We start from the raw sequence: 251,774 nt of genomic DNA, 5'->3' as shown, positions 1-251,774 counted from the left end.
TTGGGACCAAGAGAGTCACTTAACTAACCAAGGGTATGCATACCTCTTCTTCCCTGGTTGCTTTGGTTGTGTATTAAGGATTGTTGACTTGTTGATGCTTTTGACCTAATGGAGCAAAATGCTGCTATTTCATTCAGTCACTTCATTAAGCAATGAAATACTTAAAAACTGCCTGTGTGCCATAATGAAACTATGCCCACTGTAGATGATACATGTTGGCTTTTGAGTGGGTCATTATTACTCCACCCACTCATCTCCATCTTTTCCTTTCTTTTGTGAGTGTTTGTCAACAATAGCCTTGCCTTTCACTGCAGGTCATGAAGTCTCCTTTTGATTGTTGATAAGGAAACACAGGTGTCTACATCATGAAAAAAAATGTTGTTGAACTCAATTGCTAATTTTTGGCATATCAGATGTTGTTGATTTATAATTTTTTCCATGTTTTTACAATCATTATCATTCTTTTTTTCTTGCATCATCCATTTTTCTAATATTGACAAGCCATTTGACCTCAATCCAAAAGACAACCCTTAAAACTCAATCAAGTGTCACTGTATTTATTTAGATGCTACTGTTGGTACACTTCCCTCTCGCTGTTTACAATATGCACACTATGTACCTAGGTAGTGTATAAATATCAACTGGGTAATCTTGTTTCATGGAAAGTTGTGCACTTGTTCAAGTTGTGCAAGTGGGGGTTGTTGGAACTTAGGTGGTAAAAGAGGTCTTATATCAATCTGAAGGTTGGAAAATTGATTCCCAATTCCTACAATCTGTATGTCAAAACATCCTTGGGCAATATTCTGAACTCAGAGTTTTCTCTGATGTGTTCATCATCAAAGATAAGGTCTTGAATAATCAGGCTACATCTTCTAAGACAGCCTCTCTAGTTTTAAGATAAACTTAAACCTTTTCTTTTTGATAAAGCATAGATTTGGGCTGGATCAGGTAACCCTGAACCCTAGCGTAGTTACATTGCCATTTTAAACTTGAATTTTTGACCATTAGGGATATAGGTACTTGTACCTTGCACTTATGGAAACAAAATACTTTGTAGTACATGATTTGGGACATTGCATATGTTTTAAGGGCTTCATATCCCACTCTGGTCATTCTGACAGTACTGTGCAAAAGTCTTGAATCACTCCTCTTTCGTAATATTTTGCTTTCAGTGAGCCAGATTTTCTTGTACTATTTAAAGTGGTTCTTTAAACAGTAATTGTTCTTTGGGTGAAGATCTCTCAAAGTGTTTTTTTGAAGATTGACTGCTTTTTTACTCATTTTCTGTCTAGTCATTGTACCTGGCCATTTTTAGTTTGTTTAACTCAAATAACATTATGTTATGAATCATTCAAGCACAAAAAGGCACCAAACTCAAAGGATGAGCCAGTGTTGTGTCTGCACATAGCAGATCACTTACAGAAAAAGGGTTACTAACAGGCTGTCGCTAGCAGTGTGCCACTGTCAAGCTTTGGCAGTGTGGCAGGCAGGATTTGGTCCCAAATGCTGGAATCAGAAGACAAAATATGAACTCAAAAGGCAGCTTTAATGCTTAACTCAAAAATACACAAAACTACAGACTGTAGCTGACAAAGTGTAGCTGGCAAACAATCCAAAAACTAGGAATTTCCGGAAAATATGGAACAAGGAAACACACTACCAAGAGAGAGGACATAACAAAGAACAGAGGGGAAACTTTGAAAATAAATACTTACAAAATGATGAGGGGGGGAGGAAACAGGTGGGAACATTAGCTGTCTGAAACTAACATGATGACTCAAAAGGAGGTCAAACTGAACACAAAGCAAAGTACAAGAGACAAAATATTGCCAACATAACATGGAATTAGCCTAACACAGAGACAGATGGTGCACTCCAATAGTCCATTTTGCTCAGGATGTTCCTAATTTAGAGAGGTGACCTTAAAGTATCTGTGTGATGGTCATAATAAGAGCTGTGTCAGTTCTCCAAATACTGAGCAAAGGAGCTTCAATACTTCCTCTATTGCTTCCTTTAATATCTGGGTAAACTGGACCGGATAAAAGGGGAGGAGAAAATGCCATCCCATAATTCATAGCAACAGAACATCTGACCATCATTGAAAACAATCGACATAATAAACAAAGCAGTGCAAATGTTAGTAAATCAGGCCCTAAATATTCCCTTTTCTTTAAAATTTCAGCCTGTGTAATGATGGATATTTTCACAGGCTGCCCTGTGTAAAAGCACATTTTGCAGATTGTCTTCGGCACAATGTGGTTTCAACATAAAACAAATGACCCAAACATTAAGCATGAATTAGAAGAGGACTATCTGTGAAATGAATGCCCCAGAATCTAAACAGAAAGAACCCAAACAGAAAATGCTGATATAACAAAAATGCAAAACAACACAAAATAATACTCAAAACCTAAAGGAGTTGTGAAACCACAAAAGTCAAGACCCGGAGTCTCTTAGACCCGGAATAGTTGAATTTATCGAACAATTCAAACCATAACAAAGTCAGAAAGGCATATAGTATACAGTGTGTTTTTAAAAAAAACATTGGAGCACAAAGGATGAAGCGACAGGTCTAGAAAAATATCGACAATAGATTAACAATATGTGAAAGTCATGTCGACATAAAATCATTATCTGTCGTGGACTGGCCTCTGTAGAGCCCAGACCTCAATACTCCTGAAGACACATCACAGAAGTTACCCAAAGGTTTGCCTGATAGCATTCAAGCTATGTTAAAGAATAAGGTGGCCACACCAGATATTGACTTTCAAGCTTGCTAGAATTGCACAAACTGTTTTTTCATTGCATCCTTTATTGTATTTCCATTTGTGTGTGCACCTGTTTCAATAAATAACTTAATTTTCCATTTTCCTAGCAAAGAATATTTAAATAAATAAGAGTGACTCCAGACTTTTGCACAGTACTGATAAAAAGAGAGAAAAAAAATCCAGTGCATTCTTGATTACACAAACATTGATCTGACATCTTTATGCATCATCAGTCATCAGTATACGTTACTGAGAGTTGGTTGAGCTAATGTAAATACTGAGACATCTTGCTGTGGTGGTGTCTGAGCACCACAGGGTCACTGCAGCAAAGGATAATAAACCAGTGTGCTGGTACAGCTGTCCTGTGGTTGCCGTGCACTCCAGCAGGTATAAACCAGCAGTCACTCTCTTGCTCCTAACCTGAAGCATGTGCGGGGTGGTGGAAGGGTCAGAAATCTCATGCAGAACTTAGTGTGACTAACACAAGGTTTGTGTGAACACTGCCAACCAAAACAAACACTGTCTGATGTGTTCTTCACTTAAATGCCTGGAATGTGTGCATTGGGTGGGGGGAGGGGGTGGGTGGGTGGGTGGGTGGGGGGGAGGGGTTTCACTGCTGTAAGATTTTTTTTTTTTTTAATTTACAAAAAAAATACAATATGCAGAGCTACCTTGTCAAAAAGTGAGTAATTTTAAAGTGACACAGAAAGATCAGTTGCTGTGGATTGTGAAATATGCATACATGGCTGAATGGATTGTTTATTAAACGACTTATTAATTCCTTTTAAATTTTCTATATGAAAAAGCAGGTCTACACAGATTTTAAGCAAAACTGTTTTGTGTTTTTCTGAACGTGAGCAAAAGCTGAGCACTAACACATATATGACATCACTGTTTAACAATGCAAAACTGCCTGATACACAGGCCAGCACTGATAAAAGAAAATAGTAAACTTGGAGGCACATGATTCCATTAGATTAGACAATTTGGAACAGTTCTCAACATCCCTATACACACATATGGTAACACGAATTGCCCACTGATTACAGATACTTGACACATATTTGCTTTTTTGTTTTGTTATTTAGAAATGAGTAATTATATTAACTAATCCATAATCACAAAGTAGAGAGAGAGCATGTACAGTAACTAGCAAACAACCAATAGAATTTATTAGTCGATTAATCAATTTTCTTCAGATGCAAAAATCCCTTTGCTTATTGAATTGTGTTGTTCAAGGCAGGAGATGTTAGTGTGGAGCACTGTAACAGGGATGTGTGCTGTCGCTCTGTTAGCTCTATGTGCAAACTGAAGTGGGTCAAACTTGGGTGGGAAGCAGAACACAATGTTGCATATAACCAAAACATTCGAAAGCATTCATTATAATAGGGGTCAGAGCAAAGGGTCAGTAGATGTTGAGGCTCTCGGTTGTTGGTCTTTGTGGGTAGAGGGATGATTGTGGCCGGCTTCAGCCATAGTGGCATGAATGCCTGAGACAGTGATGATGGTGATGAAGATCTTAGTGAAGACCAAGGGCAACTGGTCTGCACACTCTCTGAGGACCCTCCCTGTCACGCCATCTGATCGAGTTGCTTTCCTGGGGTTCACTGTTCTGAGTGTACACCTAACCTAGTGCTTCAACCCCATGACACTTGAGCTGCAGCTTCCTTGGGTCTTTCCAACTCAATGCCTCATATATCTCTGGATTGTGGGAAGCCAGAGCCCCAAGACAAAACCCATGCAGGCCGAGGGAGGTCAGACTCCACACTGACAGGACCCAGCTGGCTGGTGGTTTTAAACTGCTGTGAAGCAAAAGTGCTAACCATCACACCACATTGCACTGGAATTTAGCCACAAGTAATCACATTAATTGCAGTTGTGCTTTGCCTGCTACAATCTGTTAAAACATGTATCAAATGTATTTTTTTCTCAGTATGGTTACAAAATCCTTGTTATTGATTTACCAGTGTGGATTCACTTCACCAAATGACTATTCCTTGTTTAATTCTGACCCTAATGAAATGTGCTGCGGTTATCTGCTACTGTAATTGTTTCCAAGGAATCTGTCTGACTGTGCGAGGCAAAGGAAGGATATGAACATTCGCAGTATGACTTCAATAATTAAACTGATATAATTGTTGTTCTCTAGCAGAGCTAGCAACAGAGTTTAACAAAAGGTAGCTGTGTGAAGGAAAATAATAATCACTTTGTTTTAGAGCCAACTGTTTCGAAAACTACTCCAGCATGTGGACACAATTTAAAGCAGCAGGGATAAAAGCCAACAGCCCGGAGAATCCATATAATAAGAGTAGACTGAATACAGCCCCTGGCATTATTCTTTTAGGATCACGCAGAACTCGCAGCTTGTGCAGCTGAGCTCAATCAATGGAAAGTCAGTGACATGCATTCAAGTGGAGGGTTTGCATGCAAGCTGCAACCTTTTGATGCTGTTCCTTTTGATTAAGTGTACCTTTTTCTACAAGCTCTTACTTCTTTGATATAATTTATAAGTACAATGATTTCTTAAACAGGTAAAGGAAGGGGGGATTTCAAATGTCTGGATGGTTTACAGAATATTGTAATTAACAGTTTCCTGTCCTGGCCTACTTTAGTGGAGGATGCAGCCCAGATCACGTCTGTTTGTTTATTCCAGGACAGTTGGATATTGTGCTCTCTTCTTTGTTTTTGGCCCACTTTACACCAGAAAGAGGAAACCAGCAGCTGAACAACAGCAGCACGTTTAACCTTGATAAGCTGTTGTTAGAATTTATTTAATATTTCTTTCTACACCAATATCCTTTTCTACGTAGCTGACGGCTGGTAACTGTGCAGGGGCGGATCTAGCAAAGTTTAGCCAGGGGGGCCGATAGGGCATGGACAGGGAAAAGGGGGCACAAAGACATACTTTTCTTTCTTATTCTCATTTAAAATGTATAGCTTTTAATAAATAATTATCTGAATCTTACAACCAAAGTTTTAATCTTATGTAAAATATATAGAAGTCCATTACTGTATATAGTAACTGTTAAGTCTAATATACCCTAGTAAGCTATACTACTATACCCTATTAGTTAGGTTGCTTAATATTTCTGCTAAGTACTCTTTAAAATACCAGAATAGGAAGGACTGAGTAGGTTTAAGTTTATTAGATTGATCAGTATTGCTGAACTATGAAATATTTTGGGTGCAGTGTATTTTTTTTTTTTTTTTTTTTTTTTTTTTTTACATACAGGTATAACAGAATAGCTTTAGTGTTGTTGTTTATTTAAACTTGAGCATGAACTTATACAAAATGCAGCAATATATTAAAAAAACAGTTTTATTGATTAAAAAACACTATATCGGATTCATATCGGTATCGGCAGATATCCAAATTTATGATATCAGATCGGTATCGGACATAAAAAAGTGGTATCGTGCCATCTCTAGTTATTATACATATGATGGCAAAAGCTATTCACAGATATGTGCCACTGATCTTGTCACGGCTGGCGGGGTGAGCCGTGTGGTGTGGAGGAAACGGAGGACCCAAAATGCAGACAGCCGATAAGGTGATGAGAGTGAGGGTTTATTTACAGTATACAAATAACAGAACTGAAAGCAGGACAGAACATAACCTAAACTGGGTGAGCTAAATAACAAACCGGATCATACAAATGGGGTGGGAGGCAGGGAGACACAGACGAGGAACAGACACCATGAAACACAGACGAGCCGACGACGAACACAGACCGACACCCACTATAAATACACACACCAGGTAATCAGGAAATGGCACACAGGAGGGGACACAGCTGGAACTAATGGACATAACGAGACACAACCCTACAAAGTAAAACAGGAAACACACAGACTGTTTTACATAACAACACGAGGACATGAACAGAGCACCGAGGGAGACGCAGGTAGGGAAGATAAACACAACCAAACCCCAACCACCAATACAAAACAGAATAAACTAGAAAATACTAATAACAAACAAAGCGCTGGGTCACCGACCCAGGACCATGACAGATCTTTAGCCATCTTCTTCTTGACTTGTTTTATTGTGTACTGAATTCATACTTTGCTTTTCTTGCTACAGTATTAGATAAGATCAAATCACAAGACTACTCTTTCAGTCCTGTTTCACTCATTTTTTGTGTGTTATAGTTGCTTTTGGCTATAGATTCAGGCACCACAAGTCCTTGGTTATGTTCAGGAAAAATTCTTGGTTTGATTACAGTTTTTCTCATTCAGTTTGGTGCAGTTCTCACAGCAGAAAAAGTCATTCTCAACCTTCTTAATGTAGTTCTCAAAACAGTTAATTGGCAATAAAGTATCCGAATTTCAGGAGCGGGACCATGCATCCAAACACACACCTTCTGGTTCTTATCTATATATGATCCCCCAGTTCTACAAGATGTTAATTCTTGTTTTTGTGCCCCAGCCTCCCTCCCCTTTTAAATTCTTTCACTTCTTTCACTTTTTCACTTCCACGTGGGGATCTGCCAGGCCCTGGAGCCGCCACCAGTCCCCTTGGAGGCCTTCCCCAAACCACAGCTCAATTTATGTTTAAGCCATTCATCTACTAAAATGCTGTCAAACCTAAATGAGGACATGGGCCCAGCGACTGAAAGGATTTCTCATAACACAGAGTCACCTGTGCAAAGGTCACTACAACAATTAAACCTTTTTCACTTTCACTTTCACAAGCATGAAAAGTCAGTCAATCACTTCAACTCTGTGATGCATGTATTAATGTAGAGTAATTTTCTTTCCAGAAACCAACAAGAAATGAGAAGGATTTTATTGAAATGGTATGGTGCTGAAATGCAGAAAAGCAAAATAATACTCATTAAACTATATGGATCAGAAAAGAAAGAAAATATATACAATATGAGAACACCAGCTACTGTATAGTCCATGCTACATACATTCAGCAAACATTTTATTAGGTATGCCTGTTCCACTGGTCATTGCAGTAATCCCAATATCTAATCAGCCTTTCACATCATCAGGAACTCAAAGCATTTCTGCATGTAAACATTGTCAAGACAGCCTGCTGAAGTTAAAACTGAGCATCAGAATAAGGGAAAAATGGTTGTTGATGTCGGAGGGCTGGTGTGAGTATTTGATCTACTGGGATTTTCCTGCAAAACCATTTAAAGGTTTACAGGGAACGTTTATTTAAATGAGAAAATATGCAGTAAGCAGCCATTCTCTGGATGAAAATGCCTTGTTGATATCACAGGGGAATGGCCAGATTTCTTCAAGCTGATAGGAAGGCAACAATAACTCAAAAAAACACTTGTTACAAACAAGCTGTGCAGAAGAGCGTCTCTGAAAACACAATACATCTGACCTTTAAGCAGATGGGCTACAGCAACAGAATAGACTCACCAAAATTAGACAACAGAAGATTGAGAAACACTGTATGGCAATGGTGACCATAGTCACTTAATCTCAGTGCAGTGGAGCACCTTGGGATGTTCTTGAAAGGGAAATTTGGATGAGCAGCTGTGACGCAAGACTGAAATTATGAATCTCTTTTTTTAAATAGAAAAAGAAAACCTCTAACAGTGTGTTACTCTATTTGCTGTTTCACTCTTTTAAAAGTAATTAGATTACCATGCATATCAGGACTGATGCCTAAAGAAACCTACATATCTCAGAGGCTTTGAGTAAATGGCAGTATTTAACAACTTGTGGAAATAATTTGGGCTCCATTAATTCAATATTTATTACAAAGTATCTCTAATGAACAGTGCCATTTATAATACTATATATACTGTAATTTATAAAACAATTATTTTCCACTACGCAAATTAATAGCATGAATACAAGTCATCCCATCACTTGTGATATTTTATTTTATTGTATTTTACTACCAATGTTTTTTATTAACAGTAAAACTGATCAGTTTATACTGTATTATTGACAATGTTTACCAAATTGTTTGCTTAGTGCATGAGAAGGGTGAGTCTGCAGACACTCAGAGTACATGACACACTTTAGTGCACCTGAACTTAACCTTACATCAAATTATTCCCAACAATTATGCTGCATTTACTGATTAAAACATGTATGAACTTTAAATTATTTACATAAAGCACGTGTGTCATGTAGCAGCAGTGTTGTGTTGTGTAATAGCCAGCTTTCTCACAGAGACCTTACATTGTGATGACATCTTGAAAATATAACTAATTTTACCACAGACTACAAACATCAGATTTTGTTCCCATTGGGTTTTTTTTTCCCAGTCAACAAATGTATTATTTTGGTGTACTGGAAAAAGTGGTAGCAATGATGACTGGCGATGTTTTTAATAACTACCATCTACTGAGGAAAAACTCTGATTGGTGTACTTCACTCAACTATGTTCATCAGATTTTTGCTTATTGCAGGTTTTAGTTTTGAGTAGATGGTAAACATGGGGTTTTAAACTTAAGATATGCTGAAGTTACCTACCTAGCTCAATGAACCCGAGGCAAGCTGTAGATTCAGATAACAATACACTGAATTAAATTAAAGGGATAGTCATTATAGCTGCTGTAAGAATTGAGTGACAAGATAATATGAATGGAGACCAATCTATATATACAAAAAAGCAGCAACAGAATGAGAACTGGTATCTTTTGCAAAGTTTAAAAAAAATGTCTTCTTTGCACTTTTTAAGTTATACCAGATGGTCCTGAGCCAGGTCAAGATGTGCTTAAGGTGCAAAGACACACAGTTTTGTATAGTTTTCCATAAAATGTAGAAAGGTTTTTACACAACCAGTGTGAGGAATGGGCTTAGAGCACATGCCATGGCCTTGGGCACAGCAGGAACCGCAAGAGTAGACATGTAATGTGAAAGATTCTGAAATGAAACTGAATTAGGTTGAAAATGATGTGAAGGTTCTGGATGAGTGATACAATTTATTATCTTTCCCTGACCTCATCATGGGATTTCTTGCTAGAGGCTTGGATGGTTTTTTATTTGGAAAAATCTTAAGAATAACAACTATAAAAGAAACATGTTTATACTGTTGGTTTCCAGTTAATTTCTTTTTGTGGCAGTGGATGTGGTTTAGGGCAGCGGTCTCCAACGTTTTTTGCGCCACGGACCGGTTTATGCCCGACATTATTTTCATGGACCGGCCTTTAAGGTGTCGCGGATAAATACAACAAAATAAAACTAGTACCGGTACCAAAAAAAAGAAAGTTTATTCATAACACACGTGAAAAACCGAGTAAAGGATAAAAACGATAACAAAATAACGCTGAAAACCAATAAAAACCCTGAAAACTATATATTTCACACCTGAGCCTCAACTCTCGCGGCCCGGTACCAAACGACTCACGGACCGGTACCGGTCCGAGGCCCGGGGGTTGGGGACCGCTGGGTTAGGGTGAACCAGTACCAAGGGGGATCATTTTGAGGTTGCGTAATCAATAGGGACACTGACCTTCTGATATACTGTTTCTTCCTGAGTTGTTCAACAATGCAAGAAAACTTTAACAAACAACTGGATTTCTTCAAGCAAAAGTGTACATTTTCCCATTGAGCCCACACATATTATAACTACTCCAGATTGCAGTTCAGGGACAGTAATGGCACTTACTAGCAGCAACAGTAAATTTACCAAGCTACATTTTTTTAACCTTGAAAAGGAAGGAAGGGATATGTTGAATGGAAGAAATCAAGGAAAGATTTCTACCTGTTATAAGCAAGGACAAGGAATTCATTTTGAGGAAAGAAATGCAAGCACACATCACAAAAGGAGACCAGTTCATCATTCTACTCATATTCAATATGCTGTTGTTTTCTAGGGCGTAATACAGTGTTACTTATGGTGGCCCTGAGAGGCCAAACGGACTGCAACTTCAGAAAACACTTGCAAAAAGAAAAATGCTGCAAAAAGAAAAACACTTGCAAAAAGAAAAACACTTGCAAAAAGAAAAAACACTTGCAAAAAGAAAAATGCTGCAAAAAGAAAAACACTTGCAAAAAGAAAAATGCTGCAAAAAGAAAAACACTTGCAAAAAGAATAATGCTGCAAAAAGAAAAACACTTGCAAAAAGAAAAACACTTGCAAAAAGAAAAATGCTGCAAAAAGAAAAGCGCTGAAAAAAGAAAAACACTTGCAAAAAGAAAAGCGCTGCAAAAAGAAAAACACTTGCAAAAAGAAAAGCGCTGCAAAAAGAAAAACACTTGCAAAAAGAAAAGCGCTGCAAAAGCACACACAACACAACGGAAATAGGAAAAAACACAACGGAAATGTTTCTGGGGAGACAATAACCGGACGGACCAGTTGACCAAAACATGCTAACAAGTGCACTGGGACTGGGAGACACTTCAACGAAGTGGAAGCAGAGCGGCCAAAGAGTAAACTTTCAAAAGTAAGTTCTGAATATTATGTCACTTATTTATGTGCAAATGTTTAATAACGAGGAACATTAAAACATTACTGTTGGCCACATGCTGGGAACTCTTCTTGTTCTTGTTCTTCAAGAAGAGTTCCCAGCTGGTACAGTGGACACATGTGTGACTGCTGTGATTAAAGCATCTTTCTTTCAGTGTAGGAACCATAATTAAATGTATTGAATTTTTTGATGATCACTGGGTTTTCATTTGTTTGGTTGCTATGGTGATGTGTAATGGGAGTCACGTGGGTGCTAGCGGTGACATTAAGAGGGCGTTGTCAGTCTGTCATTCACTGGTTTTGATTTTGACAGAGAGGAGGGATGGGTAGCCGTAGTTTTTGTTGACCGCTGCACAACATGTTTCGTCTTGTTACATTAGAGCCTGTGACGTTGTAAGAGTCCAAATCTCGAGATGACATTACTCTGTAAACACTTTAATAAACAAGCAAACAATTCCACCTCTCGCATTATTGCTAAAGCTGACAGCGCGTCAGGCAAATAGGCGGGCTCCATCCCCGGCCTCTAGCGACTGTGGAAGTCGCTACAATGAGTGAACCGTCAGCTCGTTCAAACGCACGCAAGTCCGTTTGGCTCAACACCACCGAACAGAGGCAGCAATATAACATAGCTAACATTAACAGTGCAGTGAATCCTGCTTGTGCCGTGATATTCAGGACTGCAAACCGAGCAGCATCACTGACTTTCAGCCTGTTGTGTTTGTGGATATATGACTGACTTTAATTATCCACAAAATCATCACATTTTCTGTAAGATTAAGGTCGACTATCTAATGCCGTATAAAGTAAAGACTTTAAAACAAAGTAAACGCTGAAAGTACAAACATCACTAATGTCACATAACTTTGCCGGCATGTGGCCAACAGTAATGTTTTAATGTTCCTCGTTATTAAACATTTGCACATAAATAAGTGACATAATATTCAGAACTTACTTTTGAAAGTTTACTCTTTGGCCGCTCTGCTTCCACTTCGTTGAAGTGTCTCCCAGTCCCAGTGCACTTGTTAGCATGTTTTGGTCAACTGGTCCGTCCGGTTATTGTCTCCCCAGAAACATTTCCGTTGTGTTTTTTCCTATTTCCGTTGTGTTGTGTGTGCTTTTGCAGCGCTTTTCTTTTTGCAGCGCTTTTCTTTTTGCAAGTGTTTTTCTTTTTGCAGCGCTTTTCTTTTTGCAAGTGTTTTTCTTTTTGCAGTGCTTTTCTTTTTGCAAGTGTTTTTCTTTTTGCAGCATTTTTCTTTTTGCAAGTGTTTTTTCTTTTTGCAGCATTTTTCTTTTTGCAAGTGTTTTTCTTTTTGCAAGTGTTTTTCTTTTTGCAAGTGTTTTTCTTTTTGCAGCATTTTTCTTTTTGCAAGTGTTTTTCTTTTTGCAGCATTTTTCTTTTTGCAAGTGTTTTTCTTTTTGCAGGTGTTTTTCTTTTTGAAGCATTTTTCTTTTTGCAGCATTTTTCTTTTTGCAAGTGTTTTCTGAAGTTGCAGTCCGTTTGGCCTCTCAGGGCCACCGTAGTTACTGTATCACCAGATAAATTTATCATTGCCAGGCAATAAGATAAGAATAAATCAAATAAATCACATTTTTGGGGGGTCAACATGTCTTTATTTCCTGTATAGTGAGTGTACTGGTGTTCCTCAGAGTGCTTTTAATAATAAGACCAAAACAAATAGCAGAGGTCAGGCATAAAAGCATGAAGAGAAGCACAAGGGACCCATCAATGGTCTGACTCATAACACAAATACGTCCTATCTGGTGAACTAACGGGGCTGGTTTAAAATTTTCTTCTCATTTTCTGCATGATCAAAGTTTTTCTATGAGTTTTGATTGTTTTCTCAAATAGTTTAAATACCTGATAAAACATTGCTCCAATGGTGGTATTTACTGGTAATTTGCAGTTTTAAAAACACAAGAAGTTACACTAGATTTAATTTAGCTAAACAATATTTTAACACAGAACATGTTTTGGCTGTTTTGTTATACATCCTTCCAGCTTCTGGAGGTATAGAAAAACTAAAGGAACCTCAGGCTGGAGCTGGCAGACATTTCAAAGCAACAACTTTAGAGTGTTCACCAGCTGTGAACTCATAATGAGCAAGCTTTCTTCCCTCCAGATTCTTATTTTGTCATTACGAGGTGAAAATTGGGGAAAAATGTGAGATACAGCCTCAAAAGCCCTCATTTTCCTACACCCTCATTAGTGAGTATGGATGTCATTATGATCAGAGAAATCAAAAAGCAATACAGGAACGGTGGAAAACACAAAATATGTATGTTGTCAACTGTGCTGTGGTGTAACACCATTGTATAGATGCACATATGGACATCCGCAAAACCTTCAGTTAGTTTGATGAAAGATATTTATAAACTGAGCAACTTGTGAACTCGAAAAGACACAGTGCTGCACATGTGCACCTTACTAAACACCTATTCTAGTAACGGGAGAAGCCGCCAACAACTGAAGAAGAACTAATATACTTTACTTTTCATGTATCTGCCTATCTTTGTAAGTAAATCCACCTGAGAATTAGCTGATAAAACCAGCTGTACTGACAACAGAACCTCTATTCTTTTTCTTTCAGTCCTTCCCAGTGCTGAACCTAGTCTATTTTTGCCTTGCAATCGGATATTATGAGAGGGTTTACTCCGAATAACACCATAACTGAAATGGAAACAGTGAGGCAACACACTGTAAAATTAATCACCGCAATCTGTCACATAATGTGATGACAGCGCATGTAGCATAGCAGAGGAAAAGTGCCTATTGTTAGAACATGTTTTCAAGATCTTAAGAACTGATTTCCCCCTAAAAATTTTCCCTCTCTCATATTCAGCACTTAAACATTTCCCATGTATGACAAAATGACATGATATTTGTGTGCCTGTTCTAAAAGCATGCAGTTTATTTGTTTATTTATTGCTGATCCATCACTTTAAACGGATTTTTTGTAAAATTATTATAAAACTCTCAATATGTAGTTATAAAGCAGTTGATTTAGCACCAGTACATCAGTAAGAATGTATATGATATGAAGCACTATTTAACATGCAAAAACCTATAGCAATGACTAGTCATTATAGTTCTTTTTCCTTTGTTTTTTTTTAACATCATTTTTTTTTCTGTTAGAGGTAGAAATAAAATTTGCCCAGGAAACTGTCAAGATATGTGAATACACATGATTTTTTTTAAAATCACATATTTAACCATCCTTAATGGTAAACTTGGTTTTCATAGAAAAGCAGGAATTCATTAATAAGAAAGACTTTACAATGTGCAGAAATGCTGTATTCAAATGATTATTCTAATGATCTTTGTTGCTCTGTGATCTCATGTACTGGTTAGTGATTTTCTGCTTTGTTGCATGTGTAAGTATGATACGAGTAATTGTTCATTCATGTAAAACTATGTTACAACTTTGACTTTATTGTTCTCTGTCAAATATTACTGTTTATTTAAATTAATTCCTTTTGTCTTTTTCCAAAAAAGCCTGACAGTGGGCCCTGCGACAGCTTGGCAACCTGTCCAGGGTGGACCATGCCTCTCGTCCTGTTGCAACTGGGGTGAGCTCCATGACTCTGAATTTAGAAAATTGATGGATGGATTATCTCACAGTGGCCGACTGCAACAAACCAGATATGTGAATAAAAATAAACCCATGTGTGTATTTTAAAAGATAAAAATATTCATGAACAACCATCTGTTTCCTCCTCTGTTTGTGTCTGTGCTTGTTTGCTTTCACGTAGGTGAAAACTCAATTAACAGTTCCTATTTTGAGATTAATTGGTCGAGCTTATTACATTTGCTGCACACTATGCTCCTCATTAAAGGCCTGCATCATATCATTGTTATCTGTTTCAGGGAACACTAGTCAATAATTTTGTTTCACCACTGCTTGTTCAAATTTTTTTGTCTGTGCCCAAATACACTTGAGTGTAACTGTCATATTCTGAATTGATTTGAATTTATGTTGGCTATTGAAAAAGGGAGACAGAGAACAGACATAATATTGCCAGGTGGACGAACAGTTCACTTCAGTTTATATTGCTCACAATGGACATGCTGTTCTATCGCTGTCTGCTGGCTTAAAGTATGAATCATGGTTTCCATCTTGTTAGCTTGGCTAGTATGAGCAATGCTAACAATGTTCTGACTGAAAATCTTCATAATTTAATTTCAAGTTATTCTCATCAAATCTTGCTTTAATTTTATGCCTGTAATTTATCGTTGCATCACACAAGACTGCAGGAAATGAGAGTTAGTCACAGACTGTGGTTTTGTTTGAATAAATAAACAAGACAGCAACAAAATCAACCACCACAGAGGAAATTACAATTTATGTTTTCACTGGGACAGGCTGATTTATCAAACTCTTCTAACTGTTTTCTCACTTGTCCAGAGTCCCACAATCATGCTGTGTTCAGTAGTTTAACATTTGCAAAACATATAGATTTTTGACACAAACCGTTTAAACACAGTTCTTATTAAGGTGAATCCATTTGCATGAAGCTGAAGGTAAAAGTTTAGTTGGCTATTATATTGTATTGCATTTATTATATGAAACTTGGTTCTTGCACATACATGTCAACGTACAGAATAAATTAAGATGAACAACACACCCGCTTATCAGCTCTGTTTTTGATGAAAGGCTGTTGACAGTTGATCTTTATTTGTGTTTTTCTTTTTAGCTGCATTATGTCAAAGTCAGATATGATTTGATGCAGGAGATAATCAAGGCCACTGAGACATTCCCACCAAGGCAACTCAGACAGTTAACTCCAAAACTATTTGCTGAAGTAATGAAAGTCTTCTGTGTTATTTGTTCATGCCTGTCAAACCTCTGAGAACCACATAACAATCACCATGTCTCAAGAGATTTTATCAGTAATATCTGCTTGGCATTAGGATACAGGCTGTTTTTCTCTTGTAATTCAGTCACGACTCTTAGTTTGACATCGTAGTAGTGTCTAAATGAAGAAATACTTAATGATAGAATTGACCTTTTAAAGTCTGAACCATGAAATAATTGCCAAATAATTTTTAATGTGTCTTCTGACAAATTTACATAAAAAAGATTTTTTTTTTTTAACAAATATTAAATAAATATTACATTAAAAAAGAATAAATTTGTATATATGGGATATGGAATTTGATACATGTAATAGTCTTGGTGTTGGTGGTATTCATGGATGAATCAATATTTATAATGAACTTGTAGCATTCTCTTAGGCTGCGGGCCAAATTTGGCCCGCAAAGCCATACCAAATTACTATTAGAGCTGGCCTACTGGTATTATACAGCTAATATATATATTGTTTAGTATTAAGCTTTGCTTGTTCCATATTCAGTTTTTCAGCAAAACATGTTTGAGTGCATAAGAAAAGATTCATTCTTATATCTGGAGGAATAAATATATTTCAATAAATATTAACGTTAGCCCGCGACTTTGTTCCAGTTTTGAATTTTGGCCCACTGTGTATTTGAGTTTGACACCCCTGCTCTACCTAATCACACGAGCCAAGGTGTGAAAATGAGTGTGGGTCACATTCAGCCAAGGTTTCAGGTGAGCTCATCACCCTATCATGTGATTTCCTGAGGTCAGATGGCCCAGGGTGTGAGTGGGCATTAAGGCGTCTGAGAATGGATCTCAAAACTGGATTATAGATGGCAGACAGTTGGTGTCGTAAACCACCGCCTCTGTTCAAAGATGGTCGTTCACAGTGGACATAGATGGCTTCTTTCACTCCTCTTTCAAACCATCTGTCTTCTCTGTCCAAGATGTTAACATTGGTGTCCTCAAAAGAGTGGCCTTTGTCCTTTAGATGCAGATGGACAGCCAAGTTTTGTCCCGTCGACTCTTTAGACTACATCATTCATGTCATGGTCCTGAGTCTGAGGACTCGGTGTTTTGTGTTTCTTTATATTCTTCTATATTCTTGTTTATTCTGCCTTGTCTTTTGTTTAGGTTTGCTATGTGTCAGTGTGTTTGTTGCATGCCTGTCTGTGTTCCCTCTGTCTGTCCATGCTTCTCTGTGTCTGTTAGTTTCCTGTTTTATTCTGAAAGTTTATGTCTCCTGTCAATGTGTTCAGTTTGACCTTTCTCCTGTCTCGTTAGCCTAATTTCTCCCAGCTGTGTCTCCCTCCTGTTGTCCATTTCCTAATTACTCCCCTGTGTATTTAAGCCCTGTGTTTTCCTGTGCTCCCTGTCGTGTCGTACCTTCAACTTGCTGTGTGTTCATGATTTCCAGTCCTCCTGCACCTCTGTTTAGAATTTTGTTTGCTTTTGTTAGTTTTATTTTATGCTTAAGTTTTGTTCCAGCAATAAAGCTGCATTTTCAGTTGAAACCTCATTTCCTAAGAGTCCTACATTTTGGGGTCCACCACTCCTGCCTGCCCACCACACAGCCAACCATGACAATTCAGTCCCACCACACCACAGAGCTTCTCTCTTTGACTGAGATCTGGTAACGGTGGAGACCATTTGAGTGCAATAAACTCATTGTCATGTTCAAGAAACCATTTTAAGATGGCTGGAGCTTTGTGACATGGTATGTTATCCTGCTGAAAGCAGCCATCAGATGATTGCCATACTACAGTCCTAAAGGAATGAACATTGCCCACAACAAATTGATTTACTCTGCCTTACAGAAACCTGGTTGCAGCAGGATGATTATGTTAGTTTAAATGAATCAACACCCCCGAGTCATTCTAACTACCAGAAATCTCGAAGCACAGGTTGAGGGGGCGGTGTGGCAGCAATTTTTCACACCAGTCTATTAATTAATGAAAGACCAAGACAGACTTTTAATTCATTTGAAAGCCTGATGCTTAACATTGTCCACCCCAGCTGTGAAACTCAGAAACCAGTCTTACTTGTTATCATCTATCGTCCACCTGGGCCTTACACAGAGTTTCTGTCTGATTTCTCAGACTTTATATCTAATTTAGTTCTGAGCTCAGATAAAATAATTATTGTGGGTGATTTTAACATCCATGTAGATGCTAAAAATGACAGCCTCAACATGGCATTTAATCTGTTGTTAGACTCAATTGGTTTCTCTCAAAATGTAAAAGAACCCACCCACCACTTTAATCACACTCTAGATCTTGTTTTAACATATGGCATAGAAACTGAACATTTAACAGTGTTTCCTGAAAACCCTCTCCTGTCTGATCATTTCTTGATAACATTTACATTTACAATAGTTGATTACGCAGCAGTGGAGAGTGGACTTTATCAAAGTAGATGTCTTTCTGAAAGCGCTGTAACTAAGTTTAAGAATATAATCCAGCCACTGTTATCATCGTCAATGCCCTGTACCAACACAGAGCAGAGCAGCTATCTGAACGCTACCCCAACAGAGGTCGATTATCTTGTTAATAATTTCACCTCCTCACTACGTACGACTCTGGATACTGTAGCTCCAGTGAAAACTAAGGTCTCTAATCAGAAGTACCTGACCCCGTGGTATAATTCTCAAACACGTACCCTAAAGCAGATGACTCGTAATCTGGAGAGGAAATGGCGTGTCACAAATTTAGAGGATCATCATTTAGCCTGGAGAAATAGTTTGTTGCTTTATAAGAAAGCCCTCCGCAAAGCCAGAACAGCTTACTACTCATCACTGATTGAAGAAAATAAGAACAACCCCAGGTTTCTCTTCAGCACTGTAGCCAGGCTGACAAAAAGTCAGAGCTCTGTTGAGCCAACCATCCCTTTAACGTTAACTAGTGATGACTTCATGAACTTCTTCACAAATAAAATTTTTATCATTAGAGAAAAAATTACCAATAATCATCCCACAGATCTAACATTATCTACAGCTACTCTTAGTTCCATTGATGTTAAGTTAGACTCTTTTTTTCCAATCGATCTTTCTGAGTTAACTTCAATAATTACTTCCTCCAAACCATCAACGTGTCTTTTAGACCCCATTCCTACAAAACTGCTCAAAGAAGTCCTGCCATTGATTAATTCTTCGATCTTATATATGATCAACCTATCTCTAATAATCGGCTATGTACCACAGGCCTTCAAGGTGGCTGCAGTTAAACCTTTACTCAAAAAGCCATCTCTAGACCCAGCAGTCTTAGCTAATTATAGGCCAATCTCCAACCTTCCTTTCATATCAAAAATCCTTGAAAGAGTAGTTGTCAAACAGCTAACAGATCATCTGCAGAGGAATGGTTTATTTGAAGAGTTTCAGTCAGGTTTCAGAGTTCATCACAGCACAGAAACAGCTTTATTGAAGGTTACAAATGATCTTCTTATGGCCTCTGACAGTGGACTCATCTCTGTGCTTGTCCTTCTTGACCTTAGTGCAGCATTCGATACTGTTGACCATAATATTCTATTAGAGCGATTAGAACATGCTGTAGGTATTACAGGTATTGCACTGCAGTGGTTTGTATCATATCTATCTAATAGACTCCAATTTGTGCATGTAAATGGAGAGTCCTCTTCACACACTGAGGTTAATTATGGAGTTCCACAGGGTTCGGTGCTAGGACCAATTCTGTTTACATTATACATGCTTCCCCTAGGCAGCATCATTAGAAGACATAGCATACATTTTCACTGCTATGCAGATGACACCCAGCTCTATCTGTCCATGAAGCCAGATAACACACACCAATTAGTTAAACTGCAGGAATGTCTTAAAGACATAAAGACTTGGATGGCCACTAACTTTCTGCTTCTTAACTCAGATAAAACTGAGGTCATTGTACTCGGCGCTGAAAAGCTTAGAAATATGGTATCTAACCAGATTCTTACTCTGGATGGCATTACCTTGGCCTCCAGTAACACTGTGAGGAACCTTGGAGTCATTTTTGACCAGGATATGTCCTTCAACGCACATATTAAACAAATATGTAAGACTGCGTTCTTCCATTTGCGCAACATCTCTAAAATTAGAAATATCCTGTCTCAGAGTGACGCTGAAAAACTAGTTCATGCATTTATTACTTCCAGGCTAGACTACTGCAATTCATTATTATCAGGATGTCCAAAAAACTCACTGAAAAGCCTTCAGTTAATCCAAAATGCTGCAGCAAGAGTACTGACAGGGACTAGAAAGAGAGAGCATATTTCTCCTGTTTTGGCTTCCCTTCATTGGCTTCCTGTTAAATCCAGAATTGAATTCAAAATCCTGCTCCTCACATACAAGGTCTTAAATAATCAGGCCCCATCTTATCTTAATGACCTTGTAGTACCATATCACCCTATTAGAGCACTTCGCTCTCGCTCTGCAGGCCTACTTGTTGTTCCTAGAGTATTTAAAAGTAGAATGGGAGGGAGAGCCTTCAGTTTTCAGGCCCCTCTTCTGTGGAACCAGCTTCCAGTTTGGATTCAGGAGACAGACACTATCTCTACTTTTAAGATTAGGCTTAAAACCTTCCTTTTTGCTAAAGCATATAGTTAGGGCTGGACCAGGTGACCCTGAATCCTCCCTTAGTTATGCTGCAATAGATGTAGGCTGCCGGGGGATTCCCATGATGCATTGAGTTTTTCCTTTCCAGTCACCTTTCTCACTCACTATGTATTAACAGACCTCTCTGTATTGAATCGTATCTGTTATTAATCTCTGTCTCTCTTCCACAGCATGTCTTTATCCTGTCTTCCTTCTCTCACCCCAACCGGTCGCAGCAGATGGCCGCCCCTCCCTGAGCCTGGTTCTGCCGGAGGTTTCTTCCTGTTAAAAGGGAGTTTTTCCTTCCCACTGTCGCCAAAGTGCTTGCTCATAGGGGGTCATATGATTGTTGGGCTTTTCTCTGTATCTATGAAGCGCCTTGAGGCGACATTTGTTGTGATTTGGCGCTATATAAATAAAATTGAATTGAATTGAATTGAACAAAACTCACGTAGGCTGTGGTGTTTGAATATTTTGATTTTGGCACCAATGGGGCTAAAGTGTGTCAAGAAAAACTTTTACACCACCACCAGGCTGTAATATTGATGCAAGGAACAATGAATCCATGATTTCATGTTTCATGCAAATTCTGACCCTACCATCAAAGTCTTAGATATTAGATTGAAAAATGGGTGAGATGTGAGATGGAGCTGCTGGTAGGCAGGGCATGTAAATGCTGCCATGTCAGTCTGAATATGTGTGCGAACACTTATATTCACTCACCAACTGCTTTGTTGAGACTACACAATGACATTAATAAATACACGTGTAAAAAGTGTCATTATGAATTATGAAATAGCATAAGAATAATACATGTTTTTTCTCAAGTCATCTTGTGTTTTTATAATGCATTTTTTGGTGTTTTGATGTTTTTACAGTATATATTTGTGACTGTCACAAATGCATGCACATGAATGTGGCATGTCAAATTAGTTAAATTGCACACATTTGTAAAAACTAGTTTTTACAAATGTGTGCAATTTAATCTAATGTGTTTTAGATTACATCTGCGTTTTACATTTTAGATTTCATCATGCGTTTGCAATATGTTAGACATTTAACTGAACTTTTGGCCAGTTGTTTACATTACATCATTCGTGTACACAGAACATGCAAATAGAAATGATTCCTCAACGTTTTCATATAGTGTTTTGATCAGACACCTTGCCTGAACTTTGTGAATTAGATTAAAGCAAAAACCTTCTTTGATTTATGTAACTTCCCTCAGTTAATATGCAACCTTTCACCAAAAAGCAACTTGCAAGATATTTTTAGTGCTGATATGATGTATTTCACTGAGACTCTCCCCAGCACACTGTTGGTTATTTCATAAACCAAACAAATATAATCAGTTTTTCCAGTTCTTTGTCTTTTGTTCTAAGCACATAAATATGGATACTAAACAGCTTTCCAAAGCCCTTTAGCTAATCACTGCCACACGGCAAGGAAACATCTAAATATGGCAAGTCTTGTCTCAATACATATTTACTTTTTTTTTTCACCCGAAATAAGAGAACATTTCATTTTTAAGTTTATTAATTAACAGTTCTCTTCTGCAGCATTTGGCTCAGCATCAAGCGGTTCATTTTTAAAAGTTAAACAATGCTATATATATTCTACACAAACCTATAATGTTTTAAAATTGCTCTTACAGATCAGCACTGAACAACATAAATGGAACTTTAGTTAGGTTTATTCAAAATACATCATCCTGTATTCTGCTGAAGCCACTGTTTACATAATTGGATGTGTTTGGAGAAACAGAAATATAGAAAATTCTGTAACATTTAAGCATTCACAGATTTTAAATATTTACAAATTGATTATGGGCAAATGATTTACAAGGATTACCATTGTAAGTTATTCAGCTTTGATGCCTCAGATCTCATTATTCCTGTGAAATGCATGGGTATCCTCTTGAACCACATTTCCATTTGACCAGCTTAACAGAGTTCAACGTATTCAGTATTTCTCACCATGATCACAGAAGCTTGAAAAATAAATGTAAATGGCTTTTTACTCCTCTGAAGACATTACTTTATGCTCATTTTAAAAAAGCTATATAAGAGCAAAAGGCTCTCATCTGCTACACTTGATTTAATGCAGCAGACAACAAAGAATTTGGATGAGCATTACAGCAAATTCTTTTCTTTTTATATGGTTAATAAAAAAATAGAATTATAACAGTGTACTGTCAACTTTTCAGAAGCTTGGCTACTGTTCTTTATCCAAACTTACATAAGGACTAAAGTTTTGAATAATTATTGCTTAACATGTCAGTTTATTCTTAAAGAAATAATGTTAAGATTCTTGGAGTGTATATTCTAAAACTGTGGTACTTAGCAGATATGTTGTTAATGAAAACAAGTTTAGTTAGCATAATTTTATTAGATTATTTATATTATATTAAGTCCGGCTGAGGCTCATGAAAATGCTATTACGTGTGCAGATACTTAGTCACAGATGACAAATTTTATTGTTTACTTCATGGTGGTACAATTTGCAGTTCAAAGTATCACAACTCCATAAGATTTACCCTAATATAACAGCTATTTAAATATGAGGATTCATCCCTTGAGGATGTTGTTGACCCCAACATAACATTGTCAACCAATAAAAAAGAAGACAAGAAAAAATGGGTGGTTTTCCTGTGACGGAATTGAGGTTTTTGTTGGTTTTGTTTTTGCTGGTTTGCTTTTTTGCATTCAGCAAGTGATTACAGGTAGTTTTGGCAACCATCTGGTTTCCCAAATGTTTATCGTGCAATACCCTTAACCTCCAGGTAACCTATTATACTCACAAGGTAATCAAAAGTGGTTGATTGTTTGGAGATCCCACTGTATCCAGGAACCTGTTTCCATACAGACTTTCTGGCTTGGACTGACTACAAAAACTGTCAGACAGATTGGCGAAGGTTTGAAAGTAATTGCAATCTAATTTGTCATTTCAGACAGATTGCCAACCCTTTGCAATTAAATTGCAGTGAGTGCAAGTAATCTGCCATGTGTCTTTTTAATGGTTCAAATATAGAGAAGGAGAGTAAAAACAACCATGGTCCAGAAGAGCTTGGTCAAACAATTGATTTTAATGACCACACGCAGCATGGGGAGATGTACACTGCAAAACATCAGCTGTAGATCTCCACCCAAAAAGACACTTCAGATTGCTTTTGATTCATCAGGGTTAACGCCTCCTCATGCGTCATCAGATACAATACATGCATACGTCAAATCAAAACCACAATGACTTTTAACACAGTTTGAAAAGACCATTGTCTCCGTCTCCACGGCAGGTGCTTCCTGTCCATCTTCTATTCAATTCAATTCAATTCAATTCAATTCAATTTTATTTATATAGCGCCAAATCACAACAAATGTCGCCTCAAGGCGCTTCATAGATACAGAGAAAAGCCCAACAATCATATGACCCCCTATGAGCAAGCACTTTGGCGACAGTGGAAAGGAAAAACTCCCTTTTAACAGGAAGAAACCTCCGGCAGAACCAGGCTCAGGGAGGGGCGGCCATCTGCTGCGACCGGTTGGGGTGAGAGAAGGAAGACAGGATAAAGACATGCTGTGGAAGAGAGACAGAGATTAATAACAGATACGATTCAATACAGAGAGGTCAGTTAATACATAGTGAGTGAGAAAGGTGACTGGAAAGGAAAAACTCAATGCATCATGGGAATCCCCCGGCAGCCTACATCTATTGCAGCATAACTAAGGGAGGATTCAGGGTCACCTGGTCCAGCCCTAACTATATGCTTTAGCAAAAAGGAAAGTTTTAAGCCTAATCTTAAAAGTAGAGATAGTGTCTGTCTCCTGAATCCAAACTGGAAGCTGGTTCCACAGAAGAGGGGCCTGAAAACTGAAGGCTCTCCCTCCCATTCTACTTTTAAATACTCTAGGAACAACAAGTAGGCCTGCAGAGCGAGAGCGAAGTGCTCTAATAGGGTGATATGGTACTACAAGGTCATTAAGATAAGATGGGGCCTGATTATTTAAGACCTTGTATGTGAGGAGCAGGATTTTGAATTCAATTCTGGATTTAACAGGAAGCCAATGAAGGGAAGCCAAAACAGGAGAAATATGCTCTCTCCTTCTAGTCCCTGTCAGTACTCTTGCTGCAGCATTTTGGATTAACTGAAGGCTTTTCAGTGAGTTTTTTGGACATCCTGATAATAATGAATTGCAGTAGTCTAGCCTGGAAGTAATAAATGCATGAACTAGTTTTTCAGCGTCACTCTGAGACAGGATATTTCTAATTTTAGAGATGTTGCGCAAATGGAAGAACGCAGTCTTACATATTTGTTTAATATGTGCGTTGAAGGACATATCCTGGTCAAAAATGACTCCAAGGTTCCTCACAGTGTTACTGGAGGCCAAGGTAATGCCATCCAGAGTAAGAATCTGGTTAGATACCATATTTCTAAGCTTTTCATCTTCTGACTCTCGCTTCTCCAAAACCTCGGGCCATGCTCTGCAACAAACTAGCAATTCTGCACGCACAAAAATGCAGTTGCAAGCAAATATATCTGAACTCTCACCTAGAACATAAGCCTACCTGCAGTGTGTGCAGGTGTGTGTGTGTGTGTGTGTATGTGTGTGTGTGTGTCTCGACCTCACACGAACTTTGTCTTATTCGAAGAGAGGCCAATTCTCATGTGCATAATAACCTAACTGAAACTATATCTGTAATATGTTGAATAAATGTTTTAATCAAGAACCTCTACTAAAAGCTTAATCAAAAAATATAAAAGTATAAAAGACAATAATGAATAACCTGGTTATTCATATAGCATCATTCAAACAGCTCCTGAAAGTAACTTTCGCTTCCTGTCTACTTTGGCACAGAGTGTACTCAGAGTTAGGCCCTTCTTTTATAATGCAATATAATCTCCATATAAACATTTAAGATTATGAAAAGCATTCAAAAGCATTTAAGATTATAGATTTAACTCAATAGTTTAACGTGGTTATAACTGCACCTGTAATAAGGGCTAATTGGGTGCCAATATGTTTAAACATCTGAATACAATATCAATACTGTAAACTGTATTATTAATGCAATGGTAATGATGATGATTATGAAGCATAGCAGTAAAATATTTCTCTAATCTCCACAGTCTCTTTGCAATGTGGGACTCAATACAACTAGTTGACAATTGGATGTCTTCTAGTTACATTCCTAAATCACAGCAAGGTTGCTGAATGCCTGAGTGCATTTGCAGTTACATTTACAGAAACTATGTCATTGTTTTGCCAACTTGACACCATTCAGTTTTAAACTAATGGCAGACTGACTCATATTATTTTTAATATTATAATCTTATTGCCATTTTATCACAAAAACCAACAAAGACAGAAACTGACTGTGAGTGGTTGCAGACCTGGTCCCTATCTTCAAAGCAACCCTTTCAAAGGCAGCAAAACTGTAAGTACATTAAACATGGTCGCAGCAATGTTGTTCATGCTGTTGTTTATTGTTTTCCCTCGTGTTAATGTACTTGTTAGAACTGTAAATTTCAATTTCCCACATTATACATTATTTTGTAAAATAAGATTAATTTAAAGAAAAAAACAACTGCCTGTGACTCTGAGAAGTTCAATGTCACAAACACTTATTTTTATTATATTATGCTCTTTCAATACCCTTAGGCGAGGTCAGGAATCCAGAGCACACTGGGGTGGTACATGCGGATGTCTAAACACTCTGAGTATTTCATCCCTATGCACTTCTTTACCCATGAGACTCTTGCAGTCTGATGCCCCGGTCCACTGTGGCTGCCTACTTGTTTTCCAGGAAACAAACAATGTCCTGCAACTTTTTTCACATGTAACACATTGCACTTCAAATATGGGAAAGATATTCTACATCTGCATCTCATAGTAAACAGAGACAGATGATATCCATGAAATTGACCCTGGTGAGGCTCTCATCAATGTATGTAGTAACAAGGCTTCAAGCTACTCGTGAGAATTGGAGAACTATCCATATCAAATCGCAGACTGCTACTTCTGGTCATTGACATTTTAAACTCACTAAACTGTATACTTGAAGGACAGGAATTCAAGTTAAATGTTCAACAGATGGAGGTAAGTGAGTTCCCAAACTGTGAGGTAATTATAGTTTGAAACTATTTCAAAACATGCTAACAGTGAAACTATTTGCATGCATGTATAACTGAAGACTGACTTCTATTCTTGGCTACAATAGTTCAGGAAGGAAGTAACACCTTAAAAGACACTTGGCTTCAAAGGAAGTAAAAATGAATGGGGAGTGTAACTGTTTTGCAATAACAATGAGTGTTAAAATGTCTTATCTTACTCCTGAAAGAAAATCAAAAAACTGTTATTCACATTTTCAGTTGCGTTCAAAAGTTTACATACACACATCATAGGCATGAGTGTCATGGTAATTTGGGGCTTATTTATTACTTTTCCATCCATCCATCCATGCAGTGGTCCACTTGTCTGGACCACAGCTCAGTACCTCTTTCAGCTCATCTGGGACAACAATAGGGTGTTCCCAAGTCGGCCAAGAGATGTAAGACCCATTTTTTGGGTCTTATCCCGTGACCTCTTCCTGGTAGGATATACCTGGTAGCATCGTGACCATTGGTGAGCGTAGAGACCTAAAGCAATCAGCAAATCAATAGCTTTGCTTTAACACTCAGCTTTCTCTTCACCACAATGTCTGGTGTCATCCGTGACATCCGTGTCACTGCAGATGCAGCCCCAATCCATCTGTCAAGCTGCCATTTTCCTCTCCCCTCTCCAGCACTCTCAAGCACACCACCTACAGACTCCAAGAAGGCTAGGTACTCTGAACTGGCGTTTGGTGCATAAATGCAAATGAGAATCAGGACCCATTCTCTGACCCAAAGGCCTAGGGAAGTACTCGTTTGTCCACTGGTAAAAAAACAAAAACAAAAACAAAACCCTGTGCTGTGGTATCCCACGAATACGCACCCCTTCCTGCTGCCTCTCACTGAGGTCAACTCCAGACTAGAACAGAGTCCAGCCTCTCTCTACAACACTGGTTCCAGAGTCTAAGTTGTGTGTTGAGGTGAACCTAACTATATCTAGCTTGTATTTCTCAACCACACACAAAGCTCAGGCACCCTCCTTCCATCGGAGAGCTACCTCCTCTGGCTGCCTCCAGGGTGGGGCTGATCATTTTTTCTCTTTTTCATAGGAGTCGTCTGATTCAGTCTTCATCAGGGTCCTCACCCAGGAACAACTTGCTTTGGGAGGTTCTGCCAACAACAGAGCCCCTGGGATAAGCACCAGAGAAAGTTGGCGATTTACAGAGGGACTCTGTAAATAAAGTCCTTAATTAAGTTAAAAATCCTCTGATGGACCCATAAATACTACTTAAAGTTTAAAGAAACAACAGAGGTGATCCTCATCTCTAGGTTTGTCACAGAGAGTGATTTGTGCAGATTTAAAAATTAAGAACTAGTAAATGTTTGGACTCATGGAAAATATGAACTATTGGCTAGAATATCGTGCTGTGTCCTCTACATCATGAAATCATAATTTCTTAAGCCCAAGGCATGTTAAGCTGGAAAAAAAGATTGAAAAAAAGGTTTAATTTGAGATTGAGGGGAGAATTTTCTCTTTATATCCAGGTCCATTCCTCCCAGCTCCAGGAAACAGAAAACCTGCATTTTTCCGTAAGCATATTAGTTCCAGTGATAGATCTTGATTCTCACTGAATGAGAAATTAATCGCTGTGACCTGGCACAAGTGTTTTGGCACATTGACGTCTGCCTCCAGTAAGCAGGTATTATCTGAGTGTTTCTTCATCTTCCTCATGGGCCAGAGTTCCCATTGGATTTTTTTTTTTTTTTTTATCAGGCTCATATATATCTCCTGACAGTTACCTCAGCATCTTTAACTTATTGAAGTAAAATATAGCAGAGCCAGGGAGCAGATGCCAGAGGGTTACTCACTCCACCATGTCCCACTGATTGAAAACAGATATCTCTCACACCAGAGGGGAAAGAGGAGACAAAGGCAGTGTAGTAAGACTCATGCTGTTTACATTTGATTTCCAGTTGTATTGGCACAGTTTTACCCGACTAGTCAGCAGTCACAGATTGTTGCATTCCTGTGCTCTGTAGATATTGTAGATATTTATCAATGGTTTAGTAACAGTGTTAAAAAATAGGCATTTTTTCCCGTTAAATTAAAATGAACATAATTCGAGAGCCATGACATCCTGTTAGCCCTTTTCTATTCACAGTGAAGTGCTTTTCGCCCAGAGCTGTGTACACAAGTCTTAATGCTCAATGCTCAAAAGACAGTTCTTCTCCAATTAGTCTGAACAGTAGATTTTGCTTTCACAAAATTTTCTATTTTGCGCTAGCTAATTTGAAGTCAAAGCACCGCTTACGCACACATCTAACCTCAAAATGTTTTACCTTTTCTAGTAATCCCAAAGATCTATACCTATTCCCTACTTCTACAGTAAATTATAGTTTTAGGGAATAACTTGTAAAGCAGATAAACGAACTGGAATGCTGAGGTAGTAGCTTCTGGTCTGCTGCTTTATCCCCATATCCCTCTGGAAAATGTATATGCTGAAAATTATGGCTAATTTATAAATGCAAATGTCTTTTAAAGTGAGAGAAAATACTGGTACATATAAAATTAAATGGGCAGTGCATAAAATGTTGATTCCTTGATTTTTTTCTGTCAGTAATGAAAGTATTATATTGGTGTGCAACAACAGTGCAATACTACCATTTATCATTTTGTAAAGCTTGTGCTGACCTTTAAAAAACTTGAATTGTGGTGATCCTCTGCCGTAACCTCACTCTAATAATTGTCTTAACAAAACATAACTGAAGCCATAATTAAGGACGCAAAGCTTCTAATTCTAAAGTCCTCTACTGAAGACTGACTATAGCCCAGCATGTAATGTAGGTTAAGGCTTCAATGCACTAATTAAAAGATTACATACATCTTATATCTTTTATTCATATACAATTATTGTACATGCTTGGACATTTTTTTTGTTTTAACCATATAACAGTGATCTCATCACAATGAGGTTTCTAGGCAACCCGCACTATAGAGACATACTGCACAGCAAAGTCTAGTATATAACTCTGTAAAACATGAAAATGTCATTTCCTTAACAGTGTAATTATTGAGCTTTAGAAGGTTGTTTTTTCTTTATAGTATTGCCTTTGTGCCAAACGTTATTCTACTCAGGGTAACAACATCAACAATATGACTTACTCTGAAAAAAAAAATCTGTGTATAAAGTTATTTTGTTTGTTTGTTTTTTTAGTTTTGTCTAAGTTTAAGTTCAGAAAAAAAAAAATCACCCATAGTCATTGTAATTAACTGTCTTCTCACTGCTATAACAGCTTTAGATCACTTCCCACTCTCCAGAGTCTTCTTGACTTATTCCAATCCATAAAAACAAAAGTGGATGGCATATAAAGGGTTTTAGTTGTTTGAAAAGATCAAAAATCAAAGAGGAAATACAGTATACATCCATATACTGCAGAAAGTGGACACGCAGAGTACAAAGATACAGAAATATATGTATATATAGTGGGCATCCAGCATTTATCAACTCTCCCTCCAAGTTGGAAAATGCTGTCGTGCTCTTTTGGGTGACAGGGGTCTCAAGAGGAAAACGTATTTGCATCGTTGTACTTTTTTCTGTATTCGTTTTACTGTATTTCATGCTTCCCATTAAAATTACACACAATAACACAAACATTTTTGCCACTTTGTATGAAGAAGAATTTTTTTTTTCTTTCAATGAATGTTGATAATTCCACAACCCTTCAGATGCATCATCCTCAAATTATACTAGTTTCCTGATTACTATTATAGGAGTATTATTAGTACTTTAGTCTCTGACCGTAGTGCAGCTTCTGTTAGTAAAGTTTATTTTGAATACAAGACATTCCTTTGCAAGCATTTCTACTTCTATTGCTAATTTTAAGGTAGATGAAACGGAGTGAATACAGCAGCTGACTGATGATGGTAAATTATATGGTTGCCTGGTTTGTCTGTAGTCAGCCATTAATTTAATTTAGTTTAAACTATAGACTAAGGAAATTTTATTGGTGTGGAAGTTGAAGTGTGGACCTGTCATGAGAGACTGGTGCAGTGAATGTAACAATTCATGCAATTAAAAGAAAAAAAGTTAAAGAGCTGTCTGTTTTATTTAGTATGTGCTGCTGTTCTCTGTTCTCTAATCAGATGTGTCACATTGCAGGACACACGGAAAAAAAGTATTTTCTGGCAATTTAGTTTCGAAGCTACCTTCATTATTTCCTTCAGTTTCCACCCATGTGTATGAATAAAAAACATTTCCCTGTCACTTAGAGCTTGTTAAAAATGCACTGATCAAATAGAGATGTGGATTTTATCATATGACACTGGTATTTGCACTGCTCTGCACTGCTCTCCCATGGAAGAGAACAGAAAAGTAGCATCACTACACATTTTCAGGGGTGTGTGTGTTTCCATTTTCAAAGTTTCCTTCTTACATTTAGAGGTGCGTAGAGAAGAATAAAGCTTTACTGTGCCCCAGGGGCAGTTTGCTTTGCAGAGTGGTCCAACAAAATATATATATTATACAATGTGATGTACAAAAGCAAATGTGCTACACTATCACCATGAACCATGAGGGAAAGGATTAAAAACGTGTTTAAAGAAAGGAACTGGAACTTAATATGTAAAGGATGCTGAAGGTCCAAAATGATTTTATGTCCTATATAGGACCATCACGTCATATACAGTGGGGCAAAAAAGTATTTAGTCAGCCACCGATTGTGCAAGTTCCCCCACTTAAAATGATGACAGAGGTCAGTAATTTGCACCAGAGGTACACTTCAACTGTGAGAGACAGAATGTGAAAAAAAAAATCCATGAATTCACATGGTAGGATTTGTAAAGAATTTATTCGTAAATCAGGGTGGAAAATAAGTATTTGGTCACCTCAAACAAGGAAAATCCCTGGCTCTCACAGACCTGTAACGTCTTCTGTAAAAAGCTTTTCTGTCCCCCACTCGTTACCTGTATGAATGGCACCTGTTTGACCTCATCATCTGTATAAAAGACACCTGTCCACAGCCTCAACCAGTCAGACTCCAAACTCCGCCATGGCCAAGACCAAAGAGCTTTCGAAGGACACCAGGAAAAGAATTGTAGACCTGCACCAGACTGGGAAGAGTGAATCTACAATAGGCAAGCAGCTTGGTGTGAAAAAATCAACTGTGGGAGCAATCATCAGAAAATGGAAGACATACAAGACCACTGATAATCTCCCTCGATCTGGGGCTCCACGCAAGATCTCATCCCGTGGGGTCAAAATGATCATGAGAACGGTGAGCAAAGATCCCAGAACCACACGGGGGGACCTGGTGAATGACCTGCAGAGAGCTGGGACCAAAGTAACAAAGGTCACCATCAGTAACACACTACAACGGCAGGGAATCAAATCCCGCAGTGCCAGACGTGTTCCGCTGCTGAAGCCAGTGCATGTCCAGGCCCGTCTGAAGTTTGCCAGAGAGCACATGGATGATACAGCAGAGGATTGGGAGAATGTCATGTGGTCAGATGAAACCAAAGTAGAACTTTTTGGTATAAACTCAACTCGTCGTGTTTGGAGGAAGAAGAATACTGAGTTGCATCCCAAGAACACCATACCTACTGTGAAGCATGGGGGTGGAAACATCATGCTATGGGGCTGTTTTTCTGCCAAGGGGACAGGACGACTGATCCGTGTTAAGGACAGAATGAATGGGGCCAAGTATCGTGAGATTTTGAGCCAAAACCTCCTTCCATCAGTGAGAACTTTGAAGATGAAACGAGGCTGGGTCTTCCAACATGACAATGATCCAAAACACACCGCCCGGGCAGCAAAGGAGTGGCTCCGTAAGAAGCATTTGAAAGTCCTGGAGTGGCCTAGCCAGTCTCCAGACCTCAACCCCATAGAAAATCTGTGGCGGGAGTTGAAAGTCCGTGTTGCTCGGCGACAGCCCCAAAACATCACTGCTCTTGAGAAGATCTGCATGGAGGAATGGGCCAAAATACCAGCTACTGTGTGTGCAAACCTGGTAAAGACCTATAGTAAACGTTTGACCTCTGTTATTGCCAACAAAGGTTATGTTACAAAGTATTGAGTTGTATTTTTGTTATTGACCAAATACTTATTTTCCACCCTGATTTACGAATAAATTCTTTACAAATCCTACCATGTGAATTCATGGATTTTTTTTTCACATTCTGTCTCTCACAGTTGAAGTGTACCTCTGGTGCAAATTACTGACCTCTGTCATCATTTTAAGTGGGGGAACTTGCACAATCGGTGGCTGACTAAATACTTTTTTGCCCCACTGTAGATGCTAAAGCTGATAAAGTGTGGCCCAAGACATCTTAAAGCATACCTTTACAGTTTTATCCAGTGTGTTCCAGTTTTTTAAGGTTAAGAAAGCCATAGAAGATGAAAGTACTGACTCAATAAGGGAAAGATAAAAGATTTTCTTTAGTGTCCTGATACATTAATAACTTTGCAACATTTACTTCCTTTCTGCACAGAAAAGATTTTTCTTTACTTGTTTCCAGGGATGGAAAGTGTAGGAAATATTTAACTAGGTTACAATCTGCTTTATGCTGAAGCACCTTAAAGTTTGCTATATGCATTAGATTGTAAATTTAATATAGCCGTCTTCAGTGTTGTTACCTTGGCATACTCACTGAATAAGAAAATACCTCCACATTGTAAAGTTTTTATTAACTTTATTTTACAACCAATAAAAAGGGATCCATGATTAAATTAAGATTTGCACAATATGATCAGCAAACACTTTATTTTCACTATATATTTAACCAATTACTTACACACAGTCCATATTTTTCTCTTGGTACCCCACACAACTTCTACCATGGAACTACTATAAAAACAATAGACTTCTAACACTCTTGCTTTATATGGTCAATCAGTTATTGTTTTATTTCTTGAAAACAAAGACTTTAAGCAAGATATATGCACCTTACAAGTCTGGTGCCTTACAGCTGCTTATTGACTTTGGATAAAAATATGTTTTTAACTCCAAGTTGGATCGCCATAATGAATGAAGTGTCAGATTACAGTTTTTCTCCATTGGTTTGGCTCATTTCTTGAAACAGAAATTACATTCTCAAAATAACATGGACAAACCTCCAAACCTCTTGGCAAATGTTCACAACAGAATGGCATTTCTCATTCATTTTATCAAATGGCAAATGCCTTAGTACATGTCTCAATTGTCTCAGTGCATCTTTGCAAATGATTAAGTACAAGTAGCCTACAGTTATACAGTTAGCCCACATTTAGCACATTTTCCAAATGAATAGATCTTGTAGATCTAAACTGATTAGTTGATTCTCAGTCTAATGATCATTCTCTCCAAAACATGTCAGCATGATTTCATTGTATAAGTACTCGCATGCACAACCGTCTGTTCAATCGTCAAAATTGGTCAAGAACATAATACCATGAATACCATATATGAATTTCTTTGAATATTTGATAAACTGATGACAGTCATTGACAGTCAGGTGAAACTAGGTGTCACACACAGGTGTGTTCCATGATTGTGTGCTGCCAAACACAGATATATAGAGCTTGACCAGAGCCAGTCCGATCTCTGAACATGGATAGACAAGGCCAAGCAAACGGACAAGGGGAAGTTCTTCCTCAAGGAAGAGAAGGACGAAGAAGAAGAAGAAGAGGAGGATTGAGAATGCGTGGTGGAGGAATAGGGGGAAGAGGAGGCCGAGGAGCACGAAGACACAGTGCTGTCCCGAATGAAATTCGGGCCACAATTATAGACCATGTAATAAACCATGGCCTCACAATGTCAGAGGCAGGTCGTCGAGTGCAGCCTAATGTGTCTCGCTCTACAGTCTCCTCCATTATCCAAACCTTTCGCAGGGAAAACAGGTATGTACTCTATGTAATCTATAATGGAATTATATGTTATATAGGACAGGGCACTGTGTGTGAGGCAAAAAATGTATAACTTACTGTAGAGATTGTGTGTTCACCTGCCTACAGTAGTAGGTCTATACTAGCAGGTGGAGAGGACTAGTGGAATGTTTTGATACTAAATATGACAAGAAATATATTGAACAAATTACTGTAAACTATGGAATTACATAATTCATACAGTTTAGAGAAGTATTCCAGTCACTGTGCAGCAGGAGAATGAGTACAGCGACCACTGAATAAGTCCTTGTTTTTTGATTTTGTGTTCATGCAATTTACTACTGTAATGTACATTTTCTTTTTACATATGTATGAAACTTTCTTTGCGTGTGAATAAAAAATGGTTATCATTTCCTTGGTAGTGTGAGTGCAATCTGTGATGTCAAACCTTGGAGGCTACTCTTTTCTGTTGTATATTGTTGGTCCTCTGCCATAGTGACAAAACATCTAAACATTTTGAATGGCAGTACTCACACAATGCCAAAGGGACGATGCATTTTGGGGGCACTGACTATTCAGATTAGAAAGAAATGTAGTTTTGACACATGAGTGAACTGTTTTAGGGGAGATATGAGCTTTTGCAGGTGGACCATGTTGTTGTGATCAACCATCCAGGTTTATTTTGACAAAAGCACCAAGAATGATGAGAGTGTCCGATCTGTGTCGAGAAATGAGCCAAAGCTATTGAGAAGGATCTTTGCCATTTTGGAGACACTGACTGTTTAAATGAGAAAGGGATTTAGATTGAAGCTTGAGTGAACAGTTTTGGAAGAGATATGAACTTTTGCAGGTGAGCTATAGTGTTGTGTTAAACTGTAAGAGTGTTTTGCCAAATGATCTTAGAGTTTTGAGAATGTAATTTCTGTTTCAAGAAATGAGCCAAACCAATGGAGAAAAACTGTAACATAAGTAAACAGCAACTGAGATTCCTTCTTGGGTCAAAGAAACTTTACCTCACAAAAATGGAAGGAAATAATTCTCAGTTATCAAAAACTACTCAAAATACCAGTGTTCACAAGTTACATGGATAAATATTTCCAGAAATCATGCTTGTTTTGTACAAAAGACTTACTTTATCTCATTAAGGACAGCGGAGGTGTCATGCAAGGGGTCTCAAGACAGCTTTAAGTGGCTGTGAGGTAATTAGTGGTGTAGTAAGCTGAAAATCTGCTACAGACAACTCCTTATTTTTTACTTTTGCTTCCAATTGTTCATTATTAAACTCCTGCATAGTTTTAATTGACCATACTTTAAAAACTTAGTAAAATTGAGCAGGTCTAATGAAGCGAAATCAAATTTTAAAATAAATCACTTACCTCAGAAATGCACTGTGTAACATTATGCTTCATTTCCTTGTAAGTGCAAGGAATGAAAGGCTGAGAATCTTTTAAAGAATAATCGTATGCAGGCAGAATATACCTATACAAAACATTACTTAACTGTCACGATTAGGCTGTGTGCAGGCAGGATGAGGACCCAAACGCAAGCTCACGGAGGCAGGAATGAACTCAAAACAGTTTTATTGCTGACGGAAGTTAAGGCGATACAAAATAATATGAAACTAAACTGGGAAGTCATAAAGGAACTGACTCACGAGGAAACACACGGAGGGGCACATAGTCATGAGGGAGAACGCAACACTGAACTGAGGGAGACGCGGACATAAATACACAGAGGGTTAACGAGGGAAGTGGGACACACGGGGAACACAGCTGACACAGATAATCGTAATGAGACAGGGCAGGAGCGAACACAACATGACGCATACTGACGAGAGACTGTCAAAGTAAAACAGGAAGTACACAGAGGTTCAGACAGGAGGAGAGAGAGCACGGGGAGAGCACAGACATAACGGGCTGGGGAAAACATGGAATAAAACACAAGGAGGGGAAACGAGGGTCTCACAGATACACAGAGGGGCACACAGGGGGTAATCAAATAAGGAACATCTTAACAGAACAACCTAGGAACCACGGCATAAATAAAGAACAAAATACAAAACACACGAAAACTAAGAATACTGGGCCAACATGGCAACAAAAGGTTACTGTAACTGAGAGCAAAAACAGAAACGTTTATTTAACATTGAAAATTAAAAACACCTTCGAACTAAAAATATGTTCTAACATTGGAAATTGAATTTTCATGTTTTAGGCAGAGCATCATCAAGTCTAAATGATAAAAATATGGACTGTAAAATATCATGTGATGCTCCAATAAACGTACGTCTCCCTTCTTCACTCAAGTTTCATACTGTTTCATTCATACTGTTACACTTGTAAATGGGGGACCTGAATACTGTATTGCCAGGAAATACTTTACTTTGTGCTTGGTTCAACTCTGGTGGCCTTACTAATCATATAACAACATCAATGAAAAGGCCTTTTGAAATAAGAACCCATAGCCGGAAAGCTGGGTGTTAGTCTACAGGTTGTTCATTTGCTCTTGGCAGGCATTCAGGCCTCAGTTAAGGCCACAATCTGATTATATTCCCACTTTTAATCTCAATAAACACACCTAAGTGGATTAAACTTGACACTGAGTGCTGGTTATGGAAGAAGCAAAACAGACTCATCTTGATCAGGATATGGGGAAAAAAGAGAGTTTTTGCTTTTGAAAAGGTGGAAAGCTAGTATGCTTACTTCTTTTTTGTTTTTTCACTTTTTTATGGTTGTCACCCCTTTGCATTATTTACAAATTTGTCTCGCAACTCTTTGGATGAAAATAAGTTGTGTGTTTTCCGCAGTGAAGATGACTTCCATGTACTGGGCTGGCCTCCGAGTACACGTGCATATCAATAAAATGAGACTCTTTGAACCTTTTCAATTCGGCAGAGCATTTCAGTCTCCTTTCAAGGACCCAAGAAGCACAATGTCTCCATCCACAGGACAAATGTGGTCATTGAATGGCTACTTAAACATTAACCGTGAACCATTACTAATATATTATAGTTATGAGACAATAATCCAGTGAGAAGATTGTCGCTAGTGCAAAAAGGAACATTCATTATAAAAAAAAAAAAACACAAAAAAACCAAAACATACTGAGATATCATGGCAGGGATCTGACCCTCTGGATCTGACCATCAAATGACTGAAGATAAAATAAAAAGAAGGAAAATACATTTGACACTAATTGACTGTCAGCGCATGTTGCATTATGTCTTTCATGTATGTTTGCAGTTTCAAATGTTTTCTTTCAGTGATTATATAGCCTTTCAGGATGGCACTATAATCCATGCCAGCCAGTAGATGGCCCTGCAACACAACTATAGTTACAGCATTTCCACTGTACATGCATGTAAGTCAAAGTGATTATACATTATGTTGATTTTCATTTCTTACAAAGAAGTAAAGTCACTGAATTACTTACATTTTGTGAGGTCCATTTGCAGCACAGCTACTGTTCAATATCGATTATCTACATTGTTTTGTTTTTAACTCAAAATCACCACAGAGACATTAAAGACATTTCTGGGAGGTTTCATTGATTTATTGTTTTACCAATTTCTGTGCAAGGGTAAGAATTACAAAAATCTACACACTAGAGATGATAATATATCCTGTTTCTATCATACAATGTTACTTTTACAAGCGTCCTTTAACAATATGTATATATTCATTCCGATGTACCTATTACACATTAAAGATATACTGATCATCCTCATAAGACGGACCACAAATATCACCAACAGTAAACAAGTTTGGCTAAACGTACGCACAGCCTGCAGTGACCATGTGTAATCTAGACGAGGCTTGACAAGCATCAATGATGATGTGCTATATCATGTTTCTAGTACAAGTTCATCAAAATGAAGACACAAAACTTACAAATGCAGCACAGTTCCCTGTAGTGTTTTTTGTATAAGTGCATTAGTCATTTGAAGTGTACGAGAGTCTGTTGAGGTAACACAGCTAATCCTTTAATATAGAGAGTTGACAATAATATAAGCTCTTTTTTTATGTTTGTCTTTATTTCATTGTTTTAATTATAGGCACAGCATATCTAAAATGGTCACAACAACTTTCGGTATTATTTGTATCACTGTACTTCAGGTTATTTTGCTACTCTCTGGCCCATTCTGACATTAACAGATGAAGAAAAAAGAGAAAGTAGTTTTGGCTAAGGAAATCACTTACTTTTCTTTTGATATATAAGAATTAAGAAGTAACTTTAGAAACAGATTCCCAGTCCTGACACAGAGTGGACACTGTCAAATATTAGAATCACAGTGGGTATATAACAGTCCTGGTCCACTGCTGAGGAAATGTAACAAATGGAGGGAGAAGAGGAACTGCACTGCTGCCGCCTGACACAACTTTGCCTGACACAGGCTATTGGACAATGAGACTACCATTGCAGTGGCCGTAAACTTGCCAGACTGAAGCAGCAGCACAAGCTGGCAAACTGGTGCCAACTAGGCCCATTTGTGCTTTAGTTGCCAATCAGTCTGCTGCCAGGAGTTTCACCAACACTTTTTTCTTAGCTTTACCCAGCTCCTTACATTTCAAGGTAACATTTGGAGGATTTCATTTAAAGCCACCGTGCATAGAGGTTTTGTATAGAATCTTTTAACGGCTTGGGGCCGAAGCCCATGATAACATTACACAGCTGCAATTTCCTTGGAGCCAGCATCTAGTGGTCATTAGAAGAACTGCAGTTTGAGACAGGTCCACTGTGTTTTCCCCATCCAGCCATGTTGTCTGTCTGTCTGCTTATGCTGTGACGCTGTGGGACAGGCTTGCTGAGACAACTTCTTTCAATATAAATGGTATATAAAAGGAATATTATGAACCACAGCCACAGACTAGATGTCTACATGATTAGTGGTGAAATATTCCCTTAAGTATCCCCTTTATAATGGAGCAGGAAACCACTCACAAAGAACACGCTCATGGCATCTTTGTAACCTAATAACATTTCATTGAGATACTCCACTGTTTTGTTTCAGTAAACAGAAGCATTTTCCAGTGCATCTCTTTACCCAGCATGGCTATTCTGCATGACAGCATTACTATAAAATAATTCTCATAGATTTAAATCCTATTTTTGCGTAACATATCACTGCAGTACAGTACATTGAATTGTTCCCAACACACGTGGAAACAGAGTGGATGTTGTGGGCAGAAACAAGCACCTATCCTACACTACACGAGATTAGTGGTAAATATTCATCGGGTGTCAATGTTTGTTTTGCCGTCCAAAAAAAGGGGAAGGGACATGATGATAATCTGAATCACTCTGTATCCACAGCATTCTTCAACCACTTGTCTGACTGGAGCTACATGTTACCTTGTTTGTCCGAGGAAGAAGAGGAGGTGGATGGTGACGGAGACGGTGCTTTGGGGAAGACCCTGTCAGTGGGAGTAATGCTCGGGCTGCCCAAACCAGACGAACTGGAGCTGCTGGAGCGGTGAGGTCCTTGGCCCTGTCCAATCACAGGAGCCGGTCGAACAGGTCTGACAGGCGGGGGCCTTAAAGGAGCACTTGGTCTACGGACTGAGAGAGCGGGCTTAAAAGTGGTCATAGTCTCAGATGAGGAGCTACTACTGCTGCGTCGCTGGGCTGCATCTGGATCCCTGATCACCATGGTATGGAGAGGGCTGGCAGACACCTCCTGCGCTCCACCAGGGTGCTTAAGCGGCTCCAATGTGTCGAGCACAACGTCAGGCGCGTGCTTGGCTACATTCTGCCTCTCCAACTCACGCAACTCATGCAGGGCTGTATTCATTGTTTTCTCTATATCCTGAGAAGCATAAGTAGAGGAAAAAACAAAAGACACTGATGTCCAGCAACCAAGCAGAGAGTAGCTAAATCTATTGTTGAGGCAAAAGAAATTTGTTTTATTCCTCAGAGCTCGAGTCTTTTTATGTGATGGTGGAAAAACTAAACCCAAAATTTTATTTGCCAACTGTGTAATGTTTTGGTACCCATCAAAGAGCTAATGATGCACATAATATTTAGGAATGGTAGCGAGAATTGAGATTTTTTTCCTCCTTAATTTTGCCTCGATACAGTTATGATTTTTCAGATGAAGCTATAAAAGGAAGCTCCCTTTTTAGAGAAGCCATACATATGGGATAGTTGTATATGTACATGTTTGTTATACAATAAAATAAGAAAAGTCTATATTAATAAAAACTGCATGTGCTTTTAAGGATTTTAATCACCTCAGCGAGTGCCTCGGTCTCAAGAGCCTTGTGGTCTCCTAAACTTGCATGCCGGGTGGTGCTTGGTGATGATCTTTGAGAGTGGCTGTCGACAAACGCCTTTCTATCAGGGTGGCTGATGCAGCCAGCACTGCCAAATGTGGTGAGACGGCGTTTCTCGGGACTGTCAGTTAGACCCCTGCTGACAGCTATTTTGTGTGGACTCTGGGGGCGAGGCATAACCCTGGGGGGTAGATCAGCAGCTCTGGTGGGGCTCAGGCTGTCAGCGCCGTTCCTATGGCGTGGAGCTGCAGCGCCATCTGATCGCACTCGTACCCTAAAAAGAGGCGATGAAATTGATATTTAATTCGTGAATAGTTTCAGTTTCTTTGCACTGGATAAATGTTCACTGTCCTCCCTCTCTCAAGTCCATCCCAAATATCAAACTGTTACTACCTTCCCAATGCTGGTCCAAAGCGGTTCTCAGGTGTGTGTTCACAAGGAGATTGACGCTCATTCCTTGATGAGGTTCTGTCATCGTGGTGCGGCCCACTGCTGGTCTCACTGTCAGTCCGATGAATGCTCTCTGAGAACGCGTCGTCCCTGATACAGATGCATATCGATGACGCTTTTTTATTCATGTTTAACATAGAAAATAATTAACAGTAGTCTGCTAGATAAACTAAAAAAGGAGTTCTGCAGTGTTTGAACTGTTAATTCATTTCTGTGTTAAATTTTTTTAAAGATTTTTTTCTTGATGAATGAATCATTGATAAGTACATTCCCATTTCATTTAAAGCAACTGTTCATTGAGTTTTTGTACAAAGTATACAATCTGTTAAAGCCAGAACTGTAAGTGCTTGATTCTGAAGCCAAAGCCGACGTAACAGAGTTGTAATTTCCTTGGAGTCAGTGTCTAGAAGTCAATAGGGAACTGCAGTTTCAGGCAGTTTCACTGTCTTCAACTTCTTTCATTATAGTGGTTGAAAATCAAATGAGAATCCTTAACCTCTTAAGCCCCAAGCCTACCTGATCTCCTGCTTTTTGCCCCCGTATCAGGGGGCGTTGGGGCTTAAGAGGTTAATAATCACATCCCTGCACAAAAACACCACAGCATTGTACCTACCAAGCCCATTCTTTTAAAGGGAAACATTAACCACTAATTACTCTGTCCTTTTGGTCCTTTTCTGCATAAATCACTACTCTTCCTAATTTAGCTTTAATTTTGTTACCTGCCTACTAGTTATCAGAAAAGAAGCTATTAAGAAATTAAAGGACTCCATTCAATACGTGACCTGAGTGAATGTCCATTCGAAGAAAATCTCTCTCTTTAGCAAATTGTGGATCAGAGGGTAATTGCTTCGACCACAAAGGTTATGTTTTTGTTACCCTTTGTCTGTTAGCAGAATTATAGAATAACTACCACTTGAATCTGAATCATGAAAAGATGGATTGTAGCCAAATAAAGATCTCAACACATTTTGGAATAAATCCACATCACTTAAGGCTGTAAGAGTGATTAATGTCCTTAGTTGAGGTTTGCCCTCTCTGGGTGTCTGTTGCTCCAATAAGAATGCAATAAAATGAAAGTGTAGCATTTTATTCATAGTGATCCTTTCATTAGGAAGATTTCATTAAGGCCAAGCTTTCTAAAAATGCAACACACCTGACAAGCATTTATTTATTTTTTTACTTTTTATGGGCTTCACAGCCTAAATAAATCTAACTTACATGTCTTGTACCACAATGTATTGATGTGGGATCAGCCCATCCACACCATTATGTCGCCCTTCCCACCAGTCCTGAGAAGCTCGCAGGTAGAGCAGCAGAGAGGCTCCCTTCTTAAAGGACAGCTCTCTTGGACTTCGGCCCACGTAGTCAAATTTGGCTATGGCTTCGATTTGCTCCAATTCTGCCATATGAAAAAAGATCAGAGGAAATCTCATTATTTTCTCTGTCAGCTTCTCAACATTTTTGTCTTCCCAATGGATTGATGTGTTTGCTGACTCACCTTCATCACTTGTGTTAGGCCCGGTACCATTGTCAATCTCATCCAGAGCTCCTGGTTCACTGTGGGGGCTTTCACTGGAGAGAGGAGATGCAGAAAAGGAAATGAAAAAAGTAAGAGCCATTTACGCACTCTTATTCTTTAATCATTACCTTTTATAACAAAGGAATCCTTAATTACCAGACCAATATTATATTTATCATGTGGCAGCAACCTCAATAGACCGAGGCATGCAGACAGTCAAGACAACCTGCTGACATTCAAACCAACCATCAGAACATGAAAGAAAGATGATTTAGATGATTTATCAGCTGTTCTTTTCGGAAACTGCTGAGGAAGGCAACAGCATCCTAAATAAGTACTTGTTACAATCAAGGTATGCAAAAAAATATCAGTGATTGCACACCTAGTGCCATTCCTGTCAGTAAGTCTACAAGTCATGTGGACTTACCAAAGTTGGACAACAAAAGACTGGATAAATATTTCCTGGTCTTTCTTCCTTTATATTCAGGTAGTAGTGTCATAATTTGGCACCAGGAACATGAAAGCATTGGTCCATTGTGCCTTGTATCAACAGGTGGTGTAATAGCATAAGGGATGGGTCTTGCGATACTCTGGGCCTGTCAGTACCAAATCAGCATCTTTTAATCAGCACAGATTCAATGTTTTTTGTGACATTCAGATGGGTCAGAATCAGAGCATTGTGTCAGCGGTTAAGGCTGCTGGTGGTGTAATGGTGTAGGGGACATTTTCTTGGGACACTCAGGACTAACTAAGCATTATTTAGATGCCACAGCCTACCTAAGTACTGTTGTTGACCATATTCAGCCTTCACAGCGTACTTCTGCTGGTTGCTTTCGGGACAATAACATGCCATGTCACAAAGCTCAAATCATCTCAAACTGTTATGTTGCAAATGACAATGAATTCACTGTAGTCAAACGGCCTCCACGGTCACCTGATCCTAATATGATAGTCTTTGAGATGGAGCGGAATGGGAGATTCGCATCGTGGATGTGCAACAAACAGATCTGCAGCAACTGCGTGATGCTATCATGTCAGCTTGGACCAAAATCGTCCAGGACCTTAATGAAGCTATGCCATGAATAATAAAACAGCTCGGAAGGCAAAAGGGACTCCAACCCTGTATGAGCAAACTGTGCCTAATAAAGTGTCAGTTTTTATTGCAAATGTTGTTCATGCAAATGAAAAGCTAAAAAAGATCCTGGCATTTTTAGTTTTTCTATATGCACATTTTTTTCATGTATTTTTTTGAAACCTCTAAAACATACACTTTATACACCAAATTAAAGCAAAATCCAAACTACTTATTAAATTAAATGTGAGATTCATATTATCCAATAAAATGACTGATCAGGATAAATCCTTTTAACAAGGAACTGAACAGCTACTCTTCATTCTTTAATTCTAGCAGTTGGATCATTTAAGAAAGGCATTATTAATGTTATTCAATAATCATATTGCTGGTGCATACAGTCTTTAAATAAACAACACTTGTTGCTAGTGTTGCTATAGAAAAGAAGTCTTGTGTTTATGAGAAAAAAGCCAATACCCTTTATTAGGTTTCTGTCTAAGAAGATAATTCAGTATTGAGTGTAAAATCTACAGCCTTGTACAAAATGGCTTAGAGCCAAGGTAGGAAGTGGAAAATGTTACATGGCGCTATTTTTCCAAGGCCAAGTTGTTAATGGCTCAGAAAACACAGCACATTTTGGACACCTAGCTTTGAACCTACCAGTATTCGTCCCCTCCAGCCATGCACTTCTCATACACAGGTCCCTCCAGTTCTCGCTGGGTAGGAAAGATGACCTCATGGTGGATGATGATTGTCTTAATGATCTCATTAACGTGTGCTTGGCAGGCCACAGGATCTTGGTCATCTGGTATGGGCATCAGCGTGGGGCCAAAGCAAATAGCGAGATTGTAGGGGTCCATCATGTTCTCATCGCTGTACTGGGAAAGACTGTGGAAAACAGAACCAGTAAGTATCATTATTTTAATTTTGCACACCGGAAAATTTGTAGTGACGAGACTTACTGGTTTAGAAATGCAAACAGGTATCTCATGACGATGATCACAGGCCGCGGAAGAGTCACGATTATCTGCTGAAGGTGATGAGCTCTTTCTGCACCAGAGTCAAGCTCTAAAAGTAATAAACAACAACAATCACAGAGTGCTACACTAAATAAAACATATTCCACATGTTTTCCTGGAATGTTACTCACTGGTAGTGGATATGAGGTCGACGAAACGCTCTTTAGGGAACAGCGGGTTTTCCAACCCCCGGAAGTAAAGCTTAAGAACTCCCGCCACAGAGTTAATATCATGATCTGTCTGATCATCCATCAGTGGATCTTCTCCTGTAGATGTAGCATACTTTCAGTCTACTCAGTATTCATCCATTGCACTCACTTTCATGTAAGATAGCAGTGATTCTTAATATGCATTTCAAATTCGGAAGTTAATGTATGCATTAAGAGTGCAGTTATGTTTGCTCATTTAGGATGCTGATCTCATGTATTATGCATTAAATGGTTTACATGTCCATTACAGGGTTACATATGACACACAGGCTCATTATTTGCACTTTAGAGTCCTGTGAGAGTAACTGCGGTTTCTGAGGTGGGCAAAACGAAATTTAAAATCAATCAAGAGTAGATGGCTAAGTGACCTGGGACTAACCTCTTTCAAATGCATTTTTAATATCATTGACTTCGACCTGGGATCCTGGAACTCGAAATATACCTTGCTGCTGAAGACCTGTGGACATATAAAGCTGTTAGTCTAAAATGGAAATAAGGTATTAATATAAATGGCACACCCCCTTCAAAATAAACCAGATTTATTTCTGTTGAATGTCTCTGTGAAGGAGTTTCTTCTGTTTTTTTGTATCTAAGTATAAAAACAAGCTTAAAGATAGGAGACTTCAATCATATTTAAAAAAAACAAAGGAAATCCACAGAAGTTACCCATCATGAGAGTATGGGTAAGTCTATGGCAATCGGTGTGAAAGCAAAACAGACAAAAGACTCAAGAATTATTTTGCAGTAGCAACTCACAAAGGATGAAAGTGTGATGGATTAAGATGCCACATCTTACCTTTTTCACATACACTATATGGTCAAAAGTACTGGGCCTCCTACTACATATAGGAACTGCTTGGCCATAGAAACCTAGCACATGCCAAGCTTACTCAGTAACTCTATGTGGTCGGCCATGTTGTGGCTGTGTTGCTGTGGTTCCTCAATGACTCCACTTTGCAATAACACCACTTAAAGTTGATGATGGAATAGGGGGAAAGAAATTGCATGAACTTACTTGTTGCAGTGATTGCAATTATTACAATACCGCAATAACAGTGGTGAGAAGAACTCATTTTTTCACACATTTGTGACAGGCAGACAGCATGGCTGCTATAGCTTGATTTTATACCACTGTGGCAATTAGAAGACCCCTATGAAAAGACCATCGAGGGAACAGTTCACCCTGCCCGGGATAGGGTTACCGGGGCCCCGTCCTGGAGCCAGGCCCGGGAAGGGTGTCTGAGCTAGATATAGTCAGGCTCACCTCAACGCATGGCCTCGGCTCTGGAACCAGTCTCCTGGAGAGGGGCTGGACTCAGTCTGGAGTTGCCCCTGGTGAGAGGCGTCAGGCTGGGGTGGGTATCTTGGTATCCCCTCGGCTTGCTGCTAGTATGTTGGGGTTTCTCCCAGTGGATGAGAGGGTTTGTTCCCTTCGCCTTTCAGGTTAGGGAACAGGTCCTGACTGTCGTCTGTGCTTATGCGCCGAGCAGCAGTTCAGAGTACCCAGCCTACTTGGAGTCCCTGAGTGGGGCACTGGAGGGTGCTCCTCCTGGGGACTCTGTTGTCCTACTGGGAGACTTCAATGCTCACATGGGCAATGACAGTGAGACCTGGAAGGGCGTGATTGGGAGGAACGGCCTCCCGGATCTGAATCCGAGCTGTGTTTTGTTATTTGACTTCTGTGCAAACCACAGTTTGGCCATAACGAACACCATGTTCGAACATAAGAGTATCCATAAGTGCACGTGGCACCAGGACACTCTAGGCCACAGGTCGATGTGGTATGTAATCGTATCACCAGACCTGAGGCCATATGTTTTGGACACCCGGGTAAAGGGAGGGGCTGAGCTGTCAACTGATCACCACCTGGTGGTGAGTTGGATCAGGTTGTGAGGGATCAGGTGGCGAGGGAGGACCCTGGACAGACCTGGCGCACCCAAACGTACAGTGAGGGTGTGCTGGGAATGTCTAGCAGAGGCCCCAGTCCGCAAGATCTTCAACGCACACCTCCAGCAAAGCTTCAACAGCATTCCGAGGGAGACTGGGGACATTGAGTCCGAATGGACCATGTTCAGCACCTCCATTGCCGAAGCCGCTGCACGGAGCTGCGGCTGCAGGGTAGTTGGTGCCTGTCATGGTGATAACTCCCGAACCAAATGGTGGACACCTGAGGTGAGCCACCAAGCTTAAGAAGGAGTCCTACCGGGCTTGGTTAGCTTGTGGGACTCCAGAGGCAGCTGATAGGTACTGACAGGCTAAGCTGAATGCGGCGTGGGCGGTGGTGGAAGCAAAAACTTGGGTGTGGGAGGAGTTTTGTAGAGGCCATGGAAAAAGACTTTCGGACTGCCTCGAAGAGATTCTGGAAACCGTCAGGCGACTCAGTTCTACCTGCACTGTGTATAGTGCGGGTGGAGTGTTGCTGACTTCGACAGAGAAAATCATCAGGCGGTGGAAGGAATACTTTGAGGACCTCCTCAATCCCACTGGCACATCTTCCGTGGCGGAAGCTGGGGACGAAGGGGATGACCCGTCAATCTCTGGGGGCGAGGTCACTGAGGCAGTTAAACATTTCCTTGGTGGCAGAGCCCCTGGGGTGGACGAGGTCCGCCCCAGGGGCTACATGTGTTTTGTGGACTTGGAGAAGGCACTCGACCATGTCCCTCGGGGGGTCCTGTGGGGGATGCTCCGGGAGTATGGGGTGTCTGGCCCATTGCTACGGGCCATTCAGTCCTTAATAACCGTTGCAAGAGCTTGGTCCGCATTGCATTAAGTTGGACTCATTCCTGGTGGGTGATGGGCTCCGACAGGGCTGCCCTTTATCACTGATTCTGTTCATAATTTTTATGGACAGAATTTCTAGGCGTGGCCAAGTGGCGGAAGGCTTTCACTTTAGTGGTCTCAGGATCTCATCTCTCCTTTTCACAGATGATTTGGTCCTGTTGGCTTCATCAGGTGATGGCCTCCAGCTCGCCTTGGAACGGTTCGCAGCCGAGTGTGAAGCGGTGGGAATGAGAATCAGCACCTCCAAATCTGAGGCCATGGTCCTCAGTTGGAAAAGGATGGAGTGCCCACTCCGGGTTGGGTACGAGACCCTGCCCCAAGTGGAAGAGTTTAAGTATCTTGGGGTCTTGTTCACGAGTGATGGGAGCGGGAGATTGACAGATGGATTGGTGCAGCGGCTGCAGTGATGCGGACGCTGTACCGGTCTGTTATGGTGAAGAGAGAGCTGAGTGTAAAAGCGAAGCTCTCAATTTACCGGTCGATCAACGCCCCTAGCCTCACCTATGGTCATGAGCTGTGGGTAGTGACCAAACGAACGAGATCGCGAATACAAGCGGTGGAAATGGGTTTCCTCCGAAGGGTGGCTGGTCTCTCCCTTAGAGATAGAGTCAGAAGTTCGGCCATTTGGGAGGGGCTCAGAGTAGAGCCGCTGCTCCTCCGCATTGAAAGGAGCCAGTTGAGGTGGTTCGGGCATCTGACAAGGATGCCCCCTGGGCGCCTCCTGGGCGAGGTTTTCCGGGTATGTCTCACCAGGAGGAGACCCTGGGACACGCTGGAGAGATTATATCTCTCGGCTGGCCTGGGAACGCCTTGGTGTTCCCCCGGATAAGCTGGAGGAGGTGGCTGGGGAGAGGGAGGTTTGGGCTTCTCTGCTTGGGCTGCTGCCCCTGCGACCTGGCCCCGGATAAGCGGAAGAAAATGGATGGATGGATGTGGCAATTAGACTATAAACACCTTAATTCAAAAATTGAGGGGTGCGGCCCAAAGCTTCTGCTTTTTCAGTCATAACTGGTGGAAATCAAAATTACATTGTTTTTCTTATTATAACAATCTTCACAAGACAGACGTTACTATTAGTTAGTAAGAGATTCATTAGCATCTCTTAGAGAGTAGATGTCCTGTTTATCACTGACACCCCATCTTCTTTCTTATATATAAGGATTAATGTAAGCTGAGCATCATGAATATTAGAATGCAACCCATTTTGAGAAATGAATGAATCATAGAAATTAATATTTCACCTCACTCTCTCATCCAGGCTTGTACATATGAAATGCCCCAGTTTAAGATTTTCCAAGCGATCCAGTTGGAGCAGTTATATTATCTCACATTGTATGCTATTTCACTGCTAATAACTTCTAAAATACCAAAAATATTTGAATGGCTACTATTAACAATATTAAAGTTTTATTTTATTTATATAGGACCGAATCCCAACAACAGTCACCTCAGGGCACTTTATATTAGGTAAAGACCCTACAATAACAGAGAGAAAACCCTAACAATCAGTTGTGTTTTGATTATACAGACTGAAAACTACATGTAAGCAAGAAAATGAAAAGGGAAACTCTGTCTGCTCTGTCTACTTGCTGTAGCGAATAACTGTCTGTTGGTCTGTTTGTTAGCGCTCTATTGCAGTTTTTAACCCTTTCATGCATGAATTATGACAACCTCAATCAGAATTTTTTTACATTTTTATTCATCTTTAGGCATGAAAAAAAGATTTTTGAACTTAATTTTTTTACACATGTACTTTTAAAAGTTTTTTTTTTTCATGTCCACTTAGGTGGACAACATATGTTTTTGGCTTATGAAGTTGACTAATGAATAAATAATATACACTGTGTGTTGTGATCATGTGCAAGTATACTATCAACCCTGACACAAATACAAGAAAACAGCCTTTGAATATATCTCCACTGTAGTGACCACTATACGTGAAAGGGTTAAGATATAATTTTCAAATTTTGTGTGATGATAGACACCAATAAAAGCTCGAGTTGATTAATTTAGGTGAAAACTTTATATTGAGAGTCTGGAGAGACATAAGCACCTAGGTTAGGTAACCATTTGACTTTGATCTGAAATGTTAGCACCCAAGGTCAAAGTTGATGGATGAAAAGAGATGACAACATGCTTTTTTTTTGTTGCTTTTTTTGCTTTTTTTTTGCAATATTAGGCCCTACATAGTCACATTGACACCATAACATGCTGATGTCATCATACTGTATTGAAATTTATTTTTTTTACCCCTTTGACCTTTGGGGAGAGTTCGCTCTCTTAGTGCTCTTATTGTTGCCGTTTCTATCTAAAATTGCAGGGTCCCTACTTTGCAATATAAGAATCCTTAATGTGACCTGATGCATTTTTGTTTTGTTAAATTTGAATTTGTTGAATTTTGTTGTAAATTTGCACTACACAAATAAAACATCAGCCTTTGTGGAAAGATAACTTATGAATAGAACTGGAACATACCATACAGGTTGATGTATCGAATACAGCTCTCAACCACCGCTGGTATAGGCTGGCCTGAATCCTATAGACACAATCAAATTATTACTAGAGAAACCACTAAATCAGAAATTAATAACCATAAGAAACAGTCACACTAGCAAGCCGTTATGATGAGAAGGCTGAGATGATATCATTTATCACTTAACGTTAACTTTCTGAGTCACAATATGCAAAACAAAAATATATTAATGCATCACGATAACAGTATTTTCACAGGAATCCCAATGGGACAGAGGCACAGAAATGTTGGTTAGCATACTAAACACAGTGTAATGATCCCACCCAGCTATAAGACAGAGTACCTGACTCCTCGCACGGACATTCCGTCTTCCCCTGGGCAGAGAGCAGTAAGGCACGTAGACAGAGGAAGAGAAGCAACAACAACCACAACAGGTTAGTGAGAGAGACAGATCTTACAAAGAGAGACAGACAGACAGACAGACAGACACAGAGAGAGAGAGAGAGAGAGAGAGAGAAGGACGAGGCATGGCCTGAGAAAAGCATCAGTCAAAGCATCAGTGCCATGTGGCGTGTGAGACATGAGGGCATGGTTTGGGGGGGAGTGGGAGGGAAGGGCCTACTACAGAGCATGGTAGGTGGGGGGAAGACACATATTTTTCCAGCCAAAAACAGCTTCTTGATTTGGAGGGAAATTAGAATCAATTTATCAGTCGATCTGCTAATTACGCCATCTCCTCAACTAACTGATTCTTTATTTGATCTGTGAGAAAAAAGCCCATTGAAGAACTACTAAGATATAAATAATGATAATATTCAAAACATACAACACTATACAAAAAATCAATAAAGCAAAAAAAAATTTTTTTTTTCCTTTTGTTTTTTTGTCAGTTGATTCATTGGTTAATCGTTTTATCTCTGTACTTTTGTCGGTGCATGCCCTGCTTGTCTGCTGAGTTTGATTAGCATTAGAGTGGAAGTGGCCATCTGTTTATTTGCATAGCTGCTGTGTGGCCAACTGACATACAGCCAAATTAATTCAGTGTACGGAGGCTGGGGGCTCACAAGAACAAACCTTATAATGGTGCTTTTGAAAATACACCATCTTCACATCAAGATGCTGGACCAGCTTTCACCTTATCCAGTGTTTTCGTCAAATGTGAAGACAAGCATTGAGCAAGAGGAAAGTCAGTGCATGAGTGAGGCAATGTTTGGATAAAAGAGTGGTCACAGGCAAGAGAACCCCCAAGGACTGCTAGCGAGAAAGCTGAGCTCATGAGAGACAGAGGGCACAGATGGGCTTATACCTGAATGAAGGCCTCCATATTGCCGTTAAACAGCCTACGGTTAAAAATGGAGCGAGGTCTACACTTCCGCATTCTCTGGGGTTTAGGGGGAAGAGTTGGGGGCCTGGGGAGATGGTGGGGTTTGTAGGGTTGGTACAATGCAAACATGAAAAATAATGCAATATGCAACAGTAAAACTGATTTTGCTTAAGATGTTTTTCTTTTCAGATCTTTACCAAAACAATAGGCTGCTCCAAATCATAAAGAATATGGTAGTCATATATTGACCGTTTCTGAGATAGACTACAGTCATTTGCTTTCTTGCTGAGAGCTAGATGAGACAGCCGATACTCTTTTCATTTCTTTATGATAAATATGAAGAGACAAAGTGCAATTAGTCAAACTCTCGCTCAGACAGGAAGGGAAAATAATTCATGGTACTCCATTAATTTTGAATAGCATAAAGTTGTATCCTTTACAGTTCTGTCACCTGTCAAAAAACTACAAACCTGATATGACAGAGATAAAGAAGAAAAGATAAAGATGGGCAACTTAACAAAAAAAGACAAATTAATAGAGAATGTGAAATATGTCAATGTATGTAAATTAAGCGAAAAACCTGCTACATACATTTTTAATACTTTCTATAGACAGTACAAAGTACTGCACTACAAAGTACAGTGGAATATGTTTCATTTAGTGGGCAATCAATGATTGAGTGTATAATGTATTACGCTGTCTCTATAAAGCCATAATCATATTATCTAGCTTAGCACAACATTTTAAAACCAAAAATAAATAAGTACCTTGAAATTGCTTAGCTAGTGGCTTTAAATGTATAATATTTTGTGTTGCTTATTTCATCTATCTAAAATCCAAATTATACAAATGATACATTGTGCTTGCACTAGCTATTTGCTACTAAATGCTAACTTAAATTAGCAAACCCTTTGCTTTAGCCTCAATCTGAGCATACAATCATCTGAGTGGGACCAACACACCATCAGGATGAACAGAATCAGCTTTCTGGGATCAACTTTCTCATTTAACACTTGGCAAGAAAGCAAATTTGTGTATTAACCTAAAAGTAAAAGTAATACAAGGATGGAGCTCCTGTAACTTTCTCAAAGTAATAATGACTGAAAGGTAATACATCACAAAATACTCAATACAGGTATAATTAAATATAAAATTTAATTGATCAAAATAAAAGTCAAGCATTTGTATTTGTCACATGCCCTTCTAGTCAATATTTTTTAATTTTCTCCTCATTGAAATGTTTTTATTAATCAAATCATTATCCATCTCACTGGCATTTCAGTCCCTGGTCTTAAGATATATCTATAGATTAAAGCATCTCTAATTTGGATCCAAACCATTCAACATGGTGAGGTAACGATATTCCTACACTGTGACTTTATTTGTGCCACATCCAGGGACACAGGAAGGATTTTACACATCATTGCCGACTTTATTCACCCTCTTGTCACTGAAAACCTTACCTCGTTGTTCCATATTCAGCCCTCTCCCCTAAAAGGAATAAGCACACACAGAGAGAGGCTAAATTAGAACACACTAGTTTTACAATCACAGAAGTTAGCAGCACGGTTGAGTGCTGGCTGACTATACATGGCTGGCAGATGGAGAAGGAAAGGGGTGTTATGAGAAAACGGGCATCTATTCAGTCAGGCTGAATGGGGTGAACGCCATGGTTGAATCTGACTCACCGCCAGGCAGCGGTCATTCAACGGTCGCCCTAGAAACAGCACAAGAACCCCAGAAGGGGACTAGCCTGCAGACTAGCTCTGTGAAAGTGAAAATGTATCCAGAGGCAACAAGAGTGGGTGCTGATTTGTACAGTATTATGATTTCATGATATGTGCACCACATTAGCACACTCACACGCACGTTTCAGAATAGCAAACAAATTAAGGCCTCACTTTGATCAGTCAGTCAGAAATGTTTGTTCAAGGATCATGTCATGTGTAAAGCAGCTTCCAGCACAATCCTTCTTTATGTCAAACACATAATTCCAACCTTAAAGCATACGCTAGCAAGAGTCTGGTGATCGCCATGACATCATGGCATCAAATATACTTTTCTTCTCTCTTCTGGATGAGTTTAACACATATTTAATATCAGGAATATGTAAGGAAAGCATGGGAAGAAATATCCTTTCAATGCTATACTAGTAATCCATGGCTTGAGATGACCTGCTTTTAGGTGGTGCAGTTTTCAGGATGCCATGAGAACTACAACTTTACTACATAATATCATTTATAATAATATAATTAATATAATAAGTAATATAATTTGGTGTTTTGTTTTGATCAATATTTAATTATCTGATTTCTAAAAGAATCTGTGTACAGCAGACACAACTGTGATATATGGGAGTCTGAAAACTTTTAATATTCCCAACAAAACAAAATTATTTAACACATCTTTGTGATTCCAAAGTAGCAGCATTGTGACATTAAAAGACAGACTCTTACTGACCCTTTGGCTTCATTATTTTAACAGCTCTCGGGTCTTAAATTTGTATAACAGTGCTTGTTATCATGGACTGCAGGGTTTTTGTTCTCTCTAGCTCTGAATGATATAATTTTGTATCGTATTTTCATTTTCAAGCATGGGGTAGGCTACATACAAACTGAAGATATTATGTATTTTTAAAAATTACTTCCTTTGGCTAAATTGGCTGTATAGTGTTGTTACATATTTGCCTAACAAGTGAAAGAGCTCTGGTTCAATCACAGGAGGAGACACAAATTCCTTTGGGGTTGCATCAGGATGGGCATCTGGTGTAAAAAATGTGCCAAATCAAACAGGCAGCGTTACCTGCTATCGTGACACCTTATAAATAAGGGAGCTGCTGAAAGTAGCTCTACTTCCTTTGGATAAAAACAACTATAATAGATATAATAGATTTGCTAGATGTGCTTCTATATATCAAGGTACTAATATACTCTAGAGATACTTTCTTTCTTGGCAGCTTAGCAGTTACTTTAATATAGAACTTTCTACACCGCTAAACACAGTGCGACAACGTTTTAATAAGTCTCACCTTCTCCTAACGTCTGCTTCAGAAGGTCATGCTTAGCCTGCAGTTTGACAATGAGATTGCTGCCATTCAAGTACTCCTTGTATTTCTATTGATAAGAAAGACAAAAAGACAATTAGTGCTATTTCTAGACATTCTTTGTGTTGTACTGTGCACATTTACACCACGCTGCAATTTCTTTGTTCATTTGTCCGACTACTCACAGTAAAGTAGAAGCCCTCAGTCTCTTGTTGATTGGCTCGTCTTTTGGCGATGTTTGCCTTGCTCATGTAAGAGTCAGATGAGGCTGATTTCACAGACTCTGTGGATTGGCTGTGCTGGAAAGCCTCTGAAACATCAAAGTCCTCCACAGTAAGCATATCATGGAGGGTCTGCAAGGTGGCGTCAAGAGTCTTCCTCACCTGAAACACATATAGATGTAAACTTTAGTTGTCATTTCAGCATTAATCACAACATGAATATATTTGTTTAAATACAATTATATTAAAAAAAGATAGCAAACTGGTCATTTGTACACATAAAATAATAAAAGAATATTTGTACCACTGGACATATTTTCATTAGTCTTCTCAGTGTCTCGAACACACTGTGGTGTAAACACGGCAGCTCAGATTATACTGCTGCAGGCTATTTGCACCGTAGTTAGACTGACAGCGTGAACAATAGAGTAATTAGCTTGCTAGCTTGATGCATCACGACATGAAAGATTAACTATGTGCCTTCCATGTGAGGCAGACAGGAAGGGAGCGTGGATTTCCTTATTCATGACAGCCACTGACACATACACACACCCTGGTGACCTTTAAACATGTCTGTGTGAGTCACAGTGGCTTTGGTGACCATGCTGGGGGTGGCCCCCATTGGAAGCAGGAGACTGGATGAGATATGACCCCACATATCAGTGTCAGATTTAATGAATAAATATGAATGCATAGTGACAGCTCAGGAGAGTGGCTGGCTGTTGTTACATGTTTGTAGTGGAGGGTGTTGGTGGCCCGCATTATTAAACACAACACAGTAAATGAAGGTATGAAAGTGCCTCCTGTGCCATGATGATGAGTGATAGACTAATTGGAGGGATGGGTTCTGGTTTTCCTAAAGGAATAGTTTTGGGAAAAATTATTTTGTTTGCTAAAAAAAAATGAATGAAAACACAGATATATTTCTTTCATGCCTGCCATGCAGATTTTATGGATTGGGCATCATTGACCACTTGCAAAAAACAGTTTTGGTATTTCTTTCTCTATAACTTTTAGTTTCACCTTACCCTTCTCTGTTCCAGCACCAACATTTACCAGCTACACTTCTGTAAATGGTTGCTTTTTAATGTGCCTAGAGTTCTAACAGGCTGGGGAAAAAAGCTTTTTCTTACTATTCACTTGGACATGGAATAATTTACAGAAAGATCAGACGAGGTCTCCCTTGGAAAAGAGATTTGATCTAAATGGGGTTTTCCTGGTTGAATAAAGGTAAAAGAAACAATAACAAGAGATCGATTTCAGTGATTTCAGTATTCAGCGGATGACATTGATCAAAGCTAGCTAAACTAAGCTAACTACCTAATGACTGATTAGTAGCTCGTTAGCTTATAGCTTCAGATGTAAGGGAAAGTGTGAGAGTGTTTGCAAAAATTATGAAGTATAAAACTAAGTGTAACACATCAATCTAACATCAATAAAGACTCTTTCTCAAGGACTCTGGTGTCTTAGCATGTTGTTTTAAAGACTCTTGCATTTAGAGCAGCAGATATGTGTTTTTTTTCCCTGTTCTTCTACATTTAGTCGATGGTTTGAATGATAACAACTTCACTTCCTTGCACAGTATTTTGCATTAATACACTGATGGTGCAACCTCTATATTCAAACTCAGCAACTCAGACTACTATGTTAACAGCTTCCCCTATGAGACCCTATACAACATTCGGGATCTGACTTCACTATCACTAATAATCACTTGCATACATTTCTCATTTGTATTTATGTACACCTTTGTACATAAAGACTCTTTCTCAAAAGACTCTGGTATCTGTGTAACATTATCTCGATGAAACATCAGGATATACTACAGGAAAATATTGACCTTAGAGAATAGAGAAAAGAATACAGATGCTGCTTCATATATCAAAGGCCAAATATGAACTGAGCGTGAGTATGGATAAGGCCACCTAAAACGTATACCTAAGCACATCAGTGAACTTGTTTTGCTTTAAAATGAGCTGCTCACCTCTTCATTTTCTATTTTTAGTGTGGCCAGACGTGATTGCAGCTGGTGGTAGCGCATCAAGAGTTCTGTCTGGACAGGCTGCTGTGCACTCACTTGACACACCTGGGATTAAGAAATAAAGGGATATTTCCGAAAGTGACTTAACACAGTGCAAAATAAACATAGAAAGAATAAAGACCTTCAAAGAAAGACTTTTTAAATCATTACCCTCCCTGTTGACTCACCTCATCTCCCATGTGTGGCTGATAGTCAAAGCATGCAGGAGGACAGAAGATCTGGCAATGTGTGTCCATAAACTTCATCTTGTCTCCTCTGGTGTCCATGGCATCCACTGCTCCCTCCAGTAAGTCCAACCCTTCGTGGCGAGAAGTTTCTAGACTATATTCTGCAGAAAGGTAGGTTCTCAAGGTGCGTGCTAAGCTTGCATGGTACCCTAAGTCGCAACACTGGGGACAAAAAAAACAAAGCATAGTAATTACAGATCCAAAAACAAACTTAAACTGAAAAAAGAGAGTATTTCCATTTCCATCCATATTTCCATTCTTGGCTCTGACTTACATCTATCATGTCTGAGACATCGTGGATGTAGTATTTGGCCACCAGGGCATTAGTAGCTGCCAGATTGAGAAGATAGTCATTCCGGGCCTTTGTGCATTTCATCTTGTTTTCAGAGTACTTGGCTTGTCTCTGGGGGTGTAAAAGGAAGAGCGAGAGTCCCATCAAGGGTGGAAGCAAAATGTTTTCCTAATGTACTCTAAGAATGCATTATACATTAAACAGTTTTATCTTCTCTATAATCTGTCAGTATGCACGTATAAAATAGTTGGATTTACTTGGACACTTCAATTACAAATGCATTTGCAGCTTGTTTGCAGTCGAATAGATAGAGTGTATTGGGAGTAATGTGCATGACATAAATCCTCATCATACATGGGCTAAAAACAGACCTTCTCCTTCAGTTTCTCCATCTTCTTTACAGAACTTCGACGCTGTGGACGATCATCGTAGCCATAACGCAGGCCAATGTCATTAACCTTGCCAATGTGCTTCTCCTCCTGCTTTTCTGCCTCCTTCAGTTTGCTCTCAGCACTGAGACTCTCAGTGTGGTACATGTGGTACGTCTTCATCACCTGCAAGAATACACAGCAAGTATAAAGGACATCACAGTTAAACGAGCAAGGAAACTGATAAGTATGATGAAGAAAAGCAATATCCTCAAATTTTGGCACAGGATCCTTGTTGATCATCAGATTATTTTACTTTGTAACCTAAAGATTCTGCAACCTTAAAGAAAAAAACTCAAAGATCCGACAGTATGTAGAAAAAACTTCAGTCTGAACCAGGCTAAGTTACGGAGAAAGAAATAAGAGAAAGAAAAAACGTAGGGAGACACCCTGTGGTTTGTTCTTTAGGACAAAGAATCAACTACAGGACTGAAAACACACTAAGTGGCCAGCAAAAACGGGCCGAAACACCACGTAATCTGAATTTTAAAATCCAATGAGAATGACAAATGTGACTTTGAACTTGACCTTCAACACAAATTTGATGAAGACCTGTGAGATGATCACTGTGTGCAGGCTCCACTAAAATATGATAAATATTCTGTAGTTAGGAGGAAGAAGGATTCTTGTGAATTATTAACGGACAGACAGAAGAGAGACGCCTCGCCACGGCATGAGGTCATCAGCCTTTTGGCTAAATGAGCTAAGAATTGTCAGTATTCTCTTTTTAATGAACCTTTCTTATTAATTTTATAACCAGATCATCATGACTTAATAAACACAGCAACTGCTTAGAAAGATACCAATAAGACCCTTAGTACTTTTGTTCATCACACAAGAAAACATTAGTGAGTGTGGCATACTCATCATTCTCATGGGACTGTCATATTTTCATTGACATTTTCTAACTCAGCTGGAGTGTCCAGTACGTTTGTCTGATGTCTCCACACTGTCTGAATAGCCTAACCACAGAATAGCAAGACAAATTAAATATCCCAGCAAAGTAAAGTAAGACAGTCGTGGTACTTTTACAAAAACAATCTCTGTTTTCGGATAAATGTTTCATGGCTTTATCAAAAAAGCCACATGTAAATGTTTAACTAGTAAACCTGAATCAACAGCACAGTCGCACAACATCTGCTTCACCATCACTGATTCTCAAGTTCTGGTTTCCTAGCAACCCCGTCTGCAACGGACGTGCAAAGGACAGTGAGATCGATCAGCAGGGGAGGAAGGAGGTTACAAAGTGACAGTGAGCAACCTCCTCTGCTACAGATGAAACAAAAAACTCCTCAATTTTTGCAAAAACTCAGCAGCTGACCAATACCAGGGACCTGCTGCCTGACAACATTTGCTTATTTAAGGTCCAAATGATAAAATAACCACACAATGATTATATTTTCTCTTAAACTCTACACTTTTCTCAATTATAAAGTTGAGCAGACTCCTGCTATTCCTTATGCTGTGTGTGGGAGCTGCTGACAGGCATTTAATAATGCATGAATCAGAGGGAGGAAAAATCAATATCAGTATAGCAGTAATATAACATGCACAGTACAATGTTACATGTGAGAACTATTCTCGTGTGGTTTATACGATTTCAGTAATCCAGATTCAAATCCATTTGCGATGTGCTGCATACACATCATTTTGCAATGTGCACATGCGCTTAGCTTTCTTACTAGGTCATTTTTTTTCCTTTTGCCACCAACTCTTTTTTTTTAATTTAGTAATTTTGTAAATTTTGTAAAAAACAATTTGCAAAACTAACTGTAGAAAAAAAAATCCACAATTGACCTACTTTCTGCTCATCTTCTCTTTTTGCTCCTTTATCATAAATGAATCAAATCACAGGGTTGTCAAACTTTGCTGCAATTATGTTTAGCCAGTTTTACAGGACCACGATAAAGGATTAATCACCTGCACAATTAAGCTGACAACAACTAGGATGCCAAGAGAAAGGATTGAACGTGCAAGCAGCCAAGAGTGGAGTTATATACATCCTGCAAAAGAAATGACGCTCGGTCATGAAATAAATCAAATTTACAGTGAAAAGTAGTGCAAATCTATAAGAGCATGTTGTTGTTTCTCATCTTATTTGCAATGGAATGTTTTAAGACCTTTAAAACACAATTTGGTGACTGCTCTGTTTAATCACTGAAATGAAAAACAATGAATTGTGGATTTGACGAGGGAAAAAATAATCCACGAGGGTATTCTGTTTCACAGCATGCTATTGTCCTGCTTGCCAAAATACACTTTCATCGTAGTCTTAATTACATCTAGTCTGTTTACGCTTGTAAATTGTTTTTACATTTATGCTATGAATCATATTAGCCATTGAACAGTAAGTAAAGATAAGGATATCACCGAGCAATTAGAGCCAGAAGAATGCATTCTGGCGAGTCTGCTGTACTGTCCCACATGTAGCCAGTGATATGCCTCAGTTCCTTTTCTTTTGCCAAATGAAGATGCAGTGCAGATAAACGCAGATGTTTTGTGTCTGCACCACTGCACAAACCTTTGCTGTGTGTTTACTAGTATGCACACATTTCTATATGCAGTATGTGGTTATAACAGTCCACCAAGAGTGACAACTGTTAACATATGAGGCAAGCAGAGGTGTCAGATTACATGTAACATTAGCTGAAAACATTACAGAAGCTCATTTTGCTGTAAGCACAGTGCACCTCTGTAACACAGACTGCTGAGTCTGCTTGAAGCACAGCTAGGAGCAGGAACACTGTCTCCTTCAACTCATGTAGCAATTCACAGCAGGAGGAAGAATGCAAATTTTATCCTTTCATGACCTCAGGAGAGGGAAGAAATGACCTGTTACAGGCTGCTCTGCTGAAAAGGCACATCTGCTCTGTGTGGTGTCAAACCCACAGGTTGCAGGTTCAGGTATTTTAAAAAAGCCTGGCTTTAAGATTGACATCCCATATTCTTTCAACACAAGCAACAGCAACTCACCGTGTACAGTTCATTGGTGACTTTCACTAACTCTTCATGCATCTGTACGCCGATGTCTTTACTCTGTAAAAAAAGAAAAACAGGAGACAGCTTTGTAGAGGAAAATAATACCACATTTAAAGGACAAATGAAGACAAGTATTCAAACATCTAAGAACAAGAACTGGGTTAGTTAACAGAACTGCTTTCCCACATGTGAGACGCTTGAAAGCTGTGTGCCAGTTTTATTTTGTATGTGATGGATGTCAGCAGTATTGAAATGCTATCATTACGCTGCACCAGAAAAGATACAATGCCCAAAGTGCAAATGCAGACTAAAATAGAACAGCGCAGTAACTGCAGAGCATTTCCCATTGAACGGAGTCGCAGTTTCCGTTCGGTTTTAAAGGATAAGAGCCCATGATGAATTGGACATGTCTCACAAAAGGGTTATAACCTAAGACGGGGAATAATGCCAGTGGAGAGTGAGCCTAGAAATCCGTTTGAGGTGATACGGAGTAATGCTCAGCTCAACCAATCCTTTTTTGTTTTGTTTTTTGTCACCTCTCAGGACTACTTTGTCAAAATAGCAACCTTGCAATTTCACATGTGATAGGCATTAGACTTTAGCACATTCAGTACATTTAGTCTTTGTTTAAAAAGATGCCAGAGTTGATTCATTTCCCTCCCCCCATGTGTCATTTATTAACATCAAGACTGCAGCTGAACCAGGATACTGGAGTATAACAGGATTATTGTTCAGGAGAACTTTACCAGAATTTGAGCTAACATTTTGAAAAAAAAAAAAAAGATTTTCTGCAGGCAGTTAGTGTTTTTCCTAGCATGGGTTATAGGCCATCCCATTCTCATCAGGGCTCCCATCAAGATACTGCAGAGCCCCCTAGAAGGCATAAATTACTCTAAACTCCTGCTGCTGTCAAATGATATGATACTGATATAAAATCCCTAAGGTGGTTGGGGGTGCTTTTCCACTTGCACTCTGCTACTCTCATGCAAAACATATGTTATGTATACTCTTATATGTAACAGTATAAAGCATATATAGTATACTAAAGCATATATAGTATATATAGTTTCAGACACATGTTTGAAAGACAAAATTTTGGATAAATGAAAGAAAGTTACAGTTGTGGTCAGAAGTTTACATAAAGTTAATATAGCATGAGTGTCAAGCTAAGTTTTCGCTTTAATGATTTCTTTGAACTGTTGTTTTTTCCAGGATGGAATGATTGAACAGCATAAATCTTTACTGACTTTGGGTGGATGAGATTGAAATATTTTTTTGAATATTCTCTAATCCTCCCAGGATACATACACCCCCACTAATATTTGGTTAAATGTTCCTTAGCAACTTGCACCTCAACCAGACACTTTTGCTAGCCATCCAGAAGCTTCTGGCACAAATGTTTGATCGCTCTTCTTGGCAGAAGGTGGTGGAGTCCATTCAAATTAGTTGGTTTCCTGGCACCAACCCACAAATTCACAAATTCTCAACGGGGTTGAGGTTGGGGCTTTGGGAAGACCATTCCAGAAGGTTAATGTTAGCCTCCTGTATCCTTTCTAAAAACCTGTCCTGATGTGTTCGGGATCATTGTCCTGATGGAACAACTGTGCCCAAGTTTCAACCATCTGATAGCTGCTGATTTTAGGTGAAGGTGAAGAATTTGTAGAGCTAGTCCTCCTTCATTATTCTAAACATCGTGTGCAATGCATTAGTATCACTGTAGTGCACTAAAGTACATTTACTTGGTTAGACTAAAAGTAAGAGAAGAGACAAAGGAAAAAAAATTTGTTTGTTCCTTTGGGTTTTTTTATGGGCTATAATGCAGTGGTTTTACTGATCAAACCATTCAAGATCAAAATGGGAAATACATGACCCGTACACTAAAATGAGTTTGACATCCCTAACTGATATTTTCATGCCCTTCCCCTAATTAGATTTTTTTATATATTTTTTATATATTACCTGTCATGACATTTGAGCAGATGAAATGTGTGTGTTAGTTACTGTGAGGGGAGCATGACCTCATTCATTTAATTCTGATTCTGACCTTTTTGAAAAGTCTGATGACATCTTCACCCACGTGCGCCAAACGGACAATGACGTTGTTGTTGTAGATGTCGCTGAGTGTGGCATGGTCTTTGCTCTCGCGTCGGGTTTGATCCAAGACCAAATACCAGCAGTTCACAGTGGAGAGGAGATTTTGATCTTTCCTGAAACAGCGAGAGAAATACTTTGTTAATGAATGAAAGGCCTTCAGGAAATGTATACCAAATGGGATAAAGGCTAACAAGAAAACTTTTAAATGTTCATCTACATGCAAACTAAAGAGGACACCTAAGAGAACGTATATGTATGGTCACGACTTTCTTACACCACCCAACATCCATTGTAATCCTAGCTTATTTGCTATTTGGTGCCGCCTGTGGGCTTCACATATCAGAGATCAAGTGGTCACAGCTCATGTGGGGGGAATCAGCAAGTAAAGGCAGCATACGCACTTGTTGACACACAAACTCAGAAGGCATGCTGGCTGCCTCCTTGCTTAAGAGGACATGCGAGTTTAATTATCATCACACCAAAGATTTATTGGAGGTATTTTTCTTCTCATTTTGTCTTTAGAGAACACTTTAGCATGACAGCATATACAAATGCTCTGTGACACTGCTGGATGCACACAGTAAAAATAAAAAACTTTTTGCTATCAGCCAATAGCTGACCTGTGCTGAGAATCAGACCATTTGGGATGAATTAATTTCACAGTTTGCATTTCTTTGGGGATGTGAAAAAAAAGCAGACCACAGAATCCTTTTTGCCACACAACCTGAGCAAAAGGAAGAGTTTGGACATTTAAGCTAAGATCACCATTTTCATAACTTCTAAAAAAACACATTATCAACTAAGATGGAAAGCATTAGAAAACTCCCAGTAAATTTAATGTGAAAAGTTCATCTTCATTTAATGGGGAACCTAATGGATCATGATTATACCAGCATGCCGCAAAGTGTGTCATTAGTAGAAACCAGCACTAAAACCCCAGGTAGCAAAATAAGTGCTTTAAACAACCATGTCTAATAAGATGTTGACCTCAGTTTGTATCAGCAATATGCTGCACTAAAATCTACTCTTTGTAGAGTTATAAAGTCATGCTAGTTACAAGTTTTTATACCCCAAGTCAAGTTTTTTAAATAAGAAACCACTGACACATCGCCCAAGACTGAGCACTGATAAGTTTACACTTGTGGGTTCCTGCCCAGTACTATTATTTATCAGTCAAACAGCAAGTTAAAAACCATCTCTCTTAAGACTCTAGCTTTTAAGTAGACTGCACAGAAACCACTCATGCTGAATAAGAGTCACAAATAGTGACTCAAAAAGTGCTAAACATACACATGTGAAAATGTACAGTCATATCGGATGTGTCACATAATCTCTTCGATCTCTTAGTGTTGCATTCTAGATCATTGCTCATTGCTTACTGCGATCACCGAGTAGAGTTAGAAGCCTTACATATCCTTCCATGGCTGAAATCCCATGGCAGTAACATATGCTCTTAATACTGTGTAGCTTCAAAAATATGACTTTTCTTAAAACACAATGTCTGGTTCAGTTGTCTGTGCAATTAGTTCCAGTAAATAACCTTCAAATTAAAGATGCTTTTCTTGTGGTGAACCCGCTGCACTTTTTCTAATCCACAACAGCTTCTTCGTTTTCAGTGTGAATCAAAAATACGGAAGTTATTTTTGACTCTAATATTGGTTTTGAAGATCACACTGAAAGAGTAGTCCTGACTTGTTTTCTCTCAACTGCTGCAAAACTTTGATCAGTTTCATCCGTGGAGAATTGTATTTATGCTTTCATTTTCTTTTTGAAGTGAATTATAGCTGTTTTTCTGCCTTGGCGAAGCTCACTCTAATCTTCAGCTAGCGCTCATTTCTGCACTATAACAAAGGAGAACAAAGGCACTATAGGCCCTCTCCAGCTCCCTCAGTGCATCCAAAACAATGCTGAAATGTAATCTAAGACTGTTCAAAACCTTTTTTGTTGTGCTATTTTTTAAACTCCTAAGTTGTTTCAGTGGGAAAAAATTAACTCTGTCATGCACACGAACTGAACATGAACATGTTTCCATTTTATTGTCTTTTTTTGTCCAAGGCATAAACACTGCATTGTTTCAGTCCCATTCATAATCAGTATTATACACTGACCGGGCTTTTTTAAGGTACACCTTGCTAGTACTGTGTTGAGTGTGTCTTTGTGTCTTCGTAACTTCCTTGATTCTTCAAGGCACAGATTCAACATAATGCTGGAAAAATTCCTCTGAAATCTTTGGTCCATATTGACAGGATATGGAAAAGTGTGATATCCTGGTGGACGCAGCCATCAGAAAATGGTAAATGGACTGGTTGTTACATAGCGCTCTTCTACTCTGAACACTCAAGATGCTTTCCCCACCTGCCTCATTCACCCATTCACACAAGCACTTTTTTCTATGCAAGTTCTTCCTATGCACTGAAAAGCAACTTGGGGTTAGTATCTTGCCCAAGGATATTTGGCATGTAGACTGGAGCGGCCAGGGACCGATTAGTAGATGACCCACACTTCCTCCTGAGTGACAGCTACCCCACATGGGCATAAAGGGTGCTAAAGGGATATGCCAAAAACCTGACCCTACTATCCCAGTGCCAAAGCCACAATCAAGACTCACTGGTTCATTAGACCAGGCAAGGTTTCTGATCTTACAGTACTGTGCCAATCTGCAACGACGCCTCACTCCTTCATATTTTTTTTACAAAATTATTATTATTATTATTGAAATATGCGCAATCATATATAAAAATACTAAGCCTGAGGTCCAAGCTCTGTATAAATCCACAGTGTTTCACTGCATTTATAGATATGCAGATATCTATAAATGCATTTACTGCATTGGCAGTGTGTTTGAGATCATTTTCATCCTGAAAAATGAAGGTGTTGGCACTTTCCAAAATCCGCCTGTACATTTCTGCATTAATAATTCCATCAATATTAACAAGTTGAAATGCATGACAGAGTCCACCATGCTTTACTTGTGTTTTTGATGAATGTAGTCACTCACTGTTTACCTCTCTGCTGATCTCTTCTGTGCATACTTACTATGATTTGAACTACTATTCCATATGATCTGTTGCTACTGATGTTCAGTCCAGTACTTATGTAATTAGGCATATATCAGCTGCTCCTACCTGTTTCCCTTTCTTAAGAATGGCATCTTGACAGCCACAAATCCACTGAGAATATTTCTGATGAGGATTCAGTGAACACTAGATGTGTGGTTCTAAAGGTAATTTTGAGTACTGGTCATCAGCTTTTTCTTTTTTCTTTTCTTTTCATCCTGTAACTCTTTGAAAAGAACATGAACAAGCTATCCTTTCCCTATAGGCACTCCTTTCAAGCAGAGCAGTTGTTTGATCCAGGACATGGGATGGTGCTGACCTGACTGCCAATGTTTGGCTGTTGGCTGCTCGTCAAGTTTTCAGGACAGTTTATGTGCCATTGTTGTACAACTATAACAATTACAACAACACTTGTTTCAAGAAACCTTTAGGAGAATGCCACCCTCATATGAATTACAATTTAGTGACAGTGAAACACACAGCGCACCTACTAATTGCTACAAATGACACCAAACATGTTCTTGAAACATAGAACAATTTGAATTTTCTCACAGGTAGCACTTTGGTATAGGAGGTTTTGAAAATGTTCCCAGATGTTCTCCTGATAGCCCTTTTAGTAGCTGTAAATTAAAATATGAAAGGACGACTGATAAGAAAAAAGTGGGCAATAAGTTTTTGCTGTTTGAAATAAACTATCAAAGTGAGAGTGCAGAGCTTGTTCTAAGACTCCAACAGAGAGGACCACACAGTATTAATAATGGCTGAGACTTCATCCAGTCATTTCAATGGAGTCTTCAAGTAAGGAGTCCAGCTTTTGACAGACGGATATAGTGATAACAATATATTATGACAGGGGGAAATCTGGGACAGTGGGATGAGAGAAACCATGAGATGGTTTTTCCTAATAGGGGTCTCCCTTTGAGGGTATGCTCCATTTATCAATGTGTCAGTGGAGGAGCTCTCCACCATGATTACGCTTCCTGTCCAATTGGCTGGAGAGGCTGAAAGAGAGCTGGAAAGACCTCTCCTGAATAAACCAACGAGTTAGTTATGCCTGACTTACACAGCTAGGTCACATGAATGGATGCCTATGCTGTAATTTTCTATATTGCTAATCATTGCTATGACAGATAGTCTTTCATTTGTCAAAATAAGTAAAGGCACCTTTTTCTGTATTTTTAACTGTTATTCTTAAAATCTAATTTGATTGTTTATTTTTGTTTTTAATTAATTGCTGAATTGCTAAACAAACAAACAATTATAACTGTGATTTTAAGAAAACATAAGTATTCTTTTTTTGGCTAGGACTTCTATAGGAATAAATGGCAATGGGCAGCATACACAACAGAACTACAGATCTTGATCTGAAAGTCAAGAGTCTGTTGCAGGCTGGTTTTAACAGAGAGGAAGTGGCTTCTCAGCACACTGCAGGGTATGCTTGTTTCATCACCAGTAATCTCCCACATACAAACAGCTTAAGCCATTTAAGTAAACCCAAGTAAAATAACCCCTATTGTCTGGTTCTTTAGATTTCTAAATGAAGCTGTGATTTATTTTCTGCATCCATTGAGAAAATATGAGTATCTGAGTAGCACCCTGGCATGAAGAAGCTGTTTGAGAATGGAAATAAAATGACAGCCACAGAGAAAAGAAAGGGGGGTGGTGGTAAAGAGTCTGACCTAGTTGGAAAAAACACAGCAGCCTGAGGCCACAAGCTTCCTTGGCCCTGGCTTCATTTCAGGTCATTTCTTCTGCTTTCATCCCCCCTCTGTTTCTTTTTTAAATTTTTCTGTTTATCACTCCTCTCTTTTTCCTTTGTCTCTGTTTTAACTGTCTGTGTAGCAATCAGCATCAAATACATGGGGGTTGTTTACCAGTCAGACACATAGGATACAAATGTTCCACTGTGTAAAAGTCTTTGGCTGGACTCACTTGAAGTGCTGGTGCTCTCTGGAGGAGCGGATCTTGGAGGAGTAGCGCTCAGCCAGTTTGTCCAGGCCTCTGGAGTACTCAAGCTGGAGCTCGGCCTTTCTGCGGAAGAACTCCTGCAGGTCCTGCAGCAGCTGCAGCCGGGACTCGGACTGCTGCTCCAGACAGCGGAACTGCTCCACCAGCTGGTTACGGATCTCTGCATATCAAAAAGGGAGACTATGTTCAGAATAAATACCGCCTCTCTGGGGGATCAGGCTTGCATGCTGGGCCTTACTTCTGTCTGCCAAACAGGGCTGCAGGTCAAAATTAAACCCACAATCTTTCCACAGTGGATTGAGCAAAGCATGTAAACACAATCAAGCTAGCGCAGGCACTAATAAAAGAGCAAAGTCGTCACAATTGGATAAAACCGGACGTCAAACTGTATTTGTCTGCTGTCTGAGTTTGTGCGTGTGGTGAATGAGATGGTGGTGTGCATGTGGGGGGTGGGGGGTGGGGGGGGGACCAAATGCTGGGGTAGCACACGTGTATATGAGATGCAAGTCTGATGATTACAGCAGACAGCAGAGAAAATATAAAATAGGTCAGCTTCTCAAAATGCATTGTGCTGAGCGAGCCTTAAGAGAAGTTTGACTTGAGAAAACAAATCAGAGGCATTCTTACAATTATAAGATTACTGTGGCTTCTTTTCATGACATCTGGAAAGTCTGGTTCTGTTCATTGAAAATGACAATTAGAGATAAATGTGTTTCAGTCCTTTTTTATAAATACGGCTAGGACAATATTGGATGTTTGATAAAGAAGCAATATTAGTACAAGCTTTAGATTTTTATATTGAGTATGCCGGTCAATTTTCAGGAGATATTCAGACATGTTTTTCTACTCTAAAGCTAATATAATTATTTACCTTCCTGAACTTCTTCTCTGTGGCCATGTTTTAATGACTTACCCCCACCACGACCAGACAGTCCCTACTGGTATTCCAACTGGTTATTCCTGAATACCTCTGGGATTTCAGGTAATAAAAACATCAAATAAAACAGTAAAATCCCATTTACAGTCTTACATTAACACTAAAAAGGAAAACAAATCACATTCACTGTCTTCCACGTACAGTTTATGGCAAGGCTGTCATAAATCCAAAGGTTAAGAGGCTGCTGGCTGTGAACCATATATCATGTCAGGACTGAGGGCTGTGTTTAAATACCCTGCTACTGCCAATGTGCATACAAAAAACCAGCAAGCATCCATAGGAGTTGGCTAGAACGGATGCTGAAAACAGTAAACAGCTCTTATGTAGCACTTTTATGTTTCGTTAAATCTTAATCATAGCGTCCTTGTAACTATCACTCTGTATTGCAGAATTTTGCTGAGGAAATTTTTCGTGCTGCGTAATTTTGCTGAAAGCAGATAAACAACCATGTTAACTTCCTGCCCAGCCTTCTCCTGCATTATCACAGATCTCTGAGAGAGCAGTAGTTATTTTACCATACACCACGCTGAACTGAATCACTGGTAAATTTACATCTCTGGATTAATCAGTCATAGAACTACAAAGGGGGCGGGGTAAACAACGCTTCTCTTTGTACAAGACAACAAGATACAGCCGAGACGGCTGAAGATTCCACTATGACAGACTGTTACAACCATGCATAAGATCCTGAGCACTGAAAGACACTTTGTATAAATGTATCAATGGAAAAGATTGCTCAGCAAAAGAAAAGGCCATTTGTTAGCATCTAAATGGTGCTCCTGTATCTAGAATAAAAGGTTTTTCTTTTTCTTTTTAATCCTCCCCCAAACGACTGTGTGCGAAAAATGTGAATGAGTGAGAGAGAGTGAGAAAATCTGTGTAAATATGTAGTCCCTTGCTATCTGGAGATGTACCCCTCATGGTCCCCACAGTTGTCCAGTTGCCTGGTTACATGCCTCTGGAGGCATTTCAATGAGAGCAGGCCAGTTCCCTGTTCTGACAGTCGCAGCAGTCAGTCTGTTTAGCATAATGGCCAAGGACAAGGGCAACTTACTCTGCTTCGAAATACTCAACAAACAGCCTGTGATGATGAATGAGACAGCAATCGGGTTCAGAACAGAAGGAATGGTTATGTGCTAAAATAGACCACTGAACAGCAAAATTTGTGGGCCTCTGTGACTGAAATAATTTTAATCGTATGGGGAGAGTTTAAAAGAGCGAGCAAACAATATAATGAGTTGATGTAAATTGATTTCACTGCACAAATTTATAAAGGAAACATCAAACAGACTTGTGATATTTGCACTTGCTCTCCTGTGAGCATGTTATTTTTAGAACTTAAACTGTTACTAGGGACTGTGCAATACTGCAGTACTTTCGATGAATCATTCAAGCCTTTGCAGTGTAATGCATAATTACACAGAGCTAGCAAGGAGTTCAAGTGAATTATATACATTGAAAAAAGCGTCAAAAGCTCTCTAAATCTGACACTTTTCTATCTTTTCACTGGTGACACAAGAGCCATAAAATACTGAGCCAGACATGCTTCCTCTGCATGTGAACAGTGTGCAGCCAAAGTGAATAAAATGTTCCACACCTAAAGGCTTGTGAAAATTCACTAATAGGACATTTGTGGCTATTCCCCTTTTAAACCATATGGTTAACATCCAGAGACGCAGTGGTAACTTTACCAAGCATTTTTAGCAAAAAATAATTGCTTACAGAGACTTAGATGGTAACCCTGCAGCTTAATTAAATAAAGAGAACTTGTATAATTGCTTGCATCATAGAGGAAGTACAAAGTACGCAGACAGCAAACCCAACCTGAATTTGGGGGCATCTTTGCTTGTTGCCTTGTAGCTCTACAAATGATTTCTAATTTATGGTATCGCAATGGTGTCTATTTGTGTATGCATTTGCTTTCTGAGATGGGGTTTTTAACCAATGCAGACTTGCTCCCCAGCGGTCCTCCAAATCCCAACTGCACAGTGCTTAATGTGCATGATACTGTGCATCAGTTGAACGGAGAAATTATGGGTTAGTGGTGGTAGGTAGTGGTGGTGGTGGCAGCTTCAGACACCCTGTCTACCTGGCTGTGTTAAAAATATGTAACCTAATCAGTCTGTGGGCTCTTGCTTGAGCTGCTGAGGGCTGAATTGAAACTGAGTGTTACAAACAATTAAAGCTGTCCACTGCAACTGCAGTCTATATTTTTCATACTGTATTTTTTTTGCACAACTGGTGCAACCAGAGCACAATTGTGGTGTGGTGTGGTAGGAGACAATGTACATAACCGTAATAGCATAAGTACAGCAGAATGCTTTTTGGCTAACACGTGGGCCAGAACGTGGACCAACATTTGGGGGCAACATCATTTACCATGAATGGATGAAGAGAGAAAAAAAAGAAAATATATAGTATGGAAATTATAGATGGTGCCTACAGTGGACACTTTGTTTCTAACACTTGTTTTCACTTCAGCTCTTTGTATGTTAAAACTCTGACCTTCTCTGTTGATGACCAACAACAGCACGTGCAGGAGTAGCTCACAGACTGGTTGTAACACATTTTTTGTCACTGCCCCCATCTGACAACAAACACTCTGTGCAGGTAGGTGCGCATTCTGCAGCTGTGCCAATGCACAACCACAGCTGAACCATAATTTCCCCCTATTTGAGCTCCTGCATCACAGCAGGATAAAGGAGCAAATATCACATATCACTGGCACCCACATATCCCATTCAAGCTAGCTTAGTACAGTTACTGCGATGGCCAGCAGCAATCTCTGGGGTTAGTTAGCCATGCATGGCTAGTCATACAAAGTCTAACCCAGAGTGACACGTTGACATAATTTGGTACAAATCAAGGTTGTGTTCTGTGGACACGTGTCTTCTTAATGTAATAATAGCTATGGCATGACTCTATAATCTATTTGCTTGAGATTTCATTACTTCTCCTCACAGTTTGTGCAGCCAAAGGCCAAAAAACATCAGAATTCCAAGCAATTTTCACTTTAAACTGGGTAAGAACTCAACTGTCAGCACAGCATTTAATACATGATACCAAAAAACAGGCAACAAAGATGTCGTTTCACTGTCGACATTTTGAGACAGCATCATTCTGTGCATTCTTTCAAGCTGATGAATACCCAGAAGGGGGTATGTCTGGATGCATATCTGCAGTGAATATGGGGTCAGAAAGAGAGCTTATTCTAACACCTGTATTGTTACAAATGCATTGTCAGTAAACAAAAATGTCACAAGCGTTTCCACTTCATACTACTCTACTCTGCTTTTCATTCTGTAGTAGCATAGCAACAGCACATCTTGCAAAGGTTTTGTGTTATGGACTATTACAGCGATTAGTTCATACGACTCCAAACTGATCCAATTGCATTAAAGATAATGGGTTTTAAAACTAGAAGTCCAGAATGACACATGACAGGGGCATCCCCTCATTTAATTGTGCTTTAGTGTCAGATTAGACAGAAGCCTAGAGACACTTCAGGGTGCTCAGCTACACACTCTAGAACAACAATATTCAGTTGAATAAGGAAATACTATAAACAGTATAAAGAAATATTTAATAATAATTAGAAATTTTTAACACATTTTATGTGACTGGAAACATTAACTCCCACGTAAATTGTAACTGAGACCTGACTGTCTGCTGAAATGTATCATGTTGAAAAATGCCACAAAGTGCATTAGGCTTGTGTGTTGAACTGCTGTGCAATCAGCAATTCAGCATTATTGGAGGCCAGTGTCAGTGTCAGAATAAAGCTCCCACAGCTCTGAACCGATCCAAGCTCAGTTTGCAAATGAGCTTAAGATGTCAGCTTAAAAGCTTTTCCTGAAATCGAGACGATGGCGCTCTAACAACTGCAGAGCTGATGTGTAGACCGGAGGAAGAGCATGTGAATGCGAGTGCAGGAGACAAACAAACAAACAGAGATAGTGACAAGGAGAAACTCCACCACACCTCTGACTGAAAATGCTTATCATACTCTTCATTCCAGACACATGTTAATAAGCTCTTGACATTTCCTTGTAGAACAGCAATGAGGTCTAATGTGTGTATATAACAAGAAGCATTCTGGGTCAAATTTTGGGCTGATACCAGCGTTTAAGATAAGCTCTTAACTGATAACCAGTGGAGGTGATTGTGTTTGTTCATTTTGTTTTCCAAAATGTTAATAAACATCCAATAAGTCAGCTGATGTCATAAAGCTGATATATTAGCATATTCCTAGTATATAATGATAACGTCATGAAAATTAATGAGTTTAATGTCTGCTGGGGTCCACTGTGGAATAAAAACATTCATTTAGTCTTATATCATGATATAAAAAATTTAATTGCCTATAACAATCATAGTTTAACATTTCAAACAAAGATGAAATGATGAAAAAAATCAATGTTGGACTTAGTTTAGGTTTAATTCTGGCAAAAAAGGGAGACTGGAGTTTAGGTATAGAAGAAAGTGGTTTTGTGAATATGTGTGACCAGGTAAATGGGGCTAGTATAAGCTGAGCCATTTGCTCCTTTAAGCACGCCATCCGCTATCGCTAACTTACTGTACAGATTTCAAAGAAGTGCTGATTGTCTAATCTAAATCTCATCAAAGTAAGTGTAGAGAGGCCTATAATTACAATATCTGTCCATGCAACCATTTTTTCAACTTATCTAATTCTGGGTTGTGGGTGCCTATCCAACCTTCATGGGGTGAGAGGCAGGCTACAAGCTGGACAGGTCGTGAGTCAATCTGTCGCACGACTAACACAGAGAAACAGACATCTATTCATGCTCACATTCACACCTATGGTCAATTTAGTATCACAAATTAACCTAACCGCATGCCTGACTTTGGACTGTGGGAGGAAGCCAGAGAATCTGGAGAGAACCCACACAGACACAGGAGAAACTCCACACGCCAAGGCCCCACGCTGGATTTAAATCCAAGACCTTCTTGCTGTGAGGCAAAAGTGCTTAGCTCCGCACTGCCTTGTTGCATAACCAAAATAGTCAAGCTTATTTTGGTGCTGCAGTGACAGAACAATGCCTGCAACTGGACAATGTACGTGCAGTATGACAAGTTAATTAGCTAAAGTATAGCCTATAGTTAATATTTATGAAACCAGACCCAAACTGGAATGTCTTACTAGGTTTGCACATATTTATCTGCCAAGCATTAGTATCTCAGTTCATTTTTTATTTATTTATTTTTTTCTCAGTGGACTGATGAACTAGTTGAATGACCTTTCCAGTTCTACCTAGTTTGAAAAATATCAACCTATGGTACAAGGAAGCTGCCCTGTCTTTGCGGTAGCCTTACATAAAACTACTTCCCTGATAGCTGATGCACGAAGCGTTGAGACCTAGTACCGTCTAAAGTTATCTCTAAATGGCTGGGAGGATATCCCACCCATTTACAACCTGCACTGTCTGCTCCAATCCAGCATCAGTGTTCCTGCCTCTCCTCTCTCTCTTTCTCTCTCTGGGTGGTTTAGCCAGTCACATATTTAGTGGCAGACAGTGAAATCCTTTCATGGTTCATAATTCATACAGACAGCATACATTATTTATGGACTTTCTGAACTGTTGGCTGTGTGACCTTCTTGAGCAATCACTCCTTATCCTTACAGTGTGACGGGAAAACTCACTCATAAATATACTCCCTGTAAAGACTAACACCGTATCATTTAATTTTGGCTTTTTACTAGATATATTTGCATGTTTAACTGAATACATATGGGGGGAAATCTCAGGTTACCTGATTGGTAGAACTATAAAAAAAGAAAAGGAAAAAAAACTAAAACAAAAAAACAAAACAAAACAAATAAAACAGCTTCACTTTTAAACAAATTATGACGGTCTAATAGCTGGCACATATATATACAGACTAGGCATGCCACAACCCTGACACTCCTCTCCTGCAACACAGATACCGGTTAATCCAAGGTAATTTCAAGTAATAACCTCACCCCAGATTGACAACTGGAGTTAACGCTTGAATGCCATGAACTAAAAGACGTTGTTTTTTTTTCTGGTGAAAGCAAATGACTCGCATACAACTATAAAATCTGCCCCAGCCCACAAGACTGCATACTGAAGCCAAATAAAGCTTGTGGTAAAGTTACGCAATTGTGCCTACACACAGACAATAACAATACGCTCGGGCCTGCGCGTTACCAACCTTTCACTTGGGTCTCATATTCGGCAATAATCTCTTTGTCCTTCTTGACTTTCGCCTGAGATGACATTTTTGGGGAGAACAGATTGTGCAATCCTCAGGCAGGAATCTCAGTAGCCACGATGCAGCGTTAGCCCTTGTGCAGTCCTCTCCATATAGTACAGCAACAATCAGACGTGAATCATCGCCCGCTTGACACACACAACTTCGGAGATTAAACGCACTTGACGTTCTGCGATGTTGCTGCGCTGCGTTCAGGGCGACGTCGATCTAAAAGTGCAGAATTATTCTCTCGGTCCCCAGCCCCTCCTCTTCAGCAACACTCCTCAGTGAATCGCAAAGCGGTCCCCTTTTTTTATTTACATTTCATAAAGCCTCCGCTAGGAAACCTACTAGTCTCAGTGATAATAGCACAGCGCGCCTTCTGCACGTCCAGACTGCCCTTTTTCACCCTTTCTCGCTCTCTCTGCAAGTTCAATGCTGCAGCAAAAAAAGGCTGAATGGATGTGAAAGTCAACGCGAGGCTCCTCCTCCTCCAGCTCCCTCCCTTCTTCCCTCACCACTTTTCTTTTCATGGATGATTTAAGATTCCTCCTGTGTGTGAACCGAAAAGCCTTTGCCAATAACAGAGAAGATGTCTGGAGCTGAGGGGAATATTGTTTGTGGATGATCGGGATTTAGCTGATCTGTTTCGAGAACATCAGCGGCGTAAACCTGACTGCAGAGCACAGGAACAGAGGGAGTAGCGTGGATTAATCAGATGTGATTATATTTAAATCAATTTACTTATAGCTCCGGTGGTGAACAAAGATTTGTCATTACAAATATTCTTAGTCTAAACATTAAGGAAAATACACGTTATATACACAATGTATGCAGAGGACCAGTAGGATTGACTGGTTTACTTAAGTACAGGTTTAAAGTACTTTTATTTTATTGAAGTATTTCTTATACTACTTCCTGCTTGTAATTCCCTATATTTTAGATGCACTTATTGCATTATTATTAGCATCTATTTTAACCCTTTCGCTTCTTATTATTTAGCAGATTAATGACTTTGTTGCACTTCACACACAGACTGCAGGCTGAAACATGTTTTTTTGATAAAGTTTATGGTTAGAGCTGGAATCAGGTGACCCTGAATCCTTCCTTCATTGTGGTGCAATAGCCTTAGGCTGCTGGGATGTTTCCCATGATGCACTGTGTATTTCTTCTCTACCCAACTCTCATGTTTATATACCACTATTACAAATGTTTAAAACAGTTTTCGTATTTATTAAGCTCTGTTTTCTCTTCCATAGTGTCCCTTTTGTCCTGTCCTCCTCTGCACTCTTCTTTTACCCTTCACACCTAACCGGTGACAGGAGATGGCTCCCAGAGCCATGGGGGTTCTGGGAGGTTTCTTCCTGTGGAAGAGGAGTTTTTCCTTGCCGCTTTCACCATGTTTTTTGTTTATAGGGAGTTGCCTGATAGTTTGAGTTTTCTTTCATATATTGTAAGGTCTTTACCCTACAGTGTAAGATGCCTTATGAATTGACACTATTTAAATATAAATTGAACTGAAGTGAAAAATTTAATTAGTATACATTAGGCTACCCGTTTACATACAAGCAATTAAAATAATCAACAACTAAAAAAACTAAAGACAATATAATATAATACAATGTACATGATTCTAAAAGGTGGTATTCTATAAGGTATCTTTACTTTTGGCAATTAAGAATTATTATATATTATTATGATTATACAACTTGTGCACTACTTAAGCTGCTCGAGTACAATTATAAATTTTAGCTAAGTAAAAGTATTTATTCTACTTTGCAAAACAATTATCCAACACAAAATTATATTTAGTCTTGTGCACCACTTTTATAACTGATGTAATATAACATGTTGTGCAGCCTGAAAATCACACCCAGTGTTTGCTACATGTGTGAAAATTTTCTTATGAAATATTCTGACTTCCTGCAACCACAGCCTTTAAAGAAAATCCAGGTTCATAGCACTATAATCTCTGAATCTCAGTAAAAAGAAAAAAGAAAGAAAGAAAAAAAAGAAAAGAAAAGCAAAGTCCTGCGTCATTTTGGAGCAGCTGCAATAAATGTGAGTCTTTGTTATGAGAAAAACTATATAGAAACAACTTTGATAGGATTTCATCAGTTTGAGGGAACTTGGAAATGACAGAGTTAAAAACGTAATGTTGCAAAAGCTCCAACATTTTGCCAAAATACTGACTTTCTACTCGTGCAACACAACAATATTCTTCTGCTTGGACACGTCTCAGTATTAGGAATACTGTTCACTCAGCTCACTGGTTTCTGTTGTGTGGGAGCCACATTGAGCTCATTGTAATATTTTTGTCATTAGTGTGCACCCACGACATCCATTCATAGTTATGTCGGTACAAGTGTGGGTGTTTTTGACATAAAATATTTGGAGGAGCAAATTTTTGATCTTCTTTCAAACGGTGCCTACAGACTCTGTCACTCAAAATGAAAAAATGTCAACAGATTTTCCATTTTTATTTAATTCTATCATTTGAGCCAATAAAAACATGACTGCCATGTGAAAAAGTATATTCATACCTCAATATTTATCACACCTTTAAATCCATAGACTTAGAACTGTGGGTCCTTCATTTGGTGCCAATGACTACAGGCTTCTTAAAGATTGACAGGTGAAACAAGTCTCATAAAATCTTTGACATAAAAGGGTTGGTGTTCGTTTTGAAACTGAAGTGTGTAGAATCACCGTGGCACTATCGAAAGAGCTTCAGAGAAAAAATGGTAACATATAGTTCTGACAAAGTAATAAAAAAAGTCCAAATGATTTTAAATAGACCGTGCTCTACAATTAAAATAAAACAGCTACAAGTGGTGTTCACAGTGGTGTTTCCACCCCAGCAAATTCAACCACAAGAGTGGAGTGTTTGATGCAGAAACAAATTTCCAATAACAAGAAAATTCATCACAAGATCAGCAGGTGACTCTTACAACTGTTGGTGTCAACGTGATTTTGGCTACAATCAGAAAGCGACTGCAGAAATGTGACCTGCATGGGAGGTGTGCTTGGAAAAATCCTTTGCTGGCTAAAAATATTATCAGAGACCAGCTACAGTTTGCCAATAAACATATCTGTAAAGACCAGGTCTGTTGGAATAATATGCTCGGGACAGACAAATCAAAGATAGTGTTGTTTGGCTACAGTAACAGCAAACATGTTTGGGCAACAACCAAAGGCAGATTTTTAGGAGAAGAAGCTCAGTTCACTTGTGAAGCATGGCAGTGACTATGTAACCGTCTGGGTTTGTTCCCCTGCCTGAAAGATTGAGGCAGGGGCACTTGATTTGTCTGTCTGAATCACAGCAAAGAGTGCTTAAAGATAATGTGAGGCCATCTGTCCAAAAGATGACGTGGAGCCTTCAATGAGACACTAGTGAATCCACCAAAGAATCGCTCAAAAAGAAGAAGAAATGCTGGATTATGTGGCGAGACCAGTGGCCTAGTCAAAGCCCACATTTGACTCCAGCTGAGATGTTGTGGGAGGAATTGGAAATAAGCTTTAAATGCAAGTAAACCCCCAAACATTTTGCACGTGACAGAATTTAGCATAGAAGAGCTTTCAAAAATTTTAGAACTGATGTCAGAGTATGTGAAATTATGCATACCAGTACAAGCAGTTGTTGTTGCCCAAGGAAATAATACTGTGGTTTCTGAGATCTTGTCTTTTCCACTTGAATTCTACACGTATTGTTCCAAATGGTTGCGTTCAAGTGCAACATCTCTATCTGAACAGATCAGATTCAGAATTTTTATTTATCTGAGTTTAATCAACTCCATCATCTCCATGTGTTGAGCTTTTTTCTTTCTTTCTTTCTTTCTTTCTTTCTTTCTTTCTTTCTTTCTTTCTTTCTTTCTTTTTTCCATTATCAGTCTTGAAGTGTCAACAAAACAGGCTGATTCATACTTTGTTTGTAATTGGTGAAAGTTGGGCTATAAGAAAAGCCTTCTGGTGTAACTAAACATGGTGTGCATTGCTGCATTAACAGTGATAAAACACTTCCCCAGAGAAAGTGTGTCGCTCTGCTCTGCATTTCCCCTATGAGAAGTGCATTTCACACAGTTTGCTGACACCTTCTGTCAAATGACTTCCTGTATGATCTCAAGTGCAAATGTGTGCAACGTCTTTCATCTTTAATTCTCCCAAAATGTGTTTTTGTCTCAGAGCAATGTAAAGTGGTGTGTAAGACAGGGATAATCGAGCCTGTGAAAAAATTGCATTTTGGTAAGAGATCCCCATCTGCCTTTGCACTAAATTTTGGGGGAAATCTCTCAGCGAGCTCATGGTGGAAAGCCCCTGAGAAATCTGCAGTCCCTATCATGCAATCTTAACAATCACAATTTCTAATTTTTTCTGTGGAAAAGTTACTCACCAACTGACTGCGTACCTGTTAAAAGTTGGGTGGGTTTGAAAATAATGTGAAAAACTTGTGTGTAACTCTGCTAAGGAAACTTTAATGACATCCAGGTCTTTATGGGCAGTTCATAGTATTGGTCATTACAGCTCTGGTACTTTGGTATTACCAAAATCATGTTTTATGTTTCTGTAATGGCTAATCCACCAGTATGTGGAAGCTCTTTAACTGAAATGACTATTTTAATGCTCAGCTATAATGTTTGTTGTTATAAATGAATTTCCACATTGGTTTTTTTTTTATTAGATTGTCAAACTACACTTGTTTACCTGCACTCCCGAACAGAAAAAAATATTTTTAGTGGCTGAACAATACACGAGATTTGCTCAAATTTGGGGAAAAACAAAAAGTTGAATTCAGTTCAGTGAATTCACTATTTTTGTTTTTGTTTGTTTTAAATGTGGTTTTGACAGATTTGAAAAATATTAGTGTTTTCTGGTTACCACTCGAGTCACAGCATTAAGTCTCTAATGGCAAGTGTATGCCCACTGTGGGTTTTAATCAAGTTGTAAGAGTTAGACCTTTTTACACGGACAAGAGTATTTTGTTTTTTTGTTTTTTGTTTGTTTTTGTTTTGTTTCCCTTAATACATTTTGTTGAACATAACTTTATTTTGGTGTATGATAAGGTATTCTGCTGAGGTCATTATGGAAACGAAAGCATATTTGTTTTCATAGCTTCATTCACAGTGATGTGATGTGATCATTCGTGGATATTATACTTAAATGTTTGCCAACAGGAACTGAAGCTTTGTTTTGGTTCTCCTCCCCTGTATGAGAAGGACGCGCACAATGCTACTGAGGAACGGTAAAGCTATGACACCCTCTGCTGGTATACAGTTTAATAAGCAAGCAACAAATTACCAGCTACCAGTGCCATAATTTCTTCATAATTAATTAGGTTCACCAGTTCAAAAATGTCGCGTTTCTTGCTGATTTTCTTTTTATTTAATTTGTCATTTAGTAGTAAAATGATAATAACATGATGTCACCTAGAAAAGAAAAAAGAAGAAAAAAAATACCTGAGCCATCTAACTCCAAAACAGGTCAGCAATAATTAGTTTCGGTACACATACACGTCATCAACAAAAACCACTTGTTTCTATGACTCTCCATAAGTCATCTAAAGGACGCTAAAAATAAACGTTTCTCAATACCAAAGGGAAACTGAACTATGTCGTTGCTGACCTTAACTTTATGACATCCTCTTTAAAGTATGCTTCCTTTCATCACCTTGGAACCACGACCTGCTTTTTCTCGGTGATGTCACGGCTCCGAAATGTACGGACAAGCTGCTTTTCTTTGAAAGCGACACTGTCACGCTGCAGTTTCTGTAAGGTGTAATTTGAGCCGAGGTGCTCAGAGTAAACATGGTTAATTGTCAGGTTAAATCATTTCTGTCTGTGTGAAGTCGGTGATGTGTGGTTTTTGCAGTGTCTGACACCGCTTATTGTGAGATAGGCCATTGCGCAAAACTGTTTGTCACCGGCCACACCTTTTCCACGCCTTCCTAAAAAGTGGTAGTTACAGTTAAGCCGAGCTTAAAGATATAAGCGAGACGCCAGGGGCTATGGACTGCATTTTTCACGGAGCAGCTCGAGTGCCAGACTTTACAGAACCATGTGGTGGACACTATTGTCAGTCATTACTGGAGTGCTTATACTAGTTTTCCGTTTCTCCACTCGCAGAAGGTAAGATAAGTGTTAAAACATGTTGATTTTGCAGATAATAAATTAGTACTAAGGTTTGTTTACTGTGTAAATGCATATTTTGCAAATGTTATAGCTTCACCGATTACTTATTTCTTTTGTTTGGCGCATTTAATCCAAATCAAAAATCATTAAAATGATATTAGATCACTACTTTAACGCTTCAATCACTAATTGAATATTTAGCATTTGGGGTTGCTTTTAACGGCAAAATATAGTGTGATTTATACTGAAGACGGCTTTCCAGTTGTCTTTTTAACTAAAGAAATCCTCCTTTTGGCATTGCTTAATGCAAATGCAAACCTGTTGTGTCAGATTCATGTAAAGTGAAAGGAAGCAAACGCTAGAGCATTTGCGATATGAATTTCCGTGTATGACAGGCGGAGAAATGAGCCTCCTCTGGACGAAGGTTGGATTCCATGGCTGGGACATGCCATTGAGCTTGGGAAAGATGCTGCAAAGTTTTTGGCCCGGATGAAAGAAAAACATGGAGATATATTCACAGTAAGTTCTGATTAATTATGTCATGAAACGCTGTGTGGCAGGCAGGAGATGAGGACTCAAAGTGCAGGACTCACAGACTCAGGGGATGAACTCAAAATCACAGCTTTATTTGCTGGTCACAGAAAAACGGGCATACAAAGTGAACTAAGCTAAACTGGGAAACAAAGAACTAAAACTCACAGGGAGATCCACACAGCAAGCGGGATGACGCAACACTGACTCAGAGAAACACAGGGTTTAAATACACTGGGAAGTAACTACGGGAATGAGACACAGAAGGAGAGCACAGCTGGGAGAAATCAGAACTGACGGGACAAGGGAGCAAAGTAGGATACACTCACATGAGACACAGACCTTCAAAGTAAAACAGGAAGACGCAAACTAGACTAGGGGAGACAGAGCAACTAAGAAACACAGACAACACCAACAACAAAGAGACACAGAGGGCAGCTACTAAATACTCAGAGAACTAAACAGAATACAAGAAAACCAAACTAAGACACTACACTAAAGAATAAGCTGAGACAACAAAGAGAACTAAGAACATAATACAAAAAACTCAGAGGCACAAGAAACTCAAAACACTGGGTCACTGACCCAGGACCGTGACAAATTAATTTAATACTTACTCTTTGAATCCAAAAGCTTGAATGCAGTTTATTTTTTTAATCGTAAAAAATATTATACTGAACATTCCGGGGATAGGTGAGGTGAGCAAACTAACAAGCTGTCCTCACAGGTGCGTGTTGCCGGTTTCCGTGTGACAGTGCTGTTGGACCCACACTCATTTGATAGTGTGCTGAATGACAGAGATTCCTTTGATTTCACCCGGATCAGAAGCCAGGTCATACAAAAGGTGTTCAGTCTGCAGCTGACAAACATCGAGCGAGAGGAAAGGAAGTGGATGGAACAGTAATAAATATGTCTTTATCGATTTTATAAGTAACAAAATTATATGACTGAAATCAGTGTTGCAAATCTTAATGCTATCCTTAATTTGCATTTCTTAGGCATTTTCAAGGTTGCAGCCTTCCCAAGCTCAGCAGCTCCATGAACACTCACCTTCAGACCCTGCTCCTGAAATGCCACAATGGGTCCGCCCCTTCAGAGTGGAAACAAGAAGGACTTTTTGACCTCTGCTATAGTCTTCTTTTTAGGTAAGGCATAATATTTTAACCTAGAAAAAATACTGCATCTAATATTTTAAAAAGAACATGATAAACATGGTGGTATTCTTATGCTTTTACCTGTGACAAACAAAAAGAGTTTTTACCATTTTTGTTGTTGTTATCAGGGCTGGATATCTTACATTCTTTGAGAGGACAGACAATGCGGCTGCTGCTTACCAAGAGTTCCGCAAATTTGACAGTCTTCTCGCCAAACTGGCTCGTGGCTCACTCAGGCGCGGTAAGTTGCACTGCAGCTTAACAAAAATAAAACAGATGTTCGATGGACATATAAACTAAACTTGCATCTGCGCAGCACCATAATGCAAATGTTTGATGGTTTCATTACAGAAGAACGCAGAACAGTCAGCCACTCGCAGGAGCGACTGTGGGAACTGCTTTCCCCCCACGGGCTGAGGGGAGGGTCAGAGTCAAGCACCTGGCAACAAAGTTACTGTGACTTCCTACAACAGGAGGGGATAGATGCAGATATGCAGAAAAAAGCCCTGCTGTTACAGTTGTGGACCACACAGGTAAGAACTGTTTAATTTTCTGTATTGTTTCCCGTTCACCAAGGGCGTAGATTTGGTTTTGGCGTTGGTGGGGACAGATGATTCAACCACCGAACCCTGCCCTGTTTCTTTTTTTTCCTTTTTGTCTTTGCTTCTTGATAAAAAAAGGAGATATATACTTGCCTACATATGTTATTCTACATGCTTTTAAACCATTTAAAATTACAATTCATAGTTTTATATGTGAATTATATAATGTTAAGTTACTATTAAACAAATGACTGACTAAGTATTTTAGAGTTTAGTTTACTTCAGCCATATTTCATATAAATCAGATATCATACAAAAATAAAAATACCTTAAAATACAGTCATGACAATAAAAGAATATGACTTTAAGGACTTAACAACATTACTTCAGTTATACTACACCAACATCTCTTATACATTAGCACTAAGGGAACACTGAATGACCTGGTGGTTTTTCTCCATAAAACTACTCATCTAAGATTACCACAAAGTAACAGATCTCTTAGCAAAATTATGCAACATTTTAGGCACTATTGCCCCGATCAGATCAGTGAGCTGGGATGTTTTACTCTAAACATGAACTACTGTTAAAGCAACAGACATGGACTACTGGTGTCCCACACAACAACTCAATGTCCACTATGTGAAGCAGCCAAACACATGCCTTCTCCTCTTATTAACTGAGACTGCTGGCATATTTGTTTTACATCTATACTGTAAAAGTCTCTCATGGTGGACATGGTAACACATTATTCATTGTTACATACAATTTTAGACTGATGTGGGCCAAAGCCTAAAACGATGTGCCAGGAGTTTGCTGTTCTCCCGGGTTCAGATATTTGAAGTTTGCACAGCAACATTCTCGCCTGAAAATTTTTTAAAAGTTTATTTTGCAACCCAGAAAGAGTAATGAGAGGGGCATGTATTGTCTTGCATAGCCTGTAACGTTATTATGATGGACAGATTTTATGAGTGAACTTGACTTTAAGTGACTTACAGGTTTCTTTGAAAAATACTTTCTTATATCCAAGTTCTTTTTGCTGCCATCCTCCTCCTTGCAGGTCCTCGCAACGCAGGATTGCCGCTGCTAAAACTAAACAGAGCTCCCTGAAAGGCACAGCCAATCACATTGGTCATATTTGTCACATGATATAGGACTCCAGTGGAGAACGTAATCTAACTCTTTCTGCACCGCTGGGTGAATGAGACGTTGACAGATCGCTTTTTTTTATTTCTATCGGTTTTGTTTTGTTTTTGTTTTGTCCCCACCAAAAATTATTGGTGGGGACAATTCAATAATCGCTGGATATTGGTAGGGACATGTCCCTTCCGTCCATGCCAAATCTACGCCCTTGCTGTTCACACACAAGCCATAAACATCCACAAATTCCTTACAGTGGCATCAGTGCATAAAAACTCCTCCGCACCCATCGCTTGAATACCATTTCACACAACAGTGTTCAGCTTGCCAACATGAAATCATAGATGCTAGATTCCCCGTGGCCAAGTCACTCAGAGCTACCTGCTTCAACATGTAACTTGAACTGGAGTTCCCATGAATCAGTTTTCCACGTCACTCTGTATTCCTTGAGTGTGAAGAATTACATGTGCAAACACTGAGAATGAGAACAGTGTTAGTCAGCTGAAGTTGCTTCCTCTTTTTCTGACAGTTTCAGGCATCATACCAGGCAGTTGTGCTGTCAGTCTTTTGTTTTTGTTTTTGTTTTTTTGTTTTGTTTTTTTGGCTAGAGTCCAATTCCTCTGATAATGTTGTTTAACCGGTGCGCATGGATGCAAATCATTTTAAAAAGACTCACATTGATACTCCCATGGATACTTCCTCTAGTGCAGAACTCTCTTTTACACTATCCAGTAACACCAGTATCTTCCATGAAACCTTGCTGAAATATTAATAATTTTGTTTTTATTGGGCTTTAATATAAAGTGTTTCCATTGTTAGCAATATTTACACAGGTGTGACTGTGGGATTTAAGGTTTTTCACTAGTTCAGACAGGTCCCAGTGGTGGCGCAATGAGGTCACTATTCATGCTGCCAGGTGGGGGGGATAGTGAGCTGTATTTGGGCTTTGTTTCTGCTGTTGCTCTATGCTACATTTTAGCTGTAATAGTTTTACATCATCGTTAACCTGTTATTCTCCCTGGAGAAAGCTTTGTTCACCCTTAAACACAGATGTATGGAATTCTAACAATGATGAACCTATCCACACTTCAGGCTCTCACACCTGCTGTGCATGTTTGGGAAAGCCCGCCATTCCCCACGTATATTTCTGCATTATCATGTCTGCTGGGATATTGGAGCACACAGTCTCTGTCTTGAATGGAAACTGGAGCACCACTGCAGAGAATAGAAGGATTAAATGTGAGACTGGCGAGAGATGCCAGAGTGAAGCTTATACATGTGTTACAGGCAGATTGATGTTTTTTTTTCAGTGTAAAGTGTAAATGCTAGGATTTCACCGAAGTCGCCTACATCGTCATGAGTCTTGCACAAGCTGGAGGTTGCTGTTCTTTTTCCATTTGCAAGGAATCAATATTATTGACTGAAACATACACCGATCAACCGCAACATTAAGACCATTGACAAGCGAAGGGAATAACATCCAGCTTCTCATCACATCAAAATGTTCTGCTGGGAAACTTTGGATCATGTCTTTATCACATACAGTGCACACAAACACTGATGCTGAACAAGCACACCCTATCAACACTCCCAGTCAGTCACTACCTTCTTCTGCCAGGACATTGAATGCAGCAGTAGTGAAAAATTGGGCATGAATAGGTGATGGAACATGACAAAGAACCCAAGAAGCTGAATTAAATTTGCCAGATCCTAACGTGATCACGCATTTATGGGCTGTAGTGAACAAACCTGATCAATGGCAACCCCACCTCCCCACCAACATCCATAAAACACACCTCAAGGTCCGGTGTTTATAACCTGGCATGGGTCAGACCTAAACATTATAGCAAATGTGGTTTTAATGCTGTAGGTTATTCAACACCGCTTTCACATTTAGTCATATAGTCAAAGCCAATAGCTGGCCAGCAAAGCATTTTGGACCGTGAATAGTTGGGAAATGAGTGGTATGTGGGCCGTGCTGGTGAGCACTATTACCTCACAGTTAGAAGGCTCCTAGTTGGAATTTCCTGGGTGGTTGGGCCTTCCTGTGCGAAGTTTGTCTACATTAGTTTTCTCTGGATTTCAGTTTCCTCCTATAGTCCAAATCATGTTGATTTTGTATATTCGTTTTCTGCCTTTTCCACTATGTTAGCTGGGGTCCACTTGAACTCCCTTGCAACCCTATAAGTGGGATAAGTGGTCGAAAAGATTGATGGATAGATTAATGGGAATAGCTATATAACTAAAATGACCTTCTATAACCTTTAATGCAAATTTCCATTTAGAAACTGCAATGTAAAACCTGCTTTGTGTGCAAATGAAAATGTTTTTTTCTTCTCTCTCATCAATTATAATTCCCAAAATGACAGGTATTTTTCCTCTAAGAATCTGCAGCTGTTGGAATAGACTCATATTATAACCTGAGGCATTATATAAGGTGATCTGAAGATCTAAGAGGGCAGAAAGACAGTGTGATGTACTTCTAGTCACTTTTGCTCATTTGCCCTGCCTGTCAATGGAGAGTTGACCTGAGATGAGCAGAAGTAAGAACAGCTCCCCTAACCCACAGCAATTACTGTCTGACAGGCTCAGGTGTCTCCCACAGTGGTTGACAGAGGTGCCTACAAAGCGGGGTGACTTATTGGCTTCTCCTCACATCAGTCATATTCACACAGCAGCAGTACAGAGAAATTAGAGGAAAGCAAATAATAGCCATCATCAAAAGTATCTCTATTTTAGGTATATATTAGCTTTATACGTACAAAATGAATTCTGTTGTGTTTTTTTTTCATCTGAAACTCATGTAAAGGTTTGTGCGCTGCAATGTTTGTTTCAGTGTAATGCTGGACCTGCTGCCTTTTGGCTCCTTGGCTTCCTGCTCACTCACACAGAGGCCATGGAGGCTGTTAAGTCAGAGATCAGAGGCCTTTCCACTCGACGGGATACTTCCTTTGAGCAGCCCCAGAACAACCCGCTGGAAGCGCACAGCACACCTGTATTTGGTACGTAACAGCTGCTAGCAGCCTTTTCTGTTATTCACTTGAGCCCTTCTGCCTTGGGGTTTAATTGCTCCAGTGGGATGGAAACAAAAGCTCATTTTGAGCTGTTAGAAATAACTGCAGTGTATTGAAACAGTGACAGCAGCCATGGCAGTTTGAACTTTGAACCAATTAAATGTTGATTGCCTTTTTCATATAATCGTATCTGTGCAATGTTTGTTCGTTGCCAAATTAATCGCCTGAGGGCACCGCTGACTTAACTCACACTGACACCCCTCTGACATCATCCACTCTGCTGTCCTTTCAATTCTACAGATAGCATTTTGAATGAGACCCTACGGCTCACTGCTGCAGTAATGATCAGAAGAGAGGTGGTGCAGGACAAGATCCTGGACATGGCCAATGGAAAGAGGTACCACCTCAGACGAGGGGACAGAGTCTGTCTGTTCCCTTTCCTCAGCCCTCAAATGGACCCACAGATACACCAAGAGCCACAGGTATTTAGTGTGTACATATGAAGTGCATTAATCTAGAATAGGATATATGCATTAACAGCACCAACATGGGCCCCTCTATACTAATTATATTATGGCAAATAAGCTGGCCTCGAGGTGGCATGATTAAACACTGTGATTTAAAACACAGGCATAATACTTCCTCTGGCATAAGCTGGTAAATGCCTACAAATTATTTGTCAAGGACTAGGGCTTGGTTATTTATTAATGTTCATTCTTATTATTTGTCTTAATTCGTTAGAGGTGAAATGTTATTTTATAGCCAAAAAGTCAAGCTTGTTTTCATGATATCATAACACACACAGCTAACAAAGCCCACATGTTTTGCTCTTGACAGACTTTCAAGTACGACCGCTTCCTAAATGATGATATGACAGTGAAGGATGAATTCTACAAGGATGGAAATAAGCTGAAGTATTGCAGCATGCCTTGGGGTGCAGGGAAAAACAGCTGCGTTGGGAAAGAGTTTGCTGTTTCATCTATTAAACAGTGAGTGTTAAAATCATTTGTAACATATTTCCATTATTTATCTGAAGTTTAAAAATAAATAATACTTTCATCATCAAAGAGTTCCATGCAATTTCAACCTGATTACTCGTTCTGGACATCTTCACATAATATCCCCCCTTTTTATCATTTCAGTCCTGCTTTTATGTTCTCAATCATAAAGTAAGAAGCTGTTATACAGCCATTGCTTATTTTCTGTACTGACCTGTATGACAGAGGTGAAGAATATTAGAGAACAGTCACTCGTAACAGCCAATGTCAGACGTCCTGTGCAAATGTTAAAGCAGCCTCAGGTGTACTAATATGTGTGAAAAGATGTAAACAGTTTTTACTTCTTTTTTCTTTAGATTTGTCTTTTTGGCTTTGACCCATCTTGATCTGGAGCCGTGTGACCCTGAGGCTAAACTGCCTCCTGTTAATCCCAGTCGTTATGGGTTTGGGATGCTCCAGCCAGACGGAGACCTGCAGGTCCGATACAGACTGAAGAGAACATAGCACCTTACTGTACAAACTACTTACTGACATACTGTAATGTTATTTATTCTTATATTTGATCAGTCCAACTTAAATCCTATTTAACTTTTTAATTTTTGTAATTTTGTATGTTAATAAAAAACTGAATGAAACACTCACCAGCTGATTTTGTCTCATTTTTAATGACTCCAATTTCTTATCTGTGTTCAGAAGTTATTTTCTAAAGGAAATGCAAAGAAGATGCAACATTAAAGATCAGTGCAACAGCTCGATTATATTGATTTTGTAATGGGTCAGGATTGATATCACCTTTGAAATTATTTAAATGATTGCACTGTAGTGCCGTGTAATATAAAATATTTCACCACACTCTTCATTGGGGGCCTGACCCCCGCCCGCTCCCCACAGGTTATGGTGGACTGCAAAGCAGACTAGTGAAAACTGATCAATCTAGAAGTGATCACATCAGTCACACATCATACAACGATGCATCACTAGTGCCTAATAACGTAATAAATAGAGCTACAGTGTGTCTCTCCAGTCAGGTGGGAGCTGCGGGTGTGTTTTCGGATGCTAGGCTTTTTTTCACATGCACATTTACGCGTCTTTTTCTGGAGACATCATAGACTGACGTACACGTAGCTGTGTGTTTTTGATGATAGATTTGCAGGAGGCGGTGGTGAAAGAGTTAAACAGATGTGAAAGAGAGCGCCGAGCTGCCATGGATCCACCTTCACAGAGATGCGGCGCCTCCTCACACAGCTGACTGGGAACACAGGTAGTCTGTCCGAACGAGCTTGTCGGCGTACTTGTTGATCTTCAGGGTGAATCAGGGAAGCAAGATGCGGAGCAGGAAACCGGCGGGTAGACAGTAGATCGTGCAGAAGATATCTCTGCCATGTCGGAGGCAGAGGAGGGGGAAATGGATTGGTTTAGACCCTGGCAATAGTAAACCAATAACGGCGCCTCAATTTTTTTTATTATTTTTTTAAATGCTACTGCTTCCTTTTTGTTTGTGGCAGCGGATTGATTGTTCACAAGGCGGTACGTGCTGGTTTGATTCAGTGTAGGATGACAACTCACGAAGGTATTTTTGAGCTAATTTTCCATTTCTGGACTTTGTGTAATGTGCAACCTATCAATTGTAATAGCTTTCCAGTTGCATGGGGGGAACACTGTGCGTTTAAGCTTGCACCATTATGGAGCAGGGAGCCTTTGAAAAACACGGGAAAAGATGGAAGATTTGCATTCACTACATTGCACTTTTAGATGGCTAGTACCATTCCCAATGTAGCTACGCAGATTGCCAGTGTGTACAAAGGTGGGGCTGATGTTTGTTTTGTGGTTTGTTTAATCTGTTTTGTCGAAGCTTTGACTTGGATAAAGCAGGAGGAGGGTGGAGGCGGCTTCAAATGAATATTTATTATTATTATTGTTGTTATTGTTTTATTTATTCCAGCAACATGCACAACACACATATAGCAATATCTACATCTTGAATTCAGCAGTAGACTTTTATGTTCAGTTTTTTCATTCTTTCTTTTTCTAAAAAAAAAATTTGCATGCGCATTTTGAAACTAGTCCTCAGGCCTATTTGTGCTTGTGAAAGATTACAAACTTTGTGAGACAGTGATCACATCTGCAGGCCCGATGTGTTGTGGACTTTTCCGTGCCCTCATCACACAACACACAAGATCAATATATACGTTTCAATGTGAAGCTTGTGCCACGTGTACTGTCATAAATGGTCCATAAAAATATTGGCCTCTTCGTCACAAGAGGATGTAACGTAGGCTATATTTTCTTGTCAGATAGCCTGCCCTCCCAAGGGAGCTCGCCGTGATTCAGGGAGTGAACATTTGCTTCCTGGTGTTTCAGCACCATTGGACTGGACAGCGCTCACTTTGTACGACATTCATCACTGCGTGGTGTTCTGCGTCTCACCCACCCACAGCACTGCATGGGCGTCATACGGGCACAGATCGACCTCTGTGGAGGCAAAATAATAATAATAATAATAATAATAGTAAGAAAAAATGGGCACGATGACCTCTTTTTCCACCTTGTGCAGCCATCTAAGCCATCACAGCAGAAATAGTTGTTGTCATAAAGATAAATATTTTATCTGTTACTACAGAGGAGAGCTCTCTTCAGAATTGGTCAGCACAAATAGGTTGTGTAAAGTTTTGGGAACTTGTTATCATCAGCATTTTCCCCCCACACTTGCTTTAATTGATGATAGAACAGCATGGATGCATTTTGGTAAAGTTTCCCAAAATATTTTTAACCCCCCCAAAAGAAATCGATGCCAGTGTGTGCTGGCTTTAGCCTTTTATCTTTCTGAGCATTTTTTCTACTATTGGATGAGGAAACAATTAAAAAAAAGAAGATTGGACTGTTTTATTAATTTAAGTCACAACAGCTGATTAGGGAGATTAGGATGATTTCATTTCTTTATTCTAAATGTATCTGATCTATAGCATCTGGAGGAAGTTTTTCTTCTGTTCCTGTTGTTAAAAGTGTCAAAAGTATTTTGTAAGATTTTATAACATTTATTGAGGCTTTTTGCAGTATCAGTTTTAGATGATTGCAGCACAATAATAAGATGGGATTCTGTTTTTTGCCTTGTTTATATGTGAATGAGTCATCTTAATAACCCCCATCTGTTCACCAAGAGATTCTTGTGGTTTTAGGAAGAAATAAAAAAAATAGAATAATGCTGAAGACAACAAGAACAGCAGTAACTGATTGGGAAATATCATTAGAAATAACTCAATTTTATTGATTTCCAGTATTTTTGCATGAGCAGTTCAACCAGTGAACAGTTAAGAAAGCATTTTATGATTGTTGAACGACATTTTCAGAAGAAAGATGAAGAATTAATGTGAGTGAAATAATTTTGTTTTAGTTTTATCATCATTTTAACAATAGTCAGATTTGCCTTTCTGGGGTAATGTATCCCAGGTTGTGAACCGCTGCCAGAGCAGCAAGGTGTTACGACTGTTACAACTGAAATCAATGGGCCTCGGACATTTGTATTAAGCTCTGTAAAACTAATGGTTTGTTTTTGTTTTGTGATTCCTTTAGATACGATAATGAATGAAGAGACAATCAAGTGTAGTCCATAGCCTCGGCGGTCCTCATGCTCTCTCTACCTAAAGTTATCATGGAGAAATCCTTGGCCGAGTTAAATAAAGCCGGCTCTCGGTCAACATCATCGCTGCCACCTGAACCAGTGGACATCGTTCACAGCAAGTCATGTTTCCGCAGAGTCAGGCTAAACGTTGGAGGTCTCCCGCATGAGGTCTTGTGGCGAACGTTAGACAGGCTACCACGAACGCGTTTGGGAAAGTTAAGAGATTGCAACTCGCACGAATCACTGATGGAAGTGTGCGATGATTACAATCTGGAGGAGAATGAGTACTTTTTCGACCGGCATCCAGGGGCGTTTACATCTATTCTGAACTTTTACCGCACGGGTAAGCTGCACATGATGGAGGAAATGTGCGCCCTTTCATTTAGCCAAGAACTAGACTACTGGGGCATCGATGAGATCTACCTGGAGTCGTGTTGCCAAGCAAGATATCACCAGAAAAAGGAGCAAATGAATGAAGAACTCAAAAGGGAGGCAGACAACTTAAAAGACAGAGAGGGAGAAGAATTTGACAACACCTGCTGTGCCGAAAAAAGAAAGAAACTTTGGGACCTCCTGGAAAAGCCCAGCTCATCTGTTGCAGCAAAGGTAATGCCACGGGATTTTGGGTGTGAGTTGATCATGGTTATGTTCACTTTGACCCCTGTCACAGAAATACCTGCGGTGTTGTGCTTAAAATTTCAGTTTATTCAAGAAAAATCAAATAATAGGAAGTGCTCCTGTACCAAATATCAGCACAGCCAGGTGACCTTAGATTACTGCCATTGCATGGAGAGGAAACAGTTTATGATTACACAAAATGTATCAGTCATTACATTTTGATTGTTCAAAAGTTGGAACATGGAGTAAATGCTGGAAATCATAGAAAAAGCCTGCCATTTGTTCACATGGGATTTGTGTGCTGTTGTCTGCAGTTACTGTGATTTGAAACCTGGGAACAAAACAGGAAGACGAATTTGGTAACAACATAAATGGCTGCCTTTATTTATCGCTATAAAACATCTTTAAAACGTGACATTGGGCTCATTAGCCTTGTGTCCTGTAATGCCGCAGTTACAAAGGACCATTGCTGTATTATTGCCATCATTATTATCATCAAAATCAAAACCAAAAACAGACCTTCAAACACACAGACCAGTGGACCAAATGGACCAGTTGGTAATAACTTGTTATTTCCACAATATTACTTAATTTTTTTCCACCTTATTATCTCACTGTTACCAAGCTGTAATATAAAGTGCAACTACATTAAAATAAGTAAAGCACTTGCTTTTTTGTGACCCCCCCAAAAAAATCATTTTGAGAGGTTTGAGATATTGAATTTTAGCTCTGTGCACATGAACAAGAAGCTGGAAATGACATGGAATTCTTTCAACCATAACCCTAACCCGCACCGTTAGTCAATGCATGTTATGCCATCAGCAGGCCTTTCACAGAGCCACACCTGCAACTGCAACCTGGGAGACCACAGCAGTGTTAAACATGAGCAACCTTTGATCACACTCTTCTCAGTTGGATTGGAAGGATCAAAGAGGGGGGCTGTTTCTTTCCAGCTCAGTTTTAAGGGGAGCAGCGTGCCTTGTTTGTCTTGCAGCTATTATTGCATGGGAAATGGAAATGAAACTATTAGCAATTTGTGCCGGCTGATGCTTTGCAGCGAGGATTTGTTAGAACTGTCAGCTCTAATCCACAAACAGAGTGAGATGAGTGCTGTGAGTCTGTCAGTGAAATGTCTTCTTCACAGGAATCAAAGAGATGTAAAATCGATGCTTATTGGGTTAGCGCTAAGAAAGTGCTGTAGCCTACAAAAAGGAGATGACCACTCGGAGTCGACCATAAGTTCTTGTCTCCGTTATCACGCCCCAATACCTGCAATTTATCAAAATATCAGCGACAAACTGTTGTGAAGTGCTCGACGAAGATGGGTACAGCGATTCACTTTGAATAATAACACAGAAAATTGCTTATGCAAAGTGGTTTCGGTGAATCTCTAGCTCTCAATGTCTATATACAGTGGGGCAAAAAAGTATTTAGCCAGCCACCGATTGTGCAAGTTCCCCCACTTAAAATGATGACAGAGGTCAGTAATTTGCACCAGAGGTACACTTCAACTGTGAGAGACAGAATGTGAAAAAAAAATCCATGAATTCACATGGTAGGATTTGTAAAGAATTTATTCGTAAATCAGGGTGGAAAATAAGTATTTGGTCACCTCAAACAAGAAAAATCCCTGGCTCTCACAGACCTGTAACGTCTTCTGTAAGAAGCTTTTCTGTCCCCCACTCGTTACCTGTATGAATGGCACCTGTTTGACCTCATCATCTGTATAAAAGACACCTGTCCACAGCCTCAACCAGTCAGACTCCAAACTCCGCCATGGCCAAGACCAAAGAGCTTTCGAAGGACACCAGGAAAAGAATTGTAGACCTGCACCAGACTGGGAAGAGTGAATCTACAATAGGCAAGCAGCTTGGTGTGAAAAAAATCAACTGTGGGAGCAATCATCAGAAAATGGAAGACATACAAGACCACTGATAATCTCCCTCGATCTGGGGCTCCACGCAAGATCTCATCCCGTGGGGTCAAAATGATCATGAGAACGGTGAGCAAAGATCCCAGAACCACATGGGGGGACCTGGTGAATGACCTGCAGAGAGCTGGGACCAAAGTAACAAAGGTCACCATCAGTAACACACTACAACGGCAGGGAATCAAATCCCGCAGTGCCAGACGTGTTCCGCTGCTGAAGCCAGTGCATGTCCAGGCCCGTCTGAAGTTTGCCAGAGAGCACATGGATGATACAGCAGAGGATTGGGAGAATGTCATGTGGTCAGATGAAACCAAAGTAGAACTTTTTGGTATAAACTCAACTCGTCGTGTTTGGAGGAAGAAGAATACTGAGTTGCATCCCAAGAACACCATACCTACTGTGAAGCATGGGGGTGGAAACATCATGCTATGGGGCTGTTTTTCTGCCAAGGGGACAGGATGACTGATCCGTGTTAAGGACAGAATGAATGGGGCCAAGTATCGTGAGATTTTGAGCCAAAACCTCCAGTGAGAACTTTGAAGATGAAACGAGGCTGGGTCTTCCAACATGACAATGATCCAAAACACACTGCCCGGGCAACAAAGGAGTGGCTCCGTAAGAAGCATTTGAAAGTCCTGGAGTGGCCTAGCCAGTCTCCAGACCTCAACCCCATAGAAAATCTGTGGCGGGAGTTGAAAGTCCGTGTTGCTCGGCGACAGCCCCAAAACATCACTGCTCTTGAGAAGATCTGCATGGAGGAATGGGCCAAAATACCAGCTACTGTGTGTGCAAACCTGGTAAAGACCTATAGTAAACGTTTGACCTCTGTTATTGCCAACAAAGGTTATGTTACAAAGTATTGAGTTGTATTTTTGTTATTGACCAAATACTTATTTTCCACCCTGATTTACGAATAAATTCTTTACAAATCCTACCATGTGAATTCATGGATTTTTTTTTCACATTCTGTCTCTCACAGTTGAAGTGTACCTCTGGTGCAAATTACTGGCCTCTGTCATCATTTTAAGTGGGGGAATTTGCACAATCGGTGGCTGACTAAATACTTTTTTGCCCCACTGTATATCTATTATTCATGTTAAAAGAATTTAACTGAGCTGCTAATTCACAACACCTCCTGGCTTGGCATCATTATATCTTGATAGTGGAGGATAGGGATAGACAGAAAAAGGAGCAAACTTGACATAGCAAGCAGCAGAGTTTATTAATTCCTAATTAGTTAAAAAAAAGACCACATTAAACCACAGACCAAGCTACCAAAACCATTCAAGGGGTTCATGTATTGTCTTAGTTCTTTTATTTATTTATTTAACTGTGGGCTTGTTGAGTAATCCAACTTGAACCACAGACTAATCAGCTGTGCTCTCCTATCCTGGACAAAAATGGGACTGTATGTGCAGCAGCCCATAAAAAGATGGTAAATGGTAGCGATTAGCACAAAACAAATGGTTACCAGGCAACAAAAGTACGATTTTATCATCGCCGAAAGAGTGGGTATTGAACAGGAGTGGGCCTGTTTGTGTTTCTGCGTGAGTGTAATTGCACTTCTGTTTAGTTCCTGTTTTAATGTTTGCACAAAACAAAACAAGAAGCTACAATTTTTAGATGTTCAGGGGAAAAATGTTTTTTAAAAAAAATCTCAGTGTTGCTGCCTGTGTTTTCTCTGCCCTGCCATCCTTCCTGGCTTTCTTTTCTCTGCATTGGCTCATAGCTCTCCTCCCTTCCTTCCTTCTTGAGGCTCCTCTGGTATATACTTCTGACTAAATGTCAGGGAAATGTCACATTAATTATTCTCCAAGAGACGCTAGGCCCAATTTGAAGCTTCCCTCTCTCTGTTTACATTCTTTGTAAGCCACAGCATTGTCTGTCTCGCACTCAGATCCCAGATCAGATTCCAGTCACCATAAAATAAGATTGTGTCTGACCGCTGGCAAAGCAGTAGCTAACAATCAGATTGACACCAAGAAAAGCCTTTTTCACCTGCAGTAGCATTTATGTAACATCATGTTAGATCCTGCTGGTTTCTGCTATTCATAATATCACAAATATCTGTTTACAGATTAGGACTTTGACAATATGCTTAAAAATTACAATACTTATATAAATGTTCCAGGTTATAGTTTGAATCCCATAGTATATAAGTTTATATTCAGAGTAAAATTTGTAAGCATTTTTATTTTGTAATACCAAAAAAAAATTGCTCAAAATCAATTGTGTCCCACTTCCTCTGAAACCATTACTAAATGGTTTTAAATAGATTTTATTTTGAAGGTTTTATTTGAAATCTGCTATTAATATGGGCTCGCCTTCAGACAATTTACAGAAGAAACCAAAGCCAAACGTGAGTATTGCTGTCATCTTTGTCCTCCATGCATTAATCAGTGTTGGGACTAACGCGTTATTAAGTAACGCGTTACAGTAACTACGTTATTATTGTGGTAACGAGCACGGTAACTAGTTATTATGCCAAAATCAGGAACGCGTTAGTCGTTACTGGGATTTAGATAGGGTCGTTACTCGTTACTTCGTGTGGTGGCTATCGCGGAGCTTCCACAGATTCAGTAACATTAGCAAGTGGTGGAGGCCAGCAGGTGGATGAAGGAAAGGGGACGCAGAAGGAAAAGAGACCCGAGGCAGCCGCCGGTCCAAGTGTGAACTGAACTTCAGGTAAGAAGTTATGACCTGCAGTCTATCTGGGTCAGATATAAACCAAGTTTAGGTGGAGTTTATTTTCGTTATTCTGACTTTTTCCGTACTGCGTGCTAGCTAGCATGACGGAGTTTCTATACAGCTGGGTGGGTGCTATGAAGTTAATGTTGAACTTTATTTTGTTCATAAGTTATTAGAGTTGCCAACGTCTGGTATTCCAGAGAAAATATTACGCGTTTCTTATTGAGTTGAAAAGGAACAGTTTGTCCCGTAATTCAGCTACAATGAAATAGGCACAAAGCTGGAGTTATTCTGTGTCTTTGCTGCACAGCTGCCTCTTCTTCTTTCATTCTCCCCCTCCCTCTCCCGTTTCTACTTCAATCATGAAAACTGATCAATGATCAGCTGATCGGCTCTCTTGTTTGTTTATCGCCCACTTTGCGCCAGAAAGAGGAAACCAGCCGATGTCGCGTTAAACAACAGCAGCACGTTTAAGCTTGATCAGCTGTTGTTAGAACTTATTTAATATTAATTTCTAGTATCAGCTGATGTTTGCTGGAGCCACAGCTGCAAAATAGCTGCTGGTCATGATATCGGTTTGGTTATCTGGTGAGAGGGAAACATGAAGATGAAACCAGGAGATGTCCTTACTGAATCATCAGAGCTGAACAGGTGATGGAGAAACAGGTTTACCTTTTAGGTGACATGAATGAGTTGAAGGGAAGTTATGAACTGATTCTGAGAAACAGATAACCCCAGGATCCTTTTTAGGTAGCTGACAGCTGGTAACTGTGCAGGGGCGGATCTAGCAAAGTTTTGCCAGGGGGGCCAGGTAGGGCATTAACAGGGAGAGGTGGGCACAAAGAAATACTTTTCTTTCTTATTCTCATTTAAAATGTCTAGCTTTTAAAAAATAATTATCTGAATCTTACAACAAACGATTGATAGATTGATGCATATATACCATCAAAACAGTGTACATCACTGTCACAACAGTGTTTGTTTTCATTCAAGGCTTTATGATTTTTCCTATAATGGTGGGCCGGTCTCTAGTCAAAATGCCCGGGCCAATTTTTTGTCCCCGTCCAGCCCTGTATGCAGCTCATCTGCAGTCTGGTGTTACTTACATCTTCCTATTCAGAAGGCAGAATTTCCGAGTTCTGAGTACAATCGAAAGCACCACGACTGCAGTTTTTGTGTTGGATGTAAAAGGCGCACATGACGCTGTGACGTAGGCTAGAATCATGGCAGCAGTCAATGACGGTCCAGGCGTGGGATTTCTCTCGTGGAAATATGCACATTATCTTTTCCTTTCTATTGGTAGGTGGCACAGTGCACTTGTGGCAAGTAAGCAAGCTAGAAGACTGGCAAAGTTGTGGAAGCAACACATTAACAAGAGAATTCTGAGTAAAACCAAAGTTACTTTCCCTAGTAACTAGTTACTTTGAAAGTAACGAGTAACTTGAAGTAACTGAGTTACTTTTGATAGAAGTAACTAGTAATGTAACTAAGTTACTATTTTAAAGTAACTTACCCAACACTGGCATTAATAAATGTGGAATTACCAGTTCCTGCTCCGTCAGTGGGTATTGTGCATCAGATGGCAGGCAACAAATTGCAATAACGCTACTCTCATGTCACAGTTAACATGACAAATAAATGTGGCTTGGCGATATTCCTACTCATAAATCAGTCTGCAGCAGAATCCAATACAAGCACCCAGACTAGAATCGGTCACTGTTTCTGACATCTGGACAGTCACAGCTGGTTAGATGATGTATAAGAAGCCATAAAAAAACAAGACTAGAATTCCTGTCATCAATCATGGGCTGGATCATCCAGAGCCTGCACTAAATATTTCATAGAAGACCGACGAAGGCTGTACAATTTCTGTACTTGCCTATGATTGTATACATATGTAGAAATCTCACATATTTGGAGCATTGTCCATCCTTCTCTATTTCTAGCTGTCGACTGGACAGACAGGGATATCTAAAGAGGGTGAACAAGTTTAGACTGGCCTTTTTATCCATTTTAAGATGTAGCTTTCTAGTTTTTAACAGTTATTAGATGAGATTTATGAGCTTCCTATGGGACTATAACAGTCCAGGCCAAGATTGCCAATGTCCTTTTGACATCTGGGACTGAATCAACCTTTAAGATTTAATCCTGCTTTTGACAGGATTGATCAGTGTGACTGCTCATGTCATCTAGAAACTTGTGTAAATATAGAGTAGATGTTTTAAACCTGTGAAGTGTTTTTTGTGGTTTCCACTATATGTCCATTGTGAGTATGCTGTTGTTTTCAGTTTATATAATGTTCCCCAGTCAGCAGATAATTTTCCTTATATAATTTTCCTTACTCATTAGATAACAACTATATCTTCATCCTCTAGCTAATGAAATGACTCATGGTTATATGTTCCAGCATGCCTACTAATATAAATTATTCTACTTGCCTCTAATTAAACTCTGTCTATCCCTAAACCTTTTAAAACTTGATGAAGTTAAATTATTTAAACTGAAAGCTGGGCTCTCTGTCTATCCATTTTACATTTGGCAAGATGAAGCAACGCAAGTTTATTTGTAATAATTATGTCATAAATAACTCGTATCAAATAAGTCTTTTTATACAAGGCAACCTAAGTTGTGAAAATAATGCATTAAATGAACAGAAGAAAAGCGGAAATATAAAAAAAGGTAAACTAAAATGACTAAAGACAGTTTTAAATCAGAATGTATTGAATAAGTATGAGTGTCAGGATCTTCTTTTCAGTTTCCTGACAGTCTGCTTATTAATCTCCAGTGAGTTTGTGTAGAAATTTGACTGTAGTTGCTCACACAGTATATTTATCTAATCAACTGCTAATGCAATGTTAATGTTACACATATAAATGGACATTTTGATTAAAGGCACTCGAGTAAAGGAGGTATAAATGTTGGGTCTGTGTTTCCACAAGCCCCGCTAGTTTAGAGACTTATTCATTATGAAGAAAACAAGACATAACAGAACATCTTCAACCCGCTAGCGAGGGAAGTCTTTGGTCAAGAACCAGCTCTTGGAGCTCACGCCCCTAACCTGTCTCCAGCCCAAAATCCTTCAAAGAGCAGCTCGCTGGCAGCTATTTATTGACAACTGTTACAATACACAATACAACACAAGCACCTCCCACCGTAAAACCCCCCAATGGTTCTAAGGCACTATGTGTGTGTATGTGTAAGCATCTGTATGCATGTGCAAGAACGTGTGTGTGTGTGTGTGTGTGTGTGTGTGTGTGTGTGTGTGTGTGTGTTTGAGTGAGTTTGTGAGAATGTGTGTCTCTCTGTGTGCGTGACTTCCAACTGTTTCTAACAGCATCCTTAGTAATAAAATGGCAATCTCCCCCCACACCCAATATATGGTTCAATTCCTGTATTGGTTCACCATGCACAACACAGTGAAGCCATACAAAGGGCAGGAAGCTTACCAGACATCAAACAGAATCTTCACAAGGGATGTGTCTACAATAATCCTCCCCCAGCACAGAGTGGCTGGAGAGGGGGTCAGAGACAAAGGAATGTCTTGATCCTATAGATTGAACTAAGAGTTTACACATTTAAGAAGCACAATGACAACATTCAACAATTAGACTTAACAGTACCTTTGTGAATATTTCCTTCTATGATGTTCATTAATATCTTAGAAAGATCGCCATCTCAACAGCAATTATACGTTTATCTTTTAAACTGTGTCGTTACTTTGCAAAAGACAAAAACAAAAACAAAACACATTCCTACACAGACTGTGAGGCATATTCCTATTCTCTAAATGCCTCATAACAGTTGCACAGGGCACTGATGAATATTTTAAAGCCCTTTGTCAAATTTGTTTTTATCCAACTTTGTGGAAAGAGTGCTTTGGTGTCTACTTTGAAGTTGCTGCTAGCGGACTGTTAACGTCAGAGCACGTGTGGTACAGTCCTAGTGAGAAGTAATGGGCGAGTACCTCCAAACCTTTCATTGGCACTGTATGTGTTGATGAAGCAGCTGTAGAAAGAGAGAAGTAAATGAGTATCACACGCTTCAATGACAGAAAGCTGTTGAGTAACCACGCAGCACTAAAGTTACTAACTGTACTTGAGGAGTAACATCCTTTTCTTGGGTTATTTGTCCATCTTATCTTGGTCTGTTCGGTGCAGAGATTTAGGCTGGGATCATGTGTGCTAGGAGCTTGAGCGCCCCAGAGATTGCTTTCACGGCAGTCGCTCTCTGCCTGTCACACTGTCTCCTCGTCAACATCTGCTGAGTGTCCCTTCTAACTTGCCCTCAAGTCAAAGTCAAAGGCAGCCATTCAAAGTCTACTGCAGCCTTTAAAGGTTAAAGTTGAAATAAACTGAAAACCTCAACCACAGTGCTTAAAATATGGACTTACTAACTACAGGAACTGATTAACCACACTCACCTATCATCGATTTTGTCCTAACTATTTCCTACACAAGCAAATACACACTCATGCTCACATATGCCTGTATTTGCATGGTTTCATGTTTAGAATGCAGTAAAACCGTATCTCCAGTGTTCATTATGAATTTTAGAATAAATTTATTTGAATGTAAGAAAAAACTCACTGACATTTTACTTCCTTTTACTCAAGCTCCACCCTCCCCCCTTTTTACACACTTACACACACATCACACACTCACACACACACACACACACACACACACACACACACACACACACACACACACATATATATATATATATATATATATATATATATATATATATATATATTGAGACAGACAGAACGCTTCAGGAGGTTAATGTGACATTTAGAGGAAAATGCTCCTTAGACTATTATAATTAATGGTGTTGCTCTGTTTCATTATTGAATGTGTCAGAGATGTAGAATGGAAGAACAGAGACAGTAAAAATAACTAACAGATCATATAAAGGTACACCGAAAGGCTTGAAGGGCCTGAAGCGGCCAATTAAATCATAAGTGAACTGTTTTGACAAAATTCACAAAAACATATTTTTGGCGTTGTTTTTGTTTTGGGCTTTTTTTTCATCCAGTAAATGGATGATCTTTAATGATTACAGCTGTCAACAGACCATCATGCCATAACTAAGTAATCACAGCTCCATGTGGAAGAAACTGCAGTACAAGATTATATGAATATGAATTATATGAACCAGTTTATATGAATCCTGGTATAATTTTATTGGTTTTAAGGAAACTTACACTCATTGGCTACTTTTTTTTTTTTAGCTATACCTGTTTAGCTGCTTATTAATGCAAATATGGTGAAGACAGCATGCTGAATTCAAACCAAGCATCAGAATGAGGAAGAAGATTGTTCATTTCAGATGTCAGAGGACAATGGCAAAGCTGTTTTGAACTGATAGGAAGGCAACAGTAACTCAAGTACCCACCTATAGATCCACAGTATGCAGAAGAACATCTTTGAATGTGCAGTATGTTGAACCTTGAAGTAGATGGGTTACAGCAGCTGAAGGCCAAACCTGGTCCCACTTAAGTAAACTAAGAACAGAACACTGATGTTACAAAATACAAGATTGGAAAAACATTGCCTGGTCTGAGAAGCCTCAATGTCTGCTGCAGGGTTAGAATAGGGGTTTCAAACATTTGGCCCGCAGGCCACATCCGGCCGCGATACAATTATATCCGGCCCACGAGGTAATTTCATATGTCAATCAATAATGACCTGATGATATGTGGGAGCCCAATCTTCAGCCTTTTTTGCTGAGAATCCATGCAGGCAGGGGTAGGACTTGAACGAAAACATAAAGCGAGGAGCATCTGGCTGCACTTCAGTGATATTGGAGACTGAAAAGCTGAATGCAGAATTTATACAATTAGGAGCTGGATATTTTCAGCCATTTTCCATTATGGAGGACAAAAGGTTTCTAACTTGTTCAGGCCCTAAACCTCATGTGTGTTCTTCCTAGTAGTAGCTAATGCATAAAAATACGGCTTTTATGAAAACACTGAATAAAAATTGTTTTATTGAAATAGGCTAGATTTACAGTTCAGTGTTGAATATTATGTAAACTATATGCAAAGTGTCTTTGAATGGTAGAGGTGCAGAAATGTCTGCATGTACCACAGAGCCATGGCTCAGTGCCGGAGTGTCTAAATGAGTCTCACAGGCCTGAGTTTGCGCTTGAAGCCATTTATAATTCTTAACTTGTTTGATCTGCTGCTCACCACAAACAAGCACAAGCATACATTTTGGACTTTTAACTGTATTTTCATAAGTTTTACAGCTTTTCCTACTCATAAAAACCTCCCTTATGACAGTTCATACTACATAAAGTAATTAAGCAATAAACAATTAACCTCTTGAACCCCAATGCCCGCGGTACCGGACGCAAGAGAGGGAGAACATCTGGTTTAACAGGATGTACTCCCAGATCTGTTATTTAAATGTAGACATGCATCATACCCACAGACACGCCAGAATCTCAGCGAAGTGTTCACAAAACCCTTTTAACAGTCACCAAACAGCTAGAGCAGGTAAACGGATTCCACAAAATGATGTAAACACAACACACAACAACAAAAAAGTGGACAGCCTGGCCAATGAGCTACCAGAACAGTTTCTGTAATTTTACACTTAATTGGTTTACGTCCAAAGAGTTGTGTTGCCACGTTTCTTTCTTTGTCACAGCAGCTTTTTCTTTGTCAGGTACAAAAACAGTTGAATACTTCACTTCTTTACACAGACGGTTTCAGCGGTCCGGGCTGTATTTGACCCGCGATGTAAAATGAGTTTGACACCCTTGGGTAGAATTTGGTTAAAATCAAAGAAAAGCAGGGACCAAAGCTGCCGTGTATCAGTGATTCAGGCTGCTGATGGTGTAATGTAGTATGGGATGTTTTCTTGGCACACCTTAGTACTGATTAAGCATTATTTAAATACCCCAGCCTACTTGAATATTGTTAATGATTGTGAATGTGGCAGTCGGTTCATGATTCCCAAATGGCCCCCACAATCACCAGATCTCAATCCAGTAGTGGGCCTGTGGGAGATTGTGCAAACTGACACCACTGATGTGCGGTGATCTGCAGCAACTGTGCGATGCTATCATGTCAATATAGTCCAAAATATCTGAGAAATGTTTTCAGCACCTCATTGAATCTGTGCCACGAAGAATGAAGACTGTTCTGAAGGCAAAAAGAGTTCCAGCTCTGGACTAGCTACATGTAGAAGTGTCCTGTGGGCGTATATATATATATATATATATATATATATATATATATATATATATATATATATATATATATATATATATATGTGTGTGTGTATATATATATATATATATATATATATATATATATATATATATATATATATCTTTTTGCATCTTATTTGGGCTGATGAAAATAATAGAAGGAAAGGTCAGTCCTATTTGGAGACTGAATGTTCTTTGTAAATTTCCTTACATAGTCAGTGGTAAATGCAGTAGAAATCATTACATAATTATCATGGCATTGATTGTTTTAATTTTGTGCGTTACGGATACATTAGGTTATCTAATTGCTGACCACACAACAAACAAAAGAAAGATAAAGCCATGCTAAAGATTTTTGAAATTGTAATATATTGATCAGTATTATTAGTTAACAATGAAGAGCGGTTTTGGAAAGAGTTTGGCCTTCTGCAGTAGCTATTTCAACAATGTGCTGCATATTTCATGTTCATTCACTGTTAATGTGCAGAGGGTCTGGCAGAGTTGTGTTTGTGAGTATTTTATAAGTCATGTCATGCATTTTGTAGTGGATAGATCTGAACTGGTGGTGTCATTTCAGCTCCTCAGGTTTGCACCGGGGCATAACAGGTTTTAGTGAAGGTGGTTTGTTGGTTTTCTTAGTTTACTAATTTCAGTGGACATGTTCTGTCTGTTTCTGTGATATAAATTATGTAACTATGGTCATCAGAGTAACAGTTGTGGACCTTATTCTAAATTTTTAGTTGTTGTGCAAGGATATGCTTAGAAAAAGTCGATTTTTGTTTTGTTTTGTCAGAAGTGTATTTTTACTGATGAAGAAAAATCATGACTTTCATAGAATAGTAGAGTGTGAGGAGGTGGTCAGCTGCAAGCGCCTTTCATTCAATTTGGAGTTAAGCTGTTACATGAGCTAGGGAAAGACATTAAGACATCACATTTCCAAAGAGGAATGAAGCCTCAGGGCCAATGGCTGTAAGGGGGAAAAAATTAGAGATGAGGAGATCTGGAAAACTGAAGACTGAAACTATGAAAATTATTTGCAGATTTCTCACTTAGGGTAAAAAGAAATCAAGTGTTTCTCTTAGCCTGGGGAAAGAACACTTCAAATTCTGGGTTGTCTCTATATGGCGATGTATTCGTTTAATATCTGCCTCTTACAGATATGGGAATCATGTGCGTCATAGCATTGTGCCTGTAGGGCCTCAGATAACAACAATCTTTCACTTCACAATATAAACAAAACTTCTCTTAACTGAATACGTCTAATTAGGGTTAGACCTTCACAATCTTCCCACCACAGATGAAAATTGCTCTATTTATGAAAAGACACCACCTGTCTCTCCTGATGTGGTTGGTGTTCAGTGGGTTAAGCAAACAACTTTCACCTATTAAATGGTGAAATGCTGTGTGAAACTCAGAATTATCTCTGGTTTATTCTTTAGCCCACCTGTATATGTCTGTGCTCTGTGTCTCCCTTTTTTCTATTCAGGTCAATTTGATTTTATTTGTATAACTCCAGTTCACAACGACAGTTGCCTCTTACAGTGATGCTTTATATTGTAAGGTAAAGACCCTGCAATAATACAAAGAAGACAGAGACCCAACGATTATATAACCCCACTTGAGCAAGCACTTTGGCAACAGTGGGGAGAAAAAAACAGTGGCAAGTTTGAATACAAAAATTTCAGCTACAATGCTCATGCTCAAACATCAAGGTAAGGAGATCTCAGAAAGCTGATCTTTTATCTGGAGTAGGAACCTTCAGGGATATACTCCAAGTAATTTTAAGTAGTGCATAATTTCTGGCAATTTTCATGTTAAACTATAAATATGATGTACTTTTAAGTGAGTGAGGGCTGCATTATGTGGTGGTTTAACCTTGCCTTTTTAAATTATTCTGCACAATATTGGCGTGGATCGTACATATTCCACTATTCATTTGTCCTGTTTGAAAATGGGGTATGTCTACAAAGACACATAGACAGTAGAGACTCAGTTCTTTAACTATTAAGGTAAACCTGGATAACATTACTTGAAAAGCTTCTGATAATCACTTTAATGGAGAGTATTTTATTTTATTTTTATTTTTATTTTTTCCTTTACATTAGATTAGGTTCTAAAGGATGGGGCTTATCCTTTAAAACAAAGCAAAAAAATCACAGGAAAATTACTCAACAATTAACTCTCGTCTAACAGTTCCTCCGTAGATGTAGTTTCCAGAAAAAGTCATTCTGGGACACAGCGGCTCTGGAGAAAACACGTGTATGGTTGCATTAATCATAAAATATTTAGCACAGCTAGGAAGGAAAAGCATCAACGATTTGCTTCACTCTTTAACATGAAGACATATACACTATAATATGTGTTCCCTACTCTTTAATCTATAAAAAAAACCAGTCTGGTTTATGGTAAATTTAAAGACAGTTTTCATTTGGTACTTTCATTATTGCAGTTGGTGTCAAAAAGAGAGTGTACTGTGCACTGAAGTTTTGTCTCACATGTAGATGTAACAGTATGTGTAGTGATTAATTTTGAAACTCCTGTGTAAGTTATTCCGAGTCAGTACTAGCCCTGAAGGAGAGAGCCCATCAAAGACTGGTACAACTGCTGAATCATGATATTAGTGTGTACGACACGCTGTACCGTGATGCTGCTTAAGCAACATTGAAAATTTGAAACCTCTGAGCAACAATGTTCCCTTTTCGGAAAAGCAGTGAGAAATTTAAGAAGAATATGCAAGATGTAAAGATTTTGCAACTCTGGAGAGTTAGTGTGGCAGTAATAGTTTTCTATGTTGTGTAAGTTACCGTGTGTGTAACTTCCAGGTAAGTTGTGCTGGGAAATCCTATATTTGCTAGGGCTCCTTTTCCTAGAGGTTTGAAGAATAAAAAGCGTCAAAACGAAGCTGAAGGACTAAAAAAAATTGAGCTTAACAAATCCTGAACATACCAGTCATTCATCTGTACATTTTTTTACCATCCAACATGGGGTCGTAGGCAGGTCATCACTGAGATTTATGCCTGAACTTCAAATAAAATACATTTAGTTGCTTTTACTCTTACCATTTACTAATCTCTGAGCAATGTCTGAGAGTCTGAAATAAATCCTAAGAGAATCACTGGTGAATAATAAATTCATACTTGCATATCATATGCTCATACGTATTTAATGTGGAAACTGTCAGTGTCATCTTTCTACACTGCTCACTGTCCAGTGAATGAGGAGCTAATTAATTGGTCAGCTAGCCCTAATGGATTAGATTTATTTCACATTAATACAGATAATATGTACCCTAAGCAGTCCACACAAGCATACAAAAAGCCTACAAAACGGGTTGGGATGGTTAAGAGGTGTCAGTAATAAACTTCTCTAGAGTCATTTAGATTCACCCTACAGATGGAGACAGATTGAGCAGCAGCAAGAGTAGCAAGTGTTTGCATCACTGTTACAGGAGCTCAGCAGAGCAGCAGAGTGGATGTTGTGGGGCATTGGCAGTGAGATTTAGTTATTGCAAGGGGGCATTAGATATACAGCATCTTGCATCAGGTACAGTTTGTCATGTGCCTTATGCATCAGAACAACTCGGCATGTTTTTCCTGAACTAACTCACAGGCTTTGATCCATTAAATAAAATGTGCAGTAAACAGTATTATGTGTTTGCTTAAAAGCTGATGTATACAGCATATCAGCATATCATTGTATGATGGCATTCAGTAATTTATACAAACATTTATTATTACAGATAATATACAACTGCTTGTTCATTTCCTGTCTTCTTCATTTCTTACACACAATACAGAAAAAAGTAGCATGGCGTTATATTCTGCTCACGGTCCTTCGGTGGGGCTTTTTCTCTATTACCTTTGAATGCAACCTCCCTGCACTTCATATCCAATTCTCAACATAACATGTGCTCAGATCAACAGAATCTCTATAAAGGTTTCACAGGAACAAGCTGATCCGATTCTGGTGGCTTTTGCTGCTTTCTTCATTGGTGGATTTCACTTCACTGTGCAGGTTATTTTGAAAGGCAACTGAATAGAGTGAAGGCCACTCTACTGTGGTAAAGGAGACATATTTATCAAGGGAATATGGAGAGGAGACTTGACTATTAGTGCAAGAGGCTTTTCACCGAAAATAACACTTCCACTTAAACTTTGTTCTGGTTCCAGGTTACAACATGTAAACCCAAATGAAGAGACACACAGTTTTGTGCAGAAAACACACAAGTAGTCAGTTTTCAGTACTGCTTTTTCTTCTTCGCAAGCTATGTCTTTTAGACTGTTTGCTTACCCCAAACAGGGATTAACCAGTCACAGTGAATGTAAACAGGCAGAGCTGTTGCCTTTGTTCAAAATCAAAAGTACAATTTTAAAAAGTGCTATATGTAGTGCTATGAAAAAACTTATCACGTTTTGAAATGAAAGCATACTCACTTCCAATGTTAAGGCTTAACATATCAGGATATGGTACTTAGCACATCTTAAAATATGGTAAATAAAACCTGTGTCATTAATTATCTAACAAAGACTTAAATCAAAATACAGAAGCCCTGCACACTTTTAAATTAAGAGAGTATATGTTAGTCATTAATTGTTCATCCACAAGTGTGAGCACATCTATAAAAACAGACGTTTTGGCAATTTTCAGGTCTGAAGCATTCAGTGTCATGTGGAGAAATGTGACAAGTGAGGACCCAAAATGCAGGGCACAAAAGGCAGGCAAGGCTCCATGAAATTTTGATTGGGGCAAAAGAAATAGCAACAGGGAGAAGGAGAGTCCAAAAAAAGCAATTCTGGGAATTGGCTGGCCATAAGGCTAAACAGAGGAGATGTAGCAGTTTTGGGGGCAGGCCAAGCCACAGAGCTAGATATAGAGGCTGGAGCCAGCAGTGAAGCTGATGCGGCCAGGGATGCAGGCTCAGGCTGAGGGCCATTGTGGACTGTGGCGAGGAATGCCTGCTTCCTCCTGGAGGAAGTAGCAGGGAGTGCACCGCTGGCAGGCCTCTCATCCTCAGACCACCGTTCCACCAACAAAGAAGCACTCGGGTGCTGAGCAGCTGGACTCCCAACAGGCTGGGCTAGTTCGGCTAACGAGAAGCAGAGTCCTCGTGTGGAGGAGCGTAAGAAGAAGGACCCAAAATGCCAGCGCGAAGGCAAGCAGAGTTCAACGAATATCAAGCTGTTTCTTTAGGCTGATGGCAGGTAATCCAAAAAAGACAAAACATAAAGTTAAAAAAGGGAAAACTGAAAACTATAAACTACCAGAAAATACAGTGTGAGCTAAAAAATAGAAACACTAAAGCAAGAGGAAGAGACACTCAAAGAACTAGTGGGAGGACATACAGAAGGACAGTTGGGGAAGTGAACACAGCTGGGGAGAATGAGGCACAGGAAACGACTGAAAGTACAAGACTGGACAAGTATAGCTTATTTGAAAGGCTTGTTGGAAGAAAGTCTCCTCTCTCTGAACAAAATATGGCAGCACAAATTAGGAAAACAGGTTAGAGATGTTTAGTCATGCTGCACAGCAACATATTTGGTGGATCACGAAGAAATATCAACAGAAACACCTCATACCACCTCATCAAGGACAGCTGTGGAGGGTGGTAAATTGCTGCTTCTTATATAGCGCTTTTCTACTCTTACCACTCCTTATACAGCTTGCCTGATTCACACATTCAAAGCTGAAGTGCTTTCTACCTAACATTCACACACATTCATAATCCAAAGTATGCATCGGAGAGCAACTTAGGATACTTGGCATGCAGACTGGAGTACCCAGGGATTGAACCATAAAACTAAATGACTAGTAGATAACCTGCTCTGCCTCTTGAGCTATAGCCACTAGATAATTACAGCCACCCTTTGGGATTGTTTTCTAGCCACAGGACCTGTCACGTTGCAACCATTGAATCAACCACAGAGTTTTCTGTGTACCAAAGTATTTTAAAGGCATATGTGAGGCTATCTGTCCAACTGCTAAAGGTTTTCTGACAATGGGTCATGCAACAGGACGATGATCCCAAGCAGTAGAGCTACAATAGAATGGCTAAATAAAAAAAGAATTAGTCATGTTGTAGTGGTCCAGTCAAAGTCCAGGTATACTAAATTGAAATGCTGTGGTGGGACCTTAAAAGAGATGTGGATAAATGAATCTCTGCAATGCCTAATGAACTGAAGCAACCTTGTAAAGAAGAGTGGGCCAAAATTCCTCCAAAACTTTGAGACTGATAAAGTCATACAGCATGATTACTTCAAGTTACTTCTACTGAAGGTGTATCTGCAAGCTGCTGATGGGGTACACTTAGTTTTTAACACACTGCTTCTGCATTTTGGCTTAATTCTTTTTTATTACATAAATAAGGGCACAGTCTAATGTGTCATGTTCTTCTTCATCTGTGAAGTGTATTTACCTAATTTTAAGTCTGGCTAAGGACCAGGTTATTTTTTTTTAATTATTATATCCTAATATGTACTAAAGAGTGTGATTTCTTTTTCCACCTGAGCTAGTTTGTTAGAACAGGGTGAGTGGTTTGATTTTAATTTAGCAGGTAACCAGTTACACATGTGAATAAATGATTAGATACAGCTACAAAATATTTCAGGATTATTTTTGTTTACTATTTTGCCCTGTTGATTGATTCCACAGACTAATGTTTATTCTCTGTTCCAATAAAGTAGTTTGATTAAGATTTGCTGAGGAAATTTGGTTTAATATAATCTAAACTAGTCTAAATGTTCTATCATAGATCTACTGTAAAAGGATGCATAAAAGCTATTAAACTATTAAAATTTAATATGAAATTATGGAAGACGTTATTATCGGTGTCCCTTTTATAAACATTTTTTTAATGCAATAACAATATAATAATTGTCAGCTGAATTATGCTAACAGAAACCATAGGTTGGGTACAGTGTGTATGTATACTGTAAAGATTTGCATATTGCAAAGTGTCTTGTGTGGAGGTTGATGAATGGAGCTGACTTCTGTTTTATTAGGTTAAAAAACAAAACAGTAGGCTATTTATTTCATTTTTTACCATTACTGTATTGTTTTACTGCTACTGTTAAATTAGATTAGTCTGTCTGACGCTGTCCTCACCTCCACTGAGCTAACTGAAATCCAGATAAATGGGTGAGGGTGTGCAGATTTTACAGTAGGAACACTAAAATAAAAGCATTTTAGACAACAGCTAACAGTAGTGTCCTGTAAAGCTTGTACAGCAAAAAAAAAAAAAAAAAGCTATTGTTGTGGATTATAGCCCATGCACTGTTAAATTAGAGTTTTGTGCTCTGCCAGTACTTTTGTCACTAAACCAAAACATTTGATATTGTGCTCATCCTGGTGGAATGATACATTATTTTACTGGACATGACACGTGGTTTCGTCACAGTCTGACACTGAGCTGTTGGGAGCAAATCAAAAGAGATTTTTTTAAGAGCAAAATCAAGTGCTCATAGCTGTCCAATTACCAAAAACTTTAAGGATTTGCATGTTAATTTGAGTGTAACACTCAATGGGATTAACAGCACTCAGACTGAATTGCCGCTGATTTTGGTGCTCAAACTGTGAAATAAGGACCGTTATGCTGTTAGCAAGTTAAATATCTGCAGTCAGCATGTTTGAGTGTAGGATTAAGAGCGATCTTGCTTTATATTGCTCTCGCTCTGTGAATAGAATACATGGCATTCACATCTTGCAGGCTAGGTCATGCATAACTTGCCTTTGTGTCTGTGTTTTTGAGCTTCTTTATTTCACTCTTTCACTACCAGCGCTGAAATGTTTAAGAGTTCACTGTCACTATCACCATGGTAACTGTCATTTCTGTGAAACATGCAGCTGCCTTCTATTCAAGCATCATTGTTGATTGACGATGTGTGTGTGTGTGTGTGTGTGTGTGTGTGTGTGTGTGTGTGTGTGTGTGTGTGTGTGTGTGTTTCTGTAAAGGAGTTATGTGTGGGTCCTTTGCTGCCTACATCTATCTTTGCGTTTCAAATCAGTGTTTCACTCGCTTTTAACTTTTCCTTCTGTGCTGATGTGTGCGGAGTACTTCATGATGTTCTCTGATTTCGTAATAAATAAATCATTGTAGAATGGCACACTGTGTGAACTGCATTAGACAATATAGCAGCGAAATATCTCTGAACGATGTAATAACCTTGCCTCTTTGTTTTTTGTTTTTGATGAGAAAAGTTCTTAAGGTGTTATTTTTATGCATTTCATAGACAGAAGGAACAGGTGAAGCTTCACCACACATTGCATTAATTACCCTTAACTGTCCTGTAAAATCATCAGTCTACACTCATACCCACTGATTAATCTTTTAATTCCCTGTGAATGTTTTAAATGCTTTGTAGTTCACGTTACACTGTTATTTCTGATGAGAGCAGCTTTCTTTGGTGTATCAAACCAGACTGTATACTGTTTCTATTTATATAACCACCATGGACCAGTCAGAGTTTAAATATAGATGCTGAGTCTGGATTCTCTTCTTCATCTGAAATGCATGAATAATTGAGAGGGAGAGGCGATGAGGTGGGATTCATTCAGGAGATGGATGGGGCAAGCATAGATTTCCTACCTACTTTAGTGGTTTACTGAATTGGGTTCTGGTGCACTTTGTGCATGTAAGCACTGCATGAGTTGGGGAAAAGTTTGCTGAAGATCCCAAAAATGGCCTGTTTCAGACTTTTCTATTCCCTCAAAGCCCATATTTTTAAAAGGCAAAATTATAAAATGGAAAAATAAATACAAGCTCATCACATATACAACCACTCAAAAGTTTGGGGTTGCTCAACAATGATGAGGATTAATGAAATCTTTCACCCTCTATAATTTATATGCATACTGTTGTATGGCTTTTTGGGGTATTTCCCACTTAGATAAGTCGTCGTGTACTGCAAATGAGCCTTTCTTAGTCTGAGAATATGCTGATGAATTTCTGAAGAAAGTGCTTTATTTGAAGAGGATTAAGACATTGTAATCAAACATTGGCAAGCTGTGGACCCATTAATAGCCAAATGTATGTGTCTTTAATCAACAGCACAGTTTTTAGCTGTGCTATCATATTAGGTATCAACATTAGGTAACAAGATGCGCCACTGGACAAATGGCTGCTTTTATGGTTGCTTATGTAAATATTTTATTAAAAACTATAAATGATGAATGAAAATGATGAATTTCCATTTATAGCATTTCTTAACTTATCTAATAAAAACAACTGTGCTTTTCTTTCAAAAACAAATGTTTGGGTTTTTTTGAGTGGTATAGTATAAAGGCACACAACTGCTATTAAATATAGAGAATCACATAATTACATTCCTACATCTAATCTCGAATCAGTTCAAAAAGGTTACAGTTTGAGCATGAGATGTGATTTCACTAAATCTTTTAAAATTAAGTGGTCTGAAGAAAAAACAAATTGTGTGCATGTGATATCCAAACATTTAATAATGTGCTATTCACCTTTGCCTCACTAAGCCACATACAAGAAGGCTAAGAGTACAGTAGAATGAATGTCACGGAAGCAAGGTCACGATACTGGCAGGATCTCCCACGAAGGGCCATGAGATATAAGTTATTCATTTTGGCAAGATGTGGGAGGTTAAGATAAATGAGGCTGTGCTGTTCAAAGTTAAGAAGCGATGTCTGCTGGGGAGACTACAGCTGAGCCACTGCAAATTGTGTGTGCGTATTTCAAGCTATCATGCTGGGGGAAAATGTGGAAGACACAGTCTCCTCCCGTCTCCATGGAAACCCCATCTCTTTCACAGGCAGCGAGGAGGCAGAGCCATTCTATTCGAAACAGGAGTGTGAATTATTCCACATTATTTAGCGCTCACATTATTACTCACATACTACTGACCACTGATAATAACATCCTGAAGAAAACAAAGAACGATGGCTTGGTTTTATGATTCCTGTTCATCCAGTCAAATGGTAGAAGACCTAGCATGTGGCACGTGGTGCAAACATCTGCAAGTAAAGGTGGTGTCTGGCACACTCATGTCTGCTCCCTTTTTTAAATAATGATGGGGGCTTTTAGTTTTATTTAAATATTGAGCCACAGTGCCATAGAAAAATATTAACCAACTGAACTGATGCCTATGCTACTGCAGCTGAAGCTCTGCTAAAACGCAAAAAGCGATGTGACACAAATACCGGAGAAACCTGGACACAGAATAGAGACAGAAGCAGATGGTTTAAAGCTTGGTGAGCTCTCAGAAAGGTACAAATCAGGGACAGAGGGAAAGAGAGAGGGAGAGACAGAGAAGGAGACTCTGTCAGACTTGCTTTTCACAAGCAGGTCCACGTAGCCACCTCCTGTCGAGCTTCAAGGGGGTTGTCATGGTGACAGTGGCTGGCAGTCAAGGCTGGGAGAGTGTTGCATGGTTTCCCAGTGGCCTCCAATGTGGCTCATGGGATGATGGGAAAGCAAGTCAGCTGTGAGTGGATCTTAGTGAGCAAGCAAGACCTGAATTTACTCAGCCAAAAATAGAGCCCGCTCACCTTTACGCTTCAGACCATGCTTGTTCAGGTGTTTAAGTTTAAGGAGAGCCTGTCATTATAATGTAGGTCTAACGTGTTTCCCTGGGTGAGTGCTGGCAAAGGTAACAGACAGGGATGCTGGGACTCACAGGCACACTGTTAAAGCAGAAGAGTCTGTTGCTCCTGTTGCTGCAAATGAGACAAGGTGCCAGCCAGAGCACTGGGAGTCAGGGAGTTCCTTAACTGTCACTTGGGATGCCACCAGACTTAGTGCAGAGTGAGAATACTAACCTGAATTCAGTTGCGTTTAACAGTAATACTATTAATGCAGTAATACATTTCCTCTGCATAAATGCATAGGAGGAGCACCTTTGTAGTAAGAACAGAGCTGGAAAGTATTCTTAACTCTTTCTCCCATAAAGATGAAATTTAATGACCTCTCATGTACCTTTGATGAAAGGTTTTGAAACCTCACTAATTTCTGACACACACCCAGTAAATTTGTTTCTGGAAGCAGACCTGAACTGCTCAGTTCAGAAAAGACAAACAACAGTTCCTCCTATTTGGTGTCCAAGGGGAAAAGAGTTAAAGAACACAGTTTAACCTGTTTTATAAGTTTTATATATCCTGTAAACAGACTTGTTGGGGTTGGGTAGGTTTCATTTCCAGTTGCTCTATAAAAAGCTTTACTCCACCTGTTTGAAACCTCTTGATACTTTAGTTTCAGGCAATGAGTGAATTGGAAATACAGTAATTTAAAATCATGAATAACAACCTGTTTTTTGTAGCTGTTCATATTCTCTAAGGAAAAAAAGAGGTATGAAAAAAACTAGTTTTAGAGAATTACTATAACTGTAATTTCAATGTTGCCATGGTTTGTTTCCAGAACTTTACACATATATATGTATATATACATATATATGTGTAAAGTTCAAGGTTCTCTCCTTGCTGTATGAGAACTGGGTTGATAGATGAATTAGCCTGACCCTGGCAAAGCCAATGCAGCGCAAAGAAATGAATCACAGCTGCTGCGACACAGCCAGCATAAAAGCAGGCTGTTGTATCTGAAGGAGAGTGGGTAGTGAAGCACGCCCAGGTACAAGCACAAGAAGATGGGCAAAAATAATTTGACAAGGAGTTTGCCCTGTTTCGAGTCCCAAGTGCTAAGGATAGTCTATGAGACAGTATTCCCTCTGCAGAGAATTCCATTTATAAAACCTTACTCTTTTGGATGACTTTTGAGGGCATCCTTCATACCAGTTATGTCCAGGACTTCTTTTTCAAGCACACTAATGAGGGCTGGTGTCACCTTGTCCAAAAAGATGGTGTTGCTCTTTGCAGACTATTGTGTCTGCACAAGTGTGCCATGAGGGACCAGTGTGATCTGGCTTTGTTTAGTGTCACGGTGGGATTTCCTGTCACTCTGCTCTTGCTCACATGTTGTCTTCTCCTCTCCTCTAGATATTAATATCTCCCTCCCTTTGTCCTTTATCCCCTTTATTAGACCATGGCGCATTCATCGGTAGTTGCTGTCATTTTTTTTTTTTGGTTAATATAATGAAATCAATTATACAGTATCCACCACAGAAAAATTGCAGGGTAGGATCTCAGGGTGTGGCTGCTATTAACATCCGTTTTGTCATGTGGACAACTGAGAGTCTAAAAATAGTCGGTTATGTTTGAGCTCCATTTAACATTTTCCTAACATGCACATGCTTGCGGTCTCTTTTTTCTAGTAAACTGAAAGGTTTTATTACAGATTTGGGGTTCAGTAATCTTATGAAATTAGCACCCCGTGACACTGAACAATTTAAGGAAGTAAGAGATAAACACAAGTCAGGCAGGGATAGAGAGCGAGCACAGTTTGTAGAGGCAAGGCCATCAGGGACAGAGGCTACTGGGAAATGTGCAGGGTTTCCTAGTGGAACTTAACCTCATAACCATAAGACACAGCAGCACCAGTGTGCCTTCATTAGCGACCTTTTAATAGCTTCTCAATCTATTACCTTCTGCCCTTTTTTGTCCTCCTGTTTCTGTATCTTTCCTGACTCGTTACAATTCTACTGTATCGAGTAATAAGTGGGCGAACTTTAATATGTTGTGTTATACTTGTAACACACCCTGTTACAAGTATAACATGTCGAAGTTTTCTCTTTAACAGCATCTTGTTTTTTCACTGCATCATCTCCACCCCTTTACTTTCGTGATGGCTTTGTCAGCTCCACCCTCACTCTCCAGTCCCAGCACCTCTCTTCTCTTCAAGTGTTTGATTCAAACAGATTTCCTCCAGGGCAGGAGGGAGAGGAGCACAGAGGGAAGAAAATAAACAGATAGGGTCATTATTCATGTCTGCCACGATGCTATGGCAACAGTGTCCTCCTGCTCTGATTGGTCGTAGATAAGGTTGTCTTTTGAGCCGTCACTTTTACTCTTGGGAGTCCGAATTGTTAGACCATGTCAAGGCCCTCGCTGTCAATCATTGCTGTCAGTCACCTTCTAACAACCTTTGTTAAAACCCTTCCTTTTTTTGCCTGTAAGTTGTGATTTCTTCTAGATGATTTATACAAAAAACAATATATTAAGTGCTCCATATGAGGCTTTGGTTCTTTTGTTGATGCATGTATTACCCGCAGATTCAGTTTATCACTGAGGTTTTGATCAAGAAAGGAAGTCACAGTGAAATATTTCACTTTGTACTGTTAGCTATGTTAAACTGCTGGACTGAATAGTATATCCCACCCCCTATGCGGCATTTTGGTCCAACACTGCACTCATTTTTGGAGTATTTTAACTATCCTATGATTGATTTCATCATATAACATCCTAACCTCCTTTGTGTGGGCTATTGCCAAAACAGGCTCAGTGTTCTAGCTGCAGCCTCCTACTCATCCTCCAAGTTGTGCTGTTTGGAGCTGGAGTCATTTAGGGTTAATATAACAAATGCGGACTGAAGTTCATGAAGTAAGGAACTAAAGGAATCAGATGTAACATTACATTCATCTTGAAGGCTCAAATCATTTATTATAGTAATAGACAAAGATGTAAGTCATCAGTAAACAGTATGTGATACAGTCCTGTGCAAAAGTCCTGAGCCACACCTTAATTTTTCATATTTTGTCAGGAAAGTAGGAAATTGGTTTAGCAATTTATTGAAATGTTTATGTTTTATTGCAATGGCAGTGTGTTTTGGAACCTTTTTTTTTCTTTTTTTTTTTTTGCATATTTTCTGTTTGCCGAGTCTTTGATTTATGATTATAGCCAGCAGATTATTTATTACCAACTGCTTGGTTTAAGTTATCGGGCCTGGGAATATTTTGGAGGAAGCATGTCAGCTGCAAACTAGCTTGCAGGTTACCAGGGTAAAGGAGCTGGAGTTTTCATGGTCTCCCCATGTTTGTGTGGGTCATTGTTTGTGTTCTCACAGGCACTCCAGCTTCCACCCACATTCCAAAAACACCCAGTTAGTGGGGTCGGGTTACTTGGTGATTCTAAACTGTCCATAGGTGCAAAAGGATGTCTGTCTGAGTTACCCCACCTCTTGCCCTGTAGCAGCTGGGATAGGCTCCACACCTTGGATGGATGGTCTGGCTCCTTGGAAGCAAAATATAAAGAAATGAGGGTTGGCTGAAGACCTCTGCACAGTACTGTATATAGTATGTGACATTTTGTATCAGTCACTGTAAACTAAAAAAAAATGCAGCATACAGTATATTAGTTTATGATAAATACACAAAATATACACCAGGGGATTATGTTGACTCTGTGATTCATCCTTACTCAAGTCAGATTGGGACAGGAGCTCTCTTTTACCTCAGCATTAAGATCACGAGAGACCTGCTGAATTTGTTCCCTTTATTCCCAATTATAAAGGAAAGCTGGAGAGTTTTTTAAGCTGTTATCACTGAAACGCACACAGGGATAGTCAGTGTCTGACTTGGATATTTTTTTATAACAGTATATAGTATATTTTACACATATTCTAAGTCAGTGGTTTTCAAAGTGTTTTGCCTTAGGCAACCAAAGTGTGAGCCAAAATTTCAAAGCATATTTATTTATAGCTGTAAAAAATAGCCTCTGTAATTAGATCTCCGTTTGAATTTTATTTTGGACAGTCTATTTGCAGCTTCTAAAACTAGCTTACCACCAGCAATTATATATGTACTGAGTTGCAAATACCTTGTTAGACACTTTCACATAATCCAGGTCTTTCTGCTTCTGGTTCAGAATAGGTTATCTTCTGCGGAAGGCCAAGTTTCTTTTACAAACGTTTACATGCACCCATTTAGCTTGTTGCACCAAAAACTAAAGCATTAGCCACCTTCTTCTAAACCTTACTAACTCAGGCTGAAGGCTGTTGACATCCCCGGTCCATACTAAAGCCAAAAGACAAGTTGCTTTTTTCACAGTTTTTCTTTAGGTGTTTGTTTGTCTGCACTGTAGTTAGTTGAGGTCTGGTTCACAAAAGAAAGTGATTAAGCGAGTATTAATCTTCTGGCTGTAAATGTTTCCGAGTCTTGTAATTATAGCCATCCAACTGACTAGAGTTCCCTTTAACAAAAGTTTTTCAAAGAATGAAAAAAGTAGAGAAGAGCCTAGACCAGTCAGAACAGAAAGCCACAAACTCGATATCAGGAAAATATGCATTCAATAACATTTTCAAGACCACTAGGGGGGAGAAGGACAAAAATAAAAGGAATATATGCAAATATATTTATCTACAGTCCTGTTTTATTTCCTGTGCATCTCACTTGACACCATAGCTTTGTTACAGATCAGCTGGTTTGCTGCTGCCGTTTTGGTATAGTTTCCTCAGCTTCACTGTTTGCCCTTAAGAGAAAAATGTCAGACACAAATAATCGTGTTATCATCATACAAATGGGCATATTAATGTTATCATTTTATAATTAGCCATAGCTGTTAGCCACTATCTTGTGACAATAACTAAACAAACAGCTAATGTAGATAACTGATTATAGCTAAATGGCTATGGCAATGTGTGCACTGGCCAGGTTAATGCTTATGGTAATTAATACTTAAATGTTGTTGACACAGGAGTTTCACTGACCTCACAAAATGTTCCATAAAGGCTAAAGTGTCCATCTTCATCAAGTTTGTTCTGCTGCTCTTCATGTGTTCAGCTGCTAGTGAGGGGAGGGGCGGTGTGTCCGCCTGTCTGTGTGTAAATGTGTGTGCGCTGAAGGAAGTGAAGATGACACTGTTGCAAAAGAGTTTCTAATCTGACAGTAATTTTTAGAATCCATTGGTAGTAGATTATAATTTTTGACAAATCTTTTAGGTTTTTTATGCTGATACATTATTGAAAACCCAAAAACAACGGCCACTGTGTGTATCAAATGGTACTATAACTATCAGTTCTGGTGACAACCCTAATCAGACTAAACACTGTTAAATCAATGGTCAATATGTGATCTGCCATTTTTGTTTGACTGCATTAAAGGAGATTTAAGGCAACAGGAAGTTTCCAATGCTATTTACACTATCTACTGTTACTATCATTTTTTTCCTAACATTTAAAAAATTTATTGAAATTCTGTGCTGCTAAATTTTCCAGTTAAAACATCCTTGTAATGGTCAGGTGTTGAGAACAAGTATTTTTCAGCCAGAGAAAAGAACGACAAATAGTGAACTCAGCTGTTTTTCTTCTTTAAAAAGTATAATTTGCCCAGAACTCATTGAACTCATATGCTCTTAAACCTTCTTTTATTAATGTGTTTATTTCCTGTTTTTATCCTTGTCTTTTTTGCTCTGTACAGTGTCCTTGGGTGTTTTGAAAGGCACTTTTAAATAAATTGTATTACTATTATTATTAAAAGTTTTTCTTTTTAGACTAGTTAGCAACTAAAGTTCTTTGTGCAACAGATACATTTAGACATTTCTCTAACTTAGTAGGAAATGAGGTAAAAAAAAAAAAAAGAGCAAAACTCTTTGCTTTATTTACATCATAGTCCATCTGTCTTTGTTTATCTAACCCCGATACTATTTTTCGGCACAGTGTTCCTTATTAGACCATTTCGGGAGCTACTGTTCCACATGACAGCTCGAGGACTAAAATTTTAAAGTGTCATACTAAATCAAATCAAACCTCAAGATTTCATTCAAGTGATTTTTGTAAACTAACCTTTAATATGAGGCATAGCTAAGTTTTTTGTCTTCTACAAAGTTAGATGTAAAATCATTCTAGCTATTTGGGGGGTTTTTTTGTGTGTGAGCTGGACTTGATGGTATATCGCAAGCTGGATGGCACTGCAACATTTTCTCAAGTATTTTTCATACAACATTACGCAGTCATTTACTCAGATCAAACAAACTCAAGAATAACATACTTCAAAGCAAACTCAACCATTTTTTTGTTTACACAATGAATCCTGGTTGATGGGGGTGCTGTCAGTGCTCAGAGAGGTGTAGTCTGCCACCACGTACGTGCTTGTTAGCATGATTGGTGGAGAGTGGGTGGGGTAGCGTGTGTGTCAGGGTGCTGTTTTTTAACAGACTTCCCAGTTCTGTGTACTGCATAAAGTGAATCATCAGCATCATCAAGTGCAGTAGATTCTGGGGACATTCTGCTCCTATGTGGTTATTGCAGGTTCATTTTCATTACATGATGGTGTCAAGTGACGGTGAGTGAGAGGTCTCTCCTCAGTAATTCTAGAGAGACCATAATGGGAGAAAACAGTGTAAAACTACATGTGGATTATGTTTTACCCTTATCCTACTCTTAAATAGAGAGCACCGAAGCCTTTCAATTAGTCACTGATTTCGTGGCTAGCAAGTAGGTTCAGCACTCTGTGATAATGGTGGGCTCATCTTAATTATCTTAACATGACAATTTCAGCACAGGGGTAAGTGCTCAAGAGCCCATTTGAGCTCTCGAGAGCTCTGTCCAACCTCTAGTTTGGAAAATGTCATAAAATATCATTAAAAAAAACTTTCTACACCAAAAATAAGCATTTACTGTTTTACCCAGTTCCCAGTTTTATGTTTTAGAAAAGTATTCAGTGAGTCTGATATGTGTTGCTGTGTTACTTTTGTTTTTGTTGATTGGTGCTAAACATAATTGTCCACTCAAGCACACTCACTCATGTGGATCAGCCTGATAAGTGAGTTATGAATAAATAAGTGGTCCAAGTTTGTCTAATCCATTAGCCCTCAGGCAGTCACACTGTCAGTCAAGCATTTATAGAAGGTTTATTTAAACTGTTATAGTTTAATCACTTGCATATAGCTTAATTGTGTGATCAGGTAATAAAAGTATGCTCAAGTGCACATTTGACGATGATTTCAATTTCATAGTTTCCACTTAATGCAGCTTTCAACTTCAAGTTTAAGTCATTAAGGCGAAAGAATGTTTTTCATGCAACATCATACACAAAGCTGTAAATAGAAAAAGGTAAATTATACCAAATTTGTTTTGTCTTTAAAATAGTACCACTTCTTCTAAATACACCTGAGTGCCGTTTTCAAGGTTTTTAGCAGGTTTGCTGTTCCCAACATCTTGAGCTCACTGCGTGTCTTCAAAGTCTGCAACAAAACCTCTCAAGTGACCAAAGTTTTAATTACTGTAAGCCATTCTCTGATGCATAAAAATTCATATTGACTAATTTTGTCTTTCAGATACTCGCCATCATCTCCATCCTCTTCATCGTGCTTTCCACCATTGCCCTGTCTCTGAACACCCTACCAGAGCTACAGGATACAGATGAGTTTGGCCAATCCACAGACAACCCTCAACTTGCCCACGTGGAGGCTGTCTGCATTGCCTGGTTTACCATGGAATACCTGCTCCGTTTCCTCTCCTCCCCGAATAAATGGAAGTTCTTTAAGGGTCCTCTAAATGTTATTGACTTGTTGGCCATCCTGCCCTACTACGTCACCATTTTCCTGACAGAATCCAACAAGAGTGTATTGCAGTTTCAAAATGTTCGGCGTGTGGTTCAGATTTTTAGGATCATGCGTATTCTACGTATCTTGAAACTGGCTCGTCACTCTACAGGTCTTCAGTCTCTGGGTTTCACCCTCAGGAGGAGTTACAATGAGTTGGGCCTACTTATTCTTTTCCTTGCCATGGGTATCATGATTTTCTCCAGTCTGGTATTTTTTGCTGAGAAGGATGAAGAGGATACAAAGTTTAAAAGCATTCCAGCTTCTTTCTGGTGGGCTACAATTACTATGACCACAGTGGGCTATGGTGACATCTACCCCAAAACTCTCTTGGGAAAGATTGTCGGGGGGTTATGCTGCATAGCTGGAGTACTTGTGATCGCTCTACCTATTCCTATTATTGTAAATAACTTTTCTGAATTCTATAAGGAACAGAAAAGGCAAGAAAAGGCCCTTAAAAGAAGAGAAGCCTTAGAAAGGGCAAAGAGAAATGGCAGCATTGTCTCAATGAACTTGAAAGAAGCATTTGCACGTAGTGCAGAGCTGATGGATGTGGTGGTGGAGAAGAGCGAGAGGCCTCATGACAACCACCTCTCACCCAGCCGCTGGAAATGGACTCCCAAGAGGGCTGCATCAGAGACAAGCTCAAACCGTTCTTTCAATGCCCAGGAGTTAGGCTCTCCCAGCAAGGCCCGAGCCACCAGTCCCCAGAGGTTAAATGTTCAGAAACTAGAAGAGATGTACAACCAGATGGCAAAGACACAGTCACAACCCAACCTCAATGCTAAAGAAAGGGCCTCCAGAGTTGGTAAACAGAGGGATGAGATAGAGCTGGGGGCTATACATGACCATGGTCAACAAGCCCTAGGAACCAGGGATGGAGTTGGAGACATGAAAAGCTTATCCAGCATTGACAGCTACATTAGTTGTGCAACAGACTTCCAGGAGAATCCACGCTTCTCCCACAGTCCTGCAATAGATCTTGGTCTTCAGGAAAGCAACCGCTTCTCATACAGTCCAGCGACAGCATTGTCCCAGCACACCAATACAAAAACTGGCCAGCAAACAACAGGGGTCCGTGAGCCCATGCTGACCCCTGTGTCTGTCACAAAGACGGACAGCACAAGGAAATTTTTCTTTTCTGGAATCTCCTCAAAAAGCCTTATTCCCAAAGGAGGCTGCCGCAGCGACGGGGAATCAGGACTTTCCCCACTTTCAGACAGCTCAGTTGTGTCAGACCACTCTCTGTTAAGCCCTGAAACCTCTGCGTACACTACTGCCAGCAGCAGGACCCCACCAAAGTCTCCAGAAGGCACTCCCCTGGCCCCAACTGTCTTCACCTTCCATGACTCCTCCATCAGCAAGTACATTGATGCCGATACAGACGATGATGAACACCTCCGTGACATGTCAGACACCAGTCCCTCTGAGCGTCTCCTGGCTGATGCAAGCCCGAAACGCAGCATTAATATAAATTACCAGAGGGGCACTAACCATTTAGAAGCAGCCCAAAAGATGCTGGGTCAGAATTGTCTGTTCCCGCTAGAAGGGATTCGTGGGCTAGCTCATGAAAATCACATAGGACCAGAGATGGCACGTAGACCAAAGGCTGAGAGGGGACGTCAAAATACTTTGGATAAAGGCCTCTGAGGTGCAAGTGAAGCAAAAACTAACAGCAAGTTTGGGACAGAGTGTTTTTGGTAGAGACACCTTAAAGGCTAAAACACTCCAAGCCAGAGACAAAGGAAGGAGAGACAACCGGTCTCACTAAAACATTTCACAAATTACCTGAGCATGCCACTGGGCAATAAGCCTTGGGTGAACATGTGTAGTGAATACTCTGGGAGAAAAACATTTCTTAATTGAAGAATGTCACTGCCCCTCCTTCAGCTCATTCCTATAAGGAGATATTCCACACACACAACAAAAGAGCAATCCCAAGTAGCCAATGGGTCTGTTCAGAGATGTAGAGTCATCAGAGAAATAAAGCTGTAGTTATAAGTGCGAAACCCAGCTAAATGATGGTTTTAGTTGCAGGGGGTTATCTCTAAAAAATCCCCGCAGCCACTTTCCAGAACTAAGTCCCGATTGATTTTGTAGTCTTGAAGATACAGGAGAGGACCTAGAAGCCTATAAGCTACTTACTTGTGCCCTCCATTCCCAAACCTGGCCTTAGTCATTTACATTCGTAGGGGTGTGCATGTCTGCTTATATGTGTGCCTGTGTCTATAAGAGACAGAGCAAGAGAGAGTGAACAGTAATGAATGGCCAAATGATAATTCATGTACACACACTTTTGAGATTGTCTAGCCTGATTTATTTTTCTATAGATAAGAGAAAGTTCCTATTAGAAATAAGTACATTTCTGGTCTGCTGTGTCATAATCACATGTGAAGAGTTATCTCGTATGAGGTTCAGTGTTTTGGCACAGACGCTGCTCCAGCTCATCATGCATTATAATGACCACTTTTCCTGTTAACAGTGTTTTGCTAACTCATGTTAACATGTCTTGGTGAGAGTGAATGATCGAATGACGGATAGATTTCCTAGCACATCGGAATCTTTTTTTTTTTGGACCAAGAGGTTTCTTTTTGACATGGGCTAACAAAAGAAAGAATTATGCTGATTGCTGCATAAAATGCACATTATGAAAGCATGCGTGTACCCAGTCTCATAACATAAAATAACATGATGATTTGCTTGTCCATCATCTCTAAATAAAAAAAAACATATTTAAGGAAATCCTCCTAGCCTACTGACATGATGTTTAGAGCAGTTGTTCAGCATGCATCAGCCTTCGTTTGACCAACATAAAAGCAGCCAAATTGTTCACAAATGCATGAACGATATGTGTATAAAACAGCAAAAGCAGGGGAGTTATCCAACCCCTATTTTGTTTCTTAAATGATAAAAAATATATATATATAACAGCACCATCCGCAACCAGATCCAGCTTACCATTAATCGGGTGCAAATGCCAGAACTGATAAAACTCATGCATGAGTGCACACACACACCGGCAAACTATACACCCAGGTACTGGAGACAATTTTCAGGATACCATAGATATGTTTAGTTTCCATGGTGATAGCTGTTTTCTCAAATGTTGGCAACAGCTAAGCAGTGTTTTGTTAATTGGAGTGGCGAAGGTCGACTTACATGTAACATATGCTCACACACATTTACGAATCACACACGGAGACACGTGAACCCATAAAGCGACAGTAGTTGCATGTTAGCTGAGCCACTCCTCACTGTGCATATTCATGAGTACTGTGTAAATCTAACATTATAATATAAGGACTTTGTACTTTATTATTTATGTTCATGAATTCAGTTTTAATATATGTTCTGTTATCCCCTGGATTGGCAGACACAATTCTCCGTACGCCTGTGTGATTACACTGCTACATAGTATAGTGAGGACCAGTCGCTTAACAAGAATTGCTGCACTCTTCATACAGATTGTAGATGGTGAGAGAGACAAAACACAAGTGGTCCTGTGATCTTAAAAATACATTAAGTGCTACTTTACACGCCAGATTGTATATGAAACATGGACTTAGCCAATGTGAAATCAGCCACTGGTGCCTGGAGCATTTTAGCGTCTTTTCCACTAGTACCTAGTTAGCTTGACTCGACTCAGTGGTTCCTGTTATCAGGTACTTTTTACCCTTCAACCGTAAAAGGCTGATATGGTATTGTTGTCACTGGCGGGCGAGCAGTGTGGTCAGCCAAGTTGTGAATGCGACCACTCAAAACGAGGCGATGTTGACATTCATACCGTAGGTGCACCTAGCAAAAATCTCAGATGAGTTGGAATGTCATGACCTCGGTGTCAAGGTCAAGTTTAGAGATTAAGTTTTCTGAAAATCTTATGAATGTGATAACTCCAGACAGACCCCACCTAGGATATTCCAGTTTATACTAGTCTGGATCTACTGGGAGGCTGAGGGGTGTCCACCAGTATTTTTAGTACATTCCCAAGTGAGCTGAGTTGAGCTGAAAATCTGACGTCAACAGACTGCATGCCACTGATTAGCCACGTAGTGACGTCACTGGATGAGTCATGAGAGCGACTCCTTCATGAGAATCAACCAAGAGTACACCACAGGATTATCACCCTGTCCCTAGCATTCTTTTCTGCCATGCCAACTCTTCTCATGTGCTTCTTTACTACATCTATGAATCTTCTCTGTGGTCTTCTTCTTTTTTCCTCCTGCCTGACCTGTTCATCCTGGTCACTCCCAATGCTTCCACACTTCCTTTCACATTTTGCTGTCACAAATCACCCATGTTACTCACCTTCAGCCTGCCTGCACTCTTCTCTTCTTCACCATCCATTGCTGTGAATGGTTGATGCCAGGTATTTGAACTCATCCACCTTCACTGCTTCTGCTCGTTGTACCTTCACTGTTACGCCTGTCTCCATCGCATTCACACACATGTATTTTGTCTTGCTTCTACTGATTGCCTTTCCTCTTCTCTCCAGCGCATACCTCCACCTATCCAGGCTCTCTTTCCCCTGCTCCCTATAAAAAGAAAAAAACATGATTAATAAGACTTAGAAGATGGGATTGCAAACATAAACTCAACAGAAAAGTATTTACCATGGTCCTAAACTAAGAGAGCAATGGAATAACTTTCTGAAAGACTTTCTCTTTTGCAACCATTGGACATCAGAAATATTAAATGTTTGAGCACTTATGTAAGGGATTTACTTTAAGCTAAGTCCATCTTTTATATACAAGATTTCCACCCATTAACATAAGCTGAGTTACAGTATCAAGAGTCCTTCCACAATCTCTTGAAATGTAATTTCTAGTGCAAAAGTACAAGGTTTTTGTAACATCTTTAAAAGTCTTTTGAGTAGGTACAGTATGCCTTCTGTCATCACATCTTTCATAAATGTTAACAAGATGAGCAAAGAACCTCAGTGCCAACAAAATATACTGTCAAAAGAAAAAAGAATAACTTTAAAATCGTTCTCAGTCATTTTCCTGACACAAATATACTGGCAAATGATGCACGCAAATGAGAGCATTGCACTATTATAAATCTATTTTTTCAGAATTTATCCAACCTAAGTTGATTGACACATATTGTTTTAGTGTTGTAGTTTAGAGTCTAATCACAAATTCTGATTTCACTTCCTGTTTTAATCACAGAGTTGGACCATTTCATATTGCTCTCCCATAGTGAGAGGAGCTGAGGTGTGAAAGGAATACCAACGACTGTGAGAAGCAGAGGGAACTGTGTGTATGTGTGTGTGTGAGAGGGAGAAAGGGAGACTGCTGTAAAGCTGGGGCATTATGGCAGTGTGGTTGCTGCTTAATGGAAAAGAATGAACTGTTTCCAATATGAATGTGCGGGCTGGGGGAATCCTGCCTTTTGTTTTCTCTCTATTCCATCTACAGTCCTGACTGTAACATGCAGCAGTAATGCAGATTGCAATACAAAGAAAATATTAGAGTTGTGTGAGAATATAGGATTATTTTTAGTCAATGTTTTTGAAGTGCAGCTTTATTTATAGCTGGGGAAAGAGATACGGGAGGAGCATTTTATGAATCGTGTTTGGTATAATTAAGCAGATAATTGTACTGAGAATAGCTTCATCTCATTGACTCACGTTGTATTACACCTTTACATTTTTCCTGTGTGTGTAGATTTTTTTTTATTTAATGTCTTTCTTTATTTGAAGTACCAAAAAAACAAAAACAAAAAAATCCCCCACAATGCTAAAAAATTACAATAATTACCCACAAACAGCTGTTAAATAGATTTTTGTTATAAGAAAATATCCTGTTGCACAACAGTTGACTGTGGATATTGAAAATGATCCAGATGGTCTCTGGTAATGTTGCTTTGGTTACGTTCCTACATGTATACTGTCCAGTAAATGTGTGTAATTCTTCACATTTTCCTGAGGTTGAAGTCACAGGTTAAATCCCAAAGGAATTCATGACAAATTTAGTCAAACAGATTTTATTTTCTTCAGTTTCAACAAGAAAAAATACAGTTCAACTTATTTCACCTGATTATCCCTTACTGTCCATTTTGATTTTGTTACTTGAGTCAAGAAAAAACAAAAAGAAACCAGACAAATATTTTAGGGTGAATTAAGAGATAAATATGAAATATGAAGGGCATTGAGCTCACAAAAACCCCTCCTTAAGCACCACGTGAGCTTCTGTCCTATCATTTCGGTTTTCTATATTGTTGTAGTCAGGGACCATTTTTCACTGAAATATCTCTCAACAATGATGACAATCAATATATCACGAATGGGCAGCAAGCACTAGTGTAGAGACCTGAGATTTATCTTGGAAAAATATTACGCAAATGCACAACCATGTGTGCACACACACACTGACAAGTACTGAAATCCTGACACTAGCATTCTTATAATTAAGCTTTTAGAATGGAGAGAGCAAAGAAACATCAAGTATGATGTTTGATTTCATATTTAGACTGTGATACTGTGACACAATACCACCCTAATAATAATAATAGTAAAAAAAAAAAAAAAGTGTCATTCATTTCTACATTTAGCTTCATTTCATTTTATTTGGACACTTAAATCCACTAAATTTTCAAGGGAGCCATTCAAATTAATTGAATCTAATAGTATAGCAGACCTTTTAATTTCACCGAGGTTCCCTGTGGAGCAATCTGATGTGAATCAAAGGACTAAACCATGACTCTTTATCACGACAACACAATCTAGTGACTTCTTTTACCTCTTCTTTATTGATACCAATTAAAATTAAGAGCACAAGTTCTCTAAGATTTTTATAAGTACAATTCCTAATCATCCCATATGACTCCCAGCTGTACAGTATTACGCATTTAGTTAAAATCTAAAAGAGAATTTAATTGTTGAGCTAGCTGCTAAATTTAAAAAAGAGGTTAAAGGAGTTTCCGTTCTTTTGTTTTCTTATTTCTTTAATTTATTCTTCAAACCCCACAGGACTTTTTCAAGGACGTGATAGTTTCCAAAACCTGGTGAGAACTACTGCTTTAGCAAGTAGTCCAATTCCACATTCTCTGAATCTAACACTGTATTACAGGGTTGGGGTCGATTCAAGGTAGTGCACAAGACACATCACACATGGCGCTATAATAAAAAGCAGTATTAAAGCATGAGATACGGACAAATTCAAACATAAACTATTTTTTCCCTATATTTTAAGGTCTCAGTGGAATTGACCCCAACCTTGCCTAAGCCATCAGTCTTTGTAAAGTACACTGATTCCAGGGAATTGAAAAAAGATATTTGAATGACCTTAGCCAGCTCTTATACAATGTTGTTTGTAGGTCCCGAGGCTGTCTGTTTTGTAAAACAAAAACAAAAAGAGAAAAACATTTTTACCTGTTGACTTTCTATGCTGTTGTTTCTGTATAAATGTTCTATTGTTCAGTGCATGTTGTAACTTTGGCGTTGTAACTGGTTGTGATTCACACAGAGCCAGTACTTTACATGTTAAAAGAAAGTGTCTCAATGTCCCAAGATATTTTTATTTCTTAATAAAAAGCAACGTTTCCCTTAAATGAATCAAAAATGAAATAAATCAGATCACTTTACATTTTGATTAAGAATTGTTGGCTTTGATTTCACTGTTTCCAGCACATAATAGTTCAACTAATGTTGTTTTCTGACATATCGAAAATTATACTAAGCTGTTTGAGAAAGCTACAGTTGTGCATTGATCAGCACTATTCATATAAACAGGTTTAGTAACCATTATTCTGGCTGGGTGGATCAGGTGACCCTGAATCCTCCTTTAGTCACACTGCAGTAGACTGCTAGGGGCTTCTCATGATGCACTGAGTGCTTCTTCTTCACTCACTCACTCTTTCACTGTGTGTTTATACAGGCTCAGGCCCCTCTCTGAGCCTGCTGGAGGTTTCTTCCTGTTAAAAGGGAGTTTTTCCTTCCCAATGTCGCCAAGTGCTTGCTCAAAGGGGGTCATTTGATTGTAGGGTCTTTACCTTACAATATAAAGAGCCTTGAGGCAACTACTGTTGTAATTTGGTGCTATGTAAATAAAACTGAATTGGAATCTAAGTGATCATTGTATGTACAGAATGCAGGCCATCAGAAGAAAGCAGGACAAGGTTAGATGAAGAGGAAGCTGTTGACTGTTGAGCTGGAACAAGCTTCCAGCCTCCCCACACGTCTCCACACTCCCCTGCATCTAGGGTTTCCCACTGCCTGCCACTGGAGAGACTGCCTTCTGCAGGGGGGGGGGGGGGGGCGGGGGGGGAGAAATTATTTAGTGGTCACAGGTCTTTGCCTTAAACTCAAGTGATAAGCAATGTTGCCATCTAGTGGCAGTGGTCACTGTTAACCAATTAGGCTGAAACGATAAGTTTCAAATCGGAAATCTGAGATGAAAAACAAAACAAAGAAACAAAAAACCCTGTGTCATTACAGTACAGCTGCACTCAAGCTAACCCCGAACCTCTCAAAATGCAGACGTGCAGATCAGCAGATGCACACGTATTGGCTCAGATACATGTATAACTATGTGCTCCAGCAGGTAATAAGGACAGGATCCTGTATGCACAATAAATGTTAGCCAGGTTTACAGTAAATATGTTCACTGGTATGTTAAATTAAGGAATACTTGTGTTTTTGGAAGACTTTTTAAAATTATGTTTTATGCAATATACCAATATTTGTATTGTCTTGTCTTTATGTTATTAGGGCTGATCCTAAATAAGATTTGAAAACATTTACTTTTCTTAAATCATAATTTTAGTTAATGTATTTTAATTACTTTTTAAAATTACTTTTGGCATTAGTAAACTGCCCCCTCATTCCCCACAGCAGATCTCCTTATTTGTTTTTACACCAGATGCAACCCTCCCATTTATCCAGCTTTGGGACCAGCAGTGGTTGTTCACTAGCAACAAATGGACCAAATAAAAATAGATATGGACTAGTGCAGTGTGACTCAAATAGAAATTCGATCACGAGTATTTAAGATAACTCTGCAGTGGCAGAAAGGTCACATTGGTGTAGTGAACTTAAATTTTTCTCCTTCACATCAAAATGATTGGTTTCTGTGCTGCATCAACCAGAAGGTAGCCACGACCAGAAGAACACTCGGTTTCATTTATCAATTTGACCCTACACCGGATCTTAGTTTAGAAATTAACTATCATGCTGTATTCAGTCAAATTTGAAACTAGAAATGAGCTTACTCATCATGGACGTGTCATACCTGAAGCACGCAATAGGGTCATTTTACCAAAGATTTCTATGAAATCTAAATTAGCTTTTGCATCCAGACGAAATGCAGGTTTAGGGCACCTCAATAATAGCTTTATCTGGAACCTGTAAGTCCATCTCTTATATACAGAGATGGACTTACAGGTTCCAGGGTCACGAAACACTCAATAATCAAGTGAGATAGGTAAGGTATTCAAGCATACCTTACCTATCTCACTTGATTATTGATATTTTCTGAACAACTCAAATCTAAATTCAGTGTTGCTGACTATCAAGCACATCCTGGTGAAACAAAGCAGACAATTAGCTTTGATGTTTCCATGCAAAATACTTAAACTGTCTTCAGCCTATCCGTGTTGTTTTCGTCTTCATCTCCAGCAAAGTGTTTCGTCCGGCAGCGCCAGCAGGTGGCTGGCACACGACACACACACGGTGCCCCTCCTTCAAGTGCTGCATCCACCTGGTATGTGGGCCCTTACTCTGCTGGCAGCCTTCTGTTAGAAAGGTCAACCGAAAGTGGACACATTGCCTATTTTATACAAACAGACACAGACATGCACACAGGTCCGCACATGTGCATGCAGTTAACAAAAAAATATACAGTGAAAAAGCTAAAGAGTATAATTTCACATTTTTCTAGGCTGTCTCTAAGTGTTAGCCTATCACATTGCTGCTGTGAGGGACACCTCTCTCTTGCCAGCGTTGCCATAGTCACACAGGGTAATAACTGCTAGAACTACAGCAAAAGCATTTATGATAAGAACATTAGTAGCACCATATGTTCAAATACGCTTTTAACCCTTTTACATTGTGCTAGGAAATTTTACATGAGTGGACCTGCAAATGAAGTAATTTCTGTTTGATTGTTTTGACTTGTACACGGCATTGTCTGTCATTTATACTACATGCAGAATACTGAAACTAGGCTATAATACAAATCCTGCACTATGTAGTAGCTTCTTCCCACTTTTCCTTTCCAATATGATGATAACCAAAAATGTTTCTCATATGAGTGCTTTAATGCTAGTGTAGCATATACAGTCATTATAAAATGACTACTGTCTGTAATTTGCAAGACTTTTACTGATACATATGAAATGACAATACACATAATAATAAACATATAGATCATACCTTACCTTTGATGTGTTAGGTATTATCTTGGTCAAATATAATTCTTCAAAGGGAACTAGTGATATTTTGTTTTTCATTACAGACACTACAGAATGGTTGTCACAAATACCAGTTGTTGCAGTTTACCCCTGAAAACGTCTTTATTTTGGAAAATTTCAAAAATTGTCTTTTTTTTCACCCTACATCCAGATAAGCGTTAACTCTGTACAGACTGTACCATGAAATAATTACAGTAATTTGACATTTGCTTTTAAAAAGAAAGTAAAAATGAACATTTGACTTTAAAGGGTTAAGTAGTACACCCTCAATTTGGATATTAACTTTGGGATAATGGAGATGGGTCGTTCCACATCAAATGCATGTTTTTATTCAAAATACGTACATGCTGTGGAGAACAAGAAGAAAACATTATTTGTAAAGCACTTTAAAACGTTACAAAGTGCTACATGTTCAAGCATGAAGTCAAACATATGGTCATACATTAATTCCAACATGCACGCTTTGAATTTTAAAGTATGGCCAAAAATAATGGGAGTGAGGTCAAGGAAGACCTATCCTATAAAAATGAACAAGCTTCCAGACAAACTTGTAGTCTGAGGAAACCCAAGTTTATGTGTTACAACCTCAAAAGTGTTGTCACTTCTGGATGTAAGATAAGAGAGTAACAGTTAGAAGGCCCAGTCTGAAGGCCAAAGCAAGCCATCAAAGATTTACTAAAAACAGATAGCTTGTTATGGTCTTGGCAGTATCAGCCCCCCTATCCATCTGTCAGGATTCCCTCTTTCTGTCTTTTCCCTCCATACTTCTCTTTCCTCTCAGGTGGGTAAGTCCCGCTGTTCCTCTGGGACTGCTCTAGGCAGTCCCCTCAGTCAAATGCCAACTGAGCTTCATGAAGCACACCTAACCATTTCTTCATCAAGCTTGCTGTGTATTTAACGATCCATTCTTCCACCGATTCCTTTCCAGGCTGTACAGCTACTCAGTGGCAACACAATGATCTAGTTAGACAAGATTTTTTTTTATGCAATGTGTTCTTGCTTACCTTTTTGACTCACCTCTTCTCCTAGTTTTGCTCTCAGTGTGTTGTTTCCTTATATCGCACTCATTTCCCCATGTCTCAGTAGGTGGGTTGGAAAAATTATCTTGTCAAAATATCTCTGCTCAGTACAATTAAAATGATGTCTGCAATAAAGCTTCTAAACCTGCCAACTGTCTCTGAGTCAAAATTTGCTAACTTGGGAACTTATGACACAACTTCTCAAATTTTGCCTGTTGTGAGATTATTAGATATGAATCAAAAGGAGGCCTCACACTTACAGATGCTCCTTTTTTCTTAAGAAGTAAATTTAAAAAATGTATGACCCCCCCCCCCTCCCCCCCCCACACACACTTGTACTAAAGTAGGTTTTTACAGTGTCCTTGCTTGGAACAGCACTCTGCACAGAAAGTGCCCTTCTCAAAACTGGGACAGGGATTGCATAAACTGAGTGGCTCCTACAGGATTGTCCTGCTCCTGCTGCAGATTGTGACCGCTGCAAAGCTCAGCACAGCCTGACCACTCTGTCTACTCACTCGGCAGGTCAAGTTGCAATTCGAGTGTCATAAAATCCAAACATTATAAATGAAACAGGCACATGAAGGTGACTGTTGGATACACAGTACTATGTACTGCACACCATAATGTACTGGGGTCAGACACTTCATTGCATTCTGGCTTTGTAATAATGTAAAACATTCACAAACCCTAAAGTTTAGACATTAGTCTCATAAATACTGAGAAAATAATATTCCTCTTTTGAAAAATACCTACCTGAAGATGCAGTTTGAAAGTCCTGGCAACAGTCTGCAGTGGTCACAGTAGTATAATCTGTCAGATCTCCATCCTGTACTAATTCATGATGGATCCTGGCCGATGCATAACAGACCCACATTAGGACAACCCACTTAGCATATGAGAAATAAATACACTTGAAGAGAAAAATCAGTGACACACAGTGTTTATGGGAAATGAAATCACAACTCCACCCAGCACAGCAACAAATTTAAAAAGTTTAATGTACTATGCAATACTTTGAATGACTTTGAAAAAAGGCCAGTCGCTGTCATTCACTCGGGTAGCGTGAAGTAGGACTATTGTCCTGTCAGACTTCTTATCGTTAAACTCAGATTTCCAATTTGCTGCTACAGCGAGAGAAGAGGGAAGGGGTGATGTGTGGACATGAAATATTGGTTATAATCACAACCCCACAACTTTAAGACTTGCCCTGCACTGAAACAGGAAATGTAATGAAAAACAAAGACATGACAGCGTGGCTCATTTTTCTTGTTTTCTTGACTCTAACTTCCTCTATATGTATCCATAAAACTCCAGAGCTCTCAGATGTATGACCTCATTTATTTGCTGCTCGAGTAAACAGAGAGACAGCTCTCGCAGAGTACAGCACCAGGCCAAATAGGTATTATTATCGTTGCAATGCGTGTCATAAAAAACACACATTACAGAACTAAAAGAGTTTCAAAATAATATGTTTTATTTTCTAAAGAATGCTTCTCAGACCAAAAGGTCAGATTCACAATGAAATAAGAGGAAATGATATCCATTTGGGAACAAGAGCAGATTTCAGTCAGTTACAATTTCTCCAGTTAGTTTATGGTTTTATTCACACAGTGCTGTGAAAAAGTGTTTGCTCCCTTCTTTATTTTTTCACTTTTTTGGCTTAGTTATCACATTTAGATGTTTCAAATAATCAAACAAATAATAATATGAGATGAAGATAACATGAGTGAAAACAAAATGCAGTTTTTAAGTGATTATTTTATTTGTTATAGGGGAAAAAGCTATTCAAACCTACCTGGCTCTATGTGGAAAACCATTTGCTCCCTAAACCTATTAAATGGTCGTTGCCACCCTTTGCAGCAAGAACTACAGTCAAGTGTTTCCGATAGCTGGCAATGAGTCTTTTACATCACTGTGAGGGAATTTTGGCCCGCTCTTCTTTGCAGAATTGTTTTAATTCTTACACATTGGAGGGGGGTTTTTAGCATAAAAAATTTAAAATTAAACTAATGTGCTCTTGGAGGTCATTTTTTGTAGGTCGGCCACAATCCAGGTAGGCTTGGATATCTTTTTTCTCGTAATAAATTAAATCATCATTTAAAAACAGCATTTTGTGTTTAGTCCGGTTATCTTTGTCTAATATTAAATTGGTTTGGTGTGAAAGATCTAAGTGTGATAAATATGCAAAGAAATAAGAAATCACAAAGGAGGAAAGTAATTTGCTGTCAAAGGAGCTTGCAAAGAAAAGCGTCTGGACTTCTTTAAGTTACTTGAAGACATTTCACCTCTCATCCGAGAGGCTTCTTCAGTTCTAAGGTCAAATGGTGGAGAGTCCCAGATATAAACCTAGTGGGAGTGTCCCCCCACAGAGGGACAAAAGGACCCCCTGATGATCCTCTAATCGCCTGAGCCAAGGTGTGGAACTGGGTGCGGGTCCCAATCAGCCAGAGTTTCGGGTGAGTTCATTGTGAAACCTGGCCCCACCTTATCATGCGAATTCCTGAGGTCAGATGGCCCAGGATGTGAGTGGGCGTTAAGGCGTCTGGGAAGGGATCTCAAAACTGGATTATAGATGGCAGAGAGTTGGTGTCGTAAACCACCGCCTCTGTTCAAAATGGTCGCTCACAGTGGACATAGATGGCTTCTTTCACTCCTCTTTCAAACCATCTGTCCTCTCTGTCCAAAATGTGAACATTGGCATCCTCGAAAGAGTGTCCTTTGTCCTTAAGATGCAGATGGACAGCTGAATCTTGTCCTGTGGAGGTGGCTCTTCTGTGTTGTGCCATGCGCTTGTGAAGTGGCTGTTTGGTCTCTCCAATGTAGAGGTCTGGGCATTCCTCGCTGCACTGTACGGCATACACCACATTGTTAAGTCTGTGTTTTGGCGTTTTGTCTTTCGGGTGAACCAGTTTTTGTCTGAGTGTGTTGCTGGGTCTGAAGTACACCGGGATGTCATGCTTGGAGAAAACCCTCCTGAGTTTCTCTGATACACCGGCTACATAGGGGATGACAATGTTGTTGCGTCTGTCCTTCTTATCCTCCCTCACTGGTGTCTGATCTTCTTTTCTGTGCCACTTTGCTGACTTTAAGAATGCCCATTTAGGATAGCCGCACGTTTTGAGTGCTTCCTTTACATGTGTGTGTTCCTTCTTTTTCCCTTCAGGCTTAGAGGGAACATGTTCTGCCCGGTGGTGTAGGGTCCTAATTACTCCAAGTTTGTGTTCCAGAGGGTGATGGGAGTCAAACAGGAGGTACTGGTCCGTGTGTGTAGGCTTCCGGAAAACTTCGATGTTGAGGTTGCCATTCTCTTCAATGTGCACAGCGCAGTCCAGGAAAGGCAAACAGTCATCCTTTGTGTCTTCCCTGGTGAACTTGATGTTTTTATCCACAGCGTTGATGTGCGCAGTGAAGGATTCCACTTCTTGTGTCTTGATTTTGACCCAGGTGTCGTCTACATATCTGTACCAGTGGCTGGGTACTCTTCCTTTGAAAGAGCCAAGAGCCTTCCTTTCCACTTCCTCCATGTAAAGGTTGGCTACAATAGGTGACACGGGGGAGCCCATGGCACAGCCATGTTTTTGTCTGTAATAGCCTTCGTTGTATTTGAAATATAGAGAGGAGTGAAAGAAGCCATCTATGTCCACTGTGAGCGACCATTTTGAACAGAGGCGGTGGTTTACGACACCAACTCTCTGCCATCTATAATCCAGTTTTGAGATCCCTTCCCAGACGCCTTAACGCCCACTCACATCCTGGGCCATCTGACCTCAGGAATTTGCATGATAAGGTGGGGCCAGGTTTCACAATGAACTCACCCAAAACTCTGGCTGATTGGGACCCGCACCCAGTTCCACACCTTGGCTCAGGCGATTAGAGGATCATCAGGGGGTCCTTTTGTCCCTCTGTGGGGGGACACTCCCACTAGGTTTATATCTGGGACTCTCCACCATTTGACCTTAGAACTGAAGAAGCCTCTCGGATGAGAGGTGAAACGTCTTCAAGTAACTTAAAGAAGTCCAGACGCTTTTCTTTGCAAGCTCCTTTGACTACGATGACCTGGATGACTGAGAACCTTCACAGACATAAAGTAATTTGCTCTGATCATTTTAATAAATTATTTTTATAGTGATTTTTTATATTACTCTACTTATTGGGATAGTAATTATGAAATAAACAACATCTCAATGTTGCCACCCTGTAAAAACCCGACTGGTCATCATTTCCGGTTTTGACATGTGCTCTGTAAATATACTGACTTGACTCAACCTGTCTAACGTCAGCATGGAGAAACTCATGAAACAGGTTTTGCTTGTTATGGTCATTCATCCTGTCCATGCCAACTGGTTATTGCTTCATTATATTTGTCTCCATTTCACAACAGGGAACAAAATCTGCTTTACTCAGTTTTTGCTAAAATATATTATATTCAAAGGTTTATTTGCAGTTCACAAAATATTGAAACAGCCCAGTTTTAAATGGCTCACAACAGTAAGGGTGCTGAATACTGTTAGAAAATGTATCGTTGTCCATGCATGTCCACCAGAAGAAGCAAGCAATGATACACAGCTCTGTACTGGGTTGCTAAACCGGCACACTTGACAGAATTTAACATGTTAAATGCTTGTTAGACACAAACTAATACCAGCTTAAAAAGCATTTGAAAAAAAGAATTTGATGTAGAAACACATGCACATAGATTTTATCTTACCTTAATTTTGTTTCATAATTTACCCCCCACCACCTCTTTAATTCACATTTCAATATGAGAGCAAATTATGCATAGATTCAAACTGGGGTCATCCATCACAACTAAATCATTGCTGTGGAATATGCATTGCCTTGTGGTAAGTAAATGTTCTTTGTAAATCCTATAAAAATACATATATTAACATTACCTATAAAAAAATTGACAAGAAATGGGTTAAAACTGCTATTGGTTGATAAAAGTAAACAAGTAAACAAGGCTTGCACTGTTCACCTAGAAAACAAGAACATGATACACAGCAAGCAGGCTTCATGGGATATAAGTAAGAGTGCAGAGATTTATAGTTCATAGACATAATCTCCTTATGTTCTCATTTAATATGATTCTTGCTGCTCTACTGAGCAGCTGTAGAGCTGGGACCAAATCTTATCACTGAATCGTATCCCTTCACTGAACCAAATTAAGATCTATCTTGCGAGGTAACTGTGACTAACCCTCAGAGCCACTGCTGTCCTTTTGTCTAAGATCTGTGGGAGTTTAGAGGGTTTAGAATATGTTCCTGGACTTTCAGTAAGCTCTTCTTTCTTGTTTGGCTAAATCTGTATTATTTCAAAAATGCTAAATACGCCGCACTAATCTTTCTGGTTGCTTGACTCGGGTACAGGTGGAACTGAAAAGTTCATTAACCGAGCTTCTTGTTTCCCCATCACAAATAGATATTAGGATACAATTTAATTACTGATCACTTTGCCTGAAAGCGATATTAATGGAGCTCTGTATTAATGTGAACTAATGATGAAAAATCACCTGTCCCTATTATCCATTTAATAATTTGTCTCCATCATTTAAAGCAGTGCCTCACCACCTCCCACTTTCAGCCAATGTTACTGTATGCATACATAAAAAAAAAAAGATATTTTACATACAGTATTCAAAGTATTTACTGATGTGCATCTGTTAGTATTTGTCAGCTGTGAACTTTAAAAGGTTAAACCTGAACTCGCTGCAAAGCTGTTGGTCCACATTTTTCATCTATAATAATTCATACATTTACAGCTTAGGAGCTCAAGTTATTTCCTCTAATCCGGGAGGAGAGTATTTAAATCAGCCACAGTTGAAGACTGAGGGAGGTGGAAAGCACCAGCTTGATTGTAGGACAGGTAGGAAAACACGCCTTTTCAGGTAACAGGGGTAAATTCTGAGCTTCTGTAGGGTAAAAAAAAAAAAAAAAAAAAGATCTTTCTAATGGCCTCCAGATGATGCTGCTGGATGTCATTTACTTCATCCTGAGAAATTCTTTGCGGGTTATCTTGCATCCACGCACCAAGCCCATTGATGGCGAGCTGGTGCTCATAACCGGATCAGGCGGTGGCCTGGGCCGTCTCTTTGCTCTGGAATTCACCAAGCATGGGGCAGAAGTGGTTCTGTGGGACATTAATAGCAATTCCAATGAGCAGACAGCCAAGCTGGTGCGTGAGATGGGGGGAAAGGCGTACACCTACACAGTGGACGTAACCAGCCGGGAAGACGTGTACCGCAACGCAGAGCTTATGAGAAAGGACCTCAGCCGGGACGTTACAATACTAGTGAACAATGCTGGAGTGGTGGCTGGGAAGCGCATCCTAGACTGTCCTGATGAGCTGATTGAGAGGACTATGAAAGTCAACTGTCATGCTCTGTTCTGGGTAAGAATCAAATGTATAGAAGACATTTCCCCAGTCACATCTGAAGCAATGAAGCTTCTTATTTGAGTGGTTTAACAGTCCAGATTTACTTAATCTTTCCAACTTTCTTGTTAACTGGATATACTTGTAGATGCCAGTGTACCACAAAATTTTAGATGCTAAGCTTTGGGGCTTACCATAGCTTCTTTTCTTTCCTTTTTTCTAACTTGATTATCCAGAGCAATACTGTGTTTTTTATGAGTATGGTCAAAAGAAAATGTGTTCCTGTCTAAGTATGCAACTATCATTGCAAACTACTGATCAGAAATCAATCAAGGTCACTAACCATGCATATCCAGAAGATAAATGCTGAAAGTTAATCAGCTGTGAAAATGCCAAAAGCTGGAACAAAAGGCAGAACGGTTTAGCAGCACATCACGGACGATTACACATCACACAATCAAATCATAGCACATCTTTGGCCAGTAACTTTTACCAACTAAGAATCAGAGAGCTGGAATTCTTTCTTTTGGATTTCATACTGGATAATCTTTTTACAGTCGGCTGTACACAGAGCATGTTATTGTGCAAACGCTGAGGGACACTTGAAATGTAAAATTGCTTTGCGTCAAGAGCATTATCCCATTCATCCTATGGACTAGCAACTTTGACGTCAATCCTCTTAATAACGAGGTGCTTGTGCAACATAAGCTACACACAATAACCTACACATCGAACAGTATTTAAGTCACATTTAACAACACTGCACGTTTTTTTTGCCTCATTCCATTTTGCTGCTATGACAATGCATGTTTGTCTGGTTGTTCCTATGTGTGGGCCTCAGACAGTGAAGGCTTTCCTCCCCCAAATGAAGGCCCAGAATCACGGACACATCGTGACCATTGCCAGCGTCCTCGGTCTCTTCAGCACAGCTTGTGTGGAGGTGAGCCAATACATGAGAAATACCGCTACAATAAGTCTATATGAGAATATAATTAATAAGAATATGGCAGCTTTATTATTGTGTTTTACACCGTTCTCTCACAAAGTCCCAAAATCAAGTAACACATTAAAATGCATATAACGGAACTGGCAGTCAAAGCAGGGCTGGCAAATCACAAATAATGAATATTCAGCATCTTTAAAAGCAGCGTGAATAAGCTCTGATGGATAGATTTTCTATGTGGTAGGATTACTGTGCCAGCAAGTTTGCTGCAGTGGGCTTCCATGAGTCTCTGGCCCACGAGCTGCTGTCTGAGGAGGTAGAAGGAGTGAAGACTACCCTTGTGTGTCCCTACATCGTGGACACGGGCATGTTTGAAGGCTGCAAGATAAGGTATGCCAACATAATAATCATATACAGTTAAGGTCCAAAAATTATGGTGAGTGAAACAATTTTCATAAATTTGGCTCTCTTTCATGAAACAATGGCGATGTGACAAGAGTGCAGACTCAACCTTAAATCAAGGCATTTAACTAAAAACATTGCATTAACTGTTGAGGAATTACTGCCATTTTTATCCAGAGTCCCCTATTTTCTGTTAATTGGAAAGATCACTGAAGACCTCTTTGGCTATTTTTCTGTAATTATTTATTTCTTTTCCTTTTTTCCCATTAATTAGATGGTAAAAGGTCTAGCGTTGACTCTCGAGGTAGTATTTTGAATCTAGAAGCTATATATGTGAACAAGTAAAAGAGAAATAAAAACAAAACAAAAATCCATACAGGCCAACTCAACAGTTTGGTACACTCAGGAACATTAAAATAAGATGAAACACACACAGGTTTATTTTTTAGGTTTATCTCTATCCATCTATGTAGAAGACTACAACAAAGAGAAAATATAGAGTTCCCTAGAAAGTATGAACAATTCATCACCCTCAACAAGAGCTAAACTTTGATCTAATTATTAGTTACTGTTAATCTCTGGCTCTCTTACAATGCATGTCTGTGTACTGTCTTCATCCACTCACCCCCAACCGGCCGTGGCACTCGCTGATCCTGGTTCTGCTGGAGGTTTCTTCCTGTTAAAAGGGAGTTTTTCCTTCCCATTGTTGCCAAAGTGCTTGCTCATAGGAGAGCATATGATTGTTGGGGTTTTCCCTGTTTTGTTTGTATTACTGTAAGGTCTTTACCTTAGAATATAAAGGTAAAGGGTGTTGTGATTTGGTGCTATATAAATAAAATGGAACTCATTTGAACTGAAAATTGAATTGAACTGAGAATTTAATTGGTTATTAAAAATTAAAGGTCTGTATTTCAGTTGTAGCTTGCCATGTGAAAAATTATGAAAACGGTGTCACTGACAGTCCTAACATGTTTACTCCTAAATCTAAATTTCTTTTGAGTGTCATAGTTTAGACACAAACAAGGAGAGTTTAGTCTGTAGACCTGAATATACCTCACTCACATACACATACAGACTGATCATTCTTTGAGGGTCCATCATAGAAGGCTAAATCCAATTTTGCAAAAAAATGTCCTCAAATACTCAATGACACAACCTATGTATGAGTCTATTGCTAATGTTTCATGTTGCTTGATATTTTAAATGTTCCTTGATGTTAGGGAGGAAGTGGAACTGCTCCTGCCCCCCCTGGAGCCCCAGTATTGTGTTGAGCAGGCTATGAACGCCATCCTGGTAAACCAGCCATTAGTGTGTATCCCTCGTCTCATCTACCTGCCTGTTCTTTTCAGGGCGTAAGTCTCACAACCTTCACATTTTCCAGATACTAAATAAAGATGAATGCTTTTCGAAAATGTCCTTTTCTATCCATTTTCAACAGCTGATTACAGTATTTAAGCTTCTACTGTCTTTGTTCTTTTTCAGGTTGTTGCCATGGGAATCTAACGTGACTGCTTATCGCTTCATGGGTTCTGACAAGTGCATGTACCCCTTTAATGAAACCACGAAAAAACAAGTGACAAATGGCTCTGTTGCAGTCGCCTAGTTTTTACACAAAGAAACAACTTTAGGAGTACAAATGTTAACAATATCTTCAAATGTATTTCAAAGGGTCCACAATACATCAGACAGGACAAAAAACAAAAAAAGAAAGAAACAAATGTGGGTTTTGTGAACAACAGGCCAAATTGTCCATCTGCAGCCATGAATCAGTCAAATGGAAATAATAAAACAGACTTTACATTTTCAGGCTGATCATTTGGAAGTCTGTACTGGATGACAACTCAGCCAAGTAGTCATCAGCCTCCAAGAAGATTTCAATAATGCTCATATGAAATGTAAAGTGCCCTTGAAATGTTTTCACCATAAATCTGTGAAATGCCCAAACAGTGATTAAATCCTACACTGATCCAAATGGGAAAGCTTCTTTAATAGCTGTTATGCAATCCTCTATACTCTGTTATATTCATATATAATAAAATGACCTAAAACAACACCTACAAATGCTGTTAGAACACAGCAAGCGACGCGTCTGGTGCATTGTTTTCCTGTAAAGATCATAAACTGTAAGCAAGCAAAAGTAAGTAACACTGCAAAAGGGGAATTTTATTAATCTTTCTTTATGTAGACCAAGAATAATAACCTTAATAATAATAGTATTTATGACGTATGACTTACATATAAAAATATGTAAGAACTGTCCCTTCTAGAAAAAAGATGCTTAGATCCACTGACTGAATGCTAATATGGAGTTTTGAGTGGAAAATTCTGGACAAACTGCACTTGCAGATCATGCATGTATGAGTGCACATGTAGTTTACGTAGCAGAAGAAGGCTAAAAAGTATTGCTAATCTCACAAGACAGAAGTGATGCTGTGCAACACAGTCACTGGATAAATGTTCTCTAATTTTATGCAAGTGAACGAGTATGACTAACGATGAAACATTTCCTGCAGCACAATGTGGTGTTGTAAATGTCTCCGGTCAGAATTCCCAGAATGAGCTCTTGTTTGTGCACTCAAGGAAGAACAACTGAAAAGTTTTGGATGAGAAGATTCAGATCATGCACATTTGTTTTTATGAAGCAAATATTTGGTTATAACTCAACAAACGATTAATAGGACTGTTAAAGTAAATACTGTAAAACTAACCCTGAATTCAATTAGCAGAATCAATATTTATTCAGATATAGATTTACTGTAATGATACCTTCAACCACTGAATGGGACAATAAAGTATTTTCTATAAAAATGTTAGCAAGCTACCTTGAATATGGTTATGAAAGAGGGGGTGAAACTTTCGGGGTGGCTGTAGCTCAGGTGGCAGAGCAGGTCAGCCACTAATCAGAAGGTCGGTGGTTCAATCCCAGGCTGCCGGCAAGATACTAACCCCATGTTTGCCTACTGGTGGTGGTCAGAGGGGCCAGTGTCCGGCAGTCAGTGCGCCCCAGGGCAGCTGTGGCTACAATGTAGCTTGCCATCACCAGTGTGTGAATGACTGAATGTAGTGTAAAGCGCTTTGGGGTCCTTAGGGACTGAGTAAAGCGCTATACAAATGCAGGCCATTTACCATTTTAATTACAGAATAAGTTTTCAAAACCACTACCTGAGTGACATGCTGTTAGTACTGTGTTGGTACCCTGTTTATGTCTTAAGAACAACCCTCATTTTTTATGGCACAAATTAAATTCAACAAGGTGCTGGAAACATTCCTCATAGATTTTGGTCCATATTGGCATGTTAGCGTCACCCAGTTGGTGCAGATTTGTCAGCTGCACGTCCATGATGCCAATCTCCAGGCCCACCAAATCCCAAAGGTTAAACAATGCTCAAGGGCCCAAAGTGTGCCAAGAAGAATTCCCCACAGCTTTACAACAGCAACATACTGTTAACAACTGTTAACACATGACAGGGCTGATCTACGCGTTCATGTCGTTTACTTCAAATTCTCACCCCACCATGTGAATACTGCAGCAGAAATCGAGGCTCATCAGACCTGGCAATGTTTTTCCAATTTTCTATTGTCCAATATTTGTGAGCCCATGTTTATTGTAACCTCAGTTTCCCGTTCATAGTGTCTTAGTCTTCTGTTGTCGTAGTCCATCTGCTTCAGTGCTCCATGTGCTGTGTATTCAGAGGTGTCTTTGACGCATGCAGAGCAATCCAGCGTTTTCAATGGAGCAAATGTTTCATCAGTCATCCAAGTGACTTCTTCAGTCTCACCAGAGTACAGGTTGCCGAGAACTTATTTGCACAAGCTTAGTTTCTTGATTTGCATATTAATAATCATGAAACTAAGCCCATGGCTCATTGTTATGCAATGGTGCTAGTTTTGGTCATTATGCAAATGGACTGTTTATGAGGTTTGGGAAACCTGCAGTCAGCTGGGACTCAAGATGTCATTTGGATGAGTGATTAAATGCTCCTCTGACTGAAAACACTCTGTTGTCATGAACAGAATCAACTTTCAGGCAATATGTTCAGATGTGATCATCTGCATGTGGTTATTTGAGTTACTTCCGCTAGCCTATCAGCTCCGAGAAGTCTGGCCATTTTCAACTGACCTCTGGTATCAAAAAGGCTTTTTCACCCAGAAAACTGCCCCTTACTGGATATTTTCTCTTTTTCAGTAAACAACTTGCTACGAAATAGTTATTTGCCGCAGATGCTGTTGACAGTATTATAAACAGTTGAATATTGAGTCAATTTTATGTTCTACCTAAATAAACTGTCCAATCAGGGCATATTAGACAATATATACCCCCTTGATACTAGTTTATGAAATGTTCACTCCGTGCGTGCTTGCTGCAGGGGCTTTATTTACATTTTTTTAAACATCAAAAAAATGAATCACCAAAATATGCAATCTGCCCAGAGATTCACAAGAATTAGTATATGTGAAGGAGATTAAAGAGTTAGTATATTTGTAACAACTCTTAAATTGGCCAACATCAGTGCAAAATCATAATCGAGCACACCTCTATACATTACAAAGAAAGAGACAAAATGGCAAATCTTAGTTTTGTGCATGTAAGCACATTTAATTACCATGGGGAGCAGAAAGAGTAGGGAGAGTTTGACATAAGGGAGGAAAAGGGATTTTCAAGGAAACTGGTGCAACAGGGAAACATCCCTGCCACACACAGATTCGACAAGATCACATTACAACACGCTACATTTAGTCACAGATTCTTCCCAGCCCTACATGGTAATGTTGATAACACTTCACTTGTGGTTGTTGATATAAAGCACTCTAGGAAAATCAGAGGTTCGCCAGCTGCACCCTAGACAAAGATCTAAACCATATTGAGAATATTCTTTAATGAACTACCTCTGCAGGGGACAAAACGTAAAACACTTAAAAACAAGAGTTAGCAGTTCTCACAAAGAGTAAACAAGTTCTATGCAAAATAAAGAGTTCACAGTAAATCACTTCTTCCTTTTTCTCCTCCCCTTATCAAGCACTCCTCCTCCCAATTGATTGGCTAGGATGCAGCTACTTTTTTTTTTTCTACAAAGCAACAGAAAAAAAATAATGTGTACAATTAAACAACATCAAGGAGGATAGTCTATTTTTCCTATTAATCTTGTTTAACTGTGAACATTTTGTAACGGTGAATATGAACAGTGATGGTTTAGAGTCTACAGAATCCAAAGTTTCCTGTAGCCTTCTAAATCTGACTAAGAACACAGTGTCTGAGTTTTCTCTAGTGCTTTTACAACCAAACCTCATAATCTAAACAGTGCCATCCAGGGTCTGTGCCAATGTGCTTGAGTTAGCCTGTTTGATGTGCAAGTCCCCTTCAATTTCTTGTTTGCCACACCTGCGGAAAATAAAAAATTATTAACTTAGCTGAGCTCTCACATAACACTCTTTTATTGTCTCCATACACAAGTGTTTAATGAAGTGGAATATATTCACTTCATTTTTAAAAATAACATGGAAGAATTTACACGTGACAATTCTGTTGTGTTTACCGAGCCCCGCATCATTTAACATCTAACAAGATGTGGCGTTTACTTCTTTCTACACCCCTTATAAGCTCAGTAAGACAATAAAAGACAGAAACCTCTTTGTGACTTGCGGCGATCACTTTCAATCAGAAGGTATCGGCACAGGTTGCCTGATGGGAGGCAACCTGTCTCCAAAAATTTGTGGTGTGATTTTGACTGTGGTCACTCTCAGAGAGATTTATTATTTGCCTAACTGAAAAACATAGAAAGATTGCTAACGTGTTGCAATCAGAGTCAGTCTGCACCAACTGGACTTAACTACTTGCCAGTTGGTGTATTCTGGTTATACTCCGATCTAAAAGCAAAGTTGCTGAGCGTCTATGTAAGTTTGCATTTAAATCCCCATCCAAGTAATTTCTGCATTTCTATTTCAAATTGATAAGGTTCGGGCTGAATATAGACAGTTAATGTCATTTTCTATGCATGTATAAAGGGATAGAGTTGCAAAATTTTTCAATTTTCACCAATTTATCACAGTTAATATTGTATTATCACAGACAGATTGCATGTAATTGCCAGCTTGACCCTGTTCAACTGAAAACTGATCGCAGACTGACTCCATACTCACACACCAAAATTGCTTTGAAGACAGCAGCTGACTAACAAGTGGCTGAAACCTGGTCCTGGGCTTCAAACCAACCATTTCCAAGGTAACAAGGTCACAAGTTCATCACACATAATCTTTGGTTGCATCTCAGTCTCCAACCACTGTTTAGTGTCACTATTAGCATAAAAAAAAGCATCAGACGTCCAGATTTTCTTCTTTTTTTTTTTTTTTTGGACCATCCCACACACTCTTCCTCCTTGAACAATCTAAATACACGAACCCCAAGGATGTATTCTCGTGCCATCTCAAACTTCAACCTCACATCATCTACAATGCAACTCAACTTAATCAGAGAATCAGGTGTGTTATATTGTTAGTCCAATATGTAGATATGGGCATAGTTCCCTTCTCTATAACACTACACCGCCAAAACCTCTTTTCACTCTCATTTTTACTTTTCAGATCTAACAGACATTTATGCAAACTGACATCACTGTATGTGATTCATCAGATTTTGGACAGCTGCATTTGTCTGAAGGTTTTAATAACTCTTTCCTGACTGGAAAGAGTTAAAGAGCTTCAAAGCTCCAAATCTTTGTCTTTATTGCAAGCAAACAAGAGAAAATGAGGTTTTTAAAGATGTAACGGCAACGAAAATGCAAATGCTTTACAAGTTGAAAGGCAGTGTTTCTCATAGCTTACCCAGAAACTGGTCCATTTCCTGTCCTTTCGTTTGACTGCTGGTCCAACTCTGAGAGCAACTTCAATATGTTCAGTGCAGCCTAAAAAAATAAGCAACAGTATGCGTTATCTGAGCTGTAACCGGAAAAGTATGAGTCTTGGAAGTCTTACTGTCTTGGAAGAAGCAACAAAAATGGAATGGGAAGCAGCTGGCTTATACAGCCCCTATTTTGGAAACGACTGGCCTAAAGCCTTTGTAATGTGTCATCATGACATCATCATGACATCATCATGACATCATGACATGACATTAACAGCAATCGTGTGCCTTTTGGTCACACTTGCACGACTCCACACAAGATTTATTCTAAATCCTCTTCATGGAAAGTTGCTGGGATAAAGTTAGGAATTATTAAACGTGTTTTTCTGTTAGTAGCAAGGGCTCGGGACTTTCACACTGAGAAAGAAACCTGTATTACCTTTGAAAGCTTCCTCTTCCACTCTCACGAAATAAATATTTAACAACTGATTATTATACATCAACAGCTGACTATACCCCCATCACTGAAAATGTACTTCCCTCATCACTATTGTGGCTCACTCACAAAGGGTGTCAGTCAACGAGTGTTAAATCTGTAGTTTCTGAAATAAATACTCACCATATCATGACAGGATTCTACATCTTTCCCAATCCCATGACTGATGAGCGGTGGCTGGGAGGAGCAGTTAATCAGTGACACAAACTCATTCTTATTGTTTTTGGGAAAATCCTTGTATTCCACCTGCAAGCAGATGATATATTTTAAATTATTTATACTAATTTGTACCATAAAAAACAATTTATACAATTCAAACTGAATAATTAAGCTCATGAAAGTCAAACCCGTTGTTTACCTGTAGGCCCTGCACAGATGCCAGATAGCCGAGCTGTTCCGAGGGCCTGGTTAGGGGGCCGTGGGGCAGTTGATTCATGTTATTTTTAGTCTTCAGGATAGTCTCTGCAGTCAGTGATGTCCCAGCATAAAGCAGCTCGTTGGCAATCATGGCAGTGATCGTGGTCTTGCCTGGGTTGGGTATACTTCGACTGTAGTCCTTGGCCTGGGATCCTTGGCAGGCCCCAACTGCTTGTGCCACCTCAGGCATCATGGGCAGGATCCCTGCAGGCAGCTGCTGGTGGCTCAGGTAAGGCAGGCGGAAGTCCTCCTCCTTGGAACCTTTTGAACAAAAGGCTCCAAGGTTAATGATTTTCTTCATGATTGTTAATAGTTTTTGTATTTTCCCATCAAGTCTTACCCAGTGTCCCCTCCTCTACAGAACCAGGTTCGTAGAAGGTCACTTTGCGCCCATCACCTGGCTTTTTTACTGGGGTCTAAATATAACAACAATTTTACTATATAAATATAATATAAACATTGGCCACCTAACTTATTTATGAGACTTTCCTGAGAAGGTCTAAGCAGTACCTTTTCATCAGTTTTGAGTGCCGGTTTTGGGGGTTGAGGCTGAGGCACTTTATACCCCAAGAGCTCCAGCATTTTCTCTGCTGCGTTCCTCTTGGCCACCTTCTTGCTGGGTCCCATTCCCTCTGCAGACTGCCCACACACAGTAACCTGGACCAGAATAAACAGATGGAAGAGATGAACGAAATGAGAAATTAACAAGCGGAGACAGAGGAAAGCAGAGACAGATGTTACATAAGTGCTGCTGCCAGCATGCCTCGGCTGCAGCTGACTCACCTGCATGACAAACTCCCTGCGCCGTGGCAGCCCTCTCTCTGTCACCATGCTATACTCCGGCTCCTTCTCCTTCTTGGCCTGCTGGATCTGAGCCAAGCGGCTGATGGGATTCATTCCCTGTCCATATTCTGGACTGGTCTGCAGCTGTTGACATGACAGGTTAATGATTGCTTAAGGAAGCCGTTAGGTGTGTAATCACTATCCCAACTCTAGTATAAAACTTGCACTACCTTGATGATAGATTTGGTTTTCTTTTTGATGCGGGGCTGCGTCTTTTCTACACTGGGTATATGGGGTAGTCTCTTCAACTCTCCCAGCACCGCTGCTGCTGCTAGCTTCTTTGCAATCTTTTTACTTTTTCCCTCGCCCTCTCCTGTGAACTCACCAACTGTAACACGCACTACAAAAGTCTTCATGTGTGGAGGACCCTCTTCTTTTAAAACCTGGAAAGCAACAGTGGAAACACCTAATGTAGGGGAGCATTTATTCTATTAAACTCAATAGATTATGGGCAGAAGGAACATGCAGTGATGTACAAATTGGTGAATGACATAAATTCCCTCCCCCTAAATGATAGATAAAATCCATTTAAACCTCAAAGCTGACAGGTAAGTTGCGTTTAAGTGCAATTTCAAAGACTTGACTGATTTCTGATTTGTTCAGGTTCTCCTCCTCGGGCTCTCCATTCACCTGTCAAAAAAAGAGGACATGTTTTAAAAAAAACAAACAACAACGACAAAAAAACCCCAGAAGCAATAAATATCACAGATGCAGAGTGTGGGCTTCTTTCCTCACCACTGGCAACTGTTGCAGTATTGGCTCCTTCTGCAGTACTTTCAAGGCCTTGGCAGCAGCATCGTGTTTGGCTAACTGCCGCGTTCGTCCTTTCCCAAAAAACTGCTGGCCTCCAATAGAAAGCTCCACATGATATAACATTGGTCCCACAGGAGGAAATGGGTAGTAGTACCTGGATGACAACTGAAGTTAAATACAACCCATTTCACCCCCCATTTCCTCAAAAAAAAAGAGAGAGAGACAATAAGATTTCTGCTCAGATTTCTAAATGATGCAAACTCACTGTTGCATAGAGCGCTGGTAAGGCCCTGGAGCCCGCACATTGTAGTTGAAGTTTGGTGGTCTCATCCCCGTATATGCGTCGATGGGTTTATAGAGAGGCTTTTTACCAAGTTTGATGCATAGTGCACTCAGCTCTGTAATATGCGTCATGCCATCTGCTTTGAGATAAACAAAAAAACAAAAATGAATTCACTGCTTCTATTCTACAAGGTGTTAGCAACAATTAGAAAAGAGAATACAATAAAACCAGTGGGAAGAGCGTACCTTGGTGCTTTCCTGTGCTGCGGGGTGTCCTCACAGTGGGTTTAGGGAGTGTAGTCTCAGCGAGGGCTGATGCAGCAGCGGAATGCTGAGCTTTCTTGATACTGGTCCCCTCTGCCTCCCAATGCTGATCTCCCAGCGTGAGCCTCACTGAGAAAATCTAAAATTGATTCTCCATCATTAGCATAAAGTTGCAGCAGAACAGGACAACAGTACTAATAAAATGATGTGAGCAACTCGTACCTTTGAGTGAGCTGGCCCTTGCTCACAAAGCAGCTTATATTCAGGTTGAATCTTGTTAAAACGGGCTAACTCATTCACCAAACACATAGGGGTCTTCTCTTTAGGGTTTGCCATGTTAGATACTGTTTATGGAAAAGAAAGATCCAAAATTCTCTTTATAACTATCTACAGGAACCATCATAAAGTCTAATACAACAATCTAATACACATACTATCTGGCAAAAGCATTCAAGGTTCTAACAAATTTTTGAATGAAACATTGCAATAAAAAGGGTGTGAGATGCATAATGTGATCATAAAAACTAAACAATAAATCCCAAAGTAATTATTTTAAATGCCATCACCGATAAGTAAGCTTTTTGACCAAACAAAATCAGAGAACCTACCTGTGGTGCTATTGTAGGGAGTGGCTGACCCTGCGGGGAGAGCGGAGCTCCTGATGGGCTGGCTGGCGCTCTCTGACGGTAGGGTGCCTGAGGCACAAGGGATGCTGTAGCTAGGCTGTGGCTGCAGGGGGGCAGAAGCAGCGGGCATGGGGCTAGCTGGACACTGAAACTGGAGCTGAGACATCCTCGCTGCTATAGCTAAGTTAACAGTAAGATGAGGTCAAGAATATAAATTTACAGTGGGGGAGGACTGCTGATTGAGGTGATCTGAATGTAGGGTCTACCTGGAAAAAGAGGACATACGTTTTCAAATAATAAATAACTACAATATTTTGAAAAAAATAAAGCAGCATCAAAACCTTCACAAGAGCAGAAATCCTAGAAGTCAAAGATAAAAGGTGTCAATTGCAGGACTGTTAAACAAAGACTTAAACACCTGAACAATTTACTTACAAGTGTAACAAAAACAGACAAGGGGGACCAAGCGTAGCACCGTCCAGCAGTCAATCAGCACTGCTGTACACTGAGCTTAAGTCAACCTAATATTATCAGCTACACTAAAAAAGTAAACAGCACTATGTGAATTTACTATTTATTTTTCTGCATTTTGCAGTTGCCAAAAACAAAATGTTCTTTCTAGCACATTCAATCAGTCAGGAATGCAATGAAGAAAGCCTGGCTTATGTACAAAACAATTTTTCTTTTTATTCAAGATGTAGAAGGATGTGTTTTCTATTGATTCAAACTAATGTTTCAATACAGTCCACAGATCTCAAATGTAATGGTAGTGCATTCCATAGTTTGAAGCTGCAACTTTGAAAGCACAGTCTCCATTAGTTTTCAGTCTGGCAATAGGTGTCGAGCAGAAAGACTTGAATTATCTGCACGTTATATAAGGACGAAAGAGTTCACGAGTGTAAGCAGGCATTTGATAATGCACATCTCTGAAAGTGATCGCCAAGATTGAAAAAGCAGGATTGCACAAGACTGTTAATACTTTCCCCATAAAGACATCATTTGAAAACTTTCCCTGTACCATTAATGACAAGTTTTGAATCTCTGTATATATCAATAAAGATGTGATCTTGGGGCCTTAAGAATAGTTTCGGTAGCTGCCCAGCTAGAGACCACCCTCACCGACTTCTGCCACATACGCACACACACAGTCATTTTGTTCCATAAGCACACCTGAAATATGACACAAACTGCTCAGTTCAGAAGAGCTTCAATGGTTACTTCTAGCAGGCTTTCAAGGGGTAAAGACTTAATGTGTTTATCAAAACTAAGAAATTGGTCCAATATAACGCCTACATTTCTGACATTTGATTGAGCTGCCACTAGCACAAACAACAACTTATGTTGTTCCAGTAATAACTGAAATGTAATCAGCAGCCATGCAGTGCTTTATGGCATCATTAAAGTCATGAAGGATAGATATTTTTGGAACATTGTGAGGCGAAGAAAAATAAATGTACAATCAGATATCATCTGCATAACAATATGAAACCCATTTAAGGTGGTTTAAGGGTGTAAATACATTTCATTGTAAATAACAGACATTTGACAGCATAGCATGAAGAAAAATCACTCTGGTAGTCACCCAGTTTGTCTATATTGGGGAGATAACTTTATCAATCAGCCTATAAGAACAGTGTTGTGCCCAAAACGGATTAACAGCCTTTGCCAAAAAGCGATTGGCTGTATTTAAACTGCTAAAAATAACTTGCTGGCCTATACTGTGTGAAACATATGTCAAATGTATCCCTCATGAATGATATCAAGTTATCTTGAGCCACAAACAACATTCCTATCACATGGTAGAATCAGTTTATGGCTATTATATATCCATTTTTAACAAGTTAAAAAGTTTCATTGACAAAACAAAAATGGCTTTTTAAGAGTAATCTGTGCCAAAAAGTGATAATCTGCTAAGTGCCACGTAGCCATATAGTGCCTATAATAATACAGCACAGTAATGTTTTATTAACAGCATTTTTGCTGCCTTGATCTCACAGTAAGGATGCTGCTGATAAAAACTCATCACTTTTTGTTCTCATTCAAACCACAGCTGGGAGGGTCCGTGCTGTCAAAGGGGCCCTGGGAGCCTTCACAAACTGTGATAGAGCAGAACCACCATTTACATGCAACGACTGTAACCTGCATCTCATGCTAAGCATTGTTAGATACAAATAATAATAATAATTAATAATTTGTTTAAGAAAAAATGTTTACCATTAGCTCGACTTACAACACGAAAAACTGAGGCTAGGTGGTTAGCTGATACAGCCGCTTGCAAACAACCACGATTACTGTCTGGTAGGCTTTCTGGACCTGTATATTCGTCAATGATTTAACTAGCTGTGAGCAGCACAAGCTACTGGCAGCTAATTCCTAATTAAAATCAGGCCGCCGGCTGGATGTACAAGCTTTACAGGAGAAACATGCTCGCTAACTAGCTTATTCGCTACGAAAGGCAGGGGTGGACATGATAGGACAATCTTTGCAAAAAACAAGACTCGTTACTGAACAGGTACTGAGAACAGCAAGACAACGCCCACAACTCACTGACAACAGCACTTGACATTTGTTTATTAAATGAATACATCAGAAAAAAGGGGAGGAAACATCTTGTGTTTAATTCAAAGCGAGTCTGGGAGCACCCGGTGTCACCGCTAGCTAGCTAACGCCGACAAAGTCTGAGCACAAAGTAAAGCTCACCTCGTCGCTCCTTCTGTGCGGTTTTTAGTTACTCCATATGACACGCTGATTTACGGTCGTTTGCTTTTGTTAATGGCCAGTTTGGAGAATCACAGTGCGTTATTTTGATATCGAAATACGAGCGGTGAGGAGGTGGACATTGGGAAGACAGGGCAAACACTAAAGAGAATGGCACTATCTCGCTTCACTCTGCAGGAAGTGACATCGACTAGGAGGAAGTACTTCCACGATCTCAAATATTATTATTCAGGATCGAGAGGCTTGTGAAGCACAAAGGAGTAAAACACAAACATGTTATGAGGGTAATCACATTAAAAAAAAACACCATCAACAACAAAAAGAGGACAGTCTATTTGGGGTATTGACAAATTTATTTGCACCAATAAGCCAAAAATCACAGGTTTAGCAGAACTATTCATCCAAATGGTATAAAAAAATGAAATGCAGCACACAATTAACTGTTAGCTAATAAATATAAAATTGCTCATGATTCACTATAAAATATTGCTTCTAGGGTCTACAAGCTAAACTCCGTGATTTGAGGATAAGAGCAGTGACTGAGCAGAGTGGTAAGTTCAACAGGTTACAGGTTGTGAGCCTGACAGATGTTCAGAGAGTCTCTTAACATCAGGTCACGCAGACGCCACAGTGCATCCACCATGGTGGTGTGGGCTCCTTTGCTCTTCAGCCAGTGAGCTGGCAGCCGACTCTCTTGTTCTTTGGTCAGGTGAGAATCTCGCCTTTGCGCTGTTAATGGAAACGCATATTTCTCCTTAAGTGTGATTATTCAAAAGGCAAATAATGTTCACTATTGCCTTTGAAAGCAAACAAAAACAAAGATATGCACACACTCAAACTGGTAAACATGCTGGGAAAAGACAATTTGGGCTTAATGCAAAAATTAAGGCAACACAGTCAACATTTTAGAAATATATTCCTATCATGTAAGGCCAGCATCACATATGGGGAAAAAAGGTATTGTGCAATGCTCTAAAAAGCTCCTGCTTGAATGCCTCAGAGCTAATTAGGCTGATTGGAAGGGGGTCAGCAACATGACTGGCTCTAAAATAAGCTCCCCATAGAGGTCAAATCTTTGAAAGGTGGAACAATTCATAATATCGTCAATGTAAAATGTAAAAAAAAAAAAAAAAAGATTTGTGGATTTCAACATCTACAGTGCATCAGAAGCTGTCATTTAGCTATTTCCCCTAAATGTACACATGAAAGGGTTGATACTGGTAGCATGTAATCATTTACAATTACTGATAAGCAGAAATATCACTTATCAGTAAATAGCACTGGAGAGTAGCTGATTTTTTTTTCTTGGTTGAAAGAACTTTATAAAAGTTATACTATAGTAAAAATATGAATAGGTTAAACACACAATCCAAAATGAAAGCATTTGTATGAGATTATTAACATATTAAAAGTGTGCCATTTAAGTGTGTTGGTCAATAAGACAGGAAAAAAAAACAACTGCTCCGTTAATTAAATGTTGCCCATTTGAACCCATATGAAGGAAAGCTGGCAGCAATGTAGGACTGAAAGAAGTTACCATACTTATAATCACAACTCTTCTTATTAAGACATGACTGCGTCTGATAATTATAATTGAACCTTTCATTTAAAATATTGTTTTTACTGCGCGTCTTTCCCCACTCTCTCTCCCCTCCTGATTTCATACATGTTGACCTCTAATCAGGAACCTACCCTAAGTTACCATGGCGCTATACCCCGGTAGGAGGAGATCCACCTTCGTTGCACTGAAAACCCAGTGTCAACCCTCAAGTTTCTCAGACAAGCCGAAATCCTGCTTTGTATTACAGGAATCTGGTCCTCTCAGTTTTCCAACCTCTTACAGAGGGGTGTTAATGTTGCTTTAATTTTTGTGACAATGACTTAGACATAATTTTAACATAAGAAAAAAAAACTTCAGAGCAAAATACAGTCTTTACAGTTGTTGCAATAACTCTTCAGAGCTTAAAAATACAAAAATGTTAAAAAAAAAAAAAAAAAAAAAAAAAAAAAGACAAAGCAACTGAAAAAAAAGCAGTGATGGAGAGTTTTCTAGAAATAAAAGTAAAAGCAAAGAACCTACCTTTGAGTGCTTGGTCCCACTTGCTAACAGTGCTGGAGTCTGAATTTAAGCCCTCTATGTACTTCAGGTAGGCCTCTGAGTGAAGCACTCTCTGAGTCTTTGGTGGTGGAGCCACAAACATGGGAGTGGTGGGCTGCAAATGTGAGGGTTGGCCTAACTGTCCTTGTCCAGGGTAAGGTGGAGGAGCATGCTGTCCTGGGCTAAACATCCCAGGCTAAGGTCACACAATGACAACATTTTGTTAGCATGTAAATGATACATAGAATGCATAATTTAAATTATCATTATGATTATCATTATTTGCAAAAACAAAATAGGCCTATATATACACTTGCAAGTAAAACTGAAGCAGGTGATGTCTGATTATGCAGGAAACAAAACAAAATCCATATTTTCTTGTACAGTTAAAAACACCAATATAAACTATATAGAAATATGAAATAACACCTATACAGCCAGGGTTTTTCTGCACTCAGGCTCACCTGCTGAATAAAGTTTCCTTGTGCAGGACTTCCCGCCATGCCATTCATACCAGTCCCCATCATCCCTGTTGTAAATGATAATATTTAGCTTGTGTGCATTTTGTAACTGTGGTAAACTCTTGTTTTTGTTCATTTTATGTTAAGCTTTATAATGACTCATGGAAATGTTAGTTTTTTTAACTACCAGTTGAACGTTAGTGGTTTGGTATCAGTTTTGCATGCATTCCATGTGTGAATTTCATATATTTGTTTGTATATTTTAAGTGTGAAATGTGGGAGCACTTTAGAAGAGACTGCTTTGACTGCTCAGTGTGTAGATCAGGCTTTGCAGCCTGTGGACCAGGTAAACCCCCTCCAGCAGGAGAGACACGACTGGATGTGACTGAGCAGGTGCGGCTAGGACAGTGGCCCTTACCCTGATGAGGCATGCCAGGGTACCCGGGCATACCTTGCTGGAGATGGTGAGGAGGCAGGTGAGGACCCCCTGTAGGGTGAGGTGGCATTGGGGCCACACTCAGCAAACCCTCATGGGGGCCCTGCATTGGCATGTAAGGTGGACCGTAAGCTCCCATCATGCCTTTGGGAAAAGTGTGAGGAGAGGACAACATATCCATGCATAAGTGACATGCAGCTGACACCAAAATAACATGCACTACTACTGCACACAGTGGCCCCTTTCACACAAGTACCTTAAACCACAAGTGCTGTTAATTTAAAAGTTTTTGCATGTCTACAGACTTTCTACCATTCATGCAACTACATTTTTTCCTCATTTGTGAGCTCTGAACGGCAAAGATGACCGTATGGGAGACAAAATTCCACCACTGTGTGAAATGTTGTTGTTAGCATGGAAATTCCTGAGATAAGATCACAGTGACCTTAGACCACTGAAATCTAGTCAGCTCATTCTTGCACTGATTACATTTCCAAAAAAAGAAACGTTGGCCTCCAGCCCCACATGGTCATCGGCAAAGATAAATAGACACAGTTGATGGTTGATATTGAAGGTTTCGTGTGAAAGGGGAAGACAATACATATGGGTTTGAGAATGTTAGCAAAACAAGCATGAATGGCAAATGAAATATTAACAAAAGGCATTCATAGTTAAAAAATAATATTCATGCAATTCATGTCATGCAATATAAAATATGAAGGTTGATGACAAAACTACAAACAAATAGCAGCAAATAAGGAGGAAAAACTGCAATAACAACATCGTTTTGAGATAAACTTCTTTTCAAGTGTTAGAAAATTACAGGATTACTGTCTTTAATTCAGTCCAGCCTCATTTTTCCTGCTGTCAAACACTCGTGCTGTCTCTGAGAGGGGTTACCTGACACAGGTGTCATGGTCTGGTTTATCATTCCCATAGTGCTAGGCGAAGGTACCACCCCCATCAGTGCCCCTACAGGGGTACCTGCTCTTGGGGAAGCTTGCTTCTGAGGTGGCCTCTCCCGCTCTTGCTGTTCCACTATTTTGGCTGCACGCTCTGAAACATCCAAAGATGTGATTTATTTATTTATTTTTGGTTTTGCTAGCACAAGTTCAAATAGATTCATATTTGTATTCATTTAATTATTTTATCTGACCTTCATACTCTGCCTTCTTGGAAGCTTCGAGGTTCCTCCACTCGGTGCCTACCAGTCGACTCAGCTCCCCGAAGGAAAAGTCTGGGTGACGAGCTTTTATCACTGCTCTCATTTCACTGCTGAAGAGGATATAACCACTCATGTTGATCTTTCTCTTGGCCCCTTCCTTCTTTGACAAGCCTTTGACCTTAGGAGTGGTCTAAATGGAAAAGCAAAGACACAAATTTATATATAAAAAAAACAACAACAACAACAACATTTTCAAACAAGGAACAGATGGTTTAAAAAAATTAGACCTGCGAGGGTGTGTATGGCATGACGTCCATGTCGTTTGTAAGTGGGGTTTGCATCTGAGGCAAAGAAGGTGTCTCTGGAGCTTCCTCATCCTCATCCATGTCTTCCATGTCATCATCTGCATCCTCCATATCTGCCAGTTTAACCTCAAGCTCATCTATCTTCTTGTCCAAAATTGGTGATGCTTCCTTCTGTGGCACTATTAATTTTCTACATGGAATAAAATAAGCAGACATCATAGCACCTCAGTGCTAATTGTTAAATTTAAATCAGAATCATAGAGAGCATAAAAGACGGCTGTGGCTTCAGGTCTGAAAAGAGAAGCCCATGTGCCTTAAAGCTAACGTTCTACTCAATTCCCAGCAGGGGGCAACTTCACCGGTGCAGTTTCACTTCATCCTGAGTAAAACATAAAGTCCATTATGATCGTTATTCATGTCAGAAACAAGAATCAGCCAATCAGATCAGATCCACCCCTCACTCATCAGCTCCAGTTTTACAGGAACAGCTTTACTGAATGGGGCAAAATAGAGTAAGTTCAATCCCCACACAGTGCTCAGAGGTTTGGTTAGTTTTAAGGTTGATCCAAAAGATTGGACTGTTTTCTAAATAAAGGTGTAGTCAGTTATGGTAAATGGTAAATGGCCTGTATTTGTACAGCGCTTTTACTTTTACGCAGTTAATTTCAATATCAAGCACAAAAAAAAGCTTATTGGCAACTTCCTGTTGGCTACATCCATCCTTTATACCATCTATGATCCTAATAAGTGCTCTGTTTAACCAACAGACCTGAAGTAGTAGATCTCATCCTCGACCACTTTGGAAGAGTACGAGAAGCGTTTCAGACCCTTGAACTTTTTCATCATCTTCTCACTCTCAATGTAACGGCTTTCGCACAGCAGTACATCGTCTTCTGAAAGTTCGGTGGGTCTGCATGACAGGTAGTCCTTAAAGGAAGACACTACACATTTGCCTGGAGAGCAGACAGGCAGAATAAAAGATTAGAAAAGACTGCTGATGAAAAACTTGTTCTGAGGTGACTCAAATGTAGAAAATTATAGCTTTAATGTTCATTTAAACATTAATAAACAAAATGGTCTGGGAAATGCACTTTTGTCTGTCTTATCTAAGACTATTTCTCAAGTCTATGAGGTTGCCATTTAACCAATTTGTTTTCTGCTAGAAAAACAAAATTATTTTTTTCTTTAGTGCACAATTCATTTAAATGCATTACACGATGAGTGAATGAGCTGACTCAAGAAATCTTTGGGAAGTTTTCAAAATCATACCTATGACACAAGTCATGGGCAGCGTCTCCTCCAAATGACTCAGAAACACCTCCCTCTTGTAAAACATCTTCGTGGGCTCGTGCTCCGTTTCCTCAGGGTGAATGAAGATGGGTCCAAAGAAGAATGTAGTTCCATTCTGTTGCCACAGCTTCTCTATCCTATAGCCCAGCACAGGAAGTCATGTTACTAACAGCTAATAACTCCATCTTATCTAAACACCACCAATCAACACATCAGGCGCTATTTCAAAAAGTGTCTATGTAGCCTAATATATGTCAACCAACCTGGCAACCCTAGGTTTTGATAATCCATGAGACTGAATGTAAACACAGTCTCCCACTTTAAACCACATGTTTTTGTAGCATAACTGTTCATAGTACTGGCAGCCGGGCTCAGCTCCACTCATCTCCGTAGGGACATCCTCTCTCTCCTAAATGAACACAGACAGAGGATTCAGGTGTTTATTATATGGAAAAACAATCAACATGCTCCTTATCAGTGTGCTAATAGTTTATGAGTTAATGCTTTCCAATTAACGTCAGCTGGCCAACTGTTTCGTTTTTTTGGAGTAGTGAACATAGGGCGGGGAGGGTAAAGCTGGGCTGGCTTCCTCCGAGGAGTAAGTTTTTATATCTATATATCTCTATAGATATAGAGAGATAAATAATAATAATAATAATAACGGATTGCATTTATATAGTGCCTTTCGAGACCCTCAAAGCACTTAACAATTCCACTATTCATTCACTCTCACATTCACACAATGGTGGAGGGAAGCTACAGTTGTAGCCACAGCTGCCCTGGAGCAGACTGACAGAAGCGAGGCTGCCATATCACTCCATCGGCCATCGGCGTCTTGCCCAAGGACACAACGACCAAGATAGACAGAGCTGAGGATCGAACCGGCAACCTTCCGGTTACAAGATGAGCTTCCCAATCTCCTGAACCACGGTCGCCCTGATAAATATATCTATATAGATATATATATTCTTCTAAAAGCAACATTATATATGTTCAAAGCCTAGAATATACAATCTCACCTTACCTTCTCTACAAAGCCATTGACTGTATATGCCAGCGGTTTTTCCTGGTCAGGCTTCACAAACATTGAGGCTACACGGACAACAGGAAGAGGCGCCTCCCGAAGGACTAATTTAAAGGAACTCTCCGGCATGGCCCAAATCTTGATCTTTTTGAAAAACTTGTTCCTGGCAGTGTAGCGGGATTCACACACATAAACGTCCTCAGGTCTGAAGCCCTCGGGTTGCATTTTGAAATAATCCTACAGAAAGATTTGTAATTAGACAATGGACTTTTCGCGGCTTAAATTAAACTACTTTCAATATGTGGTTCACTTTCTCACCTTCACAAAAATGACCACACATTTGCCCAAAACCTTACTGATGGACACTTTGTTATAGTAGTCACTCTTGAAGACTTCTTTTTCCAGAAACTTGCGTGTGGCCAAGTGAAAGGTTTCACTGGGTCTGTAGAACCAGCAGCCATAGAGCCACTTCTCACCTGCATATATAAAACACAATCTGTTTTTAGCAAAATATACTGACTAAATGGAAACAAAATCAAGATGTTGAATCAGCTAACTTGCAGAAACAGAAATATTTAAAATCATGATATAATTCTATAATTCTTCCTATAATTTTCAAGTTAGGCTACCTGCTTCATCCTCCCAAAGACGTTCTATACAGACAATATGGGGCTTGAGATTTGGTTCTGACGGCTCCACATAGACGAAGTCCCCCACGTGGTAGGTACTGTTTTCAAATCTGCAGTCTTGACTGTACACATGCTCTGGCTTTGACTGCCACGCCTCTCCCGCCAGGTCCTCTGGCTTCTCGTCTTCTTAAGGTGAGAAATATGTCATGATTTCAATGCCACAACCACATTTAATATTCTTCACACCTCCTGCATGTCTTCTATAAGTTTACACACCTTGGTTTTCATCCTCATCCTTCTTTTGTTTGTCCTCTTCAATCTCTTTGGGAATTTTCTCCCTCTTTTCCTGGTCTACGTCACTGTGGAGGTGTTTTAACGTGTAGTTGAGTGCAACGGACAGTAAAATCTCACCATTCTTGCACAGCTCATCCCTTATTTTGATGAAAAACTGTTGTAGCTCCACTGCATCCTCAAATATCTCAGAGTCAGTCCTGCCAACGTGAAAAACATTCATCATAAGAAAACACTGGCACACATTTGAGTTGTATCACCTAGTGTAGCAAAACAAGTAGAAACAGGACATTTTTTTATGTTGTGAACACCCATTTTCATTTGCCATTTCTCTGGTTTTTGAAGCCTTGGTGAACCGCTCAAAGCAAATGCACTTTACTTTAATGGATAAACAATTAAAGAAAAAAATTTTTTTTAATGCACCAAGCTCATTTTATAATAAGTTTCCATACCTATGTAACCTTCTTGCCTTCTCTAGCACTTCAAACATGTGTTCCTGGAAGACATCGAGTCTCCTGTAGCGACCGCGCTCCACATTCATTCTGATGACATCAAAATTAAGCGGCGGCTTTTCAGGGGCAGCTGGATCAACAGCAGGAATCTCAGCCAGTGAGTCACTATAGCAGCGACCCTCTTCATCCTGGTGACCCATCACGGATACAAACAGGTTCCTGATCAGTTCTCGCACCAGAAGACCCACAGCTGGAGGGCCAAACTCCTCCCCTCCCTCTTGCTGTTTCCGTGTCTCCAACAACACTCGGTGCAACACTAAAGCATCCCGATAAATCAGAGACTCAGGCTCGTTGTATATGCAGGCATTATTGAACATCAAAGCAAAGTCCTCCACCAGGGCGTCGACATCTTGGTAACGGCCTGCAGCCATGTGGCTTCGCACACGTTCCATGTCGATTGGTCTCTTGATTGTAGCGTAGTAGTCAGGCAACTCGGCACGAGAGGGTAGACGGAGGAAGATTGCGCTTAGGCGCCGACCTCGGCGGTCAGTGAAGTTTCGCACAGCATCATACAGCTCATTTAACCTCTGCTGAAGAGGGGTGAGGTATTTGGACTTCTTTGGAGAAACACCACTCTTTCCTTATCATAAAAAAAATGTATGTTAGTTTTAAAAAGCTTTAAAAAAAGGAAAAAAATGTGAAACAGAAGCTAAAAAGAGCCAGAAAACAAAAGAGAAATACAGCTCAAACTGTCCAAAATACTTAAAAATGCCTTTCTTGTTCTTTTTTTTTAAGTTGATTTTTGAACATTTTTGCGCTATTAGATAGTCACAGCAGATACAGACAAGAAGCAGGAGAATAATATGCAGCTACAGTCCGACTGGCTGGGAAATGAAACAACTCATTACTAATGGCATTTGTTCACATACTGTACAAGTCCAACCACTAAGCCATGTAGCTTTCCAGCCAGCCCTGATTTCCACAGCTGCTGTTTTAAGTGTACATGAGAGACAGGCAGCGTTTTGGCTGATAATAATTTAAGAGGAACAACTATATAGTAGGTTACCCCCTTCCCCCCCCCAAAAAAGTGCAAAGAAGTAGTTCGACAAATTAATTAATTTTTAAAAATGAAAGACTAACCAATTAGTGAAAAACGGGTCAAGGATACACAGACGTCAGTGTTATTACATGGTAATATTTTACAAGTGCAGAAGTATTTTCAACCAACATGCACAAGCATTCCCACTTACTTAGTTTCAGTTTGGGAGATCCCACATCCTCCTCCTCAGGTGGAGGACCCATCTCCTTGCGCTTATCTTTCAGTATCTTTTCCAAAATGTCAGCATCATTATATACCTACATAAACCAGAAATTGGGGAGTCAGAAGACTTAAAATCATTATAAATTTGACTATAAGAAAAATTAAAGTTTTATCACAGGAGTGAAAGTCCCAACCTGAGATCCCTCTTCGTTGTAATGCCGGGCATTGCGGAACATTAGCTTCATGTCTTCCATCAAAGCTTCCTCTGTGGCATAGCGCTCATTGCGAACGTTATGTTCAATTGTTTTCAGGTCCATCGGTTCAAGGATGATGTTATAGTAGTCAGGGTAATCCTTCTTGGATGGTTTAACCATAAAGAGATCACACAGACGTCGATTTGTGCCCGCCTCCCTGGCCTCGGTCACGGCAGCATAAAAGGCTTTCATTCGGTTCTTTTTCACGTTTTTTTTGTGGCTGGACAAAAATTAAAAATAGATAAAAGTATGACAACACTGAGACATTGAGAAAACATAAAAAAAATTATAAACAATGTTTGCAATTTTAATACTTTATATTTCAAAAGCATTAGTATCAATAGAAAAAGTAATACCTTTTTCTCTTAACGCTCCCTGCATCAGAAGACAGAATGCTGTCCCCATCTTCGTCATCTCTCCTTAGAAGTTCCCTCTTTTTTGCCTACACAGAACAGGCAGATGGGTACATTGCCTTGCCTATTATTATCCATTATCTACAGTCTGCTTCAAATATTCTGCTTTTATAATGTGCTCTTTGACTTTTAAATGTACAGGTAAAACTGTTTTAAGCACAACCTGACAGAATGATTAACAAGGTGCTACCTGCATGATCTGCTGAAGCCTGAAAGCCCGTTTATAGATGCTTGAGTTAGGCATGTTGTAGCGCTTTGCATTCTCAAACATCAGATTGAGGTCAGCCTCAATTTGTTCCACGCTTTCATACTCGCCATTCTTCATCTTTGCCCTAAGAAGGAGAAAGAAAAAACTTTTTTTAAACTTCCCCCAGAAATGTAATTTGGTAGGAAAAGGGTTAATTTTTAAATACCATATGGTATGAATATCTGGTTCTTGCCTGATTTGCTGGAGGGAAATGGGTTGTTTTATCTGCTGATAATAGTCGGGGTATTCCCTGCGAGAGGGCAGCTGCTGAAAGGGTTCAGAGAACATCTGGCCCTGGTTATTTCTGGCACCCCTCACAGCTTCGTACAGTTGGAAGATCGGGTTGCTCATCTCCATACTTGAACTCTGACTCTCAGCTTCTGACTCTCCCTCATCATAGCATACAGAACCTGCAAACATCGACGACACAAAGTGTTACTTTTTTCTGCACAGCCACAAAGTAAATTTGTCTGCTACATGAACTGTTAAAAATTACCTGAGAGCACAGGATCGTCCTCACTCTCAGAGCCATACTGTAGAGCTACGCTGACACCAGAAATTCGATCTCCCTGACCAGACCTGCGATTTCTAAATAGTAACACAAGATACACAATTCACCATATATATCTTAAAGGTATGAGATTTTTCTGTTGGTATAACAAGCAGATTTGATTTGACAAAAAGACAACGCTAAGAGCAATGTTATACTGTTGTTTAATACCTGATACGAAGACTAGATTTAGTAGGTTCTGCGTGTTCAAGCTCTGTCTTACGTTGGATGAAGACTTTCTTTATGGTGTTGGCGTCCTATAGAATAAAAGAGCCATTGTTAATATTCAGAGTATTAAAACTCATAAAGAAGAAAACTGAGAAAAGGACTTTTACCTTAAAAACCTGAGATCCTGGCTCATTGTAAGTTTTAGCATTTTTGGTCATCAGTTCAACATCCTTGGCCATAGCATTGACATTTTTATAGTATCCAATCTATGCAAATTAAATTACATTTTAATGGTTAGAAATGCAACACACTGAAGCTGTAAAATTAACAAATGGTTAAAGGTCAGGAAGCAAAATGACTACCTGTATTCTTTGAGCAATTGTTCTCAGATCTATCGGCTCCTTTATAATGGCATAGTAGTCTGGGTAATGCTAAAAAAAGAAAGAACAATTCTATAACGGACTGGAGTTGGTACACAAACCACAAACACAGGAAAACAACTGGACTTTACACTCCTAAAGTGCCTTGAATAAAAAACCTATGTGTAAGAAAATAGCAAAGTGAAACTTTGTTCAACCTGTCTTATATTATTATGCTTTGTGTGAAGAACAGTTAATCAATTTCAAGTGCAACTTACCACTTTGGAAGGCAATTTCTGGAACAGTTCACTGACCAGACGCCCTGAGGGATCAGCATGTGACACTATAGCCTCCAAAAGTTGCTCCAGCACTTCCTTCAAACTTCCAGCTGAAGTCTAAAAGACAAATATGTATAAATAAGTTCTGACCCCACACAGTGGTTCTATTTATTCATAATACAAAGGCAATATCCTGAAACAGATTTTAATATTTTTAAATTGTTTTTAAATTCAATAAAGAAATATGAACCCTTTGTTATTATTGAGCTAATAACTGGCAATCATACACACAGGGCAACTCAGTCTTACATGTAATGAGGACTTACCTCCTCTTCAGTTGCCATTCCTGGGTTATCCATATCATCGCCATCTTCATCATCCTCATCTCTGTCTCCAGGTTGCACAAACTCATTCCTTGTTTGAAAATACACTTCCCAAAGCTTGCATGCAGCTTGATACTCCTCACTGTCCCTCTGAATCATTAAACATGAGGCAAAATAAACAATCACATAAGGTTTACATTGGAAGATGCATACCTAAGTAAAAGCTTATATAATGAAGCTGAAGTAATAGTGTATTTATTATAACCTTAGAGGCTACCTGTAGGAATAAAGAAAGCACTGTCGTTCTCCAAAACCTACCTTGTAGAATGATCTGGCATTGTTGAACAGGAGCTGAAAATCTGCAGTAAGCTGCTCAACATCATTATAATCCTCAGACTTCAGTTTACACTGAATCTTCGTCATATCAATTGGCTGGGACACCACTTCATAATAATCAGGCTGATTCCTGAAAAAGAAAAAAAAAAAGAAAAAACAGGCTAATTGAAACACTTTCACACTATCCAAGATTATTGAGTATGTTCAATATACATTATTCATTCATTTTACAAAAACATTTCTTTTTTTTCCCTGCATATTTGTCACATTAACACATTTCACATGAATTTAATTTTAAAAATAGGCATAATAACATAAAATAAATATATAATAATCAGTAAAAATTCAGTTTTTACATGAAAATGTCATTTATTAAGGGGAAAAAAACTGTCCAAACCCATCTCTGGCCCTGTGTGTGAATCAAGAAATTATGGGGAGAAATTTCGCTCAAAAGGGTTGCAAATGCCAATCAAATAATCCACAAGCATAACTAATTCTTGCAAATGTGCACAACGAGTACAATGATCAGTATTTATTCAGGTTTGGATGTATGAATGTGTAAAATTGTTTTACATGTGGTCAGAGTGCTTTGTATTTGTGTGTGGATTAAAACATGTTTGTGAGTCCTCAAACGTTACACACAAATCATTGTACACAATTGTAAATCTTAGTTTGTTTTTACATTTACATTGTAAATCTTAGTTTATGCTTGTGGATCATATTTTAGGCACTTTTGAGGTAAATTTCTCTCCACAAGTAGTCAATCAAACTGAACCAAAGTGAGTAGGAAAAGATGTCAAAAACCAACATTTCATGCCACAAACTAAACAAACAGATGAAAAACAAAGTCATTGACATCTATCAGTCTAAAAAGAGTTACAAAAGCATTTCTAAGGTTTTGATAATCTAGCAAACAACAGTGAGAGTCATTATCCACAAATGGCAAAAACTTGGAAGAGCATTTAACCTGCCCCGGAGTTGCTTGCCTACCAATATTACTTATAGAAACAACTCATCCAGGAAGTCACAAGTTCATGAAGAGTTCATGATTCAACAATAAAAAAGAGACTGCAAAAATGGCATCCATGGGAGAATTCCAAGGTGGAAACCATTGCTGTATAAAAAGAACATAAAGGCTCACATTTACCAAAAAACATCTTGACAATCCCCGAGACGTTTGGGAACACTTGATTGCGTTTCCCACAGCTTGCAGCTAACCGTTGCTGCCAATGGTGGCACAACCAGGTTTTAATTTTTAATTTTAATTTTTTTTTTACAATATTCAAAGTTAAATTCATGTTTTAACAAAGGGTGACCAGTTATTTTTTTCTAACCTTCTTCCCCATAATAAATGAAATCTTCATTTTTTTTATTTACTCAGGCTTTCTTTACCTAATATTAAATATCAAACAATGTAATTGTGACAGATATTTAAAAAAGAATAAAACAACAAAGGGGTAAATACTTTTTTCATAGCAACGTCCATTATTCCATATATTCAGTACACATTTTGTGTGTTTGTCTTTTGCAGCTTCTAAACATTACTATGTAGGTAAGCTTTAGCTTTTCTGCAAAGATTACCTTAACTCCTCTTCAGTATTGTAATATCAAACAGATACAGTACCTCCTCTTTGGCACCCTTTGGAAGACTTCACTAAGCTGCCTCCCTTGATCATCCTTGTAGTCTCTGATAGTGTTGAACAATTCATGGCATACAGCAATCTAAGAGGGGGGGGGGGAAAAAGCTTTTAAAACTTCAATATACTTTTACTGTGGTTTCAAAGGCACGTACAGATCACATCGGCCTTGCTAAAGTCAGGACGTGTAAAATACACACACACACACACACACACACACACAAAGGCGCATTTACCGTATCCACGGGAGGGACATTGGAGACTCTTTTTCTTTTTCTGCCACTTCCAGGAGTAGAGGAAGAGACATCATCGAGGTCTCCCCCTCCGCTCACACTGCTGGAGGGAGAAGTAGCTCGTCTCCGTTTGGAGCTCGCTGACATCGCTGGCTGGTTAAACAACAGGCTAGCCCACGGCTACAAGAACAGAGAAAAAATAATAACGCCACTGTAAATTTATTTTCAAACTACTTAGTATAAAGAGGACAGTCGGTTTTTTATTCATTTGTAAAGTCTAAAATGGGAAGTAGTACTTAATCAGATAATGTTAGCGTCGCTTGGATGTATGAAACAAAGCAAACAAACGAGCGGCAGTTAGCATGCTACTGCAACACGAGTAAATTAAAAACGATAAAGTTCTCTCCCAATAAAATACGCGCAAGCTGGGAGGAAAAAATAACAAATAATTTAAATTTTAAAAGCAAGTCTTACCAAAATCTCAGAAAAGTTAGCCGTAATTCCCTGAGCAAAAATGTTTAGCGGCTAACCGGCTAGCCAGTGTTGTTTGAAAACTCCTGCCCGGATGTTGAGGTTGTGTTTGGAAGGCAGAGGCAAAAGTGCCAACCGAGGCAGTGCTGACCCCTAGAGTCTAGGTGTAATACTGCACCGTGTACTATATTCAACGAACATTTTTACAGTAATATGATTCATTGATTGACTGATTTCTATTTCACGCCGATTTAAATCACAGGCCATACATTTATATGAATCAACACTGAAATACTAAAAACAATTTCATATGGATCAAGTTGTTTTTCATAGTGGAGCTTCTGGAAGCATTACATAACAAGAAGCACATTCATGGGAAACAGATAACATTTAAAACAATCACAGAATTTATATTTAAAAAATTTTAATAAGAAATCACAATTGACCCAGGCGGGGGTACACCCAGGACAGGTCACCAGTCTTTCACAGGGAGACAGACAACCATTTACACTTAGAATCATAAATTAACCTAACTCATGCCTTTGGACTGTGGGAGAAAGCCAGAGTACCCAGAAGCAACCCACGCAAACAGGCCCCAGCCAGTTAGGGATTCGAACTCAGGACTTTCTTGGTGTCAGGCAACAATGGTATCCACACCACTTCTTTGTGTTTTGACCTAAAGATTTGTTCAGGTTGAACCTTTTTCATGACTTTTTTTTGGGGGGTGGGGGGGGGGGGGGGTGGGGGGGGGGTGTCAGAGACTGCAAACCCACCCAGTTGTGCTTCATCACAAAGAAACCTGGCAACCAAAAAATTAAAGAAGATTAAAGAAATGTGCAGAAACAAAACCAGGCAATGTGGTGATTTATGTGGAGAGGACACCTCCACTCCAATCAAAGTCACCCGAATCATAATTACATGGAGTGGTAATGAGAACTAATATCTCAGAGGTCCCAAGCCCAAGAAGCAGTGGACACAATGCATTCTGAGCTAGAACCATGGAGCAGGGTCTTCACCCTGTATGTTGTCCCTGTATTTTAACAAACATATGTCAACTACAGAGGGATCAAGCTGATGAGCCATACTGTGGAGACAGAAGGGAAAGAGTTGTTAAAGCTAGGTTAGGAAGAGAGGTGATGATCAGCAAGCATAGCATCAGCAAGCATATATATATATATATATATATATATATATATATATATATATATATATATATATATATATGCTTGCTGATATGCTTCATGCTAAGAAAGAGCAATCCAATGTTTGCTTTGACAGTGTTGATACAGAAGAATAGGGAACGTCAGAGGAGAGTCTTGATAGGTGGAGGTATCCTCTGGTGAGAAGAAGAATGAAAATCCATAGAAGGAAAACAGAAAATGTGTGTGAATAAGAAGGAGAGAGGCTTAACAGTAAAACTGTAAAAAGCAGATGTAGCGAAGGTCATTTAAATACCTGGGGAGAATGATCCAAAGCAAAGGACAGTCCACAAAAGAGGTGAAGAAGAGAGTGGAAGTAGGTTGGAGTAGGTGAAGACAAGTGTCAGGGGTGATCTGTGACAGAAGGATAGCAACAAGAGTGAAAAGAAAGGTTTATATGTTTGATTACGAAACCTGCTATGATGTTTGGTTTGGAGATGGTGGGATGTGAAAGAGCTAAAGATGCTAAGATTTTCATTAGGAGTGACCAGAGTGGACACGCTTAAATATGAGAACACCAGAGGGACAGCTCGGGTTCAGACAAAGTTAGAGAGGGAAGGCTGAGATGTTTGGACATGTGCAGGGAAGGGAGAATGGATTTATGGAGTAAAGGATGTTGAAGATGGAGCTGCCAGATTCATGGATGTAATGAAGGAGGACATGAAGAGGGCTGGTGTGACAGAGGAGGATGCGGGGGATACAGTGAGATGGAGTCAGATAATCTGCTGTGGTGAAGAGCTGAAAGAAGAAGCATAACATATGACAAATCACATCTATGGTTACTGTAACCACAAGAAACTGAAAAAAAAAAAACTGTACAAAAGTATAATGTAGTAGTTTTGTTGTGAAAATTATAAATGAGAGTTAAAGAAGAGTATTTTCATTATGGTAATTATGATTACTAGAAGAAGTTGTGGTAATGGCATATTACTTGTACTTCAGCATCACTTTGTTTGAAAATCACATTTAAACAAGTGCTCAAGACAAAAGAAAGGAAATAAAAAACACATAAAGGAACTGGCACTCAGTGATGGTTTTTATAGTATTGGAGTAAGTGTTCAGACACTAGAGCTTTTTATGAGAGAGAATTTCACTTAGCTTTTCTGTGTTTTTAAGGACATTTGTATTATAATGTATTGCGTTTGGATTTACAATATTGGCTATGCAGTACGCCCAACCAACATTTATTTACAATGATACACTGAGAAGGACAACTCCCTCCTTTTCCCAGAAATGGCGGGCTGTGTGCTACCATCCCTGTGGAGCCTTTTCTCCCTATGATGTTCCATGGAGACTGGTTGGTGGACTTCTCCGTATAAGTCTACCAAGAATATAGATTTAGATACTCAGTGATTGTCTTCTTAGTATGTGGACAGTATCCTGCAAGTGGTGATCAAAATAAATGAATAATAATCACTGAATTACGACATAAATATTAAACTAAAAAAGAAACAATAATCAAACTTTATTCAAGGGGGAACGATCAACTTTTAATGAGTGAGTGAGACATTTTATTTCTTCCCGGATCTTCTCACCTGCTTTTTGTTTGTCCACACCTTTGCATGTCACTTGGCTGCCAGGAAATGGTTTAAGTGTGAGAGTGCACAGAGCTGCAAAAGAAAGATGCTTGCTGCGGAAGGGAGATTTAATCCTCTGATAATTCATGCGTAAAATAATAATTCGTCCTGGGGCCATTTTGCGTTTAAAAGGTTTAGTCTGCTGTAGCTAAAGCGGCTTCTCTGGCTGTGATTGATAATTTATTCAAACTGGGTTGTTATGACTTTCAAAAACTCTTGAAAATTTGCCTAAATCTAACTCGCACAGTGCTTAAGAAGGAGAATTATCTGCGCTATAGTATCGCCAAAAATAAAAACTCTTCAGCTGTAACAGACAGTCGCTCGACAGTCATAAGGTGAATCGCAGATCGCGTTGTTGAGGGAACAGATAGTGATTTTATGGTGCACTACGTCCATAGACGTCTGGCTTTCTTGACGTCAGGAGAAGTCGGAGCGGACCCAGCGCTGCGCACAAGCACAGCAAGCACACTCGCTCCCAGAGGGAAGAAGAACGCATCACAGCCACAGATCGCCATTTAGGTACGTTCAGTTCAACATTCATTGCAGGCTTGTTTGCATTGTGTTATTTTTATCTGTGAGACAAAGTGCCTTTGCTCCACTTCCTTGTCGCATGTCCGCAGCCTCCTGCTTAAACCTAAAGATGCTGTCTTGATTTGACTGCCGTACCCTTGAGCGCTGCAGTATGGTTCGCACACCCACATCGTCTATTCTTCCTGTAGTCTATGATAGTTGCATGTTCACCACGACCCACGAAAAAAGAGCTCGCTGTGGCATTAGAAGCATATCGCATCGTTTTTAATTTCCATTCAAACTCCTTGCTTGCTTGCCATTCACGCCCTGCAGCCCTGCAGCCTGTATTGTCAAACCCTAATCACTGGAATAGCCTACACTTTCCACTTCAAAGATCTCCAAGGATTTGTATATTTGTAGATACTCATTCTTCAGAGAAACCCAGTTGTTTCAAGCGAAGTGTTAAATATAGCACAGGTCCCCCAGCTGGTGTCTGCCTACAACCTACTGACCATGCGTTTGTTTTTGCCACGGTATATGGTCGCTTTCTTGTGACAGCCTCTGCTGCACTGTTTGCCCTACTTTATTAGTGTTTTTTAGAACTGGAGAACTGTCATTTTTAGTGGTTTGTGGTTTCTGTTTGTAAACTTGTCCTAGGTTTGTTGCTACAGGTTTGTTTTGTCGTGATCTATTTCTATTTCTTATCTCATTAATGTCTACATCTTAATAAGACATACCTTGCTTATCTAATTTGTCCTGTTTGATAAATCCAAACACAAAAGCTGTTGTAATTTTGTATTTTGTCATCATGCGCTTACTTCCAGCTTTTTTCTTGTCATTCGGTGCAGCACACCAGATAACCAGAGTGTAATCTAAAACAATTAAAAAACACTGAATATTTTTGTTTAATTTTGAATATTAAACACTGTAGGAATGCACAGATTGTATACAAATTCCTAAAAATGTATATCTCCACTTTGCATTTAAATCTTTGCAAAATGGGCAACATAAAAGTAGAAGAGAAAAAGTGGATGTTTTTTCCTTAAGAATAAAAAAAAAAGTCTTAGAATGTAACCAAGTCACTAATTCCCTGAATTGATCATTTAATTTGTTTCTCTATTGAAAATCAATGCAGTTGATCTGAACTTAATTGTGTATACTCTGAGTCTTTTCCTTGATTATTTTTTTCCACAGCTGTAGTGTGGCGTTTCCCATCAGCATTGTAGGATGCCTCTTGGAGAGGATGGAAATGGATGGAAAAAGAAGACATCAGACATCAAAGAACATTACGACTTCAAAGAAGTGCTGGGAACGTAAGTAGTACTTACTGTTTAGTTGTCAGATTTCGGCTCGATGGCTGACTGGCCAAAACTTGCAAAGGCACTCCCACACCTTTTGGGAATATTTGGATGTCACGCTCCTTTTTGCTTTGTCTGCATTACACCAATACTGCTGAAATCTCAGCAACGGGAATGCCTCTATAACACTATGGATAACTAGATACAAAAACAACCATGTATGTTTAGAATTTGAATTAAATTTCCCTTCATTATTGGAGGTTCTATCATCACAAAGATAAAACCCATACAAGTACTGGTAGGTTTGTAAAGTCTGAGACATCATATAGTGAAGCTGGCATTTGTTGTCCATGCGCATTGTAACTTATGAGTACTTGCAGGTGACAGAGTGCATACGCATGTTGCATGATTTAATGTGGTGAAAGCAAAAATAATGAGGATTAACACAGCCTGACATTAACACAGCCATTCTACCATATATTTCCACACCATTTAACTACTGTGTAGCACCTATCACTGATCTAAACCATACTCTCAAGTATGCAGCTACCATGGCATCACCAACTGATTTGCAACTGCAAGCTTCAGTGTTTTTACTGCTGTTGCTGTTGTTGTTGTTGTTATTTGTTTGTTTTGTTTAGGTAGCAATGACCATATTTCAGCAAGAGGGTGGAGCTGTCATGGTAACAAGTAAACCATGTTAGTGCATTTGTTAGTTGTCAGATAATTCAATTAAAATGCTCCAAAAGGTATCAAAAGCAGAAGCACAGTGTAGTGGTCCAGTTCAGTGACTCCAGCTAGTGGAGAAAGGGACCAGCAGATACCAATCGACTGCAGCTGCCTGTGCAAAAAATACAATTAAATGCAATTAAAAAAAAAGGAAAAAGAAAATGTACTCTCTAGAATTGTTATGAAGGGAGAAACTATCCATAGAGATGAAAACACTTTTCATACCAGAATGTAAAACAGACTGTTTAGCACTTTACATTTTGTCATTTTAACATGGAGTCTAATGGGACTGATTTGTTTTGGGAACTAGCCTCCAGTGGTCAGCAGAAGAACTGCAGTTTTCAACACAAATGTAAAAAGAAATTTTTGGCTCCAGAGGTTAGCGCTTGAGGAGGATGTGAAATACTTGTAGGCTGTTTGTTCTGGGTTTCCTCTTTCCTACAGTATACATAATACATTTTCTCCTTTTATAAAAACTCTAAAGTAAAAAAAGAAAGAATAAGAACACATTTCACACTAACATAAAAACAATGTAACTGGATAGATCCCTTTTATTTATACCAGTTATGAAATTGTAATTTTCAGTATGACTTGTTACTCTTTATCCTTTTCATATGCGTCTGTGGGAGCTACTCCATCATGGCTGACAGGAGGATATAAGACTGTTGTATGAACTCCAAACTTGGGTAATCAGGAGAAGTTGGCTGTAACTGCTGACTGCAGTTTGCCAGAAAATCTGTTGAAGCTTGAGTCCAACCAGTCATGTAAAATCTGGCGGTGAATCATATTTCCCGCTGCCCTCATATTGACCCTGATTACATTTTGTTATTGCCTCATAGTCTGGAATTTGAAATACATTTTAAATCTTGATTTAATAAGTCTACCAAATTAATCTTCAACCAGCTGGGTTCAGGTTGCCTTGCAGTCTGTGATGGTGAAGCATGGGTTCATGCAGACCTGCATCTGCACCCTCCAGGGGGACAGGACTGAGCCCAGATGGTCGGGTGGGCACCTCTCCACCCCTAAACTGAGTACAAGTGACCTAGCACACATCCACCTGTGATGACACGGGTGTGCCATATGTAGTGTGGCTGTTTTCTCTCCTCTTGGAATCACACCTGCTTCCCCAGAGAGGCAACACAGAATCAGATATTAATGACTGCACAACTCTGGTCCCCATCCAAAACTGTGAGATAGCAGTGGGTAGATGACACTGTCTCGTTATCTAAAACACTGTAAGAGACAGAAAATCTGTCTCTCAGAGCTGTGCATGCTTTCTGTAATGCACTTTGACTGTATGTTTCAGATTTCATGACTGCTGCTTAATGCTCATAACTCCTGAAATGATTCTACCAGGACTCCACAGAAACTTAAAACAGTGACTGTTAAAGTATGATATTAAAGGTTATATAACTTGGATTGAAGTGAGTAAAATGCCAGGATGCCATGCTCTCTTATTCCAGAAAAAAACGAGAAAAAGAAAATGCTGTAGTAATATTCTTTCCCTCCTGTCACTATAGCTGGACCTAGCAGAGGGTAGAATTAATGTGTTGACGGAAAGCTCCTTATGCTCAGAGAAAAGATTACTGGGGAGCTTTATCCAGGAATTCAGTGTGTGAAGTTAATTGATTTATGTTGAAATATTATATTCAGATCCGAATAATCCTCACAGTTCTACCTCTGTTTGAAGTCCACTGGAGAACAAATTGTCCTCATGGTAGTGTTAGCAGATGGGGGAAAAGAAATCCCCCCTCTACAATTAATATACCTGTCTTGCTTTGGAGACTGTTTTTCACTTTTGTTATTGTCATGCTTTTCTCCTTCAACACTGTGAATTACCAAGAATGAATGAATGAGACAGAGTTGTAGGGCACTATAGAGTCTTGGGTTTCTGTTAGTGTAATGAAATTGTACACAACATTGTACTTTTCCCAAAACAGAATATTTGGGTGTCATGCTCTTAAAAATTTGCCCATTTTTAGCCTCTTGGTGTGTTAAACTATTCATCAGTTTATTTAGGACACCTCCTGAAAACAGACAACTTGTTTCTGTCCAGAGGTAATGCGTTCAATCTACCAGTTTCTCCAGAGCACATTCACTCTAATCCTCAACACACTTTTTTTTTCATTTATTGACAAAACCCAAGTGTCATCGGATGATTAGATAAATTGTGTCAGGCAATCAAGTGAGACTCCATCAAGATACAGTTTTTATCACCTACCTAATTGGGGCTGGTTGGGGCTCATGTGGTGGCACGCTCTATCCCTCTCCCTGTTCCTAATGTATGACTGTGAGCCTAATTTATTTATGGGTCAATATTATCAGCTATTATTAGATATTTGATGATCTATTGGAATGTGTATTTATAACAGTTGATAAATTAAAATGTAAAAAGTGAGAAGAGACACGAGAAACAACTTTCAACCCTGTGATGAATGCTGACGTTGTGTTCTCATTGGCTCCATTTTTAGTCATCGGCATGATTTGTATATACACCAGCATATACAAAGACACTACATTTGTGCAAATTAATTGCATGCTGTGTGTTCAAATGTTTGTGCATGTTGGAGGTTTTTCCCCTGTTTGTTGAGGTCAGAGTTGGGGTCATTACTCAAAAAAGTAATGTATTACACATATCACACAGAACATTTTCAAATAAAGCAGTATGTTACTTAATTACTCCAACATGAAAAGGTAAAAACAAAGCCTGCAGCCTGACTGCTCAGTAGTTTGTTTCCTGTTGAAGTTCAGGGTCTGGCTGCTGGGGTGGGATCAGCATCCACTCAGCTTTAACATCACTCTGGGGTCTTCGCTAGCTTACCGTTAGCATGCTGTCTGTGCAGGTGATTTCTAAGAGCAAAAGGTGCGTTAGCAACATAATGTAGTTGTTTGCAATTTATACTTTACCACTGCACTCTTCTCCTTTTGTGCAGTCAAAACAAAATGTCCATAGCCCCACTTTAGACTGCACAACAACTTCCCTCCTCCAGCACACAAACTGAAATCAACTGATTGTAGCGTATTTGCTAGTAGGACGGACAGAAAAGCCGACAATACATTCCGAGGAATCAAACTACTCAAACTGGTTCTTCATTCCCATCTCTAGATATATCAGAGTATCACATCTATAAATCATAAAGTGTCATGAAGTATCGATATCCATCTTGAAGAGCTTATATCAGTCAACCTTTACTTTGTGGAACTACTAATGTGAAAAGGAAGTACATGAATGCAGAACGTGTTACCAAAGGGTCAAGGGTCAATCTCAAAGGGTCAAGGGTCAATCTTTCATCATGAAAAATGCAGTAAACAAATACAGATAGAATCTTTTTTGTTTGTTTGTTTGTTTCTGGAATTAATAGTCATAAGTAGTAGACAAAAGTTCAGATTATATTTTGATACTTGTTATGGAGGTGTAACATGCGATGAGAGTCTAGCTGACTCAAGTTTCTTCTGTGTTGGCCCTCTTTACCGAGAGTGTTTGTTTAAGACTTTAAGATGGAAGGAGAGTACAGGGGCCGAGGCATTGCTGTAGTTGCTGTGGTTTATTACTGCCATTAATACTGAAAGCCTTCGCTTTTCTGTATCTCAGTTGTCCAAATAGATGTCTTTTTGTTTTACAGTGTGGATAAATGTCCTCTGAAATCACTTAATTTAATGTGTTTATTTACAAAACAGAACGCTGCAGCTTGACTTTAATCATGAACAGTGATAGTGTGCAGGAACATAAGTTCAGTTTATGAGTGCTGTGGACAGGGATTATACCCATGAGCTGGTAGCTTGTCTAACAGAAATGAGCTACACAGAGGCTACTTAACAAATCATTTAAACCACAAAACAGTAGTAAAATCAGTCTTAAGCTTCCACAGCAGAGTGATTCTGAAGTTTACTGCTGATGCCTGATTCTTCTTTTAGAGCTCCCTGTTAAGGAACAAGGTAATTACATGATACCAAACAGGTTTTAGAGGAATAATGCAATAAGTTCACAATCATAGTTTACACCTAAGCGATAGCATCTGACTCAGTTTTGGAATACCCCTTGTTTCAATTAGTTTTAACATCAAGACCTAACTGACATTTTAAAAGGGAAGCTATTTGGCATAAAGTATGACTCAGAAAGACAGGATAACCATAAAATGAGCCTTAATTTCAAATAAAACAAAGAGATGAGGCAGGTCAGCTTTAAGAACTACTTATGCTGTAAAGGTGGATGATGAGTATAAATATTGTGACTGTGCAGTACTCAGAATCACTGGAAAGCACTTGTGCTGGTTAGTTTGTTTGAAGAGAATAGGAGAGGAGTGAAGAGGTTTGACTTACACATTACTCTAGCAGAGTGAAGGGAGAACGTACAGTTGTACAATTGTTGGTGAATAGTCCACTCCACTCCCAAGCTTTGGTGGTGTGAATGTATAAAGATATTTTTGCAATGGATCTAGAGATAATTTTGAATTGGATTGTACTATATATCCACAGAGATGCAGTCTTCTTTTACACTCTCTCAAGCCCACACACACACACACACACGCGCGCACAGACACACACACACATTATGGATTGGACTAAAATGGGAATGTTTTTTTTGGGACTTGGAGGCGTGTTGGGTTTGAAGTGAGTATTTTGTATCAGGTGAGATCGATAGGCTTACGGGTCCTTGTAGATGTTTTCAAAAAGGGCAACAGTTTTTACTGATTGTGAAGCTATCACCTAAAATAAAAAAAGAACCTGATAAAAGTAATTGCCACAAAAATTTATATTTTTGAACTAAGGAACTCTCAGAACTTAGAAAAAAGTATTCATTCTTAAGTAGCAAAGACTTAGACCCGTATGTGACAACCTGTGTTCAGTGAATATATAGCGTTACAGTTAGGGTTACCATCTATGATACTTAGAACTCAGCGGGTTAAGGCTGCAACTTAGTGTATGAAGTCACTGGCTTAAGACTAAAACGGTGCAAATACACTCACTGTCCACTTCATTAGATACAGCTTGTTAGAAGCCTTGGTTTTAACAAGGGATTATTTGAGTTATAGTTACCTGCATATCAGTTCTGCCCATTGTCCTCTGACCTCTGGAAACAACAAGGCATTTTCACACAGAGAACGGAGGGTCACTGGATATTTTATTTTTCCTGACCAGTCTCTGGAAACTCTGTTTTCAGATTGTTGTGTGCGAAAATCCAAGTAGATCAGAAGTTTTTGAAATATTCAGATCAATCAATCACCATCAATCAGACCATGTTCAAAGACACCTTTTTCCTCCTTTCTGATGCTCGATTTGAACTCCTGCAGATCTATATGCTGCCTATGACATTTGTGTTAACAAAGTATTGAAAATGTGTACCTAATGAAGTGGCCAATGGGTGTATATATGTACAAAAGTCTTGAGCAATACCTATTTCTTCTCTTGAAACCTGTGTAAAAATACATAGAAATAGCATGTAAGGCAATGACAGAGTGTGTACCATGTCACAGGTATGCCTGTGCTTCCTCTCTTATTATCTGCAACCAATCACCAACGAAAAATTTTGATATACCTTTGAAGGCCTGGAGAACACTGATGCTAACGACCACTTTAAAAAATTAACAAAAAATGAGGGGTGGCTCAAGACTTTTGCACAGTACTGTATATTATGTACAAACATGAAAGCACGTGCGTGTGTGTGTGTGTGTGTGTGTGTGTGTGTGTGTGTGTGTGTGTGTGTGTGTGTGTGTTGTACAGTACAGTGATACCACTAATTAGAGTGAAAGCAATGCGAGACATTGATATGAGAATGTGTGAATCAATATTTGTCCATTTAGACAGCTGGGCTGATAGTGTCATCACCAACTTGTGTTTTTTTTTTGTGTGTGTGTGTGTCTGTCTATCTATCTATCTATCTATCTATCTATCTATCTATCTATCTATCTATCTATCTATCTATCTATCTATCTATCTATCTATCTATCTATCTATCTATCTATCTTCTTTTACAAGATGTCTTATTCAAACTGCCAAGATGACAGATGCATCAGTTATGAGTCTGGAGTCCAGTGACTCATGTGAAATGTATTTATTTTAGTTTCTTAACAGCGAGTTGATGCACATGCCAGGATTATTTACTGGCATTAAATACATTTCCATTGTATGTTACCAATTGCTGGTTAGATACAGAAACAATTTTTTAATCAGAGACTGAAAAAAAGAAAACCTTACAGCTGGATGAGAACATACAGCCCCATTTTTGCTGGGTTTGCGCCTGTCCAGGGTTAAAATACGCAGCACTTCACATATTCTCATTAGTTTAGAGCAACAGCTACAGTAACTTCCTCTGTGTTCCTCTCCAAAACCCATTGAGAGTCCACCCCTACTATGTCTCCAAGGAGAAATGAGCAACTGGATGGTTAATTACAGTGTGTCTCATGGCAACAGTGGGGAAGTGTGTACATGTGTGTGTATGTGCGTGTTTATATGTACATCTATGATGATCCTTTTCTGGCTCTGTCGTCTGCTCTGTCATTCTGTCACTCACAGATATGTGCTGAAATCACGCAGTCATATTGTTTTAAGAACACTTCCGATCATTATACAGCCTCATAGTTCTGTTACAGCTAATGATATTTTATGTGTACGCATGTTAAATTACATTTTGGATAATATATTTTTATATTCTTTTATGTCGATACATTCTTGTCACAGCCTTTACCGTAGTACTAAGAGACTGACTTTTTTCAGTCACATGACATTGTTTAGAGCAAAGTGAATAAACTGTGGGATTGAACTCTCAATTAGGCAATAGTGATGAGAGTTGGGCGATACAGCTTGAAAATTATATCATTATATATCAAGGAAATCTGTGACTATGAAATCTATGATAATATAGAAAAAAACCTCAACAATGTTTCATCAGTAATTGCAGCTTGCAGGCAGCAGTATTTATCAGTGCAAACACAATGAAGAGCACTTCCCATCCTTCTTTTCCAATGAGCTACTGTCACTGATGACAGACTACCTAATTCAAAATGTGAATCTATTCCCACAAGGTGCTTGAAGTAGATGCACCATTTTAGTACAATAGTGGTGACACAGCATTATTTACAGTGACACAGCATAAATCACATGTAAGAACAAAAAGTAGCCCAGGTTATGTTTTTCACTGAAAATTTAAAGTAAAAGTACTTTAAAAAAAAACTGCTTGACAGAATACCTAGCAACCTAGCATTGTAACTATTTAGTAGTCAGTAAAATATTGTTACATAATAAAGCTGAAATTGAAAAATATTTTCTACTGGAGATGATACTTAGGTTGACATTGTTAACCAGCTGGCTAAAGCCATGCTTTACTACCATGTGACCACATGTTAAATTCCATCTGTTCTTTGTGCTTCCTGTCATATGAAGTTTAACCAGCGAGTGCAACTGGTTAGCACTCCAGCAGCACTTGTTGAGATATCTGTTTACTCCTGGCTCCCACATCACAATCTGCTAGAATCTCCTCCTCGTGACTCTTTAAAGCTTGTGTTTTTGCCTCAAATGGTGGAACAAGTTTTTTTCACTTTTAGCGGGAACAGTTGTTTTTCTTTTGTTTGTTTGCATATTTTGCAAAGCATTGCATTTTATGTACTTGGTCTTCACTGGGGACTGACTCCATGCTCTCACTCTCGGACATGCCTGTGCTTGCGCCATTGTTGTTTACTCCCTACTGATCTGTGAGAGGGTGTTTTTAAATGTATTCCAGTAATATTGTATAATGAGGCACAGCCCTAATGGTAACTAATATCATATTTCCAGGTGGTAGCTATTACTGATAAAAAACTGATAAAATTTTAAACCCAAACCTGAGCTGGCACGCTTTTCTGTTCAGGAAAGTAAAACTTCAAACTTAATAAGGAAAAATTTAATTTGCAAGGTAATAAAAATATCGATCTTCTTTACTGTTTTTTCCTTTCCTTTTTTGTAAAACAGTAAATGAGAAAATTCATAGATAATAACAATAATTATATTTTACCATTAAAATGTTTCATATAAAAACATAAAAAATATATATTTTGGTAATTACCAGTAACTTTAATTTACAGCAGCTGTGGCATTAACATTACCTTTGGTGGGGTCTAATAATTTGTTAAGTACTATATGTATTTATGTATTTTAATCTTAATTTTTTGTTTATTGTTTTTTATGGCTATTGTATTGTGCTGATATTTTGCTGTCTGATATTATAGCATTTTGAACAGTACAGCATTGCACTCTGCACCTATAAAAAGCGAAAGTGATGATTTTTCTTTCTTGTTGTTTCACTGTTTTGTCAGTCACTTTGGTACATATCTCAAATCACTGCAGAACAATTCCTGGTGGTGTTTCTTATCAAAAACACACAGCAGTCTACACGCTCAAAATCTTTATCAGTACAAAGTAAACAGACTTTAGCTGTCAGTGTAACAGTGAATTCTGTGTTTCGTGATGTAAACTGCACTGTGGGTTTAAAGGCAATGATTGAAAATCCACAAGGTCACACTTTTCCAGTACAACAGTACACATTACGGCATATGGGTGACTGGACAGGATTCACATTTATACCTGTGTAATTTGTACTGCAATTTGCTAACAGATCCTATTATTTTGATATGGAAAATAAAAAGATAAGACTCTTTCACAGCCCTTTATCAGAATCAGTCACAATGAAATTCTGTTATTTCAGCATGTTTTAACTTGTTCAAAAGGATTGACACCTCGGTGCTTTAGAGTTAGTATAGAAGGAGCTGTTGTATACAATTTGAGCTGCATTACACAAGCATTTAATATGTGGTGGTAATGTGGAAGTTGAACAGGTAGTTCTAAGAATTTCAGAGAAATGTATCAAAGCAAGGAAGTGTGTAAATGCCATTTATAAAGTTGATGAGGCAGTTCTTAATGTAACAGTACATTTCATACATTTTAAAATGAGATAATACTGCCTACATTTCCATGAGAAAGTCACCTGATCAAATTAGGATTTCCATAGGTCTCTCTCCCCCCTGAGGTGTTGATTGGCATACTTTCAATAACCCCCATAAAGTTAGACAGAGTTTTACTGACCGATAGTGTAAGTTTAGCACTCTTGACCCTCTGATGAAAGCCTATGTAGCTACAAATGCTGCAGGCTTAAACATATTAAAATGCTTTCAAGGGTCGATGAGAAATGGACGTTTATGTAATTTTGCTCTGAGACTATTTTAAGGACGTTTTAAAAATGAAACCGGAGATGTGTGTTAGAATTGGTTGCTTTCTTGTGCATCAGCTTCACTATGCAAATGTTTCCACTGCTTTGGTTCACTGAGCACAAGATGGCTACGGTGCAAAGCCATCTCAAGGATTACCACGGATTCAGGCAGAGCATTTATTATGGAGAGATGACAGAAAAACTAGAAGAAGAAGAACCTTACATCAGCTTTGTAATATTAATTAATATTAATTAACTTTAAAAGCAGAAAGAATATAAAGCGAGCAATTATTATTTAAGATTTTTATTAAAATCCAAACATTTTGAGTTATGGCTCAAAAGATGACGTATTCTAAAACTTGAACATCAAACATCCTTTTGTGTTTTGAGTGACAGTGTTGCTTCGCACACATGGAAAGGATCCCTGTGGTTGCTAACAATGTTGGTGCATTCAGGTCTCCTCCTGAGCTCCCTCCCACGCTCCTGTGGGGAGACTGTGTAAATACAAACTATTCTGCCTCTCATCATCACCAGACCGTAATCTATAATGCAGTCTAGTCTCCCTCAGATACAGCTACACTACATTTACTCTATCTATTATTGAACATCGTTTCCTTTTTTAAAGCAACTTGTCTTCCCATCTTTCTATGTGACTGTTGCATCACCTCCCGAACCTTTTCTCGGCCCTCCAAAATCCTCTTGGTAATGCCACCGTTGTGAATTATTCATCTAAACATCGCTCTCTCACACACACACCTTTGCAACACAAACACAAACCCCGATGGTTTGAATGCAGCGTATGAGGAGGTCTGGTGTGGTTAAGTGGTAAATTAAACATTGGTGTTTTCATAGCACTTTTCCAGGCCTATTGACCGCTCATGCATTAATGCACAAATACAGTGCCTCATTCAGTGCGTGCAGCCCTTTATCAATCACACTCTCAGAGAGGGAAATTCATTTTCATTATTTTGCACAAGGATGGTGCAACATGCACACCAGAGGAGCTGGGGTTCAAACCACCAACCTTCCAGTTAGCAGAACATATAAGAAGAAATAAGAAGATTGCACCAAAAACCAGTATATTTAAACATATATAGTTATTTTTTTTATTTATTAGAGCTTATTAGCATGAATGTTTTGTTAAAAAAACAAAACAAAAAACAACTCTTCATGTGTTATTCTTTCATGTCACACTCTCTAGGCATCGTGGCACAAAGCTTTCTGATTTTGTCCGTTTCAGTCCACACTCCTCACACGTCTCTCAATTACTGTCTGATTGGTGCATGTACGCTTGTGTGTGTTTTAGGGGTGCTTTCTCCGAGGTGGTTCTAGCAGAGGAAAAGAGGACTCAGAGGCTCGTGGCCATTAAGTGCATTCCCAAGAAAGCGTTGGAAGGCAAAGAGAACAATATTGAAAATGAGATCGCAGTACTACACAGGTGAGGCCACTGGAGTTGCTCGCGATGCATCGGCTGCTGCTTTGTGTCCAGCTGGAAGGATCAATCAGTGCAGCCTGGTACTACAGTGCATATACATCCCTCCAAAATATATGCAAGGGGTCAATTGAATGGGTGACTAAATGCATGGTGCCAGTTGAAACAGTAGGATTGTGCACCGGAAATGTCAGGAGTAAAGAAGATAGACCTATTTTTAGTGTCCCTGTTGCCAGGGCAACAGCACACAGAGGCGGAGATGGTGTGGAGTTCCCCGCAGCAGTGTACTGAAGAAAGAGAAAGAGACATAGAGGGAGGAGAAGTGGAGAGGGTAGGGTGGGGTGGGGTGGGGGGGAGTATTATAGAGGGAGAATGATATGAAAGAATGGGAGGAGTGGACTGAATATTTAAGTCAGAATGAAATAAATAAGAGAGACATGAGAGTGAGGGAGATGAGGGAAGTTTGAAAAAAAAAAAGATCTGAGAAAAGAAAGAGGGATTCTCTCACCCTACGAAAAGTCACATTAGCCCTTCTCAGCTGCTGTTGTGTTAGTGATGCCTCATATGCTCTCAACTTGACTCAGCAGCCAAGAGAGATGCTCAACCTTCTGTTGGCTGGTTCATAACAATAAGCAATCCAAATCAATGTTTTAAGAGACTAACATTTGTTATAGCCATGCTGTTAGGCCCTGTAAGTGTTTTTCATTCATTTCTGCAGGCGTAGAAAAGAGTCAAGAGGTAATCTATCTAAAACTTAGCTGTGATTTCTCTGGGAGGCTGTCACATTTTCTATTTTGAGGGAGCAGTGTAAATAACTTGTTTTAACCTGAGTTCACCATTGTACACATCAGGGAAAAGAGAGAGCAGTGCTCACTAAAATGTGAATTATGCAGCAAGAATGCCATCTGGTGACCAATTAAATATAAACGTTTGGTGTTTGGTGAAATGTGACTTGTTTAAAAAAAAAAAAAAGAATTAATTAAAAAAAACAGATTTCTGATGATTTTGTTTGTGAATTTTCAGAATCAAGCACCCCAATATTGTTTCGCTGGAGGACATCTTTGAAAGTACATCCCACCTTTATCTTGTCATGCAGCTGTGAGTTCTCGTTCCTCATTGCTTGCACACAACTGCCAACTGCACAACACAAGATACACATGCCTCTCATATTTCTCTTTAAAATAGCCTGGAAACATTTGATTTTGTTCTGTTAATTTAGAGAAAATAAATCTGGAAAAAGCTTCTTTTTAAAAAATCTGTTACATATGACATTATGTAACACCTCAAATTTGACAGTGTATCATATTCGTATTAATATATGTCATTTCAAATGTTCAAACTCATGAAATCACTAGCAGGATGAAGCAGTCTTACGTAATTCGGACAATTTGCTAAAATTCAGTAAACCGTTGGAAACACCATTAATAATCATAAAAGAATAAGATAATAGATTTTTTATTTAAACAAATTTAAGCTCATTTTAAAGAGAAAATCACTTCTAATATTTGCAGTACTGTAGAGACGACAGAATAGCTCTTTTCCCTGATTTTGTTTTATTGACAGGGTGTCTGGAGGTGAGCTTTTTGACAGAATTGTGGAGAAAGGTTTCTACACGGAGAGAGATGCCAGCCAGCTCATCCATCAAATCTTGGATGCAGTCAAATACCTCCATGATATGGGGATAGTCCACCGGGACTTGAAGGTATCTTAATTCAGCAAAAGACAGAGATATAAAAGCTCAGCCTGTCTTGCAGTTGGCTTGTTTTTCTTTCTTTTCTCTTTTTTTTCTAACCTTCCTCTTTGATCTTTCTTCTTGTCTCTGCAGCCGGAGAATTTGCTGTATTACAGTATGGATGAAGACTCAAAGATTATGATCAGTGACTTTGGACTGTCAAAAATTGAGGGGGGCGGGCAGCGTCATGTCCACAGCCTGTGGTACTCCTGGATATGTGGGTGAGGCATTCAATTTTCTGGTCTTCTCACGTCCCCCCGTCTCTTTCATGTGAGCTTAGCACTAGCTGTTTCAGCTGATATCCCCTCTTTATACTCTGCATTGTGAGAGGCTCTTTCATCCACTATTGAGTCAACTGCAAGTGTTTCAGAAGTGCTCTCTACCTGTTTAACATGACCTGGCAGATCACATAGTATTACTGAAAGGTCAAGATTACTTGAATTCATCCTCACCGCTGCTCTCTCTCTATACTTTCTCACTCTGTGAATGTTGACTGCAGCTCCTGAGGTGCTCGCTCAGAAGCCATACAGTAAAGCAGTGGATTGCTGGTCCATAGGAGTAATTTCTTATATTCTGTAAGTCGCAGTTTATTTATCCCTGAGAAGTACAGAGAGCATTTTGGTGGGGGGTGGGGGGTGGGGGTTCTTACATTAAATAAAATCCAATGTCGTTTCTACAGCTTATGTGGCTATCCTCCGTTTTACGATGAGAATGACGCCAAGTTGTTTGAGCAGATTCTGAAAGCAGAATATGAATTTGACTCTCCATACTGGGATGACATCTCAGATTCAGGTAACCGTGAAATGTCTACTACAAATACAGATTAAAAAAAATACATAAATAATAACAAATGAGATTATTATTTTTACATGAACTTAAATTTTGTTGGCAGCCAAAGACTTCATCTGTCACCTGATGGAAAAAGACCCTTTGAAAAGATACACATGTGAGCAGGCGCTCCAGCATCCATGGTAGGGAAGCTAAAATACCGGATCTATATGTAGCTGCTATAATGTCATAAGCAGCAGTGTGAGAATGTTTTCAAGTTTTTATTTATATATTTGTTATATTTTTTTATTTTTTATTTTTCTGGTTTCTCAGGGGTGACATTTCGGCTTCTTTAATATTGCAAGATGCAACAATCAATCAGTTATTGACTGCAATATTGTTTATTGTTTTTTCTTACTGTCAGTGTGCATATAACTGATTGCTTTAGCTGACTCATCTCTTTGATCGTGCATTGTCAGATGTTTGGGAAAAGCCCAAAGAAACATTTCTACATTGCAGATCAGCAGATCAGTGTTCTACAGATTGGCTTATGCTTCAGTGAAGTAATGCTTAGCCACGATGCTAATGATGATGAATGATGCTAATTGTTTACAATATGATGTCTAAGTCATGTGCCTAAAATTCCTGTAATTTCCCCAATTTCAGTTCAGTTCAGTTCATTTTTATTTCAAACATTTCAAACATGAGCCTTCACAATCATTACAATATATTATTCCATTATTTGTTTGAAAAGGAGTAGGTAGAAGTATTTACTTATTTGTCCCTACCCCCTCAAGTTTTACCTCTCATTCATAAATTTTCTTAAATTAAAACAAACAACATATGAAACAAAAGTAAAGCAAAACAAAACAAAACATACATAAATCAAAAACAAGAAATTAGCAATCCCCACCAGGGTATAGTTTCTTTCATATGAAAAAAACAGAAGGTGTATATTTGCAGATACACAAATTATGGAAAAACAAACAACCAAAACAAAACAAAGCAAAAAAAAACCCAAAAAAGAACCACAACACCATTACCAGCAACATTACCGTCCTGGGTTAACCCCGTTTTCTTCATTGTTATACTTATTTAAATCAGGTTTTTATATTTACTTTAAACTGTTTTATGTTTTTACTTTCTTTTATTTCTTCTGTTAGACTGTTCCATAATTTAACTCCTGCAATTGAGATAGACATCGTTCTTAAAGTTGTTCTAGCACTTTGTATTTTTAAATTCCATTTCCCTCTTAAGTTATACCCACCTTCTCTTTCTATGAACAATTTACAGATTTCTTTTGGAAGCAATTTATTTCTTACTTTATACATTATTTGCGCTGTTTTAAGCTTCACCAAGTCTTGGAATTTAATAGCTTGCATTTTGACAAAGAGTGCATTTGTATGGTCCCTGTACCCCACATTATTTATTAATCTAATGGCCCTTTTCTGTATTACAGTTATTGTTTGTGTGTTACTTTTGTATGTATTTCCCCAGACCTCTACACAGTAGCTCATATATGGCAGTAGTAAAGCACAGTATAAAATGTGCAGTGCTTTCTGATCCAGCATATGCTTTGCTTTCCCCAGAACGGCAATGCCCCGTGCCAGTTTCCCCTGAACATAAGTAATATGTGGCTTCCAACAGAGCTTGTGGTCAATGATCACCCCAAGAAATTTTATTTCATTTACTCGTTCTAAATATACATTGTCAACACATATTTCTACTTTGATGTTTCTCTTTTGGTTTCCAAACAACATAAATTTGGTTTTATCTAGATTCAATGATAATTTATTTATATCAAACCACTTCTTTAATATAGTTTACTTCCTGTGTGATCATCTCCAAAACCTGTGGCAATTCCACACCTGAACACAGTATATTGGTGTCATCTGCAAATATTACAAACTTTAAAATCTCCGATACTCTGCAAATATCATTTAAGTACATAATAAACATTTTTGGACCCAGTACGGGAACTCTTTGAGGTACTCCACAAGCTATATCCATCAAATTAGATTTATATTCATTTATTTGTACATATTGTTGCTATTCCCAAACATAGCTTTTAACCATTCCAAAAACCACTCCCCTAAACCGTACTTTTCCAGTTTTTTTTAATAGAATTTCATGATTAAGCCAGTATCAAATGCCTTCTTTAGGTCTAAGAAACGCCGAGCGCATACCTCTTAGTTATCCATACTTCCGTTATCTTTTCCATTAAATTATTAATGCCAAAGCTGTTGATCTGTTTGCTTCTGAACCCATACTGACTCTCTGTCATTAATTCATATTTTTCCCACAAAACTGTCAAATCTTTTATGAAAAGTTTTCCAGTATCTTAGAGAACTGGGAGAGTATTGACACTGGTCTATAGTTTGTAAAATGATGCCTTTCACCGGTTTTGTAAATGGGAATAACTTTAGCAACTTTGATTTTTTGTGGAAAAACCCCTTTTTGAAACGACAAGTTGAATATATATTTTAATGGTTTTACAATACCATCAATAACTGTCTTTACTGTTACCATATCAATATCATTCCAGTCTTTACTGGTTTTGTTCTTAAGTCCTCTAAACTAGTCATAAATCTCTTTCTCTTCCACTGCTCTTAAAAACATTGAGCTACTATTCCTTTCAATATTTTCACCAGTGTCCCTTTCTATTCCATCAACCTTTATTTCTTCTGCCAGTTTTGGCACTATGTTTACAAAGAATTCATTAAAGCCATTTACTATCTCTTCCATGTTATTAATACTTCTTGTCCCTTCTATAAAGTACCCAGGGTAATCATTATTCCTTGATTCATTTTTGATTATACTGTTTAATACATTCCATATATCTCTTGTGTTATCTTTATTGTGTTCTAACCTTTTAATGTAATACTCTCTTTTACAGGATCTCATTATATTAGTTAATTTATTTTTGTAAGTTTTATACTTCCTTTCAGTTTCTATTGTTCTCTTTTTTATGAATTCTCGATATACGGTATTCTTTTTTTTTGCTGGCATTTTGTAGTCCTTTAGTCATCCATGGTCTTCCTGCATAGTTGTGTTTCCTATTGATTTCAATTACTGGGCAGTTTTTATCAAGTAATGTGTTAAATGTTCTTAAAAATCCTTCGTAAGCTTTATTAACTTCTGTTTGTTCATATACAATATTCCAATCTTGCTTTAAAAGTTCATTTCTAAGACAATTTAATGTCTTCTCTGTTCTTATTCTTTTGTAAATAATCTTATGTCCATCATTGTTCACTTTATAATGGCAATTATAAGATGCAAAGACTGGTAAATGGTCACTTATATCATTGATTAACAGCCCACTTTTTATATTTCCTTCTATTATATTTGTAAATATATTATCTAATAGAGTTGCACAATGAGATGTTATTCTGGTCGGTCTTGTTATCAGTGGAAATAAACCGATGCTGTACATGGAATCAATAAATTCTTCTGTACTCTTATTATGATTTGGATTCAATAAGTCAATATTAAAGTCCCCACAAATAAACATTCTTTTCTGATTTATATTTGTAAATAAGTCCTCCATTTTATCTTTAAATATCTCAATCTTAGATCCTGGTGTTCTATATATACAACTGACAATTAGGTTTTTCCTTTTTTCCATACTTATTTCCACTGATAAACATTCCATCACTCCATCAATAACAGTTGTCATTCTTCCCATTCTTTCGTACTTTAGGTTTTTATCAATGTAAAGTGCCACCCCACCTCCTTTCTTATTGATCCTGTCTACATGAAGGAATTCATATCCATTTATTTTAAAGTCTTCTTCTTTTCCAGGAGTTATCCAGGTCTCCGATATGGCTATCACATTGAATGGCTGTTCAAACTGTGTTATATAGTCTTTGATGGATTGAAAGTTTGCATATAAGCTTCGACTATTAAAGTGAACCATTGTTATACCCTGATCTACCTTGAATTCCTTTTAAGTTGCTCCTTTGTATAATAATTGCATTCATTTTGTCTTATTGTTTAAGAAATTACAATCAGGATCTATGTTGCTGTCATACATCATGTCTTATTTTCAATATCTATATGAGTTGTTAGTTGAAAATTGTCAGACATCTGCGTTGGTTGTGCACTTGGACGGTCCCATCATATTCAGCACTGCTTTGCATTTATCAGTTATATTTTTCTAGTTCCGTCATCTCTTTGATGACTAGAACCTTAGCCTGCTCTGGTGTTCCATTTAGCTTAATGAATATTTTACAGTCTGACGTCCAAGTTGACTGTATTTTCTTCTGTTTTCTTAATATTCTTGCTTGTCTTGCAATGTCTGCATTTTTCTTGATTAGGTGTTCATTTAAATAAACATTTGTACCTTTTAGCTTTGGTGACTTTTTCTTGGTGACTTTCAGGATATGTGGTGACACAGCTCTGGATAAGAATATCCACGAATCTGTCAGCGCACAAATCAAGAAGAACTTTGCCAAAAGTAAATGGAAGGTCAGTTCATCGGCTGAATCACGCAGCACCCTGTGGGAAGAGGTGTATTAAGATTGCCAGGAGTTTCATTTTGTACGGCTTAACTGTTTTCCTCCCTCAGTAGCTGTCAGACACAGAAGGTTCTTACTATTTTTTTCCCCCTTCCACTCTTTCCTCTCTCCATGTAGCAAGCATTTAATGCCACAGCAGTGGTGCGCCACATGCGGAAGTTGCAGCTGGGCACTAGTCTCGAGGGACCCAGTCAGATTACTCCCACCAGCCCCTGCCATGGACATCTGCTCCCAGAGGAAGAGGAGGAGGAGGAGGAAGATTTGGGGAATGGCGAGGAGGAGAGCTGTAAGTTAGCAGTTCACAGTGAATGAACATATGCAATTTAATTTTTTCCCAGGAAAATTTAGATGATTCAAGGTGTATGTTTTTAGAAATTGTGTAAATTTTCATGTCAAAAGAGACAAGTTTAATATGTATATAATAATATCATAGTTACTGTAATTATCAGCTGCAATTAGACCAAAACAAACTATTTTATTTTAGACAAAATTTCTTCCTTATTTAGGATAGCCCTAAAATGTAAGTTCACAATAATTTATGATGTTTGCGGTAAGGTTTTCAGTCATACAACCACACTGATTTGTCATGAGATGTGAATCTGGTACAATTGGAAATCTTGCCCATTTCTATCATCAGCCCTATATGATGTGGGTGTTGAATTAGGAGGAAGAGCTAGCTGGATTAGGCCAATTTACAATTTTGAACAGACTCTAGCTCTTACACCAACCATGGATAATCTCAGATCCCAGAATAATCTGTGCTCTGCTCTAACATCCAGTGTCTAACTACGAGGATGGCCGTCGTGGAAGCAATGAGGGCAGCACGGATCGGGACAGCCTGAGAAGCTGCACCTACTGCTGCAGGCCAACTAGTCGGATCTGAGCACAACCTAATAGTGTTGTCATGTCACATCGAATCCCTGGAGCGCCCAGAGCCCGCCGACCCGCTGACCCGCCGACCCGCCCAGTCTGGCCAGGAATGCAGAGCAGCTATCAGGCACGGTCCATCAGAGTACATCCACAGCCAGCAGGTCACTGTTACAGTGCAGACAAAACATACATTTCCTTTGCCCGGGGAAAAAAAGAAAAAGAAAAGATAAATAATAATTTTTAAAAAAGAAAAAACTTCATGAGTGAAGATTTACAAGTTTTAACTGCATTGCATTAATGGTAAACAAAGCTGCTTCATGTAGGCATGGCTCTTTTAAAGGATCTTGCAATATGTTGGTCCAGAAACCCTCCACCACTACTCATCCACCACCACCACCATTAAAGCACGCTGTTGAAAAAATCTAGGTGAATGTGGCCATTGACATTTTGCTAGTACTATAAGTGGTTGGCTTCAGGGAAGGGCCTAGAGTTTTAATCTGTGATGAGATAAAGGTATTCTCTTTGATTACGTATCTCTTATATTATCTGTCATCTGCAGTACCTCTAATTGCAGTTACAATGGGCGTCCAACTGGACCACATGCTATACATTTCTCGCAGCCTTCTCCAAAGATCTGGCCGGACAGGGGGGGGAAAAAGCTAATGAAAAGAGTACTGAAAGCTCCTTCTGCATGTCTTTATACTCTTCACCCATCAATATGACTCAGTCTAGTCATCGACCAAGTAGCTGTTTAGTTAAATCTCAAGCTGTGTCTTCACTGCTGATTTCACCTGCCTATCTATTTCTGTTTGGTTAACCCTTTTCCCCCTCATATTGTCACTATTTAGTGTTTTTGTCTTTTTAAAAAAATAAGTATTCACTTCTTTTGTTTAAAGCCTATTTGCAAAGGAGATAATTGAAAGTGAGAGGTGATTCTGGGGTTATGGACTCTATATTCTGGCTCAGACTGGGTTTGTGAAGGGTCATTTTGACCTGAAGTGTCTGCATGCTTTTTGTTAGGGAAAACACTGAAATGTACGAATATCAAAAGGAGACTTCTTTGGGTTTTTTTTCTTTGTTTGTTTGTTTGTTTTATGGCTGTTCTGTTATCTGAGGCTCAAACTGAGATCCCCAAAAGTCTGGAAATCACAGTAATCTCACCTTCCTCCATTGGCGCTCGTCATGTTAGAAAAAGCATACAGAGAATCCACAACAAGTGGGAAGAAAACAAACAAAACCATATCATGTTCATCCTCCCTGTTCTGTTTCTGACAAAGTGTCTAAATGTCCGCCGGCTGTCAGTCTCGAGGTCTGGCTCCTGTTGAGTCGGAGGGATCTCAGTCTGCGCGCTCCGCCTGCTTTGTGCTGTGCACCTCTAGTGGAAGAAGTTTTGGTCTACTGTTTGCATGACCTGGTTCAATATGTTTACATGAATGATGATCAATTAGTATAAACACACATGATTATTATTACTCTGTTGTACTGAAAAAAAAAAAAAAAGATGTAATACTGTAATTTTGAGATATATAATGTGAAGTGAGTAACACCAGAAGTAATGTTGTTAACAGAATACAACACAGCACAGTGGACTTATCATTTGCATTGACTGTGATGGTCAAGTCTCTACCTGAGTGACAATTCTCCTGTACTATGTTTTATTTCCATCTGGAATCTCTTTTTAATCGTTGTTTTTTGCTTTTATTACTTATGTTGAATCTCTCCAACAAATCATTACTAGCTGATATCTAGACAGTGATGAGAAAAAAAAACACATCAGTGCCACTGTGTGCATCACCTGTCTGCCAGTGTACAAGCTTTGTTCCTCCAGAGCAAAAAGGCCCAAAGTACTAAAGCCATACAGGGAAATTGGAAATGCTTTACTAAAGATACAGATCAAGCATGTCATCATTTTTTAAATGTATGACTCAGGTGAAGGACGGCCTTCGAGAGATTTAAAACAGAAAAGGAGTGTGACAAAGCATTTTCCCTCCAACAGCTTGCTAGAATTACTTAAATCCTGACACTTGTTGTGTTGTGTTACATTAGTACGCAAACAGTCCACTTTAGTTGAATTTAAACCTGTTTATTTCCCCCACTCATATTATTATTTTCCCTCATTTTGTTATTGATACATATAGTACAGTAAAAGAAGGCTATCACTCTGGATTTACATGACTGTAATTGTGAAAAATATGCAAACTGTGTTTGAAGGGCTTAATGTTAACTGTAAGATAGCCAGTGTTGATGACTTTGAGAAACTGGCTATTATATGTTTGGTAATGACCTTCTGTTCAACCTTTCCTGGGATTTGTTTCCACTTGGCTGTGTTTTTTTTAAAGCTTATATTACCCATTACAAACACATCTAAATTCATAAAGAAACACCTGTATATTATATATATAAATATAAATATAAGTATATATTGTATATCCTTTTTTTTAAAAGCTGTTTTGAGCTACAAATGTATGGATGCAATGCATCATGGGTTATTGAACAAGATGTAAGAAAATAAGATTTGTACCCACAGAGATATGATTGCTGAAACTGAAATAAAACTTCCTTGTCTATGCATTGTGTGTTCTGTCATAATATGATGACCAGGTTTGTGAAAGATTTCAGGTGAAACTGTAGAAATGTAAAGTGCGCTGATTCCAAATAGTCTGCAAAAGGCAATGCATTCACTTTTTTAAATGCGGCGCTTCTTTACTCACCAATCTCAATAATACAAAATTACAACTTTTAAAATAACCATGATCAAATTCGTTTGATTAAAAAGTATTTAAAGTATATTTCATATCTACAGATCTAGAGTAATTGTCAGTGGTAACATTAATCACAAATGTACATGTTTGCTTGTCTAGTATACAGTATGTATGGTATGAGGTTCTTCTGCCAGCTAATAATATGAATGTCAAAAATTCTGAACACAGTAAGAATGTAGATAGAAAGCATGTAAAAAAATGTTTTATTATGGATTAAATGGACAAAATAAACACCTAATCGTGCCACTGGAGAAAAAAGAATCAACAATGTCTGTATACAATACAATTTTTTATAGTTTTCTTTTTCCACTGAACATTTTGCTCAAAGTCACATTTAACCAAAGTATTGAGAAGAAAAACAAAAGAAACACAAAAGACACTATTCACAGTGATGACGTGTCTCCACTTGACCAGAAGGTGTCGCCTCGATCATGAGCATTGAGCTGTATTATCTATCTATTCTATTTATAGCAGAAGAATCCTTCACCAGGTCAGTTATTCCCAACAGTCAATTGCACCGACTGTGAATACAAAACACACACGTAGTTATAAAACGGTCACACTTCTTTTGCCCTTGCACAGGGCACTGCAGTCTTCCTCAGTCTCTCTTTGACTTGGATGAACTCTGGTTCTTCTTGTTTAACTTTCTGATCTTTTTCCAGCTGTGGAGAAAAGAGAAAGCAACTTAGAAATGACACAAATCATTTAAACTGTAGTGAATTACCTAAATACATTCATGGAATTAAGCTTAAGTACATTTAACTGAGTGCAGACATAAAGTACACAGTGTATGTGCTCACATTGTTTCCTTCTTATGCATGAATTTAGTAGAATTCAGAGGCAAAGCCTTTACTCAGTATGTTGACTTTACACAATTACATTTATTTGACAGGCATATATTTTTCTATATATTTTACAGATTTCATGAACTGTACTGAAAAAATAACCTCCATCTCTTCTGGCTGAAAGAATTACATTTACACATTTAAAAGAGCCTCGTTATTGTAACACGAAGACTGTAATACACCCACTGTGTCTATTTCTTTTTTCTTATTTTCCTTTTGCAACTGAGTCCTTTGTTTAAACCTTTTGCAGCATCTTTTATTTGTGACAAAATATTTAAAAAAGGTCATATTGATATTTTTATTGCATAACATTGCATAGATATGACAATATTTGAAATCATTAGTAATCACTGATTCACTGTTAGGCCATGTAGCTAGAAGCTAATGCTAAACAAAGGTAAACTGTCCAGCAGAGAAATAGATTCGTTGTGCTATTGGACCCCAGAGTGGACTAGACTGCCCTCAACTGGCTGTATGCAGAACAACTTAATGTTCTGTTTCTTTAAATTTCCATGATTACAGAAAACTTATTGTTAGGTACACCTTGCTAGCACTGGGTTGGACCCTCTTTTGCCTTCTGAACTACCTTAGTCCATCATGGCACAGACTCAACAAGGTGCTGTAAACATTCCTCAGAGATTTTACTTCATATTGACATGATAGCATCACACAGTGGCTGCAGATTTGTCACATCCATGATATGACTTTTTCCATTCCACCACATCCCAAAGGTGCTATACTGGACTGAGATATGGTGACTGTGGAGGTCATTTGAGTACAGTGAAGTTGATGTCAATGTTCAAGAAACCAGTTTGTGATGATTTGAGTTTTATGACATGGTGTGTTATCCTGCTGGAATTAGGGCATGAGAAGATGAGCACCCTGTGGTCATAAAAGAATGATTATGGTCAGTAACAGCACTCAGATAGTCTGTGTTGCTTAAATGATGCTCAAAGTGTGCCGAGAAAATCATCTGCACTCCATTACACCACCATCAGCGGGCTGAATCATTGATACAAGGCAGGATGGATCCCTACTATCATGTTGTTTATGCCATTTCTGACCCTATGACCAAAATTTTGTAGCAGAAACCAAGATTTTCTGTTGAGTACATGGAAATTGTAGCCTCAGTTTCCCGTTCTTTGCTTGATAGGAGTGGCACCCACCATGGTTTTCTGCTGCTGAAGCCCATCTGCTCCAAGGTTTGATGCATTCAGTTATGCTCAGTTATCCATACCTTGGTTGTTTGAGTAACTGTTGCCCACTCTAAGCTCGAAGCAGTCCACCCATTCTCCCCTGACCTCTCTTTTTCATTCTTGGCAAACCTTAGAGTTGTGCAAGAACATCTCAGCAGATTACCAGTTTCTGAAATACTCAGACCACTCTGTCTGGCACCACCCACCACACCACTTTCAACGTCACTTGAATCATCCTTCTTCCCTGTGCTGATGCACGTTTTGAATGTCATCAGGTTGTCTTGATATCTACATCCCTAAATCTACTGAGTAGCTGTAATGAGCAGGTGTACCTAACAAAGTAGCTGGTGAGTGTGAAAAACCTGTGTATGTGTGTGTGTACCTGTTTAGACATCTTTGTGAGGACCAAAAATTGGAGTGTTGCTATAGTTGTGGGGACCAACAGTAACGTGAGGACACAAGTGGCTGTCCTCACAAGGTTGAAGCCATTTTTGAGACTCAAAATGTGGTTTTAGTGTCAGGGTTACAATTAGGTTATGGTTAGCTTTAGGCTAAGGGTTAGGTTTAGTCATTCATTTTTGATGGTTAGCGTTAGGGTAAGTGGCAGCTAGGGAGAGCATTATGTCAATGGGATGTCCCCACGAGGATAGCAAAGCAGACATGCTTGTGTGTGTGTGTGTGTGTGTGTGTGTGTGTGTGTGTATGTGTAACAAGAATATTCATGAGTAAATGTATAAAAGAAAAAATGTTGTGTGTCCTGTGCTCACATTTTCAAGCCTCTGTTGTCTTTTCAGCAGCTCTTGGTGTAGCTCTGATGTCTTCTTCTTTGCCTCCTCTTGATCCCTGCTCGCTTTCAATCTTTGTTCCCATTTCCTTTTTTCCAGAACTCGCTGGAGTTCAGTCTTTCCTTCTTGAGACACTCTCTTCCTTTCAGGCACACAGACACACTTAATGGTTTATGCAAGCAATGACACTGGAGTATGAGCATTTCTGACCTTTAATCTCTCTGCCCAACCTCTTGTGGGTCATCCGCAGTTCCTTATGCAGCTCCCGGTGGCTCTCCAGGGCAGTTATCGCACTAGTAGCTTTTAGGGGTCTGATTAGATTACGGCTCTCCTCCTCACTCTGCAGTTGGGATGGAAAAGCCTGAAGGCCTGAAAATCGGCCTTCGAGTTCGGTTTGATGAGTCTGCATCATGGAGGCTAAAGGAAACAAACAGTTTACACAAATATGTTTTCCTATCAAGATGATTTCCGGGTGGAATTATGGCTCAGATTTGTAAGATTCAGTTTTACATACCAAACTCACTCTAAGGTTTGCCAGACACATTTACAACAAGCTTTAATGAGGTAAAAAGGTTTTACTGTTAAAACAACAGATTTATAATCTATATATTACAACAGTATTTCAACTAGACAGGATATACAACATCACTCTGATATTTCCTCACCATACATATGAAACTGTGTCTCATCTCTACCTGGAAAATGCTGAAGATCTCTCTGTCAACAGAAAAAGGTGGGGGGGAAAGGAAATAATACATTCTAGAGATACCAACATCCCCCAGACAAATATTGCTGTTTTATAGATACGTACATGCAAAAATAAAAGCAGCACAGGGAAAAGGAAACAAACAGAAATCTCCAAGCCGAGTCAACACTGCATCTTATTGGAAATAGCACAAACACAAAGCTGCATTATGATGCTGACAGACAAATGAAGTGTCAGCTCCTTACACATGTCCAGTGAAGCGAGAACCCTTACTGTTGAGGTGGAAGGCTGCCACCTCATTAATGACAGGATCAAACAAAACACAGTTAATTCCCACTGAGTTATTTGCTTGCTGGAATTTAAGCAGAATTAATAGCTGGGACAAGAATCATTATCCTCTGTGAATCAGTCTGGACAGCTGAATAAACAGTTCTTTCAGCCCGGGACTGTTTTGGTTGCTTACTGAAGTATTTCATAAATATGCAGGAAACGCATGCATGGTAGCATAAAACCTTTTTTGTTTGAAAACTGTCTGCTACTTCGGAGCTTTCCAGCTTGCCATAGTGACATTTGAGCTACATTTAAACAGGCAAAAAAAACAAAACAACAAATTTGAATGCTCAATGTGATCAAATTCCAGCAACAATATCCAAATAAATGGAAAAAATACAAGATGACAGTAAATTGTCAGAATGAGAGGGAATCTAGATGAGGAATGAATACATTTTAATGACAAATTGCTGCTAGCCACTGTTTTTTTTTTTTCGGGGGGAAGGGGAGGGGGGGGGGTCTTGTTTTGTAAAGCTCACACAGTGGATATTGTAGGGAGAAGAATTAATAGGACATGACAGGATAAACAGTCTCCAAGGGCAGCTTCTCAGAGTGCATTTTTCAGAGTGCATTTTTTCAGTTGGATATAAAACCAATATTTGTTTAAGCATTCACTGCCTTTGAGCAATGGGTAACAAAAACGAGAGATGTCAGTAAGAGAAAAATCTGCCACAGGAAAAATGGTACTGTAGGACAAAAGCTGTGAGCACTTCATGTCAAGCTCAGTAATAACACAATGATACCAAAGTACAGCGACGAGGTAATAACTAAGCAAAACTAAGTTATAACCAGGTAATAGCAAAGTATTACAGACGGAACTTTATTTTAAAAGCAAAAAGGAAAACCAATTTAAGGATAGCAGTAAAGTTATACTTTGGTAAATATAAATACTATGGAAATAGTAAGGTAACTTACACTAAAATGGTTGTGTCACTTACAACATTTGGATTCTGAAAATACCACTTACACACACAAACACGCACACACATGCACGCACGCACACCTCCTGATGCTCCCAAAGTACTTTAAATGAAAATTAGGACGATAACGACAAACTTACCTTCTTCCCATGAGTGACTCCCATGTCTTCAGAGTGAGTCCAGATTTGGTGCTTGCACAGATTCCGTCTGGGCTCACACTTTACGGGATTTCAGCAATAATTTGAGGTTACCCTCTCTCTCTGCTCCAGCAGCCAAGAATGCCACAGAGGGAGGAAAGTGCCCTGTGTTTGGACCAGAGGGAAGCCTCTACCGAGAAAAGCTCCTGTTGAGCAGACTAAAGGTGTTCAGCAAAAAAAGCCAAAGCATTTAACTATATACCTACTCATTAAGTGCTGTATTTAAGTAAATTTGTATACATGCATTTTATTGGACAGTTTATTTAAAAGCACTGCCATAGGCCGGCTAAATGGATGAATGGATGGCTGGATGGATTTAGCTAAAAAGATTTAAGATTTTAAATTAACCGCACAAGGCTCGGGGAAAAGTCTATAAAATTACAAGAGAACAGAACTACTTCTTCTCTGTCCCATTAATCATTTTCTAATCTGTCACATTTAAACTCGTGACCCCCTTACAGGAGCCGTCGCTGTATGCTTTGAACCACTGGACCAAAGTAATTAGTCTAGTGGTAAAGCAGCTTTGTTGTAAAGGAACAAAAGTGTTTCAAGGCCATTAGTAAGAGATATGTGCACAGTACTCAGTAACTTGACTTCTACTATTTGAACATTTACTATACAGCCCACAATCACTAATCTAAAAAAAAGATATACTTGGAGCTTTCATTAGGATAAAAATATCAATGAATATCAACGGGGGAAGAAATACTAATCCTTGAAGGATTGGACTGGCAGGCCATTATAGTACAGTGAACTTACTGTCAAGGTCAAAAAACCATGACAGTGAGTTCTGAGCTTTGTGACATGGTGCGTTATTCTGCTGGAAGCAGCCATCAGAAGATGGAGACACCGCGGTCATAAAGGGATTGGACACGGTCGACAATTCTTAGGTGGGCTGTGGTGTTTAAGGAGCCCAAAGTGTGACAACAAAATAAATACCATTACACCAGCAGCAGCACTCTGAGCCACTGAAACAAGACAGGATGGACCCATGCTTTCATGTTATTTAGGTCAAATTCTCACGCTCCCATTTCCAGGTTTCAGCAGAAATTGATACTCATGCATAGTATTACATAAGCAAACTGCAGCTTCAGTTTCCAAGTCTTAGTTGACAGCAGCTGGTGTGGTCTTCTTCTGCTGCTGCAGCCCATCTGTTTCGGGATTCAATGCACTGTGTATTTTTGTGCATATCTTGACTATAATGGATGGTTATTTGAGCTCCTATCACCTGAAAGCAGTTTGGCCATTCATAATTTTTCTTTTTTGGACCATTCTCTGGAAACCCTAGAGATGGTTGTGTGGGAAAATCCCAGTAGATCAGCAGTTTCTGAAATAGACAGACCAACAACCATGCCATCTTCAAAGTCACGTAATCATCTTTCCTCACCGATGATCCACAGGTGATCTCTACCATGTAATGTAGGGAAAATATTAATATGTGCTTTTACTGAAATTATAGACAGGTATGTTTTTTTGTGTCAGTAAATCTTGAAAGGCCTATTAAAAAAAATGCAGTCCCTTTTTACAGTTCATGTTAATTAATGTTTATGTAAGTCAGTCAGTCAGTCAGTCGCTGAAGACTCTTGGGAAACAGCCGCCCACCTCCACCATCTCTGGCCATCCTCCATAAATGTTGTTTTTTTCATCATTAACAGCTTGCTGACAGATGAACAGAGGAGAAGAGAACGGTTGGTTTTTTTTATCATTTTTTCCCCTTCCAGGCAGCAGATTTTAAAATAGATGGTCTTTTCTGACACAAATAGAACAAATGAAACTGCACTTAACAGGTTCACTAACCTTCTCAAAGAGGCTTTTGATTTTTGTGCCTGCTCTTCCAGCAAACACCCAGCTGTCTCTGCGCTTTACAGAACTGATCAAAGTGCTTCCCATTTCACTGAATATCTCCCTCATTTCATTTGTCATTCTGCCACAAAGTAGTAGAGCAGGTCACATTTTGTGACATTAAATTTGTTTTAAATGTTGAATAACGTAGATATGGACTTACTTTTGTGTGACATCATCAAAGGAGGCCACCAAAACAATCATTCCACGTTTTATCTTCTTCAGGTGTGCAAGGATGTCTTTTGGGTCTTTTGTCAGAGTATAAATTTAAAAAAAAAAGTCAAAGCTCCCTTACAAGATTAAATCAAAAACTTGATTAGAAGATTTAAAGAAAGAAAAGCGCTTACCTCCTGTTTTCATGTTAAGACAGACAGGTTTTTCTACAACTCCAGTTTCACCTATGATTAAAAAATTGCATATGATCAAAATAATTCTAATAATAACAGACAGAAGAATATTATGCATGCAGTTCTGCACAAAATCTAGAGTCATGATGCATTTCTTCCTATTTTGCGAGGAAGAATGGAAATAGATGAAATGATGTGTTGAGTTCTGTGGAAAAAAACAGATGGCCAGTCCATGACTGATAGTGTTTTTCTATCCAGGTAGGCTTTTTATGTATCGCCAGTGTGTTTGGGATCATTGTAATTGTCGGACACTTTTCCGACAGTATTGCGCAGTAGATCACAATCCTTTTTTTCTGGGTTAATAATTCCACAAATATTGACATGATCTCCCCAACACCATTGACCAAAGCGCAGCTCCAAATCACAACAGAACCTCCGCCGTGTTTTAAAAATGGCTGTTCACTATTGTACCTCTCTCCTGACCTCCTCTGTACTTACTGACAATGATTTGAATCACATATTTTAAATTTGGATTCATCTCCACAGCCACACATTCAGATCTTTCTGATGAAGGCGTAGATGCATCTATCAGGTCCTGTGTCAGATTTTTATCTCTTATAAAATTTCTTTCTTCCTTTTTCCTCCACTTGTCCAAAAACCCTTAAAGGACACGCTGCACACCTTGCCAAGATATGCCACATTTTCTGCTAATAGTGTTTTGCTAATGGCTTCGCTGATGCAAAAATACTGTTGTTTTTTTTGGGGGGGGGGTTTTCATTGTTGATTGATCTTTTGCAACAGGCTGCTAATAACAAAGTCCCCAAAGTTATCATTTAAAATTATTTCCTCGCTAAGTTGTCTGTTATGTTAGGTGCCTTTTTTTTTATGCTTGAATGAGTCGTAGGTCGGTGCTTAACAAACAAACACTCCTCTGAAAATGCTCAGGTACAAAGTCTGTTGATAAATGATAAACTTTGAAAAATCTTCAGAAATCCTGGAAAACTATTGCTCTTTTAAAAGTTTAAAGAATGTTTGATTCGCTGGAAGATATAAAGAAATAAAAGAATGTGCAAGACTTTTGCACAGCACATAAAAAGACTCCAGACCAGCTATTTCCAAGTTAGAGAATTATGGTATTATTATTAATATTATTATTAAGCTACTATTATTGGTTATTACGAATATTAATCTTTAAAAGACTATTTTACCAGTTCATTTTTTCAATGTTTATGCATGTTTATGAGAAGTCTGAGTATTATACTCACCATTTATCACTGCAATGTTTAGCCCTGGTCCCACATTATTCAGTGCATGACTCATTATGCTGTTGAAGCACTGACAGGGTTCAGTTTCACTGCAGAATCTTGTTTGTTTTTTTAAAGTACTCTGTTAATTCAGGTGTTACCAAATGAATACATACATTTTGCCATCAAAACAGACCGTTGGCCCGACAATATCAGCGGCGCCGCTCCGGATACGTAAAGCAATATGGCTGGGTGGACACACTCTAGAGAGGCTGCACTTTGGCACAGACGTAGGTGGAGCTAAAAAGGCACAGAAAAGATTTTACTGCGGGAATACTGTGATTTTACCATATTTAAACTCAGATAATGACATGTGAGAAATAAATATTTTGTACAATGTTGCTAAAAAGACATTGTTTGAGATTCGCTTTGACTTGATCTGCATTATAAAACCCTAAGTTGAAAGAAATGAGACAGTATGGTGGAGACAGCAGGCATAAACTGTCACTAAAAAGCTGTAGCTCCGGATTTAATAAGCAAAACATCTCACCAAGAGTATTCCTTTCTCTCTCCTGTGCTGCGGATGAATTGATGGATATTCCCCATGTGATTAGGAGGACAATAATTACAGCAGCAAGGGGCAAAACAGCTGTCAACAGTAAAAAGATAGTAGATCAAATCTGCAGTCACACAACTAAAAGCAGCTGTTGCGAAATGAAGGAAAAGCTTACCTCGATATTTCATATCTGCAACAGATCAGAGAGCTTTTTTTCAGTCCTGAGGGGAAGAGTTGAGACCTTTCAAACTCACCCGAAGAACTGAGAAAAGAAAGACATGCTAGCAGAGCTTTGGTGTCATCTCATCTGTGAAAACGCATCCTGATAATTCCTATAACCCCTCACTTGTGGGAAAAACCCTTCTTTCTGTGTTACATGTATATAGCTACTGAAAACTAGATGATTAAGTTTCTCCTTTTCACAATGTCAAACAAAGGAAGGTGTCCACAAGTAACAGATACTATTTGTAGTCAACAACAAGGCTTGCAAACAGCCGATTTTGTGTTGCAGGTGTATAAACAAGCCTCTGAAACCTAGAGAGAGAAAAGACACAGAGGAGGGCCCAAAAGCCTCATATTTCAAATGGGATGAGTAAGAGAAAAGGGGATTTAAAGAATCATTGTACCAGCTGTCAGAGTTTTCCATTTGTATGTAAATTTGGGTAAAAACCCATATGATGTGTGGAAGGATCTGCATAAAGCAGCTCATACACAGAAAAAAACATGCTAGAAACTAGAAAAAAAAAATCAAAAGATTTTACTGAGAACTAAAAAATAACTATGGGAAAGGGCAAAGACAGCGTTGCTGAAAAGAAACATAGCAGAATCAAATGGGAAAGTAACTCACAAAACCTGGAAATCTGACCACGGCGGAGAGCGAGAAGTCACTTATCTAGAATAAAAAACACAACCACAGGGCAATAGAGCTGGTGTTTTTTAAGGCATTTAAGACAAATGCGTTGTTGGCACAGGAATAAGCCATTAGTTACATTTAGATGGTGAAAGACGTGGTAATCCCCAAAGAGGAGGTCAAGCCTGTCTGTCACAAAGCGTCTGCCCTGCTGATCCTTCAGCAGTAGCTGAGCTCGAGCCTTTTCTGCCTGGAGAGCTCGTAAACAAAAACAGCATCTCCTTGTATCATATTCTGGCAAATCGAGCGCACAGATGAACACAATGATCATTTTCTCTAACAGACTGATTTCGCTCTGCTGCCACGTGGACGGATACAGATCTTTACAACCTCGTCCAATAACAACAACCGGCACATCTATCATGGAGATAATACTATAGTCTCATTTTATGGGCTTTATTTCAAACTGCACTGTTTGCTACACTTTTATCTCGCCGTTTATTTCCTATTACACGTAGTGATCTGTTTTTATTTTTTGTTTAATTTTATTGAGCTCTTACACTCATCGAGCCATTTTATTTTATTGCCTTATTTAGTTTTTTTTTCTAGCTACTCAATTTTGTTTTATTTTGTTGAGCTCTTTTCTGCTTGAGCTGTTTCCCCCCCCCCATCAAGCTATTGTACCAATTTATCTAAAATGTTGCAAAGGTGTTGTTTTCCTCCAGGACAGCATCAGCATCAGAACTTCCCGGCATAGATTCCTCAAAACAGTATGAAGGGATGTACTCTTTTCTTCTAAATTTGTGTTTCGTTTTCTTCTCATGACAACAGTGTGAAGCACTTCTACAGATTCAGCAAAACAACCAAACAGACTTGTTGAGCTGAAAAATTACCAATTATTTTTCCATATTTGTAGCCAAATGAAGTTTAACATATTTATTACTTAACTTTACATGATTTTACCACAGAATCATGAACTAAACTCCAATAAATGGATTTTGGCTCCCTTCTACAAAGCATGGCCTTTGGATTAAAATCGTCTTGTCTTAACACCCTTGAATAAGACAGAAGGTATCACAGAAGGAGCCTGGGATGTTGAAGAATGCTGTTTTGTTTCTGCTTTGTTTGAACTCACCAACTGAATTCCTATCAGAACTTTTAAGATTGTTTAAAACCTTGAAAGGCTGAAGAATTACAAACAAAGCACAAAACTATTTAATATCAAGGATTTCACATTATGTTCACACCAACTTCAGGTGACGATGGTGTATTACTAAAGGTGACCAGCAGGTGGTATTTGTGTACTGCCGTTTACTGATCAGCGGTAACACAAAGCACACAGTGAGGGAATCGGTTTCCTTTTGTATGATTATCGACATTCTGCAGACAGCAATCAAATGAACGCTGGCAATATTTTTCAACATTTGACTCCATAGCTCCTGGATTTTTTATTCCATAGCTACATTAAATAAAACATTCCCTTTATATAAGGACACAAATCATCAAGGTAACAAACTGGGGGAAAAATAAGTACATACAGAGCACACTTAACCAGTCCACATGATTAATATGTTTAATAACCAGCAGATTTAGATCCCAGATGTCCACAAAATAAATAAAAAGATACAGTAGGTTTTATAAATACTGATCCACATCAACATCAGTAACTAAACAGCAAAAGATGATTGGAAAACACAAGAATCGGGTCTCGTGTCTGATTTGTTGATCACACGAATAACTTAAAATGAACCATTCGTTAGTTTGAGCTGTGACACTGACGTTCACGTCAGAATGTTCACTTGCAGCTCCCAACCAGGACATCTATGACAAGTATGGCTGTCAGAAAGATCAGGGTACATCATTCAGCCCAGCGCTACATTAAAGACCCAGTGGACTAAACTGCAAATTGCCTTTAAGTGGAACGATGAAACAGGAAATCCTTTCAAAGGGAAACTGCCCAACTGGCAGACAGCTGAAGTCCTATTTTGACTACCTTTAGCTGCACATCATTTGGGGTGTGCGAAACATCACATCTCCATGTGCGAATTTGTAACAACCGCTTAATTCATAGCATTGCACATTTACATGTTCTGTGGCAGACTTTTTCAGACAAACATTGAGCGAATGTGAGTGCGTCTGCCCTTTCAATGTCCCACTGACATTTATTGCACTGCCAGTAAATAATACAGGAAATAATGTTCCGCTTTAGATTTTATATTTAAGGTAAGGGTCGTCATTTAAAGTTAAATAGTGGAAATAATGGAGTAAATAGTGGAGTGTTGACTCTCCATATGATCAGCAGCTTTAGCATCCAAATCACATACCCACAAGTCTTATCAAACGCATAGGTCTCAGAGCTCAATTCGTCCAAAAACAACAACAAAATAAATGCAGCTGAAAGATGTGCAGATAGCTCAGTAGTTATCAGGCTTTCCAAAATAAAAGAATAATTTAAAAAGGCTGCATGAATTGCTGCTTTAATACACTGACCGTATCGCCGAATAACACATTCAATTTTGTTGACAATTCATTACGACTCTTATCTACCACAGCTAACACTGAATGTTTTGTTGGTTGTTTTATTGTAGCATATTTTAGCAGAATATTGATTGTGAGAAATAAGGATTAAATGAGTTTTATGCTGGAAAAGAACACCTTTTTTAAGCCCTGAGCTGTGCCTGTGGGAACAACCTCCACCCATCAGAGGGTTGGGTGGTAGCCAAAGACATCAAATGTCATGTGTTATGTGTAAAAAAGGGAAAAAAAGAAAAGAAAATGTCAGTGATGATTCAAATGAAGGTCATTATTTCACATCTAAGAGTATGAAGCTGCACAAATAGAAATCACATTTAATCTCAGAATTACAGTTTAAGATATAACTGCAAATACTGAATACTATTTCCTCACTTATTTTATCTGTAATTGTATATTTTTGGTTTTCACATTCGTGACTCGCTTTTTATCCCCGCTATGAAAACAATCCTCCATTTCATTCATACACCACACAGTTTATAGAATAAACTCCATTTCAGTCAGTCCAGCAGCTTCCCAGTTGGAGATTTATTCCAAAAGATCCTGTAAGGGGAGAGAAAAGGAAGTTGAAATTGACTTGTGATGTGATTAGGAAGGATACAGTGGTGCTGGCTTGTACTGGAAGAGAGATGACAGCGAAAGCTACAATCAGAGCCACGATGCACTGACCTCGTCTGAATCCTCTCCCACTGTGCGCGACCTCCTGTCGCCATCCTCCTCTGCCGCTGCTGAATGCCCCTCCTCCATCTGTCTCAGCACTGAGTATCTGTAAGTTGCCTCACTGATAAGAAAGTTATGCGGCAAACCAGGGTGAGTTGTTTTTACTGCAATCTAAGTGTTTAAAATAAACACGTTAAGGCTCATTAATAAATTTTCATTACTTGACTGGGAAGCAGTATTTTCGGATGATCAATACGGCAGCAGCTACCGCCGCCGCAGACACCAAGATCACTGATGCAATAATCCCGGGGTGAAGCCTTAACCCGGCCTAAAAAGACAAATGAATCCAATAAGATCTAACAGTGGGGTAGTTAAAGAGCCCATAAACCTAACAGCTCAGTTCATGAAGTGTGGCAAAGATAAAAAGGAAATACAGCAGGAGATATGACAGCTGAACAGCGGTGCATTATAAATCATAGTGGTGGGGTACATCCCAAAAGCTCAGCAGCAGGGCTGCAAGTCTCTGGCCAAGAGGAGAAACTGATGCAATCCGGATGACATTTCGTCACATCATACTGCAGATCACTATAATATCTTTAAGTCGGGCCTGTCCATTAGATGATTTGGAACAAAGTATGACAAAATTAATCTCTGTAGCAATAATTCAGATGGAGCGTGACCAAAATGTGACAATGAACACGAACAATTTTGTTTGGCGGTGCCAAATATCACAATCAACCAAACAGAGATGAGTGGGGTTTGATGGTTATGAAGCTCATTTTTTCTCTTTTGTTTACTACTGGCAGCAACTCAGTGCATTTACACATGGAGACACGATAAAGGTATTGAACTGCAAACTAAGCATTGGAACAGAGAAGATGATTTAAGCGACTTTGAATGTGGCGTGGTTGTTGGTGCCAGATGGGCCGGTCTGAGTATTACACAAACTTCACCCACTGGGATTTTCCTACACCATCTCTAGAGTTTACAGAAAATGGTCTGAAAAAGAGAACATATCCAGTGAGTGGCAGTTCTCTGGGAGAAAATGTCTTGTTGATGCCAGAGGTCAGAGGAGAATGGCCAGACTGCTTCGAGCTAATAGAAAGGCAGCAGTAACTCAAATAACCACTTGTTACGTTATGCAGAAGAGCCAGGTACCACTCCTGTCAGCTAAGAACAGGAAACCGAAGCTACAATTTTCATAGGTTCACCAAAAATGAACAATAGGAGATCTGAAAAATAATGCCTGCTCTGATGAGTCTTGATTTCTGCTGCAACATTCAGATCAGTATTTGATGTAAACAACATGAAAGCACGGCTCCATCTCGCCTTGCATCAACGGTTCAGGCTGGTGGCGGTGCTGTTGTAATGATGTGGGGGATACTTTCTCGGCACAGTTGTTGCCGACCATGTCCCTTCCTTTATGACTAAAGTGTACCAATGTTCCTATGGCTGCTTCCAGCAGGATAATGCAACATGTCACAAAGCTCAAATTATCTCAAATTCATGACAGTGACCAGATCACAATCCAACAAGCATCTTTGGGATGTGGTAGAATAGGATGAATCATAGATGTGCAGCAACTCTGTGATGATATCTTTTCAATAAGAACTACAATCTCGGAGGAACGGTTCCAGCTCTTTGTTGAATCGATGCAACAAAGAATTAAAGCAGTGGCGAAGGCAAAAATGGGGTTCAAGTCAGTACTGGCAATGTCTACATAATAAAACGTAAGTGTAGATATGCAGTAATACACACACACTGGAACAGGAACCCTAACCCATCTGTATAGTTCCAGATAAATTTGAAAAACAGCAACGTCTGCAACACAAAGATGACGAGGTGCACAGTAACACTGAGTGAATTCAGAGGGGTATAAATATGCTTTAGGAAATGGAGTACTGTTCCTCCAAAATGCATCAGTCTCAGTCATATATCAGCTTGTGCTTTTAGACTTCCAAGAAGTGCTTCAGGCTATTTCACTACAAGTCAACAAGCTGAGACCAGAGATACGAAAACTTAATCTCCATCTAAATTAAAGTAAGTCCACTGCACTATAGGTAGAAATGGTTACATCGCCATAAATTAGGGACCGTGTTTGTAAACTAAATTAACTTTTACCTCGAGTTTATCGGATCTCATTACTCATGCGGCCATACATACCTGTTGTTCAGACATCCTTGTTACCTTTAAAGCCCCGCTAACTTATTTTCATTATGCAGCCTCGAACTGTGAACATTATAGCCTGCAAGGATCCAAACTGAAGCGATTTAAAAGCATTTAAACGATTTTTTTTTTTTTTTTGGTCCGAGTATAGTCGTAAGATCTACAGCTGTTTACTTCCTGCTTCTGCTTTTTTCACCTGTTTCCCCGCCCCTGTTAAAGCACACCATGTGACATAAAGTTATGTGTCACATGACTTTCCGATGGCCTATTTAAAACTTATTTTCAGACCTGTCGTTTTTGCTGCAAACGATCCACTAAGTGTGATAGTACTTACAAATGGTGACGTATGTGTCTGATTACTTTAGAGAGGAAGTCAGTTTTAACTAATGATCCTTTGGCATGTTTTTTATTGGGTCCTGTACTATATAAAGCACTGAGATCATGCTTGAAATGCGACACAGTTCCTTATGTAACATTCAGTGCCTTTTCGAGGCTGTCACACAGTTCCTAGGACCAGTTTTGTGAGTCATAAGCGCATTAAAATTCAGAAATGTTGATTTTTCTCTGTCCAAGGTCTGGTTTTGGCAGCTTGTAACTGTTAATTGGAAACAATACATTGTGAAATTGAACATTTGTCACTCTGCTATTGTTTCCTGAATTTCTACAAATAATAAAGCATTTCCCAGGATGTGATTTTCCTTTCTTTTATGCCATTTTTTTCTTCATGGTTAGGCAACAGTTTATATCAGGCTGAAAATAATGATTCAAGCTGGTATCAGGCACTCATCAGGTGTGATGAGTGATTTGGCGAGACTGACGAAAAGACTTGCCAGCCTCATGAGCAACCCGCCTGTTGTACTCCCAGTTACAGTCGCAGGCCATGAGATCCTAATTTTGAAGATTTTTACATGCATTGAGTATATTAAAAAACAATCATCTTCCTTTATCCTTGTCCCAATTCTGTCAAATTACTCATTTTAAATCCAGATAAACACAAGAAATTCAAACCACTGCTATTTCAAATTTAATTTAATTCACATTACACATATGCACAGCATGGCTTTATGATTTTGTGACACCATAAATTATCTGTATTGTAACATGTAAAACTGAAATATCACAGATTCAGTACGTTCTTTCAGGAAGCCCGATAAGAGTTTGCCAGCCAAGCTTCATGAACATGACTCTTTTTAGCATCACATGTGCGAATGAATAAGCAAGAACTTTCAAAAAGCAAGTATCTGTATTACATTCCCAGGCTCTTACACACTTACATGACACTACATATGGTGACACAAAGCTCCTGTTAGCTTCCACAAACGAACGGATAGACAGAAAGTGATTTTTTTCTGAATTGGGAATTCAATACCGATCAATAAGCTCAGCTGATAAATCCTGAAGCCATTCATCCTCTTTCAATTTGATTTATTATTTTTGGCTCTAATTGACTTCAAGTCATGCCAGTTCATAGTACTTTCCTGTCTTTGGATCAAAATAGCAGTTCAGGCAAGGATCATAGAGCAGATTCAAATACTCATCCTCGTTCTCCTCTTCATTCACTGACTCATCTCCTCCTGCAATAAAGCCAGAGATCCATTCAGCGGCACTGGGTGTAGCTGTTCAAAAAGTACATAAGTAACAGTACAACAGCGATCCATAATGGAATTTGCACAAATAAAATGTATAAGTGTAAGACATTATGTTTTTAATGCACAGCGGAATAGCCATAGCAGATATGAATAAGAGCCTACTCTGTCAGCTGTTACTGGAATAAAATGAGAAGTCTGGATGGTGGGGTGACCTTCAGACTCAGGTGGATTTAAGTTTTCTGCCGCTGCCATTTTTTTCTTCATCAATCAAGACCCAAGACACCCAGGCCCAGTACCACATTATGAAGCTGTAAAGAGATTCCCTGTAATCCCCACGACTTTAAAGCATGAGAATTTAGCTGTTAAATTGACGGGCAGTTAAACACTAAAAAGGTTATGGAATGCTCCGGGACGAACATTTTATCTTATCAGAACTCGGGCAACAATAATGAAAACTAATTATAAGACACATTGTGTAAGAGCTTTAAAAATGATGTTGTAAACTGGAAAGGTTTCATCAATTAACCTTGTCCATGTGTCTAGGGGGTACAGACCTGTAATGAGCCTGTCTCTTGCGACCTTTGGCATAATGTGGAGGACACAGACCTTCACTTTTATTTTTTTTTTATTCTTAATTAGATACAGTTTCACCTGCTTTCCCACCAGGTTGTGTGTAGTCTTTGGTGGATTTCTGTACCCTCACATTTCTGCAAGCTCTGACATCAGCAAATGTTTCCATTAGCTGTATCCATTTGTGCCATTAGTGTTAATGCTACAGCACTGGATTGTTTTCTGTCTTCCTGACTTTCACATACAAAAAGGCAGTCTGCAGGCAAAGGGACTAATATGAAGGTTTCTGTACCTCTGACTAGACTTCCCCCATTGTTCCATGCGTTGCCTGACCTTCTCTGCTGGCTGGGAGGCATAATAGGAGGGCTGAGCACGTCCATCCATTCCCTAGGGAAAAGACCATAAAAGCAGACAGACATGACAACACATACCATTACACTTACCAACCTACTCTATGACATTTTAACAATGAAGTCCCATCATCGTGGGTTCTGAGAAGCCCATCTAAGCTCCCACTGTCCTTGAGCCACTTCTCCTGCAGCTCCACAGTTTTACTTGAAGGATCACTTATTAGATTTTGACTCAAGCTGTGACTTCCAAGTGTCCACATTCGGGCACGGAGTAGGGGTCTTAACCTTGCCTGTTTCAGAGAGAGCATGACTTCATTTCTCTCTAAATGAGTTTATCCTCCCTGTCTGCGATGTACTCAGGCTACAACTATACATCAGTCATTTTCCACTAAATGAAAACACTGTTCTGTTTTAGTATGGCGTAACAGATTACAGCCAGAGGAGAAAATATCACAAGATGAATTCTTTTACTTGGAGGCAATGCAACATTCATTTGTTAAACAGCATCCATAATCATTTTTGGCTATACATCAGTTGTGCAATTATGCATTAACATCTTCTGCCTTTGGACAAAACCTCTCATGAGAACACATCATAGCATATTTAATGAGGAATTACAGTATAATCGTCTTATGCACAATATTCTCTGCCTCACCATCATCAAGTGCAGCGATTGATAATGTCACTCTTTCTCAAAACAAAGAGTGACATTATCAATCAATTATTTTACCTAAACTAGAAAACCATTCATGCTATCTCTACAGTGTGATCCTTTAACCACGGTGTACTTAATACTACTACTTTTTATTTTCACTGACTCTACTCTTGTGTCCATGTTTTTAATGGGAAATCTTTACTGGGAAATATTAAAATACAGAAATTACTTATGAGCAGTCCTCTTTAGTGATGTGGTCTTTTGATAATAGCTAATAAAAAAACCTCCTATGATCAAGAGTAAATGATATGATACATTAAACCTACAGAAAGAAGGTTTCCTTTTTTATCTGATCTTCCCATACATTTAAGTGTACATTCATTTCATTTTCTTTATGCCTTTAAGTGATAAAGTGCATTATCTCTGTTCAGGCTCTGATTTTTCTTTCTAACAAAAGCATCCGCCTCTTCTTTCCAACACCCATTTGACTGCGTGATAGGCAGGAACATTGTACAAAAGTTAATGGAAGCAATTTTCAAGGACAAAAGCCTCTGCTACTGAACTGTAAATTGAACTTCAAATTGTTAAGTGGGACTTGGCAAGAGTGATTAAACTCTTAGATTTTCAAGTCATTATAATCCAAATATAGACCAGAGATAAAGGGAATAAATTGGTTTTATTCAATTAGAGAAAGCACACTGCTTTTGCACAGTGGTTGAGTGTACTGAAAATGAGCTTTCTAAATATCTTGAAAAGAAACAGTATCAAGAAACTCTGTTTGTCTGACACGCTGGTAACAAAAGTTCACAATAGTATGTAATGTACAACTGTATTTCTAGTCAAAGTCTCACTGACAGCCTTATTTGCTGTTTCAACTTTAGCATTCTAGCCAAAGGCAGACACAATTATTACGTGCAAAGAAGCATGTTAAAATGCCAGAAAAGCCCTGGCAACATTAAGCACAGCAATCGGGGCATTTTAGCTGTCAGGGAAGCTGTTGCTCTCAACAGCAAGAAAGCCTTGCAGTGGTGCCAGGATGCTCAAAAAACACCATGATAGAATTCTCTGTAAGGGTGTCTCAGAATGCAATGCCTAAAAGAAATGAAAGAAAACAACGACAAATCCTGTGCAGCTGCTATTCAGTATGTAAATCGAGGCTTACTTCGAAGTCTCATTTCAGGACTACAGCTGTGGAAGCTGCAGAGCTCCGTCAGTGTGTTTGTGAACAGTAATATTAATTTCAGTGGTTATTCAATCAAACAGCACCGCTTAACTAGATATTCGCCAGTTGGCTGGATGGATAAATTTGAAATCTTTAAATCTGCATGATACAGTAATGCAAATACAAATATTTCAGCACAAGGAAGTCTACACCATGTCCACACCATGCTACCTTGGTTTTCATCAACAAATCAAATGTGTTTGAGAGATGGGGGTTGCGTAATTTCAGTAGTGAAACTGTGATGCAATTCCTTTGTCTTCTTTTGTAACCTACAACCTACAGACCACATGGTTGTCTATATTCACAAAGAGATGGAGGTGTGCAGGGACGTGGCTCTATAACTGCCAGCTGTGGGGCTACAGGATTTCTGGAACCTTCCAAGGTGAACTGAATCTATTCATACCCTGCCGCAGTTTGTTTTTTTGTGTTTTTTAGACGCATAAAAAACACCTGAAAGCGAGTTTGAAATAATGGTATTCAGTGTTGTGAAGTGGGCAGTAATATCCTCCCAGTGTTAATCTGTTAAATTGAAAGTATTTGAGCTGTATTTCTGAGACTCTTTCACCTTGTGCTCAAAATCAACACACTGAATCTGTTCCAAGAGGTGTTTGACTCAAGCCTTAATTCTGAGCTATTTTCCCCTTCAAGGAACATTAGAAGAAAACACACAAACACACACTTACACACACAAAAATGATGGTTATAGAAAACATTTTACTTCATCTTGCCTTGACAATGACAAATCCTATTTAACTTACGAGTACGGGGGGGGGGGGGGGGGGAATCTAGTCATTCTCCTTTCACTGCTACATAATGACAATCTGTAATTCTCAACACATGTCAAAGGACGTTTTCAGAAGTCTGTGAAAGCTTGCAAAATTTCTTTAGCTTTACTTGATAAACCTCTGGTGGTTATTTACTTTTTTGGGGGAGAGATACTTTTCTCCAACTTCTAAAATATCTTTTCTGTTATTCTGTTTCACACTTCATAAGCCTTAAGTTGATACTGGATATAACAGTTTTTTTCATTCACCCTCAGCAATACAAAGCCATCCATCAATATTCTTTCTTTTTGAAGAGAATTTTATTTGGTTTTAAGCTGTAGGTAGGCAAAGCAAGGTGGAATGTGTCTTATGGCTGTTTTGCATTATGAATTACTGAACTGAAGCCCCTGCTGTGCACAAAATCTAACCTGATGTCTGCTGTAAACAGCAAACAAACAAATGCTTTAACAACTTCTGACAAGTCTGACAAGCACAATGACACATCTTCGGACTGCTTTCTTTTACCCTTGCTCTGGGCAGCTAATCAGAGGCACCGCTATCAGAAGGAAATGAACACGATCAAACTCTGAAAGCCCCACAGATGTATATCTTGTACATGAAATAATACCTTGAAGCCTCTATTTGGAGGGTGGGGATGGAACAGTACTATTCTCCTCTATTAGCTTCTCTATTACTATTACCCTTATCAATTTTGTGTTAAGAGAATAAAAGAACTGTACCTACCACACCTCCAGGTTATTTGCACTCATGTGAGTAAGGTTAGCCCCATTCAGAAAATCTACCTGACAGCTGACATTTAGCAACAAATATTGCACTGCCTCGTAACCATCCAATATAGATGATGGAGCCAATTATAAATAGAGGCTTGAAGGTACACACCAGCAGGGCTTTAAAAATTATATTCTACTCGCCGAAGTTATCAACAATTTAAAATATGTGTCCGTTCATTTTAAATAAAGGGACTCTTAACCCTCTCCAGGCAGGCGTTGCCGATTTGCAACAGTTAAAAACTAACAACCTGATTACCCCACAAACATATTTTATGAGGTTTTTTTACTCAGAAGTACCACTGCAGGACTTGGTTGTGCATTAGCAACAAAACGTTTAATTTGAGCCTAAGAAGGTTAATAGTCAGACTTCCATGTATAATACACTGGAATGCTAAAAAATAATGTGTAAAAAAAAATATTGTGTGTGTAATAACACACACTTCTTACCTGGGGTTTGATTGCAGGAAGGGGTTCATTTCCATCTGATAGTGGTGTCCCTGATTAGTCGGCTAGAGCAGAAGTAGAGGAAAGCTGTGTTAAAATGTCACCAGATGCTCCAATGCAAATTATTTTTCCCAAGAATTCTCATTAGGTTCAGTTGAAAAGACCACTAAGTACTCGATTAAGGCGCAAAAAGGAAAAAGATTTACTTGTGCAGCACATCAAAATCGAAAATATTTTTTGGTTCAGAGTGACCTGTTTCATTCAGTAAGGCAGTAATGAAGGTCGCCGCCATTTGACTCCTTTTTAAGCCCAGTCGCCCTGTCTCTCTATGAAAATTGTGCCACAACACTTACCTGTAACTGATAAGTGTCACTGGGCCTTTTGCTACTGTTGTGCACATCGTGTCGTTAAGTCAAAGGAAACTGTAGCAATGTGCTTTGATATTTCACTACTTTTGCAATACAGGTTGAGTCCTTCAGGGATCAAGAGATAAATTTATAATTTTCCCTGTGCAGATTCATGAATTAATGCATTTAATGCAGTCTTGCCAGAGAATTAAACTGTGCCATGTCGTGCTGTGAGGTGTCACTCAGATATAAATAAAGCATGAGGAGCAACATTTTGTGGAGACACAGCTGTCCAGGACATCCACAAAGTTGCCCGTTCAAGGCTCCCTGAAATTACACATAAAGAACACCACCTGAGAAAATTAAGCTAAGTGAACATTTTTCTTTGTTAACAAAAGCTTTAGTCCAACCACAAATTAGCCTTTACTCTTCTTCTTCTTTTTCTTCTTTACAAATTAACAGTTGATGAAAATCCTTGTACTGCAAAAACCCAATTCTATGTTTTGTGCCTTGGCATAAAACTCAAGTATGACAAATCTGAGCAGCAAGGAACAGGAGGGATGGGTGAGCAATAAAGGGTGAACAAACCGTGATCAAGAAATCCATGGAATCTAATAACGAGTTCAAAACTTTAGATGTCCCTATACTCTGTAAGTATGAAAGACCTAAAGCATAGGTACAATTACAGGTAGAAGACAGCAATGATTTCCTTTTTAATATATACTCATTTTCAGCTGTATGAAACACAAGCACATTACCCTCTCCATCTTGTCAAAGTTAAAGACCATATTATAGCCTCAGGAGGATTTTTAAGCGTAGTGGCTGTTAAAGGCTATTACATTACATGACTTTGATGAAGAAGCACTCATGTTGAAGCTGCAGTCCTTGCAGTGCTTGAGTTTATTTTAGCTATCTGTATGCTTCCGTACCTTCTTTATCTAATCACCTTCTTAGAATAAGACAGGACCTAAAATCGCAGCCTGTGGAATTCTGCTGGTAATATGGACTGAGGATGATGATGATGAGTTACTTGCCTGTCAAGGGATGGAGAAACTCTGGGGATCTAGGAAATAGCAACCATTTCTATATTCCAACTGTAACATTAAACCCAGTACCTCACATGGTCGATCGCACCTGCATGAACTCCAGTTTCAAAGACAGCACTAAGTACATCTGCTGCCAACAGAAGTGCATCACTTATTTTGAACAAACATCACCTCGTGACCAAACAGCAAAATGTGGTGAGGATGTTCAATACAGCAGCGCTGGCTGTCAGTAGCTTGGGAGTCAACGTGATGACTTGCCTGGCACACTATCTGCTGTGTGTCTGCGAAGCCCACACACTTCTCATTTGCTCTTGGAGCTGACATCTATAATGTTTGTATTGTCTCCCTGGTGGAAACATCTTGGACTTTATTGACTCTTCCCTTTATATATCAACCATTATACATCCTTTATTCCCCTGTATGCCGGATCAAACAATCAGAAATCTAAAGAGCTTCACGTGTATCTGATTGACATCGTCTTAGGTTCTGATTTCTGTTTCTGCAACTATCTCTTACAGAAATATTAAAACAGAGCAGTGATGTAAAGTGTTTGTTTGTAAACTTATGCTGCACAAACCTATTTGGCAGAGAGGTCGAGTCAACCAATAATAGATAATTTATTTCCATGGCTTTCTGCTTTTTTTAACCAGGCATTTTCTTTGAGACAAATGAATGGTGGCTGAATTCCCCTCAAGTGGCTATTTTCTATTATTTATTTCCACTCTACATCTGCCCATGAAAAATTACAGACTGGGTTGTATTACAAAACTAAATCTCAGACCTCTCACTCTTCCTTCCAATATAATTTCTGTATTAACACATATAATAATAATAAACTCCATTAAATTTAAAGATCCCGTCCTAAGAAAATCAAATATTTAGGCCTAGACTTGTGTCCATAATGTATTTTTTATTTGGTAGAAGACACATCATGAGAAAAACAAGCAGTTTTTCTCACGATGAAGGTTTTTACCAGTGTTGTTCCAACATTCAGATAGTCAGGGTTTTTGTATGTAACAATGCTAAGAAACCAAACCCATCAACTACGAGGTGGAAGTAACTGGTCAGAGATGAGAGAGATCAACAGTGTTTATCTGTCATTAACAAAGCATGTTTGCCAAAGCAGAGCAGTCAAATTTACAAATTAATCCCAGCGGCTTCCTCTCCTGCTTAACAAAGCACACACTTTGACAGCGTGATGCACCGCTGAGTCTCCCTCAGTGCAGCAGGAGAACGTGTGAGTGAGTGGCACTCTGAGACGCTGAGTGAGGGGTGGCTGCAGGACTGTGGCAGGGACTGGATAATAATCCAACATATAACTGCAGATTGATCGTTTGATCGTTTGATTGTTTAAAATCATTAAAAAAAAACATTTGGCACTTTGATTTATTGTAGATTTTACAGTCACATAATCATTAAATCACTTTAACCTTTTAATTACCAACCTCCCATTAATTAAAGTGAAAGGGCTAAATGTTTTTAAATCTTTAATTCCCTCGTGAGATGTGTTTGACAGGGTAACTTTATGTTGAAACATTCTTCAGGAAGACAATTTTGATGCCAGAATTTCAAATTAGTCAATTTTCTTTATCAAATAAAAAAAATAATCACTCTTCAGGTTAGATTACTAAAAACACTGCTTACATTTTTTTTTTTTTATCTCAGTCAGTCTCCCACTTGTACACCAATTATCAGATTTACAAATCTATCATTTTTATTCTAAAATGACACTGCTGTAGCCATGTGTCCACAAAGAATATGTTTCACATCTAGGATAACATACCACTGTGTCAGAAATCTAATTCATCACATTTAATCTATAATGTACATTTTTTATGGAGATTATACAATTTTATAAGCCACTGGCTCTTCCCTTGATGCAACCTTTGCAAATCTACAGCCTCTTTTGATGCATTTCCAAAATCTATCATCAAAAGTAAGCTTAGTTTAAAGTGATAAAACTAAGTGCATGCTATTCACGAGGTCACCACAAAGTAACCAGCCTACTCCCCCCATGGTCATAAAACTGAATCTGTTAGTATCCAAAAGTTGATTCTGTTCATCTGGACGTAGCGTTTTCTGGGAGAAACGTTTCGTCACTCATCCAAGTGACTTCTTCAGTGGATGAGTGACGAAACGTTTCTCCCAGAAAACGCTACATCCAGATGAACAGAATCAACTTTTGGATATTTATTTTCCTGGATGATTGAGAATGCATCAAGATGAATCTGTTAGTGTTTCTAAATACGTAGGATGCTTAATGTATCCCAGACAACTTAGAAAATGAAAGAGAAATTTATTTAACTTTTTTTATACAGAAAAAAATATTTTTTTATGAGATTATTTTACAGTGGCTCATATGCATGTTTGCTTAACCACAGTGTGTTGTGATTTATCACAGGTCATTCTTTGTGGGATACTCATCCTTAACAAACAGGGAGACTGTATGCCGTTTATTTACAAGGCTCTTCTACAAAGATTGCCTTGTTCAGAGCTTAAATTTAAATACAGTACTTGGAATATCAGGTCATAGGACATTCTAGCAGCTGTACTTTTAAAAAATGGATTTAAATACTGTGCTGCCTACAAATAGGAATGAGCTACCAAAAAATATGAAACTACAATTATTTATCTGCCATTATTCTTGCACCCTTTTCTTTATTTCTTTACATGTAAGACTCTTTACTGAAGAATTAAATAATAACACTTTTTTATATAATATATATTTTTTGTAGTGTTTTGTTTTCAACATTGTAATGGAAGCTTAGCACACGTTTGTCTGGAGTTTTGTCTGCACTGCCATAAATCACAGCAGCAGAAACCACTTGAATCACAACATCCAGGGTCCAGAGATGGATTATCATTGCCAATGGAGGAGTCCCAGCCCCAGACAATGACTATTTAGCTCTTGAAATCACTTAGTGTCTTTTTTTAGAGAAATCTATCCTTTTGATGGAAGTTTTAGGTGCTAGATTCACTAAAATGTTATATCTCTATTTCTCTTCATTTGTGGTCTGTTTAATGTGTGGTATCTTTCTTTACCTTCCTCACTTTCACGTTATCAGCAAAGTGTTTTCTTACAGTACTGTTGGTGGTGCTGTTGCCATACATTACAATTATAAACACAACAGCTAATTGAAAAAAAAGAAAGATAGAAAGAAAAAAAACATAACTTCAGGGCATGATAGAGTAAAATGTAAATCCTAAAGTGGGGTCTAAAGATACATGTCTTTATTGGTGGCCACATAATTGTGTCCTCAATAGAAACAATGAGGTGGTAATCCCTGAGGTAATAGCACTATTCATTGTGTCCTTAAATCTTAGGACATTAATGGATACCTGAATATACAGAAATGGTAACAGGCGTATAACTCAAGAATTTGTAATGATTTTATTCACTGGGGATCCTACAGTGGACTCAGCAGAGCCAGGCATGATAGTGTTATCTCTCCATAAGTGAAACATACTTTTGTTAATGGACCATAGATCTAAATGACCTTCAATAGCGGAGAGAAAACTGCACCATCTTTGAATTCTAAAAAGATCTCTGGGGAAATTTTCAAATGACCTAAATAATTTTTAGTCACTGAGGGACCTGTGGATATTGCGCCAGTGTATATTTAAAAACTGGAAGAGGCCAATTAATGTATTTCTATCTCAATAACCTTTTATAATGCAAAAACATACTGGTGGAAGAGGTGCATTAGCACTTCATGGTGGTGTAGGTTGGGGTTTGAAATGGAAATGAGCAAGAATGAGGATCAACCCGGGTCAAACAAAATATTCGAGACAGGAGGACAAAAAGAGGAACAACGTGCTAATGATTGTAAGTGGTAGATGAGCTGCACACGTGCTGCTCGTTAGTGAAGAGTCAATAAAATATGAAGAGTAGCAAAGCTGGACAATACAGACCAGAGAGATGTGGGTCCATGTAGAAGTATCGTCACTGCTCATGCTGATGCTGACATTACACCGGTGGATCTGAGATGCACTGAGGCCCAAGGCTTTACATTCATCTTCCTCTTGCTCTCTTTTTAGGCTAGCCAGCATTCGAAGCTCCTCATCATCTTGTGTCTGCGGACTGCCGAGCAGGTCCAAGTCGCAATGACTGGAATCAACAGGCTTTAGTGTCTCATCTTCTTCTTCAGCCTTCAAATTTATCACCAATAAAACCGAGATTACCTTTTTGGGAGCAATCCACAATACAATACCTTGCACTTAGTCACAGTCAGATATACACACTGATATAATGTTTTGTGCAGACAAATAAAGTACTGAAAGTCTTAACAATAAGCTTTAGTCCCAGATAGAGCTCAAGGCAATTCTGGACATACGCCATTGTTTTGACCCACTGAGGAAATGTCTTTTAACTGTGAATCTATTGATTTAGCAGACTACTATGGTAACAGGATTTTTCTGACAAAGTGTAAAGAAGTCTTGTGATACCCTGGTGACGAATCAATAGCAGTCAATAAACCAAGGCTGCAGGGAGGGAAACAAACTCCTTGTCATATTCATCAGACAATCTTTCAGTCAAAGCCTTCACTGCATGTTGCCTGCTGTAGTTGGCACAAATCAGCAGTCAGGAGCTACACTGATGAAGGAAACTGGGATATCACTCAGCAGCAAGTTGTGTAAATGCAGAAAGCAACCGTCAAGTGACAGATCTCCCTTCAGGCCTTGTGATCGCTTCAGTTGACTATCCTCTGATCCTGGATCGTTTCAACTGGTGCTGGGGCCTACCTCAATTTGTAACAGACCATAGACTGATCCGGCAAACCTTTTCCCCAGCTCTTTTTAGCTGTCCAAATCAGCAGTGATCACACATTACTATGAGTAAAGAGAGACAGCTGGGTGTACGAACATCAAAGTTTTTAATAAGCTGCACATTTGCCACAAGGACTCCAAACCCCCACTTGCACATCACAGTTAGAGCTCAGCACCTTTATGACTGCATACTAAAAGAATTGAGTTAACCCATCTACCAAAGATGGAATTTAATCAAAATAATTTTCATTAAACCATGCTGCATTAATCAATTTTCAAGGGGGTAAAAGATATAAACATTAGCCCTCATTTTTATTCTGCTGTGGTCTCCAACAACTTCAGACAAACATGTCTGGTTGTTTGAGCTAGCCTGCTCAGTCTCAACTTTTTTTCTTTTTTGCCACTTGATAACTTTGTGTTTTTGATGTTTGGTCCTAGACAAATATTGTGTAGTGGACTCATCAAAGCTTTTTTAGTGGAAACAGTTGCCTACGGGGCTTGTTGTGAGTGACTCAGACTCAGGCTCAGACAATAAGTCTGCAAATTTGCAGCGCATGAAACCAAAAAATGTGCTTGAATGAGTCTAAAAGCTCTGTAAAGCTGCAATTTTAATTCTCTGATTTTGAGCTATGGGCATCCCCTTACCTCACTCATCTTAAAGTAAATATCTTAAAGTAAATATAAAAAATATGAATAAAACAAATATTAACTTTTTCTTTTCAATGCAAATGAACAAGATTTTTCATGGGTTGTAAAGTGTGTCTTCGCTGGTCAGTGTGACATCTTAATGAGCATGCATTCCTGGGTGTTGACACAATAAGAGGTGATCTGAATCACTTTTTTTCAGCAATAAATTGCAGCACTATTCAGCTATGAGTAACTATCACAAAGATACTGAGCCATGATACCGGGTGAGAGGTGATGGTTGTTAAAATTGTAATCCCTACCTTGTGCTGTTTTGAATCATCCAATTTGACTTCTTGCAGGAGTCTTCTACAAACTGATATGCTGCTGCTCACATCAAGAACCCGGTTTACTTTCTCTGAAACTCTTGGACCATGCTTCTGTTCCAGTCCATTAGGTGAGAAGCACCGTGTGAGAAACAGCCCAGGTTCAGCTTTCCCACTGGAATGAGGCTGCATACCGGTGTTAAGTGGAGGTGTTAGCTTCACATTAGGAGATCCAGGGTGACCTTCAAGTTGTGTGCTCAAAGTTGGATCAAGCGTTCTGGGAGATGTAAGATTGGACCCACTTGTTTGTTGATGTTGGAACATGGTGAAGTTGTTATCCTGAAAGAAATACATGGACACCATTGGGAAATAAAATTATTAAATTCTACCCACTAGTTGATTAATGTTTCTGTCGTGCTCTCTTTTGGTGACACACATTTATAATAGCATTTTCTTCTTATCTGCTAATCTCTCACACCTTCCGATTTAGAGCTGCAACTCGGTATTGTAGTTTCAAACCCACATCCTACTGTACCAAAGAGATTATATAAGATACTGCATATGCAAGAACTACACTGGTCGTCTCAGCATTAAAAGAAATACTCAACACAAAGAGATCTGCATATCACACATTTAAGTCTGTATTCTTGAAAGAGACCTGATCCTTTGCAGTTCATTTCCACATTGAGATTACAATCTGGATTCATACCAGCAAAAATGAAAAAAAAAAAAAACTTGGTGCTGCAGTGGTTAGCACTGTTGCCTCAACATAAGAAGGTCCTAGCTCAGGGGTGGGCAATTCCAGGCCTCGAGAGCCGGTGTCCTGCAGGTTTTAGATCTCACCTTGGGTCAACACACCTGAATCACATGATTAGTTCGTTACCAGGCCTCTGGAGAACTTCAGGACATGTTGAGGAGCTAATTTAGCCATTTAAATCAGCAGTGTTGGTTCAAGGACACATATAAAACCTGCAGGGACACCGGCCCTCGAGGCCTGGAGTTGCCCACTCCTGTCCTAGGTTAATACTGACCAGCCAGATGGGGTCTTTATGTGCAAAGTTTGCATGTTTTCTCTGTACTTACTTGTAGGTTCCCTCTGGCTTTCTTTCACAGTTCAAAGACATGCTTGGGGGTAGGTTAGGTTAATTACTGATGTGTTAGCCCTGCGATAGACTGGTGACCTATCCAGGGTGTACCCTGCCTTTTGCTCTGTGACAGCTGGGAAAGGCTTCAGTTAAGTAATCAGTTAAGTGGAAGAAAATGGATGGATAAAAATAAAACCGTTGACCATCCTGAACCAAGGTAAGTAAGTGTAGTCAACACAGTTGTAAAAAGCTAACTACATCATCCAGATGCTGGCACTGTGTATTTAGCTTTTGGAACATACATGCAGTACTGTATGTGCAGACAGAGAATAAGGGAGTTCTACTCATATGAAGTTGTTCTTTTACTCTAAATCTGGATCAAACTTAGAACTCATCGCAACAGTTATAAAAAAAAATGACAATAGTAAAAAAAACTAAAATCACAAATCACTTGTATTAAATACCTCACCCTGAAAAATAGATGTATCGCACTTATTTTAATAAATGCTGCTCCTAATGGAATTGAAAGATTAAGTATTTAAAACAAGATGCTGTTTACTATCCTCTCACTTTTCACGTCAGCCATTGCCAGTTCTTCACACAATAGAAAGAATCACAGTTGTGGGATACTCACAACCAGATTGTTATCACAAAAACATTTCTTTGTTCATAATGTAGTCTTTGTTTCTCATGAATTTAAGAGCTCGAAGCTTTCCTTGGGCCTTGGAGATCAATATTTTTTCCTTATGCTGTCTGTTTTTTTGGTGTTTTCTTTCATCTCTGAGCTTTGTTGTGGGGTGAAAGGTTATCACAAGCCCCTTGAGGTTTGTAGCTTACCGGCTCTATATGTTATTTGTTTTCCCTCATTTTTCAACACTTTATCAATTTTTTACATTCAGGTGAATAAACAATAAACAATATGTATTACTGAAATCCTGATATGGGTGCTTTTATGAGCCTGAATGCATTTTAATGAACTAATTCACGGTCCATTGGCTTAGGTACTGCATTTAAAAAACTGCACTTCCCTGAAAATATTGAAAAAAAAAAAAGATAAACGTGGTTTTAATGTATTTCAAAGTAGTTTATACAATCAAAGTTCATTTCTTTGTTTTGCTTTTAATATTTCTCTATGTTTAAGAGCAAATGCTTGCTCAAAAGAATTGTATGAAGCTGACGCAACACCTTGAAAGATGATATTGCTCCAAGTTGAGAAATGAACAACCTGACACAAATAAATCAAAACCAGGTTTTATATGCAAATCTTATTATTCCATTACATCAATATATGTACAAAACTGAAATCTCTGTCTAAATTTTCATTTTTTTTTCTAAGTATAAGGAAAAATAATGTTCTTTTAAATGTCTTTAGAGCAAAATTATTATTTACACAAACACACAATCTGCAATACCTGTACAAAACAAAACAACACTTTAGAAAAACATATACATGACTTATTACATCTTGCTGTAAATTTATTACATGATGGCAACTGAGTTGTGTTTTAAAAATGAATGTTGGTATCAGAATCTACAAATATAGATAACAAAAGCTTACTACACAAATCCAGTGTCTGTCTGCAAACCCCTCCTACACAATTAGGAGTTGAGCAAACAAGTTTGGCACACAGGTACATCTTACGCCTGAAGGTTTTTATCTATATATCATATATTGTTTGATCCTATATTGATGTCATGATGTTGCCTAGCAACCACCCACCTACAGCCTAAAATGACCCATCTGTAGCATCTATGGACCTTTAATGCCTTATAAAAATGATTATATTATTATTATTATTATTATTATTATTAAATTTCACAACAATAACAATAATTTAATAACTAATTATTCATATTATCAGTCTGTCATATTGCCTATCAACCACCTAATAGCTACCTAAAATCAAAGACCAAACAATACTGTAGCACAGTTATGTGTTAATATAAAGATTAAATTTTTTTTCACCAGATAGGTGTTCGCAAGACATTTATTTTCAGTTCCTTTGAAACCCAAACATTAAATTCAAATTTTTTATTTTTATAATCTTGTTTAACTTTTATTGGTTTATATCTGTGGAAAATCTAAGATACAGGAAACATGCTATTAGCCAAATCATGTGTCACAGGTTCAAGGCTCACTAGCGCGAACTCCCGGCATATCGTTTTCAACCCCCCCACGGTCTTTCGCTACTCACGTTAAACATGATATATAAGTCACTTAGATAACTTAAAAATGTTATTGTTTGGCTTTTTTCAGTGTCTTATTTGTTCGTGAGTAAATCGGTTTGGCTGAGATTACAGCTCAATAAACGTCAAACGGAAAACTGATTAAACAGAAGTGTGAGATGATCCTGTGAAGACTGACCCAGTGAAAATTTAGGCAGTGGTGGACTGGACTGGCCAACCCCCACCTCTTGTAAACACCTCCAACGGTTCCTCGGTTTTGCAAATTTTTACTGGAGGTTCATTCACAAGTCCTCTAGTCCTTCATTCTCTAGTCCTCAGAAGCTAAAGCTGTCTTTGTCTAACTAAAGAAGCTGTTCACATCACCACCTGTTCTTGTCCATCCTGACACCAAGCTGCAGTTCATTGTGGAGGTAGATGCATCTGACTCGGGGGTTGGGGACAGTACTCTCTCAATGCTCCAGTCCACAAGGCAAGCTGCAGCCCTGTGCCTTCTTCTCACACCAGCTAATCCCAACTGAACAGAACTACGATGGCATTGTTTAGAGGGGGCCGAACAGCCTTTTGTCATCTGGACAGATCACAAGAACCTGACATACCTAAGGAGTACTAAACAACTCAATGCTCGCCAGGCTCACTGGACTTTATTTCTAAGTTGCTCTAACTTCACTATTTTCTATGGTACTTGATGTTCCATAGAAAATAGTTCCATAGAAAAAAGCCAGACGCCCTGTCCTCCTGTCCCATTTTCTGCTGCCACTAACTCAACAAACCCCCAAACATTCTCCCCTGTTCATGCACAGTGGGCTCACTAACATCAGACTATGAGGAGACAATTCAAAAAGCCCTGCAGGATCAACCAGACGCTGGCACCGGGCCGCCTGCTCTAAAGTCATCCACTGGTTCACACTGCCTGGTTCAACTGTCACCCTGGGGTGAGTAGAACTATATTGTTCCTCAAGCGTTACTTGTGGTGTGAATCATTGGAAAGGGATGTAAATGATTATGTGGCAGCATGTTCTAGCTGTGTTTGTAGTAAGAGTAACACTCAATGCCCTTTGGGGCTGCTGCAATGTTTACCTACACCTCATCGTGCTTGGTCCTACATAGCACTACACTTTTTTATGGGTGGATAGGTTTTCCAAGGCTGTTCACTTCACTAGTCTCGAGAAATTAACCACTGCCACTGAAACTGCAAAATTACTGACCCATCATGTTTTCAGGCTTCATGGAATCTCTACAAAAATTGTTTCTGACCAGGGCTCCCAGTTAATTTCCCAAGTATGGAAGACCTTTTGTTTTGCACTCTCAGCCAAGGTATGTGTAAGCTCAGGTTTTCATCTTCAAATCACTGGCCAGTTGGAGAGGCTAAATAAAGAACTGGAGACGGCTCTCCGCTGTGTAACCTTCCAAAACCCTTCCTCCTGGTCCTCACAACTGACATTGCTGGGATACGCATATAACTCTCTTACATCCTCTGCTACTAGTTTTTCGCCCTTCGAAGCATTTCTAGGGTACCAGCCTCCACTCTTTCCCCTCCATAGAAGCCGACCTCACCATGCCAACAGTACAGCAACAACTACAGAGGAGGAGGCAGGTGTGGACCCGGACCAGGGAGGACCTCCTCAAGACGGTCGAGAGAAACCAGCATTATGCCCATCGCTGTCGGCCTTCCACTCCCTCCCAATGACCTTGGACAGAAGGTGTGGCTCTCGGCTAAAGACATTCCCTTGATGTCCTTGACACACAAGCTCGCACCACGCTTCATTGGTCCTTATGAAATTGATTCTGTCATTAATTAGTCATGTCACATAAGCATTGTTATTGTTACTGTATAAAAGCTGTACTGACAACATTATGAAAACAGTGAGATATTCTATAACAGTCACCCTTTAAACAGGTATGGGTCTCTGTTGTTGTTGACAGAAATGAAGTTCTGGTTTCTTTTGCATTCATAGCAGCTTTTTCATTATGAGGAATAATAGTTACTGACCAGAAAACAAAAAGTCATAGGTGGGGAGAATGAAAACATAAAAGTTCTTTCTGTTACTGGTTTTAAATGGCTTTCAGCTGAGTGAAAGCAGCTGATTACTGTTAAGAGGTACAAAGAAGGGCAAATTAGTATGATGCTGTAATTGGACTAGAAAAAACAGATGGAAGCAGAAAGTTCTAAGGGTGATCCACTAACAATTCTCCAATTTCTAAACACAAACGTAGTCAGTTCATTTCAGTAATCACCAACACCATTTAACAAGAGCAGCACAAATTGACCGGTCGCAAATAAAGAACAACTAACAACAGAGGCATAGCTTGTTGCCTCTGTTGTGATGGAGACAATATTGTATAAGTCTAGGTTTTATATATGTGTTTTTCCCATGGTAATTCAGACTAGGGAGAGGCCACAGAGGGAAAATCGATTTGTTCTAAGGCAATGGTGAAATCTTTAGTCAGACACTGAGTGGGGACTTGGTGGATCGGGGCAGACGCTCTGGATGAATCCTGAAACATGTGATGGAGGGCAAAACCATGTAATCTGTGTGTAACAGCTGTGCAGTGGTGTAGAAGAACGCCGAACATTATTTACCATTAGATCCAGAGCGATCCAATAAAGCTACTGCTGTGCCACATGTGCAAAAATACACACCCCTTTTTTCTGAATGCTGCGTGATATTACAGGTATTTTACTGAACTCAAAGGAAAAAAAAAATCAGATACACACCCAGCTGTGGACAACACTCAGTCTCAATCTGTGAGTCGAATGCCTCTACAAAATCCAGAGTTACAGTAAATGGCATTATTCTAACAAGTTTAACAATAGCCCGAGGTCCAATAACAGCTGTTTTGACAGATACTTTTAGTGTTATGTAACAAACACAATATGTAACAGAAAAGAAGAAAAGAACAGCTCAGAAAAAGGTAAGCTATCGAGGTGAGGACTTGAGTGACGACCTATAGGATAGACCGAAAACTCTGGCAGGCAGCTGTGCTACTGTGGCGTTAAAGGGATTGTTCAAATAAGAGTGTTGGCAGCTATGTCAAGCGCAAATGAGTTAAAAGATGATTTTCTTTCAGTATGAAACAATGGCACACACAGCAGTAAACTGCCTACCGCAAACCTCAGTAAATTACAGCTGTAAGACTGATTTTTCAATTCTCCCTTCCCAAATGTTTCTACTCTGAAAGAGAAACTCCTGAAAATGCATGTGCAATGAGGCCAGCCACAAAAATAAATGTCTTCATGCCTTTAAATTGCTAACCTTTTATTATAGCGCTATTATAAATCCCCCAAAATAGCATTTTAATGCAAACAGATTACAAACTCTGTATTAAGAAGTGACATTACTATATGTGAATTGTTAAAATTTCCTTTTTTCTTTGTATGTAGATGTCAACCTTAACAGTTAAACACAATTACTGAAAACTCAGTTCCCCCAAAGCACGGTGGCAGAGATGGAAATAATATTGAGACAAAGCAATGCCTTTTGGAAACAGAGCAAAGATAAAGAAAAAAAAGTAGTAAACAAGAAAAGTTTTACAATTCACCTTATAGGTACTTTTTCAATCAGTCTAGTGTTCACACACATTGTTCTGGTTTGGACAGCAGGGTACTGAAGTCTTTAAAGAAAAGAAAAGAAACAACAACAGAAAAAGCATGCTGCACTAACTATACAATGTCCAATGCTGAGGCAATAAATCCCTACAGTATTTTTTTATTCTTTATATGTGTTCTGATAGGCCCTTTATTAGATTATTTAACAAACACTATAAATTGGCAGCCAAGGAAGTTGAAATGGCTGTGCTCTTTTGACAGAGGTGAAAGTAGTTATAAAACCATTCTCCAAACCAATATTTCATGCAAATTCTAAAGAAATGCTCAACCTGGAAAGAGCTTTATGGAAGAAAGGTTATACATGCAATTTACAAAGGTCACTATAAAAGATTCATTTTTTGAAACCAATCTATTTAACTGTTTTCCCAATACAATAACCCTGGCTCCTCAGTTTCAACATGTACATCTGAACCTGTACACAATGTCAGTGATAAATGTGAGCCTTAGGAGAAGCTCTTATAATACAAAATACAAAATCAGAACATGCACTATTAATAATTTTTATTCAATGTAGTTGCTAACCTTGTAGATATAATGCATTAATTTAAAACTGCCATAAAACAAAAAGAGTGTTGAGTTTGATATTGTAAGACCACTGGCCTTGTGTTTCTTAAGATGTACTGTTCACACTAAACATGGTTGTCTTGTACTGTGCCCATGCACAACTGTACTCCCTTCCCCCTTGTCTGCTGGACTGCACTCACACTGTGCTTTATGATCCAGGCCTGAGCACGCATCAATTTGTCTCAGCATCTCAATAAGCTTTCTCCCCATTTCATGCACACACGCTTTTGAAAAGCACTCTTGTGAGCACAATGAGGTTCACAATTTTATGCATTTTGTGGCTTAATTTGGACATGGTTTTGTTTTGTTTTTTGAGCGGCGACACACTATTCTCTCACATGCCTTACAGATTTATAAATTACTTAATGCATTGACTTTCTCAGAGGCAATGGGTGTTTGAGTTTCATGCTTGGGCAGAAAACATATGCCCACATCTTGGACAGACAACATGCGCTCCTCACACAGTAGCAGTGATCATATTTGTTAAAGGAACTGGTACAGCCTAGCGTGAATAAAAAACTTTACATAATGTAATTGATTCAATATATCTCCTAATTTGTATGTGTGTTAGTTTCCTGTTCATTTCTGGGTTTTGCTTCATATTTTTTTGGTAATTGATTTTCCTCTTTGTTTCCTGTAACTTTACATTCTGTCTTTGTCTTCCCAACACCGATTCCACCTGTTTTTTGTTTTCTTATTGGATCTCTGTGTATACTTTGGTCTGTCCCTCCTTCATTTTTTGTCTCAATTTTTCTTATGCCCCTTTCTGGATTCCTATTTTGTTTTACCAAGTACATGACATGTTTTATTGCCAGTCAATAAAGCCTCAGCTTTTGTATTAATCCTGGCTCAGTGTTCTGCATTTCAGTCGTCTCCTGTAGAATCACAACAAGGATATTAATTCTGAATTATAAGATTTATTATAAAGTTTTAAATGAGTAAAAGTAATTAGCATGTCTTTGAAGATCATTCTTTGTGATCATAGTTTAATCTCCTTGCTAAGCAGAAAGAAAATCATCGCTTTTTGTTACAAGTCTCAGAGCCATTAATAAATTATCTGATGATAAATAACCACACTGACCTTTCAAGTGAAAATTTGATGCATAATATGAAATGTGCAATATGAAATACTACTCACCAAAAAATTTAAAGTGAAATTAAAGCTAGTACTTCAAACTTACTCTGATTAAACAGAGATAAATCAAACTTTGGGCATTTTGAAGGATTTCTTAGTGAATTAGACATAGTTTTTCATTTCTACTCCATGTCAAACTAGTAGTGCATGTAATATAAAGCAGTTTTTGCTTGACAGATAATCATTAAGTGTCCCCGCAAGACAGGGGCACTTTGTGTGTGTGTGTGAACTCAAAGAACAGTGTGCTTGTGTCTCTCCCTTAACATACCTCATCACTTTCACTGCCAATAAAGTCATCCTCGGGCTGGACATCATACCGCCTCCCAATCTTGCTCTGAACCTGACGATCTCCCATCTCCATCTTCTCCTGGTCACCCTGGCCTTGTCCTCGTTTGGGTGAGTGAGGCTGGGATGAGAAAGTGAACACCTCCTCTTGCAGAGTGAGCTGAGGCTCAGACCCTTCATTACTCTCCCAGCTGTTCCAGACCTTCAGGTCAGAAGGCAAACCTTGCTGCACAGAGCACAGTTGAGACTCTGTGACCATGGGTGCTGAACTTTCCTTTGCAGGAGTGTGACACTCATCTAAATGAAAGATGATAAAATAAGATCAAGTAACAAAAGAATAGTTGCAAGGAAATGTTATTAAGAGTTTTAAATGAAAAAATCCCAAGTATGTCTTTCGTAACGCGTGTGAACAATTAGACATGGAGTCAAATTACAATGAGTACTAAATCACTGTTTTATTACTTTTTAATCATACGGTTACTGTCATTCTAATTTGATTTGAATATGTGCACACGAAATTCATAATAACAATATAATAGGGTTGCAAATCATTCAACGACCTGGCAAAATAAGCATTAATGAAGTTATCCTGCACTGACATGTTTCTATCACTTATTAACAACCCTGCTAGGTTAATTAGGTTCAGTGAAACGTTATAGACAAAGAAAGAAGAAAAACATCAGTAGTAAGAAAACCATTTTACTGCTAATTCGTCACTGATAAAATGTCACCTATGCCAACTTTATATACATATATGTATATACATAGCAAAGAGAATAAAAGTTTGTTTTAGCCTTTAATGAATGCTGCATCCACTTCTGTTGGTATGCGAGAAACAATGAATCCTTATACTGCAAGATAAGCCTGAGATCACAGAAAGGGGCACCTAAATTTGAATGAGTGAGCACATTTGAATCTCTCGACAGTATAATCACTTTCTCTAATTGCCCACTGTGTGGCAAACCCTGTGCCCAGGAGATGTCCCTCTGACTTTTATTTAATGCGCCACATTACCATTAATGAACTAACTGCTTTCCGTCTGTGGGCAGGGCTGCAGCAAAGGAGCTTACTGCTGGAGAAACATCCATAATTGAGCTTTCGGAACACATGCACTCACTTCACAAGGACAATGTGGGTATAGGTGTGTCCATGTGTGTGTGTGGGGGGGGTAGCAGTGTGGGGAGAGTTTGTGGGGGAGGGATCCCACAAGTGGCCTTGACACAGGTTATGCAAAATTAAAAAGGGGGGAAAAGCTTGTGTCCAATGTAGAATGAGATCTTTTAAAATTCATGCAACACTTCAACAATCCAGTTTAAAAAGTAAGAGTGGGAACACATATTGTTTTTCTCAAGCATAAACAAGGTGCTTATTAAAATCATAACATGCAAAGCAGTCATCAAAATCACCCAGCATGTACATTGCTCTATTTTGTCTCGTGTTCCCATCTCTTGCTGTTGTGCTTAACTTTTCACTGATATCACAAGTCTTCCTGGTGTCTATTTACAGCTGCTTTAAGCCTCATCGGCTACATGTTCTGACTTTTCTGCTAGGGTTAGAGGCTGGTGCTTGCTCTCCTGCCTGCTGGATGAAGGACTGCAGCTTTCCCAGCTTTCACTATTCCCTCTATGGTGCTGAGGTACAGCATCCCAAGGAGACGTTAACCATAACTGAAACACCTAATAATATAAAAGAATAGTACACCTTTAGCCCACCACAACACACATAGAATATACACTCAACTGCCACTTTATTAGGTACACCTAAAGAAAATGATTTCAGTGTCTCTGAACATGGAATGGCTGTTGGTGCCAGACGAGCTAGACAGTTTAGAAACTGTTGATCTGCTGGGATTTTCCCACACAACCATCTCTAGAGTTTGCAGAGAATTGTCTGAAAAAGATAAAATATCCACCGAGCAGGCAGCTCTCTGGGTGAGAATGCCTTGTTGATTCCAGAGGTCAGAGGAGAATGGTCAGGCTGCTTTGAGCTGATAGGAAGGCAAAGTACAGTAACTGAAATAAGCTCAAATGAACGCAACCAAGGTATGCAGAAGAACAATTCTGAATGCACAACATGTCAGACTTTAAAACAGACAGACAGCAGCAGCATCAGAAGACCACACCAGGTTCTGCTTCTGCCAGCTATGAACAGGAAATTGCAGCTAAAACCTGTATAGCTTCACCAAAATTGGAAAAAAGAAGACTGAAAATTCCCTGCCTGATCTGATAAGTCTTGCTTTCTATTGCTACACTTGGATGGTAGGATCAGAATTTGGCATAAACCACCAAAAAGCATGGCTCCAGTATCCCTTGAATTAAGGGCCCCTATTACCAACTGAGCATTGTTTGAACATCACAGCCTACATAAATATTGCTGATGATCATCCATCCCTTTATAACCACAGTGTGGCCATATATGACACAAAGCTCATATCTCTAATAGAGCTCCTTTGGAATGTGGTAGAACAGGAGATTTATATCACGGATGTGGAATTTACAAATCTGCAGCATCTGTGTGATGCTACATGTCATCATGGACTAAAATCTCTGAGGAATGTTTCCAGTAACTGGTTGATCCTACACCACAAAGAATTAAGGCAGTTCTGAAGGCAAAATGGGGTCCAAGTGGCTGGTGAGTTTATACAGTGCACACAACTTACTTGATGATGTTTGCTTTTCTCCTCCAGCACTGATGACTCTCAGCTTCTTAGATCCCTTCTTGTCAACCGCTCTTTTTTTAGGGGGATGTGGCTGTAAACTGCCAGATGCTCCTACATAATGTACTTTCAACATTACAAAAGCTTTATAACACAAAACAGTCAAACAACAATGTTATTAGAGCTTGCCAGAAGCATATCTGTGAATTGATTATGCACCGTGAAAATCCTTATTAATGAAGGCATTTCAGTAACTGAGCTTCTTACATTCATTCAGTGAGGAGAATATTTCCAGCTACATTATGTTCAGCTGAATTAGGGAATTTTAATCATCCCATTTTTTCATTCTGTCATGCTCAAAGAATGCTGTATTACCAGCCATAAAAGCTGTTATTAGGTGCTTGAAAGAACATGTTCTGAGAAAGAGGACTCTTATTTTGTTAGTTTGTTGATTCAAATGCACTGCATTTACTGATGTCAAGTATCTGGAAGAAATGAAAAGGCAAAGTAATCATCTATGCTCTAAGGGCAAAGATGCACTGGAAATCAAGTATATTAAAATCCCACTATTATATTAAAACTTTTTTACTCTTTGAGGATTTAGTGTCAAAAACCATTCACAGGTACTGAGTCAATGGCAGCTAGTTTTGCACTGAAGATTTGTGGTAAAATCTGTTTCAGTTCGTTTCATTATACCAATGTTTAATTCAAAGTATAATGAAAATGTTTTTCCAGACCACAATTTAAGTTCATAAAATAGGTTGTTTTGTGTCTATATCTAACACTTCACATCAGCAAGTATAAGGTGAATCTGCTTCACAAACCTAAACTCTAATAAACTCTTCATTTCCTTTGTTGGCAAATTAGATAAAGTGGTCCTCAAGACCTGCACAGATTCAACAATAACATATCTGCCCAGTAACTGAAAGGTCACAGTGCAAAACTGCAATGCCCCTGGTTTGATTACAGCCAGCGGGTGTGTTGCATATCATACCCCTCTCTCACCCAATGTTCTGTTTCCTTTTTTGCTGTCAGCTATTCAATTAAGGCATAATGCCAAAAAAACACATCTAAAAAAATATGACCTAATGAGGGTGTGGGGAGTAGTGCTTGTAGTATCTGTTTAATAACCCATCATCATTCTGCTCAGCGTCGGCACAGAAAAAATGAGCAGAGGAAGTGAAAATAATATATTTTTTTGGCTTCTTTCCAAAAACTATTTTTGTTCTTCAGGTTTCAGCCTCTTTTTTTCTTTTTGGGTTAAAGAACTGTTTTTTTTTTTTATCCCTGTTGAAACCCCTAAATATCATTTTACAATTAAATATTTATCTAGTCCCATTTCCTGGGTTCTTCCTCATTTTCTAAACCTTGTTTAATGTGGCATGGGTTCCTGCAGATACACAACACTCCCAGTCCACACAGACATATGTTACAATGGTGTACATGCAGCCCAGAAAAGCATAACTTCAGCTTGAGCTAGTGTACAAAGAAATAGAAAGGAAAACAAACAAACAAACAGATAATAGATAAATAAAGTCTGTAACTAGCAATGCTAAGTGTTTGAGTGATAAAATAGCAAGATAAACAGGGTTTGTTCATACATAGATAGCATTCAGACTCAATAAATCACTCTTTGTACTCTGTCAAATTTACCCTCATTGAGAATGTGGGAAGGTTCTCCATGTGATAAATTCTCACTCTGGTTGGTAATGCTCTGACTTTCTGTAGTAACCTTTTGGTTCATTCTACTCGATCCCTGTGGGACGTAACCAAAGGAAACATACAAGTTCAGAGACAAATTTATTCTGTTTTGTAGTAAATACAATTTATGGCAGGCATACAAATCATTCAGAGAGATATGCTGTATGTTCTTACAGGATTGGTTAGATTACTAATTTGGAAAGGAAAAACAGAGACCACATTTCTTTCAGTTCCATCTTATGTTACCTTGCTATTTCTTCCAGTTAGGAGAGGTGGTCCAGAGGCTCTGGAGCCTGAGGCTGTGTGTAAAATGCCCTGGGGCCTGGTTCTCCGATAACAGGTTGATCTGGCAGTGGTAGGAACTGCACAAAAGTAAGGCATTCCCATTAGTTATTGATCTGAATTGATTAGTTCCTGTAGGATTTCTCTTATGCTACTACATAAGGCCATTTCAGTTTGAAGGGCACAGACCAGCATATTAAGATGAGGAAAGAGCTGTGTTCTTTCAAACTAAAAAGATCCCTTAAAGTCCCTTTGTAACTGTGAATAAAAATCTTTAGAACGTTCCCTTTTATGTAGATTATATACTGCAATATGTTTTTTTATTACATTTCTTAAACTATATTGCAAACATAATCAATCAAGAAAATACTATGCACTTTACTAATGCTTAGCATTTTAATTAGAGTCTAATGGGCAAAATATTTTAAGAGGAATGAAAATTAATGATTGGATACAAATTTGACTCTACTGCTGAGCTGATATAACGGATGTTTTTCTTTAATCTAACAATCTGTTCCATTTCATCATGTGAAAATAATGGGCTACAGTGGGAGATGTGATATGGCGACAACTTGACCCCGCTGTATCTGTGCCAGGACTCATCAGGACCACCTCTGCTGATGTTAACAGCCAAACACACTTTCTTGCAAAGCCTCATCAGAAGAGTGAGCAAATACTTTGCTCTCTGCAAAACACGCACACACACACACACACACACACACACATACACACTACAATAAAAAACAGGCAGAGCTTTGGTGGATTTAAGAAGAGAAAGAGTTGATGTTGCCCTTGTGTGATGCAGCAAGTTAAATTAATTGAACTTTACTGCTGGAATGTGTACATTCCTCCTGAAACTTGAAAGAGTGATATAACAGCAAGAACTACAACAAGATCTATGTCTGCATAAGCTACAAATATTTTTAGAACAGACTTTAATTTGTGAGAAATTTTTGTCTTTGGGATTAAGAGAACGTCTTTGCTGAAGCACAGAGATAATCAGGGCTTGTTTGTTGTCACATGATACAAAGTGCTGTAGCTTACTTTTAACAGTTTCTGACACTTTGGCTATTGAAGGATCAGCATTCACCCAGCAATTCTGTCAAAGTCAAAATTGGATGCCTACTTTAATAGCAATCGTTTTAATTATGATTAGGAATGTTATGCTAATAATGCAGATGCTAATTATGAAAAGATATTTCTTGTGTGTGGTTACTGCTCTCTTCTATGGGCACTGCTGGTTGACTCAACATGACTTAGACAGCTGTCAGAACAAATAAATATGCACTGATAAAAAAGGCCACAAAGGCGACAGAAGTGGATTACTGGTGCATGTCTTTTTGTATGAGGAGATAATTGCAGCTCCTTGAGTACAGGTGAGGCACAAATGAACACAAAAATGAAGACCACGGGAATTTCATTCCAGGAAAACAAAGTGATTATCATCACAGTGCCTTTGTAGCAAACACTTTCTCTACATGTTACCATTTGTGAACCGTTTCCTATTCATCTGTATAAATAAGTGAGTTCATGGGTGGAATGTGGCTCATATTGTGTACTCTCAATGTATAGACTCACATATTAAGACTCACATTGTTTTGTAAGTTACTCTCAAAACAATGAACGCTATGAACCTGCTGTGATCCATTAAAGAAGACCTACACTAAAGGACAAAAATATCTGACAAATTATGTTAACCCTGTGAACATTACATTAATTTGCAATGTTGTAACACACCACTATTATGCTATAGTAACTATCACATCTCCTCTGGGGTCAAGAGCTTTGCACGGATTTTTAAATCCGGCTGCAGGGATTTCATCCACAACATTGTTGGTGGAGTCAGGCACTGATGCTGAAGATAAGGCCTGTCTTTGAGTCTGCACTCCAATTTATCCCAACAGCGCTCAGTGGCATTGAACTCAGATTTTGTGCAGAAAAATTACTTCACACCTAACTTATAAAGCCTTTTTCTTTACAAACCTGGCTTTGTGCAAAGGGGTACTGTTATCCTTCCAGATAAAACTCCTTCCTCCAAACTGTTGCTGAAAAGACTACCAATCTCAAAAACAAAGGGTCCTACTCCAAATAGTCTAAATCGTCTTTGTTAAACAAAGCAACAGCTACTTCATATATGATTTTAATGACAGTTTACACTTTTGCACGCTTTATGGTTACTTTTGATGAAATTACAATTCTCAAAATGTTTTTTGTTTGTGTCTTATCTTACGTACCACAGTCAGAGTTAGAAAGACCAGTCCTCAAATCTGTCTTTCGCACATTTTCCCTGTTGAACACCTGAATGACTTGGTTCACGTCTGGTGGGAACTGGCAACTGCGTGGGATTAAGTCCATGAGACCAGCTCCACTGCGAAACATGTCTAGATTGGAAAAAGTAACAATCTCACACTAATATTAGCTATAAAATAAGCTCAAACACATTATTACAATATATAACATCACACCACAAAAGTAACACTTTGATCAACTGAAAAATACGAACTGACCGAGACACCCTTTTTGGTAGATAGAGTAGGTGTGCAGTAGGCAGCCAGTAATGTGCAGCTGTTATCACTGCTGAGCCATATCAGCCTTGAACAAAATCTACCACTGAGTTCTCAGCCAGCCACAGAAAAACAGCCAACTGTTTGTCTCTCTATCTCTCCAAACACACAAACATAATTTCACACAAACCCACAAGAACAAAGACCACTGGCTTGCTTCTGTGGCAAGTACTTAGGTACTGTATCTTTATTAAACACATTTGGAGTAGCGTATTGGGTAAGTCGATAAAACTTCAAAATTTGAAACCAGCAACCAACTGCTTTACCATCATCTGACATTCCTGCATGCTCCGTTCTTACAGTGAAGATTCTCCGGACTTTGCAGGTAGCGAACAATGTGATGCCATCCAGTGTCAAAAATCCCTTGAACAGTTCACCGCTCAGTGATACAAGGTCGATGCAAAATGTTGACCACTGAGAAAAGACATACAATATGAATTTGTAGTTAAAAGCACCACACACAGATAAAGCTCAATACCTACTAAGAAACATGGAGAAGGAAAAAAACAAACAAACAAACAGCGGACAGCAAATTTAATACTAAAGGAATGTCAAAGATGAATAAGATACTCACAACATTGCGTTTCAGTCCAACAAAAGGTATCTTTGCATGCAAAAGTGTGGCAGACACCTCTTTATGCACTGTTGATAAGTGGAGTCTTCTTTTTAGGCCCTCTGAATCAGTTATCCTGTGATTAACAGACAGCAAAGTAGAACATGAATTATCACCAGCATCAGTAGTGCCACTAAGAAATCATGACCTGTGAAAACAAAGAGCTTTATTGGTCTCTAGAGTAAGCTCTTAAAGATGGTTTCACTTTTATCTCACGCTGTGAAATCAGCTGTCATGACATACTCAAATGGAAGAAGAACAACGACACACAATGTTTTCACCAATTCTTAAAATAGTGTGCGAGTAAATAAGCAGGTAAGTGTAAGAAAATCATTTCAGACAATATCTCTCCCTGATGTTCTTCATATCCAAACAGCAGTTTCTACTGCATACTGTAAGCTGCAGTTTACCAAATATTTTTTGGGGTAAATATAGAATTTACCAAATTAGACTGAAATAGAATAAAGATTGAAATAATGTGTGTTTTATCCACAATGTAGAGTGGCATTCTTCTTTCAGTGACTAAATGCAGCAGTGACGATATGTGAACGCACAATTGCATTATGCAATCAGAGCCACTAAATGCAAACTGTGGAGAAAAACAGCGAGCACTTGACATTCACATTCTACATTGTAATAATGTGGCTGTTCAGAATTTATAGTGGCACACAAGATAAAAGCCTTCTTTGTAACAAATTGTTGAACAATATCTTAATAATAAATGGTTATTTAGGCTGTTACATAACAGTCAATGAGGCACTTTGTTTTCTAAGTGGCTTGATGGGTTTTATCCTACCAGATGTAAACAAGCTGTTTTCACTGTGAGCCCATTGTTATTCAATCACTATTTCTTTGTCACACTGTACATTACTGGAAAAGCATTTTTCACTGTACATTACAATAAGCAAGTACTCTAAGTGAGTACATAAAATGTTATTTTGTTCCACTCGCATACATTTTTCAGCCAGAATGTTAAAGATTTATACCGAAATGTTGAAGTTAGTCAATTGAATTAACATTTATAACATTTGTACCATAAGAACAATCTCTGCGCTACTTACACAAGCTCAGCAGAAAAGTCATGACCGTGAGAAACATTGACTTGAAGCACCAAAAATCTTTGGAGAAGTCCAACTAAGAAGAAAAAGAAAAGAAAAGAATGAGTTACTATTAATATTTAGAATTAAACAAAACAACAAGTTGCACACTTGTATGAAAGTAGTAGAGACTTACGAGACATTTTGCCATTCTCTGGCATTTGCATCTTGACTGTCTGGCTGCTTCCATCCAGACAGTAAACACATCCTTTGACTTCTTTATTATACTCCTAAGGGAGAAAATAATGCATAAGAGGAATTGCTCAGTCTCCGTATGTTATGACCAGAAGACTACCTGTTGTGTAACTGCTCTCAGAAATGCACAATTTCTTTTGTGTATTTAGTTTTGTTTGTTTCCTTTTTATCTGAATAAGTCTAATATATGTTTAGAGAAATGCAATTGTTTCAGTCCTCATATGCAGGTGCCAGATTGTCTTTGAGAGGATATAAAACCTAGGTTAGTGTGATTACGTTACTAGTAATAAGCTAATAGTAAGTTAAACAAACAGCTCTAAAAAATAAATAACTAACTTTATATATGGCTGACGGCCCTCCGCAGAGTTTCCATTTAGCCGCAGGGTCTTTTCCTTGTCCACTGAAGATCTCAACCACAGCTCCACCCTGCAAGAAACAACTAGTTCTCGCTAGCCTGCAGTCGATGTTACATCAGCCTGAAGCTCATATCAGCTATGAGGAAATTGTATTTTTATACACAGGGTAAGAATTTTAGTAAATAAAGGGTTAAATTGATTGGGTTAAAATAAGCTTACCTGATAATTATTCCTGAACATTTTACATGACACAACGTCAGCGGTGTGAAAATACTAATTTGACGTGGGCGTACACCCCTGTTCAAATGATAAAGGCAGTTGAGGAACACCAGTTTAGTTAACTCTGGACACGTCTCCATAGCAACCGGCAAAGTCCCGCTTGTAGAGCTCAAATATCGCGAGTGTTTCTGTTTATGTTGTTTGTGTGTTTCCGCTTACCTTAACCTGAACAAAATCCCTATTAGAATACAGATTAACCCCACAATCCAAATCTGACATGTCTTATAAAGCGATACCTGACCAAAGGTTAACTAACCAGTCATTTTTCCTAAGCCTTCCGACAGAGGTAATTAGTCATTTTTTAATATACCTTTTGTCTGTAAAAACAACTGGTAACTGGAATAATTAAATCGGCACAGGTGACTCAAACAATTCTCACCTGCTATTTTTATTGTAAATAGCTGTTGTCGTTTACCTGCCACTCATGAAATCCAATAGGCAAATAACCTACTTTCACTTCTTTTTAGAAAAAATCCTGTCTGACACGCAGTTAACGCAATTTTGAAATTAATGTGATGGCAAGATTAGCGGCCTACTTCTGACAGGGTGCTATAAATTAATCAGACATAATAGTTACTCATCGTATAAATTCGCCCCATTATTGACAAAATGTAGCACAATGAAATTTGAAAGATTTAAACAAGAAAGCTCACGAAATGTCCTTTGACTCTGCTTTTTTCCACAACCAAAGTTTGTTATAGGCCACTTTTATTGGATTTCACTGCGGGTTTTTTTTATTTGAGAGAAATAAGTTATCTTTTATGTCTCATCATATTTCATGTTGCCAGACAATGTAGATGGAGAGTTTAGCAGTGAAAAGAAACCTCAGAAAAATACATTTTTTTTATCAAGAAATATTTGTGGAGTTGCAAAATCTAAGATGTGTTAATTATCCCAAGAATATCATTCCTAAAGGTGCTGCTTAACAAACAGTTAAAAATAGACCAGTGTTTAAGTTCTAGCCTCTCTTGAAATGCTAAAATCCATTATTGTGTCATTGTCACTTGCTTTGTTTACCCTGGCAGCAAAGCTATTATGAGATCAAAAAGATGTCTTTTAATTAGCTACTCAGGGAGGAAACATCCGGAAGTACAACTGTATGTCTTACAGCTTATTAACATTTTTTGCTTGTATCCGACTTCAAATACGACGTGGTCTCAGTTATTTATGGATATAGAACAAAGGAAAACAAAGAAATCTATCCACTCGCACCTATGATGACTACAGTGAGTTTGCCAAACAAGTACTGCAGTCATTTTCATTGTGAGGGATTTTAGTGTTCAGTGCAATAACACCAACATCTTAAAACTCAGCATTGCAACAAAAATATAATGTTGTGAACTGTGAAAATTCTTATACCAGCAGATGAATAACCAAACACACGTCTCCAGTTTGTCAAATGTCAAGTATACACTCACTGGCCACTTTGTTAGGTACCCCTCTTCAGCTGCTCATTGATGCAAATATCTAATAAACCAATTAAATCCAGCAACTCATTGCATTTAAGCATGTAGACGTGGTCAAGATGACCTACTGAAGTTCAAATAGAACATCAGAATGGGGAAGAAAGTCTATTTAAGTCACTTTGAGTGCAGTGTGGTTTTTGGTGACGGGCAAGCTGGTCAAAATATTTCCGAAACTGATGATCTACTAAGATTTCCCCACAAAACCATCTGTAGGGTTTACGGAGAAAGGTCTGAAAAAGAGAAGATATCAAGTGAGTGGCAGTGGAGGTAGCTCTGGGTAAAAATGTCTTGCTGATGTCAGAGGTCAGAGGAGAATAGCCAGATGACTTTGAGCTTATTTGAAGAAAAAGGGTAACTCAAATAACCATGCTACAAGAATTAGCATGGCAAACCTTAAAGCAGATAGGCTACAATTCACACATTGAATTATTGTTGGTACTCCTTGCTTCGCAGATGCCTTTCTTATTATTAACTCTTCTTACATAATTAGATACCTTTACAAATCTATCCACAGCAGAACAGAAAGTCTTGTTTTAATGGTTGATAACCTTTTATGAGTGTGGTATTGGAAGATATGTAATACTTAAGATTATCTTATGCTGTTCAGTATATAACATATACAATCTATCAAGTGTAACAGCTCATTATATTCTTTACCTAACCTTAATAGAGAGTACTAAGGTGAAGAAAATCCATCAACCACTGGCTTGTAGTCTCTATATAGTCTGTCCTTTCTTCGTAGCTATTTTATTATGGATGCAGAATTGTGTGTAAGATGTGTGCAAGATCAGAAACAGCGTCAACAGAGCATGGTACTTTGAAAGGTTCATAATTGACTTTTTTCTCTGCAGAAATGGCTTGACGCTGATTGGGACAGACAGCATCATTAAAATAAAGCCTGGCATGCAGTGAACACTGATGAAGCCGGTATGGAGAAATCACTTAATAAATCAGCTCTTGTTAGCATACTTAATTATGACTAATTATTCAGTCATTATTTTGAAAAGAATCTATTCATTTACAACAGTCAAAACACATCAATTACTGTTCTCAATGTTAGTTCTGAAATGTTGTAGGGTGACTGCAACACAGAGGATTTCAATGGAATGACCACAGTCATGTCACTGATACTCTCAAAATACAGGCTTTATTGTGAAACTATTGTGCAGTTCAGGGCTTCTGAGTTAAACTAATCATTTCCATGACTACGCATTGCATTTACACATGATTTGAATGCAGGGATTGAACCTTACAGATGAGCATTTCAGAGTATAGTAGCAGACCTCTACCTTAAAGCCATTTGTATTGATCCAGTCTGGGTTTTTTCTTCTAAATGCTTTGCTTCTTTCAGCATAAAAAAAAGAAAGAAAAAAGATCGTTTAACCACCAAAAGGAATGGATCCCATTATGCAAGTGGGTTTCTGTTTTTTCTTAACCCCAGCCTAGGCTAATATATTATAATTTGTGTTCAGTTTGCCAGCTATAGCTTATGAATTCAGATGAATTAACGTAAATCATTGTCAGATGATAGGTGGTAGGTGGTAGTTTTATGAGTTCCCTCTTTTGTTCCTCACAAAGACTGTGTACTTGCATGCAACCAACGCCTGCTAAAACATGATTAGTGAATAGTATAACAGCATACAGAATGAGAAAACTCACATCTGAAAAGTATTTTTCCTGCAGATTCTACTTATTCATTTGCAGATATGCGATAACCTCCAAAGTATGTAGTCATCATAAATGTGCAGCCTTGGAATATGAACACATGCTTCCCTTGAGTGTCATCACAAGTTCAAAAAGACAAACTAATCACAGTGAGGAGTCAGATATCACGGTCATTAACTTCCTTCTTCCTTTTGCTAGCTGTGACACGTGGGACAAATTCTGGACTACTACGGCTTTTGTGTTTCAAAAAGCTTTATGCTAGTCTTTTGATAGCAACTGAGCAGGAAATCGCAAAGCTTACATTACAACACAGCAGTCCATTATATCTGCTCATGTTTCTCATGAAGCCCTATTTCACTTAATGTTTCAAATATAGCACAACCTACATCTCAACCCCATACCCTTGAAAAGGGCTTTTGTCTTAGCTCAATTCGAATATCTCCTCAGACTTAAGTCCTTACTATGTGAAGTGATTTTTTTTTCACAGCATTGCACTGCACGGCATTCAGTTAAATTTTGTATACATACTGTGCCAGATTTTATAGTGTGAATTTCAACAGCAAGCTGTGAGCTTGAGCAAAAGGTCCCAGCTTCTGGTTTAATAAACAGTATCACCTTGAAAGGCCAGCTTTTCTTTTATATCTGAAGACATATTTAGGTCACTGTGTTCTTTTGTTTTTATTCTTTATAGAATTGCTTTCAGCTAGTCTACTAGGATTACCAAGAGGTCAGTGGGAACACGTACATTACAGAGAAACATTTAGTGGAAGCATTGCAGCTTTTTTATTTTGAAAATAGCAGTGGAACCATTAAAAGACAAAATACCAAAATCTGTGTTTCCATTAAAATTACTCTTAGGAGAATGTGACATAACGTACTTAGCTGCCCATTATGTACAAACATGCCACGGCTCAAGGGACACGACCATGAAATGTGTTCAGATACATAGGCACAAACACGTACACATGAGTAAAATATGTTTTAAAGCTTTTTTTTTTTGGAAAGAACAAGCACTTTAAAATGTATTAAAGGTAAAATATGTGAGATTTCTCATCAGAAATAGTGAACACAGAGGGGGCAGCATTTTAGGAAAAGTTTTACCATGATTTTATGATCAAAATTTCCCCCACCAACCGCCTCCATCTGTGCACTGCATTCACGTGGGATAAGAAAAGTCTGTGCTTTGCTGACATCTGTGGTCAGCGGCTACATTAATAGTATACCAACTGTTGAGTCTGCTGAAAAGCAGCAACATGTTGTCCATCCGTTCGTGGAGATTTCACAGTTTTTTGGGGTTTTTTTCCTTCTTGTGTCCATGAATGGATTTCCATGCTGTGCTGCGACAGGAGTCCTCCTAAATTTGGGCCTATAATGCTATCCAAACTTTTATTTATAATTACCAATGTTGGCTCCATAACTCCCGTGCTGTAAAGAGGCAGAACATAGGTTCAGACTGCATAAAATCACAGCAAAAAAAAAAAAGGATCAATATGCCATATTTGGGCAGAAAAAATTTTACCTCTGTGATTTGTGCTAGGTGTTTTTTTTTTTATTTAAAAATGAAAGACATATCAGCATGGTTCTTTGAAAATATTACAAATTACTAGAGGTCCTGAGGTGGTAATAGTCACATGTGAATAGTATTAATCATACTATTAACAACAGTTTACTTAGCAGTCTAGAAGAATCAAGTTCAGCATCAAACTTAATTCCTTTTTTTCTCCAAAAGCTGTCTGAGGCGATGGAAAGTGGTGCAAATGTTTATTCTTGTTGCATTTTTATTTTCATTTTTATCATTTCATTTCTTGAAGAAGCTTCAGACATTGTTCTGTTTACTGTCTCAGCATCAGTTCTACTTCTTTGTTCTCTCTCTTCTTTGGACTCAAGGCAGGCTAGATGCAACATTGATTTACTGTGGTATTATACAAGGGTAATGCCTGGCAATATCTCAACTTTACTATATATCTCTGGAACGCAGTGCATAGAGATCTTGGATATACTGTTGCATTGTTTCTTCACATTTTGCTGATGTATTTAGTTCAAAATTCTGCAAATTGTAACTTCATGTTTGTGTAGCCCACAAGGAGAACTTTTATTTCAAAGCTGTCTCGTTTAAATTACATACCAAACTTCCCTTAAGCCTAAAGATGCGCAACAGTCTTCTGCAACATTTTCCCTCACTGAAAATCCCAGTTGATGTGGATTAAATAAAAGAAAATCATGTCATCATTGTTTTCATAGTTTGCCATTTTATAGCCTCCCTGGGTTTAAAAAAATACTGTGATCCAATGAAGTGTCACTCTAGAAGAGAAAAAAAACTGTACCAAAAGGTGATCTGAAAACAGAAAAACGAGAAGAGGACTGTCATTAATTAAAATTAGCCTGAGGCAGTCGGTAAAATCATGAAGGAGGGTGCTGATTAATTTGTCAAAGTACGCTGTTTCCAAATTTCATTTCACTGTTGTTCTGAAAATACTGGACACCTCAGTGACAGGTGATAATTCGCATGCATGGCTGGAGACACTTTGTGTATTTAAAGATTTAGGGTTCTGAATTTGACGATTAATAATTGCTTTTTATGACCGAGGTGTGTTGCTTGGGGTGCAAGGAAGCGTGTCAATGAACACAACACACACACACATAGTAAAACCCCTTAAACATGCCCTGAGACAAGGTTTTGGAAGAGCAAAGACTGATGAATGTATCTGTGAAATATAGACAAAAAGCTGTGGATCTTTGAATTGGCTGGGACCATGAGGCACATGATGAAAATGCATTGCCTCTCTGATGTTTGTGAAGATAACTAGAGAGCTCTGCAGGTTACAGTAATGCGCTCCTAAAAGGAAATGAAGAAAAATGGACTGTGCTGCATTAAGTCACCAGTGTTCACCCCCAGCCCCCAGGTCTAATATTATTTTCTACACAAAAAGATGAAAACATATGGCATAAATCACACAGTTACAATACAATGCAGAGGGCCCTGAATTCTTAAAACCAGTTGGCCTTGTAATCTTTTTTTTCTTTTTCTCTTGAATATATGACCAATATCTTTTCCCAAGGCAAAACTCCTCATCACACATTAGGCAGAGCACCGCTAAAATATCTGCAGTTCTGATCATGATTCCACTTGATGTTAATGCTGAAAGTGTTTCTTTTTTCCCTTATACAGTTAATTTGTCAGATGTTTTAAAAGGCACTCAAACTTGACTTTCGTGTGTGTCAAAAGTAAATGGAACATTTACACTGGCATATAAAGACTTCACAAAAGGTTGTGTGTGTAGTAGTTATTAAATACTAGCTGTAGCACAACATGGCACCCATTCACACAAAGGAGAATCCTTGTATATTTAACAAATGGGTGTAGCTGGATAGAGCTTTTGATTTCAATAGGGCGAACGTCAGTGTTGATCAAACACATTACGCCAACAAATATGCTCATAATGTGTAGTTATCACAAGTATTGCTCATTTTACACTCGCCTATTAAAGTGGGTGACACAGAATCTTTATCCTTGTATTGAAACGACTGCATCATGCCTAATACACTTTAGATTTCCAATAATAAATGAATTAACCTGGGGACTTTGGGGGGCGTAAGCCATTACTGCAAAAGCTAATTCCTTATGACAAGAGCTCAGAGTACCGGAACTTTTGTGCTAGCAAGGCTCATGTCAGCAAGCACTATTAATGTTCTGGTAAAACAGACTAACAGCACACGGCAATGGAAGATACGGAGGCTTTATTCATTCCCACTCTGGGTCTGTTTGTTGTTTTGCCACAATTGCTGAACTCAAGTAAAATACTTTTAAAAGGGGGATAGGTTTGCTTAATCATATATTGGAGTTGTTGTTGTTGGATTTTCTTTTTTTTTTTTTTTGACTGATTAATCTACCTTGTGACCAAGGCACTTAGAGCTATTTTTCCCAATTTCCCATATTATTATGTATGCATACTCAGAGACACAATATAAACTACCACATTGTAGTTGTTCAGTACTGGTACAACACTGGCTATCTTTCACTGACTGGATGGCTTGTAAAATGTGCATTATGTGTGAAATAGTGAGATATTTTCCCCAAAATTTTAAAGCGATTTCTTTGAATTTTTTCACATTTGGCAACCATTTGTAAGTAGTTACACTACCAAACTGGACATTTTTCAATCCAAGGCAAGTGAACAGGTCACCTGTTGGGAGGCAAACTACCTGCTCTAAATAATCACCGTCCGACTCCGACTCAATCACAGATTGGCAAAAGCTGGAAATAATTTCAATCTTCAATTGCTTTCAATATCATTCTGCACTTAAACTGCCATTGTGCAGCAACTACATCACCATTTATGGAGGGATTTCTGAATTTCTGATTCACATCTATGAGGTTCTAGTTGGACTCTAAATGTAAATAGTTAATGTGAATTTCTGGCTATGTAGATGGCAGTAGACTTGCAACAGATGGCAACAGATTTGCTATTTTATCCAATTTATCACAGTTAATCAGTGTATTACCACAAACAGATTGCATGTAATTGCCAGCTTGACCCCATTCAATAACAAACTCGTAGCAGACTGATAACAGAGTGATAGCAGACTCATCCCATCTTATTGC

At 38.9% G+C, this 251,774-nt stretch overlaps 11 protein-coding genes across 29 annotated transcripts; 4 read left to right on the top strand and 7 right to left on the bottom strand.

The window, feature by feature from the left end:
• Nucleotides 1-38,051: 38,051 nt before the first annotated feature.
• Nucleotides 38,052-75,645, bottom strand: LOC146518276 (SLIT-ROBO Rho GTPase-activating protein 3-like). 2 transcript variants are annotated; one of them, XM_085161220.1, is made up of 22 exons: nt 75,122-75,645; nt 67,954-68,149; nt 62,916-63,078; nt 60,866-60,928; nt 57,836-58,018; nt 57,447-57,575; nt 57,113-57,334; nt 56,889-56,990; nt 54,869-55,066; nt 54,669-54,753; nt 53,104-53,131; nt 51,623-51,725; nt 50,319-50,379; nt 45,442-45,519; nt 44,985-45,119; nt 44,797-44,902; nt 44,495-44,722; nt 42,742-42,815; nt 42,462-42,642; nt 41,187-41,333; nt 40,752-41,067; nt 38,052-40,327 (listed from the first exon to the last, which is right to left on the bottom strand). In XM_085161220.1, the coding sequence occupies exons 1-22, from the start codon at nt 75,186-75,188 to the stop codon at nt 39,863-39,865; spliced, it is 3,330 nt and encodes a 1,109-aa protein (XP_085017346.1). In that variant the 5' UTR covers nt 75,189-75,645; the 3' UTR covers nt 38,052-39,862. The 2 variants fall into 2 exon arrangements, with proteins under 2 accessions (XP_085017346.1, XP_085017347.1); XM_085161221.1 differs by lacking the exon at nt 51,623-51,725 and adding an exon at nt 50,660-50,690 and having other exon boundaries at nt 75,122-75,643.
• Nucleotides 75,646-80,899: 5,254 nt separating this feature from the next.
• Nucleotides 80,900-89,307, top strand: ptgis (prostaglandin I2 (prostacyclin) synthase). Of its 2 annotated transcripts, none has more exons than XM_085161232.1 (10): nt 80,900-81,282; nt 81,681-81,804; nt 82,544-82,716; nt 82,815-82,961; nt 83,099-83,211; nt 83,325-83,503; nt 87,489-87,654; nt 87,967-88,148; nt 88,504-88,655; nt 89,021-89,307. In XM_085161232.1, the coding sequence occupies exons 1-10, from the start codon at nt 81,212-81,214 to the stop codon at nt 89,166-89,168; spliced, it is 1,455 nt and encodes a 484-aa protein (XP_085017358.1). In that variant the 5' UTR covers nt 80,900-81,211; the 3' UTR covers nt 89,169-89,307. The 2 variants fall into 2 exon arrangements, with proteins under 2 accessions (XP_085017358.1, XP_085017357.1); XM_085161231.1 differs by having other exon boundaries at nt 80,906-81,282; nt 83,322-83,503; nt 89,021-89,305.
• A 472-nt stretch (nt 89,308-89,779) lies between these two features.
• kcnb1 (potassium voltage-gated channel, Shab-related subfamily, member 1) lies at nt 89,780-128,924 on the top strand. 2 transcript variants are annotated; one of them, XM_085161222.1, is made up of 3 exons: nt 89,780-90,234; nt 92,235-92,889; nt 122,861-128,924. In XM_085161222.1, the coding sequence occupies exons 2-3, from the start codon at nt 92,290-92,292 to the stop codon at nt 124,775-124,777; spliced, it is 2,517 nt and encodes an 838-aa protein (XP_085017348.1). In that variant the 5' UTR covers nt 89,780-90,234; nt 92,235-92,289; the 3' UTR covers nt 124,778-128,924. The 2 variants fall into 2 exon arrangements, with proteins under 2 accessions (XP_085017348.1, XP_085017349.1); XM_085161223.1 differs by having other exon boundaries at nt 89,781-89,925.
• A 724-nt stretch (nt 128,925-129,648) lies between these two features.
• Nucleotides 129,649-135,203, bottom strand: LOC146518273 (somatomedin-B and thrombospondin type-1 domain-containing protein). Its single transcript, XM_085159332.1, is given in 7 exon segments — nt 129,649-131,364; nt 132,713-132,752; nt 132,755-132,894; nt 133,032-133,101; nt 134,912-135,032; nt 135,034-135,063; nt 135,186-135,203. Coding segments are annotated over 7 exon segments (537 nt in total). The 3' UTR covers nt 129,649-131,246.
• A 4,294-nt stretch (nt 135,204-139,497) lies between these two features.
• On the top strand, nt 139,498-145,407 carry rdh20 (retinol dehydrogenase 20). The gene is made up of 5 exons (XM_085161234.1): nt 139,498-140,946; nt 141,770-141,868; nt 142,116-142,261; nt 143,494-143,625; nt 143,756-145,407. Exons 1-5 carry the CDS (start codon nt 140,518-140,520, stop codon nt 143,874-143,876), a joined length of 927 nt encoding a protein of 308 aa, XP_085017360.1. The 5' UTR covers nt 139,498-140,517; the 3' UTR covers nt 143,877-145,407.
• Nucleotides 145,408-146,845: 1,438 nt separating this feature from the next.
• Nucleotides 146,846-155,721, bottom strand: stau1 (staufen double-stranded RNA binding protein 1). Of its 3 annotated transcripts, none has more exons than XM_085161228.1 (15): nt 155,493-155,721; nt 152,775-153,058; nt 152,389-152,510; nt 152,149-152,305; nt 151,886-152,042; nt 151,603-151,774; nt 151,402-151,497; nt 151,038-151,250; nt 150,808-150,951; nt 150,535-150,681; nt 150,365-150,440; nt 149,966-150,285; nt 149,731-149,853; nt 149,093-149,172; nt 146,846-147,653 (listed from the first exon to the last, which is right to left on the bottom strand). In XM_085161228.1, exons 2-15 carry the CDS (start codon nt 152,956-152,958, stop codon nt 147,566-147,568), a joined length of 2,079 nt encoding a protein of 692 aa, XP_085017354.1. In that variant the 5' UTR covers nt 152,959-153,058; nt 155,493-155,721; the 3' UTR covers nt 146,846-147,565. The 3 variants fall into 3 exon arrangements, with proteins under 3 accessions (XP_085017354.1, XP_085017356.1, XP_085017355.1); XM_085161230.1 differs by having other exon boundaries at nt 151,886-152,039; XM_085161229.1 differs by having other exon boundaries at nt 152,775-153,054.
• Nucleotides 155,722-155,844: 123 nt separating this feature from the next.
• LOC146518270 (protein polybromo-1-like) lies at nt 155,845-170,329 on the bottom strand. 8 transcript variants are annotated; one of them, XM_085161211.1, is made up of 30 exons: nt 170,195-170,329; nt 169,724-169,900; nt 169,475-169,572; nt 167,833-167,980; nt 167,518-167,664; nt 167,192-167,308; nt 166,917-166,985; nt 166,722-166,820; nt 166,558-166,643; nt 166,333-166,424; nt 166,030-166,246; nt 165,780-165,921; nt 165,533-165,618; nt 165,117-165,396; nt 164,912-165,017; nt 163,662-164,301; nt 163,195-163,409; nt 162,919-163,104; nt 162,608-162,765; nt 162,290-162,526; nt 161,529-161,674; nt 161,245-161,402; nt 160,745-160,928; nt 159,958-160,165; nt 159,662-159,860; nt 159,406-159,561; nt 158,488-158,649; nt 158,073-158,137; nt 157,591-157,804; nt 155,845-156,239 (listed from the first exon to the last, which is right to left on the bottom strand). In XM_085161211.1, exons 2-30 carry the CDS (start codon nt 169,865-169,867, stop codon nt 156,076-156,078), a joined length of 4,923 nt encoding a protein of 1,640 aa, XP_085017337.1. In that variant the 5' UTR covers nt 169,868-169,900; nt 170,195-170,329; the 3' UTR covers nt 155,845-156,075. The 8 variants fall into 8 exon arrangements, with proteins under 8 accessions (XP_085017337.1, XP_085017339.1, XP_085017340.1 ...); XM_085161213.1 differs by having other exon boundaries at nt 158,521-158,649; XM_085161214.1 differs by having other exon boundaries at nt 159,490-159,561.
• A 2,673-nt stretch (nt 170,330-173,002) lies between these two features.
• Nucleotides 173,003-194,874, top strand: camk1a (calcium/calmodulin-dependent protein kinase Ia). The gene is given in 13 exon segments (XM_085161233.1): nt 173,003-173,486; nt 174,672-174,790; nt 185,989-186,120; nt 187,138-187,212; nt 187,678-187,816; nt 187,940-188,017; nt 188,019-188,067; nt 188,346-188,421; nt 188,526-188,638; nt 188,739-188,817; nt 192,994-193,081; nt 193,249-193,417; nt 193,911-194,874. Coding segments are annotated over 12 exon segments (1,188 nt in total). The 5' UTR covers nt 173,003-173,486; nt 174,672-174,704; the 3' UTR covers nt 194,015-194,874.
• An 812-nt stretch (nt 194,875-195,686) lies between these two features.
• LOC146518268 (protein FAM107B) lies at nt 195,687-201,855 on the bottom strand. Of its 4 annotated transcripts, none has more exons than XM_085161237.1 (5): nt 201,686-201,855; nt 200,285-200,306; nt 199,820-200,006; nt 199,572-199,731; nt 195,687-197,425 (listed from the first exon to the last, which is right to left on the bottom strand). In XM_085161237.1, exons 1-5 carry the CDS (start codon nt 201,707-201,709, stop codon nt 197,321-197,323), a joined length of 498 nt encoding a protein of 165 aa, XP_085017363.1. In that variant the 5' UTR covers nt 201,710-201,855; the 3' UTR covers nt 195,687-197,320. The 4 variants fall into 4 exon arrangements, with proteins under 4 accessions (XP_085017363.1, XP_085017362.1, XP_085017364.1 ...); XM_085161236.1 differs by having other exon boundaries at nt 200,255-200,306; nt 201,686-201,846; XM_085161238.1 differs by lacking the exon at nt 201,686-201,855 and adding an exon at nt 200,401-200,938 and having other exon boundaries at nt 200,255-200,306.
• LOC146518267 (protein FAM3C) lies at nt 201,070-208,288 on the bottom strand. Its single transcript, XM_085161235.1, has 8 exons — nt 205,907-208,288; nt 205,726-205,824; nt 205,352-205,475; nt 205,197-205,255; nt 203,932-203,982; nt 203,748-203,832; nt 203,540-203,666; nt 201,070-203,401 (listed from the first exon to the last, which is right to left on the bottom strand). The coding sequence occupies exons 1-8, from the start codon at nt 205,917-205,919 to the stop codon at nt 203,309-203,311; spliced, it is 651 nt and encodes a 216-aa protein (XP_085017361.1). The 5' UTR covers nt 205,920-208,288; the 3' UTR covers nt 201,070-203,308.
• A 112-nt stretch (nt 208,289-208,400) lies between these two features.
• Nucleotides 208,401-244,135, bottom strand: cfap20dc (CFAP20 domain containing). 4 transcript variants are annotated; one of them, XM_085161224.1, is made up of 18 exons: nt 243,981-244,114; nt 243,742-243,831; nt 243,347-243,440; nt 243,175-243,247; nt 242,075-242,189; nt 241,767-241,914; nt 241,171-241,317; nt 238,901-239,016; nt 238,607-238,709; nt 236,957-237,097; nt 234,281-234,594; nt 225,432-225,773; nt 223,630-223,899; nt 218,328-218,389; nt 214,391-214,485; nt 209,995-213,513; nt 209,783-209,894; nt 208,401-209,656 (listed from the first exon to the last, which is right to left on the bottom strand). In XM_085161224.1, the coding sequence occupies exons 1-16, from the start codon at nt 243,999-244,001 to the stop codon at nt 213,395-213,397; spliced, it is 2,250 nt and encodes a 749-aa protein (XP_085017350.1). In that variant the 5' UTR covers nt 244,002-244,114; the 3' UTR covers nt 208,401-209,656; nt 209,783-209,894; nt 209,995-213,394. The 4 variants fall into 4 exon arrangements, with proteins under 4 accessions (XP_085017350.1, XP_085017352.1, XP_085017351.1 ...); XM_085161226.1 differs by having other exon boundaries at nt 223,630-223,866; XM_085161225.1 differs by lacking the exons at nt 208,401-209,656; nt 209,783-209,894 and having other exon boundaries at nt 213,395-213,513; nt 214,432-214,485; nt 243,742-243,844; nt 243,981-244,135.
• Between the last annotated feature and the right edge of the window lie 7,639 nt (nt 244,136-251,774).

This window comes from Neolamprologus multifasciatus, chromosome 5, assembly GCF_963576455.1.
Source record: "Neolamprologus multifasciatus chromosome 5, fNeoMul1.2, whole genome shotgun sequence".
NCBI lineage: Eukaryota > Metazoa > Chordata > Actinopteri > Cichliformes > Cichlidae > Neolamprologus > Neolamprologus multifasciatus.
The sequence above is the reverse complement of the archived record's forward strand: the minus strand, read 5'-3'. Positions and strand labels throughout refer to the sequence as shown.

What these genes read in the sequence shown, in the direction of transcription:
- LOC146518268 (XM_085161236.1), bottom strand. Translation starts at nt 201,709, where the DNA reads ATGGGAGTCACTCATGGGAAGAAG. An exon ending in CTGCGGATGACCCACAAGAG is followed by an intron (nt 199,732 to 199,819) that starts GTTGGGCAGAGA and finishes TGTGCCTGAAAG; the next exon opens with GAAGAGAGTGTCTCAAGAAG. An exon ending in GACAACAGAGGCTTGAAAAT is followed by an intron (nt 197,426 to 199,571) that starts GTGAGCACAGGA and finishes TTTTCTCCACAG; the next exon opens with CTGGAAAAAGATCAGAAAGT.
- stau1 (XM_085161228.1), bottom strand. Translation starts at nt 152,958, where the DNA reads ATGTCTCAGCTCCAGTTTCAGTGTCCAGCTAGCCCCATGCCCGCTGCT. An exon ending in GCAGGGAGTTTGTCATGCAG is followed by an intron (nt 150,682 to 150,807) that starts GTGAGTCAGCTG and finishes ATTCTGGTCCAG; the next exon opens with GTTACTGTGTGTGGGCAGTC. An exon ending in TAGAATCCTGTCATGATATG is followed by an intron (nt 149,173 to 149,730) that starts GTGAGTATTTAT and finishes TTATTTTTTTAG; the next exon opens with GCTGCACTGAACATATTGAA.
- LOC146518270 (XM_085161211.1), bottom strand. Translation starts at nt 169,867, where the DNA reads ATGTCAGCGAGCTCCAAACGGAGACGAGCTACTTCTCCCTCCAGCAGT. An exon ending in GAATGGCAACTGAAGAGGAG is followed by an intron (nt 167,309 to 167,517) that starts GTAAGTCCTCAT and finishes TTTGTCTTTTAG; the next exon opens with ACTTCAGCTGGAAGTTTGAA. An exon ending in GGATGAGGATGAAAACCAAG is followed by an intron (nt 163,105 to 163,194) that starts GTGTGTAAACTT and finishes TCTCACCTTAAG; the next exon opens with AAGACGAGAAGCCAGAGGAC.
- kcnb1 (XM_085161222.1), top strand. Translation starts at nt 92,290, where the DNA reads ATGCTCTCTCTACCTAAAGTTATCATGGAGAAATCCTTGGCCGAGTTA. An exon ending in GCTCATCTGTTGCAGCAAAG is followed by an intron (nt 92,890 to 122,860) that starts GTAATGCCACGG and finishes TTTGTCTTTCAG; the next exon opens with ATACTCGCCATCATCTCCAT.
- LOC146518267 (XM_085161235.1), bottom strand. An exon ending in AAACATTGCAGTGATAAATG is followed by an intron (nt 203,983 to 205,196) that starts GTGAGTATAATA and finishes TTTTAATCATAG; the next exon opens with GTGAAACTGGAGTTGTAGAA. An exon ending in TTTGATGATGTCACACAAAA is followed by an intron (nt 203,667 to 203,747) that starts GTAAGTCCATAT and finishes ACTTTGTGGCAG; the next exon opens with AATGACAAATGAAATGAGGG.
- LOC146518276 (XM_085161220.1), bottom strand. Translation starts at nt 75,188, where the DNA reads ATGTCATCTCAGGCGAAAGTCAAGAAGGACAAAGAGATTATTGCCGAA. An exon ending in TCATCAGACTTTTCAAAAAG is followed by an intron (nt 60,929 to 62,915) that starts GTCAGAATCAGA and finishes CTTTTTTTACAG; the next exon opens with AGTAAAGACATCGGCGTACA. An exon ending in ATGTCTCAGACATGATAGAT is followed by an intron (nt 57,335 to 57,446) that starts GTAAGTCAGAGC and finishes TTTTGTCCCCAG; the next exon opens with TGTTGCGACTTAGGGTACCA.
- ptgis (XM_085161231.1), top strand. Translation starts at nt 81,212, where the DNA reads ATGTGGTGGACACTATTGTCAGTCATTACTGGAGTGCTTATACTAGTT. An exon ending in AACATGGAGATATATTCACA is followed by an intron (nt 81,805 to 82,543) that starts GTAAGTTCTGAT and finishes CTGTCCTCACAG; the next exon opens with GTGCGTGTTGCCGGTTTCCG. An exon ending in TACAGTTGTGGACCACACAG is followed by an intron (nt 83,504 to 87,488) that starts GTAAGAACTGTT and finishes TGTTTGTTTCAG; the next exon opens with TGTAATGCTGGACCTGCTGC.
- cfap20dc (XM_085161224.1), bottom strand. Translation starts at nt 244,001, where the DNA reads ATGTTCAGGAATAATTATCAG. An exon ending in GGCCGTCAGCCATATATAAA is followed by an intron (nt 243,441 to 243,741) that starts GTTAGTTATTTA and finishes TTTCTCCCTTAG; the next exon opens with GAGTATAATAAAGAAGTCAA. An exon ending in TTGGCAGTGAAAGTGATGAG is followed by an intron (nt 225,774 to 234,280) that starts GTATGTTAAGGG and finishes TATTTCTTTCAG; the next exon opens with GATAACAACTTCACCATGTT.
- rdh20 (XM_085161234.1), top strand. Translation starts at nt 140,518, where the DNA reads ATGATGCTGCTGGATGTCATTTACTTCATCCTGAGAAATTCTTTGCGG. An exon ending in ACTGTCATGCTCTGTTCTGG is followed by an intron (nt 140,947 to 141,769) that starts GTAAGAATCAAA and finishes TGTGGGCCTCAG; the next exon opens with ACAGTGAAGGCTTTCCTCCC. An exon ending in TTTGAAGGCTGCAAGATAAG is followed by an intron (nt 142,262 to 143,493) that starts GTATGCCAACAT and finishes CCTTGATGTTAG; the next exon opens with GGAGGAAGTGGAACTGCTCC.